General features: G+C 35.6%; 7 protein-coding genes and 1 pseudogene across 11 annotated transcripts in view; 5 read left to right on the top strand and 3 right to left on the bottom strand.

The window, feature by feature from the left end:
• Positions 1 to 14,833: 14,833 nt before the first annotated feature.
• Positions 14,834 to 17,931, top strand: LOC138318789 (speckle-type POZ protein-like). Its single transcript, XM_069261491.1, has 2 exons — positions 14,834 to 15,593; positions 17,198 to 17,931. The coding sequence occupies exons 1-2, from the start codon at positions 15,167 to 15,169 to the stop codon at positions 17,677 to 17,679; spliced, it is 909 nt and encodes a 302-aa protein (XP_069117592.1). The 5' UTR covers positions 14,834 to 15,166; the 3' UTR covers positions 17,680 to 17,931.
• Positions 17,688 to 92,166, bottom strand: LOC138318783 (allantoinase, mitochondrial-like). The gene is made up of 15 exons (XM_069261478.1): positions 92,137 to 92,166; positions 57,720 to 57,783; positions 55,785 to 55,957; positions 48,062 to 48,125; positions 46,127 to 46,299; positions 23,913 to 24,064; positions 23,193 to 23,307; positions 22,642 to 22,788; positions 22,319 to 22,361; positions 21,937 to 22,033; positions 20,419 to 20,605; positions 19,928 to 20,066; positions 19,303 to 19,475; positions 18,522 to 18,554; positions 17,688 to 18,330 (listed from the first exon to the last, which is right to left on the bottom strand). The coding sequence occupies exons 1-15, from the start codon at positions 92,149 to 92,151 to the stop codon at positions 18,196 to 18,198; spliced, it is 1,710 nt and encodes a 569-aa protein (XP_069117579.1). The 5' UTR covers positions 92,152 to 92,166; the 3' UTR covers positions 17,688 to 18,195.
• Positions 92,167 to 96,207: 4,041 nt separating this feature from the next.
• On the top strand, positions 96,208 to 143,601 carry LOC138314695 (procollagen-lysine,2-oxoglutarate 5-dioxygenase 1-like). The gene is made up of 20 exons (XM_069255211.1): positions 96,208 to 96,492; positions 102,072 to 102,160; positions 107,196 to 107,332; positions 108,436 to 108,550; positions 130,873 to 130,887; positions 131,497 to 131,664; positions 132,986 to 133,049; positions 133,688 to 133,785; positions 134,284 to 134,385; positions 134,641 to 134,772; positions 135,223 to 135,344; positions 135,612 to 135,713; positions 136,154 to 136,279; positions 136,769 to 136,901; positions 137,197 to 137,310; positions 137,960 to 138,028; positions 138,739 to 138,849; positions 139,160 to 139,306; positions 139,561 to 139,689; positions 140,137 to 143,601. The coding sequence occupies exons 1-20, from the start codon at positions 96,402 to 96,404 to the stop codon at positions 140,290 to 140,292; spliced, it is 2,220 nt and encodes a 739-aa protein (XP_069111312.1). The 5' UTR covers positions 96,208 to 96,401; the 3' UTR covers positions 140,293 to 143,601.
• LOC138318774 (uncharacterized) lies at positions 121,488 to 128,629 on the bottom strand (annotated as a pseudogene).
• A 2,720-nt stretch (positions 143,602 to 146,321) lies between the features above and the next one.
• LOC138318762 (polyhomeotic-like protein 2) lies at positions 146,322 to 163,417 on the top strand. Of its 2 annotated transcripts, none has more exons than XM_069261454.1 (13): positions 146,322 to 146,444; positions 149,058 to 149,321; positions 149,851 to 150,085; positions 150,546 to 150,709; positions 151,088 to 151,313; positions 151,761 to 151,813; positions 152,287 to 153,102; positions 153,510 to 153,707; positions 154,768 to 154,894; positions 155,160 to 155,324; positions 155,777 to 155,874; positions 156,201 to 156,374; positions 159,732 to 163,417. In XM_069261454.1, exons 2-13 carry the CDS (start codon positions 149,109 to 149,111, stop codon positions 159,927 to 159,929), a joined length of 2,667 nt encoding a protein of 888 aa, XP_069117555.1. In that variant the 5' UTR covers positions 146,322 to 146,444; positions 149,058 to 149,108; the 3' UTR covers positions 159,930 to 163,417. The 2 variants fall into 2 exon arrangements, with proteins under 2 accessions (XP_069117555.1, XP_069117547.1); XM_069261446.1 differs by having other exon boundaries at positions 149,058 to 149,333.
• A 923-nt stretch (positions 163,418 to 164,340) lies between these two features.
• On the bottom strand, positions 164,341 to 208,902 carry LOC138318749 (dentin sialophosphoprotein-like). Of its 4 annotated transcripts, none has more exons than XR_011207916.1 (4): positions 207,949 to 208,230; positions 194,482 to 194,536; positions 167,842 to 174,063; positions 164,341 to 167,800 (listed from the first exon to the last, which is right to left on the bottom strand). XR_011207916.1 is itself a non-coding variant. In XM_069261416.1 (4 exons), exon 4 carries the CDS (start codon positions 172,346 to 172,348, stop codon positions 169,607 to 169,609), a length of 2,742 nt encoding a protein of 913 aa, XP_069117517.1. In that variant the 5' UTR covers positions 172,349 to 174,063; positions 194,482 to 194,536; positions 207,949 to 208,126; positions 208,779 to 208,902; the 3' UTR covers positions 164,341 to 169,606. The 4 variants fall into 4 exon arrangements, 2 of the variants coding, with proteins under 2 accessions (XP_069117517.1, XP_069117534.1); XR_011207915.1 differs by having other exon boundaries at positions 164,341 to 167,973; positions 168,015 to 174,063; XM_069261416.1 differs by adding an exon at positions 208,779 to 208,902 and having other exon boundaries at positions 164,341 to 174,063; positions 207,949 to 208,126.
• Positions 208,903 to 223,539: 14,637 nt separating this feature from the next.
• On the top strand, positions 223,540 to 228,203 carry LOC138314622 (uncharacterized). The gene is made up of 4 exons (XM_069255092.1): positions 223,540 to 223,664; positions 226,493 to 226,640; positions 227,036 to 227,149; positions 228,114 to 228,203. The coding sequence occupies exons 1-4, from the start codon at positions 223,546 to 223,548 to the stop codon at positions 228,201 to 228,203; spliced, it is 471 nt and encodes a 156-aa protein (XP_069111193.1). The 5' UTR covers positions 223,540 to 223,545.
• Positions 228,204 to 233,540: 5,337 nt separating this feature from the next.
• LOC138318743 (uncharacterized) overlaps positions 233,541 to 236,774 on the top strand; it is a 6,103-nt gene continuing 2,869 nt past the window's right edge. Inside the window, exons 1-4 of the mRNA XM_069261404.1 lie at positions 233,541 to 233,562; positions 234,738 to 234,853; positions 235,843 to 235,951; positions 236,332 to 236,387. Of these exons, the coding sequence (XP_069117505.1) occupies positions 233,550 to 233,562; positions 234,738 to 234,853; positions 235,843 to 235,951; positions 236,332 to 236,387 (294 nt within the window). The 5' untranslated portion in view covers positions 233,541 to 233,549. The remainder of the gene's footprint in view (positions 233,563 to 234,737; positions 234,854 to 235,842; positions 235,952 to 236,331; positions 236,388 to 236,774) is intronic.

Raw genomic sequence — 236,774 nt, 5'->3', positions numbered from 1 at the left:
GGACTTCAATTAAAATCTGTGAAAGTTAATCTTTGGGAACTTATATCGAAATGGAAATCATGAAATTTAGTAGCCATGATAGTTGGATTACAATATTCTATGTACTACTGAGATGTCTAAATTTTCTTTGGAGGATTTTGAGACAACAGAGTACTCTCCACCACCAGAGGTGTTGTACCAACACCACTCCACCACCAGAGGTGTAATATCAACACCACTCCACTACCAGAGGTGTTGTATCAACACCACTCCACTACCAGAGGTGTTGTACCAACACCACTCCACTACCAGAGGTGTTGTATCCACTACCAGAGGTGTTGTATCAACACCACTCCACCACCAGAGGTGTATCAACACCACTCCACCACCAGAGGTGTATAATACCACTCCACCACCAGGGTGTATATCAACCCCACTCCACCACCAGAGGTGTAATATCAACCCACTCCACCACCAGAGGTGTAATATCAACACCACTCCACCACCAGAGGTGTAATATCAACACCACTCCACTACCAGAGGTGTTGTATCAACACCACTCCACCACCAGAGGTGTAATATCAACACCACTCCACTACCAGAGGTGTTGTATCAACACCACTCCACCACCAGAGGTGTTGTATCAACACCACTCCACCACCAGAGGTGTTGTATCAACACCACTCCACCACCAGAGGTGTTGTACCAACACCACTCCACCACCAGAGGTGTTGTATCAACACCACTCCACCACCAGGGGTGTTGTATCAACACCACTCCACCACCAGAGGTGTAATATCAACACCACTCCACCACCAGAGGTGTTGTATCAACACCACTCCACCACCAGAGGTGTAATGTAACAACCCACTCCACCACACAGAGGTGTATATCAACACCACTCCACCACCAGAGGTGTTGTATCAACACCACACCACCACCAGAGGTGTTGTATCAACACCACTCCACCACCAGAGGTGTAATATCAACACCACTCCACTACCAGAGGTGTTGTATCAACACCACTCCACCACCAGAGGTGTAATATCAACACCACTCCACTACCAGAGGTGTTGTACTAACACCACTCCACCACCAGGGTGTTGTATCAACACCACTCCCCACCACCAGAGGTGTTGTACCAACACCACTGCACCACCAGAGGTGTTGTACCAACACCACTCCACCACAAGAGGTGTTGTACCACATGTACCAACACACACTCCACCACCAGAGGGGTGTTGTATCAACACCACTCCACTACCAGAGGTGTTGTATCAACACCACTCCACCACCAGAGGTGTTGTACTAACACCACTCCACCACCAGAGGTGTTGTATCAACACCACTCCACCACCAGAGGTGTTGTATCAACACCACTCCACCACCAGAGGTGTTGTATCAACACCACTCCACCACCAGAGGTGTTGTATCAACACCACTCCACCACCAGAGGTGTTGTATCAACACCACTCCACCACCAGAGGTGTTGTATCAACACCACTCCACCACCAGAGGTGTTGTATCAACACCACTCCACTACCAGAGGTGTTGTATCAACACCACTCCACTACCAGAGGTGTTGTACCAACACCACTCCACTACCAGAGGTGTTGTACCAACACCACTCCACCACCAGGGGTGTAATATCAACACCATTCCACCACCAGAGGTGTTGTACAACACCACTCCACCACCAGAGGTGTTTATCAACACCATCCACCACCAGAGGTGTTGTATCAACACCACTCCACCACCAGAGGTGTTGTATCAACACCACTCCACTACCAGAGGTGTTGTATCAACACCACTCCACTACCAGAGGTGTTGTACCAACACCACTCCACTACCAGAGGTGTTGTACCAACACCACTCCACCACCAGAGGTGTTGTACCAACACCACTCCACCACCAGAGGTGTTGTATCAACACCACTCCACCACCAGAGGTGTAATATCAACACCACTCCACCACCAGAGGTGTTGTATCAACACCACACCACCACCAGAGGTGTTGTATCAACACCACTCCACCACCAGAGGTGTTGTACCAACACCACTCCACCACCAGAGGTGTTGTACCAACACCACTCCACTACCAGAGGTGTTGTACCAACACCACTCCACCACCAGAGGTATTGTACCAACACCACACCACCACCAGATGTGTAATATCAACACCATTCCACCACCAGAGGTATTGTACCAACCCCACTCCACCACCAGATGTGTAATATCAACACCATTCCACCACCAGAGGTGTAATATCAACACCACACCACCACCAGAGGTGTAATATCAACACCACTCCACCACCAGAGGTGTTGTATCGACACCACCCCACCACCAGATGTGTAATATCAACACCACTCCAACACCAGGGGTGAAATATCAACACCACTCCACCAACAGAGGTGTTGTACCAACACCACTCCACCACCAGAGGTGTAAAATCAACACCACTGCACCACCAGAGGTGTAACATCAACACCACTCCACCACCAGAGGTATAATATCAACACCACTCCACCACCAGGGGTGTAATATCAACACCACTCCACCACCAGAGGTGTAATATCAACACCACTCCACTACCAGATGTGTAATATCAACACCACTCCACCACCAGGGGTGAAATATCAACACCACTCCACCAACAGAGGTGTTGTACCAACACCACTCCACCACCAGGGGTGAAATATCAACACCACTCCACCAACAGAGGTGTTGTACCAACACCACTCCACCACCAGATGTGTAATATCAACACCACTCCACCACCAGGGGTGTAATATCAACACCACTCCACCACCAGATGTGTAATATCAACACCACTCCACCACCAGATGTGTAATATCAACACCATTCCACCACCAGAGGTATAATATCAACACCACTCCACCACCAGAGGTGAAATATCAACACCATTCCAGCGAACAAGGTTGTAGCATCAACACCTCTCCACCAGCAGATGTGGCATCAACTTTTTATTTTCGTGGTGACATAAAGTTCTTGTTTTCACACCTCACTAGCTTTTCACGGCGATTTGATTTCGCAATTCACTGTTACTATGAGCAGTTTTACTTTCATTAAACGTTTTTAGCTCACCTGCCGAAGGGCAAGTGAGCTTATGCTGTGGTGCAGCGTCCGTCGTCCGTCCGTCGTCCGGCCATCCGGCCGTCCGGCGTCAACTTTTCCATTTAAACAACTTCTTCTCCAAAACTTGGAGACCTAGAGTCCTGAAATTTGACTTATAGCATGCTGGGATGAAGAGCTACTAAGTTTGTTCAAATGAATGACCTTGATCTTCATTCAAGGTCACAGGGGTCAAATAGGTGAAAATCTTTAACAAACTTCTTCTAAATAACCAAGAGGCCTAGAGACCTGAAATTAAGACCTGTGACATGCTGGAATGAAGGGCTACCAAGTTTGTTCAAATGAATGACCTTGACATTCATTCAAGGTCACAGGGGTCAAAAAGGCTAAAATCTTTAAACGTCTTCTTCTTAATAACCAAAAAGCCTAGGGACCTGATATTTGGCCTATGACATACTGGGATTGAGTGCTACCAAGTTTGTTCAAATGAACGACCTTGACCTTCATTCAAGGTCACAGGGGTCAAAAAGGCTAAAATCTTTAAACGTCTTCTTCTTAATGACCAAAAAGCCTAGGGACCTGATATTTGGCCTATGGCATGCTTGGATCAAGCGCTACAAAGTTTGTTCAAATGAATGACCTTGACCTTCATTCAAGGTTACAGGGGTCAAATAGGCTAAAATCTTTAAACAATTTCTTTTTAATAACCAAGAAGGCTAGAGACCTGATATTATGCATGGGACATGTTGGGATGAAGTGCTACAAAGTTTGTTCAAATGAATGACCTTGACTTTCAGTCAAGGTCACAGGGGTCAAATAGGCTAAAATCTTTAAAACACTTCTTAAAAATCAAAAGGCATAGGGACCTGATATTGGGCATGTTGGGATCAAGGGCTAAAGTTTGTTCAAAAGAATGACCTTGACCTTCATTCAAGGTCACAGGGGTCAAATAGGCTAAAATCTTTAAACAACTTCTTTTTAATAACCAAGTGGCAAAGAGACCTCTAATGTGCTTAGGGATGATATAAATTCTTATTTACACTTTTTGTTAAGTATCACCAGGTTGCAGGTGAGCGATTCGGGCCCATTGGGCCCTTGTTTATTGAGGGGCTGTGGTAGCCGATTGGTTAAAGGGACAATTCAGTCTAAGAGAACATTAACATTTGTACATATATAGAAAAAAAAAAGTTCTAATGGAAATTAGATCAGTCGGTTTTACTGTGATATGCCTGAAAAGCCCATGGTTGTGACATGTGTGTAGATGTTCAAACTCGCTCGCTGTCCGCCATTACACATTGTGGTCGAACTTCTTGTATGCCGAACCCTGTCCCTTGCTCATAGAGTAATGCAACTTTTGTCTAGAACTGCTCAAATCGCTCTGACAGTAGTGTGTTTACCTTATTAGGTGAATTATATTGCCTAATAATCATTTTATCACATTCTCGGTGGTTATGTAGTTTATTTGTTTAACGTGCGTGACTTTGGCTCGGGTATGGGTACAGCGTTCACTTGTACCTGCTTAATCGTATTGATCAACGATTTGATATTTCAACGATATTAATTAAAATACTAAATAATGACGTGGAATTTGTCAATATTTTATGTTATATGTTTCATAAGAAATGTAGAACAATACATTTATGCCATATTTTGCTTCTTTGTTATGTAAAAAAATTAGCCTGAGTGAATTCGACATATAACCACAAGCCCTCAACATCTTGATTGCGAATTCGAATCCATGTGAGGCAGTTGCCAGGTACTGACCGCTGGTCGGTTGTTTTTCTCCTAGTATTCCGGCTTTACTCCACCAACAAACCTTGTACGTCCTTACATGACCCCTGCTGTTAATAAAACGTTAAACTAATAAAACCCAAAACTTTTTTTGGCGACAATTGTTTTCCACGAATATGAAATTCAATCACACACACAAATAAGTTAGTTTTCATTAAGTGATTTAAGTAGCTCATTGTTTGATGTATGGTACAGGCATCACGCCATCACGTATATGACTGAAATGTATACATCCTGTCATGTGGCCTAGTTTTTGTCATTGTATAACTTGACCATCTCAAGGCCTTTAACCGAGATCTCCGTCCTTGTTTTACACAACATTCCAACGTCACTGTTCTGTGATATAAACATTTCATTACTTGGGTGGCATTGGTTGAATTACAAGAATTTTAATTTTGTTTATGCAAGTTTCTTTAGAAAAATCCAGACGTTTTAAAATTCAGGAATTCTACCTCTGTACTAGTTTTTGTCTGAATCTATAAAATGTCTGAAAATGCTTTTTGGATGAATTTGAATTATTCATAGTGTAGCAAACACTTTAATTTCTAAAGTTGATGGATGTTTGTTTCACCAGTAAACAGACAAACTCATCTAAAACAAAATCAGCGCTCTTCCACCCTTTTGCGTGTCACATTTGAAAAACGAAACCAATCCTAACCCTGACCATGAAATTTTCATCCTTGCACTGATGACATACTTTAAACGTACGTATAACCCAGTTGTAATATAATCGTATTTCAAGGTTTTCCCAGCAGACAGTTTGGGTTAAAAAAAAGAAATTACTTATTTCAATAAAGTTGACATGCTAGCAATTTTTTATCTTGGCCCATAAAATGTCTGAAAAAGCTATTTGGATACTGAATTAATCGTTAACATATATTTTCATGTGAAAAGATATCTAAGGTAAGGTTTTGCGCTGTTTACCAATCAGCTACATCTTTTAAAAAGTTCCATATCATACCTTTCTAATGTATAGGCCAATGGACCTCCTTATAATACATTATAAACTCAAAATATGGAAGGGAGTATAAATCTGAAATGAATTCTATATTAATGATTGATACAATTGAACACATGAACTCTTCTCTTATTTGTTCAGTTAATGAACAATTTAAAACAATGAAAGTGTCGGCTATAGTGGTAATATAACAGAATTTTCTAAATTTTCCGTTATATATCTTATATTTTCAAGGCAATTTGGATGCCATGGAGCTAGTTTCCAAAGGTAAAGGGGACTTCAACAATTATACAACAATAAAAATTGTGTGAATTCTACGATATCATACATCAACACCTACTTTTTAGCCCACCATCATCAGATAGTGGGCTATTCAAATCGCTTTTCGTCCGTCCTTCCGTTAACAATTCTTGTTATCGCTATTTCTTACAAAGCACTGAGGGGACAATTCTCTTATCTCATATGTAGGTTTCCCTAGGGCCCTAGTTGTGCATATTGTATTTTGGGACTGATCGCTCAACAAGATGACCGCCAGACAGCCATCTTGGATTTTGATAGTTAAAGTTTACTATCGCTATTTCTCAGAAAATACCGAAAGGATCATTCTCAAATTTCAAAGGTAGGTTCCCCAAGAGCCTAGTTGTGCACATTGCGATTTGGGATCGATCGGTCAGCAAGATGACCGCAAAGAAGCCATCTTGGATTTTGATAGTTAAAGTTTGTTGTCACTATTTCCCAGAAAGCACCGAAAGGATCGTTTTCAAATTTCATTTGTAGGTTCCCCGAGGACTTTCCTAGTTGTTTTTCATATTGCATTTTGGGACCGAACAGAGACCAAGATGGCCGATAGGCCGATGTATTCGATTTTGATAGTTAAAAGTTTGTTATCGCTATTTCTAAGAAAAAAGTATTGAAGGGAGCATTCTCAAATTTCATGTGTATGTTCCCTTCGGCCCTAGTTGTGCATATTGCGATTTGGGCCCGATCGATCAACAAGATGGCAGCCGATAGTTAAAGTTTGTTATCGCTATTTCAGAAAGATAGTTAAAGTTTGTTATCGCTATTTCAGAAAGTACTGAAAGGATCGTTCTCAAATTCCATATGTAGGTTCCCCGAGGACCTAACTAGTAGTTCTGCATATTGCATTTTGGGACCGAACGGTTACCAAGATGGTCGATAGGCCGCTATCTTGGATATTGATAGTTAAAGTTTGTTATCGCTTTTTCTAAGAAAAAAAGTGTTGAAGGGAGCATTCTCAAACTCCATGTGTATTTTCCCCTAAGGCCTCGGTTGTGCATATGCCGATTTTGGTCCGATCGATCAACATGATGGCCACTAAGCAGCCATCCTGGATTTTGATAGTTAAAGTTTGTTATAGCCATTTCTCAGAAAGAACTGAAGGGATCGCTTTCAAATGTCATATGTAAATGGTTCCCCTAGGGCCCTAGATGTGCATATTGCGTTTTGGGACAGATTGGTCAACAAGATGACCGCCAATCAGCCATCTTGAATTTTGATTGTTAAAGTTTGTTACCGCTATTTCTCAGAGAGTACCGAAAGGAGCGTTCTCAAATTCCATATGTAGGTTCCCCTAGGGCCTTAGTTGTGCATATTGCGTTTTGGAACCGTTTGGTCAACAAGATGGCCGACATGCCGCCATCTTGGATTTTGCTGGTTGAAGTTTGTTACCGCTATTTCTCAGAAGGTACTGAAGCGATCCCTCTTTCCATTGTCAGACATAGATCATTCTCTGGCGGACGCCAAGATCCCTCTGGGATCTCTTGTATTTTTTTAACAGATCAGTTTGATCTCTTCCGACGAACAATTGTCATATAAAACATATTTTTATCAGATCGACTATTCATTTTGATAATTCCATTTCGTTTTTTTAACGACGAAGACTCAAGTGACCTATTCTAATCGCCTTTTGTCCGTCGCCCTGCGTCGTCGTCGTCCGTTGTGTGTTCGTATACAATTAACATTTTCGACTTCTTCTCAAAAACCGCTGAAGCAAATTCAATGAAATTTTGCACAAACCTTTTAAAGATTAAGACTAATCAAAATTGTGAATTATATGGTCCCCACCCCATAGGGAACTGTGGGAGGGGTCAAAATGGTTTAATTATTCTCCACTCGTAGATGTGGTAGAATCAAATACTCTCCATAGATTGAAAGGTCTCAAGACCCTCTACCAAAATTGTGAATTTCATGGCTCTGGGGTCTCAGATTTTCCACTGGGGAGGGGGTCAAATTTACTATAGTTTATACAGGAAAAACACATTTCCGAATATTATTAGCTCAATTTTCATAGGAAATTAATCAAACTTAGAATTAGTAGCCGGAGATAGCATCTTAACATCATATCCATATAGCTTCTGGCTGATGCCCAGGGGCCAGAGGGGCGGGGCCAAAAGGTGTCAAAATGGCTTAAATTTCAAAAAATCTTCACCATGGGGTCTCAGTTTTTCCCCTGGGGAGGGGGTCAAATTTACTATAGTTTATATAGGAAAAACACATTTATGAGTATTATTTGTTCAATTTTCATAGGAAATGAGTCAAACTTGGTTAGAATTATTTGCCTGAGATAGCATCTTAACATCACATCCATATAGGTTCTGGCTGACCCCCAGGGGCCAGAGGTGCGGGGCCAAAAGGGGTCAAAATGACTAAATTTTCAAAATTCTTCTTCTCCATTCACATATGTTGTAGAATCAAATACTCTTCATAGATTTAAAAGTTTCGATGTCTCTACCAAAAATGCGAATTTCACGGCTCTGGGGTCTTTCTGACAATTTCCCCCTGGGAAGGGGGTCAAATTTACTATAGTTAATAAAGGAAAACACGTTTATGAGTATTATTTGCTCAATTTTCATGGAAAATGGGTCAAATATGGTTTGAAATATTAGTCTTGAGAAAGAATTTTTTGCATCATACCTATATAGGTTTCTGTTGACCCCCAAGGGGCTGGAGGGGTCGGGGGTCAAAAGGGTCAAAATGGATAAAATTTCAAAAGTCCCCTATTGAATTCACAGATTTGATAGAACCAAATACTCTTCATAGATTGAAAGGTCTTTAGGCCCTCTCCAGAATTTTTGGGGTCTCAGATGTTCCTCTGGGGAAGGGGTCAAATGTATTATAGTTTATATAGGGAAAACACATTTATGAGCATTATTTGTACAATTTTCATAGGAAATGTAACATATGTGATGGAACCAAACACTCTTCATACAAAATGTAGATTAAAAGGTTAAATTGGAATCAATTTTAGTGACTTTAAGAGAGTGATGGGCCCATATATAGTACTTACACGGCTTTGTTTTATTCTGTATCTGAACCCAGGTGACTGTTAAAATGAACAGTCGGGCACGGCTTTGTTTTATTCTGTATCTGAACCCAGGTGACTGTTAAAATGAACAGTCGGGCGAGGATGGCTAAAGTCGGTAAAAATGGTGTGAATGTATCCAGTATAATTTCTTATGAAATGGAAAAATAAAATCTCTCGTCAAAATCTGTCTGCGTACGAAGAAATTAATTTAAAGTATGGAAATTCTAAAACGTCCTCCCGGCTCACTATGTCCGTGGTTACATTTCCACGCAGCCTCGCTTTCAATGCTTTCAACTTTTCTTTACTTTATTGGTCAGAACTGGGAAACTAAGCAGAACTTGACCGTCGTATTAATATGTGAGAACTTTTGGAAGGCCAATGAACGCATTTAGACTGGTTTTCTTTGCCCAACTATTCACTTTAAGACTTATGTTTCTCTTGTTTATGTTAACCCATAAAATGTTGTTTACACACTAGGATATATTTAAATTTTGTAGATTGTAGCAAACACTTAAAAGTTGAAAGATAGTTCACAAACAAACGTGAGAAAACTCTCTTTAAAAAGTCAACGCTCTTTCACCCTCTTGCGTGTCAAATTTAGAATTACGAAACCAATTCTTACCTGACCGAAAATTCTACGTCCTTGTCCTGATGTGGTGAAATACTTCGAGTGTATGTATAACCCAGTTGTAATATAATCCTATTTTAAAGGTAGGTTTCGCCTTACCTAATAAATGTTTTTTGTAAGACCTGATCAACGGGGGAACATATATCGACATCTCCTTGTTATGTAAAAAGTCATTTTTCGACATAACTAACGATGTATGTCGAGGTGACAACATTTAACCAAACATATCGTCATCTAAATGTCGACATGTCAATCTGATTGAAATTATATCTTGATTTCGCGTCGGTCTGGTAAACCTCCTCTCTGATGCAACAGAGAGGAGGTCTTCCGGAACGGTGAGAGAATCAAGATATGATTTTAATCAGATTGGTCTACATGTTTATGTAATATTGTCGTAATTATTAAGTGGTAAACACTAAATGTCAACATACAAAAAGTTGAACTAGATGTGATGTCGATATTGTCTATTAATATAGAAATTCGTTGTTATATTTAAATCGCACAAATAAAATGGTCGAGATTTGGAAATGCTTTATTGATAAGGATTAATTGACTCTGTGAATATGTTACCGTTGAAAAAGCATGTCGAGAAACTGTTGTTGTTTCCAATGGACACGTATTTTATATCCTACGCCAAAATTCACTTGGATATCAAAAGTAACAAGGAAGAGCGTGACGCTACCCAAATTGGTACACGTTTTGGAGATAATTGTTGAAATTTTCTAACGTGTGAATAAAGATTTTTCTCTTAACATTCAACAAATAGATATCTTTAGCTTTAATTTCATGATTTGTTTACTTGTCAGCAGTGCATACATCCGCGGTCCAGCTCTGTGTTTCAGCAGGTTCAAGTACCCGAAATGGTACATCTCCTAAATATGGTTTGAAAATGTTTGAATTCATTTAAGGAAAGTTCTTTCTTTTAGTTTAAGTCACATATCTGTCAAAAATATCCCATGCAGTAATTGTTTTCCTTGTTTTAAAACATATAGTATCTTTAGGGTTGTCGTACGACGTCATTTCCCGGATTTTTTTTCTAAACGCTTATACAGTTTACTTTGTAAGAACACGGAGAAATTATATCTACATATATATGCAAACCGTTTTTTTAAGTCACCTGAGACGAAGTCTCAAGTGACCTATTCTAATCGCCTTTTGTCCGTCGTCGTGCGTCGTATGTCCGTTAACAATTTATATTTTCGACTTCTACTCAAAAACTGCTGAAGCAAATTCAATGAAATTTTGCACAGACCTTCTAAGGCACATGGCCAATCAAAATTGTGAATTATATGGTCCCCACCTCCCTGGGGGCTGTGTGAGGGGCCAAAAGGGGTAAAATTGACTGTAATTTCAAAAATCTTCTTCTCCACTCACAGATGTGTTGGAATCAAATACTCTTCACAAATAGAAATGTCTAAAGGTCCTTTACAAAAATTGTGAATTAAATGACCCTGGGGTCTCAGGTTTCCACTTGGGGAGGGGGTTAGGTTTACTATAGTTTATATAGGGAAAACACATTTTTGAGCATTATTTGGTCATTTGTAAAAGGAAATGAGTCAAATGTTTTCAGAATTATCCCTATGAAACGGCCATTGAATCCTATAAACAAATTTTCCATGACTGACTCCAAGAGGCCTTAGGGGTGGGGCCAAAAGGGGTCAAATAAGCTAAAACTTCAAAAATCTTCTTCTGAAATTCTGGAACTGTTAGAATCAAATACTCTTCATAGATGGAAAGGTCTTAAGGTCCTTTACAAAAATTGTGAATTATATGACCTTGGGGTCTCATGTTTCCCCCTGGGGAGGGGGTCAAGTTTACTGTAGTTTATATAGGAAACACACATTAATGAAAGTTATCTGCTTATTTTTCATAGGAAATTAGTCAAACTGGGTTAGAATTATTAGCATGAGATAGCATTTTATCGTCATATCCATATTGGTCCTGGCTGACCCCCAGGGGCCTTAGGGGCGGGGCCAAAAAGGGTCAAATAGGCTAAAACTTCAAAAATCTTCTTCTGAATTCACAGATTTGATGGAACCAAATACTCTTCATAGATTGGAAGGTCTTAAAGCCCTTTACAAAAATTGTGAATTTCATCTCCCTGGGATCTCAGATTTTCCCCTGGGGAGGGGGTCAAATTTACTATTGTCTACATAGGAAAAACACATTTATGAACATTATTTCCTAATTTTTGATAGGAAATGAATCAAACTGGGTTAGAATTATTAGCCTCAAATAGCATTTTAACACCATATCAATATTGGTCCTGGCTGACCCCAAGGGACCAAAGAGGCGGGGCCAAAATGGGTCAAAATGGCTAAAATTTCAAAAATCTTCTTCTGAATTCACAGGTTTGATGGAACCAAATAATCTCCATAGATTAAAAAGTGAAATTTATAAAATCACTGACACTGACTGACTTTTAGTTTTGTTTTGTTGTTTAACGTTAGCAAAGCAAATTGGAATTTTAAGCATAAGGTTTGGAAACATAATACACTAACTATCAAAATGAAAAACCAAAAAATAAAAATTCTAATTCGAAAGTTCAACTTTAAAATTTATTTTAATTCTATTTTTTTTATAGATTTGAACCAACTTTGCAATGCAGCACTCAGGTGACCGTCGAGGCCTCTTGTGCCTCTTGTTTTTACAAATCTGTGAGGGCAAAACAGTTTTCATGTGTTTGAAGCAGTCGAAACATTTAATTATCAAATAACTATATTTGTATGATAAGAATCTTAGCGTTACGTGTATCAAAATGGAATGCATAGCTACTTACACAAATGTCGTCTAAATGCAAATTTCTGATAAATATAAAAAAAAAACTATTATTTGAACAACACGACTACAAGTATTATAACATATTGTAAGGTATTGCCATGTTATAAACTCCCGTATACATTACATCTATACTGTGTATGTCATCTCCTAAACAAGAAAACCATTTTACAAAAGTAAATCAATGTTGTAGTCCGTAGGACAATGTGTCGCGTTTTCACATTTATCTGTCATAAAGAGAAGGTTGAATACAGACTGGCGATTTACTTGCTGCAAATTGGTGAATCCTCTGTGAAGCTCCCTGTTCTCAAGTTTATTTATTCCCGTAAACTCTATGCATGCAAACTTAATTTTTTTAACGTTATCAACATTTGTACTTGTAAAATTCTCAACAGCTGATTATACAACATAGATATTTCATTTAGTATCGTAAGACTTTTGATACTGCTCTTCACGAAGAGATATAAATGGACCCAATAAATAAAGGTACCGTCGACTAATGCTCTAATATTAGATTTTAACCAAGGTGAATAATGTTTGAGGAAATTATGCCATTTTGTCGGCATATCCTTCCTGGAATTCCGTTTCATTAAGAAACCAACTATCTATGTATAACTGTATGCAACCATGGCAAAGATACAGTAAGGTTTTGTTCAATATGAGCTTTTTGATCACCGGCCTTAGTAATAGAATGTTAAGAACCGGTAGGATGATTATACTAAAAACGCTTATTGCCTATACCAAATCGTACAAAAATGCTGGCTTGATCTAAAATTATATTTCTACACATTGTCACATTTTAGTATTGAATGGCTGCCTATATAGCTACTTGCATATCATTATACTAGTAATAATTATAAGTTTAAGAATTGATAAAAACAGTTTATTTCTTTATTCTTTCTGAAATACATAATCTTTAACATTTACCTGTGGAAGTAACCTTTAATTTCACTTGATATGTTAAACATTGTTTAATTAATCTTATCATTTCAAGTATAATAAAGTAGGTATATTGGATGTTGTTAAACTTTAATGATGAAAATAATGCCGAAGAAAAGAATATATAATATCCACGTTGAATTGTAATACGGGGCTGATTTTATATGCCTACTGGACGATGTATGATGGCTGTTTATCGCCCCGCTGACATGAATGGTTTGTCGGGTATTTAATTTCCTTCGGAGTGGGTATTTGTCATCCACAAGGGGTCTGCACAATTGACAGCTGAAGTGAATGTTCGATTGTATTGTACAATTTGTTAGGATCGAGTGAATGATGAATTGATAATATGTTCAACACTGATTGGGTTGGCACCTTTGCAATGCGGCTATCGTGGAGGGATGACTATGGTCCCATTTTACATCTGCTAGTATGCAATCAGAAAAAGACTCTGACATTTCCATCAGATCTTATTTAGAAAGTTTTCCTCTTTAAAATTTGGGTTTGCTTCAGTTTGCCCTCCGAAAATATGCCAGAAAGACATTTTTCATATTAGTGTATTCCCACAACACTGTAGTAAGGCTGCACTTTAAAAAGAAAAACATCCACTATCACAAGGAGACACAACACGAATACACTGCAGTCTCCCAAAACACACTATCAAATGGAGACACAACATGAATACACTGCAGTCTCCCAAAACATATAGACACACACACAACAAACAAAAACAAAACTCCATGCACGGGATGCAGTCTTTAAATGATCCTAACTTTTAAGACTAATCAACAAACCACTGGGACATTCACAATGAGGCACGCATGGACACAAAAATTAATTAATATCGTAAATGGCTAAGTTTAATTATTGATTTAAACTGTAGTTTGATTTAAAGCCAATACGCCTCTTTGGACTTTCAATTAATTATTAGTCATGATATTCATGTTGATAGCTTTTTAAAAATGAAATTAAAACATTGTGATTTCTCTTTGATCGGCAAAATAAGGTTATTTTGTTTCCTTGCAATGATATAAACCCACCGTATGGGCTGCATTTCGAACTTCCATGCCATACAATTATTTTGTCTTTCTATGTCTCATTAATGAATGAGACGACCAGTCCTTTAAATGAAAAGAAAACCATACGTAATGTTATAGTCCTTCTTGGAAAATGAATAAGGCATAAAGTCTATTTGATAATCTTTAAATGCTCAATGAATGGTACATTATCGCGTATTTTGGTTGGTTTTATAGCATGTTCCTACCCATATAGAGCCCCAGTGCTGTGAGCCTCAAAGTCGAGTTTTAAGGTAACCGAACAACAATGGCGGTTTAACTTTTGATATTTATGTACGTGTATACTCCATGTATAGCGGCTGATAGGTTTATTATAGTACTAGCTATACAAACATTACGCACTCAAGTAACGTTATATATATCGCGCCCCAGTAATCTTAATCCGGGATAAGTGTCTACACACCTAATAAGGTATATTATACTATCAATGAAATATTATCGAACTTCGTACTAAACCGATACATGTTAAGGAACTAACCGCCGGTACCAGAGTCGCGTCTTTGGGCTGTTGATGAAGTGGTTCTTTTTTCGTTTGAACTGCGGAATATATCGAAAATCATACGGTCAATGAGATAGATCAAGAAGGACAGAAGACGAATGCAGGGTTCTATTTCCCGTCCTCGACCTCGGTGTTCATTACGTCCAGCCTCCCCAAACATGTCCACAAGCGTAAGTACAACGACTTTGAACATCGGGACACGGACGCAATCTCACATCCCGATGAAGCAAGTTCGCGCTGCGAAGGAACAGCAGGATAAGGAGAATACCATTCCATTCGTACACGAAGATGCTTTTACAGACTTGGTTCTGATTGTGGAGGGCAAGCGGTTACACACATCTACTGCATTGCTGTCCATGTGTTCCCCAGTGTTCGCTCGGATGTTGGCCACTAGCGCTGACGGTGATCAGTCGAGTGGCGGGAAAGATGGTAACAGACGGGAACTCCAGTTGCAGGGCAAGTGTTATGAATATATGCACGAGCTACTCTACGTCATCCACCCAGCCTACCAGAGGAAAGTCTCGGGTAAGTTTGAGATGTCACCGATTTAAAGCAACATACTTTAATCTAGATTCAACGGTCATATACTCAGAAACGTGACAAAGGCAAGTGGGGGCAGTGGACCATGAAAAAGCAAACATGATGTAATTCAAATGTCAGCGTCAGATTTCAACTTCTCGTGGCTAGAGGTAAAGTTGATAACAATTTACATACGGATATTTTGTTGCCTACATTTACAAGATAAAGAACGAAGAACGGTACAGAATATCCTTTCCATTTTATTTTTTACTACATTATATATTCTACCTATAGAAAATTTTTAATATGTTTAATTTGGCCTGTCATTCGGTTCAGTTGAAAAAGTAACATCCGAAGTGTCAATATTTATTGACCTCAAAAAAAAAAAAAAAAAAACCGAAAAGCGACATAGTGTAATAAGCATACATATGTAGTATATTAATAGTTCAGCGGTTGGAAATAACAAAATACGACGTGATGAGAAATGATTCAATATTTTCTACCTTTATTTAAAGGTATATTTAAAAAGCTTAATTACCCAATCCCCAATATATTTGCCAAGATAAAGATTAGTCATGATACTTTGTAATGTTACGTTTCGTGTAAATAAAGACATGTCTGGTCATCTGCTACCTATGAGAGCATGCTCTAATCCATTTGACATGTTCTCGACATTGTCATTTGAAATTAATCAAGAGAAGTACTGCTATTTTACTCGAGAGGATTTAAATAGACACCTTCCTTATCGAATTCGCGACATGGTTTATTAATTATTTAATATCGAACACAGTACGACGTATTGTATTATGTTCGCTTTGCTACCCGGAACGATTTATCTATTGTTGAATTTGTATATACACTTCATAACAATGTACCAGTTCAAGTATGAAAGTATTAGACTATAGATATCTACTTCAATTATTAATGTACAAATACATGTACACGGATAATACACCAAATTACCTTTGAATAACAATTATGTTGTCCAAACGTTTATGTACATATTTAACCATGAAAAATTCTAATCAGTCGTTGATGGATTTATCTTCGTCAAAAATTCGCAAAATTGCCCAAATTGTTTTTTGTGAGTACATTATGCTATTCTTTGCCAGAATCTCACAGGGACATTTAAGAATGGCATTCTATATCTGTGTTGTGGGTGTGAAGTGCAAGCGCATTTTGGGAGACGGCAGTATATTTGTCTTATAAATCTTTGTACTATTGGTATATTTGCCCCTTTTGTATATGATAGGTGATGAACATAAAACATTCTGGGCCCGATTGTTCAATCGATTACTAGCTTAATACGATTATATCTTCTCTGCAGTTGGCAAGTAGATAAAAATGAAGTACTTCAGAAATTAGTAAACTTTGTCAAATTCAGCTTCAACAAAATTATTTTATTATGATTTGAAAATTGTCGTTAACTGTGATTAGTCTTATCCCCATTTGGACCCCCGGGCCCTGATACGGTAGATACCCTACTGAGTTGTAATATTGATCAATTTCGGGTTTAGCCTTTTATCTTGTTTTAAGTTTACCAGTTATCAACAAATCTTTCTGATAAGTTGAATTGTATTTAATACTGTAACTGTGCTCTACTTTTACAGACGAATTGGCTTTTGTTGTGTTGCCCCTGGCTGAGGAATACCAGATCTGGAACTTGAAGCAGAAATGTGAGGAGACTTTATTGAATACGTTGAATGTGGACAAAGCTGTGCGAGAAGACGTTCTTCTTAGGTGTCTTAATATGGCGGACGAGTTTAAACTTTTCGCACTCTGGACGAAATGCTTACAGATATGTTCCAAATCAACGCTTTCTTTACAAGCCTTACAACGGAGCCAAGAATATGAAAATTTATCAAAGTTTTTAAAAAGTATGCTGGAGGCGTTTAAAGGCAGTGGAAGTACTAGTGGATCCGGAGTTGATAACCCTCCACTTGTGTCCCCTTCTCTTCAAAAATCTAGCGCTGCACCTGTTCACCAAGGTTACGGCAACTCTCGTCGTGACGTCACCGGAAGTACCACGACTTTAGTAGACGATCGAGGCAAAAAGCCTATGACGCACATTCAGACGCAAACGAAGTACTAAACACGATAGAAGACTTAAATTTTTAATAACATCATTAAATAATATCAACCTTATATTATTTACACGTTAACATATATATTTCACAAAATAATGCTTATTTTATAAGGACAACTCAACATTTTCATTTCAGATTATGTGGAAAAGACTTGATCACCGGAATGTACAAATGAATTAGATATATTTATATGAACATATACTACATCCTAAAAAATCATGTTTTTCATTGTCAAAGATATACAATCAAATATCAAATATTTGTTTGTCTTCTCTTTCCTTAGATACAAGAATAAAGACAAAGGTACATAATGGCATAATTAAAAACAATGATATATAACGGTTTCAATCCGTTTCATCCTGGTAATAAATTGCAGGTATTCTGTGTAATACAACTTGCCAATATCCACGGTCATGCTCTCATGAAATGCGTCCACCACGGTCAACGTGAAGTTTGTAATTGTCTTTAAAAAAACCCGTAAAAATACTTTGAATTCATCGCAAAGTGTGTCATCATTTGTTTTAAACTTCTCCGTTTCTCAGAAGGAAGTTTCCCACTGGGATCCTAACAAGAACGTTGTTTTCGTGAATTGTCGTGCCACCCAAAATTGTTGTCTTGACAACGCCCTGGAATTTCCTCCCGCAGTACGGCGTTAGCTAGATCCAAAATTAAACAGGAAGATTACGTAATTATCTCGACGTCAGGTAAACTAGTTCATTGAAACACATATTGAAACCATGATGCGAAATAAATAAAACCGATTTGGTTAAAAATTAAAGGACTGGATCTATTGATTTGATATTTGATATCGACTATATTTGATATTGATTAACTAAAACATGCTTACCTTATTCTTGTGGCGTACCATGCCCTCGGTGATCTACAATAAACAAATAGCATTATTGTTTCAGAGCCTTTACATTACATATATTACATTAATTTTAGTATTGTGCACTTTGATATTTATTTATTATTATTCATAAGCCACCTCCCTTTATGCTGAACATTACGAAGTTGATAGTACCACTCCTATCCCTTTAGACGCCTTTTAAGATCATGCATTGGGAACAGCAGACAGACAAAAACTACTCTCTTTATAAGCTATGCATGTGTCTCGACTAAGGTACAAAACCCAAAGCATTCCTGGCATCATCCTCGAAAGTCCAGGAGTTCCGATCACTTACGATCTCTACACCCCTGGACTATATCATGGTAAAACTGAAGGCAACAGAATAGAACAGGTAATTTAGTCATTTGATGTACATCAAAAGAGCCGTATAATTTTGATGTTAGGCGTCGCTCTCTCTGTAGTCTTCAAAGGAAATCTGTGATTGGTCAAGTGTTTTCTGCTGAGTTGCCTTCAATTTCACTATGAGATAGTCCAGGGGTGTAGAGATCGTAAGTGATCGGACCCCTGGAGTATCGAGGATGTCCTGGCATAGGACGAACGTTAAACGCAATGGCAAATGTGAGATATTATCTCCGAAATATAGGAAAGATAGTATCCTAAATTAAGTCAACCTTGTGGTCATCTTAAATGTAAACGTTCGTGCGTAACAAGTAAACAAAGTGACCATATTACGTGAATCGCTGTGTTATTGTGATATTTGTCATACACCAGTACACACCTGAAAGGACGAGTAAGGATCCCATATCACAAAGTCTGCATCGTATCCTATTTTAATGGCGCCCTTCCGGTCACCTAGTCCAGCCAGCTGGGCAGTGTTGCTACAGAGAAGTCTGACCACATCGTTCAGCGAAAAGCCATACCGTTGGCAGGAAGTCCAAAATAGAGACAAACCTACAAAAATATATAATGTACACTGTAGACTTGACAATAGGAACTTCACAATCTTAACATTATTTATTCTCAGTTTTAAGAACTTTAACTTACCATGTATAACATAAGTCGGTCTAAATTGTCTTAACACAACGCATAATTACTGAATTGAATTGCGGTCATGTGTAAACAGACGTGCTCCAAAGTTAGGCTGACAATGTATTATTTTCTGTGACTTTTTTTTACTCCTTACAAAAGTCGAATGAATGTGTGGTTGAGTGAAATTCTTACCGAATTAAACTGAGGATGTCAAATTCTTTTCAAATTGAACTTTTTGTTTGTGAAACCTTATCCTATTAGACGAAGTTTTTTTTAATCCAACCCAAAATGGACTGTGCTATAGTAACGTTTGTTTCACCTGTCAGAAAAGGACGGACCCTAGAATTTTGTTGTATTTTACTGAGAATTCTTACCGAATTGGACGGAGGCTATTCCTCCCCAGGCTGTAGTGAAATCCCCGGTCTCCTTGTCCTTGAGGTCTGGAGTACACGGTGAATGGTCGGATACCACCATATCGATTTCTCCCTGTCGGAGCCCCTCCCACAGCAATTCCTACACACAAACACTAGGGTCAGTTCTAGTAAGGTCTGATAAAAATTATTCTGTTTCCTCGATATATAATGTACTCCTTAGCACCATTTCACGTTTTATTTAAATTGTTAAAATATTCAGGCGTTTTTAATCTGTCACTGTTATGATATCTCAGTAGATTCAATGTTAGGGAGAAACATTAACTAAAGATGTCTTCCTTGTTGAATTGAGAAAATCGACCATAGTCGTAAATTAGCCAGAGGTTTGTGGGAAAACGGAAGAAATACAAAATATGACGTAATCAGTGTGAATGCTATATTTTTTGTTTTATATCATATATTTACTTTTTTAGTGTATGCCTATACGAACTAACCTGATTGGTTTTTGACCGTATTGGCGGACAGCACTTGAACTCAGTTGCGCCCTCTGGTATAGTTTCAGCGTCCAAGGACAGGTAGTGATGGCACGTTTCCACCGTCAGAGGCGCACCCATTCGTTTTGCTTCCACTATCAAGGGGAGAGCACTGGCTGAAGAGAGGTGGACGATATGGCACCGCACCCTATTGTAGACATTAAAAATTGAAATTTTACAATCAGAGGTAGTAAATCGTAATGTGGACTTTTACTGATTATATTTCTTCTAAGAAAAATTACCATTTCAAGTACAACAAACCCGTAATACAAAAGTATAAGTTTATACAATAAACTATGCATACAAGATTATTAGTAGGTAATATTTTTAACATCAGAACGTGCTTCGGAAGAGTATGTTTTCCTGTTATTGACGACATCCGAAATACAAATCTAAGTCCCGCCTGATCAATAACGATCAATGATCGTGTAAGATTCTGCCGATGACAACCGAACCCCATCCTCGATATTCAGGGTATTGCTGTCGTAATATTCGTCTCTAGACTGTGTTATAGCAAAACTGAAAGCTCTGTGTGAAACAATAGATGAGTGATTTGGCCCTTTGATGTACATTAAAAGAATTGAATAATTATATACTGTATGGCTTTGAAGCTGGGCGTTGCTCTATGTAATCTTCAAAGGAAATCTCTGTAAGCCTGTGATTGGTCAGTTTTTATTTCCCCTAAAATACAGTCTTGCTATTACGTAGCTAAGTGATAGTAGTCCCTGGAGTATCTATCGAGGATGGAGACTCGTATGGGACTACAAATTGGGACTTCAATTTGCACAGCGTCTTAAAGCTCATCGCATTTTCCATCAGATTTCTTTATATTCTAGGTTTTGTTATTTTAGCTATCGACTTTTGTCATGTGAATATTTAAAATGAAATTAGGCTAACACCACAGGTTACGATTGCAAGGATATGATAAGAATTTATAAGAAAAGATGATAAGGAAATTGAAATCACTTACATCAGAGTATAAAAAAAATCTTTGTTTGCAAACTGTATAAATCCGCGTGGAGAATAAGTTTGGCAAATACAATTGTTTTCATAACCCCATGAAATTAACAAATAAAGGCATCAATGCGTTAAATTATTTTTTTTCAGACTGCTTCATAAAACGGCATACGTTTAAACGTATGATTTCATTGATTTTCCAAGAGGTTTTTTTCCAAATAACTACGCAATATCGATATCGATAAATGAATTTTTTCTTCATAGAGTATGCTTGTATCACGATCAAGTACCGGGATCATGAAACAATCTTAGACTTAACGCTGTTTTTAGTTGGACAAGTCTTAAAACTATTTAGATCCAAGACTGTTTCTTGATCCTTGGGCCAGATTTAGCTTCTGATATTAAACTGTGTGGTCTGAGATATGAAATATTGCTTCATTCATAAGTTTCGGAGTTGGTTTGAAGGGGACGGGGATGTACATCTGTATATGAAGAAAAGATGGAAAAGAAAAGTAGGAATACCTGTATTTTAGACACATTTCGCACACCAATTTAATTGCTTCGATTTCCATGATTTCTGGTCGGGATTCAAGGAATGTCTTGTATGCTTTTGGTTCACCTACAAATATTAACGGTTAAATTGGTACACAACCACTCTTCGTATTCAATGATGCTGTATACAGCAGCATAAGTACGTCTACCTAAATCAAAGTATGCCTGCTTCGCAAGCCGTGGCTGTTGGAAACCTTACTAGACTGCATTTAAAGGTTTTTTATTCCGTTAATAAAATCATCTCTGATGAGGCGATATCTATGTTTGATCTCCTAAAATAACCAGAAGACAAAGGTCATGAATGATATTCTCTTAAACTGTCTGCAAAACAAAAAACAAAACAAATACGTACCTGTGGAAACTGAGCCACAGGAACAATCCATCTCTGCATGAAACTAAAATTCATAAAACAAAAAAGTCATTATTTTTCATGTAACATTTACATAACAAAAAAAGTTTTCCTTTTACTCATGACATGTTATGTTGTACTATTAAACTTTCAAAACCATTTTGGCCGTTCGATATGCCTTTAGAAATACAGTTATTTTCTTCTCTGTAATTGCTATTTGATGATGATGCACGCAGTATATTTATAAGTATTTAATTGCTTGTTTTATGAGTATAAAGATGACTTTCAGTATAGACATAAAGAAGAAAACATGTTTTAATGTTTACCAGAACAACGGCATCGGTATCCTTTAAGATTTCCATGGCAGCCTCAAGGTCACTCCGGGTAACGGCTGGAAAATCATCGACCCCGCTGTGGATTAGGAAACATTTAAACCCCAGGACACCGGCGTTTAGCATAGGCACGAGTTCATCCTGCGGACAGGAACACGAAATAACATAGAAAAAACTTCGAAATATTAATCAAGAACATTTTAAAGATATTCTATGTCATATTTATCAATACTTGTACAGATAATTATAAATAAGATATAATCTATGGATATGTGGTATCGACAGCCTAAAAGGTTAATTCCAGATATATCGTACAATGTATTTATAAGCATTTACTCGGTCTTAACCGATTTATTTGGAGAACGATGCTAAAGCTACCGGGTGTAGTGATGAATTATTCGGTATCGTGTCATTCTTTTAATTATCAGTCACGAATGACATCCAATATCTATACAAATCAAAATATCGAAAAATGTCTGATTGTGTATCATTACAAATTATGAATCGGGGTGTTTGACTACATCGTTATGTAGATGTGGACCTACCTGATTATTTGGTACGATTCCACCCCAGAACCCGACATCCACGAAACATTTATGCTGGGCATATTTCAATTTGGTTTCAAGTGCTGACAGGCTTGTCGTAGATGGTATGCAGTTTCTGTGGGAAATCACCAGAGGAAGAAAACAAGCTAAATTACAGATTATTCAGACAGAGTAGTCAATGTAACTAGGATGACGTGGTCAAATACAACTTATTTAAGGATTAAAGTCTCTTTCTGGTGGTTCTATCGAAGAGTAAAGTTGAATAGGGTATCGATATTTTGAATGGACGTTCGGTACTGAAAACACCAAAAGTTTCTGATTTGGACCATCATAAATTCATCCGCGCGGCTCCAAATTGCGCGTGACATACTCAATCTATAGAGAAATAAAGTTGAGTAACCTTTGGTTGAAATCAACGGGGTTTATACTATCAATTCACCACTGACTGTACATATATACGTATATACTGACACAAGACGAAGACATGGGGTTTTTTTTTAATGGTGCATACTGTAATTTTTTTCTGTCTATTATTTACCATGTTATTATTCGCGACCATGGCAGTGACCCTCGAAATTGCGAAAATATCACCCCGCAATAATAACCGACTATAAGGTATGGCGGGGTATCAGGTGATGAAATAATGGATAAAATCTACAAGAAGTCATAAGAATTGAGGTACTATGACCTAAACTCAAAAAATAAATTAACAACACTTACAGTGGCATATCGACAATAGTGGTCGTGCCGCCTACTGCTGCCGCCGAAGTGGCCGTCCAGTACCCCTCCCACATTGTCCTGCCGGGCTCATTCACGTGCACGTGACTGTCCACCACACCTGGCATTATGACGTCATCTCCAGCATCTATGACCTAAAATATATTTTAATTTAAATTTCATGTTTTCCAAAAACTGTATGCCGTATTCTAGTAAATAGAGCGTTGCTCTGATTATAATTAGTATGCAGTGCTTGGAATTCCGCCTTGAATAAATAACAAACAACATTTGAGTGTATACACGTACAAATCGTGACGTCATGATGTAAAAGCGCCTCTCGTATCTTCAAAGTCATAGGAATTAAATTTTGATGGTGTTAATTCATTTACTGCGTTTATTAATTAACGAAACAGGTTTTCGTGATAAACATTTTTACTTCTGTAATTATTATACGGTTATAAACAAGTTATCTGTTGTCAGATTTAAATATCTGTTTCCACAGAATTCGTTCATCTAAGATTTCCAGGGTTGTTTGTGTCACTATATAGGGCAGAGCCACCTGAGGGTTTTTAATTTATTCTTTTTTTTTTGTCAAAAGCGGACCCATTTCATTTCGTTTAAAGTCATTTGATACGAATAATATTTTGTTGACGAAGGTCTAGAAATAGAAAAGGAATAACTATTTATCTATATATTTCACGTTTTCTTATACTGGCTTAATGCGATACAGAAAAAAACAACTTCTCTTTGCTTTTCGTTCTGACAAAATATGAACTGATCTGAACATAATTAGCATGCACTGCATGGAATTCCGCCTTGAATAAATAACAAACAGCAATGAGTGTACTCGTATCTTTAAGTTCAAGATCATAGGATTAAATCTTAAACAAGTTTTGTTTGCTTATTTATTTAATTTTTATTAATTGACGGAGTTGGTATTTTCGCACATGTAATTCTTAAATGGTAATAAATAATTTATCTGTTGTCAGGTTTGAGTATCTGTTTCCACATAATTCGTTCATCTAAGATTTCCAGAGTTGTTTGTGTGTCACTATATAGGTCAGAGTCACCTGAGGGTTTTTAATTTATTCTTTATTATTTTCTCAAAAGCGGATCCACCTCATTTTGTTTAAAGTAAGTTAATACGCTTGGTATTCTGTTTACGTAGGTCTAGAATATCCAGGTAGTGGATCGTTCTAGAAAAGCTATGTCATCCCTGTATGCCTTGTCAGATTAAAAAAAACCTGTTTTGTCATGCAATGACCTGTATATGAAGCTAGTATGCCAATATGTGAAAACAATACAGTACGTGAAATCAAAACAAAAAATTAATAAAAAGTTTTTTAATGTTCAATTATTATTATTTTTATTTAGGTGTAAACAAATTATAATTGTTAAAGCGTCAACATCATTTAAAATTTAAAAAAATAATAACAACTTTTGCGCTGGTGGAACAATATCTATCAGTTTACGTTTGTGCTAACAACCGGATATAAATGGCATTTTTGTTGTCTTCAAATACAAAATTAATATGCCTTAATGAAAAGGAATAACTAGATTTTTTCATGTTTTCACATATAGGCTTAATGTGATAGACAGAAAAAAAATTCGACCCCTAACCTACGTTCTGACAAAAATATGAACTGATCGTATGATTCTCAAAAAGAAGGAGAAGACATGATAGTAAATAGAGCATTGTTCTAAATATGATTAGTATGCAGTGCATTGAACTCCGCTTTGAATAAATAACAAACATATGAGTATACTAGTGCTTATCGTGACGTCATGATGTAATAGCGCCTTTCGTATCTTCAAGTTCAAGATCATAGGAATTAAATCTTAATGTTTGTCTATTTATTCATTTATCTTTTAATGGAATAGGTTTCGTGATAAAAAAAATACTTATGTAATTCTTACACGGTTATAAACAATTTATCTATTGTCAGGTCTAAATATCTGTTTCCACAGAATTCGTTCATCTAAGATTTCCAGTGATGTTTGTGTGTCGCTATATGGGTCAGTCACCGGAGAGTTTTTAATTTATTCTTTATTTTTTTCTCAGAAGCGGATCCATCATATGTTGTTTAAGATTTAATCCGCATGGTATTTTGTTCACGAAGGTCTGGAAATATTTATCTGTAAGTAGTGGGTTGTTCTAAAATACCTATGTCATCCTTGTATGCCTTGTCAGAGTCACAAACCTGTTTGTCCTTCAATGACCTGTAAATGATGGTAATGAGTGAAAATGTGAAAATAACGTACCCAATACCGGTTAATCAACAATTGATATTTACAATTGCCACTGTTTCTGTATCGATATTTCCCGATAACTTGAGTGCAGAACTTGACCAGATTCGGTTCGTATGAATAATTGTAAACATTGGCGGACTTCCTTTGACATTCCACAAAATCACATGCCATTCTTAACAAATAACACATGTACGAGACAATCGGAGACATATAATAAAATGCATTTATGTTTTTGAATGTATTAGTGTTATTTGACATGAATAAAACAACTGAAATACGAGAATTATTTTTGTGACGTCATGGAAAGTAAGGGCGGGATTAAGCGGTCAGTCAACTGCGCGGTTTTTTTTAATGGCTTTTGTGCATGGAACAAAATGACGGTATATAAATCTTACGGCGAATAGCACAGGTAAATGATTGTATCTGAAGTTTTTGTTGATTTTATTGTTTAAAGAAAACATTGTAAATATAAGGATTAACCTCATACTTTGCTTAGTTTATGAGATGATAAACCCAATGGAGCAGTCAGTAAATTGTCTGTAAACGCTTCGGGTTTACGCAATTTACCTCGTGCTCCATTGGGTTTATCATCTCATAAACTCAGCAAAGTAAGAGCTTAATCCTTAAATTAAGAGCTTTTCAATGCTTTATTGATTTAGGTGGACATAAATTATGCCTTTAAGCATCAACAATCAACACAATTAAAAAAAATTACATTTACTCTATATGACATTTGGGCTGAAGGAACAAATCATATCGACCAAATTTGTAAAAACGTGGAAAAAATGTTATATGATAATATATTTTCATTCGTTTGGCATATTTATGTTGTAATTGAAGACAATAAAATAGCTTCGATAGTAAATTGTTAACATGTCACTTTTTTCACATCAGCCCATTTTTACAGACGGAAAAAACGTTACCCTCTTCACTTCGTAAACATATCCCTGAATACGCCCTACGTTCTGAGAAAATATGAACTGGTCGTATGATTCTCAAAAACAAGACAAAAATGATAGTAAATAGAGCATTGTTCTCAAAACAATTTATTTTTATTTGTTTTAATACCAAATCCGACTTTCTGATTGGTAGATCCTTTTTCTTCATATTCTATAAAGAAAAAAATCCGAGAATGGCGCGAAAACCCGATGTTATCATGACGTCACAATACAGACGCCGACGTTGCATATTGATTTAGAAAAAAAATATCAATTGGAAAATCAAGGGAACCGTATGTTTAAACGTAGTTTATGTTACCAAGAAGTCTAAAAAATTATTTTAAGCATTGATGCAGCTATTTTTTTAACTCATCGGATTATGGAATAGATTTAGTTTGCAAACTTTTGTGAGAATCCGCTACTCGGATTCACACATTTTGCAAAAAAAAATTCTTTCATACCTCGATAAAGTTAAAAAAAATAGTGACATCAATGCTTAAATAATTAGTATGCAGTGCAGGGAATTCTGCCTTGGATAAAAAGCAAACAACATATGATCCTACACTTATTCATTGTGACGTCATGATGTACTAGCGCCTCTCGTATCTTCAAGTCCAAGGTGATAGGAATTAAATCTTAAACCAGTTTTGTTTGGTTTTTAGGGATTTCCATTGAGGATGGAAATCCCTATTGTTATTGTTCTGTTTTTTCTTCTTATTAGGGATTTCCATTGAGGATGGAAATCCCTATTGTTATTGTTCTGTTTTTTCTTCTTATTATTATTATTCTTTATTTTTCTTTTTTATTCTTATTTCCACAAATCTTGTTCGCAGGATATCTCAGGAACGAAATAAGGTACGACGCTCAACTTTGGACACGTTATGAATGTACATAAGATCTTGAAATGTACGTTCGATTTTTTACAAAAATGTTCAAGGTCAAGGTCATAGACGTAAAAAACAATTTTTTGGAACGAAGTTTAAGCGCTCATAACTTCATTACCGTACGGTGTACATCGTTCACGTTTTGTTATTCAGATAGATCTTGACATTGCGCGTGCTTTTCCCATGCCATGTTATCAGAGATTATGTCAAGGTCAAGAGTTCGCTACGGGGTCAAACAAAGGTCAAAAACGAAATTCACCACAGAAAAGTTTTGAAAGTTGGATATGAAAGGGCATGCCCTCAGAAATATATAATGACAAGTTTTAAGGTCATGTGATCCAAAATGGCGGAGATATAGGCCTTTGAAAAAAGGCTATTTTGGCGTTTTCCCGCCAAAATTTTTTAAGGTTTCAGCGCCTTTAATACTTAACACACATGCTTGATTTTTTGTATAGACATAGCATGGACGAATGTCTACAGAACTTATGCTGTTTTATTGACCTTGACATTCATTCAAGGTCACAGGGTTCAAAAAGCTTTAAATCTTTAAACGACATCTTCGTAATAAATAAGAGGTGTAGAGCGCTGAAATTTGGAGACGTTATGTACGTACATGAGTTCTTAAAATGTACTCTCAATTTTGGAGGATAACGTTCAAGGTCAAGGTCACAGACGTAAAACACTGCTTTTTTCGAACGAACTTTAAACGCTCATAATTTCATAACCGTACGCTACACAACATGTACGTTTCATTCTCCATGTAGATCACGATAATTCACGTTTTTTTCTCATTACATGTTATCAGAGATTATGTCAAGGTCACGAGTTCACTAGGGGATTAAAAGAGGTCAAACAAAGGTCAAAAATGAACTTTACCATAGAAATGCTTCGAAGGGCGCATATGAAAGAGCATGTTCTCAGGCACATAAAATGACCAAATTCAAGGTCATATGATCCAAAATGGCGGAGATATAGGACATCAAAAATCGAAATTTTAGTTTATATTTGCCCCTGCCCGAGACGTTTCAGCGCCTTAATACCTGTATGTACGGTGTTGATTTTTCATAGCGCTGTTGTATGAACTTTTGTTTTGAAAACAAATGAGTTGCAAGGGGTTATATAGAAAAATGGCGGAAATATAGCTCTCCAAATATGGCAATTTGTGTCATTTCCTTATTTTTGTCCCGTAATTTCTGAGCTCGTAGCACCTTTATCATTTATTGTACTGTGTTGATTGTTTGTAAATATAGACATTGGCACATTCTCTGTACAGACTTTTAATTTCAAAGTCATGAATTTGAAAATGGCGGAAATATAGCCCTCTGAATATGGCATTTCGTTCACTTTTTAGCGTAAATTTTACCGTAATTTTTGAAATTTCAAAGAGAAATGCTTTGAATAGGATGTGAAAGAGCATGCTCTAAGACACATAAAATGACCAATTTCAAGGTCATAAGATTCAAAATGGCGGTGATATAGGACATCAAAAATCGAAATTTTATTTTATATTTGTCCCTGCGCGAGACTTTTCAGCGCCTTTAAACCTGTATGTATGTAGTAGGGGTCATATTTTATGTGAGTTTATGTAATAAATAAAAGTGGTATAAAAGTGTATTTGAAAGATGTTTCAATAATTGCAAATATATAATTTGCAGTGAATAATAATGTTTGTATGTATATATGCCGTGCCGTGTTTTACTCGCGTGCGTAATATATCGTATATATTCGCGAGCGCTGCGTTTGTCTATATGTGTATGTACGTATATGTTTGTGTACCCGTTAGTAGTGTTCACTGACGGACTTTTATGACGGACAGGACATGTGACTGTTACGGACATTGACGAAGTTGTTTGATTGGTCAGTGTGGTCAGTTAAACGTATTTGATATATATCTTTTTGTATTTCGGGATATTTGAATTTCGTCCCTGTGCTTGGTTGGACTTTTCGTTTGCCCGGTCGAGAAATTCATTAATTTTGGTAAGTCTTGCTTTTCGGTTGTTCTAGTATTTGTTCTTTATCTTGGTTAATACATTATTCTATTCTCCCAGTATGAAAATGGTTTGAATGTGATTATTATAATTTAGATATTTTTAAAATATGAAATATATACGGATAAACATGTATTGTATACATGTGATCCGATTATTGTAATTGTAAAGTGAGTAAAATGTCTAAGTTATATATTTCTGAAATGAAGTAAGAATTGTGTGTTCTTTTATATTGTAGTTCAATCTGTTGTGATTGCATGGTCGTACTCATGACGTACGGAGCTAGTATACTTTGTAGTGAATACATCAATTACATTGATACACCATACGTGTTGTAAGTGTGTGTTTTTACTTTCATATATCATATCTATTTTTGCAATAATACGTTATCGGTATTGTGTGAAATGTAAAGTTTGTCTTTGAAAGTTATTCGCGTGATTCGGTGATCAATGAATGATATATGATTTGAGAGTTGAATATTCTAATTGTGTTTTATTATATTTACAGAATGTTTTTAAAATGGAATAAACGTACATCATAAAGGAATCTGAACCCAGCGGGTTTGTCATTTATTGAACAAATTCCACCCGCTACATGTACAATGTTGATTTTTCATACCTATGTTGTATAAACTTTTGTCTTCAAAAGTTATGGATTTTAAAGGGGTTTTATAGAGAAATGGCGGAAATATAGCTCTTCAAATACGTCAATTTGTTCCATTTCCTTATTTTTTTCCGTAATTTGTTGAGATCGTAGAGCCTTTATCATTTAATTTAGGGTGTTGATTTTATGTGAATGTAGACATTGGCATATTGCCTGTTTAGGGTTATAATTTCAAAATCACGAATTAGAAAATGGCCGAAATATAGCCCTATGAATATGGCGTTTCGTTCACTTTTTTAACGTAAATTTTACCGTAATTTAAGAAATTTCAAGAGAAAGGTTTTGAATCGAATGTGAAAGGGCACGCTCTCAGACACATATATTGACCAATTTCAATGTCATATGATTCAAAATGGCGGAGGTATAGAACATCAATTGTCCTTTCAGCGATTTTGTACATTAGTTGAGATTACATGATGTCACCAAAGGGAGATAATCCTCTAATACTAAAACTCGTACGAGTTATTCCGCATTGGTCCAAGATCTTTATAAGAAATGGAGAATTTTTGCACTTTAAAAAAACCTGAAATTCTAATGTGTTTACCTATTCATTATCAAAATTGATATTTTGAACCTAAATCTCAATCGGAATTTCCAAATTCATATCACGGTTATCAAGGAATAATTACCTGTCAGAAAACATTTTTAATTTTGAAATTCATAATAAGCCAGCCAATCAGCAGCCGGGTTAAAATTTTGTCCTGGGCTCAACCTTCTATACACACGGGCCGTTTCGAAGGTCTTTTTTCATTTAGTTTTGAATACTTTTCGGGATGTTTTAAGTTCTACATGTACACGTATATATGAACAATGTACACGTGTTTGCGTAAATACACGTACATGTGTAGCTACACCGCATACATGGGAGGCCGTCCTTACGTGACCCTAGCTGTTAATAGGACGTACATTTGAACAAACAAACAACAAAAGTAATGCACAAACCCAATAACTGACAGGTTTAAAAACCTTTTATGTGTGTGGCAGAGCCGTCACCTGTGACACCGGATGTTCAAACACAATCGGTGCTATTTTGAGAAACTACCCGGCCGTTTTGAGATCACAGAAACAAATAAATTCCTATAAAGGATCGTGTTAACGTTTGCTACTATTCAGGTTAAATGAAGTTATCAAAATTCTTTACAAATTTTACATCTACATGTATTGCCCGATCCACACATTAACCATTAACTGATGTACCCTGAGTATTCACCTCTCTGTAATAGGAGCGAGACGGGCCCAGTTTGTTAATAACTACAAACTACACCCGGCTCACTACCTGTGTGTTTCAACCCAGGTTCGTTGTGTTTTGCTTGATTTTTGCCGGTGAAGGAAAACGAGACAAATACTTTTAAGACGTAACAATATTTATTTATAATGACATATTACAGGATGTTTTACTCAAGACGTAGGGCCCAACAACGACGAGACTAACACATATATTTACAATATATCCCCCGTCAACCCCTCCATGCCCCACTTACAACCCTACCACCCTATACCTATAAACATGCCCCCTTCCTGCTTCCTATTACCCACCTCTATTTAAAACCTATTAGGTTCAGGAACTCAATCCTTCAGTACACCGCAATGAAATGGATAGAACACCCATATATATACCCGACTATAACAATACATGCACGATCGACCAATACGAAGACGGAACACAACACAGGCGCTCGATACAATAACATATTGTGCACGACAGCTCTACGTGTACAAGATACACACGCACTCTTACAGCTAGCACAGGACCACGACACCATATATATTCCCATAAAGCACAAACTATTTACAAGCCCTGCTACATCTCTATGAAATCTTCTGCCCAAAGAGGGATTCCCCTTAATCTGTTTTTCAGTTGGACCAGACTACTTTCGTAAGAAACGCTTTCTGATAAATATTGAGTGACATCGCCCGTTCGTTCAAGCAATCGTCCGTTCGCTAACATTACTTATATCATTACACAGGTGGAAATCCCGTGTTTTGATCGCGATCAAATCTAGTTAGGGATTTCCATTGAGGATGGAAATCCCTATTGTTATTGTTCTGTTTTTTCTTCTTATTATTATTATTCTTTATTTTTCTTTTTTATTCTTATTTCCACAAATCTTGTTCGCAGGATATCTCAGGAACGAAATAAGGTACGACGCTCAACTTTGGACACGTTATGAATGTACATAAGATCTTGAAATGTACGTTCGATTTTTTACAAAAATGTTCAAGGTCAAGGTCATAGACGTAAAAAACAATTTTTTTGGAACGAAGTTTAAGCGCTCATAACTTCATTACCGTACGGTGTACATCGTTCACGTTTTGTTATTCAGATAGATCTTGACATTGCGCGTGCTTTTCCCATGCCATGTTATCAGAGATTATGTCAAGGTCAAGAGTTCGCTACGGGGTCAAACAAAGGTCAAAAACGAAATTCAACACAGAAAAGTTTTGAAAGTTGGATATGAAAGGGCATGCCCTCAGAAATATATAATGACAAGTTTTAAGGTCATGTGATCCAAAATGGCGGAGATATAGGCCTTTGAAAAAAGGCTATTTTGGCGTTTTCCCGCCAATTTTTTTTAAGGTTTCAGCGCCTTTAATACTTAACACACATGCTTGATTTTTTGTATAGACATAGCATGGACGAATGTCTACAGAACTTATGCTGTTTTATTGACCTTGACATTCATTCAAGGTCACAGGGTTCAAAAAGCTTTAAATCTTTAAACGACATCTTCGTAATAAATAAGAGGTGTAGAGCGCTGAAATTTGGAGACGTTATGTACGTACATGAGTTCTTAAAATGTACTCTCGATTTTGGAGGATAACGTTCAAGGTCAAGGTCACAGACGTAAAAAACTGCTTTTTTCGAACGAACTTTAAACGCTCATAATTTCATAACCGTACGCTACACAACATGTACGTTTCATTCTCCATGTAGATCACGATAAGTCACGTTTTTTTCTCATTACATGTTATCAGAAATTATGTCAGGGTCACGAGTTCACTAGGGGGTCAAATGAGGTCAAAACAAAGGTCAAAAATGAACTTTACCATAGAAATGTTTCGAAGGGCGCATATGAAAGGGCATGTTCTCAGGCACATAAAATGACCAAATTCAAGGTCATATGATCCAAAATGGCGGAGATATAGGACATCAAAAATCGAAATTTTAGTTTATATTTGCCCCTGCCCGAGACGTTTCAGCGCCTTAGTACCTGTATGTACGGTGTTGATTTTTCATACCGCTGTTGTATGAACTTTTGTCTTCAACAGTTATGGGTTTTAAAGGGATTATATAGAAAAATGGCGGAAATATAGCTCTCCAAATATGGCAATTTGTTTCATTTTCTTATTTTTTTTCCGTTATTTGTGAGCTCGTAGGGCCTTTATCATCTCATGTAGAGTGTTGATTTTTTGTAAATGTAAGCTTTAGCCTATTGTCTGTACAGGTTTTTAATTTCAAAGACATGAATTTGAAAATGGCGGAAATATAGACCTCCGAATATGGCGTTTCGTTCATTTTTTAACGTAAATTTTAGCGTAATTCATGAAAATTCAAAGGTGAAATGTTTTGAATTGGATGTGAAAGATCATACTTTCAGACACATAAAATGACCAAGTTCAAGGTCATAAGATTCAAAATGGCGGAGATATAGGACATCGAAAATCGAAATTTTAGTTTATATTTGTCCTTGCCCGAGACGTTTCAGCGCCTTTAAACCTGTATGTACAGTGTTGATTTTTCATACCTATGTTGTATGAACTTTTGTCTTCAAAAGTTATTTATTTTTAAGGGGTTATATAGAAAAATGGCGGAAAGATAGCTCTCCAAATATGGCAATTTGTTTCATTTTCTTATTTTTTTCCGTTATTTGTGAGCTCGTAGGGCCTTTATCATCTCATGTAGAGTGTTGAATTTTTGTAAATGTAAGCTTTAGCCTATTGTCTGTACAGGTTTTTAATTTCAAAGACATGAATTTGAAAATGGCGGAAATATAGACCTCCGAATATGGCGTTTCGTTCATTTTTTAACGTAAATTTTAGCGTAATTCATGAAAATTCAAAGGTGAAATGTTTTGAATTGGATGTGAAAGATCATACTTTCAGACACATAAAATGACCAAGTTCAAGGTCATAAGATTCAAAATGGCGGAGATATAGGACATCGAAAATCGAAATTTTAGTTTATATTTGTCCTTGCCCGAGACGTTTCAGCGCCTTTAAACCTGTATATACATTGTTGATTTTTCATACCTATGTTGTATGAACTTTTGTCTTCAAAAGTTATTTATTTTTAAGGGGTTATATAGAAAAATGGCGGAAAGATAGCTCTCCAAATATGGCGATTTGTTTCATTTTCTTATTTTTTTCCGTTATTTGTGAGCTCGTAGGGCCTTTATCATCTCATGTAGAGTGTTGAATTTTTGTAAATGTAAGCTTTAGCCTATTGTCTGTACAGGTTTTTAATTTCAAAGTCATGAATTTGAATATGGCGGAAATATAGACCTCCGAATATGGCGTTTCGTCCATTTTTTAACGTAAATTTTAGCGTAATTCATGAAAATTCAAAGGTGAAATGTTTTGAATTGGATGTGAAAGATCATGCTTTCAGACACATAAAATGACCAATTTCAATGTCATATGATTCAAAATGGCGGAGGTATAGAACTTTCAGCGATTTTGAGGTGTGATTACATGATGTGGCATGTGGCCAAAGGGAGATAATCGGTATCTAATACTAAAACTCTAATCGTACTTGTTATTCCGCATTGGTCCAAGATCTTCATAAGATAAGGAGAATTTTTGCACTTTTAAAAAACCTGAAATTCTAATGTGTTTACCTATTCATTATCAAAATTGATATTTTGAACCTAAATCTCAATCGGAATTTCCAAATTCATATCACGGTTATCAAGGAATAATTACCTGTCAGAAAACATTTTTAATTTTGAAATTCATAATAAGCCAGCCAATCAGCGGCCGGGTTAAAATTCTGTCCTGGGCTCAATCTTCGTTACACACGGGCCGTTTCGAAGGTATTTTTACATTTAGTTTTCAATACTTTTCGGGATGTTTTAAGTGCTACTGTAATAGGGAGGGTTTTCCACAAGAGACCCGGAGGGGCGATCCGACTGTAGCTCCCGTTATATGTATAAGTCCCAAATCGTGATCGTATAGTATTTTTAGTATACAACAGAGTCCACAGTCGTCACAAATCCTCTCCGGATCCCGTTTCCTCCACAGGTTACAGGCCTGTATCTCAACAGGTTCGATCTCTAGGATGTAGCGGAAGCACTGACACAAATCCAATAACTCAACTAGGTAAATACAGGTACAAATAACTATTTATTATATAAAAGACAAGTAGATTAATTATTACATAGAAGATTCACAATAGTGCCCGTTAAGACAGATAACAATAAGAGATATATAAGTGCCGAAGCAGTTACATTGTATCCAAGATTAACTATAGCCAAACTTTAGGCCTAATTAGCTAAGTCCTGTGTGATTACCACGTTCCCTAAACAAAGCCTAACACCCTACGGAGCCAACTAACCACCTACAAGTGTTCTTAACTCTAGAGGTATATAAAACCAACGGTGTAAACTAGGATACCTTAGGATGCCTAAGCCCTAAGCCCCTGACAACCCCTAATTATACACAAACCCTACGTTAGCTATAGATACACTCTTAAGTAAAGACCCATCAGCCCCTTTTATAACAACTCATCAACCCAGTACCCCAAAGTGACCACTGATTGGTCAATGTCCGGACAGAGCACCATATTTAGGTGAAACCGTTGCTACAACAACCCACCTACACACTAAATATATCTTCCGCTTAAAACAGACAAGGCTCAACTGACTGATAAAAACCTCCCACGTGTACCACACGTGTACTCCGGCCAGCGGTCATCATCGGGGTGATCATGAGGACAACTAGGTTGATGAATGTGACTGCTAAACAGCAAACACACCCTAGATAAGACCTGTTCTCACGGTGTTCCCCTGAATTTGGGTCCAAGATACATAAACAGATCACTGAAGTGAAGACTTAGAAGAGTGCAATAACAAATATACATACTGTAGAAATAAATGCAACAATGATAGAAACCCGTTCTATCACACTACATATACACGTACATGTATATATGAACAATGTACACGTGTTTGCGTAAATACACGTACATGTGTAACTACACCGCATACATGGGAGGCCGTCCTTACGTGACCCTAGCTGTTAATAGGACGTACATTTGAACAAACAAACAATAAAAGTAATGCACAAACACAATAACTGACAGGTTTAAAAACCTTTTATGTGTGTGGCAGAGCCGTCACCTGTGACACCGGATGTTCAAACACAACCGGTGCTATTTTGAGAAACTATCCGGCCGTTTTGAGATCACAGAACCAAATAAATTCCCATAGAGGACCGTGTTAACGTTTGCTACTATTCAGGTTAATTGAAGTTATCAAAATTCTTTACAAAATTTACATCTACATGTATTGTTCCGACCCACACATATATCCAATCAGCAGGCTCCTATATATTCACCTCTCTATGAAATCTTCTGCCCAAAGGGGGATTCCCCCTAAATCTGTTTTTCGGTTGAACCAGACTACTTTCGTAAGAAACGCTTTCTGATTAATATTGAGTGAGATCGTCCGTTCGTTCAAGCAATCGTCTGTTCGCTAACATTACTTATATCATTACATAGGTGGAAATCCCGTGTTTTGATCGCGATCAAATCTAGTTATTATTATTATTATTATTAGGGATTTCCATTGAGGATGGAAATCCCTATTGTTATTGTTCTGTTTTTTCTTCTTATTCTTATTTTTCTTTTTTTTTTCTTATTTCCACAAATCTTGTTAGCAGGATATCTCAGGAACGGAATAAGGTACGACGCTCAACTTTGGACACGTTATGAATGTACATAAGATCTTGAAATGTACGTTCGATTTTTTACAAAAATGTTCAAGGTCAAGGTCATAGACGTAAAAAACAATTTTTTTGGAACGAAGTTTAAGCGCTCATAACTTCATTACCGTACGGTGTACATCGTTCACGTTTTGTTATTCAGATAGATCTTGACATTGCGCGTGCTTTTCCCATGCCATGTTATCAGAGATTATGTCAAGGTCAAGAGTTCGCTACGGGGTCAAACAAAGGTCAAAAACGAAATTCAACACAGAAAAGTTTTGAAAGTTGGATATGAAAGGGCATGCCCTCAGAAATATATAATGACAAGTTTTAAGGTCATGAAATCCAAAATGGCGGAGATATAGGCCTTTGAAAAAAGGCTATTTTGGAGTTTTCCCGCCAAAATTTTTTAAGGTTTCAGCGCCTTTAATACTTAACACACATGCTTGATTTTTTGTATAGACATAGCATGGACGAATGTCTACAGAACTTATGCTGTTTTATTGACCTTGACATTCATTCAAGGTCACAGGGTTCAAAAAGCTTTAAATCTTTAAACGACATCTTCGTAATAAATAAGAGGTGTAGAGCGCTGAAATTTGGAGACGTTATGTACGTACATGAGTTCTTAAAATGTACTCTCGATTTTGGAGGATAACGTTCAAGGTCAAGGTCACAGACGTAAAAAACTGCTTTTTTCGAACGAACTTTAAACGCTCATAATTTCATAACCGTACGCTACACAACATGTACGTTTCATTCTCCATGTAGATCACGATAATTCACGTTTTTTTCTCATTACATGTTATCAGAAATTATGTCAAGGTCACGAGTTCACTAGGGGGTCAAATGAGGTCAAACAAAGGTCAAAAATGAACTTTACCATAGAAATGTTTCGAAGGGCGCATATGAAAGAGCATGTTCTCAGGCACATAAAATGACCAAATTCAAGGTCATATGATCCAAAATGGCGGAGATATAGGACATCAAAAATCGAAATTTTAGTTTATATTTGCCCCTGCCCGAGACGTTTCAGCGCCTTAATACCTGTATGTACGGTGTTGATTTTTCATACCGCTGTTGTATGAACTTTTGTCTTCAAAAGTTATGGGTTTTAAAGGGATTATATAGAAAAATGGCGGAAATATAGCTCTCCAAATATGGCAATTTGTTCCATTTCCTTATTTTTCAACGTAATTTGTGTGCTCGTAGCGCCTTCATAATTTAATGTAGGGTGTTGATTTTTTGTAAATGTAGACTTTAACATATTATCTGTATCGGGTTTCAATTTCAAAGACAAAGCACTGAAAATGGCGGAATTGTAGCCCTCCGAATATGGCGTTTCGTTCATTTTTTTAAAGTAAATTTTACCGTTATTTATGAATTTTCAAAGAAAATTGTTTTGAATTAGATGTGAAAGAGCATGCTCTAAGACACATAAAATGACCAAGTTCAAGGTCATATGATTCAAAATGGCGGAGATATAGGACATCGAAAATCGAAATTTTAGTTTATATTTGTCCTTGCACGAGACGTTTCAGCGCCTTTAAACCTGTATGTACAGTGTTGATTTTTCATACCTGTGTTGTATGAACTTTTGTTTTGAAAACAAATGAGTTGCAAGGGGTTATATAGAAAAATGGCGGAAATATAGCTCTCCAAATATGGCAATTTGTGTCATTTCCTTATTTTTGTCCCGTAATTTCTGAGCTCGTAGCACCTTTATCATTTATTGTAAGGTGTTGATTGTTTGTAAATATAGACATTGGCACATTCTCTGTACAGAGTTTTAATTTCAAAGTCATGAATTTGAAAATGGCGGAAATATAGCCCTCTGAATATGGCATTTCGTTCACTTTTTAACGTAAATTTTACCGTAATTTTTGAAATTTCAAAGAGAAATGTTTTGAATAGGATGTGAAAGAGCATGCTCTAAGACACATAAAATGACCAATTTCAAGGTCATAAGATTCAAAATGGCGGAGATATTGGACATCAAAAATCGAAATTTTAGTTTATATTTGTCCCTGCGCGAGACGTATCAGCGCCTTTAAACCTGTATGTATGTAGTAGGGTCATATTTTATGTGAATTTATGTAATAAATAAAAGTGGTATAAAAGTGTATTTGAAAGATGTTTCAATATTTGCAAATATATAATTTGCAGTGAATAATAATATTAGTATATGTATCTATGCCGTGCCGTGTTTTACTCGCGTGCGTAATATATCGTATATATTCGCGAGCGCTGCGTTTGTCTATATGTGTATGTACGTACAGTATATGTTTGTGTACCCGTTAGTAGTGTTCACTGACGGACTTTTATGACGGACAGGACATGTGACTGTTACGGACATTGACGAAGTTGTTTGATTGGTCAGTGTGGTCAGTTTAACGTATTTGATATATATCTTTTTGTATTTCGGGATATTTGAATTTCGTCCCTGTGCTTGGTTGGACGTTTCGTTTGCCCGGTCGAGAAATTCATTAATTTTGGTAAGTCTTGCTTTTCGGTTGTTCTAGTATTTGTTCTTTATCTTGGTTAATACATTATTCTATTCTCCCAGTATGAAAATGGTTTGAATGTGATTATTATAATTTAGATATTTTTAAAATATGAAATATATACGGATAAACATGTATTGTATACATGTGATCCGATTATTGTAATTGTAAAGTGTGTAAAATGTCTAAGTTATATATTTCTGAAATGAAGTAAGAATTGTGTGTTCTTTTATATTGTAGTTCAATCTGTTGTGATTGCATGGTCGTACTCATGACGTACGGAGCTAGTATACTTTGTAGTGCATACATCAATTACATTGATACACCATACGTGTTGTACATTAGTTGAGATTACATGATGTCACCAAAGGGAGATAATCCTCTAATACTAAAACTCGTACGAGTTATTCCGCATTGGTCCAAGATCTTTATAAGAAATGGAGAATTTTTGCACTTTAAAAAAACCTGAAATTCTAATGCGTTTACCTATTCATTATCAAAATTGATATTTTGAACCTAAATCTCAATCTGAATTTCCAAATTTATATCACGGTTATCAAGGAATAATTACCTGTCAGAATACATTTTTGATTTTGAAATTCAGAATCAAACAATCCAATCAGCAGCCGGGTTAAAATTTTGTCCTGGGCTTAACCTTCGTTACACACGGGCCGTTTCGAAGGTCTTTTTTCATTTAGTTTTGAATACTTTTCGAGATGTTTAAGTTCTACATGTACACGTATATATGAACAATGTACACGTGTTTGCGTAAATGCACGTACATGTGTAGCTACACCGCATACATGGGAGGCCGTCCTTACGTGACCCTAGCTGTTAATAGGACGTACATTTGAACAAACAAACAACAAAAGTAATGCACAAACCCAATAACTGAGAGGTTTAAAAACCTTTTATGTGTGTGGCAGAGCTGTCACCTGTGACACCGGATGTTCAAACACAACCGGTTCAATTTGAGAAACTACCCGGCCGTTTTGAGATCACAGAACCTATAGAGGACCGTGTTAACGTTTGCTACTATTCAGGTTAAATGAAGTTATCAAAATTCTTTACAAATGTTACATCTACATGTATTGCCCGACCCACACATTAACCATTAACTGATGTACCTTGAGTATATCCAATCAGCAGGCTCCTATATATTCACCTCTCTGTAATAGGAGCGAGACGGGCCCAGTTTGTTAATAACTACAAACTACACCCGGCTCACTACCTGTGTGTTTCAACCCAGGTTCGTAGGGTTTTGCTTGATTTTTGCCGGTGAAGGAAAACGAGACAAATACTTTTAACACGTAACAATATTTATTTATAATGACATATTACACGATATTTTACGCAAGACGTAGGGCCCAACAACGACGAGACTAACACATATATTTACAATATATCCCCCGTCAACCCCTCCATGCCCCACTTACAACCCTACCACCCTATACCTATAAACATGCCCCCTTCCTGCTTCCTATTACCCACCTCTATTTAAAACCTATTAGGTTCAGGAACTCAATCCTTCAGTACACCGCAATGAAATGGATAGAACACCCATATATATACCCGACTATAACAATACATGCACGATCGACCAATACGAAGACGGAACACAACACAGGCGCTCGATACAATGACATATTGTGCACAACAGCTCTACGTGTACAAGATACACCAAGTGGCCAAAGGGAGATAATCCATATCTAATACTAAAACTCTAATCGTACGTGTTATTCCGCATTGGTCCAAGATCTTCATAAGAAAAGGAGAATTTTTGCACTTTTAAAAAAACCTGAAATTCTAATGTTTTTACCTATTCATTATCAAAATTGATATTTTGAACCTAAATCTCAATCTGAATTTCCAAATTCATATCATGGTTATCTAGGAATAATTACCTGTCAGAAAACATTTTTAATTTTGAAATTCATAATTAGCCAGCCAATCAGCGGCCGGGTTAAAATTCTGTCCTGGGCTCAATCTTCGTTACACACGGGCCGTTTCGGAGGTCTTTTTTTTTCATTTGGCTGGTTATTACCTATACCCAACTTGAATACTTTAATTTCGAGATGTTTTAAGTTCTGCATGAACAATGTACACAATCGCCATGTTTGCGTTAATACACGTACATGTACATGTGTAGCTACACCGCATGTATGGGAGACCGTCCTTACGTGAACCTAACTATTAATAGGATGTACATTTAATCAAAGAAAGATAATGCACAAACCCTATAACTGACAGTTTCAAAACCTTTTATGTGTGTGGCAGAGCTGTCACATGTGACACCGGCTGTTTAAGCAAAACCGGTGCTATGTTGGGGAAATACACGGCAGTTTTGCAACCACAGAACCAAACAAATTCACATCAAAACTCTTTACAAATTTTACATCTACATCTATTGCCCTACCCACACATTAACCATTAACTAATGTACCCTAAATATATCCAATCAGCAGGCTCCGATATATTCACCTCTCTATGAAATCTTCTGCCCAAAAGGGGATTCCCCTAAATCTGGTTTTCGGTTGGACCAGACTACTTTCGTAAGAAACGCTTTCTGATTAATATTGAGTGAGATTTTTCGTTCGTTCAAGCAATCGTCTGTTCGCTAACATTACTTATATCATTACATAGGTGGAAATCCCGTGTTTTGATCGCGATCAAATCTAGTTTTAATTTATTTTTATTAATTAACGGAGCTGGTATTTGTGCGAAATGTTTACATATGTAATTCGTATATGGTTATAAACAATTTATCTGTTGTCAGATTTAAATATCTGTTTCCACAGAATTCCTTCATCTAAGATTTCCAGAGTTGTTTGTTTGTCACTATATAGGTCAGAGTCATCTGAGAGTTTTTAATTTTTTCTTTTTTTCTTTCTCAGAAGCTGATTCATCTCATGTTGTTTAAGGTAACTTAATGCATGTGGTATTTTGTTTACGAAGATCTAGAAATATTTATCTGTAAGGCTTCTGGTTTTTCCTGGGTAGTGCATTGTTCTAGAACAGCTATTGCATCCTTGTAGGGCTGGTCAAAGTCACAAACCTATTTGTCCTTCTATGGCCTGTAAATGATGCTTGTGTGCGACAATATGAAAATAACGTACCCAATATGTGAAAAAATGTCCCTTTTTTACGTTTTTACTTATGGGGCTGATGCGAAATATCGCTGACATATCAACCCAATTTGTGAAATTTGAAAAAGATATAAAAATTATGGTAACTACCTTTTATTCTCTTGACATTTAATCGGTGGAATTAAAGTCAATGAAAATTCCTTTAATATTTAGTTGTTGTTACTTTTTACAAGTTTTTTCACATTGATGCGATTTGTCCCTATTACACCAACCATTCGTAAAAAGTCATATTCATGTAGTATAAAAAAATTATATTATTTTGTTAGAGTTTTTAATTTCAAGTTTTAATGAATTTGATGCTAGAATTTGTATGGTTTTATATCATATATATTTTTAATATTCTTGATATCTTTCTCTGCCTTTCTAATTTCAAACTTCCCATACTTACCGACTTTTGTAAAGTTCGTATTCACAAAGTTATTAAATAATTCAGTATACATATTATTTTTTCTCGTGTACACATTTACCATAGCTCGGAAGTCTCCGAACTGTTTCAATCTAATCCGATTTATACGGGTCGCCGATGTTAGTCACGTGATACGACTCGAGAGTTTCCGGCCTGTACAGATATCGCCGATGTTAGTCACGTGATACGACTCGAGAGTTTCCGGCCTGTACAGATATCGCCGATATTAACATTGTCTATGTGATGTTAATATGACGTAGATCTTTAGCCGCTTTTAATACGCATGATATTTCTTCCTTCTATCTCAATGATATATTGGTGCGTTTATGGATCCGAAGCATCATTCACACATTGTATGTTTTACAACTGTAACAATTTGTTAGAGTGAAAATTACATAAAATATAACCTTCAATCAGTTATGATTTATATTCACTTAAATAAAACAATATTGAGCAGCTTTTTATCAACTTTTTTCACATTCTGGGTTGTTTCATATATTGGCACGCTACCATGCTTACTGTGCAGTACTTAAATCATCCTCGATACTTCAGGGGTTCCGTTCACTTACGATCTCTACACCCCTGGGCTATCTCATAGTTAAACTGAAGGCAGCTCAGACGAAAAAATATGAACCGATAACAGGCCAGCAAAAAATTCATTTGAAGACTACAGAGAGAGGAAGGCCCAACTTCAAAGCCACACAGTCAACTACAGTGTACCGTTATTCGTCTCTTTTGATGTGCATCAAATGACTAAATTACCTGTTCTGTTACCAGATTTACTATGAGAAGATCGACTGGTGAAGTGATCGTAAGTGATCGGAACTCATGAAGTATCGAGGACTGTCACTGATCATGACGTATTGAGTTATTGTGATTGACAAAGTCCAGAAATAATTTGGTCTCATACCAACAGGTTTGTCTTAGGCAATATACTCATGTCGTCTGAAGCTACATTGCATGGTTACCAATGCAAAGCAGCCTCGTGACTTCACAGCGTCAACGGCATTGCTATTTTCTCAGTACAATTTTAAACAAACTAATCTTTTTTTTCGAATGTATTTAAAGATGACTGAATATCACGTCGAAATATAAAAAGAGAAAAATTCTCGGGATCACAAAATGTTGTAAAACCCTCGGCAAGCCTCTGGTTTAACGAAATGTTGTGACTTTCAGGTAGAAAATGCCTATTTCTTCATATTCACATAAGAAAGAGTCTTATAATCAGTAAGGAATATGATGCTTTTGTCGGCATTAGGGTGCTCTAAATCAGTTGTTTTATCATTTTAGGATCCGTCAGAGATGTCAGGGTCACAATACGGCCAGTGATCAAACACTTAAAAGGTCAACATGATGACCTTAATAGCCAGAACGCTATCAGTTTAATACTTGACCCGAAATGTCACGCACCTCTTATCTTCATACTGGCCAAATAAACATATATATGCCGGCCTTGACATGCGGACATAACGTGACCTTGTTTAAATTCATACGCCATAGCGGGGCGAAATGTTTGACATGCTAGTTTTCCCTCCGTAATCTATTGAAGGTTTGATGAATTAAGCAGTAAACAAAATTCACAGACACGGACAACAATGAATCAATGATGTCTTATTAACATTGGTCTCAGCACAGAATTTTTAATTGTAAAAATTGTTTTGTGTTGTATGCCTGTTTAGATGTACAGTTACTAATAACACTGAAATGTGACGTGAAATTTTAGACCACAGCTTCGCTTCATACCGAAATATTACGTGAAATTTTAGACCACAGCTTCGCTTCATACCGAAATATGACGTGAAATTTTAGACCACAGCTTCGCTTCATGGTATGACCGTATGGACTCATTTCATTTGGCAGTTTCATTTAAAACTATTTTATTTGTCCATGTAAAATTAAAACCTTTGCATTTTAAGTATTATATTTCTTAAAATGTTGGTAACGTTCGGTGACGAATAACATATAACAAGATTTCAATACTTAGTATGAAAATTATGGCACATAAAACTTGATATTTATATATTTAAATTAAATTTTACTCACCTGTCTTATCTCTGTAGTAGAGATTTTTTATTTATTAAATAATGACATTAAATAATTATCCTGTTTATTGCACAATAATGAATTAATATATTAATTTGTTACATTTGCTCTTTTAAAACTCAATAATGTTAAAATTACTTCACAACCAAGTTGTCCTTTTACGACTCTTCAAAATGTTAGCCATACCCTGTTTTTTACAGCCTGTTTTTATACATTCAATGACCTTTAGATTCTCTCTGACTTTCAAGGACTCAAGGACGTGTCAGCTGCTATTGAAACAATTGGGAGGAAATACTAAAATACTGAAGGAAGAAAATCTACGATTCTTTTATATTTATTATTCAATAAATTTAAAGTAAGAAAATATACGCATACATTTGATGTACATAATTAATAATAAAATATTCTATTTTTATTTTTACAACACAGCAATGAGATGAATTTTAAATTTCAATTAAAACAAAAACTTACCTTGCAATAATCTTCAATGTTTATATCATCGACAGAATCGCCCGTCAGAATCTCTACTATCTTTCCATTTTCTACTACAATGCAAGCCTTTTCTACTGATCCTTCTAATACAACTCTGCTGCCCCGGAACGCCGTCTTAGTAGAAGCCATTGTCAACTTCTCACGTCCTTCTACTGCTAGATTAGAACAAATCTGGGTATTCAACTTAATTCTCTACTCAGTTGCGAGACTGAAAGTCCGACTGTGGTCGTCAATGTTTATCTCTGTCTAACTAAACAAACTTTGACTGGGATGGCCAATTTGAATATCTTTTAAGCTGGGCACTCTGACAAACCTTGACCGAAGCTGACTAAAACTTTCAAGATATCTTTAACGTATACGTCGCTCTTAAAGTTTAATGAACGGCTAAACCTAGTCAAAACAAAAAAACCTAAACAAATTAGTAAATGTCCACGTGTCAAAACGTGTAATATTTGACTACAGTTCAATTGGTGATAAGCGCATTGATTGTTCAATTTTGATCAAGTCTGAAGCTGCTGCTCACCAAAGTCACGACGTCTTCGCTCAGTATTGTCTTATGACTGTCAATTTCTTAATATCGCCTTTTTATAGTACTGATGGACTCAAAAAATGTGTCAGCACATGATCAGCTCACAATTGGACTATATTCAAATTCCTAGTCAACAGTTTCCACGCCCTAATGATGATGTATTGAACGTAACATGTTTCTAAACTGTCATTACTGGATTACGTATAGGCGTAAACTTTTCCATTATAATAATGCCTTGTTTACCTTATTCATATATATGTAGGTCAGTACTATGTCATGCGTTACCAGGTCAAATTGTCATTCCTTTGATAAAAACATGATATATTATATGCTTAAGTAGAGGTACAATATGTTAAAAAGTATGCTATATCATATGTTTTACTAGGAGTACAATTACTTCTTTGGGTAATTCTCTTGCGAACTTGACATTGAACTTTTTCTGCATCTGTTTTTGGTGGATGCTGTTGTTGTTCATGATTATTCTTTCCTATACATCGTAAGGGCATCTGGTTTTAATTAACAAATTCTGTTTTTATACTTTGCTACCTTTTGCAACAGCTTGCAATGTATATTGGCAATACTGTGTATGATAATTTCATTAAAATATCTAATTAAGTGGTCCATGGAAGGATCAAGAAATTCGGTATTCAACATGTTGTACAAAAAACATTTTAAAGCCCTTTGAAACGTATAGAAATTGTAAGCGATTTATTAATCCAACAAATTTTTCAAAAGATTGTAAATAGTTGTGAAATTTGGGATAATTGTTTTACTGAAAGACAAAGGTTTATAAAGGTACTGCCATTATCTGTACATGCTTTAGGTGACCTTATATATATATGTATGCTGTATTCAAAAATATCCTATATGGAGAATTAATGTTTGTGTATAATATTGATATCTTGTGTTGCCATATTTATGTATTTAAATAAATGCCAGCTACGGAAGAATCGAGAAAAAAAACCTGCACAAACACAAAAACATCGAATTCAGTATACACATACTTTAGACTATTAACACCTGCTTTTAGCTTTGGTTCAAAGTTCATTGGTTTCTGCTTTCAATTCTTTTTAAATCAATATATTTCCCTACACAAACAAGGGGAAGGTAGCTATTTATCCTACATCCTGTTCTAAACAATTTTTTCTTTTCTTGAACTATCTGTACTAGCTCGGGTTTTCGCGTCATCTCATATTTGTTTTCCACAGTGGTATGAGGGAAAAAATCGGCCAAGCAGAGTGCCAGATTTAGTATTAAAAAAGAAAATAGATATATATATATGTATGAACTGTCCTGCTGAAAGTCTGAAGATGTATCTATCCCGAAAAAAAACCCACACAATCCCGCAAGTTTTATGAAAGCAAATTGCGAAACAAAGTACTCACGGAAATATCCGCAATAGTTTCCCATAGCAATCTGTATGTACACAGCTTTCCATTTTCTCTTCACCTGAAAGACATATCAGTTTCTCTTCTGATTGTTTTATTAAGTGTTAAAGGAATCGTAGTGATTATAGGTGACATTAACGTCGATATCCTAACTGTTGGTAGACACCATGCGCTCATTGACATCCTTGACTCCTTCCACTTATCGAATATCATAAATAGATCGACACGTGTACCACGACACAGCTCGACCTTACTTGACCTGGTCATTCTTTCGGACGGGTGCACTTTTAGTTTCGCTTACGTAGTTGACATAGACAGTGATATTTCTAATCATAAATTTACTATTAGAACAATTTTTAGAACTTCCTATGAAGGAAAAGTGAGATGTTATAACGAGGCAAATTATGACTTATTCAACACTAAATTAGACGATACGGACTGGGTAGACTTATTTTTGACTGTAAATGATCCAAATGACATGTGTGAATTTTTTACATCACGATATTTAGAGATCGCTGAGGAATGTATACCGACTCGGACAGTAACAATTAAACCTAATGACAAACCATGGTTTGACTCAAATTTAAGACGAGAAATTCGGAAAAGAAATAGACTTTTGAAATTACACAAAACAAACAGAACCGACAGAAATTTATTGAAGGGACAATTCAGTCTAAGAGACCATTAAAATTTGTACATATATATCGGACAAACCTGTTTTTAAGGGAAATTAGATCAGTCGGTTTTACTGCGATATGCCAGAAAAGCCTATTGTGGTGAAATGCGTGTGAAATGTTCAAACTCGCTCGCTGTCCGCCATTACACATTGTGGTCGAACACTTGTATGCCGAACCCTGTCCCTTGCTCGTAGATTAAAGCAACTTATGTCTAGAACTGCTCAAATCGCTCTGACAGTAGTGTGTTTGCCTTTTTAGGTGAATTGTCTTGCCTAAAAATCATTTTTTTCACCTCCTCGGTATTTATATAGCACATTTGTTTAAGTTGCGTGACTTTGGCTCGGATATGGGTACAGTGTATATATTGTACCTGTTGAATCGTATTGATCAACGATTTGTTATTACAACGGTATCAATTAAAATACTAAACAGTGACGTGGAATTTGTCAATATTTTGTGTTATATGTTTCATAAGAAATATAGAACAATACATTTATGCCAAATTTTGCTTCTTGGTTATGGAAAAGAATTAGTCTGAGTGAATTGTCCCTTTAAACTTCCGTAAAAAACGTAATCGTGTGAACAATGTAAAGAAAAGAACTAAAGAAATATTATATGCTGGAATTTTAGACCGATATTCAAATTCTAGTCCCCGTAATTTCTGGAAAATAGTTCGTAAATTAATTAAAACATCAGATGGTTCTAACATTATACCTCCTATTAGAAATATACATGGCAATATTGAAATGACTTATAATGGTAAAGCTAATGTTCTCAATGATTACTTTGTTTCCATTTCTACGATTGACGACAACAATACTGAGTCACCGAGGATAGAGCTGCGAACATTTTAAAATCATTGAATATAAATAAAGCTGTAGGCAAAGATACTATTAGTCATAACATGTTAAAAAATACAGCATTATCTGTAGCTTTCCCTTTGACTCTCATATTTAGGTCTTCACTGGAAACTGGAGTTTTTCCAAAACTATGGAAATATGCTCTGTTATAACCATTATTCAAAAAAAGGAGATAAACATGACTTAACTAACTATAGACCAATTTCATTACTTAGTACAGTCGGGAAAGTTTTTGAAAGATTAGTTGTAAAATATCTGAATAAATATTTAATTGAAAATTCATTAATAGACAAGTTTCAGTCTGGTTTTCAGTCTGGTCACTCTATAGTTCATCAACTCATAGAAATTTATCACACTCTATGTGAAAACCTTGAAAATACGCATCCTACATGTTTAGTTTTTTGTGATATATCGAAAGCGTTTGATCGTGTGTGGCACAGGTGACTGGAAGTGAAATTAGCAAACTATGGTATATGTGGAAATCTATTGAATTGGTAAGCTAATTACATAAGTGATAAAAAACAACAGGTTTGTGTTGGAAATTCTAAATCGTCTGTTAAAAGTATAAGTGCCGGTGTTCCACAAGGCTCTGTTTTAGGTCCTATATTATTTATCTTGTACATAAATGATATAGCCGATAATCTTCGAAGTCTCTCAAAATTATTTGCAGATGATACATCGTTGATATATTCTAATCCGTCCCCTTTAAATATCGAAACTTTAATTAATAATGATTTGGTACACATTCAACGATGGGCGCAAAAATGGTTAGTTAAATTCAATCCTTCAAAAACTGAGGCATAACTTATTTATAATTTTGAATTAGATTATGCTATAGATCTTAAATTTGATAACGTTAGTGTAAATTGTGTTGATAATCATAAATACCTGGGAGTCATATTAGACGGACAATGTAAATGGACAAGCCATATTGAAGATATTTGTAAAAAAGTTTCAAGGCAGATTAGTATTCTGCGAAAGCTAAAATTCATTTTAAATCGACAAACTTTATATCGAATGTATAACTCATATATCATTCCTCTACTTGAATATTGTTGTGAGGTTTGGGATGGGTGTACTCTCGGTGATGCAGACAGACTTGAAAAACTCCAACTAGAAGCTACTCGTGTAATTACTGGATTACCATTTTACACTAGCAGATAATCTCTATACTCTGAAACTGGACTTGAACCGCTCTCAAATAGAAGATCCAGAAGAAAATTACAATTACTTTACAAGATTAAAAATAACTTAACGCCTGATTACCTTACAGCTCTTCTTCCGCCTCTAGTCTCAGAAAATTCTCAATATAACCTTCGTAATGCTTATAATTACCAAACTATCGTCTACAGCTAACAAACTCCTCCTTTTTCCCTCCTACAATTCAACTATGGAATCAATTGGACCTTGAAATTAGACCAAGTGTATCATTTTTGGCTTTTCAAAATTCCTTTCTCAGTTTAAGAGATACACAAATACCCTCTTACTATCTTATAGGTGATAGAAAATATAATATATTGCATGCCAGAATAAGAAATAGATCCAGCACGCTAAATAACGATTTATATCATGCTATTTTGATAAATTATAAACATTGTCAGTGTGGTTATAGTATCGAGGATGCACATCTGCAGAACAACGTGTAAAATTATTTCGTGAGCTTAATAGCTGTATCCTGCTAGACCTAAATCTACTTCCATTTGGAAATTATTTGTTGTCAAATCAAGAAATCAAAACTATTTGCCAATCCACTCAGCAGTTTATTAAAGATTCAAATAGATTTAATTAGAATACTATATTACTATTTTTGCTTAAATATTTTAATCAGGTCCTTCCCGGCTCGGGTGACAAATGTATTGTGACAAGTTATTCAAGAAGGATCAGCAAGTGACAAGGAGAGAGACATCACCATGGACACGACATGTGATAGACATTAGATCAATTTGTTGGCATGACATGAGAATTAGTGTTACAGATGTGATTGTCACCTGAGCTGGAAAAGACCCATTACTCTAGTATTATAATCATTATCATATATCATATGTTTGTATATTTTATACCAAAATACTGATAATTTCTCTCCCCTTCTCTCTCTCGGCTCAATCTTCGTTACACACGGGCCGTTTCGGAGGTCTTTTTTTTCATTTGGCTGGTTATTACCTATACCCAACTTGAATACTTTAATTTCGAGATGTTTTAAGTTCTGCATGAACAATGTACACAATCGCCATGTTTGCGTTAATACACGTACATGTACATGTGTAGCTACACCGCGTGTATGGGAGACCGTCCTTACGTGAACCTAACTATTAATAGGATGTACATTTAATCAAAGAAAGATAATGCACAAACCCTATAACTGACAGTTTCAAAACCTTTTATGTGTGTGGCAGAGCTGTCACATGTGACACCGGCTGTTTAAGCAAAACCGGTGCTATGTTGGGGAAATACACGGCAGTTTTGCAACCACAGAACCAAACAAATTCACATCAAAACTCTTTACAAATTTTACATCTACATCTATTGCCCTACCCACACATTAACCATTAACTAATGTACCCTAAATATATCCAATCAGCAGGCTCCGATATATTCACCTCTCTATGAAATCTTGTGCCCAAAAGGGGATTCCCCTAAATCTGGTTTTCGGTTGGACCAGACTACTTTCGTAAGAAACGCTTTCTGATTAATATTGAGTGAGATTTTTCGTTCGTTCAAGCAATCGTCTGTTCGCTAACATTACTTATATCATTACATAGGTGGAAATCCCGTGTTTTGATCGCGATCAAATCTAGTTTTAATTTATTTTTATTAATTAACGGAGCTGGTATTTGTGCGAAATGTTTACATATGTAATTCGTATATGGTTATAAACAATTTATCTGTTGTCAGATTTAAATATCTGTTTCCACAGAATTCCTTCATCTAAGATTTCCAGAGTTGTTTGTTTGTCACTATATAGGTCAGAGTCATCTGAGAGTTTTTAATTTTTTCTTTTTTTCTTTCTCAGAAGCTGATTCATCTCATGTTGTTTAAGGTAACTTAATGCATGTGGTATTTTGTTTACGAAGATCTAGAAATATTTATCTGTAAGGCTTCTGGTTTTTCCTGGGTAGTGCATTGTTCTAGAACAGCTATTGCATCCTTGTAGGGCTGGTCAAAGTCACAAACCTATTTGTCCTTCTATGGCCTGTAAATGATGCTTGTGTGCGACAATATGAAAATAACGTACCCAATATGTGAAAAAATGTCCCTTTTTTACGTTTTTACTTATGGGGCTGATGCGAAATATCGCTGACATATCAACCCAATTTGTGAAATTTGAAAAAGATATAAAAATTATGGTAACTACCTTTTATTCTCTTGACATTTAATCGGTGGAATTAAAGTCAATGAAAATTCCTTTAATATTTAGTTGTTGTTACTTTTTACAAGTTTTTTCACATTGATGCGATTTGTCCCTATTACACCAACCATTCGTAAAAAGTCATATTCATGTAGTATAAAAAAATTATATTATTTTGTTAGAGTTTTTAATTTCAAGTTTTAATGAATTTGATGCTAGAATTTGTATGGTTTTATATCATATATATTTTTAATATTCTTGATATCTTTCTCTGCCTTTCTAATTTCAAACTTCCCATACTTACCGACTTTTGTAAAGTTCGTATTCACAAAGTTATTAAATAATTCAGTATACATATTATTTTTTCTCGTGTACACATTTACCATAGCTCGGAAGTCTCCGAACTGTTTCAATCTAATCCGATTTATACGGGTCGCCGATGTTAGTCACGTGATACGACTCGAGAGTTTCCGGCCTGTACAGATATCGCCGATGTTAGTCACGTGATACGACTCGAGAGTTTCCGGCCTGTACAGATATCGCCGATATTAACATTGTCTATGTGATGTTAATATGACGTAGATCTTTAGCCGCTTTTAATACGCATGATATTTCTTCCTTCTATCTCAATGATATATTGGTGCGTTTATGGATCCGAAGCATCATTCACACATTGTATGTTTTACAACTGTAACAATTTGTTAGAGTGAAAATTACATAAAATATAACCTTCAATCAGTTATGATTTATATTCACTTAAATAAAAACAATATTGAGCAGCTTTTTATCAACTTTTTTCACATTCTGGGTTGTTTCATATATTGGCACGCTACCATGCTTACTGTGCAGTACTTAAATCATCCTCGATACTTCAGGGGTTCCGTTCACTTACGATCTCTACACCCCTGGGCTATCTCATAGTTAAACTGAAGGCAGCTCAGACGAAAAAATATGAACCGATAACAGGCCAGCAAAAAATTCATTTGAAGACTACAGAGAGAGGAAGGCCCAACTTCAAAGCCACACAGTCAACTACAGTGTACCGTTATTCGTCTCTTTTGATGTGCATCAAATGACTAAATTACCTGTTCTGTTACCAGATTTTACTATGAGAAGATCGACTGGTGAAGTGATCGTAAGTGATCGGAACTCATGAAGTATCGAGGACTGTCACTGATCATGACGTATTGAGTTATTGTGATTGACAAAGTCCAGAAATAATTTGGTCTCATACCAACAGGTTTGTCTTAGGCAATATACTCATGTCGTCTGAAGCTACATTGCATGGTTACCAATGCAAAGCAGCCTCGTGACTTCACAGCGTCAACGGCATTGCTATTTTCTCAGTACAATTTTAAACAAACTAATCTTTTTTTTCGAATGTATTTAAAGATGACTGAATATCACGTCGAAATATAAAAAGAGAAAAATTCTCGGGATCACAAAATGTTGTAAAACCCTCGGCAAGCCTCTGGTTTAACGAAATGTTGTGACTTTCAGGTAGAAAATGCCTATTTCTTTCATATTCACATAAGAAAGAGTCTTATAATCAGTAAGGAATATGATGCTTTTGTCGGCATTAGGGTGCTCTAAATCAGTTGTTTTATCATTTTAGGATCCGTCAGAGATGTCAGGGTCACAATACGGCCAGTGATCAAACACTTAAAAGGTCAACATGATGACCTTAATAGCCAGAACGCTATCAGTTTAATACTTGACCCGAAATGTCACGCACCTCTTATCTTCATACTGGCCAAATAAACATATATATGCCGGCCTTGACATGCGGACATAACGTGACCTTGTTTAAATTCATACGCCATAGCGGGGCGAAATGTTTGACATGCTAGTTTTCCCTCCGTAATCTATTGAAGGTTTGATGAATTAAGCAGTAAACAAAATTCACAGACACGGACAACAATGAATCAATGATGTCTTATTAACATTGGTCTCAGCACAGAATTTTTAATTGTAAAAATTGTTTTGTGTTGTATGCCTGTTTAGATGTACAGTTACTAATAACACTGAAATGTGACGTGAAATTTTAGACCACAGCTTCGCTTCATACCGAAATATTACGTGAAATTTTAGACCACAGCTTCGCTTCATACCGAAATATGACGTGAAATTTTAGACCACAGCTTCGCTTCATGGTATGACCGTATGGACTCATTTCATTTGGCAGTTTCATTTAAAACTATTTTATTTGTCCATGTAAAATTAAAACCTTTGCATTTTAAGTATTATATTTCTTAAAATGTTGGTAACGTTCGGTGACGAATAACATATAACAAGATTTCAATACTTAGTATGAAAATTATGGCACATAAAACTTGATATTTATATATTTAAATTAAATTTTACTCACCTGTCTTATCTCTGTAGTAGAGATTTTTTATTTATTAAATAATGACATTAAATAATTATCCTGTTTATTGCACAATAATGAATTAATATATTAATTTGTTACATTTGCTCTTTTAAAACTCAATAATGTTAAAATTACTTCACAACCAAGTTGTCCTTTTACGACTCTTCAAAATGTTAGCCATACCCTGTTTTTTACAGCCTGTTTTTATACATTCAATGACCTTTAGATTCTCTCTGACTTTCAAGGACTCAAGGACGTGTCAGCTGCTATTGAAACAATTGGGAGGAAATACTAAAATACTGAAGGAAGAAAATCTACGATTCTTTTATATTTATTATTCAATAAATTTAAAGTAAGAAAATATACGCATACATTTGATGTACATAATTAATAATAAATATTCTATTTTATTTTTACAACACAGCAATGAGATGAATTTTAAATTTCAATTAAAACAAAAACTTACCTTGCAATAATCTTCAATGTTTATATCATCGACAGAATCGCCCGTCAGAATCTCTACTATCTTTCCATTTTCTACTACAATGCAAGCCTTTTCTACTGATCCTTCTAATACAACTCTGCTGCCCCGGAACGCCGTCTTAGTAGAAGCCATTGTCAACTTCTCACGTCCTTCTACTGCTAGATTAGAACAAATCTGGGTATTCAACTTAATTCTCTACTCAGTTGCGAGACTGAAAGTCCGACTGTGGTCGTCAATGTTTATCTCTGTCTAACTAAACAAACTTTGACTGGGATGGCCAATTTGAATATCTTTTAAGCTGGGCACTCTGACAAACCTTGACCGAAGCTGACTAAAACTTTCAAGATATCTTTAACGTATACGTCGCTCTTAAAGTTTAATGAACGGCTAAACCTAGTCAAAACAAAAAAACCTAAACAAATTAGTAAATGTCCACGTGTCAAAACGTGTAATATTTGACTACAGTTCAATTGGTGATAAGCGCATTGATTGTTCAATTTTGATCAAGTCTGAAGCTGCTGCTCACCAAAGTCACGACGTCTTCGCTCAGTATTGTCTTATGACTGTCAATTTCTTAATATCGCCTTTTTATAGTACTGATGGACTCAAAAAATGTGTCAGCACATGATCAGCTCACAATTGGACTATATTCAAATTCCTAGTCAACAGTTTCCACGCCCTAATGATGATGTATTGAACGTAACATGTTTCTAAACTGTCATTACTGGATTACGTATAGGCGTAAACTTTTCCATTATAATAATGCCTTGTTTACCTTATTCATATATATGTAGGTCAGTACTATGTCATGCGTTACCAGGTCAAATTGTCATTCCTTTGATAAAAACATGATATATTATATGCTTAAGTAGAGGTACAATATGTTAAAAAGTATGCTATATCATATGTTTTACTAGGAGTACAATTACTTCTTTGGGTAATTCTCTTGCGAACTTGACATTGAACTTTTTCTGCATCTGTTTTTGGTGGATGCTGTTGTTGTTCATGATTATTCTTTCCTATACATCGTAAGGGCATCTGGTTTTAATTAACAAATTCTGTTTTTATACTTTGCTACCTTTTGCAACAGCTTGCAATGTATATTGGCAATACTGTGTATGATAATTTCATTAAAATATCTAATTAAGTGGTCCATGGAAGGATCAAGAAATTCGGTATTCAACATGTTGTACAAAAAACATTTTAAAGCCCTTTGAAACGTATAGAAATTGTAAGCGATTTATTAATCCAACAAATTTTTCAAAAGATTGTAAATAGTTGTGAAATTTGGGATAATTGTTTTACTGAAAGACAAAGGTTTATAAAGGTACTGCCATTATCTGTACATGCTTTAGGTGACCTTATATATATATGTATGCTGTATTCAAAAATATCCTATATGGAGAATTAATGTTTGTGTATAATATTGATATCTTGTGTTGCCATATTTATGTATTTAAATAAATGCCAGCTACGGAAGAATCGAGAAAAAAAACCTGCACAAACACAAAAACATCGAATTCAGTATACACATACTTTAGACTATTAACACCTGCTTTTAGCTTTGGTTCAAAGTTCATTGGTTTCTGCTTTCAATTCTTTTTAAATCAATATATTTCCCTACACAAACAAGGGGAAGGTAGCTATTTATCCTACATCCTGTTCTAAACAATTTTTTCTTTTCTTGAACTATCTGTACTAGCTCGGGTTTTCGCGTCATCTCATATTTGTTTTCCACAGTGGTATGAGGGAAAAAATCGGCCAAGCAGAGTGCCAGATTTAGTATTAAAAAAGAAAATAGATATATATATATGTATGAACTGTCCTGCTGAAAGTCTGAAGATGTATCTATCCCGAAAAAAAACCCACACAATCCCGCAAGTTTTATGAAAGCAAATTGCGAAACAAAGTACTCACGGAAATATCCGCAATAGTTTCCCATAGCAATCTGTATGTACACAGCTTTCCATTTTCTCTTCACCTGAAAGACATATCAGTTTCTCTTCTGATTGTTTTATTAAGTGTTAAAGGAATCGTAGTGATTATAGGTGACATTAACGTCGATATCCTAACTGTTGGTAGACACCATGCGCTCATTGACATCCTTGACTCCTTCCACTTATCGAATATCATAAATAGATCGACACGTGTACCACGACACAGCTCGACCTTACTTGACCTGGTCATTCTTTCGGACGGGTGCACTTTTAGTTTCGCTTACGTAGTTGACATAGACAGTGATATTTCTAATCATAAATTTACTATTAGAACAATTTTTAGAACTTCCTATGAAGGAAAAGTGAGATGTTATAACGAGGCAAATTATGACTTATTCAACACTAAATTAGACGATACGGACTGGGTAGACTTATTTTTGACTGTAAATGATCCAAATGACATGTGTGAATTTTTTACATCACGATATTTAGAGATCGCTGAGGAATGTATACCGACTCGGACAGTAACAATTAAACCTAATGACAAACCATGGTTTGACTCAAATTTAAGACGAGAAATTCGGAAAAGAAATAGACTTTTGAAATTACACAAAACAAACAGAACCGACAGAAATTTATTGAAGGGACAATTCAGTCTAAGAGACCATTAAAATTTGTACATATATATCGGACAAACCTGTTTTTAAGGGAAATTAGATCAGTCGGTTTTACTGCGATATGCCAGAAAAGCCTATTGTGGTGAAATGCGTGTGAAATGTTCAAACTCGCTCGCTGTCCGCCATTACACATTGTGGTCGAACACTTGTATGCCGAACCCTGTCCCTTGCTCGTAGATTAAAGCAACTTATGTCTAGAACTGCTCAAATCGCTCTGACAGTAGTGTGTTTGCCTTTTTAGGTGAATTGTCTTGCCTAAAAATCATTTTTTTCACCTCCTCGGTATTTATATAGCACATTTGTTTAAGTTGCGTGACTTTGGCTCGGATATGGGTACAGTGTATATATTGTACCTGTTGAATCGTATTGATCAACGATTTGTTATTACAACGGTATCAATTAAAATACTAAACAGTGACGTGGAATTTGTCAATATTTTGTGTTATATGTTTCATAAGAAATATAGAACAATACATTTATGCCAAATTTTGCTTCTTGGTTATGGAAAAGAATTAGTCTGAGTGAATTGTCCCTTTAAACTTCCGTAAAAAACGTAATCGTGTGAACAATGTAAAGAAAAGAACTAAAGAAATATTATATGCTGGAATTTTAGACCGATATTCAAATTCTAGTCCCCGTAATTTCTGGAAAATAGTTCGTAAATTAATTAAAACATCAGATGGTTCTAACATTATACCTCCTATTAGAAATATACATGGCAATATTGAAATGACTTATAATGGTAAAGCTAATGTTCTCAATGATTACTTTGTTTCCATTTCTACGATTGACGACAACAATACTGAGTCACCGAGGATAGAGCTGCGAACATTTTAAAATCATTGAATATAAATAAAGCTGTAGGCAAAGATACTATTAGTCATAACATGTTAAAAAATACAGCATTATCTGTAGCTTTCCCTTTGACTCTCATATTTAGGTCTTCACTGGAAACTGGAGTTTTTCCAAAACTATGGAAATATGCTCTGTTATAACCATTATTCAAAAAAAGGAGATAAACATGACTTAACTAACTATAGACCAATTTCATTACTTAGTACAGTCGGGAAAGTTTTTGAAAGATTAGTTGTAAAATATCTGAATAAATATTTAATTGAAAATTCATTAATAGACAAGTTTCAGTCTGGTTTTCAGTCTGGTCACTCTATAGTTCATCAACTCATAGAAATTTATCACACTCTATGTGAAAACCTTGAAAATACGCATCCTACATGTTTAGTTTTTTGTGATATATCGAAAGCGTTTGATCGTGTGTGGCACAGGTGACTGGAAGTGAAATTAGCAAACTATGGTATATGTGGAAATCTATTGAATTGGTAAGCTAATTACATAAGTGATAAAAAACAACAGGTTTGTGTTGGAAATTCTAAATCGTCTGTTAAAAGTATAAGTGCCGGTGTTCCACAAGGCTCTGTTTTAGGTCCTATATTATTTATCTTGTACATAAATGATATAGCCGATAATCTTCGAAGTCTCTCAAAATTATTTGCAGATGATACATCGTTGATATATTCTAATCCGTCCCCTTTAAATATCGAAACTTTAATTAATAATGATTTGGTACACATTCAACGATGGGCGCAAAAATGGTTAGTTAAATTCAATCCTTCAAAAACTGAGGCATAACTTATTTATAATTTTGAATTAGATTATGCTATAGATCTTAAATTTGATAACGTTAGTGTAAATTGTGTTGATAATCATAAATACCTGGGAGTCATATTAGACGGACAATGTAAATGGACAAGCCATATTGAAGATATTTGTAAAAAAGTTTCAAGGCAGATTAGTATTCTGCGAAAGCTAAAATTCATTTTAAATCGACAAACTTTATATCGAATGTATAACTCATATATCATTCCTCTACTTGAATATTGTTGTGAGGTTTGGGATGGGTGTACTCTCGGTGATGCAGACAGACTTGAAAAACTCCAACTAGAAGCTACTCGTGTAATTACTGGATTACCATTTTACACTAGCAGATAATCTCTATACTCTGAAACTGGACTTGAACCGCTCTCAAATAGAAGATCCAGAAGAAAATTACAATTACTTTACAAGATTAAAAATAACTTAACGCCTGATTACCTTACAGCTCTTCTTCCGCCTCTAGTCTCAGAAAATTCTCAATATAACCTTCGTAATGCTTATAATTACCAAACTATCGTCTACAGCTAACAAACTCCTCCTTTTTCCCTCCTACAATTCAACTATGGAATCAATTGGACCTTGAAATTAGACCAAGTGTATCATTTTTGGCTTTTCAAAATTCCTTTCTCAGTTTAAGAGATACACAAATACCCTCTTACTATCTTATAGGTGATAGAAAATATAATATATTGCATGCCAGAATAAGAAATAGATCCAGCACGCTAAATAACGATTTATATCATGCTATTTTGATAAATTATAAACATTGTCAGTGTGGTTATAGTATCGAGGATGCACATCTGCAGAACAACGTGTAAAATTATTTCGTGAGCTTAATAGCTGTATCCTGCTAGACCTAAATCTACTTCCATTTGGAAATTATTTGTTGTCAAATCAAGAAATCAAAACTATTTGCCAATCCACTCAGCAGTTTATTAAAGATTCAAATAGATTTAATTAGAATACTATATTACTATTTTTGCTTAAATATTTTAATCAGGTCCTTCCCGGCTCGGGTGACAAATGTATTGTGACAAGTTATTCAAGAAGGATCAGCAAGTGACAAGGAGAGAGACATCACCATGGACACGACATGTGATAGACATTAGATCAATTTGTTGGCATGACATGAGAATTAGTGTTACAGATGTGATTGTCACCTGAGCTGGAAAAGACCCATTACTCTAGTATTATAATCATTATCATATATCATATGTTTGTATATTTTATACCAAAATACTGATAATTTCTCTCCCCTTCTCTCTCTCTCTCTCTCTCTCTCTCTCTCTCTCTCTCTCTCTCTTTCTCTCTAATAAAGTTTATCTGCATATAACTTAGGTCATCCATTTGCGTGTATACGTTAAAAAATAGCTGGAACGGGCTTAATATGAGTTTTTTTTAACTTGTGCCCAATCCTTTTTGTATTGTAATCAAAAATTATAGGAATCGTCTGTTTAACAGAGATTCGAGTCTCGAATGCTTCAGCTTGGTTAAGAGGAAGTACAATATACTAGAAGTAATTTGCCCAATTTCAAGCATTATTTTAATACACTATATTTATTCAATTTCAGAATTGTTGAAGGATTGAGTAAGTCTGCTTATACAGTTGACCGAAAAGGGAGATCCTTCAATTCATTTTTCCCCAAAACATTTTCTTTGGCCATTTTCTTGTTTTTAAGGCACCGACTTCTTCATTTAAAAGAATTTTAATCGTTTTTGTTTTCGCTACACTTAATTAATAACTTACATTTATATAGGATTGTTGAATATGGTTTAATTTCAACAAGGTAAGGAACACTGAAAAAAATTTTAATGCGAAAATTATGAAATGTTACAATATAAACATAAATCACCATTGGTCAATAAAATTATAAATCATAAAGTCACCATCGGTCTATATAATTATGTATTATACCTTAAATGAGCACAAATAAGGGTGTTCTCAGATCAGCGTTATTTAAACATTCCCTATGTTAGTTACATCGACAATTTTGTCTTTATTTTCTCTTAGACCGCAATATCCAAAGGATAGTGTTGATAGTTTTTGTACATTGATTCCTCTGATCTAATTCTATATAAAATTTCAAACCTTTTGGTCCTGACGGCATAAGTCATAAAATGTTAAAAATGTTATCCAATGAATTATCTGCACCTCTAACACTCCTATTTAATGAATCCCTAAACACCTCTGTATTTCCTAACTTATGGAAACTCGCCCACGTGACACCTATTTCAAAAAAGGGGAACCTGAATTGTCAAATAACTACAGACCCATATCCCTACTTAGCTGCATAGGCAAACTTTTCGAACGAATAATCCACAAGCACATTTACAATTTTTTCTTCCAAAACAAACTTCTATATAATTTGCAGTCTGGCTTCCTACCTAATCATTTTACAACTCACCAACTTATAGAAGTCTATCACACCATACTTACTACAATGGAGAATCATGAATATACTGCTCTTGTTTTCTGTGACTTCTCCAAAGCTTTCGACCGTGTCTGGCACAAAGGGTTATTGATTAAATTAGAAAACTACGGGATAAAGGGTAAACTACTAGATTGGATAAAAAATTACTTAAGCAATAGACGCCAGTCAGTCGTACTAAAAAATGCTATATCCTCTGAAGTACCTATCAAAGCCGGAGTCTCCCAGGGCTCAGTTTTAGGACCACTTCTTTTTCTTGTTTACATTAACGATATTTCAAATACATTATTATCAATTACTAGACTTTTTGCAGACGACACAACATTAGCATACTCCTCTAAAAACGTACATGATATAACACAAGTAATTAACTACGACATGGAACAACTACACCTCTGGTCATAGAAATAGCTAATGAACTTTAATAATAACAAAACAGAAATACTATAGTCTCTAACATGCATATTTCTGCAAACCCCCAATTTATTTTCAATAACACAGCTATACCTATTGTTAGAAATCACAAACACCTAGAAGTAATTATGAATGACAACGGTACATGGAACACTCATATTGAACACGTACTAACAAATTCTACCAAGTATATTGAAACTCTAAGGAAACTAATAAAATACATCCTAAATAGAAAAAACATAGAAAAATTTTTCCTTGTTTTTATTAGACCACTTTTTTAATATGACTGCGAAGTATGGATAATTGTAATATAACACTCTCGAATAAATTAGAAAACATGCAGTACGAAGCTGGCCGAATCATAACCGGTTTACCAATATTCTCGAAGAAAAGAATTTATTTACAGAGAGCTTGGATGGAAAACATTAGCAGATAGGCGTAAGGACAGAAAATTACTAATGTTTTTCAATATTATCATAAGAACGCTCCTTCATATCTTAAATCTCTTCTCCCACCACTTGTGTCAAACTTCTCCAACTATGATCTTAGAAACAATAATAACTTCCAAAACCCACACTACAGATTGCAAATCACAAAATCATCTTTCATACCAAACACTTCAAACTCCTGGAACAACCTACCAACAGAAACAAAGTCATCTGACTCTATCGAACAATTCAAAACTCTTCTTTTACATTGTCAACTACGAAATCGCTGCAGCCCTCTACATTACGACCTCTATAAAGCTCATCTTCGAGACGACTCCTATTGCGACTGCGGACATCACCCAGAAGATGCTTCCCACTTCTTACTATACTGTAAAAATCACGATCAGTCCCGCATCTTAATGCTCCTGTCTCTTAGCTGGTACATGGAAATCACTGTGGAACACCTTCTTTTTGGAGAAACAAATCTAAACGATAATCTAAATATTCAAATATGTAGATCTGTCCAACTTTTTATTTCTAACTCTAAACGGTTTAACATGTAACTCCCACCAGCCATACCGGACGGCCAGGATACTCTCAGCTTTATCTGTCCAAATCTAGGCCCTACTCTCCCTCCCCTCTCCTCTTTAGCACCAACGTCTCTCACTTTTACTTCAAGCTCGTAGATTACTTATTAAATGTACATTGTATATATAACAAATTTATTTATTTTCATAAATTTATCCAACAATAAACAGCGTGTGCCTGGTTGATCTTATCTAGTCGGCTAAGTACGAAAGACAGGAATTCGTAAGGACCCGGAGTATCAAGGTGAAAGGCAAACGCGGCACGGGATGTGACTGAACATTAGAAAAGCAGAAGGCTATGTGTGTGTAGACAAGGATTATACTTACGCCGACTAGTTAGAATAACCACTCACACGTTCTAAGCAAAACCCTCTATAACAAACAAAAATATGCGTTTTGTTACAATAAAATTGATTTAAACTAATCACAGTATTTTTAATAAGTTATGTGTAATGTTGCCGACACGTAGTCCCTTTTGCAGGACAAGGATGTGGCACAAACCACAGGTAAGTGACAAGTCAATACAGGTGTCATATAGGTTCTAAATTGGGGTTGGTTGTTGTTTTCACTGTTTGAGGTTAATATACATGTACACAGATAAAAGTGTCACGCATGTAAATCATGCGTTACAATTTTCGTGTTATTTTCACGTGAATATCTCGTTTTATTCACTCATTCTTACTGTTCGAGTCGAGCGACATAGCGGTACCAAAATCCGAAGAAGAATAAAATATGTCATGTCCCTGTGTGACGTGTGTCCTCATCCCATGAAATCGACCAAAGCAAGATTCTTGCAGTACAGAGATAAATTTTAGGTTCTACACTTTTACGAAGATGAGAACATTGTAACAAGAAAAGCATACTAACAACATAATGATGCATCAAAGAAAACTGGTTGAAAATATTTCAACAATATGAAATTGAAATTTTGATAAAATAGTTTTGAGTTGGGTGTTTGCAAGTAGGTCAGTCGGGTTTATCCAAACAAACAATATTTTATTTTAAGCCTGACTGATATATGTGGAATAACAATGGCGGACTTAATTGTAGTAGAGCTTGAGACTGATATCTGGATCAGTGATTGATCACGATCAGGGCCCTTCCTGACTTGCCAGTATTCTAATTCCACATGTACTTTATTAATGCCTTTGTGTTCATTATTATTCATCTTAATTTTTCACAAATTATTGTAGAATACCATTATAAAATATCCTCGTTTTGGTTTTTAAAAGTGAAAGGAAACTTGAATAAAGGCAAGCAACTGGGGGAGCTGAAAAACTGCAAAATTGTGAAGCTGTTTTATGTAAATTACAGTATTTAGTGATGAAAAAGAGGTAGACTGCGAAAGCTTCAGACGCCATCGATGGATCAGATATACCTAGATCAGCATCCAACAATTAATTGGACTTGTGTGCCTATGGAAAAAACAGCTAGGCTATTCTATATGAGATTCTTTTAAATATTGACCACAGTATGATTATGGGAACTGGTATTGACAACTTCAATTCAAAATGAGACTAACTTTTAAAGATGACAAGCCTAGTTGGAAAAAATGTTTTTATTCCATAACAAAAAGCTGAACTTTATTATCAACTAAAAGACAGGAGTTTTTGTCTGTTCATCAATTAAATATAATATCAGATTAAATATTTGATATAGAATTGTATTCACCACTTCTACTGTTGTGTATTATTGTATTATAATAGAATGTGAGGTTTGACATAGAAAGTATTGCGTACTAGTTATATATTCCATTTCTAGCCAAGTTCTAGAACAATTCGAGTTTTTTTATGGTGACAAAATGTATAGACATGGGATATAAGATTTACAAATTTATTAAATGTGCTTTTTTCCGCACGTACATGTAATTTAATAATATGTGTAAAATGCATGAAAATATATTTACATATGACAATTTACATGCGTGATAGGCATGATTCACATATGTGGCTACATATGACTTATACATGTGGAAATTACGTGTAATTATCACTTATTTTTGGCAGACATTTTCAGCGAACTTGAGTCGGAGCATTCCCTAAACATCAGGTTACGACTGAATGCCCTGCCAAAATGTTCTACGTGAGGAACGATATGGCCCGAGTCGGAGCATTCTCCAAACTTCGGGTTACATCTCGTCCTGCGTAGAGCTGGTTCTGTTGTATCTTCTTTTACGGTAGTTTGGTCACCCCGGTCTTGTAATGCTTTTTTATCCTTTCTTTCCCTTCTTTGTTCTTGTGTTAAGTCACGAGTTAAGATTTCACGGATCAGATTTTCTGGTACAGAGTCTTTTATTTGGGGTGCCTTCTCAAGCAGTGATTATCTCTGTTTTTTGTGTTCTAGGACAGCAACAAGTGGTCTGTTTTGTCCCTGTTTTCTTTTTCCCATCCGAAACTGGGCAACAATAGCGAGGTCGTCTATTCCTAGTGATGAGGCAATGGTCTGTATGTTTTTTTCATCTTTCCGTTTGGTGTCAAGTGGGTCTTGACTGGTTTGCTCTGGAACGTTAGATAGGATGATGTTGTTACTTTTGTTTTTCCTGTCCTCAAGTTCCTTTTGCCTGGCATCTACCAAAGAAGTTACATTTGTTGCTAGGGTTGTCTGGATGTCGTGCTTGGCCTTGGTGATCAGATATCAAAGTCAGGCCTAAATAACCCAGCAACAAAATTCCTAGAAGCAGCACGTGACAATTTTCTGATCCAACACGTAACTAGTCCAACACGTTACCGAGAAAACCAGACTCCATCTACTTTTGACCTCATTTTTACCAACGAAGAAGAAATGATACGAGACATATCCTATGAATCAGGACTGGGAAAAAGTGACCATCTAAGTCTCCAGTTTAGACTTTATTGTTACAAGGAAACACCTCTAGAGAACCAAACTTCAACTCATCGAAATTTCTTCAAGGGTCAGTACACAGAGATAAAAAGTAACCTCGCCAAGATAGACTGTCATCGCTTAAACTCAATCCAAGATGTTGATGTAGCTTGGAATTCCCTTACTGTTCATTTTAACTACATTATAGAGAAATTTATACCAGTGAGTAAGGGGAGAAACACCGACAAACCTCAAAACCGTGATTTGAGTCACGAGGCCAAGTCAGCCATTCGAGCTAAAATCGTCGCTGGATCAAATACTTACATTGTAAGACTACGGAAGCGTATTAGGCTCACGTACGAAAATGTTTTTTCAGGATAGCGAAAATGTTTTATTTGGCGGCCGCCATTGATTAAGTTATTTGGCGGCCGCCACTTAATTTATTTGGCGGCCGCCAGATAATTATATGGCGGGCGCCAGATAAGTATATGCCAGAAATTTAAGTGGCGGCCGCCAGATAATTAATTGGCGGCCGCCAGATCAATTAAGTGGCGGCCGCCAGATGATTAAGTGGCGGCCGCCAGACAATTATTTGGCGGCCGCCACTTAATTATCTGGCGGCCGCGAAATAAAAATTTTCGCTATCCTAAAAAATATTTTCGTACGTGAGCCTAATACGCTTCCGTATAAGACAGAAGATAACTTCAGACTTTACAAATCTGCCAGAAACATTGCTACAAAACAAATTCGATCCTCGAAATACAACTACGAAAAGGACCTTGCTGGGAAGATCAAAACAAACCCAAAACTATTCTGGTCTCATGTCAAATCCAAATCCAGAGTTAAATCAACCATAGGAGAAATAAAAAAACCAAATGGGGAACTATCAACCAACAGCAAGGAAACAGCAGATACATTAATCAACTACTTTGCAAGTGTATTTGTCAAAGACCAAGATGTCGAATTACCTCCCTTTCCCCGAAGACATCAACAAGACGACATAGTCAACATAGACATCACAGAAGAAAAAGTACTAAAAGCCATTAAGAATATTAACCCTAACAAGTCTCCTGGCCCTGACAACATTCACCCAAAGTTAATAACCGAAGCAGCAGAAGATCTTAAAGGACATTTAAAAATTATTTTTAAGAAGTCCCTACAAAACTGTAAATTGCCATCAGCATGGAAAGAAGCCATAGTCACTCCATTATTCAAAAAGGAAGCAAAAAACGATCCTAGCAATTACAGACCACATAGCTTAACATCAGTTCCATCTAAAATCATGCAACGGATAGTAAGGGATGAAATTGTAGCTTATATGGATACCAACAACCTATTCAATCATCACCAACATGGCTTCAGATCTGGAAAATCGTGTGTCACTCAGTTACTAGAATCAATGGAAAACTGGACCAGAAGCATAGATTCAGGAAAAAGTGTTGATGTCATTAATCTGGACTTTAGCAAGGCTTTCGACAAAGTCTCGCACAAATTCCTCCTCCATAAATTAAAACAGTACGGAATCAACGGTAAACTGTTGGGATGGATTAAAGCTTTTCTCGACAACATGACTCAACGAGTATCTGTAAATGGAGCAACATCAGAACCCCATCCAGTTACAAGTGGAGTACCGCAGGGGAGTGAACTAGGTCCAATCCTCTTTTTGATCTATGTCAACGATATGCCAGACATGCTAAACTGTACAATTAAACTTTTTGCCGACGACACAAAGTTATACTCCAAAATCAACAATATGGATGATAGACAAAACCTGCAGCACAACATAGACCAAATGTGTAGATGGACACAGACCTAGCTCATGCAACTAAATACATCCAAATGTAAATACCTGGAGATTGGCAGATCTCAGGGAAACCATGTTTATACTATTAGTCAAGATGGCATCGCAACACCAGTACAAAAAGTAGAGTCGGAAAAGGACTTAGGAGTGAACATTGACCAAAACCTGCAGTTCTCAATTCATGCCAACTCGTCAAGCTCAAAGGCCAACAAAATCATCGGTTTAATGTTTAGATCATTCTCGTATATGAGCCCTCAAATGTTCCTGGCACTGTACAAATCACTTATTCGTCCAATTGTGGAATACGCAACACCAGTATCCTCACCACACCTGGTCAGAGACATGACCGTCATTGAAAACGTACAATGACGAGCAACAAAAAAGGATACCGTGTTTAAAACTTCTACCTTACCAAGATCGCTTAAAGAGTCTGAGTCTGCCAACACTTCCATATCGTAGAGAACGAGCAGATATCATCCAAACCTACAAAATTCTAAATCATTTGGACATACTGAACGTTGACTCACTATTCGATGAAATTGGACGAACTTCAACAAGGGGGCACTCCAGAAAACTATATAAAAGGCAATTTAGACTGGGAAAATCAGGCCAATTCTTCAGCAACAGAGTTATCAACATCTGGAATTCTCTACCAGAGGAAGTGGTGTGTTCACCATCTCTTAACACCTTCAAGTCAAGACTCAATAGTACTGGAAAACCACCTAGCAAAATTTCAACCATCTTTCTGACAAAATTGTACAAATCGGGGTGAAAAAAATTACTGACAGGAATGGACAGCAAACCCTGTGATATTCTAAATCCATGGAATCTTTTTAACCTGTGTTTTTATCAGTGTCTGGCACTTATATATGTGTCGGTATCTCATACTATGAAATTAAGTAAAAATGTGTATATATATATATCTCCTGTTCCCTTAGTAACGAAAAAGGATTTCAACATTAAAGAAATGACTGTATATACATCATTTTAAGCAACCGGAAGTCCATAGTACGCTATGTCATTGTTTGAAGAAACTTTTAATACATCTCCACAAGCTAGCCTTAGCTTACCAACGATGTCAACTGAGCGAATACTGTATCTCGCATGATACCGGTGTGTTTCAGCTCATCCCCGCATGAAAATTTCACATGAAAATCATGAATGTATGCGACACTTGTATGTGAAGTATAGTTCTAAATCTCTTGTTTCTAACAGAAAATACATAATTCCCAATCTGGTAATAATTATTTTGTCTTAAAGCTTTTACTTACCTACTCGGATGCTGATCGAGCAACAGTTGTTAAGGATGACGTCATGGTATTAATGACGTCGTTGTTATTGTGAATTGTTACGGTCTTACAAGACTTGACTACATTGAAATGATGCATGAATTAATTGTTGTATGAATGAATGAATCAATCAATAAATTAATTAATGAAAATGAATAAATGAATGAATGAATGAATAAATAATTAATCAATCAATCAATTCATTCATTAGTCTTTGATTAATTAATTATTGACTATTGAATTAATGAATTAAAGGATGAGTGATGAATAACGAAATGAATGATCAAAAAGGTACAAGTTAGTTTTTCTAAAAGAGTTCTAGGCGTCGGTAAAAACACTTGTAACGACCTTGTAAACTACGAGTTAGGTAGAATGCCTATGCATATTATCCGGAAAATGAAAATATTGAAATACTGGATAAAACTTAAAGAAACTGATAATTGTATAATAAAAGCATGTTATGAGCAAAGAATATTAGATAATGATGATAAGATCATGAATGCACAAGCCGAATTGAAAAAGCTAGGATTGGGTATTTGTGGAACAGTACTTATGAGAGTAATATTGTATATGAATTAATTGAACAAAATTTTTAATGATATATGTACTCAATAAATTTTATACAGAATACAGAATTCCACAAAAGGAATTTTATATCAACATCTAGTGGACAATTTTGGTTTGCAATATTATTTAAAGATGCTCCACCGCTGACAAATGGAATTTTTTCTCTATCAAAAATAGCAGACGATTTAGTATTTTTCTTCAGTTACAAAAGTTACTCACTTTACACCTTTACCACCATTGAAAGGTTTGAGCATCTAATTTAATTTCAAGATAAAAATATCAAAATAATTAATTGCATCCAGAAAAAATTCCGTGGCACTATGTCCTATATGGAATGCAGTACTGATTGCGCATGTATCGAAAGCAAAATTACTTATTTTGAGATTTTTTTTGTGTTAATTAGGCATATATATACACGATTAATCACCTATTATTGCTCAAATGATGGGTATCATTTTTGCTCTGTCGGCGATGGAGCATCAGTATTAAAACAGTATTACAAGTATGCGATTAAGTAGTCATATGCATAAGTTAAATATAGAAAGTGGTAGGTTTCAAAATGTAGCACGACCAAATATAGAAGATGCACGAGTTTCATTTCATCCTTAAACGTCCTTTTTATACCCAACTACGAGTTAGATCTGAAACCTTATTATTTTTATCATTAAAGTGTGTTCAAACTTGTTCAATTACTCAGTGTCAATAATGTTAAAGATTTAGATAATCTCGGAAAATTCTTCAAACTTGTATTCCTGAAACGTTCTCAGCCTCTTAATACACCGTAACTGTATAGTATCTGATGTATAATAATTGTGTGCTAATGTTTGTGTTTTATTGTATACACATCAAACATGTACAGGAGAGTGATTGTATTAAAATTGTACTTCGTGTCTTATAAGCCGCAAAGATTACGGAAATAAAAAATTGAAATTGAATGAGTGAGTGAGAGAGTGAGTGAGTGAATTTGAGTTAGAAACATATATTCACAATTACACGGATGAATAAATACGTAATTAAGGGCGGTTTATTACTCATATATAGGACTTTTAATCGATGAACTTTTTTTCGATGAAATGTGTCTCCGAGCTGCAATGGATAAGGCACCGACCTCTTATATAATTAGCCGCGGGTTATGTCACAGTCCCATCAAAGTTTCACTATTTTGTTGATATTTGAATTTCAACTAATTTAATGATTGACCAACTATTAAATTACCATCTCACATTTTATCATGCAGCAAAATGGCTACCAAGAAGAGCAATTTGGCCTAGTGTAGACATTTGAATATGTATATATGCGAACAAAAATGATATAAGCAGATTGTGTTGTGGTTATTTAGCTGCTCATGCAGTGGACAATGGGAGGTAATTTCTTATTATTTGTTAGTAAGTGAAACAAATTAGGAACTGACAAAAGGCGATAGAACATATAAATTATGTGATCAAAAGGAGTCTTTTGGATGTAAGGATTTTATTTTTAAATATATATATATATATATATATAGATATTGCAAGAAGTAGTTTAGTAATGAAATTTTGAATTGATAATCTATGTTTCTAGTACAGTGAATTCAAACGTACTTTCCTTGGTTTTACAGACTTTTATGCTCTAACAGATTGTTTTATATCTTGTTTTTAGCCTACATGTACTGTATTTAATTTCGTGTGGTGTGATGCAGTATAGAAGGTTTTGATTGACACATCAATGGTATGCACGATGTGTGAACCTGTATTGAAATTTTCAACTAATTAAATGCCGCTCAAGTCAAGTGCTGCTGCGTTAAAGTCAATTAGCCCATCAAATCGTCTTTCGTCCGTGGTCCGTCCTTCCGTCCGTTAACAATTCTGTCTCAAATTTCATCAGTTCAACAAGGGCCCTTGTTGTGCAAGAACAAGATAATCCTAATCTGCCATAATCCGGTTATTAGTAAGCCCCTGTAATTATGTCAAGTGCCCGTGAGCCTCGGTTTGATTATTAAAATGATGCATCAGCCATGCATGTTTATATGTCAGATCACAGGGACCTGGCACGATTTTTTTTTAAACTAACAACAGTACATATATATATATACTTAATATCTAGAACTTAATATGACTGAAGGCAAGGCCTGATAAAGCGCAGATTTCAGTACCAATTAATTATGCACTGTACGTTGAAAGTTCAATTTGTGTAAATAACGGAGCCGAATTTTCTGTTTATTTTTTATTCACACTCTATTATTGTCCCAAAACCTACATTTGAGAAAGAAATCCAGATAAGAGATAGAGGAAATTCTTATTTCCATAACAGATATCCCGTTTTTGGTCAGCTGATTATATTGGAAGGTGGTCTATCACTTGAACGCTTGCAAATAAAGAACAATAGCACTAAGCTTCTGCCGGATGAAGATTACGTTCGTCAGATCATAAAAGCGTTTGAACCGCTTGATTACATAATGAGCTGACTTCAAAGCATTGCATTCACGCTGATGGGATTTTTTAACAGTGGGTAAAAAATGGCGGCCGCAAACTGAAGCTGTCAGTGTGTAGGATTAAATATTGAAGATTGAGTTTTTTCTTACAATTTCATGTATGTACCTTGGAAGTGCTTCGCACTTCGTGCCATTCGCCCTTATTATAGTACAAGGGTATGAACTTGGCGGTCGAGAAAAATTTACCTTTTTTTTTTAAACCGTGATTATTTTAATAAACGGGCTCTATTCACCATTGACGTATATCTTACATTAAAAGAGAAATAATTCATCTTTCCATTGAGTGCTTGATGAACAAAATTGGCCAAGTATTGGCGACGTTATGGCATGATTAATCTGGAAATTTTCTAAAAATATGCTAGGTAGACATTTCCCTGTCCGGTCGAAGTGTCGTCTCGCTTCTAATGGGTACCTCAAAAACCAAGCCAAAATCACAAAATCTACGCTTGTGGTGGTAAATAGTACCCATAACTGTGTTCATCCACAATCTCCTTTGTAGATGTCATAACCGATAATTTGTAGAAACTCCATTTAAACATGTTGATCATGTTGCTCACTTAGGCCTACTTTAACCATCACCACCATGTTCATTTGTTCTTCGGAACGCTTCTCGATTTTACAGACAATCACAACACTACATAATTTGCATAATGCAGTCCCTATATGTAAAATCGAGAAGCATTCCAAGAAAAATGAACATGGCGGTTATGGTTAAAGGAACATCAGAAGGATAATTTCGTTCGGTGACCCAGGAGCATCAAGTGCGTATGAATATCGTTAAATTGTATCGGAACTCTTCAGCTAATTATATAACGAAATAGTGGATGAAGAATGTAAACAGACCTACTTTTCTACGTATCCAAATATTGATATAATGATAAAAGAAATACATGTACCTCATTAGACATATATGAGACTTATAAATCCTTGGTCCGCTAAACATGCCTAGATTTTTATTAGTTTTTGTTTCCATTTTTTTCCCTTGTTATAAAGTCTATATATTAGGCCAATTTTTTTCAAACCTAATAATATTGGCATGTTTATCGGACTAGTACCTAATTTCATGACAAATGAAAATAAAATAATGGTAGAAACAAGTATAAAATTATATAATATAATGAATACTCTTCTTTATAGCTGCAAAAACCTGTACAATATGAATATTTACACTTAGAAACTCTTCACAAAACTTCTGCATACGTTTCAACGTTTATTAGATTTAACACGGTTATCAGGAACAGTCGATAAATTGGTGTTTTCAGTCGATAGCAGATATGTCCATTAGACAGATGAGATTTCCTTCGGTGAATGTTCCCACATAGTGCATGCACACAGGGATTGTTTACTAAGCGGAAAGATAATGAAATAGTGACTAGGCCGTTTCTATTTATTTTCAGATTTTTCTCCATTTTGAACAAAATAGTTATACAAACTTTTAAATTTTGTTATTAACACAAAGTACACAACTTTTACAATTATTTTCAGTTCTATAATTTGTTTATCTTTTATTACATGATTTTTTAACGATTTAGTCCCTTTAAAGCCACACTATACATATCTATCAACAAAAATTGAAGTTAAATTTGACTCCAATATTGTTAGTATTTGTAGATGTAGTTGAAATTAAGATATATTATAGAATATTTATAATGCTTTTTTAATAACTTTGGTACAGCAGTTGTTGAAAGTCGATACATGTAAACAAGCTTTCATTTTAAACTGGTCGTCATAGAAGTTACATTATTGCCGAACGGAAGTCGGAAAGTTCATGACCCGTTTTCGGAAGAGTTTGGAGAGACGTTACGTAGTTAAGATAGTCACATGACGTTCTTGGCAACGACATTACAATGTCAGCTAACTTCGGCTTGTTTGACTAAGTGGGACCCACCTAGCATGTTTAATATTTATTTGAGTTTAAATATTCCAAATCACACTCACTCATCTTGACTTCGATTGAGTCCTGTCTCTGCATGATTTACAACAGGTTTTTTTCCCAACATTTTTCTACTTCATGAAAAAAATAAGAAAGATACGGTTATTGGGCCTTTAATCTATTGGGTTGATACCAGCAAAATTTGTTTAAAATCAGGAAGTGGATACCAAATGCATAATCTCAACTCAATGGTTCATCCCAACAGGTGATCAAGATTTCAAGAATCTCTAAGTTCACTTTGGATCCCAATGTGTCATGTGTACCGATTGGAAACAAGGTACTTTTGATGACTGGGACCAAAAATTAACTCTAGTTTCAGCTTTTTTGTATAACTTTAGATATTCCTCCAAATCATCATGTAGCCTTGACTTCTCAAGAGCTAGGAAAGAATGAACGCTTTCTTTTGTAAAAAGAGTGAAATTCAGGAAGAGCCAAATAATGATGATGGTGGTCTCTTCTAACTGGTCTGTGCACAGGGACCTGGCACGAAATTTTTTAACCAATAGTATACATATATATATATTATAGTATCAAGGGTATGAACTCGGCGGTCGAAAAAAACGGACCTATTTTTTTTAAAACCTTGATTATTTTAATAAATTGGTTCTATACAACATTGACGGATATCTTACATTAAAGAGAAATAATTTATCTTTCCATTGAGTGCTTGATGAACAAAATTGGCCAAGTATTGACGAAGTTATGGCTTGATGAATCAGGAAATTTACGTCAAATATGCTAGGTAGACATTTCCCTGTCCGGTCGAAATGTCGTCTCGGCTCTAATGGGTACCTCAAAAACCAAGCCAAAATCACAAAATCTACGCTTGTGGTGGTAAACAGTACCCATAACTGTGTTCATCCACAATCTCCTTTGGAGGTGTCATGACTCGTACTTTGTAGAAACTCCATTTAAATATCGTGTAGCTCACTTACTCTTTAACCGTCACCGCCATGTTCATTTTTCTCTCGGAACGCTCCTCGACTTTACATATCGTGACTACATTATGCAAATTATGTAGTGTTGTGCTTGTGGGTAAACTCGAGAAGCGTTCCGAAAAACAAATGAACATGGCGGTGACGGTTAATGTAACAGAGCTACACGATGTTTAAATGGAGTTTTTACAAAGTACGGGTCATGACACCTCCAAAGGAGATTGTGGATGAATACAGTTATGGGTACTGTTTACCACCACAAGCGTAGATTTTGTGATTTTGGCTTGGTTTTTGAGGTACCCATTAGAGCCGAGACGACATTTCGACCGGACAGGGAAATGTCTACCTAGCAATTTTTTCGTAAATTTACCGATTCATCAAGCTATAACTTCGTCAATACTTGGCCAATTTTATTCATCAAGCACTCAATGGAAATAGAAATTATTTCTCTTTAAGGTAAGATATCCGTCAATGTTGTATAGAACCCATTTATTAAAATAATCACGGTTTTAAAAAAATAGGTCAGTTTTTCTAGACCGCCGAGTTCATACCCTTGATACTATAATATATATATATGTATACTGTTAGTTTCAAAAAAATCGTGCCAGGTCCCTGTGGGTCTGTGAGACGAAAAAATAATGGAAGTTGTTCATGAGTGTACAAGAGATAATCATTTTCAGGATCATACAGACAAATTGTCACATGCTCTGATGTAGCTCCAAAAGTAGGAATCAGAAAATTAGCTAATGAGTTTTTATTCGTGTTAACCTGGGCAAAGCCATTTGTAATAGCTTGTGCCAAGATTTGCTTCATAATTTTCTGATCTAAGAGAACAATGTCGTGTTTTTTACTAGTCTTCACTTCAAAACATATATCACAACTTTCCAGCTTTCTTTTTTTCTTTTCAGGTTCACCTTCATGTTCATTGATGTCCTCATCATCATATTCTTCATCTTCATCAACCAATTGCTCCTTTACGAATGCCACAGCAATTATGTGATTCAGGAAAATATCTACCCTGCCATGCCATGTCCCTCGTGAACCTGTATATGTAAAATCAAGTCTCTGATAAATCTCTAAAATCAAAAATTTTGTAATATGCCGCTTATTTCTATCAACATTTTATGTGCCGTAATTTTCATAATCATGAATCAAGAAGAGCTTGTAATATGTTATTGACACCCAAATGTTACCAACATTTAGAGAATTACAATACTTAGGCCACACCGATTTGAACAAGAGGCCCATGGGCTTTAATAGTCACCTGACTATCAACACAACACAAAACAGTCAAATTATACAGTATTGGTTAACAGTTAAGGCAATACCTGACCTTTTTAGTAGAAACTGTAACTTAATGATATATTTGACAACTTTGATCTTAAAAGTAGGTCAAGGTCATTCATTTGAACAGACTTAGTAGCCCTTCATCCAAGCATGTCACAGGCTCTCAATATCAGCACCCTTGGCCTTTCAGTTATTGAGAAGAAGTTGTTTAAAAGATTTCAACCTATTTGACCCCTGTGACTTTGAATGAAGTTCAAGGTCATTCATTATGACACCTTGATAGCCCTTACCATTACCAACCATAGAAATAGAACAGGACCCAACAGGGGTTCCCGGGGAAGGAAAACCCAGAAGGGAGACACAGGAAGCAATCCCCTTGGTATAACAGTAAGAAAACAGCATAGTAGTACTAGAAGTGCATGAAGTCACATATGTGACTGAAGGTGTAGCCATGACACCAACAAGCATGGAATCAGACAAGGCAGGCACCCTGGTGGAACATGAACTCGGGTGAATGTCGCATGGCGACAGACAAAACATGATGGCTATAGGTCATCTGACCTAAAAAGTGGTGAACAACACCAGACACAATTTCAGTTGCTTATAAGCAGTTATTAACTGCCCCTGAGCTTGATAGAGGTGGATAGAATTCTCAGATGGAACACCAGCTACCAAACAAGATTGAAGCCAAAAAGAAATATGAAACAGGAAGTGACATACAGGAAGTGGGGTCTTCAAATGGAGGTATCCTTGGGATAATCTATTTTTAAAACTTGTGGGTCAAGGAGGCCTTATAGATTTGAAGAGCTTTTGCATAATTAGTTATTTTCTGAAGGTAAAATCAGGTCTCTAAGCCTCCTGGTTATTAAGAAGCACCCTTGGCCTTTCAGTTATTGAGAAGAAGTTGTTTAAAGATTTTAGCTTATTTGACCCCTATGATCTTAAATGAAGGTCAAGGTCATTCATTTGAACAAACTTGGTAGCCCTTCATCCCAGCAACCTACAGGCCAAATACGAGTATCATTGGCCTTTTGGTTATTGAGAAGAAGTCGTTTGAAAGAAAGTTTACGCAAGGCGCACGGCAGATGGTGCACAGCGAACGACAAAACACGATGACTATAAAACAAACAAAAAAATAAAAATAAAATAATCTTACCTACTGAAGTATTACCGCTACAAATCTCAGCCTTACATCCACAAACACATCTTTTTGGTACTTGCTTTGCGAATTCATCAACTTCATATTTCTTGCCTGGAATCAACTGAGAAAATAGGTGGTGGGCTAGCACTGTCATAATCTGTGTATCTTTACTTTCATTTCCTGAAGGAGCCATTTGAAAAACTTTCTGAAGTGTTTTTTTATGTTTTTTTTTTGTTCTAATAATAAAAAGAAAAAAGAAACTAGAATTATGTCAGTATGACATGAAGTCACTCTTACTTACAAGAAGACTTTGCTGAAATACATGTTTATGACAAGAGGCCCATGGGCCTTAACGGTCATCAGATTATTGGCACAATACAACATAGTCGTTTAAAGATTTTAGCCTATTTGACCCCTGTTAATGAAGATCAAGGTCATTTTTTTTAGAAACAAACATGGTAGTCCTTCATCCCAGCATGTCACAGACCCAATATAAGGTCTCTAGGCCTCTTGGTTATTCACAAAAAGTTATTTAAAGATTTTAGCCTATTTGACCCTGTGACCTTGGTTGTACGTCAAGGTCATTCATTTGAACGAACTTGGTAGCTCTCCATCCAAGCATGTCCAAGTCCCAATATCGGGTCTCTATAGGCCTCCTAGTTATTCTCAAGAAGTCGTTTATAGATTTTAACCTATTTCACCTCTGTGACCTTAAATGACAGTCAAGGTCATTCATTTGAACATACTTAGCCCTTCATCCCAGCATGCTGCATGTCCAATATGAGCATATTGTCTGCTATAAGAGGTCAATATTGGTTTGTCAAAAAGTTTCTCAATATCGACATCTCATGTTATTGGAGTGTACAGAGTCAATGGCTATTATCATGATGAGTATATTATCGTGATGTGAATTTTGAAAGGTCTGCATTCATTTGTATGTCAACAGAAACCGCCACTTTTTTGTGTGAATTAATACCTTGCATGACACAAGCCAGAATCTTCCAAAAAAGAGGCTATAGCTAGCTAAGACAACGCTAACAATAATCCGTGCACATTTAAAGTGAATTCCAAATCACGATAATATGTTCGTCAGTAGTCACAATATTAGGCACGGACCCTGTAGGTAGTCGTATTCCAAAAGTTTTCATTTTTATTTTTCCCTATATATTCCATGTATTTTACTTTTTTCTTAGATTTTTCCTGATCTCATCTAGACGCGGATTTTCATCAAATTTAGCATAGGGCCTACTTGTAGAAAATTATCTACACTTTCAACTACTAATATTTAATAATTTTCCCTTATGCACTTTTTGTGAAAACCGTATTTCATTCCCACGCAAAACTTTTTCGTTGCCATTTTGATTAGAACAAAGAAGGAAATGACGTCATTAGTGTTAGTGGTGCACACAAAAAGAAATGTTTATGCATTGAAGTCACTATTTTTCAATTTCATCGGGGTATGAAAGACATTTTGTTTGCAAACTTTTGTAAGAATCCGCGTAATATAATTAATTTTCCGAATCCCCGTAATATAATTAATTTTCCAATCTACTTTAATCTAAAAATGAAATACGTTTCCACAGTTTACAATTCCACTGATTTTTTCCAATGGATTATTTTTTCCAAATCAATACGCAAAGCCAATGTTTGTATTGTGACGTCACGATAACGTCGGGATTCTGCTCCATTCTCATTCTTTTTTCATCGCGGAATGAAAAAAATAATAGGCCAATCAGAAATCCAGAAACAAAGAAAAATTAATTATTTAAAAAAAAAATATCGGAAAATTATATCTATTATGAGCTGAAAGTGTAGATAATTTTCTACAAGTATGCAAAAATTGATTAAAAATCAAAGAATAAATGTGAAAATTCATAGAATATATAAGGAAAAATCCAAAATTACGAAGACTTTTGGCAAATGACTGTATATGTTTCTGTTGTTACTCAAATGGGTAAAAAGTTATTTAAAATATTACCACGTAGGAAGTCCGTCAACACAAAGAAAGCTTCCTGGTGTGAAGCGGTGTATTTCCCGATGGCATCAACCCCACCTTCAGCAAAGTCTCTAAGAATATCGGTATTCAAAATATCTGTCATATCAATAAATTTGCATTGTGGCCTTTTAGGTACAGAAAAGTTTTCCTTGAATTCGTAGATCCAATTGCCATTTGTTACAGGGGTCGATTGGGTTTATTACCTTTCCGAAGCAAAATATAAAGGTTTCTTAAAAAACATTAATAACATCAGAAAATGCATACCGATGACCTAAAATAAGGTTACGACACAAAACATATGCAAGATTTCCTGCCTAATATATGAAAACAGTGGAGAGTCAATTCGCTGTTTTGCCGTCTGGCGTAGTGATAGTCAACTACCGCGCGGTATTTAGGACGACGGCGGGAAACATAATACGACCCGCGTTATGAAAATAAACATTTTATTTATCTAAATCAAATCGTTCAGAAGGTGATGATAAATGTAGTATTAACGGTAGGTTAATCATTTTTAAGACTCTACAAAAATATCGGTCTTGTTTTACATTCCCATTTTAAAAATTAAAAGCCGTTTCGGAAAGGTAGTGGACCTTTAAGCATCATGAACCACAAAAGCATAATTTCCTTTGTTTTTTCTTTATTCTGGTTTAAAAACCCCCACACATCGTGCGGAGGTTTCCAAAATGGGCGATTATTGCCTCTTAACCCGTAATGTGGATACCTGGTACAATTACAGATCTTCTTAATTTCCCTGAACAAACTCTGCAGGAATAAGTGTGGTGCATATGGCTCAGGCGCCAGAATAGAAGTGGTAGAAATTTAGAAGAAGATTAAAAGCATGCAACATAAGTTTAAACTATTTTCCAATGGTCATGTCTGTCTCAAGTCACCTGACATACCTACTCACATTCCTCTCATACCTATATTCAAGACCATTAAAGGCGCACACTCCACACAAATCTCTACTACTTTAAAGATACACACACCTTAAAATATATAACATTACATTTTATGACTTATTTAAACAATTACAAAATATAACCCTGTTACACATGTCTTTTTGCCCTCCATTTTCGCCGACTGAAATGTTCTAAAAAAGCATATTTGAAAGAAAAAAGGGTCCTGCTGCACTTTTTTCGTACTTCATTCTAAAAAAAATTCCGCTGCGCGGCGCATTTTCTACACATAATGTTCAAACCTTTAATAGTAAAAATTCAATACACATGAATTACACTAAAAATGTCCATATATAGGGATTCTACGTACTACATTTGTATTTTAAAAATGTCTCTTAAAAGATTACTTTGATTACTTAGCAAGACAATTAATTCATTATTATTTTGAGTTACAAAACAATGTGCCGATGGTGTGAAGCCCGTATGTCCAGATCGAGCAGGGTTGCACAATGATTTGACGACACAATTCTCACAATTATCATTTCTAAATCCAGGTTACTTTAAATCGAAAAATTACCATGGTAAGAACGCTTTAAAATCATTAAAATACATCGTAAAACTCATCTCAGCCATTCTAAATCGTATTTTTTTTCCGGGGGAGACCCCCGGACCCACAAACACCAAAATCTTGCGGCTTCGGGCGCTCGCAAATTCATCAAAATACATTGTAAAACTCATCTCAGCCATTCTAAATCGTAATATTATTCCCGGAGTCGACCCCCAGACCCCAAAATCTCCCGCCTTCGGCACTCACACGCTAATTTGGTCAATTTGCGTATTTGTTAATTTCCGTTTAGCACCCCACTGTCTATAAATGTGTACACGGATTATATTTAATGATATATGAAAAAAGTATATAAAGTATATATGGTTGTGTGTTGAATCAATCTCCTCCTGTAGGTGCGGCGCACGGATGGGGGGGGGGGGGGGGGTACAAAATATTGAGGACCCTTGCCCCCCCATTACGTTTCATCTTCCTACGCCACTGACGGGTCATGAAATTTCCAAAGGAGATTGTAGATTAACACAGTTATGGGTACCCTTCACCACCATAAGCGTAGATTTTGTGATTTTGGCTTGGTTTTGAGGTACACATTAGAGGCGAGACGACATTTCGACCGGACCAGGAAATGTCTACCTAAGCTTAGCATATTTTAAGTAAATTTCCCGATTCATCAAGCCATAACTTCGTCAATACTTGGCCAATTTCGTTAATCAAGCACTCAATGGACAGATAAATTATTTCTCTTTAATGTAAGATATACGTCAATGGTATGGTGGCTGATTACGGCCATCTCGTGTTGTTGTGTTGTCGCCTTGTCGTGTTGTCGCCTTGTCGAGTTGTCGCGGTCTCAAACTGCGACAACCCGAGATTTAACAGTTAAAATGTCGACTTGTCGCGTTTTCGAACCGCGAGAAGTCGACAACACGACAACACGACAAGTCGACAACACAACAAGTCGACATTTCAAACACGCTAATTAGCGCGTACAGAATCTCGTGTTGTCGCGGTAAAATGTCGACTTGTCGTGTTGTCGAGTTGTCGTGTTGTCGACTTGTCGTGTTGTCGAGTTGTCGACTTGTCGCCTTCCTGTTACACATGCGCAAATCATATGAAATAGCCACTATCTTTGAATATAGAAAACTGAAGTCAGTGCTTGTACCATAGTATGGTGGCATATTTCTGCCATCGAGTTGCCGACTTACGACTTAATGATGTCGACATAATTAAGGCATTAAGTCGACATCATATCGGAAGATGTCGACATAAACAGAAGAATATGTCGACTGACACCGACTTGTCAGTTATTGATGTCGACATCTAAACTAAAAGATGTCGACATCTGGTCTTGAAAGTGGAATTCAAAGGCCACCCTTTCATAGGGCACTGTGTAAGTTCGACGTTGATTTTGTTAATTCAGAAAAGTTTTTATTTATTTGATTTCAAAATTAAAAATTGTGATCCTGCACATCCCGGCCATGCAGCTGTAGCCTGCGTGTATGTACACATTGTAACTGTTAGTCCGAGCTGAGGAAGTTAGAGTGCAAAAGGACTCTGCTTTGTACAACGAATCCCCATCCTCTTGGCCATAATCATTTATTAATATATATAACCGTGGGTTGAAAATTCGTTTAAAAGCTGTGTTTGTGCTTTGTGGATTAGCATTCGTACCAAGTCCATGTGGTACATACCGTACTATACTATATTACAATGATTTTTTCAAGATTTCATTTTTTTGCGAATCACGAAAAATACCAGTTACGTAATTTAAAAGCCAAAAAGGTCACAGTACAGATACACAATACCCATTTGGAAACCTTGTTAGCTTGCCCTGTCCATATATACATGTATACATAAATATTTACATCCCTCGATACACTTAAATAAAGGCACAACGAATTTTTGTTACGGTCTTAATGGCCAGTTTCAACCTTTGGGCTAAAAATCCTCCCGCGGGACGCGGTTTTAGCTCCAAACTCGGGATAAACATTGTATCTGCATCTATTTTTTGTAGTAAAAACGTAGTAAAAAAAGTCACGTGCTTATACCTCATTCATGCCATTGGCCGGAATATACAATTGTATTATGGGTAACTAGTGATCACGTGATTTTGTGTTTACTTCCAAATATGGTGATAGTTTGCTTGCCATTTCTTCGGAGAAATTGATTTATTTGAAAATATTTATACTCCAAAATGTTATTAATATTGCATGCATATCATTTTGACTTGCACATATGTATTATTTTACTATAAATAATGAACTGAAATGAGTTATAAAACTGTCATTTCCACGTTTTGTAAATAAATGATATCATGCGAATTGACCAATCAATAGGTCTAACCGTCTAATCTAGGATCAGCGAAGATCGGCTACTCCCGGCTAAATTCGTAGAATTCTAAATTTATATTTATATGTATTATTACCTGCTTTAGGGTTCAGAACATATACATATACCACAGAGAAAATAAGATCTTCGTCAAAAGGCCTAATTATGTATAAATACCAGATCAGAGAAATCACTCTATTTGGAAGTAAACACACACTCATGTGATCACTAGTTACCCACTAATACAATTCCATATTTATTTCGGCCAATGGCATGAATGAGGTATAATCACGTGACTTGTTTTACTACGTTTTACTACAAAGAACGCGTGTTTTGTACCATTATGGGGGAAATCCTCCGCGGATCGTGGTTTCATTTCCACCATTTGAAACAGAAGGCTTAGAGTAGACTTTGATTGTGAAACATTGATAAATTGAAGATTACATGTTGTGCCATGGCAGATGTCAAAGTTCATGTATATATACTCGACAATTACTTCATCTAATAAATTTGTGTTAATGTACCAGGCTAAATTTTGGTTGAATAATGCATGGGAAGTGAATTAATCCAGAGATTTAAATAGTAAATCTCTGATTAATCTTAACTTTTCCACTTTGTGGAAAATCCTTCAAAACGGATTTATCTCCCTTGATTAAAACTTGATTTTTTTTCATTTTTTTTTTAAATTCAATAATGAATGCAGATCAAATATATTAATCAAATATGTGTATTAATTTAATTTGAAACATGTTTGTTTTGCTGAAAATTTGCAAAAAAATTAATATCAATACAAAATATTCATGATTGTAATTTGATTGTTGTTGTTTTTGTACTTGCTGTAAAATGAGAAAAACCGTGTTGTGGAGAAGAAGTTTGTTAAAATTTGAATTGTTTACAAATGGATGAGAGTTGAGAATGAGCAGAAGGCAATAAGGATATATATGTCTAACAGTCACCTGAATTCCGATATGCACAGTTATAAATAATGTTTTGCTTTTAAACAAACAAATAAATATGTCTCAGCCCTGTGACTTGGCACATAGGTCAAGATCATTGATTTGAACAAACTTTGTATTCCTTCATCCCAGCATGCTATGGCCCAATAACATGTCCATGTATGAGGTTCTTGGTTATTAAGAAGATTGTAAATTGTTTACAACAGACACTGGATGTTGCCGGCCAAAAGACAATTGCAATAGGTCACACAGGGGGAGATTAATTCAACACACAACCACATATACTTTATATACTTTTTCTCATAAATCATTACATATAATCCTTGTACACATCCATAACAATGGCGACGCTAACAGGAAATTAATTAATATGCAAAATGGCGTGCGAGCGTCGAAGGGTCGAGATTTTGGTGTTTGGAGGTCCGGGGGTCTCTCCTGGAAAAAAAATATTACGATTTAGAATGGCTGAGATAATTTTTACGATGTATTTTGATGATTTTGATGATTTTACGAACGCCGAATGCGCGAGATTTTGGTGTTTAGGGGTTCTGGGGATCTCCCCCGGAAAAAATTACGATTTTGATGATTTTGCGAGCGCCGAATGCGCGAGACTTTGGTGTTCTGGTGTCCGGGGGTCTCCCCCGCGAAAAATATTACGATTTGGAATGGCCAATATGAGTTTTACGGTGTATTTTGAGGATTTTAATGCGTTCTTAACGTGGTAATTTTTCGATTTACATTTACCTGCATTTAGAAATTATAATTGTGAATGTCGTCATATCATTATGCAACCCTGCTCGATCTGAACATACGACTTCACACCATCAGCACATTGTTGTTTAACTAAAAAAAATAATGAATTGATTTAATTGTCTTGCTTAGACATATAAACAATATAATATTTTAAGAAACATTTTTGAAATAGTAGAATCCCTTGATGGACATTTTTAGTCTAGTCATGTGTATTTAATTTTTATTATTACAGGTTTGAACATTACGTGCTTGAACTTTTAGGAAATGCGCCGCAAAGCGGCAAAATTTTCTAAAATGAAGTACGAAAAATGTGCAGGAGGACCCTTTTCTCCCTACGCCCCTGCAGTTGCACATTTAAACAGTTTAATGAACTTGGTACCCACTACTGACTGATGTAAATCATGCCAATAAAAGATGGATCTTTTCTCTATTTCTGTTATTCTTTACCTTTTTCTTTCCTCTTGGAAATGTTTTATAACATGGGAAAACTAAAAATGAAGTCTATATAGCAGGAATAACAAAACACATAGCCACCTGTCAGCCATGCATGTTTTTTTTCTGATTGGTCACCCGAGTTCGGATAAAGAATGAAACAAATACATACACTGTATATAAGCACCATATATTTGGCCTATCAGGCCCATGAAATCAGCCAGTGATGATACCCATTTAACCTTTTAATATATGAAGAGTATTTGATTCAATTGCATCTGTTTCCTATGAAAATTGAGCAAATAATGCTCATAAATGTGTTTCCCTATATAAACTATGGTACAGACCCTATCCCCTGGGGAAAATTCCGAGACCCCAGGGCCATGAAATTCACAATATTGGTAGAGGGCCTTGAGACCTTTCAATCTATGAAGAGTTATTCTGACAAACAAGATGATACATAGAACCTACCGAAGCATAATGAGTTAGGTCCTAGGTCCCAATTTACCAGGCGGGAAGCTGTCATGTAAGCACATAAACCCGTGTTTCTTAGTATATGTGTACATACATGTATGTATTAGATTCCCAAAAAGCTAAGTGGGCTATGCGGAAGCTTATACTATTTGTTTGGAAATAACATGGAAAATAAACTATGATATGATAGTATTGCTAACAATTTCAAATGGTGGAAATGAAACCACGATCCGCGGAGGATTTCCCCCATAATGGTACAAAACACGCGTTCTTTGTAGTAAAACGTAGTAAAACAAGTCACGTGATTATACCTCATTCATGCCATTGGCCGAAATAAATATGGAATTGTATTAGTGGGTAACTAGTGATCACATGAGTGTGTGTTTACTTCCAAATAGAGTGATTTCTCTGATCTGGTATTTATACATAATTAGGCCTTTTGAAGAAGATCTTATTTTCTCTGTGTTATATGTATATGTTCTGAACCCTAAAGCAGGCAATAATACATATAAATATAAATTTAGAATTCTACGAATTTAGCCGGGAGTAGCCGATCTTCGCTGATTTTAGATTAGACGGTTAGACCTATTGAATTGGTCAATTCGTAATGTATCATTTATTTACAAAACGGGAAAATGGCAGTTTTACAACTCATTTCAGTTCATTATTTATAGTAAAACAGTGCATATGTGCAAGTCAAAATGATATGCATGCAATATTAACAGCATTTTGGAGTCTAAATATTTTCAAATAAATCATTTTCCCCGAAGTAATGGCAAGCAAACTATCACCATATTTGGAAGTAAACACAAAATCACGTGATCACTAGTTACCCATAATACAATTGTATATCCGGCCAATGGCATGAATGTGGTACAAGCACGTGACTTTTTTTTTTTACTACGTTTGACTACAAAGAATGCATGTTTTTACTACGAAAAATAGATGCAGATGTATCGCGAGTTGGGAGTTTAAAACCGCGTCCCTGGAGGATTTTTAGCCCAAAGGTTGTATCTGACAATTGAGACCGTAACAAAAATTCGTTGTGCCTTTATATAAGTGTATCGAGGGATGTAAATATTTATGTATATTATATATATATGGACAGGGCAAGCTAACAAGTAAAACTGGTTTTTCCAATGTGTATTATGTACCTGTACTGTGACCTTTATGGCTTTTAAATTACGTAACTGGTATTTTTCGGGATTCACAAGAAAATACAACATAATTTTTTTTTTCATTCATTCTTTTAATATAGTATAGTACAGTATGTACTACATGGACTTGGTACGAATGGCAATCAACAAAACACACACACAGCTTTGAAACGAATTTTCAACACACGGTTATATATATTAATAATTCGTTGTACACTTCCTTAGCTCGGGCTAACAGCTACGTACACGCAGGCTACAGTTTCTTGGCCGGGATGTGCAGGATCACAATTTTTGTTGTTTTTTTAAATCAAATAAATAAAAAACTTTAATTAACAATCAACGTCGATCTCTGCTGTATGGCTTTTGCTGCATATACACAGTGCTTTATGAAAGGGTGGCCTTTGATTTCCACTTTCAAGACCAGATGTCGACATCTTTTAGTTTAGATGTCGACATCAATAACTGACAAGTCGGTGTCACACCCGAGCATAAACACATTAATCGCCGGGTTACCGACTGTCTACATAAATATCTTGGATTCATTATGTGGGCATGTACATGTGGTAAGTCGACATATTCTTCTGTTTGTGTCGACATATTCCGATATGATGTCGACTTAATGCCTTAACGATGTCGACATTATTAAGTCGTAAGTCGGCAAATCGATGGCAGACATATGCCACCATAAAATTGCAATATTTTCTAATTTTCGGATTAACGGGCCTTCGAAATATTAGGCCTTAGCGGTTCAAGTGACCTTAAAATTAACAGATGACGATTACTGCGTACTAATCAGACGGCGTGACCAGAGCATTATTACACGATTATCACATAATAAACAAATTATTGAAATTCATAGTTCAGAGAAAAATACTTTGACAACTCTCGGTAAAGAAATTGCTATCAAATATCTTCATATAGCTACAAAAACATGCACACAATTATTTTCATTAGCAATCCAATATGGCGAGTGTTATCCATTGTTTGCGCATGTGTAACAGGAAGGCGACAAGTCGACAACTCGACAACACGACAAGTCGACAACTCGGCAACACGACAAGTCGACAACTCGACAACACGACAAGTCGACATTTTACCGCGACAACACGAGATTCTGTACGCGCTAATTAGCGTGTTTGAAATGTCGACTTGTCGTGTTGTCGACTTGTCGCGGCTCGAAAACGCGACTAGTCGACATTTTAACTGTTAAATCTCGGGTTGTCGCAGTTTGAGACCGCGACAACTCGACAAGGCGACAACACGACAAGGCGACAACACAACAACACGAGATGGCCGTAATCAGCCACCATACACAATGGTGTATAGAGCCAATTTATTAAAGGTGAATTTCGCTCAATGAAATATAAAGACTACGAAATCGAAAATTTATCCTGTAGGCCTACATAGATATAATCTTCAGACCATTTTTAATGCATACAGCGAACAATATGGGTGGTCAGTTGCCTAGCTTGACTTGGAAAATACTCCTCTAAAAATAGAGCGAAGTCAAGCTTTACATAGAACATGACGTATTTTTTTTCCCAAAACGAAGCCACAGCAACAAACGGAAGCGTGCAACAAAAAGTCAGATGACAGTGACAGTTTGACACGGCATGTTTAGTTAAAAAAAAATCAACAACAAATCGAAGTACGATGGACTGTTTAAACATATCATATAATGTGAAACACTTCATGCTACTTGCGTTGAAATTTAACCCACCACGTGCAACGCAGTTACATGAGCCCCAACAGATCCGGGCAAGTTCCGCTTGAGATGTGGCTTCTGTTTCTTCTATTGTACATGCCATCTCTGAATTTAATTCCCTATAGATATCCTAGGGTGCTACCGATCCCATTATAATTTCCTCCACTTTGTTGCCGATTCAGATATATATATATATTTTTTTTATCTCACACACTTTCGTTCAGCCATTTTGTTTACTTTTAGTGTGTAACAATGCACATGCGCGAAACTTCGACAACACAATCCATCGCAGCTTCATTTGCTTACTATTTTGTCCGACGGACACCGTAATAAATCAAGGATTTCCTTCAATTTTGTATTCAATACACGTTTGTTCAATCTCAAACGCATAAAGAAATTAGATTGAGGTATTTATTAATATGTTTTTTATCTTTTCTTCCGTTTATCGAAATTTACAACAAAATATTTATTTGGTTGGGTGAAACCTACATTAAAAAAGTAGGTCCGTTTTTCTCGACCGCCGAGTTCATACCCTTGATATATATATGTATACCGTTGGTGGATAAAAAATCCTGCCAGGTCCCTGTGTGTCAGATAAGGCATATATCACACTTATAATTGGTTACTTATCCCTTAAAGCTGATAAGGCAAGTTAAAGAGCATGCATTGCAGATTAAAAATGTACATATATAATGAAAAATATTTTTCACAAAATAAGTATAAAGTATTACCAAGTACATGTATGTGTGGTTAAGTCCCTTATTGGCCCCTAGATCTATCAAATTTTCAACTAAGTGTTACGGAATCAATCGGTTATATCTGAAAATTTCAGTATATCTATAATTTATTTACATGTAAGATATCAGGTTTCCATTATTATTGCTTTAGTTGCCATGGTAACAATGTTGACGTTTTGTCATTTTGGTATTTTTCTCTATGCAACTATAGAGCATATCTTGAACAAACTTAATTTTTACTAAAAACATGTAGGCACTTAATTAAGATACATCTTCAGGAATAATAAAATGTGTTCAAAATTGTGTTCTATGATTCCTACATGAAAAACTTAGTAAAAATAGACGAAAATGACCAAAGTTTCACATTATCAATCAATCAATGGGTTAAATTGTTGAAAGCCACTTCAGGCTTCTGGTGAAGATACAGTGAGGTTAGTTCTTTAATGTTGATGGAGACATTTCCATTTTGGTTGCGCACTATTCCTTATAAGTTTTCCGATAAGTTTCATCACACTAATAATTTCCTTCTTTTATTTCCTGGTGGAATTTCTTTCCAGAATTTGTTTCACCTATCCTTAAACGCGTTGACAGATGTAGCAGACACAACATTCTCGGACAATGAGTTCCATGGTTGAATGACACGATTACTGAAACGATTTCCGGATTGATTGTTTCTAAAGTGAGGTATGAACAGTTTTTGATAGTATCCTCTTGTGGATCTATAAGTATTCACGTCAAAAAATTGGTTTTGTCCAATTTATCCACTTGATTCAAAATTTGGTAAATTTGTAACTCTTTCTCTGCGATATTGCAATGTTGGTAAGTCTAGGATTTTTAATCTTTCAGGATATGGCTTGTGGAATAATGTAGGAACGCGTTTTGTAGCCATACGCGGGACTTTTTCTATTGAATCTTTTCCTTGGCATATAGTGATGACCAAATAACAGACGCATATTCCAAATGTGGGCGAATAAGGGTTTTGTAGAGAGTAGTGAACATAGATGGGTTCATATAAGTAAAAGTCTTGAAGACAATTCCAGTTATCTGATTTTGGCTTTCCTTACAGCTTCATGGACATGTACTGTATATTTCAAACCATCATCAATATTTCCTCCCAAATCCATTTCATTCCTTGATTTAAATATTATTGATGTGTTGCCTTGATGGTGTAAGGTATAATGTGAAATTTTAGGTCTCGTACCGATTTCAAGATGTTTACATTTTTCAATATTAAGCTCCATTAGCTAGAGGTCTGCCCACTCACATAATTTGTCTATACAATTTTGTAGTTGATTTCTATCCTAGTATCATCTGCGAATAGTTTCAGAGTGCAATTTATCATATCTGGTAGGTCGTTTATGTAAATTAGGAACAGCATCGGCCCTAACACGCTTCCTTGAGGGACTCCATTCAATATTGGGAGTGGTTTGGATGCTGTTCCGTTGATAATAACCCTTTGTGATATATTCTGGAGGAACGATTGAATCCAAGAAAGCACTTTTCCTATTATTTCATATTTTGGAGCTTGAATAAAAGAAGCTTGTGTGAAACTTTGTCATCAATGTTTTTGCCTCCATCCAAAGATTTATTCCATATTTCAAGAGTTTCTAGGAGTTGAGTCACGCTTGACTTTCCAGACCTGAACACATGTTGATGCTCTGAAAGCAGTTCTTAGCTTAATTTATGCATACTTCGGATGGTTTCCATGACAACTTAGCTGCAATAATACTATTACTAGATATTTGAAATTAAACAATTTAATCACTAAGTAACGGTTTTGAAAATTTGACGGAGTTGGGGTCAAAAAAGGGCTCAAACCATACATAGTCCTTTCATGTTGGAAGATTCGGACTAGTCTTGTACCCTACGGGTTCATCTTGTAAGAAAAAGTATACATGTATGCCTCGATGTTGCAGATACATTACGAAACTGAAAATAAACACTGTACTCACCTGACATGGTTTCATTGAAGTAATATTGTCCAAAATATGCTCAGCACGAGCTAATAAAACACTTCGATATACAATAGGTTTTACACGTGCATGTGCACGTGTACACGTGTCCTTGGTAGAGTCGAATCGTCGGAACAGGTGGTCGCGTGCATGAGTCCAGCATGGTTTTTTTTATATGATACTACACATTGGGATTATTTAATAGGATATCTATTCACTTGTATGGACATTTTATTTTGAGAAACATCTCAATGACAGCTTAGAGGAGTTGATATGTTTTCTTGCTGGTAAGGTCTTCGTTTATTTGGTGATGACTATGGTGGCTGGTGTGGGTCGAAAAGACGAAATTTAACAAAACCTAAATTTTGGCGTGAATAGACAAAAAGATGAAATTTGAGATTTGTTAATTTGTAGTCTTCTTTTGGTTTGTCCATTTTCGTCTTTTCGCCCTTCGTCTTTTCGGGGCGAATAGACGATTTTCGGGCTGAAAAGACGAAATGGCACAAACCAGCTACCGTATGATACACATAGGACAACTACTAGGTGTATACATACTTACGTAATGAATACTAACCGAAAAAAGATGCACGTGCAGGTTGTAAATCCACACGATGTACGCATACCGACTCTGAGGTCGAAACAGTCGAATGGTTGACGAGTCGGGATGATATATCGATATTATCGTACTAAATGACCGTGATATTCTATATTTAATTTAATTTTTAAAACATTTACGACGTTGTTATTCCTTGCATTGTGTTTTGCCTGTGTTGACAATATACATGTACATGTATAATGCAGTGCAATTCGTGTACCTATTCTTTTTATTGCATCAAAAACATTTATTATAGAGATTTGCAACTCCGCCATCTTTGTGCTTAGGGGCTTTTAGTTACTCTTAAAGACCAACTACCTTTCCGAAACTTTTTTAATTTTCTTAAAAACAACAATATAACATCAGAAAATGTATATTGATGTCCTAAGATAGGTTACAAAACCAAATGAATGCAAGGTTCCCTCCGTAATCTATGCAAAAAGTGAAGATTAATTTCGCTGTTTTGCCGTCTGGTGAAGTAATATTCAACTATCACGAGGTATTTATGATTAGGATGACGGCGGGAAACATAAGACGACCCGCGTTATGAAAATTAATATTTATTCATTTAGATTATACCCCCCCCCCTGAAAGGGGTTGACGTGACTCCAGTACAACACACACACACACACACACACACACACACACACACACACACACACACACACACACACACACACACACACACACACACACACACACACACACACACACACACACACATCAAGGAAACCAAAATAGGAAAAAATGGCACTATGTGCACGTAAATTTAAATACATCTATTGGTCATGACGACGAAACTTATATTATCGATATCACAGGGAGTTACAGATTGGCCATAGTTTTAGCGGTCTAGATCAAAAATCGGTAAAAATCATACTCTACATATTACTTTATATATGAGTATGATTTTTACCGATTTTTTATCTAGACCCTTAAAAACGACTAAACATGGTATTAGCGGGCACTCTCAGTGGCGTAGCGCCCGTGCATGCTTGCATGCTCAAGCATGCAAAAATATTCTGACTTACATTTTTATACAGTCAGAAAAAAACACAACATTTGAATACACGTAACGCTGCAGAATATAAATTACGTATAAATACATATGATATGTCCAACTATATGCCTAACATAACTTTGTGCACATTAGAAAGATTTGAAGATTGGCCATTCTGGAAATTTATTATGTATAATAGTCTATATATTTCCGGTTACCACGTGCATTTAGTTGTTAAATTTGATTGTTTGAATCTTGTCGAAGACAATATTAGACTTCTTCACAAAAATCCCTCAAGCAAATGTGGCTTTTGAATCGGGAAACACTTACGAATACCAATTCGGTGTCTACTCACGAAATGGTTGACTTTTATTTTTGTCGAATATGAACAGATTGTTGATTTAGAAAATATTTTTTGTTGTTGTAATTGTTAGAATTAGAACAGAATAGGTAGAAAAATAGGTTATAAATACTATGTTTAGTTTTTTTTAATTGAGGTGGTCGTGGACTGGTCCCTTCTAACGCAATTTACGCAATTTTGACAGTGGTCTTTGACTGGCTGTCATAAACAAACCAACACGTAAACTAAATTTAGTTCTGCATTGTTATCAACTAAATATCGTGACCTCCATTTGACCATTGGAGTAAAATGATTACTACATTGTAACAAGTTCCCGTCAGCTTCTGGGGGGCTTCGCCCCCCATACCCCCTACCGGGGCTTCGCCCCTGGACCCTGCACCCCCAGGCATGCAGGCCTATCCAAACCTAGCTACGCCACTGACTCTGGTGGGTAATTTTATTATATAATCTGTAACTAATTTTCAGATATCTGTGCTCGATGCAGTAGCTGATTAAGGCCATAAAAAGATATTTATTTTAGTAACACGTAGGTGATCCGCGGAACTATATGCGCTATTAATGCAGTTTTAAAGCATCAGTTATTTATCTTTGAATTTGACAGTGAATTAAACATCATCATGACCACCAAAAATCTATACCAGCTTCCGAACTATCCGTCAAACTTTGCTTTAAGGGCTTACTAATAAATAATGTTCAATGGTAGCTCTCTTAGCTTTATGAGAAGCTAATGCTTGTAGGGTTCCGGTGTACTTGGTCTCTTGAAATTCTCATAATCCGGCATTTGCTTCCCTAAATTGATTGTTTATACCCATCATAGCATTAGAATCCGATTTTTAATGTAGAAATCCGTTTAAGTTAGTTGTCCATGAAGATCTGGGAGCTTTATGTATATAATGTGTACATTTTTTACCCCACAGGCCTCCTGAAATCTCATAAATGTTCGTTACAACACAGAATTTATGCATTGTAAAATTCTTGTTTTTTTTTATTCCTTGTGTATGTTTAGATGGAGAGTACTGGCAAAAATCATTTTCACTGGCTCTTGTTTGTACTTTTGAAATTAAAACCTTTACATATTAACTAGTATAATTCTCAAAATCTTTTATTTTTTCCATGGTGAATAACATTAAAAACCCTTATTGATTCGTGAGTATGAAAATTCTTTGGCACATATTATTGTTTTTAAGAAACTTTCAATTTTTGTTTCGCGAAGGTAATGGGCCTTTAAGGCAGAAATCAATGCCAGTTGTACAGGAAACTTAAAAGTACAAATTGACCCCTTTAAGAGTCTTTTAAAAATTCTTAACATTGTTATTTATCATCATGAAAAGTACGCTTTATTTGCCCATACCACAAACAATGCATATATGTCTAAAATCCCCTATCCATGAATAAGCAGTTTACTTTGCACCAGAAACGTATTGTTGTCATAACAATATCACAATGATCTATTAGGCTAATGTAGAAATCCATCGATGGCATTATCATTTGATACAGATAATGCCCTTAAGTCTTTAATTCTCAAATAGACTCTTGCCATACAGTATAGATTTATGTGTGCACTTGAAATGCATTTTAGAAGAAACTTTTTTCTCATTTTTCCTGATTTAGATCTAAATGAATTTATTTTAATGCATTATTTCAGCCACAATGCATGTATGTTAGCAAAGATTTACACTCTAGATGTTAGAAAATCTCTATCCATAAGCAAAAAATATTAATGTCAAGCTCTGTCTTGAAGTTAGGAAAGTCTTTTTGTAGACCTGTCTATAAATATCATTAGGCTTCTTTGAATTTTTTCTTTTTTTTCCGCCTAAACTAATAGATTTCTATACAGGCAAAAAAAAACTAATAGATCTGATATAATTGTTAGGCATGTTAATGGACAACATATAGAATGTAGTCTTTTTATGTGTGCGCGTACGCGTGTTGGAAGGGAGATAAATCGTGTATCTTTTCGAGAGCACGTTAAGAAGGTCACGTACGTTGGTCTATTGTAACAATGTGTCAGTCTGTCGTTATCACTGTATGTTGATCAGTAGGCGTCAAATCGCAATGCGTGAATCATTGAAATTTTACTTTGTGACAGGAAATAGCCATTGCGCATGCGTAGTGCAACTACAAACTCAACATGTGGAGGTCATAGGTCAAGCTGGAAGTATCAGATTTCTGCTAGAAGTGCTGAACGTGTGATGTGGCACTGCTCGTGCAAACTGATGCTATAACAGAGAAAAGTTCTCCTGGACAGTTTAGTTGTATGGTGGACCCTGCTAACACCGTTTAGCTGATTTAAAGTCTAAAATTCCACAATGAGCCGTGAGAAGCAGCAGACGTTTTCTGGGTTGACGATTTTCGGCTTGGTTTTGTTATGGTTTGGAACCTCGGTAGTTTCTTGTACAGGTAAGTTAGGACCCGGTAAGTTGAATGGGGATATTCAGAATAAACTCAATACCAATTCGTTCTTATGTTATCTGTAGTTAGAAATGAATATCCATTCCTGAAGATGTTGAATAATGTTGGTTTATAATTGGAGTCTGTCAATCTCTGAATCTGTTCACCTAAAATCACTTTTCCAGCTTCCGCATCATGAAAAGATCGACTGAAACGTCTTTTTGAGCCATAATTTTAACAAAGGCTTAAGTTTTAAATATTTCGTCAGGTCCGAGAAACCTGCATTTAGTGTGGATTTAAAATTACATTAATTGATTGACGATTTTACATCATGCAATTACATAAATTAATTGGTTTGTGATAATTGATTGTTCCATATTTTTTTCCTGAATTAGAATATTAATTCTTTAAGTGATAACTTATGGGAGATGTACATAAATCATAAATCTAAATTGAACTATGGTAAGGGAAAAATGTGAATTCAGACCAGTTCAAAATTGTTTATGGAATCACTGAGAAAAACAATAATTGATCAATCTGCATGCCATCTTAAAAATTTCATTCAGGGACTCTTGGCAGGAAAATGTATTTATAAGCAAAACCTTAAAAACAAACTCATATTTGGCACAGATGGTGTATACAGATGGTAATATATGTTTTCACCAGCTGTTCGTCAAGAAATGACAACTGATGTGCAGTTGAGGGAGATATATAGGTGTATGTATATTATTCCCATATCTACCGGTACTCAATACTGCCATTCCAATTCCATAGGTTTTATAATGTTGTATAAGTACAAAAAGATTTTAGGTTTCGAGAAAACTAGCTCAGCATAAAGTCTTGGTCATGATTTATATTACTACTGGCAAGCGACCAGTTCTCGCTGAGTACCAATTCTCGCCATCGCATATGTAATTGTATGATCACAAACAAATTTTGAGACATTTTTTGTGGAAATCAGCTTGGAATATCTTCTATCAGAAGAAGGCTTTACTGACTAAATTTGCATGGAAATTGTACAGATACAGATGCGATGGCGAGAACTGGTACTCGGCGAGAACTGGTCGCCTGCCAGTAGGTGTAATTAACTTGAAAAAGTGATTTTAATTTGAGAGGAATTAGTGTTCTTTTAATGTTATTTTAATGTATTAATGTTTTATTTATGATGACAATTACATTTCAATGAAATGTATATACTATTGTGAAATATCATGGACAGAGGGAAATTCATGATATCTACTTAATTATACCATTAATGATTACCTAATTACACTAGTCCCATAAAACTAATGCTAATTAGAAGATGGTGTACATACATCAGAAGTGGACCATTTACCTTTACATGACTGATTTTACTTATTGCATTAAGTACCTTATTAGTACTGGTATACAATTAGTAGCTGGGAACTTATAACTGTAGCCTTAAGGTTCCATTTATCATTATCTAGGTCAGTATAATACCTGTATCATGTATATCTTGATATCAATTTATCACTTAGAATCTATCCCGATATCAATATCTAATAAATTCATCTATATAATTCTTAATACTATTTGTTGATCTTGCCTAATATAAATGATATGTACCCTGGAGCTTTTTTCATTCCATGTATATAGTATGTGCCAGACTGAAATTGATTAGGTGCTGTCAGATTATAACAATGTTGTGTCATGTCATGATGGATATACGAAACAGATTTTTGTAAGTGCTAGAAAACTAAATTGAAATTGGGGGGGGGGGGGGGGTGCAATAAGAAACACCAATATAAAATGTACATACTATTAGTTTATTATTTATTGAGTATTTATTCTCTCTATATAACCAAAGAAATATATATTTAGGTGTAGAAAAAATTTGCAAATAACAAAAGATAACAAAAATTACTTTTGTTAATTTCAGATCTTGATAACAAAAATCTGAAAAGACATTGCCAAATTTACAGTAATTTGTTCTTTGATGTCAGAAGTAAAAAAATAAAGACAAAAAAGTGATCTCCTTTGTCAAACGTGGTGCCAAGAAGATACATGCTGTACAGGAACTATAAATGTATACAGCCAAATGTACAAGTTCATGACAAATTGACCTTTAATGTTTCTTCCTGGAACATATTGTAGACTTCCCGGACCATAAACCCTGTACTTCGATGCACCTATATCGCCTCTGGCCATGCTTTGCCCTCTGGACATTGGTCAGCTCAAACTTACTGACCAGGCTGGCCACAGGATATATTGGTATTAGATGTATTATAAGGCAGTTGGTATACTAAGGTGTATAATACACTACCTTAATTGTCATATCTATTGCCGATAAGCAGATCTGTATGGCAGTTGTGGTGAAGTTGTTTATTTCCAATTCTGAGTGCAATCAAAAATATTGTACAGATGTAGTCATTACCTGTCTTCAAAGATCACCTCTGTATAATGACTACCTGTGTTATCAGACAACTTTAATTTCTTAGGGTCTGAAAATACCAAATTGCTATTAAAATTTTAATTTCAACAAAATTTGACCTTAAATATGAAGGTCCAACTTGATTATAAAGATTTCTTTGATGATATTTGTAGACATATTCATTCCTTCAGAATCGAAAAGTGTTAAATCATATTGCAAAGAACTACTTTTAGTTTACATGCAGTGGTTGATTTCCCCCCCAATTTATTTATAATTCAATACATGGTATTAAAAACACTGCAATATTATAAGACTCTTTCATGTGTGGATATGAAGGATAGGGATATTCTACCCGAGGGTCATAAAATGTAGTAAAACCCGAGGCTTGCCGAGGGTTTTGCAACATTTTGTGATCCCGAGGGTAGAATATCCCTATCCTTCATATCCACTTATGAAAGAGTATTTTTCTTTCATACCTCAACGTTTTATTAAAATTTTACAACTATAATATCCCGCCATTTTGAAAAAACTCGAAGAAATCCACGGCAGAAAGTCAATTTTTCATACATTACGAGATATTTTCAACAAAAATTTCGTTGTTTGCATCTTTTATAGTAAAACCAGTCAAGTTTGTGAAAAAAAAAAGTTAAAATTTTACCGAGGAAAAAGATTTCTGTTGACGCCGTTACGTCACGAGGCTTTATTGCATGGGTAGCCATGCAATACAGTCTCAGGCGGCATGAGTGTATTGCCCTAGACCAGCCACTATTACATCCGTAGGTAGGAAAGAAAAGTTGTTAGACAATTTATATACTATCCTGCGGAAAATATTTAAAAAAAATCTTTCTTAAATCTACTTTTGAGAGTATATAATACTTTGATAGTAGACAAATGATATTTTAATTAATATATTCATTGTGATACAGCTGATATTTTTTATAGAGTTATGAAGGTGTTGTATATTTCAAGTAATATCCCCTTTTAACGACAAGGGGATTGAGTTATAGCTGTACGTGGAGTGGTACTCAGAATACGAATGCTCTAACGATGATATATCCATATATGCATCATGTGTATTTGGTATTTTGTCATTTATAGTTGGAGAGGGCGAGAATTTGGCCAGGAAATGTCTGTACGGATCAACAATATAGTTATTTATGACTGTTAGGCCAGGCACGCACACATTGCCGACCTGATATAGTGTAATTATGATGGACAGTTACTCATTGTTATAAGGTTACTGGTCTGTGATGTAGAATATAAATTAATGAACGTAATTAGCGGGAGTTTGTATACAAGTTCACAGAGTGTGTGAAATAAACTTCAATCAAGTGTTTCTAGTTGAATGTCATTAATGGTATAGGATATGAAAACCCTCACTAAACTCTTTATCAAACTACATAGATACTCAAGATTTTTTTGATTTTTTTTTTTTAATTTTACGGCCCATCGACAACTAAGGTCCTAATTTAGTGTTGATGTACTGAACAAATAAACATAGAAATTATATACATATTACAACAAAATATTTACAAGTGACCATTGACATATACAACAGTATTAATTAAAACTTGTTCTGACCCTAATGACTGTATCACTGGTATGTAGAATCATCAACAGTTTCTAGAATATTAAAATAATTCATAAAATTTAAACATGAAAACCTATAAGTTTTGGCTCTGCAACATATGTCTGATTCTACTTTTCTAGGGGAAGATAATTTAATCTACTAGAAGAATTCAGTTGGAAAAAATATTTATCTACAACTTCTAATATTAAGGGTCTGGTGGCCAGTCAAAGTGGTATGGTATATATATATATTGCCATTTCTTACTCTGATTTTAGACTTGTGGTAAGCTGGTCATTGACTTAAAAAAAAAACCTGTTATATCCATCCTTATCTAACAGACCACAGACATGCTTCATTACTTTTTCTAACCTTGGCTTTTACTTTACAGACCAGTGTAAAGTAATGGTTAAACTGCCCTCTGGCTTTAAAAAAACCACATCTAATGTATAACTTTATCTTCCAGTACAATATATGCTCCACTGCTATTTCTAACATGGCCTTTAATAGATCATTGACTTTTGAAAATCTTGTATCTTTCGACTAAATTGGCCATAACATTGAAATATTGACTGTCAGATTTACTGACACTTACATTTCAGTTCGACTGCCATTGTAATATATCTGTCCGATTAGAACAATATCATGCTCCACATTCAATGTCCATTATTCATAATATCAACTTAACGGTCAGACCACCTTTAATTACTGACAATTGATATCATTGACCACTAAGAACTTTTAATTTACTGACCACTGAAATTACTAGCACCTAACGTTACTAGCACCTGGCTTTACTGACACCTATCTTTATTGACTCCTGGCTTTACTGACTCCTGGCTTTACTGACACACAACTTTACTGACCACTGATCACTTATAATGAATTATATATATCTCGATGACAAATTAACTACTGGACTTAAAGACCCTGCTATCACTGATTCTCTGACTTATTTATTTCCCCTGCAACCACTGATTTAGGTGACAATTGCCATGTTACATGGATATAGAGTATTTAACAAAACATTTTTCTTAGATCTCTCTGTTAATTTTGGGCCCTGTTACATTTCCTTAATATCACGCCGATCAATTTTGAATTCTGAATCTTGAATGATTGTTGAAATATAATTCAGCTAAATACACTGGCCCATTATATTATTATAGATATCCCTGTTGTGGTAGTATTAATTCTGCATACCGTATGTTATATATGATAAATAATACCGGTAGTTATATAATAAATAATACCTGTAGTTATTATTTACTTTCTGCATGAAAACATTGAATCATCCTAGACACCTGTCAATCCTATCAGAAAGGAAATAAGGAAATGTGATTTGCGTAGCAGTAACATTAATATACATGTTCAGTATATAAGTTGTGACGGTGTACATGAAAAGCTCAACAAGAAAAACAAAAAAGTGTTTATGTGTTGTAGTCGGTTGACCACATCTGTGACGGTCAGTAGTTTAGTTGACCACATTAATGACTTTCATGCCAAAAAACTGTGGCTTTATTTCCTTAGGAATACCTGGTAATTAATGTAAACTGGGAAAAAGTGGGTAAAAAAAAATAAAGCTTACTTGTTCTTTTTCACTGCTTATGATTTATTGTGCTGTCTTTTCAGACATTCAAGTTGTTACCGTGGCAACCCATGCCAATGATGGACTCCGACGATACATGAAATCAGCACAGAAGTATGGATTTGATGTGAAGGTATATATAGAATATAACAATAAAAACATATGTATTATTGGTTTTAGGTTTTATTAGTTTAATGTACAATTAACAGCCAGGTTAATGTTTGTGGAGGAAAACTGGAGTACCCAGGGAAAAAACAACGGCCAGCGGGCAGTTCCTGGCAGAGTGACTGCCCACATTTGGATGGCGAGATAAAAACCCACATACTGACCATTGGTTTGTGGTTTCTCTAGCCATACTCTAGTTTTCCTGTATTTTCCAAAACCTGATATTCCCTTAAAAGACCCTGACTATTACCGTATTCGACCCAATAAGCGCCCATGTCCCTATAAGCGCCCCTCCCCCTTTTTAAGGCCTCAATTTCAATTGCCCATGCATAAATAAGGACCAAAAATACATAAAGCGGTATAGATTTGCAATCATTTCGACTTATTAGCACCTTTTCATTTTTATATCAATTTTTTAAGCGCCCTGGGCGCTTATTGGGTCGAATACGGTATGTAAAACAATAACAAACATAGTTGCATACACCCTGCCCATGGTAATTTTGAACTGGGATATGTCGGCTTTATATGTATACCATGTATGTTCCAATCTTTAAGTGGGGAGGAGAGGAACTTATATAGAGGACATGTCAGCTGTATATGTATACCCCGTATGTTCCAATCTTTAAGTGGAGAAGAAGGAACTTATATAGAGGACATGTCAGCTGTATATGTATACCCCGTATGTTCCAATCTTAACGTGGAGAGGAGAGAAACTTATAAAGAGGACATTTCAGCTGTATATGTATGACTTTGGAAACTTCCGGAGCAATTCAGGTTTATATAGTCAATAAAGAAAGTGACAAAACGGATAACTTTTAGTACCGGCCACATATTTAAATTATTTCGCATTATCCTAGGTCCTAGTTGTACGTTGCACTATCGCTTACTAAACCCTGTGAATATAGACCACAATTGCTGCAGTTCTAATTAAAGATGCTCCACCACCAACAGAGCATAAATGATATTTCATTATTTGAACAATAATTGGTGTTCAATCGTGTATATATATGTCTAATTAAAACAAAAAATAATATAAGATCATTTATTTTGCCTTTGGTGCATGCGCAATGAGTACTTCATTCCATATAGGATATAGTGACACGGAATTTTTTCGGGATGCAATTCATTATTTTTCCATTTTTAGCTCACCTGGCCCGAAGGGCCGGTGAGCTTATGTCATGGCGCGGCGTCCGTCGTCCGTCCGTCCGTCAACATTTCCTTTAAATCTCTACTAGTCATAGAGTTCTGCATGGATTGTAACCAAATTTGGCCACAAACATCCTTGGGGGAGGGGAAACAGAACTTGTATAAATTTTGGCTCTGTCCCCCCTGGGGCAGGAGGGGCGGGGCCCAATAGGGGAAATAGAGGTAAATCCAATAAATCGCTACTTGTCCTAGAGTTCTGGATGGATTGTAACCAAATTTGACCACAAACATCCTTGAGGGAGGGGGAACAGAACTTGTATAAATTTTGGCTCTGGTCCCCATGGGGCAGGAGGGGCGGGGCCCAATAGGGGTAAAAGAGGTAAATCCTTTAAATGGCTACTTGTCGTAGAGTTCTGAATGGAATGTAACTAAATTTGGCCACAAACATCCTTGGGGGAAGGGGAACAGAACTTGTATAAATTTTGACTCTGGTTCCCCTGGGGGCAGGAGGGGCGGAGCCCAATAGGGAAAATAGAGGTAAATCCTTTAAATCGCTACTTGTCCTAGAGTTTAGCTTGGATTGTGACCAAATTTGGCCATAAACATCCTTGGGGGAAAGGGAACAGAACTTGTATAAATTTTGGCTCTGATCCCCCGGGGCAGGAGGGGCGGGGCCCAATAGGGAAAATAGAGGTAAATCCTTTAAATCGCTACTTGTCCTAGAGTTTAGCTTGGATTGTGACCAAATTTGGCCATAAACATCCTTGGGGGAAAGGGAACAGAACTTGTATAAATTTTGGCTCTGATCCCCCAGGGCAGGAGGGGCGGGGCCCAATAGGGGAAATAGAGGTAAATCCTATAAATCGCTACTTGTCGTAGAGTTCTGAATGGAATGTAACTGAATTTGGCCACAAACATCCTTGGGGGAAGGGGAACAGAACTTGTATAAATTTTGGCTCTGACCCCCTGGGGGCAGGAGGAGCGGGGCCCAATAGGGGTAATAGAGGTAAATCCTTTAAATCGCTTCTTGTCATAGAGCTCTGAATGGAATGTAACCAAATTTGGCCACAAACATCCTTTGGGGAAGGGGAACAGAACTTGTATAAATTTTGGCTCTGGTCCCCCGGGGGCAGGAGGGGCGGGGCCCAATAGGGGAAATAGAGGTAAATCCTTTAAATCGCTACTTGTAATAGAGTTCTACATGAATTGTAACCAAATTCTGCCACAAACATCCTTGGGGGAAGGGGAACAGAACTTGTGTAAATTTTGACTCTGGTCCCCAGGGGGCAGGAGGGGCGTGCCCAATAGGGGAAATAGAGGTAAATCCTTTAAATCGCTACTAGTCATAGAATTTTGAATGGAATGTAACCAAATTTGGCCACAAAAATCCTTGGGGGAAGGGGAACAGAACTTGTATAAATTTTGGCTCTGATCCCCCAGGGGCAGGAGGGGCGGAGCCCAATAGGGGAAATAGAGGTAAATCCTTTAAATCGCTACTTGTCCTAGAGTTTAGCTTGGATTGTGACCAAATTTGGCCATAAACATCCTTGGGGGAAAGGGAACAGAACTTGTATAAATTTTGGCTCTGATCCCCCGGGGCAGGAGGGGCGGGGCCCAATAGGGGAAATAGAGGTAAATCCTTTAAATGGCTACTTGTCGTAGAGTTCTGAATGGAATGTAACTAAATTTGGCCACAAACATCCTTGGGGGAAGGGGAACAGAACTTGTATAAATTTTGGCTCTGACCCCCCGGGGGCAGGAGGGGCAGGGCTCAATAGGGGTAATAGAGGTAAATCCTTTAAATCGCTTCTTGTCATAGAGCTCTGAATGGAATGTAACCAAATTCTGCCACAAACATCCTTGGGGAAAGGGGAACAGAACTTGTGTAAATTTTGAATCTGGTCCCCAGGGGGCAGGAGTGGCGTGCCCAATAGGGGAAATAGAGGTAAATCCTTTAAATCGCTACTAGTCATAGAGTTCTGAATGGAATGTAACCAAATTTGGCCACAAACATCCTTGGGGGAAGGGGAACAGAACTCGTATAAATTTTGGCTCTGGTCCCCCAGGGGCAGGAGGGGCGGGGCCCAATAGGGGTAATAGAGGTAAATCCTTTAAATCTCTACTTGTCCTAGAGCTCTACATGAATTGTAACCAAATTTGGCCACAAACATCCTTGGGGTAAGGGGAACAGAACTTGTATAAATTTTGGCTCTGATCCCCCAGGGGCAGGAGGGGCGTGCCCAATAGGGGAAATAGAGGAAAATCCTTTAAAATGCTACTAGTCATAGAGTTCTGCATGGTTTGTAACCAAATTTGGCAACAAACATCCTTGGGGGAAGGGGAACAGAACTTGTATAAATTTTGACTCTGGCCCCCCGAGGGCAGGATGGGTGGGGCCCAATAGGGGAAATAGAGGTAAATCCTATATATCGCTTCTTGTCCTAGAGTTTTGTTTGGATTGTGACCAAATTTGGCCATAAACATCCTTGGAAGAAGGGGAACAGAACTTGTATAAATTTTGGCTCTGACCCCCTGGGGGCGGGAGGGGCGGGGCCCAATAGGGGATTTAGAGGTTAATATTAAAATTCCTTCAGAAAAGAAACAATGAACCTGTATTCAGAACATTACTTGGCATTACAAACCAGGTGAGCGATACAGGCCCTCTGGGCCTCTTGTTTTAACTTGAAGTAAAATTAAAAGCTCAAACTTTTCAATGGTGGTAATGATGTAAAGAAAGTAACTTTTGTAACTGAAGAAAAATACTAAATCGTCTACTCCTGTTTTTGATAGTGAAAATGCCATTTGTCAGCGGTGGAGCAACTTTAATATTTATAAAATTACACAGCTTTGTGTGAGAGAAATAGTCCCAAGGATAATGAGCGAAAGTGCTACATACACCTGTTGCAGAGGATGATTTCATAGTGAAAATTAAGGTTAGAAAATATTGAGTGAGCACCAAATGTCTAACAGACATATTTCTAGTTAAAACTTGGTGTTGACTTCTACTTCCTTATTTACAGAATGTACTCTTATGTTTTCATTACAGTCTGCACTGTAAGACAACATATGTACTTTAGCCTAAGGAAGTTTTCAATCACTGGTGCTCCTTTTTAATTGTAACAGAATAGCCAAGTGCAAATTCAAGTCACTACCTCCCCTGTATTTGATTTTGAATTAGAGAACCCTTGATTTTGATTTCCTTTGTTCCTTCTATATATGTTAAAGGACAAATCTACACATACTTTAAAACTTAGCTTTGAAACTCACTCTGTATAAAGACAATCTTTTAAAAACTTTAAAAAAACTTTTAAAAACTTTCGGGGCCGCGGTGGCCGAGTGGTTAAGATGTCCCGACATATTACCATAAGCCCTCCACCTCTGGGATGCGGGTTCGCATCCCATGTGGGGCAGTTGCCAGGTACTGACCGCTGGCCGGTGGTTTTTCTCCGGGTACTCCGGCTTTCCTCCACCAACAAACCTGGCAGGTCCTTACATGACCCTGGCTGTTAATAGGACGTAAAACTAAACAAACCAAACCAAATTTAAAAACTGCTGGATCCCAATTGGTTGTTTTCAAAATAATTTTAACTTTATGCAAAGACCATTTTGTCCCATGCGTGATCTTTATAGACAGGGTTGACCATAGATTAATTCGTAGTTTGCTTTACTATTTTGCCAAGTCTGGAATAAAAGTCAAATTTGAAATGTATGTTTTTCATATTTTAGTGCTCATATAACGTAATGTATGATAATATCCAATGGTAATTTCTCATGATTTTGCACAAATTGAAAAACAATTAATGTAAAATATCATGATTAAATAGTCAAAAAGATTTTATATTATTTGTACTCTACAGGTTCTTGGATTTGGGCAGAAGTGGGATGGTGGTAATATGGAGTTAGGAATCGGTGGCGGTCATAAGGTTAACTTACTGAAGGAAGGAATCCAGGAGTTTGCTGGGCGGGACGATCTTCTCCTGATGTTCACCGATAGGTATGTATTAAGAAGTCGTGAGAATTCATTTCAAATTAAATAAATATTAGATATGTTTCATGAGTAGGTACTTAACAATTGAAATATCTGGCTGAAAAAAATTGATATGAAGGTTATTGGATGTTACATATTCTGCATACGGTATGCATATTAAAGAGTTATCTGCCCTTTTAGGGGTATCGGAAATTGTCATTAAAATAAACTTTGTTACTTTCTATGTGAGATAAGATGTTACACTTACAAACACATCATGTATTAATTAAAACCTAACCGCATGGACAGAAAAATACATAAAATGTTATTTTGCATACTATACCAATGAGCTATATATATAAATTTCGCCACACATTTGACGTCACACGTGGCACGCTTTCCAGTCATCGCTCATATTTTAGCGTTCTGCCGAACAGCATGGATACATTTTTGTAGATCCGGCCTTCGGCTGCCACTTGCCAAGGGTACATTGCACTCCATTGTGCTGTATAGTTTAATATTTATCTACTTTGTCTCGCATTACTGTTCGTATCCTATTATGTAATCATGTTCGTTTTGTATGTCTTGATAAAAGGGCAGATCGCCTCGAAAATTTGACAATTTTGTTTTGTCCACACGGTTGGAATTACTTCCTTGTCCCTTATGTAAATAACTAAATACAGAATTCATTGCCAGGCTGTTGTAATTATGTTAAAATTTTGGGTATCATTTTTCAGAGTTAAAGAAATTCCTGTTTTCTGTAACATTCATTCAACCTAAGATCCTCTTTAAAGTACTATTCCATCTTTACATATTACATAGTTACCTCCCTTGAGGGCAGAATTACAGAGTTACCTCCCTTGAGAGTAGATATATTGTGACGTCATTATTTTGTAAGCAAAATTTACACCATTTTGTTTAAATTGTATGACTTTAAGCTCACAAATATGTGACATCACATTCAAGTGCAGACAACTCTGTAATATGCAATGAGAGATTTTTAAGTAAAGGTAAAAGACATGTATGTATTGTAAAAAAAATCTACAGTCAATATTTCAAATTGTATTTGGTGATTTAACAATTAAAAAATTATTTATTATGATTTAATGAACAAATGTTTGATTTTTCAGTTATGACGTTGTATTTACCAACACTGCTGAAGAATTGGTCAAGAAATTTAAGAAATTTGATGCTAGAGTTGTGTTTTCTGCCGAAGGGTTCTGCTGGCCGAAGGATGAGTTAGCTGTGAGTATACAAATTTATTGATCTTTACACAAACACATGTACATATCATCAGTTTATACAGCTATGTTAATTGTAAGGTCTCCTGTAAAAGATCCACAAGGATTAAGGTTTGTTGTCTTGTGTTTTCCATTTTGATATTTGCCTATTAAGTCTGTTGAATCAAATGGTGGGTGAAGTTTCGTTGTAAATATTCCAGTACTGAAAAATGTATTGCATTAGAATTATTGTAATATATTGATTTTGCTATAATATCTATTGCCATCCGGTATTTGGTGAAATTTGAATAATTGAAGTTCCAGATAAATTATGTTCCATAAATGAAACACTGCTTTAATATGTACAACCATCTTTTTTTGAGTTCTCTCCCTTGAAGCAAATTTCAGTCATGGCTTACATCATGTACACCATTTTGTATTTAACAATATTTTCTGTGATATAGTAGGCAACAAATGTATAAATGATCATTTTTTCAGTAAAACAATAACACATGCATTGATATTCATGTTTATTTTATTTGAGTTCCATAGCGAAATTAAGATTTACAAAAGTTAAAACACAATGTATGTTCAAGTTATACATCGATATTCACCAAACTCCAAAAGCACAGCCGAGAAAAAGGCCAGGTTTTATATAGATATTATAAGTCTTAATACTTATCAGACAAATTGGAACTACATGATAAATATATACAAGATATGAGGTTTATAAAATGTCTTCAGCTACATGTATATCAATACTAGATGTGATATATCATAACTAGATTTGAATGAAAAACTGTCGTTTTGGTTGTGATTAGAAAGAAACATTCATATACTTATCACAGATATATCAAAACTTAGATATAGGACTCAGTACCTTTATGCAATCAACTCGTAATGTAAAAAAAAAACATGTACCTTTATGCAATCAACTCATAATGTAAAAAAAACAAAACAAAAAGGCTCATGGAGATATAAAAATCTTGGCATGGACTTATACAATCAATTCATAAAACATTTGTAAGTCATAACAAAGCAGTATGTTTAGAAATTAAAGATATAAAATCTAATCCTAAAAATAAAATATCACAGATCATTTATCAATACTGAGAAAAGATATTTAATTAAAACATTTTTATGATCTCAAAAATCAGTCAAACTTTTAATATTGTCAATGCTTTCAGTTAGACAAATATTTGATAGCTAATAAGCCAAACAAGTTCAATAGTTTATGTAGAAGGTAGCAATGGAAATATAGAGAATTTTAATTGGTCATTAATTAATTTGTTACAGTTGGGAGATAATTACAAGTTTGAGGATCAATATTCTATAGTGTAGATATTTACAACAAAGTGTCATAATTAATACAATCGTGGAAAGATAATTGGTCTTCATATAATCATCATAATCAAAAACATAGATTCAAAATAAAACATTCTGGATAAAGTTAACATGATTCTGAATAAAAGCACTTTGATGATTGGCACTTATAAAACACATTAAGTAATTGATAAAGAAATATGCCTTTATTGATAACACAGGAAAAAAAATAAAAATACAAAATTCTACTTCTATCACAAAGTTGACAATTATCACAGATTGTAAACAATAAAATAAGCACATACAATAAGGGCTGGTTAATCAGCACTTATCACAATCAATGACTGGGGATTTTGAATCTATATAGCTACATATGATTAGTTACATATAATTCACCCATTTGTTTATAATTTCACAGAGACAGTTTTCATGATCACATGAAATGGCGAAAGAATCATGATCATCATCCATGCAAAATTAATGACTTTTACTATATGACAAAAACTTGTGAAAAAAACATGTAATATAATATTTTGTTTATGTCTATTACTGTCTGTTTTCCTTAAAATTTTATCAAATTTAAAAGCTGGCACAAATCTGATTTTATAAATTATATTGGTACAGTATATGGTTTTACATTTGTCTATTTGTAAGTTAGCTATGACGGGTGAATGGTTTGACAAGGTGCACATGATTAAAATAAAATGTTTTCCCGGTATTCTGTTGTTATTTAAATTACAGTACTGGAGTGCCTAGCTACAGGAAATTAAAGGGCTGTGAGATTTAGAAAAGATTGTAATTTGATCTTCAGACACTGTTGTAATTTTTTAGAGGATTCTTTTTTTTTTTTACCAAATCTTTAAAATTCAAAGCCTTTTCATTATATATTCACTTGAAATATAATTTTCAAAATTTAACTTACTTAGTACATTTGATAGCAATTACAGTTTATGTAATGATAGATATTACAGTGATGCAATTTATCTACTACAATGTAGTGTTTTCAAAACTGTTTTCTTTGGAATGAGGTAATATATAGACTGGTGCCTGCAGATTTAGGAGAAACATAATATTGTTCATTAGAGTAGAAAATAGGCTGATGTGTAAAAACAAAATGAACGGAAAAAAGTTTGGGATTATATTAGGGCATAGCTACACTAGATAATGAGACATTGGACGTCATTGATCAGCCTTTGGGATATACAGTCTAGTTTTACTTCAGAGCCTCCTGTCCAGTACTTCAAGGTCCCACTTTGATATTTAGTGGTTAAGAATTTACCGGTATATGTCAGACAGACATTTGGTAGTGAAGGCATTGTTATATATATGTGATGCATGACCCTGAAGAGATTTAAGATACAACATTTTTGGTTTGATATTGCTTCAGTTTAGGTATTCAGTATTTCTCATTCTCCGCTACTACTTCAGCATAAGTTGGGGGACCACTTGGTTGTGTCTGTGGTATATAATTTGGGGGATACGGTGCAGCGGACTGTGGAGGCCCAAAGGGTCCTTTGGGTGCTGATGGCCCCTGTTGGACTGGTGGCCCCATTGGTGGCCCCATTGGTGGCCCCATTGGTGGCCCCATTGGTGGCCCTGGTGGTCCTGGGGGTCCAGGAGGCCCAGGTGGCCCAGGTGGTCCAGATGGTCCGGGCTGGCTAATATGTGCCTCTTGATGAGGTCGAACGGTTGGTCGCCTCTTTTTGGTTGAACTTACCACCATGGCAATAAAACAGAGGGCACTCAAAAAAATGTCGAAAAAGACGATCAAGGTAAAGGCAGCCAGTGCAGCACTGGGTCCAATACTTTGGTTTATGGCAATCTGGTTTGCAAACATGAGACAGGATAACAAAATAGAGAAGAACTTATACAGAAAGAATAGCGTTCCAAAACTACTGATCGTGTCAAAGCACTTGCATGCAGAATTCCTTAGTCCTTTTCTACAGCAGAAATTCATAATCACAGCCACGATCATTAATGTGGAGATGACAAGGAAAATGCAGACAAAGAGAATCCAGAAAAGAGTTATAGGGTAGAGGATCTGGAGGAATATGAAAACCCCAAGGTCAAATGAAAAACAGAACAACACCCGCAGGAAAAATATCAAAACAAAGTTCTGTTGGATTGGGTAGTTTAGTTTGTGAATTTTATCACTGAGCGTGTAGAGGACGCGTAAGGTGAGGTCAAGGACGGGGTAGGAAATACGGTCCGTGATGGGTCTGGCCAGGTAGATCTCGTCATCAACCACCATAGACAAGACCAGGAACTTACAGATAAGGAACAGGAAGTACAAGACCACCCCAATGATTACAAATGCAAGGAAAATGATGCCAAATATGATTTTGCAGACAAACAAGCAGTCATCGTCAGTACGAGTTTCAGTCGTGATGATGGCGGCGGTGTTGGATGATTGTATGACCTGAGTCTGATTCTGTTGAATGGTTTGATTGATTGTAACATTCTGAGCTGCGGGCGCATTGATATTGTTCTGGTGCTGTTGTGCCCCAGAGATTGCATTGCTGCTGTTGATCATGCTGACTATGAATTTTATGTAAATGACAATTAAAAAATATAATATCAAAATTTATCACAGATATTTATGTTGAATACTATGATTACTAGAGATAAGGGAAGATATTCACATAGTAGAATTCGTAAACTAGCTCATTTAGTGATTGCAATTACTTGTTTCTGAAATATCAAGAATATGAAGTTTGCTTAATTAGGAAATATATTACTTTTCTTTTGTTTCAATAGGAAATATATTCCTGTGCTTTTGTTTTATTAAGAAATAGATTACAGTTCTTTGAGCTTGTCCAACTCTTTTTTAAATATATATATTACTGAAAACATTATTTTAACCTGTTTAACAAATTCTTATATATAGATTTTTTTAATTTCTTTTGATTGTGGTAATTTAGATCCTGCTGTGTCTTAATGTGAAATTTAGATATTAGGTTACCTTGTTTTTGATGATTTACTGGCCAATTCTTCCTTAGTTACAGTGGAGGAATACCAGTATAACTAGAACACAAAATGTATATTCAATGAAATAGGATATCTGATAATCCAATTTTCAGAATGTTTAACTTGTTTCTTGATTCTCATTAAATGGAATGTGCTGATACTTCCAATCAAACTGAATTGAATCCCCTAGTCTGTTTTCTCAAAACTGAAATAAACATTTTGCTGTTTCCAAAGCCCGTCTGTTTTAAACCGTAAAAGTTTTGGTGTTTCAAAGGTTTTTAGTTGTTGATCCAAACATACACACTACAGTAAATTCGGTGATGTTTCCAAAGCTGATATATTCTAATGTTTCCAAAGTCAACAGTAGTTATGTTGATTTTCTAGCACACACAGTTACTTGCAAGATGTATCCAAGGTGATGAGCATATCTTAGTTTTTAGAAATATAAATTTCCCGAATGATATAGTTGCTGGCTGATATGAATTGCACAGAAAATGAGTGTTTGACTTCAGTTCAATTCTTATTAAGTTGTTGTTTTTCCGCTATTATGTTCACACTTTTACTTGGAACATGTCTGCAATATCATTTCGTGCATTACATTTCCTTTGTTTGTAAGCTCTCATAAGTATGTAGATTCATAGATTTAAGTAAGTTTCCAAGAAATCTTCTTGTCCTTTTTGAAATGTTTCGACTGTTTCACATAGAAATCAAAGAATTTCCCCAAAATGTTACAAGTTGATTGTTGACACTTCTTTGGTTCCTATAGCTTCTGTATCAGTTACTGGATGTTACATTGAACTTCACTACCTTGGCAGACTTTGACCCTTTTCTCGAAGGTATTAAGAAATCTTCAAGCAATTTTCTCTTCAGAAATGAACAGATTTTGCACCAACTTTCATCAATTATGAAGAAAAGTTTGAAAAATACTACTTTTAGAGATGAGAAGAGCCAACAAAGCTTCAAATTAAGCTTTTGGGTCCAAGACCCAGGAATTACTTGTTATCCTTCTGGCTGGGATAAGTTTTGCTGGAATGAGGATATACTTGGTTGCTACAACAGTCGGCTGTTGCTAATCATATACCTGTGATGGTATGTAACTTGTTTGTTAGACATGTATAACAATGTCAGGGGGAGCACAGTTTTCTGCGAAAACTGGAACTTAACAAGTTATAACCTGACAGACACAGTTGATAATGTATCAAAATTCATGATCATGTGTCAATCTGTGCACGCACGAGAACTGTCATTGGTGGGATTTAATTATCCATAGGTCTTTCCACGAAAACATTTTCGGTTAAAGATGCTCCACCGCTGACAAATGATATTTTTTCACTATCAAAAACACGAGCAGACGATTTAGTATTTTTCTTCAGTTACAAAAGTTACTTACTTTACACCATTACCATCATTGAAAAGTTTGAGCTACTTATTTTACTTCAAGTTAAACTTACAAAAAATAATTAATTGCATCCCGAAAAAATTCCGTGGCACTATATCCTATATGGAATTAAGTACTGATTGCACATGCACTAAGGGCAAAATAAATAATTTATATATTATTTTTTGTGTTAATTAAACATATAAATACACTATTAAACACCAATTATTGTTCAAGTGATTAATATCATTTATGCTCTGTCGGCGGTGGAGCATCTTTAAGGATTTAAAGATGTATGATTTAAATAAAGTTACAATGTGTACCAAGTCAATAGCTTTGAACACATTTATTACTGTGCTGCCTTTTATGTCCATGTTGCATTGCTTTAGATTTTAAGAATATTGTTTTATTATACCTGGATGCCTTGCAAAAACAAAACATCTTACTCACCTGGTCATTTAAACAATGGGATGGTTATCTATCAACAACTTATGATATATGATTATAGTTTTATTTGGCAGAACGTATCCCTTTGGGGTTGGTTTTTAGATCTGCACAAATAAATGGTGTTGACCTCATCAAGGGCAAAGCTTTAACAAAGTAGTAGTCAAACACGTCTATAAAGTTTTCTGTGAAAAATGGAACTTGATAAGTTATAACCTGACAGACACAGTTGATAATGGATCAAGTTTCATGTGTCAATCTGTGCACCCATGAGAACTGTCATTGGTGGGATTTAATGATCCATAAGTGTTTCCACGAAAACATTTTCACCAAACAAAGAATAAGGGTTCTTTACTTACAAGTCAATGTTGAATTCTGTGATTTGAAACATAAATTTATACGGGGAGGTTGCTGTGTCGGGTTTTTAGCTCACCTGGCCCAAAGGGCCAGTGAGCTTATATCATGGCGCAGCGTCTGTCTGTCCGTCAACATTTCCTTAAAATCGCTACTAGTCATAGAGTTCGGCATGGATTGTAACCAAATTTGGCCACAAACATCCTTGTGGGAAGGAGAACAGAACTTGTATAAATTTTGGCTCTGACCCCCGGGGGCTGGAGGGGCGGGGCCCAATAGGGGAAATAGAGGTAAATCCTATAAATCGCTACTTGTCCTACAGTTCTGCATGGATTGTAACCAAATTTGGCCACAAACATCCTTGGGGGAAGGGGAACAGAACTTGTATTAATTTTGGCTCTGACCCCCAAGGGCAGGAGGGGCGTGCCCATTAGGGGAAATAGAGGTAAATCCTATAAATCGCTACTTGTCCTGGAGTTCTGCATGGAATTAAACCAATTTTAGCCACAAACATCCTTGGGGGAAGGGGAACAGAACTTGTATAAATTTTGGCTCTGACCCCCTGGGAGCAGGAGGGGTGGGGCCCAATAGGGGAAATAGAGGTAAATCCATTAAATTTTTACTTGTCATAGAGTTCTGCATGGATTGTAACCAAATTTAGCCACAAACATCCTTAGGGGAAGGGGAACAGAACTTGTATAAATTTTGGCTCTGGCCCCCCAGGGGCAGGATGGATGGGGCCAAATAGGGGAAATAGAGGTAAATCATATAAATCGCTACTTGTCCTACAGTTCTGCTTGGATTGTGACCAACATCCTTGGAGGAAGGGGAACAGAAATTGTGTAAATTTTGGCTCTGATCCCCCAGGGGCAGGACGGATGGGGCCCAATAGGGGAAATAGAGGTAAAACCTGTATTCAGAACATTACTTGGCATTACAAACCAGGTGAGCGATACAGGCATATAGTCATCATGCTCCTTCCGTCATTGTGCGCTGTGTGCCGTGCATAAACTTTTCATTCAAACAACTTCTTCTCAATAACCGGAAGGCCCAGGGTACTCATATTTGGCCTGTAGGTTGCTGGGATAAAGAACTACCAAGTTTGTTCAAATGAATGACCTTGATCTTCATTCAAGGTCAAAAAGGCTAAAATCTTTAAACGACTTCTTCTCAAGAACCAGAAGATCCAGAGTACTGATATTGGGCCTGTAGCATGCTAGAATGAAGGGCTACCAAGTTTGTTCAAATGTATGACCTTGACCTTCATTCAAGATCACAGGGGTCAAATAGGCTAAAATCCTTGAAAAAAACTTCTTGTGAATAACTAAGAGGCATAGAGACCTGATATTGGGCCTGTGACATGCTGGGATGAAAGGCTACCAAGTTTTATTCAAATGAATGACCTTGACTTTCATTCAAGGTCACTGGGGTCAAATAGGCTAAAATCTTTAAAAGACTTCTTCTCAAGAACCAGTAGGCCCAGGATACTCATATTTGGCCTGTAGCATGCGGAGATGAAGGGCTATCAAGTTTGTTCAAATAAATGACCTTGACCTTCATTCAAGGTCACGGGTAAAATATGTTAAAATCTTTAAATGACTTCTTGAGAATAGCTCAGAGGCCTAGAGACCTGTTATTGTGCCTGTGACATGCTGGGATGAAGGGCTACCAAGTTTAAATGAATGACTTTGATATTCATTCAAGGTCACAGGGGTCAAATAGGCTAAATTCTTTAAATGACTATATTGTCTTGTGCTAATAGTCAGATGACCGTTAAGGCCCATGGGCCTCTTGTTCTGAAGTTGTCTTAAGATGATTTCTTTTCTGGAAATGATAACATCATTAATGATCATTGATGGGTGTTTAAATTCGAGCAAATATGGAGACTGATCTCATTGTGCTTGAGGGCAAAAATAGGGTCAATTTGGCTATTAATTTGACTGGCATCTTTTCTTAAACAGAGCCATGGATATTGATCATGTTTCAGAGGTAGAATTGGATTGGTTATCAGGATTCACCAAATAATTCAATTCAGTATTAATTATCAAGGAAACTGATGGACAGGACTATTGTTTGTTATTGTTTGTTTGTTCTTCATATCAACAATAAGGAACAATGTGACATATTTAGCTAGTGAAGAAAAGCTGGAGTACCCATAGGAAAACCACTGACCTGACAATGTAGAACACATTTCCAACGGCACTGTTTCTCATACTAATTTATTTTATCATATTAAAAGTGCATTAGAGTCCTTTATTTTAATGATTAACCTTTTAATAGAACATTAATAAAGCAAACCAAATTCATATTTGATATATTTTATTTGGCCAGTACATTTTCATTGAAATTACAACAGAAAACAATATGTTTTAAGATAAGGCCTCACACACACAATCAGTTTTTTATATAAAATGACACACTATAGCGATATGCTAAAAGGCACATACAAATATATGTTATTTAGAAGCATCACAGACAGTCCATATTAATTTGATACTATTATGATGTGTGTAAAGTTGACCTTTCAATTTCGTTTTGTGAATTTGTCCAGACACTGTTTTGTCCCTCATTAAACAATTAACAGTATGTATAATAGCCTCATGCTTCATAAGACCATGTGTTTGACCTTGAGGTGTAGATTTGTCCTTAGGATGAAAACTTCTCCTTCATATAGAATTTGTTCCGAAAAATTTGTCCTTGCTGTCAATATTTCTACTTGATGTATAGAGTTGAATTGGAAATTTGTAACAGAAGTTTTGTCCTAAAAACTTAGCTTTATTTTGTAGAGCCAAATTTTTTCCTGATCATATGTGAAGTCATCTTAGATATATGAAGTCTTGAGACATCAATTTGTCCTGGAAGTGATATGTAATCTGTTAGGTTGGATATACTGTGCCTCCCCGATGACTTTTACAATGCTCGTATATAAAGATCGCTATGACAACCAATATGAGGAATATGTCAAGGGAGACAACTATGATCAGTATCGTTTCAACAGTGTTAAAAACAGCCGATTTAAACCGCAGCATGTAGACGAATATCATTACGGCGTGGGTTAAAGAAAGCGTTTTGTACAGAATGAAGAATCGTTCGTAATGGGCTGCTATGTTACAGTAACAACAGCCGTCAAAACATTTTACACAACAGAAGTATAGGAGATAAAACACGATCCAGAATCCTGCCAGTACTACGGCGTAAATTGGTAGGAATACGTAGACAAAGAAGTTGCTTAAACCACCCATCTCCCAATACACAAGTAGGAAAATTATTTCAGCAAAATCCAACAGGAAAGAGACAAGCACTCGAACCAAGAAATTGATGATGATTGACTTTGAGTAGATCATTTGCATAACACGTAATGTCAAATCGACGACTGCCACCTCAATGAAGTGTGGATAGGGGCCGTCGATTTGAATGGTTTTTATTGTGAAGAAACCCATCGTTGTTAGAAAGTACAAATGCTTCTGAATATAGATTCACTTTTTAGGATGATGAAGAAATGTTTTTGTCTAGCTGATTTTGGTTCTGTCGAGCTGGACAGTTTTTTACCAGTACGGGAAAAAATTGCAACTTCAATTTTAAATCTTTGAAGTTATCTTCTCACAATCAGTCTTGAAGCTCTATACTGCACTTGTAAGTTGCACTGTATGTTGTAGTTCTTATTTCACTTCAGTAAATTATTTCTGATATAAATTTATTTCGGTTCAATTTTTTTTCGATAAGGTGATCATTATCCATCCCAGAGATCGTAACTTTTGATCAATAAACACTCCAGTGTGTTTACATTTGGTCATGAGATCAAAGTCACTCAACAGTTGATTTGATTCACTCAATTAATATCCTTCTGACCCTAAAACCACTTAATTAAATGTTAAGTCTGATCTTCATCCACTCCAGTGAAAATCAATTTTATCTTAATTTACTTAAGAACAAAGAAGTAAATAGTTTCTTATCTTAAGAATTTCATAATTTCTTGTCTTAAGAAATTCATTTCCAGCGAATCACTTTTGATTTTGATCTTCATTCACAAACTAGTAAATTCTGACCTCTTTAATGAACTCCTGTACATTTCCTTGGGTGTGATCACTGTAGTAATATCTTTCTTACTTTAATTATTAATCCACTTGATTTTCTCTGATCTTCTTTCCATTTGTTGGTTACCTGTTTGTATTGATGACAACTATCTCTAGGGAACCATGTCTGTATGTGTATGTGTACTACACATGTACTAAGTCTTAGTGCAGTATATAGAACTATAATATACATTCTTTTTGTCATATTACCTGAATGAATAGAAATGTATATAAATGAGGATCTTCTATAATAGCAAATATACCTGTGTGTACATACCAGTTATGTGGTTACTGACAATTAAAATGAAGAAAAATTACTTTGGATAATATAAAACTTAAATATTTTGTTAATATACCAAAATGTCTGGAAAGAAAACTGGTATAGGACTAATATGAAAATTTCAAAATGTTCAGATATTCATTTTGACGCTGATAAAAAAATATGTAAAGCTGACAAATAATTGATAGACTCATTTTTAAAAGCATAGTCATCTTACACAAATGATATGATGTAATATGTGCTCCTCTTATTATTGCATACCTGCTAATACAATGTTATTTCGAAAAAGCATAAAATTTTCATATGAAATACATTTTACAAAATTACAACAAGTTTTACACAGAAATTTTACCCTTGTCGATTTGAAGGATTGCATGTTGACTGAGTTTACTGCTTAGGATTAAACATTTGAATGTCAATTCTATTCATTGTATTTGAAGATAAAGATCAAACCTTTGTTTTAAATCTGAACATGAGGTTTTGGCACTGGTAACTGGTAAACTGTATAAAAGACCTGAATATGATTTCTGAAATACCGCCGGAGTTATATATCTTGACTTGAGTGGAAACTTGATCATTCCACAAGCTTGCTCACTATGTAGGCGCCATAGTCTCTGGCATTGTCCTTTAAGATTTGTATTGCTTTTGACATAGTTGATTAAACACAGATATAAATTAGTATTATAGTGAATGTCGGTGCTGTACTATTCACCATTGTAACAAACAGAATGTTTTTTTATCCCCTGCCCAACGAAGTTGGCGGAGGATATACAAATGGGTTCCGTCCGTCCGTCCGTCCGTCCGTACGAATGGTTTCCGGAGCATAACTCTAAAACCAGTTGAGATATTTCCACGAAACTTCATACACACATTGGTCTTATGGTCTAGTAGTGCCTTTTGCTATTTTTAGGTTTTTATTTTTTGCTTTTTTTCCGTAACCATGGAAACATTGCTGAAAATATCATATTTTTGTACCAGTTCGTTCGTTTCCGGAGCATAACTCTAAAACCAGCAGAGATATTTCCACGAAACTTCATAGACACATTGGTCTTATGGTCTAGTAGTGCCTTTTGCTATTTCAAGGTTTTCACTTTTTGTACTTTTTTCTGTAACCATGGAAACATTGCTGAAAATGGCAGATTTTTGTGTAAGAATCGTTTCTGGAGCACAACTCTAAAACCAGCAAAGATATTTCCATGAAACTTCATAGACACATTGTTCTTATGGTCTAGTAGTGCCTTTTGCTATTTTTAGGTTTTCACTTTTTGTGCTTTTTTCTGTAACCATAGAAATATTGCTGAAAATATATTTTTGTAGCAGGTTCATTTCCGGAGCATAACTCTAAAACCAGCAGAGATATTTCCACGAAACTTCATAGACACATTCTTTTTATGATCTAGTAGTACCTTTTGCTATTCAGCAAGCTACCCTGGTACAAGGAGAAATAGTTTCAAAACGGGATGATATAATACATATGCTGTAATTCCAAAACTTTTTCTCAACTGGTTCATTCAGTAGCTCATCAGGCTGCACCAGTTTGGGAAATTGGTTGTTTCTTCACTATCCTCCTTTTTCATCTAGTCAAGCCTAGCACTGTGACACAGGCACACACACGCCTTCTATGCAGTCCGCTTACTCTCTCGAGGAAAAGTGAGAAACATTATCATTCTATATCCTTCTCCAATTTGTTTTTCATTATTATCTACCTCAATTTAGTGCGAATCGATATGTCATGGAGAAGGATATATATTTTTTGGATAGGTTAATGGTAGCTGAGTACCCCTTTCGCCAAATGTAATGTTGTAATTATTATATTGGATTGTTTTTCATTGTTTATGATATTGTGTTGTTGTAGTTAATAAACTTAGTTCATTTTCTATATACCTCTGTCAACTGTTATTTGTTCAGTTTAAAGTCTAATATAAATGTCAAGGCTGTATACCTGATTCAACAATTGCAGCCCCGCTCTACTTGAATTATACTCCATCTTTCTTTAGCTCAACTTCCTTTTTCCTGGTTTTTTTCATATACATAAGTCTCCACAATCAAACTAACTTCAGATTTGATATCTCCATTGGCAGGGGATCTGAATGACTATGTCCTTGTTTAAATATTTATGAACAAACGACTCAAAAGCAAAATGTACTGTACAAAACTAATAACATTTATTCAAAACTTACATTTTGGGCTGAGGGGATATAACAGCTGTGGTGTTGACTCTCCAGCAAATGACCCGGCCTACAGATACTTAGACTTAATATCTATTCTATTCTTAATTAATAGTTATGTGATTGTAGCTAGTGTGAAAATGTGTAAGCCAAGCCATGTACTGAAGAGAGTCAATTGTATAAGATTATAAGATAAACAAATTCTTGGGGGACTTACGAATTACAAATGATGTAAAATGCCCCATAACAAAAGGAATATTTTGCTGCAGAGCGGGGTGCCTAAACCCTAACTCCCATAATGGAAGGGGGAAGGTAACGATTTGTCCATGCTCGGAAACAGCTGGCAAGTGTTTACTCACTTAAACGCCTTATTGAATTTTGAAACACAACTGTCATAAACCCTTGCATCACCTGAAATGGTCGTGTGGTGGGGTGGTGGCGGTGAAGAATTACTTGGCGCCAATCTTGTCTATCTATACTGAAGAAAACTGCTGAAGAGACTGACCAGTCACGTGACCGTACTGACCAATCGCCGCACATCTGACTGGTCACTGTACATGTTGTACTATTTATAACTATACTACCCATGCTGTATATGTGTATATAGTATGTAGACTAGCTTAGCTGACAGTGAATAGCTCAGACTAGATCGTCTCTGTTCATAAACGGCATTTATGTATAAATACATAAATTTTGATTTATGAACAAACGACTCAAAAGCAAAATGTACTGTACAAAACTAATAACATTTATTCAAAACTTACATTTTGGGCTGAGGGGATATAACAGCTGTGGTGTTGACTCTCCAGCAAATGACCCGGCCTACAGATACTTAGACTTAATATCTATTCTATTCTTAATTAATAGTTATGTGATTGTAGCTAGTGTGAAAATGTGTAAGCCAAGCCATGTACTGAAGAGAGTCAATTGTATAAGATTATAAGATAAACAAATTCTTGGGGGACTTACGAATTACAAATGATGTAAAATGCCCAAATTGAAGATGTTCCGCAGCTGAAATACCCCCAAGAAATTACATAAGATTTAAATAGCTCGGTTACATATATATGTATGGTACGTACGTACCTGATAATTTTACATTAACAACATTCTTTAACATATATACATACAAACAAATTTAACTACCTATTGTACCACAGTGACCAAAACAGGTGATGCATGATGCTGATACAGATTAACAAATTATGTGACAAGAAAATATAAAAAGGTGTATAGAACAAAATGTGACAAGAATTATTTACAGTACATACCTGCAATAAAATTAATGATACATTTGGCACTGAGGTTATAATTACAACTAGACACTATTGAAGGCTGACAACTGCAGTTGCCAAAGACAAAGGAGAGGGTTGAATGGCAACTGGGGTAGCCACTAGACACTGGGGGAATACTGGCAACTGCGGTTACCACTAGACATTATTTAAGGGCTGGCAACTGCGGTTACCACTAGACACTATAAAGGACTGGCAACTGCGGTTACCACTAGACACTATCAAAGACTGGCAACTGCGGTTACCACTAGGCACTATACAAGACTGGCAACTGCGGTTACCGTTAGACACTATCAAAGACTGGCAACTGTGGTTACCACTAGACTAACAAATGGCTGGCAACTGCGGTTACCACTAAACAAAATTAAAGACTGGCAACTGCAGTTACCACTAGACACTATCCAAGCACTGGCAACTGCGGTTACCACTAGACACTATAAAGGACTGGCAACTGCGGTTACCGCTAGACTTTAAAGGGCTGGCAACTGCGGTTACCACTAGACGCTATTTAAGACTGGCAACTGCGGTTACCACTAGACACTAAAAAGGACTGGCAACTGCGGTTACCGCTAGACTATTAAAGGGCTGGCAACTGCGGTTACCACTAGACGCTATTTAAGACTGGCAACTGCGGTTACCACTAGGCACTATACAAGACTGGCAACTGTGGTTACCATTAGACACTATCAAAGACTGGCAACTGTGGTTACCACTAGACTAACAAAGGGCTGGCAACTGCGGTTACCACTAGACACTATAAAGGACTGGCAACTGCGGTTACCGCTAGACTATTAAAGGGCTGGCAACTGCGGTTACCACTAGACGCTATTTAAGACTGGCAACTGCGGTTACCACTAGGCACTATACAAGACTGGCAACTGCGGTTACCATTAGACACTATCAAAGACTGGCAACTGTGGTTACCACTAGACTAACAATGGGTTGGCAACTGCGGTTACCACTATATACTACCAAAGGGCTGGCAACTGCGGCTACCACTAGACGCTACTGAAGGACTGGCAACTGCGGTTACCACTAGCTATAGACTATTGAGGTTACAATAACTATCAGGGCTGTGGTTACCGTTTGGATCCTAGAAAATGGCTGGCAACAGAGGTTACCACCAGAGACTATCAGAAGGCTGGCAGCTGCTGTCCACCCTAAGCACTATCAGAGGGCTGGCAACTGCGGTTACCACTATACTATACACTAAACTAGGAAAGAGTTGGTAACTGCGTGTGGTTACCGCTAAACACTCACAAAGGGGCTGACAACTGCCGTTACCACTAATTAAAACACATATAAAAACTGCTTGTAACTGAATATTAACACATGGCACTATCAACAAATGGCAACTGCGGTTACCACTAAACACATATAAAAACTGTTTGATATAAAAACTGCTTGTAACTGAATATTAAACACTATCAACAAAGTTGTGACTAAGATCGAGGCTTAACTTTATACCAGTGTAGCTCACATGCAACAAAACATAACCTATGTAGCTATTTACACATTTGTCTACCATAATTGCACAAGCTTCTAGATTGAGAAGTATAACATAATATCAATCCAGCATGGTTTTAGCCATGGCAGATTGGGCTTTTCCCAAAGTTTCTCGCGGTGTACGGATATATCTACAATAAGTATCACTTGACCAACGTCCTAGAGTCTTTATCAAGTGATCCTGCACATGGTTGGAAGCTGCTGAGGTAGCTGCCCCTATGCGAAATGAATGGCCATTGTATAGTTCTGAATCGAAACCTATCGCTGATAGAGACTCTTTCACATAACCTATAAAGACTGATCGAGTAAGTGCTACACCAAGAGATGTAACAAAGAGGGGCAGATCAGAATTATTCTCTGTTTTACAGCGCACATTAAGGTACTTTGTCATACTATCGTGTGGACACACCTTTTTCTTAGTTTTAAACAAACACACATTTACACCTTTCCGAAATGGATCAGTTTTTGAAGACTTTAAGTGTAAGTTAATATACTCTTCTTGAACATCAATATCACCTAAACATAAATTAAGTTTAGCATCAAATTTTCTTGTACATGTAAATTCTCCACAACGAAGGAATCCAAAAAATGCTATAGTACACACAGTTTCCAACAGTAGATCTGTATATGCATCGAAAAAACCTGCTCTCCATTTAGCACACAACTGGCCAAGAATGTCTGCCGTAATTGGTAACCTAGTTTTAGTTGTGCATCCTTGAACTCTTTTAACGCCGTTAAGCACTGCTGTAAGACGCGGAGATAAATGTGAGCTGTATAACCACTGCGGACCTTCAGTAAACTGTAAGCACATATGCTTGATGCCACATATGTACAGTTTGATAGTAGCATGACTTAATTTCAAGTTCTTATAACAGTAAGCTACAAATAACACTAGTAGTTCCTCAGTGACTGGTGGAGCTTGATGAGGTAATACTAAAGCCACGAAACCTTGCAGCAACAAGAAACTGACGTAGGTTCTGAACCCGGTTTCGTAAGCAGCTTTTGTACTCTGTGCCACCGAGCTGTCCCACAGAGTACGTGCTACATTGTCGAGTTCCAAAACACTTCCTCCATGTGTGGGACTGTGTGTGGTGCCCTGTCCGCACCAGGGGCGAGTCTCCTGAACCGTTCCATCTGCAAACGAGACAAGGCATCAGCAATGTCATTTTTAACACCAGGTATATGTTTAGCTAAGATGGTAAAATTGTTCTGGGCTGCACATAAAGTCAGTCTCCGCATTAATGGCATCATGTTCAGGGCTTTAGATCTACCTTTATTGATAATTTCAACAGTAGCTATATTGTCACACCAAAACAACACTTGTTTCCTCTCCCAATATTGACCCCACAGGATACATGCTACTACTATAGGATATAGTTCTCGGAATGCTATAGACACAGAATTGTTTTTTGCTTGTTTGTGTTTGCCTACGATTTTTAGTTTGACAGGCCACTCGGAAGAAAACCACTTTCCTCTAAAGAATCCACCGAATCCTAACGTTGCAGAGGCATCTGTATAAAGTTCCATATCGGTCGCTGAAGATATACTAGAATCGCGGAATAGAGAGATTCCATTCCAATGTGCGAGGAAATAAATCCACATTTGAATATCTTGTCGACATTGGGAATTCAGTTTAACCTTGTGTCTCAAGGATTTCACTGTTGTAGACAGAGAAATTAGGTACGAGATAAACGACTTGCCAACCGGTATGACACGCGACGCGCGAAATTTAGATGGCCTAGTAACTGTAACAGTTCTAACTTTGTAAGTGTCTTTTGTCCCTGGAATACTTTCAACATCTCTACTAAACGCTCCAACTTATTGGTGGGCAATCTAGCTTCCATTTTATTGGAGTCCAATATAATGCCTAAGTATTCTACTACACAGCAAGGTCCTTCTGTTTTATGAGGAGCTATCGGAATGTTTAAACTTTGAAATATGTGTATTAAAGCTTCCATGGTACGCACTCCATCGAGCTGTGGCGAATTGATGGTTATAAAGTCATCCAAGAGATGCAGAATATTTCCCAACTTGTAGTTTTCCTTTGCTATCCAGCATATTGCTAACGACAAATTATCAAAAATTTTGGGGCTAGACCTACATCCAAAAGCAAGACGTTTGTAATAATAATACTGATTGTCCCATTTCACACAAAAAAGATGCCATTGTGACGGATGAATCGGAATCAGTTTGAACGCGTCTGAAATATCAGTTTTACACATCACTGCCCCGGGTCCTATGTTTTTAATAACATTAATAGCGTCATCAATCTTGACATAAGAAAGAGAACACTCCTCCTTGTTAATGAGCTCGTTAACACTTGGGTTTAGTTCATCCTCATGGGGAGCAGACAAATCTACTATGAGCCGTTTTTTGCCAGAGTATTTACCCGTTGCTAGGCCTATGGGACTGACTCGATAGCTGTTGAACGGTGGCTGCTGGAAAGGTCCTGCCAAAAAACCTTTACTTATTTCTTTTTGAATTAATTCTGTCACGGTAGAAGCTTCCTGAATAGCTGATTTCAAATTTTTACATTCTTTAGTCTGTAATTCTAAACACGATCTTATCTTCGTATCGAAGCCTAATTCTAAACCTGAGCAGAGATAATTAACCCAATCTCTGTCTGGGTGATTAGAGAGTTCTTCTCTGAGTTTAATGACATTAATTGGAGTGGTAGCGGTTGAAGAGAGTCCAAAGTCTGTATTATTTGATTCTAACTGTTCATTACCCTCCAGTCACCGTTTCTTCTGTGGGCAAGACACTGCAGGATGGGCTCCATTCCTACATAGTTTACAGGCATGGCCGTACCGGCACGTAGCTCTGAAACATTTCCCACTATTAAAATTATTGCATAGTTCAATGCCCTCCGCGACAACTCTCGATCTGCCGTATCGATCCATATCTCCACCTCGGGGTGTGGTTGTGTGTTGATCGGTCAACACTTGATGACTACGAGACATTTGATTTTGCTGATTTCCCTGTGATGGAAATTTGGTTTGTATAGAATTACCAAGCGAGATCGGACAAAAAGGGGTTGTGTGTGTGCTTGACCCACATGCACAAGCAAACGTTTTGGCCCCTGCCATCAACATAGTTAAAAGCTGATTGTCTTTCAGGGCCCAATTAACTTTCAAATTCAAATGGTGTAATGCATATGCGCTCCTGGCCGAGAAGTTCTTGTGGTATTCGTAAAACTTTGAGCCATACAGGTTGTAAATCTCAATAATTGTCTCTTCATATCTGTCTAATTCCACCCTTCTGTTAGGGTGTCTTTCACACATCACGCGTTTATATTTGTTGAACGCCGTGATAAACTCACTTATAGTCAATGTTCTATTGAGACGTGGGTCAGTAGGGACTTTGACGTTGAACTGAACCCCCTCAGTGTGTATAACGCGATCTTTAGCCACGTCGAAGTCCGGGATTAACAACGACGCTAAATTAACGTCCCTACCCTCTACAATTTGTTTCCTAATGTTGTCGGAAATTATGTCCATAGGAGGGAGAGAATCGGGTGGTATACCGTTTGACGGCTGAGAGTACGCACCTGAATCTGAGCTGTGATGTAGATCACGTTGGCTTCCTGAGGCATCCTGAGTGCCCGACAACCTAGCCATGGCAGCATCTAACTTGTTGTTGTTGTCTGAAACATCGTGAGCAACAGTCTCTCTTTGCATCTCCCGAGTTAAGCAGCAAGTTGATCGTAGTTTGCAGCTGTTGAATCACGCCGCTGTGATTCTGCATGGGGGCCGCCATATTGTCTGCGCGCGCACTCTGTTGTTCCGGTGACTGATCATCGATTTCCGCCCTAGTTAAATCTACATTTGGCCTAAGCATGGTTTCCGGACGGACGTCGTGATCGATGTTGTTCGCGTTTGTCGATGCGATTGTTCTATTAAACCTACTGGTTCGTCGTTGATTTGTTTCATTCGCTGTATTGGCGACCACGTTTAGCGTGTTCGTCTGTGCTGGTGTTCGTCTTTGTTTCGAGTTCTCAATAAACAACACTTTTAAATTTGCTTTCGACATGGAACTTGGAGTCCAAATACCCATCTCTTCGAGTTTTTTACGTAGAATATCAACCGTCCAGTTGTTCGGATTTTCCATGTCATATGGAGTAGAAGTTTCTGTCCGTCGTCGTTTGTTTGTTCTTCTGTCCGCCATTGTTTACGATCGACCGTAGTCCCAAAGTCTTATAAATTTAGGCAATATAAGCACTTAATTTACATAGTTGCACACACTGAAAACATCCACTAAATAAACATAGGTTCTTGACACGTATTGTAAATGTTCTGGTTGAAAAAGAAGTCCACAAAACGTTAAACGTTAAAATTACGAAGATGAAGCTGAATTACTGAAGAATTACTTGCGCCAATGGTCACTGTGTCTATCTATACTGAAGAAGGAGAAACTGCTGAAGAGACTGCGAGGCCAGTCACGTGACCGTTTGACTGACCAATCGCCGCACATCTGACTGGTCAGCCACCTGTTGTATAATGTCTACTCTGATCATGCATGCATTGCATAAATATTTCCATACCAATGTTTTTACCAAGAATTTTGTTGTGAACTAATTCTCTTCATTCTACCAAGAGGCAACATGGCAGACAGTGTCATCTTTATGAAGTCAAACTATCTAAAATGTTTATTCAAATTTCCAATAAGAGAGTTTATTTTGCGGTATGTTAATTCAACTGCTCTTTATGTCAGAGGCAGACCATTCACTTGGATATAACTTGTCGGAAATTCACAAGGTTACGGAGGATTACCATGGAAACTTATTAATTTTGAATATACCGCTCTATGAAATGAAGAATATGATTGGTCCTAAAACATAATATCAAGCTTTAGTGGATTCTAAAGGAAACTACATTGAAATTCAGTGAAAACGGCAAAGTGATGAAAAGAAAGCTTAAAAATTTTGAATTTGTTCATTAGGCTTTGTGTGATTCTTGGATAAGGAATTAAACCGAAATTATTCATTTCGGAAAACGTGGATTTATGTGTTACGTGTATGTATTCAAGAAATGAGACAATTAACAGTGAAATTATTGGGAAATACATCGAAAGCATTCATTCAATATTTTCAAAGAAAGAAAGTACAGATTTCTATTTAAAATCAAAACATCATTGTAGGAATGCCTGTGCTGTCGAAAAACTAAAGAGTCTTGATTTTCAACACAAGGAATAATTTTATGCGTTGTGGTTGATGTGATTGGATTTATGCCGATGTCCACGAATCAATATATAAAACAGAAAATATGTAATGATATGTATTTATTGAAGTTTTCTATTACATTTATGTTGAATTTGATTACATCTACTTGTTATTTATTTGTCCAATTTTACAATGCTGCATGTAGTGTCACTCTCTACCTTTCGTTGTACATTAGTTTACCTGGAACTGTAGATTAGTTGAAACTAATCTACAGCTACAGGTAAACTAATCTACAGTGAAAGGTCTACTAATCTACAGACAGAACAAGTACTTGAACAATAGGCTAAATAAAGTACTGTGGACAACAAAAGATGACATCATAGCCATGTTTTAAGTGTATATAGTATGTAGACTAGCTTAGCTGACAGTGAATAGCTCAGACTAGATCGTCTCTGTCATAAACGGCATTTATGTATAAATACATAAATTTTGATTAAATTTGCGATAACATTCCTTACACATGTTGACTACTGTAAACATGTATGTATTCACGAGTGTTTAATTTCATGATTTGCATGAATAAAACTTTCACAGTATTGTTATTTAGATACACTTTCAGAGTTTTAACAACAAAAATCATACATACACAAAATATATCATGATTTGCATGAATAAAACTTTCACAGTATTGTTATTTAGATACACTTTCAGAGTTTAACAACAAAATTCATACATACACAAAATATAACACATAGGGGTTAATTTTCGCGATCAATCAACCTCGAACAAATTTCTTTGTTTACAGTATGATGAAATACAAATTTTGTTGTACAATAGTATTGCTGGATGTAAATAATAAAGGCTATAGGAGGATTTGTCTTTCATCTACAGGTTATTTCTATCTCATAAAGAATGATCGAGATCTCCTCGGGTGTACTAGACAACATTTTCTTTACTTGAAAAGTTAGTTATATTAAGTGCACATAAGAAAATGAAAAAGATATTGAATTGTTGAACTAATAAGAAAATGGAACACATATTGAAATGTTGAACTACCATTGCCATATTTTGAAAAATTGAATGTAGCCTTTTCTCCTTCGATACGGATACACACCATCAGTAAAAAAAATTCAGTAAGGTTTTCAAGGGGATTGCTGTCAGTGGCATGGTGATCCTACTTATGGAAGTATATAGTTCTTGAGTTTCAAAATGAACTCTCCTGTTTCATAGCGGAGGTCATGTATGTAAGTTACATTGGAGGCGTTCCAAGTAATGTATGGGTGCAAGCCATCTTGGTATTCTTTTGAATGCATGACTTCACATCCTGTCAGTTTTATTTCGTACTTTAGGACAAGATCTGACAACTCTACATTTTTCTTTACTGTTGTGTCTCTCTATTTGTAGAAACAATATCCAGAAGTGAAAGCAATATCCAGAAAGTGAAATCTCTGATTAGTTTCCAGCAAACCAGTTTATGCTTGATAAGTATCTTCCTGATTATCTGGTTCCCAAAAATACCTCTACAATCAAAACTTGATATAATATATGGAAAGTTGACTGATAAATTATGAAAGTTATAATTATTAGATTGAAGGGCTTTCAAAAATAGTTTTCCAAATAATACCTTGATAGTTTACATTTGTCAAATATGCTAAAATCTTAAAATGACTACTCAGAACGAAGTATCGCATATAATGAGCTTATGACATAATAGCCCTTTAAATCGCGAAGTATCCGCATATAATATTAATGGGATTAGAACTTGTATAAATTTTGCTCTGACCCATCAGACATATTAAGACTTATTGCTTGCTAGAAAGGAAGTGCTTCCATTTTTGTATAATGCAGCAGGAGGTATACCTTTTCTTACATCAAAACATATTGTGCCAGTACATTGTAGCAGGCTCTTAATAAAGAGCTTTTCAAGGTCACAGAGGTAAATCAATTGTCATCAGATATAATCTGATTTGAATACTTTTTAGTTTTAAAAAATGATATTATTATTTATACATTTTAATTACTTAACAGTCATCAATGTCGAATGACCACTTCAAATTAATAATTTTTCCTTTGTGTTTTGCAGGCTTTATTGGGTATGCCAAAGATATTCTTGAAATTGTCAGTCACAAAGCCATTGGTAACCAAGACGACGACCAGCTGTACTACACGGAAATCTTCCTGGACAAAGCCCTCCGTGTAAGTTATAGATACAAGTAGAATCAAATGTTTATATGTTATATGTGCCGTAACTGAAGACATGTGTTTTCCTCAGTTATCTATTGAAAACCAAGTTTGATGAATTAAACTGTGAAAATCATTCAAGTGGTCCGGAAAACATGTATGATGGTTTATACGTATGTATGTTTAAATGGAATCATACGCACAGAAATCACTTCACAATTGCTAATAACACCAACTAAAATATAAAATGAAAATTGTAAACCACAACTTAGCTTTATGGTCTGACCATACATACTCATTTCACTGTAGATGTAAATAGAATGACTTTTGACAGTACTCTCAAAGATCATGTTCTGCTCTTTTTTGTACTTGTAAAATAAAAATAAAAAATTCGAGTTTTAAAAATATTTATGGTCTCAAAATCTTGGTAATATTTAGTGTTGAATAAAATGTTTAAGTCTTCTTGATTCATTAATATGGGAATTATGACACATGTAACTTTAGGAGATGCTGTTTGATTTCTTCAGGATGGGGTATGCTTAAGTGGTAACTAATTATGTTAATCTTTTCAAAATCACGAGTCAATAAATTTATATAACCCTGCGCCCATCCCACTCAGTAAGTACATACTTATCAGAAGTATACATCTATCTGATATTACACCTTGATGTAATGCTGAAATGCCATACTGCACTAGCTAGGCAGTCATTGAACACAATTTTTTTCCCGAATTTAAATTATGTGTGATAAGCTTGCAGAAGATGTAGTCTGAAACCTGTGTCTATCTTTGTACAAATGATCTACATTATAAATGGTCTACATTTATTGACTCATGATTTTGAAAAGATTAACATAACTTGTAGTTATTTTATTTGATACATTACAAGGCATTTAAATCTGATTCTAGTTATCTGACTTGTTATTGTGCATCAGGCGTGAATGTCGGACAAGGTGACTAGCTGTGGTACAATCAGTCTTCCTCGTTGATTTTTCGGAAAGATTCAAGATTCTCGGAATTTTAAAATGCCAACTGTTACCGCCCCTCCCACAGCTGTTTGTACAGCAGGCCTTAGCTATCTAAGATATCTACATGTCCGACAAATGTCAACCAATTTCCATATAAACGTCAATCAGCTTGTATATCGTATACTGTACATTAATTTCGGAAGGTGTACCAGTTACATGAAATCCTGCAGAATAATTACTTAAATTGGCATGTAATTTCGCTAAGTGCAGCAGTTTGCTATACAATTTATTTAAAAAGCTTCCTTTTTTTGTTTGAGCACAGGATTTGAGTTATAACAAATTTATTGTCTATGTTCTTGTTTTCCTTCAGGAAAAATGGAGCATCAAATTGGACACAAAATCAGAAATATTTCAGAATTTGCATGGAGTTTTAGGTGAGAACTGTTTTATTTTCTTTGATGGTCTATCCAACTGTTTTCTGTTTTATTTTCTTTTAATCATTATTTTCTTTTAATCATAGTGTTTAGATATCATTAGTATACACCGCAAGCTAACCATCAATTTGTCAGTGATAATGACAAATTTGTACGAGAACAACTGACCTCAATAAATTTTACAGAACGGCCTAGAGAAGGGCTTACCTGGTATATCCGTTTCTAATGTTTACAGAAACTCTATTTTAAATGTCTAGATCAAGACAACAATATGTCAATTAAAACCCAACCTTGATACAGTGCTCAAATTCTTATTGCAGTTTTACATATAAATGTTGACAATAGAAGAATTGAGATTTTCTCTGAGTATAATGCCAAAAATCCTACTCTAAATGATCTATTCCAACATTATAATATCCACCATACACCACCCCCACCCCCCACCCCCAAATTTATTTTTCATCCACTAGCCATAATTGAAATAAGTTTTGATTTTACTCTTTGTTCATCTATAAATTTGAAAAAATGCTCACTATAGTTTTTGATTTCATACTAAGTTTGAAGTTTGGAAAATATTATTTAACCATTTTAATTCTATGTCTGTTAGAAATATAAACAGTTTTGTATTTTGCTTACAGGAAATGTAGACCTGAAGTTTGTCGGCCCCAGAAGTTATCTATACAATACAAAGACCGGCACAACCCCCATCGTTATCCACGGAAACGGCCCTATCAAGGTATATCATGATATGAGTTAAAGTTTAGCAATAGGCAGAGTCATGTTGGCGATTAACCAGCAGCTAGCTAAAAATCCTGGAAACAGCTCAAAGTACATCAATTCTAACATTATATGACCCCTTTTAATAATGCAGGTATCTGACCAATCGTCATACTGTAAACCAATATGGCAACTTAATTTCACCTTTTCAGGCCTAACAATCTTTTTACGATGATTTTAATTTGGTCTTTTCAATTTTAAAGTTCTACTGTTCATGAAGTAAAATATCTTCACTGCAATTCATTTTTCACAAGTTCTTATCGGCTACAAAATGTGTGGAAATAATTTAATTTACAGTGTATCAATAACAACATAACACCATTTTCACCATAGAAACAGACCTTTGGTATGCCAATTACAAATGTCCGAATCAGACTTTTTTAGAGATTGTATAAAAAGTATCCGATAAGTTGAGCCAGATTTTCACATTCATTACGAATGTTTTTGAACATTTCAGCCAGAGTTTAATCGGATTGCTAATTACCTTGGTGACAGTTGGACACAAAGTGTGGGGTGTAAATCATGTCAGGAAGATTACATCAGTCTCCGAGATGTCAAGGTAATTGTCAATTTTATTTGCTTATTCAGAGAACGATACATTGCCAGGCACAGTAATGCAATCTTTTTAACTGAGTTCAAGTATTTCTTGAAATGTTTTTCATTCATTTAGAATGCAATGTACTTCTGATTTTCTTTTTGCCAGTTTTAGGAAATATTTTTCCATGTACATGTGTTAAACAAATACATTCTAATATTTGATTTTATAGCCTTAGTATCTTATGTCCTAAGTACACTCAGTACTTTGATTTTACAGCACGAAGATTTCCCAACAGTACTGATTGCTGTCATGATAGAACAACCAACTCCATTCCTGAATGAGTTCCTGGGACATGTCCGAGACCAAATTTACCCAAAACAGAAGATTGACCTTTTTGTTCACAATAAGGTTAGTTAGTATTATCTTGGGTGGGAATTTTATTGTATGTACATGTACTGCTTAATATTCCTTTCATGTTTCAGCAGTTACCATATACATAAGTCATAAAACTAGCCTATCCTTGCATTTCAGTTTACTTGGTAAAACACTATAGACGTGTGTGATGTCAATATTGCGGTAACACAAAAATTTATGACCTTATTAATAACATACAACATTGAATAAATTTTCTATGTAAAGAAATTTACACACCATCCTAGATAAAATTGATTTTAGCTTATAATAACTACACAAAAAATATGTAATATCCAGGTAAAACTAATGGATAAATAGAAATTGTGGAACTTGCACTCTAAAATTAACAAAACACTTTCGTTTGATCATTGAACTTGAAACTGTGTGTTTACATAGCTGTTTTATTCCTGAACACAATCTGACCTTGATCTTTCCTATTACTAGGTGAAGCTCCATGAAGAGACCGTGTCAAACTTCTTGGAGAACGTGAAAGATGAATACCATTCCATCAACCATTTACGAGCTGAAGATCAGGTGACAGAGGTTCAGGCTCGAAACTGGGCCCTGTAAGTACATTATACATCTGGTGATCTAATTAGTTATTAACTAACTACTGTAATTAATGACTGTAAAAAAACTAAATTATCAAATATTAAACAATCAGTCGGTTAATGCTGACTTGTTATCTTGCATGTAGAGGATATGGATTGCACCTGCAGTTTCCATTTCATTATATTATACATTTACATTCTTAAATGAAAAGACTATTTAGAAAGTAGCCAGGGGTGATTCATCAATCTCTGGGTTCAAAACATGTTATTTTCTTTCTTCAGTGAGGAGTGTGCCAAAAGAAAGTGTCAGTACTTCTTCAATGTAGATTCTACGTCCCAGCTTCGTCACCACGGAGGATTACACATCCTTATTGAGACTAACAGGTATACACATGTTGTAATCATGTAATGGTGTCTAGTGGTAATGAGTAAAATTAGTAAACCCATCAAAACAGTACTCTGGTCATATTATTTACCTGTCATATTGGTGACCTATTAATTAGTTACTCGCCTGTCATATTTATCATTGAGACAACAGTAAAATTACTCATTAAAGACTTAGGATATTGAATAACTGAATAACTTTTAAGGCAAATTTCTTCTTGCCTCTGCAAGTGTTCTACACTATAGAGCCCTTCCCTTTTACTACTTTTGTTAGGGCCTACAATAAAACCTCTTTTCTTATTTTTGCTGACCATGCTCTTACAGCATGACCAATTACACAAGTTATTTCCATTTTCATTAGTTAAGATATATTGTAATCATCCACAGTACTAATTATCTGCCTGTAATGTATGATTACATGAATTCCATTGCTGTTACAGAACAGTGCTGGCGCCCATGCTGACTCGCCCATACAAACTCTGGTCGAACTGGTGGGGTGCTCTCAATAAAAATGGATTCTACGCACGCTCAGACGATTATATGGACATTGTACAAAACAATAGATTGTAAGTTAATCATCTTTTAATTTTATGCATAAATGTTTGATTTATGTTTTTTTCTCATGAATGATAAATGATAATGTATTTGTCTTTGAAGAGGCTTGATTTGATATTCATTCAATGACCTTGAAAAAGTATAGAGGTCACCTAATTCACTTTGTGGGCTTTCTTTAGGTTTTGTCCAGTTGATAAAAGAAATACTCTTCCACGCTAATAAGTGTGGCTTTTACAAGATTGTATAATGTTGCTTCCTAAACTGAGGTAAAATGGTGACAAAAACGAGGAGAAAAAAGTCAATGAAAACAGATTTGATTTAAGAAAATCCAAAATATTATTCATTTATATGTAAAGATTTTATCATGAAGTTTCCATTTGAATTATATTTTGTACTTACCATCAATGGAAAAAAATGTACAGTAAAAAAAAACCTTCAAAAGAACAAAGTTTCTTTCCACAAATAAATGAAAATATTGAGTTTTAAATATTTATTGACAGGGGTCTATGGAACGTTCCATTTATCACTGGTGCCTACCTTGTCCACGGTTCATTGATCCCATCCCTACTCGGGTCATATACCCATCCCGACCTTGACCCTGATATGGCCTTTTGTAAGGCCGTACGAGAAAAGGTAAGAAATTTCAGATGAATCTTCTCATGGATAAGTGAAATAACTAATTGTATAACAATATGATATTGTAAACTATACTTTATTTTTGTCTACACAATATTTCACATCTATTATTTTCAATACAATTTACATTAATAATAATAGTGCATGCTCTACTTTGTCTACAATTTCTGGACTACTTTGCCCCTTTGAGACACAAAAACCACAACAGAACATTTCACATTTCTTATGTCTTTGTCATTTAATGATAAATCCATTTCTATCATTATTATCATTTCTATTGTTTTTGTTATAGGAAACGTTTATGTTTGTATCAAACATGTTCATGTACGGACATCAGACTGATCCTGAGAATTTTGAAACGACTCACAAAAATAATGATCTATTTGAGATTTTCAACAACCCATGGGTAAGTCTAGTTTTCCCTGATAAACACTACGTTTATGGAATAAGCATATAAATTTAATTTATAGTTTTTGAGGTGTTTCATTCAAAATTTCAATTGTATATCTAATTTATTGAATTATACCAATCCTATAGATAGAAAATGTTGAAATTTTAGGAAAAATCAGAGTTTGCCTGAATTTTCTGTGTATCTATTATTTGAAAAAGTTTACATATATTATTACATGTAATATTTCTATCAGATGTCCAGCTTGAGGCTTATAACACCCCACCGACCCCACAATGAAGGGGGTATAGGGGAATCTGTTTTTAAATTTCTCGACCATATTCAGTGAAACTCGGCTACTATGTTGGGGACCATGTTTAGATGTGCATTCAGATTTTCTTATCTCAATATTTTTGTTGTCATGGTAATCTGATGACTTTACATAGGTAGTATAAATTGGCCAATAACTAATTAATACCCGTTGTATCTATTTCGTCAAAATTTTGTAAATTGTTGTAATATTTGGATATCTATAATTTGACACGTCACATGATTCAATAATGGTTGCCATGGTAACGTAATGAACAAACATTAGGTTGCCATGGTCTCAAATAATTAGTGGGTTAATATGTTAGTCATTGGCTTACAGTTGTAGTTTTGGTTTCAGGACTGGGAGTTGAAGTATATCCATGAGAACTATTCTATAAGTCTGGACCCTAAATACACACTTCCTCAGGTAAGCAAGTAAATGTTTCATCATGAATATTCAGTCAGTTTGCAAAAGAAATGAAATGGTAGGGGAGATAAGTCCTATTATTTACACTGATGTATTAAAGATAATTTGGATACTTTCAAGTGTTAGAAACAACTGATTGAATGAAATACATGTAGTAATTATTTTAGATAAAAATCCTGACAGATCTGCAAATTTTAGCAAAGTTTTTGACAAGGCTTATCATAAAAAGTTGTAATATTACTAGGTCAATCATCATTTCATAAAAAAACCCCAAAAAAACCCAGCTAGGTCCTACCAGATACTGTATTTGTGGAGAAGAATTTACCCTATCACAAAGGACATTTTAGCTTGAAAATTTTACCCCACACATCATATTTGATGTACATATAAAAACAAGGTTGGAAAAAAAATTTGACTGGTATACATCGCGAAAATACAGAGAAATAACATTGGAAAATGCTCACACACTCATGGATATAGCCACCTTAGCAGTTATTGACACAGCTTACAATTTGATATACCTTGAGGCAATAACATTTGTATGCTTGGTTTTGAATATAAATGTAAGTGGCAAATGAGTACAAAGTAAGGGTCTTTTGCCATTTACAGATAACTTCTAAATTCAAACCCGCTTGGTAGAAAACTCCCATGGTTAACAGTATTGGAGTCACTATACAAAGGGAGGTAACTTTTACTCTTACTTTTGACAGCCTTGTCCCGATGTCTTCTGGTTTCCCATTGTAACTGAAACCTTTTGTGATGAACTCGTTTCTGAGATGGAGAACCATGGTGGTTGGTCAGGCGGTCGTGATAGCCACAAGGTCAGTATCAAGGTCAAATAATGTTTTGTTATGATAATTAATTTTGTTATTTTGTTGGCTTATCAAAAATAAATGTTAAAAGATTCAAACCATGAAGGAATAAAAATAAATATTTCATGCCTTACAATACTCATTTTACAAGTATTTACATATTTCAGAGGTAATGTCATTTAAGCATTTACTGTGCAATACGTAATTTTGCGCTGAAATATGATTTCACAAAAATAAGTATATTTACAGAATTGCGAAAATAATGTATTTGATTGTAGACTGTATGCAGACTTTTACATTATCAAGTCTGATTTTTCAGGATGACCGCCTCGCTACTGGATACGAGAATGTACCAACTGTTGATATCCATATGAACCAGATTGGATTTGAGAGACATTGGCTCCACTTCCTCAAGATCTACGTGTCTAAGTTACAACAGCGTGCCTACGAAGGCTATTTCCATGATGTAAGGGCCATGCTTGCTAATTTTAATTGTATTTATTATAGTGGTTTTCACATGATGAGCAAATCTCTTTGATTATAATTTTGCTATAAAAATGATATCTTTTTTGCTGATATCAAAATAGTATTTGGTCTTTTTTCTGTTTTAACCCGAAAACAAGAAATAATATAACTGAAATACTTATGTTTTCTATCAACATGGTTTATGAAAATATTTTTTACATTTTCTCTGAAATTTCACCATTGTTTTGTTGACAGCCTCCACATGCGATCATGAACTTTGTGGTGCGTTATCGTCCGGAAGAGCAGCCATTCCTACGACCTCACCATGACTCCTCGACCTTTACGATTAATATAGCTCTCAACACACCAATGGTAGACTTTGAGGTAAGAAACAAGCCCGACAATTATACTGTCTATTACAGAGTTATCTGCTCTTTAAGATAGGTATTTATTGGTTCATTCTCATGGGAAACTTTTCTATTAGTCTTACATACATCTTAAATCAAAATACCTACCCACTTATTGAATGTCTGAATAGTACATATGAAGTCTTTTGGAATGTTGTTCAGTATCATACATTGTCAACCGTAAAGTAACACAACACATATGTTGTACTCTCTGAATTAGTTCTCAATCATTGGCTTTTAGATTTAAATGAGCAGAAATATTGATTTCACAATTTCTTAGAAGATAATTGTTTTCTCAAATAATAAACCAAGGAATAATTTTAACAGCAAAGATAACAAGTTCTTGAAAAATACTTAAAAATGTTATGTTGAGATTTTTGTCAGCCTTGCTCTGTTCTTACATCATATGCTGATCTCTCCACAGGGAGGTGGATGTCGATTTATCCGGTACAACTGTAGCGTCCAATCAACAAAGAAAGGATGGATGTTGATGCATCCGGGACGTCTGACTCATTATCACGAAGGACTTTACACGACCAAGGGCACACGTTACATAATGGTTTCATTTATAGATCCATAAACACAGCATCTAGATGTGATTTAATAAACTTATCTTTCATGGACCCTTCATACATGTCTGTTTCAAAAACTTATAATTCTTCCTAAAGTTACGGACCACTATGATTCACATATTTTGACTACAATCTTATTTTAGAACTTTTCACGTTGGGCTATCTGCGCTAGAAAAAGATTGAGCAAAAATACAAAATCTTGTGTACTAAGGGAAGCTACATACTGCTTTGAAATTTTGATAGTATATTGTGAATTACTCATTTTGATAGATTCTGTTACATACAGCAGTGGAATTCATGCAATACAACATTATAATTTGTGGATTGATGACCATACAGGCTAAAAAGTTCCATGCTCTTGTGTGAATATTCACAGCCACTAATAGATACTTTGTATTTTCAATGCTATATATATATATATCTGCCGTCCATCAGTGTCTTCCTGTTGCCATGGAAATAAAATTTCTGACCTGCCAAATGTATTCAGGATGGCATTGGGGGCCATTTTGACTTTTATGGAGTGATCTCCCTTGTAAACGGGCATCAATTCCTATGTCATTAAATTGAATTGTGTATAATTCATTATATTTTTTTTTTCTCACAAAGAATAACTACTTAAAATCTGTACTTACATACTTCCAATAGCAAATAAGTATTACAGCATGCTGCTTCATTTGTGTAACAAATGAAATGTACTTTAATTTTTCTTACGGTATTTACTATTTCCAGGGTTTTTTGTGTTGCATTTTATTTAATCTGTCCCTGAAGAAATTTTAAATACATTATTTATAAATTTATTCATTTTTTTACCTCATTATTCAAGATTTCTTGATCAATTTTCTTGTTTTTTTTCAAGATGTTGATTTCAATTAACTCTTCATCTCAAACCAATAAGTGTTGAAATGGGTAACTGGTTGTATAGTTAAAGCTTTGTTTATGCCATGTATAGTACAGTATTGTTTGTAACTTATTTGTAGATTTATAGCTGTAAATTGTATGGTAATCATTACATGGGTGTTGAAGTCTCGATGACCTAAATGTCAAAATACCATTACATCTCAAAAATAGTTATTTAAAGATAAAATGAATAATTACATTACTATATCACTAACAAATATTATCATTTTACGATGCAATCTCATATTTCACACAATTTTTCTGCTAAAGCTAGGTTATAGAATTATTGCTTGCTAGAAAAAAAATCATATTTCACATTATTTTAAGTAATAAATTGTGAAAATTGTAGCATCTTGCCATTTGATATTCAATTATTGCATAATACACAAATCTATTGTAAAATAACCATGTGCGATAGCAATCAAATAATCAATTAAATAACAATTATGTATTGGTATATTACAGAGTTATCTGCCCTTTGAAGGTTGGTATTTTAGTAAAAAGACATTTTTTTCTCTGTTCGCAGTCACCAACTCCCAAGGATAGGTAACTCTATAAAATGCAAATAGAAAACATTTATTTGACATTATATCATAAGCCAGTAGGTGACACATAAGCCTTAGTCTAGATTGAGCGCTGGGTTTTATTCTATGTACAGTAAAATATAGGGGAAATGTTTGATTTTCATATAGATACCATAGTAGCATATTTATGCAACTTCAGCCTTTGCCAGTTTTCATTTGTGGCCATTATTTGTTGGTTTTGCCATAATTCACAACTTTCTTGGGGGAGGGGTATGGTGGTTATGCAATATTGTTTGAATCATTTGACTGATAAGTTGTTGATATGGCGGGCCCATATGTCATAATCTTGATCACCTTAATTCTTTATGGCAATTCAATTAAAATCATATCTTTCATAATACATAATTACCCCATGTTCAAGAAGTCTGATCTGTTAGAGTTACTTCCCTTTCTTTTCACTGCCTCTATGCAGACAAAGTCAATGAAGGGAAGTAACTTAGATAGGTCAAGGAGGAGACGGGTGTTCTACGATAACATGGGCTTTTGTTGAGTCAAATGTTATTTTAAAGTCATAAATATCCCTCTCTGATTGCCAAAGTTATTGTTTACACCACCTGTCTTGTATTTTCCCACCTTCTTTAGACTTTACTTATGTTAACAGTTAATTCTCCTTCAATTTTTCGTTCAGTACCACCTATGGGACAAAGTACTTTTCTAATGTAGAAAGTGAAGCACCAAATATAACTCGCTGTATGGAGCTTATTTTGTATTATTTTACTACAGTTTACATATGTTGACGGTTTATTGTTAATGTGATATATTATACAGTGTATGCATCAATCAATTAGCGCCACTGCTGCTGTGATTCTGCTAGTATCTCTTTTATATGTTAGAAACATATACATGTACAGTATAGTAATATTAATACTGCAGGTATCTTGCAGGATTTTTGCTGAAAACCTTTTTTTTCCCGGGTTTTTGTTCATAGAAATTTAACATGAGTATCATTTCAGTAGAACTGATTTCTAATCAAAACAATTTTTGAGTATTTAACTGTTATATTTGACTTAAAATGCATATTTCCAGCGGATGTTGCTGGATAAATTGAATATATGGTTAGGTAACTTGATATCTTAGTTGGAAGTTTTGGTTTTGGACAGTAAAAAAGATTTTGGTTCCAAATATTTTTGAATTGTTGAAATATACCTAATACATTAGTTATTCTCTATTAGTAAAATGTTAGATCAGGTTGAGTATAGATGTCTGAATTTTACTGTCCATTATAAGAGAGTGATCTGCATCAATAGCTGAGTAGAGAGTGATTGAACTGTTCTGTATTCTTTAAAGTTGTTTGATTCAGAAAAAAATTCTTAATTTGAGAATTATCATTGTTGTTAATTGAGAGGTTGGTGTACATTTCTTCTGTAGATCAATGAACACTCGTTAGAATTAAGATTTCACCTCTATGAAAGAATTATGTTTTACAACATGTAAATTTATGTCTGTTACCAATTATTTGCAAACAGGCATCTTGATAATTTTAACAAATTGTTTTGATTGACTTCAGAGACATGCGATTTTTGTCAAATATTTTTGTAATTTTGGTATCCTACATTGCGATGCCAGACACTGTGACTTGTGGTCTATAAATTGTCAGATAAATGTGATACACATGTCACATTCGCGTCCGAGGAAGGAATGATATGTGCCAGTATCAGATATTTGGGTCCAGATTGGAAACCTCTAGTCATAATGTTATGTTGAATGAATCTCGACGACGTTAATTGTTCATTGATCTTCTAGAAGGTTCACTTGAATATTGCTGCCATTTTGATTGATGTTACAGGTATAAATTTTGTCATATTTTTGCAAAAATAAAAAGTTATTTCATTTAAAGATGTATTCATTGTTTACTCTGGAGATTGCCCTGTGTCTATTACGACGTCTACTTGGTCAAGTTACTCTTTGCATCTGTCAATCAAGATTAAAAATGGGTCTAAAAACCTCAGAATTTTGGTAAATTTTGAGAATGACTGTGGAAAATATAAATGACCTCCAACAGAAAGTACAACTTGGCCAAGTTAATCTTTGCTTCTGTCATTCAAGATTAAAAATGGGTCTAAAACCACAGAATTTTTGTAAATTTTGAGAATTACTGTGGGAAATATAAATAACATCCAACAGAAAGTACAACTTGGTCAACTTACTCTTTGCTTCTGTCAATCAAAATTAAAAATGGGTCTTAAACCACAAAATTTTGGTAAATTTTGAGAATTAACAGAAAGTACAACTTGGTCAACTTACTCTTTGCTTCTGTCAATCAAGATTAAAAATGGGTCTAAAACCTCAGAATTTTGGTAAATTTTGAGAATAACCGTGGAGAATATTAATCACATCCAACAGAAAGAACAACCTGGTCAAGTTACTCTTTGCTTATTTGATTATTCTGGCTATTTGCATATTTTCTTTTGGAAAAAGATCTAAATAAGCGGAAAACATTGTATTTTGAAGTCGTGCTCCACATTTTTAAAGAAAAGTGAATAACCAGTAATGTTCCATTTATCTATACTGTATAAGGAACAGGGTCGTCTGTGATACACTATACAAAACTTTTTATTGGATCATCTGACTCACGGCAGCTACAGCAGCCATCTTGCAACATGATTGTGTAATCACAGATTGCCAGTATAAGACGGATTTAAACCAAGTTAATTCCATCAATAAGATTGAGTGGAAAGCCAGGAATTATCTAAGATGGTCCTGTCCAAGTGTTGTTATTCTTCGCATCGGTGAGATATCCAAGATGGCCACCAAAGCTGCCATCTTGAAAATGCATTTAATTTTTTTTCTCCAGTTCCAATGTTTTGATTAAATAACCAGTGGTCCAGCGGTCACCGGAGTTCAGATACAGAATGAAACAAACACATATAAACACTATATTGGCCAATCAGGCCCTATTTAATCTAAGGTTTATTTTGTTACATCAAATTTGTAAATAAAAAAAAAAAGATTTTTGAAATTTTAGCTATTTTGACCCCTTTTGGCCCGCCCCTCTAGCCCCTAGGGTGGGCCAGGACTAATAAGGATATATATTATGTCAAAATGCTATCTCAGGCTATTAATTCTAACCCATTTTGACTCATTTATTACATGAATGTAGTGCATGAGACCAGCCAGTATTGTAGTGTGTTCTCCTTTCTCCCACTAAGTGATGGTGTAATAGCAGTTATAGTCTGTTTCATATTATCAGTATTACACCCATAGGCATGAGAGAAAAAAAACTGTTTATGGTTAATAGTGTATACCAGAGAATAAACAAAAAAAGCATGATCAAACAGATCAAGACATTTCAGGACTTAGTAGATTATATTAGGTTACAAATGTGATTTTGAGCATTAGTATAAAAATCTTAAAACCATATAAGTCATCAGTTTCATCCTATGAATAACTGGTACCAAGTTATGATCAGAAAAAAATATCAGTTCTTTCATGCCATATAAAATGTCAATCTTGCACCTTTTCAATTTTCCAAATTGCAGAATTACTGCAGAAATATTAAATGAGGTAACAAGAATCAAAATTTTATAACAAAAAAGCATTTATAAATTAAAATGTTGGTTGTTTTTGCTAGAACTGTAAAATGTTGGGAGGCTTTGAAACATGTTGATCATATTTGATCTATATCAAAGCCTAATAGTGTTACTCTATCTTCACAAATAATTTCGGTATCTGAGATAAGAAAAATATCTTTAGCGGTTTCTTCCAAATACAAGTGATCTTTCAGGGTTAGCTTTCATCCAATTTTGTAAAATATGTTTTAGTGTTTTAATATTTCTAAAATAACCCAAAATAATTTCATCTTTAAAGTAATCATATAATATTTATATAATATAATTAATATCAAATCATTAAACAGTGGGGCCTCCTTGACATATAAGACTAAAGACTGATAGGAAAAATGTTATTAGAATTGTAGGAACTCATCAAGCATTCTCTCAAAATATTTGGAAAAACTGGGAGGTTAAAAAATAATATTTAGAGATTGGTGACTACATGTAAGTAACTTGGGAGACTGCTACATGTACTAGAATCTATGTATAATCTGTTGTTGTAATCCAAGATATAAATCAAGTCTCTGATGATACACTTACAATGAAGTGGGAATCTTAAACTTTATTTGATTTTTATTAGATCTAGCTTCATGTATGTAGTGTTGGTATTCATTTAGAAGGATTATTGCACTACTACCAGAAACATATAGATTCCACCAAGGATTTATAAGTCTCATATACGTCCTTGACAAACACAAAAGCTCGTGCGTTGTACTTTCCCAAAACCCAGTGTGACTTATCCTTCTCATAAACGTCCTTGATTCTACATATGATATGTTTCTGAGAACTACAAGCACTTCTATTCAAGAATGCCTTATTCATTATTTCTATATCACCTTATCAATCAATAAACAGTTCTCTGGTGTTTGTCTTTGTATATATACACTTATATTTCTTTTCGTGTAATCTCTTAATGGAAGCACTAAAACCAGTAAAGTCATTTATTTGAAATATGTGAACATTTCCCGCGCTGAGAACTTTTGGTACACAAATGTACCGGAAGTCGCCGGTGATACCCGAAGATTGCCGAGTAAAATAACAACATGGACGGTCGACAAGACATGGCAGCTATGTTCGAGTAATGAGGACAGTTTTTCTGCTCTGGAGAGGAGTTGAAGAAAATCATAGGTATAAGATTCTGGTATATAGCATGTTTGTGAAAAAATGCCCCGCATGCATTTTTGCAAAACACTGAAAAATCGGAAGAAATGTCGAAGACGACGATGCTGATACACAAAGAAAAGTTGTGACAGTGGCTGATTTTTACGACAGGGGTCGTCGAACACAACTTGTTGGGCAATGGGTGGTCAATTTGATACCATTTGGTTTTATATTGACTATGTAACTTTAGATTTTCTGCCGCGTATCTATTCTACACGTACACAAGGGGAGCCAGGTCCATTTGTTTATGAAAACCTCACGCTTCTAAAATTTGAAATAAGAGATATGCAGTCATTTAAATATCAGCAGTTAGGGCCTAACAGTTAAATATCGCTCGCCTGCTTTCCCTTTGGCTATGACATGCAACCTTGGTCAATAATAGCCTTCTTTCTGAATGGAATACTATCCTAACACACATTTATATCGTACTGTTCTGACCCTGCAGCCAGCCCATCTGTTAATGTGCATTCAAAATTGAAATAAACACATTGCTACCACCTACCAAAAAATAAAAGCTGTGTTCAAACTATTTCAGAAGGCATGTGTCCCCTTAATTGTTTTCAATGAAATTATTGCTAGTAACTGGACTCTTTTCAGCATGATTTGGGGCCGAGAAATTCAGTCCCCATTCCCCATGGCAAAACCTCAAATTTTTCCCAGTTCAAACCTAAATTTCCCAAAATCAATGTTTCTTGAAAACTATCCAAACATATTGCAAGAAATTTGTGGGTTATGGCTTAAGATATTTGTGAATTGGCTTCAGAAAAGTACATAAACTACACTAGAAATAAAAAAAATGTTATTTGTTATATGCTTCATTTCATATTTCATAATTTATCCCAAATCTTTTTTTGTCACACATTTTCCCCAAAGCAGCAAGATAAAACCCTGAATAAAGTAAAATATACATGTTTACATCTGTATCATGAATTATACATAATATGTGATGAAATGCTGTCGGATGGGAACAGGGGGTCAAAGTGGGGTGTTTATATAACGCCTCATTTTCTAGAAGTGGGGAGGGGAGCTAATTACAGTGAATACGGTAATTGGAGCATGTATTACCAGTATATAAGAGTAAAAAGTTCCAGGGGTTTCATTATCTTTCAGGAGAGGTGGTACAATTGCAATTTCAGGGGGTACTTTTCTATACCATCTGTATGCTATCTAATGTAATTTAGCCCATATCAGACAATTCCACAACCCCAGAAGTTCAAATTGCAGTTACCAGGTACAGACAGCTGGTCGGTGGTTTTATCTGGGTACTCTGTCTTTCCTCCACCATCTAAACCTGGCTCATCCTTAATGGCTGTTATATGGCGTTAAACTACTGTAAACCAACTTTTATTTGTGGCTACTAAGTTTCGCGAATTCCGCTTCAAAACAAGTTTGCGGAGATTTACTTTCGCGGATCAGATTATCGTTCTACTTTCATAACTTTTTCTGACATAAATAAAGTATTTATAGGGTATTACAGATCTTGGCTTGTTGTGTGAAACAGACTAGTCGTATACTTGCGTTTGTGTAAGGTACATGTATTTCATTCGTAAAAGGCCTAATTGTGTCAATCCCTAAACAAACACATACAGTACGAGAGAAAAGAACTCACGATCACACATATAAACAATGGAATCTGCCAGTATTAGCAACGATCAGTATGCCTAGAGTTGTCTTTGGGTAAACATGTCGGTATTGTTTGTTTGTTTGTTTGTTTGTTTGTTTGTTTGTTTGTTTGGGTAAATTGTTTGTTTGTTTGTTTGTTTGTTTGTTTGTTTGATAAATTAACGTCCTATTAACAGCTATGGTAATGTAAGGACGGCCTCCCATGTACGCGGTGTGTTGCGTGTATGTTGTGCGAGGTGCGTGTTTTGGGAGACTGTGGTACATTCATGTTGTGTCTTCTTGTATAGTGGAACCATTGCCCTCTTTATAGTGCTATATCACTGAAGCATGCCGCCGAAAACACCAAGCAACACACCCCACCCGGTCACATTATTCTGACAACGGGCGAACCAGTTGTCCCACTCCCTGTATGGTGGCGCTAAGCAGGAGCAGAAACTACCACTTTTTTAGACTTTGGTGTGTCTCGACCAGGGGACAGAAAACAAAACAATGTCCCCTCACCAAAACGAATGCAGATAATGATTTCCGCCTGTTGTGTCATGGCGGCCGACACAAACACCGTCTCTTGCAGATGGTAGCGTTCTGGGATTAGTTTTACTGTTGATTGTTTATTTAGTTTTAACATAGATAGTTTACTTCTGAACAAATATGATCATCTAAACAAAGCATTTTTTAACTATTCAGCTGTACAAATGTTACAATAATAATTCGCGGAGATTAACTTTTCGCGATTTTTAGTCTATCACGAAATTAGCGAAAGTAAATAGTATGCAAGTAAAAGTTGGCTTACAGTAATCAAACCCAACACGGGAGACTAATTGATAAAAAATGTTTGATACATGGTAGCTTGGGCAAATATAATTTACATATTTTAGTGCATTTAATCTCTTATGTTACCCATGTATGTCTAATCCAAGCCAAGTCCTATTCTTTATAATATGTATTTTTCATTTTCAGCTTTTCAAACTGCCATTATCACTATAAACTCTGAATACATAACCAACAGTAATGTCAGAACAGCAACAACAGCAACAACAACAGCCTCAGCAACAACCGCCACAACAACATGCACCTTCTACAACACCTCAACAGCATCAGCAACCACAGCAACAATCAAGTCAAGGTCAACAGCAACAACAGGCGCACCCACAACAACAACAACATGTTCCTCAGCAAAACCAGCAACAACATCAACAACAGCCACAGTCCTCGCAGTCACAGGTACGGATGGCCGTAAGTGTTTTACATTTTTATTTCTCTCTTTTGTAAAGTTTTAAATAGTCCTGACTCAAGATTTCAAAATCCTCGCTGGGAATCACTAAGCTTTAAGCTTGTTATCTGATATTAAAACATCGGACATTTAAAGGCAAGTATAGACTTCTAATTTTCATATAATGACGTATCCTAGCTCACAGCTGCCTAATGATGATAAAAATTAATTAAATATTGCTTTAAACAGTATTGACTGATTTTGGTTATACTTGTAATTGTGAAAATTCTTATTTTAGCAAAATCAAAATTTATCTTAATTGACGTATTTGCTTATTTAAGTAACATGATGGCAATGGTGAATAAATGTACCTGTACAGCTTTATTAATGTTATCAAAATAATAAATGCTATAAAAATCCATTTTGATATTTTCAGTATTTTAGCAATGGCATGCACATTTTTTTATCTTTGTGTTGTAAACATATATTCACAAGCAATTTGGGTGTCATAAGAATGATTCTATAAATACATTGTAACAGGTACAACAGTCTGGTCAATCTCAAACATCAATGCATTCTGTATCCAATATGGGGACCTCCAATTCAGTACCGATGACCTCAATGACAACCAATGCCATGGCGACCATGGTGGCGGCAGGTATACGGAACCCTATTCCACAAGTGCAGGTGATCCCACAGATGCACAGCCCACCGTATATATCACAGTTTCCATACAACCAGCAACAGATCATGCTACAGAATGCAGCCATGCAAGGTAAAAATTCACAGGAAAAAGTAAAAGTTTCTGATAATACCAAATATTCAAAATTAGGATATTCAGTTATCAATCTTATCTACTTTTAAATAGGGCCTTTTCATCTTTTCTGTATTTGCACATTACAGAGTTATCTGCCCTTGTGATTATGTATTGATTGTGACATCATTTTATTGTGAGTTTAACATCATACTTTTCGGAGAAAATGATATGAATTGTACTCATAAAATAATGATGTTGAAATGAATATTTACCCGCAAGGGAGCTGACTCTGTAATTTGACTGAGGAAAATAAAGCCTTTTTTTTATCACTCTTTGTATAGAATTTTGCATTTTCCTAAAATTGTGCAGCATTAATTGGGCATGTCCAGTTGCTTTGCTCTTGTATTATGATTAACTCTGATGGTATATAAGAGGCCACCAAGTTTGAGTTCATATGAGAGATTGTTTTATGTTTTAGCGGCCATGCAGGCAAGTGCTATGAACATGAACTTGAATCCACAACAGCTCAACATGAACATGAACATGGCGGCCATGGCGATGCAGAGACAGCCACAGTCTGTTAACAACAACTTGAGTAGTCCTGGTAATCTATTATCACCGAGCCCAACAACTCCAACACAGGTATGTACAATGTACATTTTCTATCCACTCCAATTTACATTACAGTGTGACAACCCTAGCCTGGTATCTAGCAGAGGTTTCCTGACTCTTGTTAACAGTGTCATGGGCGGTATTCGTGGAATTTGCCTCTATCCAGTTGGCATTCATATTGGCTATGAATGCCAACTGAAAGATGTTCAATGCATAAATGAGTGTTTTCATAAGTCTGTGACTGATGTACTTTTCTGGTTACAGGTAGGATTGATTTCCTTACATTACAGTCATAGCTTTAAGATATTATTTTTTGGTTCAAAGATTTTATGATATCATGAGAATCCTTATATTTATTGATAATATATTATGAGTAATTATTATTTCTTTGACGTTTTTCAATTGCAGCAAAACCCCGGAATGAATTTCAGTTCTGCGGTCACATCACAGGTGTCCAACAGCAATGCGCAGTCTTCTAACGGAAAAGGAGGCTCAAATGGAAACAAAGGGCAAACAACTGGGATGGGCCAGATACAGCAAGCCCAGGCAACAGCTTTAGTTGGCGGGAAACCCATCATGCCTACACAGGGCATGCAGACGGGTGGTCCTCAACCTTTGGTCTTATCACAACTTAGTAGGTATCAACTAATGCAAGAGTTTGGGAGATGGCCCCTCTGGTCAAGTAATCACATGCATGTTTCCATTCAATGTCATAGCAAATGTTGTAGCATATGCAATAAAAGAATTAAAGAATTACAGTGGGCCCACGAAAATCTGGACGCTGATAGTCCAGAAAACTCACAATCTGGACAGAAGTATCAGGTAGCAGACTTGATTATTGATTAAGAATCTAACACTGCAGAAAATTAACAATCAGGATGGTATGAACTTAAAATGCAAGTGTACAGATTATTGAGGTCCCCTGTAAATCAAGCAGATTTCTGTTTCTAGGTTTATTACAGTGCATTGTGTCACAGTAGCAGATCAGAATCATCAGATATTTATAGGATTGATACTTAACTTGGGAAATTGTGGCATACACATATGTGAAATATTATGAAATTCTTTAACTTTTGTTCAGGTGTACTCCCCAACCCACCGGTGGCTAACACTCAAGGATTTGTTACTGGACATGTAAGTTGGTAATTTACCTAAGTAATAATCACCATCATTCTCAGATGTGCTCTCCTCATTATAACAAGATGACTTGTGTATACTGTTCAGAGCAGTTAGGATTAAGTGTCCTGCCTAGAGAACACAAAGGCACAGATCAGTTCAGATCTCATCTTCATAAATATGTACTTATTGCATTGTCATACTCATATCATTTGTTGAAATAAAAATAAAAAATAAACCAACATATATATATAAATTGTTACATTGATAAAATATTTAGTATTTGCAATATTGTTTTATCAGAAAACTTCAATAGTTTACCTCATTAATGTTTTAGTGGACATTTACTGTATATTGATAGAGTTTTCATTCTATGTTTCCAGAAGAGAGCATTCTTCAAAATCTTTCTTTAAACGTTTTTATGTAATTCCATTTCAGTGTTTAATGTTATGTGTATTTGATAATTTCTGTTTACATTTTTGTTTTCTCAGAGTAAAGGACAGTCTATATCCCTGAGCCAGACTGGTCAGTCTCAGCTCATCAATACCCAGGCACCAATCCGCTTCTCACAACCACAGATAGTGTCCAGTACCGGTCAGATAATCTCATCTCATGTCCAACCCATGCTGGCCAATCAGGCGGTCCTACAAGCTATGGCTAGTCAGCTACAACAACAGGGCATTCCACTGGCCCATCAGCAGCTTCTCTCAGCCCCTGGTCAGTCTCCGACTATCCTATCTGCGGGACAGTCACTGTTTTTACGCCCCGCTGGTCAGCTCCCGACACAGCAAGGTATGATGACTGCCACAGGTGTTCAGACTATCGGGCCAACCATGAAGGGTGGCCGCATGGAGATGCCACAAAACTTGCAGGTCAAGTCGAACGCTGGGTCAGTGGCCTTGTCAAAACAAGCAGCTGGAGCTCAGTCTGCAGGGAAAGCTATCCTGCCATCACTAGGTAAAAGTAACACAGCTAAAATTCCACCTACACAGATGGTTGGTCAGCGGGCCAAGCTATCCATACCCAGTCTGCCTCGTACACCAAAAGGCCGACCACGAAACCAAAACAAGAGTACGGCAGTAACCACAGCCACAGCTGCCACCAACACAGTGGCATCTGCATTAAAGGCCACAGCGGCAGCAACCAGTCAGTCAAAACCTGCCACACCTACCACCCAAGTTGTGAACCTTGCATCACCAGCAAAGAGTCAGTCGGATTCTGAATTAGAAGCGGCAAAAAAAGCTGCACCACATGAAACAACCACAAATGGAATCACAGACACCAACCAAGCAGATGTTGGACAAAAGGTATTCAGTTAAGAATAGAGGAGGACAAAAGTAAAGAGGCTGTTGAATGTTTTGAAAAATGTACTTTTGATTACTTAAAATGAAACTGAAACCTTGATCTCCCTAACCTTTGGACATATTTTATTTGTATCCATGAAAATTTTAAAACATGTTATAATCTACACTTAAGAAAAAATGTTTATAACCTATCTTGAGTGAATTTTGCACTCTGTAATTCTTTTCCAATTAAAGTAATTTAGGTTCTAATACAGTGTTATTCTGTAGAGAAAGTACACCAGAAAATAATGTTAATAATCAGCGTAGGTTCTATTACGTTTTAATATGTTCAATCCGCAAACATTAGTGAAAGATGCTATATTTTAATTTCCAATTATATGAAAATAATATTTTAATGTTTGTTTTGACAGGAATCACCGGCTGCAGATCCTCAGCTAGTGAACTCCACAACTGACCAACCCGAGGAGCAGATGGACACTAATGAAAAAGCAGAAACGGCTGCAGTTGCACCGATCGTAGTGGAGAAACAACGTGCCATAGTTAAACCGCACATACTGACACATGTGATAGAGGGCTTCATTATACAGGAGGGGCCGGAACCCTTCCCGGTAAGTATATACTTACACATGTGATAGAGGGCTTCATTATACAGGAGGGGCCGGAACCCTTCCCTGTAAGTATATACTGACACATGTGATAGAGGGCTTCATTATACAGGAGGGGCCGGAAACCCTTCCTGGTAAGTATATACTTACACATGTGATAGAGGGCTTCATTATACAGGAGGGGCCGGAACCCTTCCCGGTAAGTATATACTGACACATGTGATAGAGGGCTTCATTATACAGGAGGGGCCGGAACCCTTCCCTGTAAGTATATACTGACACATGTGGGTAGAGGGCTTCATTATACAGGAGGGGCCAGAACCCTTCCCTGTAAGTATATACTTACACATGTGATAGATGGCTTCATTTTACAGGAGGGGCCGGAACCCTTCCCGGTAAGTATATTTATGGAAATTCTTTTTTGACTTTTATGTATTCTGGTACATATTGGGTAACCATTTAGATTTGTTTTGCGTGAGTTTATATTAAGTTATAAAATTATTTTTTGAATGAAATATTTAGTTTTAAAGGCCCACTACCTTTCCGAAACGGTTTTGGATTTTTAAAATGGGAATGTAAAACGAGCTTAATAATTTTGTAGAGTTGCAAAAGTTATTAACTTAACGTTAATACTACACTTATAATCACCTCCTAAACAATTTAATTAAAATAAATAAAATGTTAATTTTCATAACGCGGGTCGTCTTATGTTTTCCCCCGTCGTCCTAAATACCGCGCGGTAGTTGACTATCACTGCGGCAGACGGTAAAACAGCGAAATGACTCTCCATTGTGATCATATATTAAGCAGGAAATCTTGCATATGTTTGGTGTTGTAACCTCATCTTAGGCCATCGGTATATATTTTCTGAGGTAATTAATGTTTTTAAGAAATCTTTATTTTTTGAATGAAATATTTAGTTTTAAATACAAATGTAAAGAATTTTATGTTATCAGGTATTTCAGGGATATATTCTACAACACTTGATAGTAGAACTGTAAAAGGATTTTGTAGATCTATATGCCGTTTTAGTGGTATAATCCCAGGCTTTTTTCCCCTTTAGGTGGAGCGCTCGTCACTTCTGACTGAGTTTATACCCCCAAAGCCTGGCCAGACAGAAGAGAAGCCAGCCGACTTAGACGGTGAATCCTCTATGGAAGATGCTCACTCCTCAGTTGTCAGTAAACCAGGTTAGTAAACCAGGTCATGTACTTGAATTACCTCCCTTGAACTCAGTTTTGACAGTAATGCTCAATGAACTGATGACACAGAGAGGTAATGTATTCTTTTGGTGTTTAATCCTTCTGGTAACAGGATACATTTGATTTTAATGTTCTTATATTTTTTTTATAAATTTTATCACCAAACATGCTTATTGAAATTTTGAAATGTGTTTAATGAAAATATTTAAGGTTATGAAAGGAAAAAATACCTATATATCTAATTATTTAATAGGGGAAAATACCAGACGACCATTTGTAAAGTGTGAGTTCTGTGGCAAAGATGAACAATCTTCAAGATTTAAGAAATCAAATAGATTTTGTTCAATGCCATGTGCCAAGAGGTTCAATGTTGCTTGTTCACGAAGAATATCCTTGTTCAGAGTTCGTGGCAGACCACGTAAGTATCTACCCTGTATTGTTGTACTGCTTTACATTTGTATAGTTTAATAATATAGTTGGTTAATTTTTTTGCGGGTCAAAACTTATGTAATTTGTCATATCATCTAAACAGAATATTGTGACCTGTTTGTCGAAACATTAAGTTATAATAATAACTAAAGCCATAATAAGCGACTTTAGTTTTTGACTCAAGTCCATGTTTTCTGTTTAGAAAAATTGGGCCTGGTTATAAAAGAACAAACATTTCACTATACCTTTTTCTAGTATCTTGATGTGATTACAAAAATAATATTCTAGCAGCGAGCTCTATAAGCAACAAGTTTCTTCTGTTGTCTGAAGTTGTTTACCATCATCTTTCTTGAGACATAAACTTGACCTTCATTTGTTGGATTTCAGCTTCTGATTTTTTTTATCGAGATTTAAGATTGACTCTGATTTGTTAATTTTCAGCTTCTCTTGCCTCAGGTGGTAAGGTGATCAAGAAAAAACCTATGTTTGGTGTACGGAAAGGTTGGAGAGGTGGACGCGGATCTCGCATGTCCTACAACGTTAGTATCCATTTGACTGTTGTCAGGTTAATTTAGTTACTAGAATTTTATGAATTAAATTTCTCTCTTACAATTATAGGATGACAAAAGGATGCAAAATGAAAAGAAAATACTATTTGATTGGAATAACACAAGTAAATGGAATTTACAAATCAATGATTCAGCCGCAAAATAAAACAATGAAATAAAAAAAAAGTGGTGCAATTTAAAGTTTCACTTCGCATAGGATGGTGTAATTACTATTACATGTGGAAATGCTGATGACCTTCATGAATGTTGTGAAGACTGCCTGGATGATTTGCTATATTCCTGTTTTGTCCTGATAGATGTCTGGAGACATGGATATGGATGACAACAGTCAGTTTGACCATGCAGAACAGAGTAGTTCTCCAAGCTCGGAAAATGAGAGCAGTATGACTCCAGACTCGCCCACCACAGTGCAAGGACAAGGGGATGGAGACTTTCCTGATACACCTCAGTCTAATCCAGCTCGCTGGAATGTAGGTTCACTCAATACATCTTCTCCGTGTTTAGTCCTAGTAGCTGAGGTTAACTATTTAGGGATTTTGCAAGGAAGCTTTTGATGACACTCTTGTCTTATCTGAAAAATATGCATTCTTTTCACCAGAGAATGAATGATTCAGATCTCTTAATAATTTAATAATTTGCCTTTGCAAAATTGCTTCAAAATATTAAATAACTTTTGTAAAGCTTGATACACAGCCATGTACTTGATATTTTAAAATAAACAACTTCAAGATTCTGAAAGCCATAATAAATCAGTACCACTTACAATTTCTTTAACCAGATCAATCTATATGGCAACATCTTAATTTGTTTCAGGTCATTCTTTATTTATACACGACTGAGTTATCTGCTCTTGTTAGTCAGTGTTACTAGTTACATCATGTGTTTGTGAGTGTAAAACATAATATTTTTTAGAGAAGACAATAAATTTGTTCATACCAACTTCTGATATCATGGTCAATACCTACATTCAAGAGTAGGTAACTCTGTAGTATGTGACAACAGAGACCATTATCATAATCATTAGGTCACCTGAGACGAAGTCTCAAGTGACCTATTCTAATCGCCTTTTGTCCGTCGTCGTGCGTCGTCCGTCGTGCGTCGTCCGTCGTCCGTCGTATGTCCGTAAACAATTTACATTTTCGACTTCTTCTCCAAAACTGCTGAAGCAATTTCAATGAAATTTTGCACAAACCTTCTAAGGCATAAGGCCAATCAAAATTGTGAATTATATGGTCCCCACCCCCCAGGGGGCTGTGGGAGGGGCCAAAAGGGGTAAAATTGAGTAAAATTTCAAAAATCTTCTTCTCTACTCACAGATGTGGTAGAATCAAATACTCTTCATAGATAGAAAGGTCTTAAGGTCCTTTACAAAAATTGTGAATTATATGACCCTGGGGTCTCTAGTTTCCCCCTGGGGAGGGGGTTAAGTTTACTATAGTTTATATTGGGAAAACACATTTTTGCGCATTATTTGGTCATTTGTAATAGGAAATGAGTCAAATGTTGTCAGAATTATCAGTATGAGAAGGCCATTTAATCCTATTAACAAATTTTCAATGACTGACCCCCAGGGGCCTTAGGGGCGGGGTCAAAATGGGTCAAATAGGCTAAAACTTCTAAAATCTTCTTCTGAAATTCTGGAAATGGTAGAATCAAATACTTTTCATAAATAGAAAGGTCTTAAGGTCCTTTACAAAAATTGTGAATTATATGACCCTGGGGTCTCACGTTTCCCCCCTGGGGAGGGGGTCAAGTTTACTATAGTTTATATAGGGAAAACACATTTATGAGCATGTTTTGCTCAATTTTCATTGGAAACGAGTCAAACTTGGTTAGAATTTTTAGCCTGAGATAGCAATTTAATATCATATCCACATTGGTCCTGGCCGACCACCTGGGGGCAGAGGGGCGGGGCTAAAAAAGGGGTCAAATAGGCTTTATAAAACTTCAAAAATCTTCTTCTGAAATTCTGGAAATGGTAGAATCAAATACTTTTCATAAATAGAAAGGTCTTAAGGTCCTTTACAAAAATTGTGAATTATATGACCCTTGGGTCTCACGTTTCCTCCCTGGGGAGGGGGTCAAGTTTACTATAGTTTATATAGGGAAAACACATTTATGAGCATGTTTTGCTCAATTTTCATTGGAAACGAGTCAAACTTGGTTAGAATTATTAGCCTGAGATAGCATTTTAATATCATATCCACATTGGTCCTGGCCGACCCCCTGGGGGCAGAGGGGCGGGGCTAAAAAAGGGTCAAATAGGCTTTATAAAACTTCAAAAATCTTCTTCTGAAATTCTGGAAATGGTAGAATCAAATACTTTTCATAAATAGAAAGGTCTTAAGGTCCTTTACAAAAATTGTGAATTATATGACCCTTGGGTCTCACGTTTCCTCCCTGGGGAGGGGGTCAAGTTTACTATAGTTTATATAGGGAAAACACATTTATGAGCATGTTTTGCTCAATTTTCATTGGAAACGAGTCAAACTTGGTTTGAATTTTTAGCCTGAGATAGCAATTTAATATCATATCCACATTGGTCCTGGCCGACCCCCTGGGGGCAGAGGGACGGGGCTAAAAAAGGGTCAAATAGGCTTTATAAAACTTCAAAAATCTTCTTCTGAAATTCTGGAAATGGTAGAATCAAATACTTTTCATAAATAGAAAGGTCTTAAGGTCCTTTACAAAAATTGTGAATTATATGACCCTTGGGTCTCACGTTTCCTCCCTGGGGAGGGGGTCAAGTTTACTATAGTTTATATAGGGAAAACACATTTATGAGCATGTTTTGCTCAATTTTCATTGGAAACGAGTCAAACTTGGTTAGAATTATTAGCCTGAGATAGCATTTTAATATCATATCCATATTGGTCCAGGCCGACCTCCTGGGGGCAGAGGGGCGGGGCCAAAAAAGGTCAAATAGGCTAAAACTTCAAAAATATTCTTTTAAAATTCTGGAAATGGTATAATCAAATACACTTTATAGATGAAAAGGTCTTAAAGTTTGTTTATAAAAATTGTAAATTATATGACCCTTGGGTCTCCTGTTTCCCCTTGGGGAGGGGGTCAAGTTTACTATAGTTTATATAGGAAAAACACATTAATGAACATTTTTTGCTCAATTTTCATAGGAAATGAGTCAAACTTGGTTAGAATTATTAGCCTGAGATAGCATTTTGATATCATATCCACATTGGTCCTGGCCGACCCCCTGGGGGCAGAGGGGCGGGGCTAAAAAAGGGTCAAATAGGCTAAAACTTCAAAAATCTTCTAAAATTCTGGATATAGTAGAATCAAATAATTATAGATGGAAAGGTCTTAAGGTGTTTTATTAAAGTTGTGAATTATATGACCTTGGGGTCTCACGTTACCCCCTGGGGAGGGGGTCAAGTTTACTTTAGTTTATATAGGAAAAACATATTTGTGAACATTATTTGCCCAATTTTCGTAGGAAATTAGTCAAACTTGATTAGAATTATTAGCCTAAGATATAGCATTTTAACATCCATATCCGTCCTCGATGACCCCCTGGGGGACCAGAGGGGCAGGACCAAACAGGGTCAAAATGATTAAAATTTCAAAAAATACCTCTAAGTTCACAGGTTTGATGGAAGCAAATACTCTTCATAGTCTAAAAAGTCAAATTTATAAATCACTGACCAACTTCAAGGCCCAGCATATGGTGTTTATATGTCTTTAATTTGTTTCATTATTTGTTTCATTATATATTCAAACTCAGGTGACCGTTAAGGCCCATGGGCCTCTTGTTTAGAATTTGCATACATTTTAATCGTGTTTGATTTGATCCCTTGACTTCTTTGCAGGTTGTGGAGGTTTATGAGTTCATCAAGTCTATGCCGGGATGTGCACCGTACGCTGAAGAGTTCCGATCCCAGGAGATTGACGGACAGGCACTGATGCTTCTGAAGGAAGACCATCTTATGACTGCCATGAGCATGAAACTTGGACCGGCCCTCAAGATCTGTGCTCGCATCAACACCCTCCGTGATGAAGCGGTGTGAGGAAGAATTGTTGTAAATTTTATGTTTTAATTCATTAATATCACGGAATGGAATGGAATTCTCCATTTTTATGACGGAGAATCTTTGATAGTTTGACAATGGAATGTGAGACCTGTCACATGATCATTGATAATATAATGAAATGTTGTATATAATAATTATGTAAGTGACAGATACTGTACACGTTGTTTAAGAGGATGTTTTAAACAAGTGCTTAGTGCTCATTCAAAAACTTTCTATGCCCTTAAACACTCTTGGTGCCATTAAAACAGTATCTCTGTCTGTTGATATATATATCATTGATCTTTTAACGCTGGTGTTAATTGATATTTTATATTGAATAGTTTAAGACTGACTATAGTAATTCCTTGTTTTATTTTTTCATTTAGGAGCAATATTTGGTGCAGAAATTAGATTATGTTAACCGTTGTGTATATATAGGCAACAATGAAATTTGTGTAATACACTATTACACATAAAGAATCATGATTTCATAATTTATTGATCTTCGCCAAATTGGTTGTCGGTAATCATAGAACCACAACATGGATGTAGATGAAAAGGATTGGTCTCTTGAGAGTATTTTTGTTGCAATGACTGATTTTCCTTTGATATTTGCCAGCGCAACTTAAATATTTGGTGACATGAGATTGTCTCCCTTTGTGATCACAGCCTGTATGAAGTTTTAAAAAACAATTTCATAGGCGTCTCTGAACTCGTGCTACATGTTTACTAGCTAAGTGATTTATCCTTCTCATCTCTTTCTTTGATCTTATTAATACAGATTGAAATAAAATTACTGTGAATTAGACTGAACAGGGTATATTGTAAAACCTATTTTATTGATGAAGAGAAGGGGATATCTAATATGAGTCTTAATTAATTACTGATATGTTGATATGTGATGTGTTTAGAGATTTTATATACATCAAAAATGTAATTATTTTGTAAGACCTTAAGATTTTATCAGGAGAATATTGTTTTAAAATAGGCAAAATATCTTCACCATTAGGATAAGATTTTACTGTTTTTGTTCTAAAAAAGATTTGTCCTATGTAACATAAAGTTATGATGTGTACTTTTTTTTTTATGGTGTTCAGCTTTCTAACGTTTGTTTGTAGACAAACTTCATGACATCAATTAACAATGTATATACCAGTATACTATGCTCAGTTTAGGTATATCCTTGGTCACCTCAAAACTAAAAACCTTTTTACATCTTGAATGATCACCAATGATAAATGTGCTGTGTATGTATTTATGTATTTACACATTTGGTAAAATGGTACATCACTAACCATTGTAGCGTGTACTCATGAACTATTTAAAAAAAGTTTTGTTTTCGTCTCATTAAATATTTAGAGTCATGGTCATGGACGATTTTGAAGGTGAAGCCTGAAGGAAAATGTGAATACCCAGATAAAATAGGCTGACTTTGAGTTTGAAGGGACAAACTTGCAAAATAAGACTTAAAACTTTTTGTTTAAAATCAAAATACAATGGACATTTGAATTTGTATTACCCCATTTACAGTTGCATTTTGATATCTTCTTCACTATGGCATTTTTTCTCACTTTTTTTTCATTCAATTTACCTTCACAAGGTCCAGCCTGTCTGTATACTGGTACCTTGTTACATTGTTATGGGATTCTATTTGTGTTGATGATGTTCAAGGAATTCACCACCCAAAAAAATAAGCAGCTACCGTTCTTTACTTAATCAAAATGATATTGACACCAAAGAAGATTTTTCATCTATACTCTATGTCATATAAACTTTATGTTCATCAGTACATGCACATGTGTACGCAACTCATGTGTTTTGAAATTTTCAAAACATCTGAGAACATCAAAGAATTTGTTGTGGTTATTCAACACACCAATTTATTATACAGCAATATTTGTTGTATTAATGTATTATTGTCTGTGCATCAAATTGTAAAAGTTTTCAATAAATTGAACACATTAATTTCTTTTAAAGTATAGATATATTACAATGGAGATGTTTTATTCTCAAAACCATTTACAATATCGGATATTAAAAGACTTGCAAAAAACATTAAAATAAACCTTTTTCATAAATAGGTTGTAGTTATGAATTATTGCTTGCTAACTTCTTTTCTTTCTGGAAACAGAATCGACCTTTAAATTCATATCATATGCGCCAGGTCTTTATAAGATTATTACATAGATATTCACAATGAACTCTGTGGGGAAAAAAAGCAAAATCATGTTGAACTATATAGGAGTTTGATCATGTGGATTGAGAATCTGAAATAATAAAAGGCAAAATTATGGGGATATCGAATATCACCATGTGAATTTAGAATAATGGACTTTGAAATTATGAGGCTTTGAAAGTCCAACTGTTGTGTTGGATCCATAAACTACAGAATTATGAACTGTTACATACAACTTGTAATTACTTTGTCAAGGTTTTAAGAGCTTTAGATAACAACTGGTAATCATGGTTACCACTGATTGATGCTTTGTCGGGTGGTTTTATGAATAGCCATCAGAAGCTTTCTTCAACCTTGACAAGTAAGTTGTCCTATTAGAAGTTTATAATTCTGTAATTTAGAAATAATGATGGTTTGAATAGCAGCTTATTTCTTCTAAACTACTTTTTTACGTGTTTGTCGATTTTTTTTTTATTGAAGAAAGAAAAACGAGATTATGTGTAGATAGAGAATGTTGTGACAGAGATGTTAAGTGTGACATTGAAGTGTTACGTTGAGTTTTTGGTATCAATTCAGCTGATGTATGGCTGCTGTGAGACTTACGTGGGGTTTGTACATTGTGTAAGTAATTGTAGTTGTAGTTTTGTCTGACAGTCATTTCTTTGTAAAATTTAATCAATATTATGTATATTTATATATAAGTAGCACTTCTGGACCGGGATTATCCTGGTCATGGCACCAACTTAAAGAGCAGCAGAAAAACAGCCATACAGGGGTTCAAACCTCCGACCTCCAAACACTAGCCAGATGTTCTACCAGAGTTGTCTGGTCATAGAATCGCTACACAAAGAAAATTCTAATATTAACTGAAATATACCAATATATCGGAATTTATTGAAGTTTTGATGTTGTAAAATACCTGAAAATTCTTTTTTCTTGGCCCAACTGATTTCTTAAGCTAAAACCTTCAAATGTAAATGTAATTCTTTAATGTATCAGAAACAGTTATTTTAGATCAAAGTAAATGTAAATCTTTTATATATTTCTTTACATGTACTTATTAAGAAAATTTAGGCATGTCTGGCTACTTGTCCTATTAACGAATGCAGTGAACGAGTCGAGACTCTGATCAAAGGATTGTAGTAAGAAAATATGGATATGATGTTTTACACCTTTACATGCTGCATATGGATGGTTATTTTTGTATGTGTACAACAACTTGATGTTTTTGTGGCTGACTGAAATATTCAAAGAGAAAGACCAACACAACGAAAAGGCATTAAACACTGATGTGAACTATAGAACATTATCCTGTTGTTCTGGTTTTGAATTTCCATGCCACCTATGAAGCAAAGCTTTGGATATAAGAGTTATCTGCCCTTGTGGGTATGTACTGATAATTTTGCCATTAGTTTGCGACTTAAAATCATGATATGTTATTTTCTCTGAAAAATATGATGTCCTAATCATCATCACATGAAGGGCAATCAATACCGACCTGTAAGGGCAGATAACTCTGTAATTTGTATAGATGAAATTCTAAAGGATCAAGTAAATCTATAGTAAGTGATCATGTTTCAGCAGGAAGGAGAAGTTTTATTTTATCTGGCTTATCCTAAAGTCCTATTAACAGCCATGCTCATTTAAGGACATGCCAGGAAAGCCAGAGTATCCAGAGAAAACATGCTGACATGCTGACCTTGCAACCCCCACATAGGATTCTGGAGACTCATGGCCCAGAGGTGGAGGACTTGTGGTAATGTGTCTGGATATCTTAACCACTCGCCCCTTCCAACCCTTGTGGATAGAAATGAGTTTAAAATGGTTGTGTGCATAAACTCAAAAACCTATTACATGTTTATTATCAATTCCATTTATACTTACTTAAACTTTATTTTTCACCTATTTCAAGTTCGTATTAGCATTCTCACATTTGGCAAACCGAATCGGCCGATGTTTGCCGAATGGGTATTCTTATTTCTTTGAAGCTGAAACTATTTTCGTAGTTATCTCCCTTGGGCTCATATGTTCCTTTGACATCTTGGTTTTCTGGTCAATTTATTTCAAAAAGTCAGTCAAGGCTAGTTCTGATCATGCATTTATATTGTGTTTTGGATATTCAGCTACATGCATGCTTTTCGGGGTTTTATAGGATTTGTTATTGAACTACCGATATACACAGATCTCGTGATGTGGAAAATGGAAAATAAATAAAACATTCAAACGCACATAAGGAATTCACAGTATATTTTGTTTAATTATGAAATATTAATTATAACAACATATGTTCACATAGTTAAAGGTAATATTTACCTTTAGTACAAAATATGAGTTAAGATGGATACTATAGCATAGATTATCATGGTTATGAGTACATAATGTTAAACACGATAAAAGCAATTTCACAGTAAATTATTACATTTCTCATGTAATGTGCAGATTTAATTAACTTTTACCCAATAACAGTGGAATTGGCTTATATTCACAAAGATATCATTAATGAATATTTTTTGAAGAAAATGCTCTTCTGCTTGAAATTTCTTTAAATAAATTTTGACATTGATGTCTTATAAAGATAAATTCTGTAAAATAATTTTCTCATTTGATTTACTTTCACGATCCTTAAAAATGACATTTAGTAGTTGTGAATGAAAATCATTCTACAGTTATGAATGTTAACAAATATTATGATAGCTTTGAAATGTAACCGTATTAAAAATATAAAGAAAATAGATATTTTTACCATGAAGCTGCATGAGAGATCGACAATATGAAAGGAAGACAAATTAAACTGATGCCTTCACATACTGGGACATAACCAATGGAGTTGTTAGGTCACAAACATTAACTGGCAAGAGTTTCTTAATGAATATGCAATAATTAAACCTTGTGCTTACAATGCTGTAGACAATAAAACAATAATGTGTGGTTAAAACAGTACAAATAAATATATATATACAAATGTATTCAAATTAAAATATTAAGTCCTGAGCATTCATAACTTGATTTTTATCTGCTTTTTATGTATCGTAAATATGGGTTCCTAACCCCCATTCCTTTGCATAAGATTTTATATGAACCATCAAAACTTTCATCCATGCTCTATTTTATCAGTTCTTAATTGTCATAAAGTTTCTATATAACCTTTTTTTAAAACACCTGAGATAGGGTCTGAATATTATTTCAAAAGTTCATTGACAAATTTCTTATAATATGAAGTCTTCGAATCATATTTCTGTTGTTGAAACAATACAAGATTCAATGCCATTTTCAACTGTGACCTAAAGGTGTTATTTCGTGTAAAAAACAAAGCATTTTATAACAGAATTTCCAAAAAAAATCTAGCTCTATTTCGTCATTGCAGTAACTGTTCTCTTTATTTCATGATAAATTGGTCAGTTTGAAAATAGTTCATTGCTGTTCATTCTGATACACTTATGATTGTTTAAACTTCCTTGGTCCCTAGTTGAGAAATTCAATTTAATATCCTAAATCTAAGCTTTATGGTTCTTGAAAAGAAGTTTAAAATGTAACTAACATATGATTTATAGACATGGTAATTGAAATATGTCGTGATAGATTTTGTATCATGTCTGAAAACATGAGTACATGAACAGTATGTGTTGTTGCCAGTCAATCACCAAGTCTGTAGGATATATCTTGAAGCACATATATATTGCTCTGTGGAAGACTGAGCTCAGAGATAGCTGTAGATTAAATAACACAAAATAACAAGGAAGCTGATTGATAAAACGTTTGCCCTTTGATGTATACATTGATACAGTGAAGTCCTCAGTATAAAATTGGCAAAAGTTAGCAAATAATGTTGGTGATACATGCGTAGTGTTCAATAAAACTTATATTATCCCATTCGCAGATGCATTACATATACTGCAGAGAAATAATTTGTACCAGTATGAATAAACTCAAGATTTCTTGTTTCTCTCTTTAAAGATTCTTTTTTAAAAGAGAAATCACTGAATGTTATTGATTCAAATAAACTTCAAAATGAGTACAACTTTAAATAAAGTTTTAACAAGATTTAATTCAAATGTTAATGAATCTATGCAAACATTTTTATATTTGATAGGGACGGCTGACATATAAATAAATCACAAAATAAAGTTGGTCAGGAGGTTGAAAACTTTACAAGTTTTACAACTGATGGTCTAGCTAGGTAACATAGGAGTACCTTGTAGTAAATAATACAAAACTTTGAATCCTTAAAATACTTCAAATTTACATTCTTACCAGGTTTTTTTTCTATTCTAAATCAGTTATACATTAATTATGAATTATCAGGCTAGTTTTTGATAGACTTGTCTAAAATTGGGTTTACCTATAATGTTAAATGAGATTGATTCTGGTCACTCCTGGTTAGTTGATTTACATTTTAATGTGCCCATTAGTGTATTCTATTGACCATCATTTCTAGATCCTTATGGTATGTTTCAGGCACAAATTGTAGCAGTGGTAGTTAAGTATTTACTGGATCATAATTCCTTGTCATGACAACATCTACTTTTTGCTGATCAAAAATGAAGAGTAATCTACCGTAACAATTTGATGTCATACTAACATTTATTTTTACTGATCGAAAATGACAGTAATTTACCGTAATCATTTATGTTATGTTAATTTCTATTTTTGCTAACAAAGATTAGAGTTAACTACCGTAATCATATTTTATACCATTTGCCAAAGGCGACTACACTTCATCAATTTTTATCCCAGATCTACCAGTGCTTTGATGTTGATCGTAAAATGTACTTAACTGAAAGTATACTCAATATAAGTTGGGTCTAGTATTTGGTCCCATTTCTATCATTTTAATGTCATTTATGATCTGGTTGCCACAACTTTAGTGAATATTTCCAAATATTATACTGATATGAATCAAATTACTGAATGAGGTCAAGTAATATAAACATCATGAAAATATATAAGTTTACATTTCTGAAAATTTAAAAAAAAAAACATAATTCCAAATCAAAATATTGATATTATCTGAAATGTGCAATAAAAACAAATGGTGTTTGCCCTACAAAATTCTCCTGATATTATCGGCCCTATGTGTTATTTTTTTACTACAGCTGACATCAAACTTAATAAATAATAAAATCTGTACAAGTACTCATGGACTTTACATTTTATTTGACTCATTTGAACCAGTGGGCTGATGCTCTGGCAATCATAAAGAATATGAGATGTTACTTTCTGAACAGAAATATCTAATCCCAGGAGCTGTGACATACTCCAGCATAAATCATTACGATGGTCTTGGCATAACTGAGATTAGATTTACTGGAACGGCATGGAGATCAAGATATGATTTTCATAAGATTGGTATCTCATTAGCTTCTTTGTAAATTCACTTTATCACTTAGAATTATTATGTTACCCTCACAACCCTTGACATAACAATCAATATACCTTCAGCTGCCTGAGCAGATAGTGAAGTGATATGCTAATACTGAATTAAATTAAACAAATTCTGTTTCAAGGAAATGCTCCTACTTCAAGAATTCAACAAATTCCCCTTTAACATACGGTAATGCACCTAAATAAACCTACCCCTGAAATATCTTTATCAACAGTATGTGAATAGTGGGAGTTTAGTATGCACCTAAATAAACCTACCCCTGAAATATCTTTATCAACAGTATGTGAATAGTGGGAGTTTAGTATGCACCTAAATAAACAGTATGTGAATAGTGGGAGTTTAGTATGCACCTAAATAAACCTACCCCTGAAATATCTTTACCAACAGTATGTGAATAGTGGGAGTTTAGTATGCACCTAAATAAACCTACCCCTGAAATATCTTTATCAACAGTATGTGAAAAGTGGGAGTTTAGTATGCACCTAAATAAACAGTATGTGAATAGTGGGAATTTAGTATGCACCTAAATAAACCTACCCCTGAAATATCTTTACCAACAGTATGTGAATAGTGGGAGTTTAGTATGCACCTAAATAAACCTACCCCTGAAATATCTTTATCAACAGTATGTGAAAAGTGGGAGTTTAGTATGCACCTAAATAAACCTACCCCTGAAATATCTTTATCAACAGTATGTGAATAGTGGGAGTTTAGTATGCACCTAAATAAACCTACCCCTGAAATATCTTTATCAACAGTATGTGAATAGTGGGAGTTTAGTATGCACCTAAATAAACCTACCCCTGAAATATCTTTATCAACAGTATGTGAAAAGTGGGAGTTTAGTATGCACCTAAATAAACCTACCACTGAAATATCTACATCGACGGTATGTGAATGGATTAGCCATGGTAGTTTATATTGTATATCAATATATACCTGCAATTGTGTAACTCAATACACCTACCTGATATATAAAGTCACCATGAGATGCAACAGATGTTAACATGACTCATATTCATTCTAGGTCACCTTCTCTCTATCGTACTTTGTTCTGTATATGTATATCACTTTGTTATCTACATTTGTGGGTATACGTTTGTATTGATTGTTATATCATGTGTTGGAGTCTAGCTTATCCAGCAGATTTTTTTAAAGAGAAAATGATGTCATTTTAAACACACATATAACGACATAGGAGCATGTACCCAATTATAAAATCTCCTGAGCATGAGAAATCAGAGAAATTTTTAACTAGAGGCATAATAAAGGTATTACACATACATTAGTGAGTAAAACATGTTTATAACGAACACGCTTACAACAAAATGATGTGGTTGTACTTTTCATTCCGTCACAAAATTCATATAAGGTGTTCGTAATATTATACTTTAATGCTTTTAACAAAGTACTTTTTTCGTTGTTCTTTGGATGTTCGTTATAACCTTGTTTTACTGTAGTCTTATATAAAGCTGGATTTATCAATTTTCATTTAACATTTCTTGGTCATTTTGTTTTTAAAAGTGTAAAGTACTTGGCTCAGTTGTAGTAAGTTTTGTATCACTCAAGAATCTAATGTAGTAAGTTTTTAATCATAAATAACTCCTAGTTTAAAAAAATGCTGACACATAACCACAAAAAGGTGATGATATCGTGTTTAAAAGTATGGAAAATGAATAAAATATTGGCTACAATATGACTTTAGGCTATCAAGAAAAATTATTTATATACATAAGAGTATGTGAGGTTAAAACATGACTTTAGGCTATATATGTATGTAGATTACTAGTCAAATATGTACACTGAGTATGTGTAATTCGGCTTGACGAGGTAGTTCATTCATTAGTAATTCAACTTACTTTTATTGATGATCATTGATTAATATAAAATATTTTGACGAGTTTATATCGTCTTGCAAAGTAACATTGATAGGAGAGAGATGACAAAATTTGTCAAGTCCCATACAAAAAAGATTTTGATGATCATAAACTGATCTCTGAAAACATATTAAACTCACAAAATGTTTAAAACGTATTTACTGCAGTAAAATAAAAATCACCGAGAAAATGTATGTGTATGTATCATGTGCACAGGTAAATAAACAAATCCTAACAATCAGACCAACGTCGACAGCTTCTGACTGTCCCCTTCGTCTGTCGTAATTGTCTTAAACCGACTTTTGTACATGTTTTGGTCGTATGAGCCCCCTCTGCCTGGCAATGTGGCAGACTGACCCCGAAAGTCTTGAGAAGTTGTCGTTTGGTTTCTCATCTGTTGTGCTTTGGGAGTTCGAATAAGGGGGACAACTGTGAATTGTTGTTTTTGACCCACTGGAGGAGGGGGAACTGGTTTACTTGGTTCCTTTGGGAAAACCTTCACATTCACTGATGAAGATTTTTTCACTGATGATTTTAATGTTGAAGCTTTTACCTGAGTTGGCTGTCCATCGCTAGCACTTTTAATCTGTTGTCCATTAGAGTCACTACTCTCAGTTTTCTGTTGTGTAGGTTTTGTTTTCTTTTTACTGAACATACTTCCGAATAAATTCCACGAGGATTTACTCTGCGATGAAACACTTGCAGATGCAGCTCGTGGACGTTGTTCAGGCTGCAGTTGATTTGGGTCAACAACAGAGTGAGCTGATGAAGGCATCTCATGAAAACTATGCCGATACGAAGCAGGACGATGGATTTGTGTGGCCATATTATTGCCACTTTGAAACATGTTGTAAATATCTGCTGAGCTTGCGAAAAATGGTCGCCTTCCATTATTGTTAACATTATCCACCGAAATAAAGCGTCCCTTATGGGGCATTCCATCGACACGTCCGTTTGCAAAAATATTATCACAACTTGTATTTCCTTTCACAAAATCACTTGCAGTTGACATATTTCCCATTGAACTGACGCCTGAACTATTGGACTGATATGACAAACTACGTGTTGGAATTTCACTCTTATATGGCACTCGTCCTGAGTCACTGCGAGAAGAGTGAGGTCCCCATGTATCCATGGAAACCATACTTTTTAAACTCAACACTGGCACACCAGAACAACTCGGTGGTTGCAATCCTGGGTCAAGTTCGACAATCTGACCTTGACCCACGCTGTGGGAATTTTGATGGGGATTGTAATAATTGTCGTTTCCATAATTTTGTTTCATCATTTTTTGATGAAAGTAAAGCACTTTTGAATCCTCTTTCAACTTTTCATTTGTTTTATCAAAATCATAATAATTTCTATAATTTCGATCCATGTCTGTGAATTTGTCACACAATTCACCTTCAAACTTGCGTAAATCCTCAGGTGGACCAATGTTTTCACCATGTTGTGTTCGTGAAGGACGTGTTTCCATGGGAACACTCGAATCTGTGTTCCCTGTGTAAGTTCTTTCGTTAACAATTGTTTCACTGCTGTTTATACGATTTGAATTTTCGACTTCTGGATTAAAATCCATCACACTTTGCATATTTTGCAAATTTTCTTCCTCTTCAATAATTGCTAACTGTCTCAACTTTTCCTGTAAAGAGTTATCCTGCGATTCCACCATTTTGTTTCTCCTTCGCACAGCCCACGTGTTCCTCGGTTGCGTATTAGTCAATGCTGGCTTTATTATTGGTCCATTAAAATGAACAGAAGTTTTTAAATCCTGTTTAGTGCTATTACCATTTCCCTGATTACAAGAATTCTCCAAGTCGGAATTGGTCGTTGACGATGAAGAACTAGATGACAATGGGGAGGATAACGATGTTCCTGAACTAGAGTTGGTACCATACCCATCATCTAAACTTTCATCTGCCGAAGCTTGTCGTTTTGGAGACATAAACGTCACTTTGAGATGAGACCTGTCCCCGTTACCTTTAGAGAGGATAGAATTGACACATTCGGGCACAACTGGCTCATTCAAGTCAGTAAAAGTCTTTTTCGACTCATATTTTTGTCGACTATGATTAATACTTTCTTCGTTCCGTTTTTCTTCCTCTGTTGTCATCATGATCATTGTATCTGCGGACGAATCACTCGCTGAATCTAGCACATCATGAGGATCGAAATCGTCAAGCAATTGAGCTGTAACTTCAGGAGTTAAATGTTTCATGGGAGGACTTAGAATGCCGACGACACCCTCATCTTCCTCTTTGTCTACAGTCCAAATTGTGTCATGCTTTGTGACATTCGTACGAGTAAGAGGCTGAGGTTCTGGAGTAGGAGCACTTTCTTTTGGAGAGGAAATCGATTCATGTCCAGGAGATTTTGGCGATGGAGGCATTCCATTGGTTGTAACTCTATGTGGCAGACCTCGCGGCGGAATTTTTGGAGGTATATCCTCAGAGTTCACTGTAGTTCCTGATTCATTAACAGTTCTGTTGGTGGATCGAGCCGGACGTTCTAGTGTAGAGTCGTCCCTCTGGCCAGTCAGTCCCTGCACTGACTCAACCTGATCACCACCGCGCTGTGAGTAAACTCTCGACTCATTAACCTGTGAATTGTTTTTAGCTTTGTCACTCAGGCGACGTGGCAATGAACTGAATGATCTAGTACCTGTTGATGATCCAAGATTATTATTTCTGTTGTATTGAAATCTCTGGGTGAGAAGTGAAGAGTTTGGCGAGGGTTTCAGCAGGCTGGATACTCCCCCTTTGGGTGGGAACTCTCCAGTTTGTCCTGTTGACTTGCTTACATCTCTGCTCCGAGGTGGTAAAGGTGGTGTTAGTTTGTCATCACGGTTCACAGTCTCCTGTTCGTGTTTACGGCTCGCCTGGGGCATCCTTCGAGGTATGAAGGATTGTTGGTAATTCTCAATCATATGTGACGGCCGAGACGAGCTTTTTGATATCTGATGATGAGTCGTACTGGTCATTTTCTCTGTGTTTTTACCTGTAAACAGTTGATAAGTCACTTTTCCCTACATTTCAGGTGAAATATTAGTGTAATTGTAAGTCACTTGTAAGTCCATGTTTAAATGATATCAGTACATCATCAAAGTCCTTTCATTTGGCCCGACTACATAAACTACATTCCACAGTCCTTTCTTAGTGCTATATCTGTAAACAATTGATATGTGACAATTACCTGATGTTTCAGGTAAAATAAGTCACCTGTACAATCATTGTTATCTACAATCAGTAGTTTATCGTAGTCCTTTTACTGGCCAGCTACATACACTACATTCCAACTGTCGTCTGCTTGTGCAACGTTATGCATGGTCACACTCCAATAATCACATTGGTCAAGCGGTCAGTCACAAAAATGCCATATTACATTAGCCAATGGTCAGAACTGACCCTCTGGCCATCAGGTGAGTTAAGTCTGGTATTGGTGGCTGATCTATCAGGCAGTTATATGAAGTGTCTGTAGTGGAATTGTAAACACAGTGTATTACTATACACATGGCGAAAAAATCTTATGAAATTGTCGCAAATTCATGAATGAAGAATGAAGATTATCTTCTCTATGATTCTTTGATTTGTTAAAATAAGTAAATCCAGTGAAAAATGTTGTTAATTTGCTGAAAGATGAACGTAGCTCCGGTGACAATGTTGTAACAGATTTCCCTTCACTCCAATGGATTCCAAACTGTAATTTCTACTCCAGTTAAAACATAGTATGAATTTTCACAAGGTTTTCACACTGGAATCTAAATCACAGGCTAGGCAGACAAATTCTGCAGTAATTTAATTTGATATGCAACAGCTGTCTGCTGGTCTACATCCCAAGGGCAGAGATTATATGTACCTGGCTTATGTAATGAGGTACAGCGGATGTATAGACCAACACTTCCTTTCCAAAGGTAGTAGCTGTCCAAAAGTTGTCCACTATCTGTAGCACATTATATCTGTCCAAGTACAAACTATTATCTCTCCAGTTGTACAACACAGTCAGATAAGTATACCTGTATAAAAGTACTGTAGCATAAGCCTTTCGGGCAATAGTACCTATAATAACAGGCTCCTGAGAATCCGTTTATGTCTAGCTAAAATTCTGTGATGGCTGGTATGTTCTGTTACAGCACTTCTACAACTTTACAATCCCAGGTGCACCATACCAGTGTCATAAGGTCACAATGTACACAAATAAATCCTGAATAGTCCCTCCAAACACTGTATAAATATATATCTGCCTGTTAAAGAGTTCAATGTCAGTATACAGGAAGCATTTCAAACTCAATCCTGACCTGGAATTTTGGTCGGTTGTAAAAATGTGTGTTTAGCCTAAAGTGTTAACCTGAGTTCACTGGCTGTAACCTAGGTACTTCATTAAACACAACACAGAGATGCTCCTGTCTGAAGCAGACGATGCTCCTCTGTTGGCGGTGGGATGAGTCACCGTGACAACACCTATCAAGTTCTCCGTTAAAATCAAAAATCGTCTTCATGCAGCATCACAAATACATGCCCAGCTGTGTTACTGTAAAATTCACTGACAATCCCACTCAAGTGATAGCTGTGTGTAATCTTTGTTCAAAGTTTTTTTTTCTCTCTGTATGTACATGTAGACTGTTGTTTTTATCTCAACTTCGGGCTGTAAGATGTGCGTTCCTTGAAGAGTTTCAGTGACCATCTAGCAGGGTGTACTCTGCAACATAAGAAGAGAAACAAAATCAGTGAACCGTTCAGCCATGACAATTTGAAGAGGCTACATCAGAGATTTTTCTTTTTTGTTAAGTTTTTGCATTCACTTTTTAGAATTGCACAAGACTCCACAGAAAACTGGCAAAGACTAAAAGCTTTAGATTTGAAACAACAAATTCCCTGTTTTGTTAACTTATTTTTGTTGGTTCGACATACCTTACCATTAAGAAAACTTTATATAGCATAGAATCAATAAATAAATGAAAAATGTTTCTTTTCTTGACTTCAGCAGCAAGTACCAAAACTAGCAAAATTCATAATATAAATTTCATATCTTTATATGAAACGAAAACATTTCAAGATCTTATTTATAAAATAAATTAATAGTCTTACATGTTGATCAAATTTTAAAATCAAATCATAGTGAACCCATTTAAGACTACCTAATCTGATGAGCCGTGCACAACACAATGTCAACATTGACAGACAGGTATCGGATGACTTTGCAATTAATTTCTGATTGTTATTATTAAGCCAATAAAAAATGCTCAAGGGTATATTACACTAATGCACAACTATTGGATGAGAAAATTAATTGGATTATAGCGGACTAGCATATAGAAATCAGTATCATTGATTTCTCATTGGTATATCTGTGATGGTTGGGACTTAACTGGTACTATTGGACACGGTGATTTCTATATATAACTATAGACAATAAGGGTTATTTATTGTATATGTAATATCATCATAATTACTATATATATATATATAATGGAGACTTAAATCCAGATAACTAATAATTGACTATATATAGGTACATGTATAATGGTAGAACATCATATAGACTACACTTTCATCTTTTGGCAACAGGAACTCAGAGTTTTGAAATCAGCCAATCAGTCTCAGAAGTGAGAAAATGTCCTACATCTTAACCACTATAAGTAGATGTAAACCAGTCTGAGGAACCAGTATTAGAATGTCAGACACCTTCACAACTCTGCCAATACTAGTTAATATAAGTCAGAAAATGTTAAGATGCCATAACCATTGGCTTTCATGACCCAATGATGAAGACCTAGCACAGGGACTTGGCACAGATTTCACACACTTGGTCTATTTATACATGTATAAGTATTACATGGTACTATAACATATAATACAGACTTCATGCCAAGTCCCTGTGGTGTATATGAGTGGAGAACTAGTCGTGGAATGTCCACCATAGTTCCTATATACATAATCTATCTTAAATCCTGTCATAGGTTTCCCATGAATCAGCATAAATTTCTAGACACTTATGAGTCTTCTCAACATACAAAAGCTGGTTTTGAAATAAGCAATAAATATTTTTTCATAAATCTTCAATTTCAGCTGCCATTGTATAAAGTGTTGATGTCTGAAGCAATATGAATGAGAGGTTTAAGTCGTGGCCTATATATAAATCGTGGGAATCTCCTCCATGTTGTCCTGGACCTGTATATTGATACTAATGTAACATATGTGTTAACTGGCAGATCTCCAGAACTTACTATCATTTCAATACAGTAAACAGATATGTACACAGCATCTGAATTAAACTGGCCGCCAGACCTTACAACATTAAAATCATCGATAAAATAAAACTTTTATAAGGTTTTTCTTAATGACGTTTGATTCTAGATATTAAGCAAAGGGAGATAATTCACTACTGTATCTGTCCCATTAAGTAACATGACTGCAGAAGTGAGTTTTACAACTTAAGTCGCTTTCATGATGCCTGATTTAAAGGGAGATAATCTAATACAATTTTCACAACATTGATCTCCCTAATTTCAAATGTAAGGGGAAGGGGTGCTTATAGGGACATTTGCGCTTCTTGGGTCGAATAAGGTAAGGAAATTATGAAGATTTTCGAAGGTCTCAAATAGCCCACTTGTCTATAGAGACCATTTTCCCCTTGTCTCTTGGGTGGTCCTTATAGACAGATTTGACCTAAATATGTATGGAGATGTTATGATCTTTTATTGAACAATTTTGCACTTACAATATCACAAATCCATCTATTTTTGTCTTTTGAAATAAACTTCCAATAATTCAAGGTAATGCTACTATACCAGTTACTATGATAGTGGAGAATATAAAAACATCATACGATAGTCCTTGTAGGAATTTTATTTTGTACCGTTACATTGTACTGACCCACAACAATGCTATTCAGATGTCATGGCCAGCGAGATAATTGAATTCCTGGTATCTAACACTTTTTGGCATATTTCTATTATTTTTGCAGGTGTTGAGAGTATTAAAGGATGAAACTTTAAATTGGGTGAAATGTCTAACATTTCTTCTCTGATGACTCATAGGTGTAAAGTTGTCTTCACTGCAGACTGAACCCGCCCCTCCCAGACAGCCGATCAGTCCCCCTCCCCCACAGAGAGATAGTATACAGCCCATCCCCCACCCTCCTTATTCTTCCTCTCCCTACACAGGGAAATAATATACAGCCCTTCCCCCTTCCATAATCACTCTCCCTTCCCTCTACAATGAGATAGTAGATATCCCCTTTCTCTATGGTGAGAGATATTGCCCCTCCCTCAATCCTTCTCACTTTCCTCTTCCTCTACAGGAAGATAGTAGGTATCCCCTTTCTCCTCTTAGAGAGACACACAACCCCTCATCCCCACCCTTCCCCTTTCCCCTTTCTCTACTGGGAGAGATATAGCCCCTACTTACTCTCCCCTATCTCTGTTGGGAATATAGTGTTCAGCTTGCTGATCCCGCTCCCCACAACAGCTGAGCTGAGTAAACCCCTCCCCCCCTCCCTCCCTCCACCATAAAATCTGTGAACCTTACATTGTACCAGGATATATACAGTTGGGAGGGTTTAATTGTGAGTGAATAAGTGGCTTGACTGAATGGCCCATCACTTGATAGATGAATGGGAATTGGCACTGAAGACTGGGGTGATTGAGGTAGAGGGGGAAACAGAGAATTGCTAAGATGGTTTGGGGTGTTTGGGTGGGACAGTGGGTTGTTGGGGTGAAGTATTGGAATTATATTCAATTATGTCGGGGAGGCGGGGAGGCGAACAGAGTGGGGGGTATATGGGTCAGGGGCACAGGGTAGAGTGATAAACAAACAGATAACAGGGAGGCTTCAGTTCTCAAAATAGGCACAATAAATACTGAAGAGACAGGCTGATTACAGCCTACTGGGGAGTACACCAGGGTGGTTATGTAAGCCACCATACCACCAGTGGGTCTGTAATCCCAAGGTCGTCTGTAATCCCAAGGTCATCCCCCCAAAAAAACAGATAAAGGTTATAAGGATCACATCAACATGCAGAATATATAATAGAACACAATCTAACTGTGGCACGCCTTCCCTCCGTTTGTTGTGATGTGTGAGAGAGAAGTTAAGTCTGTAGACTTGTATTTGTCTCCTTGTGATGATGTTAGTCTAAATTTATAGTGTTATCTCACTGAACTGACACCCCGTAGGATACCTATCCAAGCTTCATACTGACAATAGAGACACCAACGGTCACCAACACTTAAAGTTGAGATGTTCTAGCTATCGTAAATCTGGACTATAAAGCTAAGGGACGGAGTCTAAAGGCCTTCTTCACCTGGGCGAACAATCAAGGTAAATACAGGTGACAATTGGTTGGGTAGATTTGCTGAAGTCCTGGGAACTTGTACACTGAATGACTCTAACTGCCTAGAGTGACACATAGATTTGTGAAACACAATAACTCAGTTGTGAGAGCCATCCTTCCATAAGTCCTGTTCAGATATAAACCGTACAAAATACACATCAATCAGGCGGTCATTTTATAATTAGCCTTCTGGCTGAGAGCACCGGCCATTAAAGTCATTTACATCCACATTATATATAGGCATGGCTTACAATCACTAAATAGGGGCTGTAAGGGCAGCCCTAATGGCTAGTGGGACCAGTAATGATCCCAGTCTGGCTCTATTAACTGGCTTCAATCATGTGGCGCCTTAAGGATGTCTGTAATGATCTGTACATATACCTAAGTACATTATAGGAAAGTTAAAGGCCTCGGTAACTTACTTATACAATTGTAGTACCAGTACTTAGCTAGCTATGGTCATAAGCAACTGATGGAGCTAATGTTCGGTCATAAACAACTCAAACTTCCTTAAAATTCACAATACTATTTTTTTTTTGAACTTAAAAAGTCATACAGCAGCTCTCAAATCCCTACATTTTAGGACCTTAGTACCTAGCTTTAATTTACAGTCAAAGAAAATCTGTTTCTCTAAAATTTATCTACAACTTAAAGGAATTCAGTGAAGCTAATTCTGTTACATAACCACGAAGCAAAATATGACATAAATGTATGACATATATTTTCTGCATATTCTTATGAAACATGTAACAAGAAATATTGACAAATATCATGACAATGTTAAGTATTTTGATTGACAACATTGAAATTCCAAATCTTTGATCAATAAGATTAAGCAGGTACAACATGTACGCTGTACCCATACCCCAGCCAAAGTCATGCACATTAAACAAATGCAATACATAACCACCGAGGAGTTGATGAAATTATTTTCAGACAAGAACATGCATCTTAATAAATAAGGTAAACACACTAATGTAAAAGCGATTTGAGTAGTTCTAGACAAAATTTTCTTTTCTTCACGAGCATGGGCCAGCGTTCGGCATACAAGGCATCCGACCACTATGTGTAATGGCGGACAGCGAGTTTGAACATTTCATACATTTCACCACCTTGGGATTTTCTGGCATATCACAGTAAAACCGACTTATATAATTTCTATCACAACAGGTTTATTCCTGAAATATGTGCAAGTTTTAATTTACTCTTAGACTGAATTGTCTCTAAGCTTTGTAGAGGTATCTGTTAAGCTATAACTATACCTCCCTCATATGTTCAAAAACAAAACTCAAATACAGTAAAATGTACACCTATTTTTAAAATACACTGTGCGTTAAATTATCTCCCCTTAACACTTATTTTTACATTACATGTATTGAGAAATATAGGTCAAGAATATTCTGGTATTGACAATTACCTAATTATACTCTCTCACCTGACATCTAAAAATAGTTTACAGACAGATAACCAATGAAAACATCATTCCCACACTTGTCAAATTGTAATGACGCAAATTTTGTTATTATGAGTCTAAATCAAATGGAACAATATCTTAGGAAGAATGGATCCAGGCAAATTATTATTTCAAAATATTACTCCAACACCTGTCATTACAACATAATGTAAACACTTAATTTATCACAAATTGACTCATTCCTGCATCAACTCACTTGTCAGACCTGAACAAAATAGTATGAAGATCTTCTTGATCTTATCTGCCAAAAACAATTATCCTTCAACTAAAACTACCTATGTGCAGAGTTAAAATTTAATTTCCCAAAAAAATTTGATCGTTAAAGCAGATACATTACAGAGAAGACAATTTTACAGTTAAACCGACTCGTCCCTGTAAAAATATGTGCGATCAAAAGATCGGCGTAATTAACATATCTCTATAAATGGTTCGAGTGGCAGAGGTCCAATAGATATTGCCCTTGTCACTGAGAAACATCGTATTGACTGTAACACTCTGTCAACCTTAGCTGTCTTACCGGGTATACATATATATACTGTATATAACCCAATAATCCTTCAGGGTGTGCTAAAATTATAGAAAATATGATGGGCACTTATTGTGACCAAATTCAATTAAAACCTGCTTTAGTGGCACCTCTGCATTAAGACCTCCAGCTTAAAGATAATTTTGTTTATTGTCTCAATAAGGTTACTTCAACATAACTTAACCGACATGTATATACAGTGGAACTTGGTTGATACGAACTCGGATAATTCGACAACCCGGCTTAATATGAAGTGCTTTGGCAGTCCCGATCGAATTACCTTTTTATATTTGTTTAAAAACTCGGAAAATTTGAATGCGAAAAACTCGAAGAACTCGGATAATACGAAGTAAATTTTGGGTCCGAATGACAAAAATAATACATAAAATGTTCTTACAACTCAAAATGAGATTTTTAGGACAACGTGATCGCCGAAAATGCCGATTTGTTTTTCATAAATCTGTCGTAGAACGGCATTTCAAAATATATAGAGAGGTTTTCTTGTTATAAATTTGCAACTACCATCAGCAATTTTGACATCTCTCTTGTTCACATCGTTTTACGACATGGAACTAGTCTATATATACCGAGTAAAGAGATAGTCAGTAGACATACAAAATTTTGGTTGGGGAGAGAGAGGGGGTACACTGGCCACCTGTCTCTAAAATATTGCAAAGAAATCACTAAAATTTGGCTTGAACATTTTTGTCTCTACTACATTTCTGATTCTATGTTTCAAACTAGGGGGAGATAATCTAGTAAAAAAACTCTGTTGAGAAAGTCTTATCAACAACTTAGGGCCTGGTGGCTAGTCTAGAGAGAGGAAAGCAGGTCAAGAAGTTGAAAGCATATCTAGGAACATGTAGATTAAATCAAATCCTGACATCCAGGAGAAATTTCTAAAATATTACAAACATGTTAACACAATGCCCTAGTTCAATGTTATTCTTAGCTTGTGACATATTTTTTGGAAGGGAGGGTGAGAGATGGTGATGTCCTCTATACAACCATATATAAACACACTGGATGTGACCCAGCTCTATTATACGGTAATTATGACATGCAATTCTGTCGAACCCAACGTGTTACCTGAATATGTCCCAGTCTTTTGAAAATCATTATTGGTGTAAAAGATATAGCGACGTATTGTTAGCGGGGACATATCGGGGAATTATCTAGATAACTTTGGGGACATTCTTCCACTTCAAAAGACAGCTCCTTTAATTCCAGTGTACACTAATACCTGTACATGGTATCTTGTTCCCAGATAAACACCGCCTATTATTAGATTATAATGAATCAGCTGATTTTTTTACCATCACAGTTATATTATTATCTAATTATGGACAAGACGGACCTCATTTGTGTACACTAACAAACACTAACCTATCATATTCACACAAACCAGGTAAACTTGTGTTAATGTCCCACCACAATATCTAACTCTGCTGAACGGAGCTGCTCTTTAGCTTCGAACTCGCTCCAGGTGCAAAGTTCAATCCCCAGCAGAGGCAGTGATTGAAGTTTAATAATTAATCATAGACTCTATTACATTAGTGCCTATTAAGGAAAGTAAATGTACTCAGCTTTACAAATATACAGGCATTGCTGTAAGCTAGGACATTTACAGAACAAGCGGATTAGTGCACCGCCAGATTCGGGTTTAAACCGAAGACTTCAAATCGCTCTCTAGACTCTCTACCTTCTAGTCACCACCAACTGCCCCATTCGAAACCATCACTATACAACTCTAGATACACTATATGGTAATAACCCATGTTAAATTGAAGTAATATTCAAGTTATCTATTAAGATAAAACTTTTTACATTAAGCGAAAGACTATGGTTATCATTACGAATTAAACCCTCTGTACACATATTGTAACATAATACATTGACAATTTCAGCAACTTACAGTTTCCAATGTTTTCTCCATATTCCAGATACCACTATAAACTAAAATTATCATTACCACTGACTTTGAAAATCAACCATCTCCTGACATTTAAATTTGATCATTTTGAAAGCACTCCCCTGGGACAGGCTTGGCCTGGTGTGACACCCCCACAAAAACATTGATAATTCCATTGTATTCACCTGACGTTGATTACCATCATGTTAACACTCCCACCTATATGTAATACACTACCCGAAAAATAATCACGAATAACAGGAATTAAATACCACTTATCTCGTGTGATGTCGACACAATCAATGGGACAGTGTCAAAGCTCACGAACTAAAGGATAGGGCATACGGTGTAGACCTTAGGCCTTGGAAGACCCCATAGCACCCGCCATGTACCCATGGACAAACCATAGAGCTTATATGGTGCTGAATATTGGACCTTACAGGACCCTATAGCAGCCATAATGGACCTTATAATGGACAAACCAATGAGCCTATATGGTTCTCAACCTTAGGCCTTAGAGGACCCCAATAAGCTAACATGATGGCCCTATCTTCATGATGAACAAACCATAGAAGCCATGTGGTGTAAAACATTGGACCATAGTGGATACTAAAGTGGTATAAACATCATAATTGTGGTGCTGAAAATGAGACATAAATGACCACATACACTGTTGTCTATTACAAGAAACTAAATGGCTCTATGGACAAGCATGAGGATGTAACACCACCCGAAACCTATGGTAAAGGGACAGTTCTGTCCAGCAAGAAACACGGGTCTCCAGCGTGGCTAAAGAAGCATGATCTGTATCAGCAAGGTGATATATAGAGGCTGTATCATCAGTTGTTTGATTGTAAAAAGGAAAAGTACCAGGTATTAATGTTTATGGCTATATTTACATTTAAAGTCAGAATCCTTAGTTCCTAAATACAACAGAATACTTAGTACATGTATATGTACCTTTCAGGTGTTTTTAAGTTTTACAATCAGGAAACTACGATGAATCAAATGTGAAATAAAAAATTGACAAGTCAAGGTGTTATTACATTTTTTCATTTTATACATAAAGATTTGCAATGGAAATGAGTTATTTAATATATACAGAATATGTATACATATATAAAGAATTTATGACAAAAATTCCGATATTTTCCCGTTTGATGTTAAATGAAATAGGCAACTCATAAACATTCAAATCATTTATGTTAGCTGTTTCTATTTCACGATATTTTTATTCAATATCATATATCTTCATCAAGAAATATTTTGTGTCACTTTACGACATTCAAAGGTAGAGGATATTATTTATTTCCTGCCAAGAGCACGGATCATATCGCACAGCCGTACACTCCTCACTGACGTCAAACATTCGACAGATCAAGTATTTGAACGTTTTTACTGAGTCAATACACAAACATGTTAACCAGTCTTAATAAGGCCTTAATGCCGTAAGTCAACATCTTCAGATCAGCCTTGTCGTGTGATACAGGTATACACCCGGGGTCAGCCAACCAAGCACACCCTCCTCCAGGCTATCTCTCAAACCAAGTCTAGTGGCTATTTCAAGATTTACTACAGTATTATGTCCACTCAAAAGACTTAGTCACAGTCAGTTGACCACTGGTCAAATGTCCATTTCGTACATCTACACCTGTAATTTTCTGAGGATCAGTTCTGGTATGGCATTCATGTTCTGATAAACTGTCGATCAGAATACATTACAGTGAAACCTGCCTAAGCAGACACCTTTGTATAACAACAGACTATATACTAATGTAAATAAGATCAATGTGTTGGAGTTCACAATGGTCAATTTTAACACATATTGACCTGTAGGTCTATTTAGGACCATTAGCTACAATTTTTGATTAACATCTTATCTTAATTTAACAGACGGCTCTCTCTATGATAAATACGCTGAATGATGTTAAAAATAGCTTTTTGAAAAGTTTCAGACAATGGCTCATCAATGAAACTCATTATTAATTATTTCTAACATCTATAGTGGAACCTGGTTAAATAGATTCTTAAGAAATTGGAAAATTCTTCAAAATAATCATAATCCAATTATGAAAAGTGAAGAAAGTCAGTGGAGACCAGAATTAAGCTATATACAAAGTAAAAACCTGCTATAAATGACATCTCTATATAAAGGACACCTGTCTATAAAGGACAGACTCAGCAACCCCATTTTATACAATTCGCTATGTTGATTGACCTCTATATAAAGGACACCTGTCCATAAAGGACAGGCTCAACAACCCCATTTTATACAACTCACAATGTTAATTGAACTCTGTGTAAAGGACAGACTCAACAACCCGATTTTATGACATGTTTTATGTTCATTGTCCTCTGTACAAAGGACACCTGTCTATAAAGGACATTTTTGCATGGTCCCTTTTTGGTTTTACAGTAATATAAATGAGAGTAAGTGTTTACAATTATACATAGCATAGATAATATAAACTATAGTAAATTACCTGTATATTAATTTGAGTTTAGCTCTGGTCCAATGGAGCCTTGTCAATCTGTGCAGCTATAACATCTAGCCATGTTTTAAAACCTCAGTACTGATCAGTGCCATATCCAGCCAAGTTTGACTTTCACAATTACAAAGTGACATACACACAAACCTCTCTAGTTACACACCATTCAAAACATAGGAAATCCTATTTAAGATCCCTCCTCCTGAAGTCTGGCCATGTGTTGACAGCTCACAATCATGTCCATTTTAACACCATCATTCTTGACCATCATACCCTGTGGCCATCTATATATGTTGTCCAGTCTGGGTCACTGGTCAAGATCAATTCCATGATTACATGGCCTTAAACTGGACACAGCAGCAAGGTCAAGAATCCAATCAGCTGTATAAAACCATGACATGGAAACCAAAGCTGGTCAGTCAAAATTAATATCCAGACCACTACATGCTAATCTAAAAAGATGCCCTATAGTTATTCTATGGACATTTTGTTTCAACATCTTTATACATATGACACTTGCTAATTAACATTGCAGGGCTTAGCAACTCCAGTAATCTGTAAGCCTTAATGCAAATCTAATGCCAACCCTAATGGCCAGAGGATTTGATTGGATAGCTGTAGCTGGTCAAGAATTGCTGACCATCTGGACACCTACTGGGAATATAATCACTGCTAATGTAGTGAGTTTAACTTGTCATCTTTGTCTGGAATGTTAGAAAATATTCATACAATTATACTTCTATTGGTTTGGTCACTGCAATGATATGTCAGATTCTTATTTCAAATTAGGAGAGGGGAATAATCCATTATTAGAACTCTATTTCTTATAAAGACTTTGGGTCCCAAAAGTACTGTAAGTCTTTGATTTACAGATCTGTACAATGAACAGCTGGAATTGTGTTTTACTGGTAAAAGTCAAACATGGTAATAGGATAACAATTAAGTAGAGTATGGAAAGGAGGTAGGTAGATTGGGTGTGAAGAAGGAAGGGAAGGGTAGGAAAGGGGGACAGGAGAAGGGTGGGTAGAGGGGTTAGAGGTGGGAAGAGTGGGTAGGGAGAGGGGAGGGGTGGGTAGACAGGGTAGGGAGGGGGAGGGATGGGTAGAAGGGGTGGGGAGAGAGGAGGAGGGGTGGGTAGAGGGAGGTAGGGAGGGGGAGGGAGGGTAGAGGGGGTAGGGAGAAGGAAGTGGTGGTAGAGGGGGGGGGGAGAGGGAGAGTAGAGAGGGGGGTGGATAGAGGGGGTAGGGAGAGGAGAGTGGTGGATAGAGGGGGTAGGGAGAGAGGGAAGGGGTAGGGGGGGTGGGAGAGGAAGAAGGGGTAGGGAGGGGAAGGGGTGTGTGGAGTGGTGGGGAGAGGGAAGGGGTTAGTAGAGGGGGGTAGGGAGAGGGGGTGGGGAGAGGGAAGTGGTAGGTAGAGGGGGTAGGGAGAGGGAAGTGGTTGGTAGAGGGGGGTAGGGAGAGGAGAGGGGTGTGTAGAAGAGGTAGGGAGGGGGAGGGGTGTGTGGAGTGTTGGGGAGAGGGAAGGGGTTGGTAGAAGGGGTAGGGAGAGGGGTGAGGAGAGGGAAGGGTTGGTAGAGAAGGTAGGGAGAGAATTGGGTAGAGGGGGTAGGGAGACGGGGTGTGTGGAGAGGGAAGGGGGCAATGTATCTGTTATTAGCAATATAGCTTTTATTTACTCCTAACACAATAAAATACACTTAACAAATGACTTCTAAATTCTATTTATGAAGGTTATTAATAGACTTAAGGTCAATCGTGACAGGGTCAGAGTTCAGACACATTGACTGGACATATTACACATCAGTGGTCAGTAGCGGTCAGATCTCATCCATCATAAGTTTTGACACATTCTGATGTCCAGTTTCCACAGGGTGAGGTGTGTCTATAGTAATGACCTTACTAATGACCTTCACCATATGTCCAATGTCCTCAGGAACTTCAACGCCATAAAACAATGATAAACCTAACACAAGATGATTCCCCAACATTAAAACTGCAATAAAAATGCCTGTATATAAAAGCTGCAAAGTTTTGTACCTCAGAAGCAAGGAAGAAATAAAAGAATAATAAAAGATTTTCTTCTGGCTAAAACATTTCTGATAAATATTCTTCAACAACAAATAGGTTATAGTACAATGTGTTTTTCAACAATACCTGTTTTCTTTGTTTCTCGAGGGCATCCATTAGCTGTTTCCTTGTACTTTAACTTGTGCCTGGTATTTATCAATAGTTATGTTTGCCTAAAAGGCAACAACATGGAGACTAATGTAAAACCCTCGCAGCCTAATGTTAAAATCTACCACATCCTTTTGGCCGACTTTGTTAGAAGAATTAGATCCTTAGATCCAATGACCTAACTATGATATTGCAAAAATCATAACAATACATGCCCCCTAGCCCAACACCGCATTGAAGTTGGTCAACTTTTAAAATTGCTCTTAAGGAATTAATCCTTTTATTTGAGATTCAATATAGCTGTGATCGTCTGTGACGACACACATTTTTGTGTGCGTATCATATAATAAGCATACTCTCATGTGTAGAACATTTACCTGAATTAATTTACCTAAGTGATTTGTCTCAAAAATCATAACAATATTGTCAATAATGTGTTAGTGTTACAATATATCTATAAATAATATAAATAAAGATTTATCTGACAACTAGTTTGGATAAATCTTTTACTTGCTATGATCATCAAGGTCATTATAGTGCTATCCCACCGAAACATACAGAACTTTGAAAATAACCCACCCACCCACTATATAGTCAACATTTGAACCAGTTGTTCCATCCCTTCTTCCCTAAACTCTAAGTATTTAGCAAATGTGTGAAGCTCTGAATTGAAATATGCTTTAGGAGTTGCTATAACGAGCCATGCAACACATTTCCTTTTCAAACTGGAAAAGTTTTTTGATTAAGTTACGTTACATCAAGGTGATTCCATCGGATAAAACATTGAATAATTAATGGAGAGATTACACATTAATATTGATTCTCCATCTAAACCAAAGACGTCCCTGTGATGTTGCCACTTCCACTTTCAGTAAATGGTGTTTTTATAAAGATAAACTACTTCTGTGGCTAATTACATTCCTGTATTACATTGATCCCCCATCTTACTACATGAGGGTACACCATCCAACAGCTGTTTATCAGGTGTGGAATATCACCACTGTCTAAAACACTTCTCATGCTCTACAATTTTCTTTCAAATTCAATTATTCTTTTCCTATCTTGTAACATGAAATTTAAAGAAAGAAATTACTGATCAAGAGAGAAGATTTTTTTTCACCATTGATGCCATCTTGGAAACACCTAGTTAAAGAGAAGATTTTCAAACTGATCAGTACCATGTATTGTTCTAAAATTACCTCCCTTGGTTTTAGATGTGCAACTTTAAAAATAAATGAAAATTGATGATGATGCCACATATAAAGACAGAAATACTTTAACCAAATTATGATATTGCTCATTGTAAAACTGATTTTAATTTTGTCTTCCTATTAACATCCAAGGATGTGCCATGTTTCCAAGGTTTCAGAGAGAACCAGACAACCTTGAGAAAACAACCAATCTGTGGTCAATACCTCACAGAGTCTCAGCTTCATGCCACCATGTTGGTTTTAAACTTGCGACCTTGAGGTAGAAATTTATCAGAAATTCCGATTGTATGAGTAAATATCAGCATGAATTGTAAGTTTAGAGTAAATATATCAGCAAATTTTTATTTATAATTCTTCCGAATATTGCAAAGAATCTTAGAGTTCAGTTTTGGTGACTTAGCATAGCATATAAAATGGATATTTTTCAATCAGTGGTAGCATAACAGTTCAGACATATCGTAGAATATTTTTTTAGTTGATGGGAATATCTGGGGATGCACCTTGTGACCCCTTCTCACATTACTGATACTCTGTCTCATTAACACTCCAGCTCAAGCTTCCAGTAGGTAATTCTTCTTATACATTTAGTTTTGCACTTGAATCAAACACCTTGCTGACCCAGACTGCTCTTTACATGTACTTGATGACCTCTGTATGGGACACACCTCTCTCAATGGTGGGAGGTAAAAAAGAAACTTGCTAAAATGTTCTCAACTTTTATTAGGGACAAACTTCACACAAATATCCCGTGTGAATTGAAGTATTTGTTATTATTCTAGTTTCACCAGCCGTTTTGACGGATTTTTATAAGTATAAACACCAAGAAGAGATTAAGACTTTGCACATCAAATGTTGATTCTTGAAAAATCGATGACATACGGTCAGTGCATATGTCAATTGCATGACTAACTTTTGTTTTAAACTCGCATCTAAGAGGCGTAAGTTGCTTGAATAAATACTATCAATGTGGCTATGATAAAATCAGTATCATCTCTCTAAAATCTCTCTAAAATTTAACATCAATCTTACATGTCATCAACAACAGCATCAATAGGGCTCTAACTCAGAGACTCTGAACTCTTAAGACAATTTAAAGCTTTTTCAAATGTCTCCCCATGTCTGTTGCAGAGTGACCAATGGTATCACCTTGACATACACCTTTGAAAATTTGAAAAATACATCACGCTTTTCCTATAACTGATCACGAATCTTGGTTTCAAACATTGTCTACTGCTTTGAACTCTGGCATGTCCTTAAATGACCCTGCCAATTTACATAAGGTACCTAACAAAACCACCTTTCATTCAAAGTAAAGACTTAATTAAAAAGCTCAACAAAATTTTTAGTCTTAAAACATGGTTCATCTAATACTAGCATTTTGCTTAAATCTATTTAAGTTTGTTTTTCAATTTACTTGTACTTCTAAAAGAACGTTATGACTCTAATTGGCTAATTAGGTTTACCGACGAGTCCTTAATTAATTAAGCAGCTGCATGCATGGTGCCGTTAAGTCTATTTTTCTCCGCTTTCAACTTTTTAATGTCTTTAGTGCCTTTTGTATAATCCCTTTAATTAAACATCCAGTGGTATCCACAATCAATCCAAACAAACATTCATCAACTATATATCACTAGATATAGTTCCCTCATCCATAACGTGACTGACTGATCACCGGCACGCATGATTGACATCAGTTATAAGTACTGGTGGTCGTAATTATACAACCCAACACAGGACACAATGACTATATAAGGACATACTATAGTAGGCCTAAAAAACAATTGTCTTATTCAAGGTTTTCAAAACGAATGAGGAAAAGTGGAAGGTGCTTATATTTAAGACGGCTACTGCCACCAATGTCAGATATCAGAATGATGCTAATTTTGATCAATTATTACTTGATTAAAGATAAATCAAAATGAAGAAATGATATACATGTAGGTAATTATAATTCAGAAGGTTAATTTTATGCGATATCGGTTTGAACTCTAGGCAATAAAGGTTTCAAATTCTTAACTTGATTGTCTGGTATATACCATATAGCTGTTGATATGCAGGTCAAAATATTTCATTTTGCTAAAAACGAGAAGTGATTTGTTAACTTTGGTTTAGATTGTTTAAAATATCCTAAATACGGTATTCCTTAATTGCATATTACAGAGTTATCTGCCCTTGCCGGTAGGAATAGATTGTGATGTCATATGATTCAGAAGATACGCATGCCCAGAAACGATAACGTGACGGCACGTAGAACTCTTCAAAATCAAAGGGTACTTCATACTTTTCAGTTAAAAAACGATGTGCTCACAAAATAATGATGTCATAAAAGATATCTACCAAAAGAGAATTAACTCTGTAATATGCAATGACAGCATTCGACCCAATAAACGCCCATGTCCCTATTAGCGCCCCTCCCCCTTTTGAGGCCTGATCAATTTCAATTGACTGAAGACTAAAACTATCAAAACTGTATAGGTTTGCCCTTTGCTTTGCAATAATTTCGTCTGATAAAGCACCTTTTTATTTTTTTTTATTTTTTAAATGCCCTGGGTGCTTATTAGATAAAATATGGTACCTAAGAAAAGTGAAGGTTAACGAAGAATGTAAGACATCTTTAAACTACTCAGCCAATGTGATCCAAATGTCCTATATACAGTGTATATATATATATATATATAAAGAACTCCCCCCTTATGGACCCCATTGGAAAATTGTTTTATGTTATTTAATTGTTAGGCAATAAATATTATTCTTTTTTACTTTTTTTGGAAGGCTTTTGACTTTCAAAACAACTGATTGTTTCTTAGCATTTGGAAATGAGTTCTATGCAATAAATCATCACAGTCTTACACTTGTGAACAATTACCATTGGAATTTTTCTCAAATTAATTGTACCAATCTTAAAAATTCTTGGTGTTTAAACTACCTCCTGTAGATCCAGGTTGGCCTTGAAGTTTCTGACTCATACGACAGATTCGGTTTTGTCCAGGTATGTACCGCTACGACTCATGAATATCTGCATAGTTACCAATATCATCTGTCAAAGATTCAGATCTTTACTGACGTAATCAACATGAAATTGACATTTCGATTCATTCTGGAGGGCATTTTTTCTATGATGCAACCAATAAATATTTTTAATAATGTACTTCATACATAAAATTCCTACTTTTTAGATTTTTTTTTCAGAAACTAATTTCTAAATTATAGACAAATGTGATCTTCATTGGAATAATTTCAAAAATGTAATTAAAAATGTTTTCATTTCATTTTTTTCATTACAAAATTAGCACTATATTAAAAATATATCTGATTTCAAAGAAATTATCCAAAGAACTAACATCTCAGTTTCTCTTTTACAAGTAGACTACAGGTGTTCTGCAAGGCCTAGATGCAAGACAGATCATATATTTTTGACAAAAACTGTTGCAACTTATTCCTATTGATCACTTTTCCATTCATGGTTAAGCCCTTAGAATATTGCCCTGAAACTTCAATGCTTCATATGCTATAACTGATAAATGTGACCACAAGATTTATCAATCCTTTAAACAGAATATTAAACAAAGTCCTGTTTGTTCGGAGCAAATAACTTAAACAGAAAGGCTAATAATTAATGTGTAAACATATTTGTCTTTGACAGATTCAAGTGTACAGCCTGTTTATCAATCTCACGCATCAAGCCGTTGTATCAATACAAGAGATAGGTGAAATGTATATTATTTCTGTGATTCATATTTAAACATTGTTTTTCTTTGATCAAGGAAATACTTTGAGAATGGTAAAGACAAACCTGATAAATTCTTCATAGAATCACACCAGATGTGAAATACAAGGCACAAAATAAATAATTTCTATGATTCATATTCATTTTTTTTCCTTTGATCAAAAGAAATACTTTTAACTGCTGGTTGCTAAGAAGCTCAAATCGTGAGAGAGATGTCCGATGTTAAGAGGTCCAATTTTCATGTCATGCTTTTTGCATTTTGTATCTTAAACTTTTCAAAAGTTTTTCGATAGGAACACCCTTAAAAACTTTAAGTGCTATATGTCACACAACATATTCAATAGCGATTTATTCTTATTTTTTCTTTATAATTCCATGGGGCCTTCTAACCTATTGACATGCAGAAATGTCCCAATCATTTGGAGGAATTTTACGACCTTTCAACTATTGTTCCACTAATTCCGAGCTATTTTTAACCCCCCGATCACTGAATTGATCACAACAAATTGATCGTCATTTGTTTAAGAAAATCTGTAGTATAATCCATCGTATCTGGCGACCATCCCATACACAGGTCGTATAATCACCTAGTGGGCCAATCGAACCGAAATGTCACCCAGGACTCGCCGGATTATATATCCCTGAATACCTGTATGTATAGATAGTCATTATATAGAAATATAATGGGACATGCCAAGCGGAATGCTACTTCAGGCCTTTGCAATACACAAGAACTCATATTATTACAACAGATATTCATAACATTTGAACTCCTGATATTTATTCTATAAAACGACGGGTAAGCTAGTATGCCCTACAACCCTTAATTAACTTGATATTCTCCAATCTTGAACCATACAAAAAATGCTCAATATTTTTATGATAGCAAAGAAATAGGAGCATTTAATAAATTGACAATGTCTGTCCCATACCTTCCTATCCTATCTTGTCGTATTGCATCTTATTGTATATTACATGTTCAAATTTCACCCTTAATCCTCAATTTACATGAACTGGTGTGTTCCCTCATTCATATACATGGATATATCCTATTATTCTAAGGATCATTCCATTTCAGAGTAACCATTTTAGTTCATAAATGAACCACAATCAGAACTGTCACTTAAATATTAAAATACTATCTTCCTAATGTCCCCAATGTACTTATGAATATTGCCAATGGGGAATGGGTTGGGCTAGGAGTGGGAGAGTAGTTGTAAGACTGTGTGTAGAACATGTTCTATAACATTCCTACCACACAGGTATGTCCCAATATTAAAAACATCAGTACAGGTATCAATCAACATTAACATTGATATAATATACATTGGAATGTCAGTTCATCAGATCATAAACCACCATATAAAAACATTTTCTATTACAAAATGTCAGTCCATCAGATCATAAACCACAGTATAAAAACATTTTCAATTATACTTGGAATGCTTCCTGGAGCAATAAGTTTCCTAATAATTGAAGTGTATTTAGTATACGAAACTTTGTTTAACCAATCATTGATTTTACTGACCACTGATTTTACTGACCACTGCTCTTAATGATCTCTGACTTTACCAACCACCAGCTTTACTGACCACTGAATTTTCAAACCACTGACATAAACTTGCTGACCACTGATTTTATAATCATATCCTTTAATGACCACTGGCTTGAATTTGCTGACCACTGATTTTACACACCAATGATGTGAATTTACTGACCACTGATTTTAGATCTACATACCCAACGACCATTACTGACCACTCATTTTCCTAATAACTGACTTAACCAAGCACCAACTTTACTGACCACAGATTTTACAGACCCGGTCTGGCTTAACCGAACACCAACTTTTAACTGACCAATGGGATATTATAGACCAACATCTCATGTAATCCACTAAATCCATCACAAAATCTATACATGCCCTCATCATGGCCGACCTGACTTTTCCGACACTCTGTCCTATCTGACTTAATCACTCTGTTACATAAGCCTCGATAACATTACCCATCCTATAATCCTATCTTTGAATTGCTTCCATTTGCTGACAATTTAGAATCAAAGAAAAGCATCCAATCACATTTGAATCAGATATTCAGAATCTAAAATCTATTTCTAATTAAGTGTCATTTTTTTACCTTAGTATTCTCAGGCAATGGTAACAACTTTAATGTACTGCCATCACCGTAACACAAATTTCACGACAAAACATGTCGGAACAGTCGCCTTTCAAATTGACATCGTAATGAATACACTGAAAACTAATTCAGTGTCAGGTAAAATCTTTGTTGTGAACAGCCCAAAAAAATCGAATCTGACCCAGTTTTTAGCGGTGAACCGTTTTTAGCATACCTGTGTGAATACAGTGATGATTAATACTTGATGGAGGCCTTGTGAATCGAGGGTAAAGTGGAGAAGGGATTGTTGATGTGGTCCCTATCTGTCTGAACAAGATATCAACATTTATTGTTGTGTTTTATCGTACGATCTGCCCGTTACCCAGTAAATCAGCCATGTAATATTCATGTATATGTAACTAGAGTAAGAAACCCTAAAACATTTATGTTAAACAAGTCAGAGAAAATTGATCATGACATTATAATATTTTCAATGATATTAAGAACTCAAAACCACATAACATCAAGTCTGTCCATTGCTAAATTGATTTTCCCAGCATTTCAACTCTGAATTCCATCTTAATGTAGTTTTCTGTAGCTGTGCAATAAGACTAATATGATTTTTGTGTTGAATTTTTTGAGATTTCATAAAAAATTTCAGAACATTTCATCAAATAACTTTAATGAAGTTAAATTAATGAGATCTTGTTTTGTAAGCATTAAGTCATATTTGTCTTTCATCGTTTATTGGTAATAATTTCTAAATAGATACCAAAAAGCATCATAATACTTCTATGAAAATGACATGAAATTTTACACAAAGCAGAGACATAACAATTGATATATGTTCAAAAGAGTAAATAACTCTTAAAGGTAGATAACTGCTGATCCTATAGGCAGATAACTCATTTCTTCAAGGTAGATAACTGTTATCCCAAAATAACTCACGCTCACAGGGTTAGACAACTTCTGTTCCAAATGATAGATAATTCCTGCTTCCAAGAGTAGATAAATATTGCTCCAAAAGGATAGATAACTCCTATTCGAAAGGTAGATAACTCCTACTCCAAAGAAAGATAACCCCTGCTTAATCAGGTAGACTATGCCATAATGTGAATTTATATGACCAGTATTGTAGGCTTTATTACTTACCATTGAGATTGATCTGTAGGGGAGGTACACAACACTAGGGATACCATAAAAATTCCTGTAAAGAAAATAGAATCATAATTAATATCTTCATTTATAACCACAATTTAAGAACTTTTCTGAATGAGGATAACAGTGAATATATATCTTCTATTCAATTTGGAGTTCAGAAAAAATTCTTTTCATGAATAACTTTCAATCTCAATTACAAATGGCAATCAACGGCCATCAGCAATTTTGTTTCTGTATGGATCAAACTTAAAATAAAATGGGAATTGGAAAGAAGATAGATAGCTAGCTTATTTTTGTTGAAAATAGTTCAGTTAAATTCTACTTCCAGTCAATTTCCTTTATCATAAAATTTAAAGCTATAATGTTGATATGTAATACCAAAACTACAAATCTCCAAATTTTCAAATAATAGCTGCCTGTAGTCTATACACTTGACCACCCTGAAGCTGCAATTGGCTTAACTTTCTACAATTGCTCTTCTTTCAACATAAATTTATGGTATATACATCAAAGAACTGCAGTGCACCTAAGACGGAATAATAACTAAGGGCCATTCATGATAACACTCTTCACTATACATACATTGTACAAGTAAAACCCATTATATATATGCAAAAGCCATCAAACCATAGTAAGCTTTGTGATTTGTTTACATACAGATGTAGTTTGAGTTCAGATATTTCATCAAAGAAAATATTTGAGATCTAACGTTAACAAACAGAAGTATTCTAAGTTATCTGATAATGAAAATCACAGGAATACTGAACAAAACATGGAATCTCTTATTGCTTTGTGAAGAAGGTTCTGCTTTCATATCCAAATTGTACATCAGTATGAAGAAATTCACGCTGCACAAGTCGACTGCATCTAACGCCATTTATCAAATTTATCTGTGTTTTATCATAACTGTGTTATCATTTCATCGACTGATTTATGTTACATACAGTAGAACAAAATGTTTAAATTGTGAACATTTTAAAGCATGGCCTCATTATCTGTTCCGCATTTTTTAAATACTTCTTGTATAATAACCCATAAAATCACGAAGAGGTATACTCATAATGTATAACTTGGTTGTAAGAAAAACTTCGCTGAGCCGAAGTTGCATTGAAAAGATCCTCGTATCCTGAACCTTCTGTACATATACATGTATATACACAGTCTGTAATTCTATCACCTATGTCAAAACTGTTGGTCTACGTTACATAAATGTCATCTTGATAAAAAGGTTTAATTTCAAAAGCCCACAAAGAAACAGCAAGATATTATGAGGTCATATAGAATGACTTGTGCAGCGTCTTGTCAAAACTACCGATCACATCATAACTTTAATCTCTGGAAGCATTTCATTCTGACATGTGGGATATATCTATCTGATGATCCTCATCTGCACGGCCCAGGATATTTGTACATGGAACAACCTTGATACTGAAGTTTAAAGGCATCCTTTCCACATTATATAAACAGTACCGTAAACCTACTTCCTTTCGTGGCTACACAATTTTGCAATTTTCAATTCACAACATTTTCGCAGAAATTTTTGAGTTTCACGGATTTAAAATTGAATGGAAATACCTTGAATTTAATGGTGCAAGAATTATGGAAGACAAATAAACTTTCGCGAGTTTACCATGATAGCCAGATTAGCGAAAATAAATCGCACTCGAAAAAAAGTTGGTTTAATTTAAAGTTGTTCAGTTTTGCAGGTAAAAAAAAAGTAATGCAATTTTTGGAACTTTTGCTTTGGGCATCTTAATTTTTTAGAAGAACACAATATTTATCGGGAAAGTTAGACCTGCAAAAATAGCACTGACGGTACTAATTAATGTTGTATTTTGTTCTGAAATGCGACGTTTAATCAAATTTCTTGAGACTGATGAACCATTCGTACAGATTACATATGGCGAAAGACAACATAAGGCTGCACTATAGCTAAGAATATCAAATAAAACCTTAGGTAATGAACATTTTAAAATATCAGCGTTGTACATATGTTACTAAATGTGGTTACCAATTCAGGAAAATTTGTAAAAATTTAAGCTCAAAGCAGGTTCACAATGGCGATATGACTTTTGTTGGCAGTTCGCAAATCACGAGTAAAAAAAACCCCAAAGAAACAGCAAGGATTTCATCTAGTTACAATTATGCAATAAGTCTACATATATAAATTATATCAACCTTTTATCCAGAAATTTATTGTGAATAAATATTAACAGATAATAAATAAAGATTATGCGATACACATGTAGGTGCCACATATGTATTTTTTATGGATTAAAGAGAACAGGTAAAAGACTACAGGTTTTATTTACGTAATGAATGTCATTATATAACACACCGATCATGACTCACCGGTGAGAAGATTAATGCATTTTATATTTTTTAAATCGTCCTACATGCTGACTTAGCCTGAAGTGTGGCGAAGTTGTCTTAAAACCACAAAACAAACACGGAAAGAACAGATAAAACATATGTGGTTTTAGAAGTAGCTCTCAACAGCAACTCCCGGCTACCTTAGTGCATGATTAAATCATAAAGTACACAAACTGCTAGCCATGTGTAAACACAACAGAACATAATATCCTGCCTTGATCGTATGGATTAGATTGACCAGGACTGCATTGGACCTGCTCCTTCTGACTTTAATTATACAACATAGCTTAAAATTGTCTATAAGAGAGATACCCATGAATATACTGGTAGTTTTTGCTAAAAGTGGAGCTTAATACACCATAGAGCTTACCCAATATACCTAGTAGTTTTTGCTCTACCATAGAGCTTACCAAACATACTCAGTAGTTTTTGCGTTAACATATAGAGCCTAAACCAAATATACCTGGTAGTTTTACTCTACCATAGAGCTTACCAAATATACCTGGTAGTTTTACTCTACCATAGAGCTTACCAAATATACCTGGTAGTTTTTACTCTGCCATAGAGCTTACCAAATATACCTGGTAGTTTTTACTTTACCATAGAGCTTACCAAATATACCTGGTAGTTTTTACTCTACCATAGAGCTTACCAAATATACCTGGTAGTTTTTACTCTACCATTGAGCTTACCAAATATACCTGGTAGTTTTTATACCTGGTAGTTTTTACTTTACCATAGAGCTTACCAAATATACCTGGTAGTTTTTACTCTACCATAGAGCTTACCAAATATACCTGGTAGTTTTTACTCTACCATAGAGCTTACCAAATATACCTGGTAGTTTTTACTCTACCATAGAGCTTACCAAATATACTCGGTAGTGTTTGCTTTAACATAGAGCTTACCCAAGATACCATGTATTTTATACTCCTAAATCTTGGAGCTCTAATTAAATAGGGAGTGTGTCACTATCACAGAATATATTGGGTGTGGTGCTTGCCAATTGCATTTTGGGAGACTGTGGTATGTTCATTTTGTGTCTCTTTGTGATAGTGTCTGCTGAGCTTGGCCATTTTGTAGATTTATGGCCTTATGATTCAACATATTTGAATTTTATCCCCCAATTCGGACATACATATTTTTGGAATTAACAACCCCACATTTAAGGGAATTCCCCTAGCACATTTGGATATTCAAATCTATTTCAATTGCTAAAGTGATTCTTTATATCCTAAATAACTTACAGAGTAGCCCCTAAGAAATGTTTGTGTTATTACACATAAATGCTATCATACTGAATCATACTGCAAAGACAACGCATAGCACACCTCTCACTATCCTATCATACTGAATTAGGAAAAGCTGGTCTTCAAAATTAATACAACTTACTGTGGCGATAGCAGTCAAAATAAAAGCTATTCATATCAGGTGTCAAAGAGATATGTCATACTTGGCTATACATAATTCTATTTGCAAAAATATTGATGCAAAAAAAAAAAAAAAAAAAAAAATCTCACAAAATAAAAGTGATCAGATCTACAGTTTACAACTATAGCATGTGTTTGGTATCATAGATTAGGTATACAAGGATAGCTAGAGGTCACACCTCTGTCCTGACTGGTACATCGAGTACTAGAAGTACTAGAAAGTAGTATATGATAGCTACATCCCATTGTCCCATTGTCTGTCCAGTATACATATATAATCCTAACTATAACCATATACCGCCTCCTGTTCCTGTCCTAGTACTATACATGTACAGTAGTACCGCTGTCTCCTACAAGCACCTGTCACTTGTACACCTTACTGCCCACGATCTGTCTCACACCTGTGCGGAGATCATACAGGAAGCAGTTTAATGTTACCTGATATTGACAAAGGTGAGCTTTAATTGTTATGTCTTTGTGCCCACAAACCACACAGGTCAGTCAACACCCACACAAACATGATGTACAGTGCAGGCTTTCACATATTAATATTGACTATCCATCGACAGCAGGAGGTCTGGTAGGAATCAAATAAAATTATAGTATAATAATATCAGAGGACAAACTATAGGGGTCAGCTAGGATTGTTGTCTGAAATCGTAGCATCACAGCTTATATGTCATAATGCAGTGCGGATAGTAAATATATGAGGTTATATAAAATCAACTTTTACAAATGTCAAAACATGATGATGTAGGTCAATGATCAAATGTAGGTCACTGTGCCACTTTTTTATCATGACTAAAACATCACCATACTCAGTAACCAAAGTGCTGGTGTAGTATTGTTTGAGATAGAGCCCATAGTTAAGACAATGAGTAGATAGACAGGACAGATACAATGCAAAACTTTCTACTCATTGAGATAGAGCCCATAGTTAAGACAATGAGTAGATAGACAGGACAGATACAATGCAAAACTTACTACTCATTGAGATAGAGCCCATAGTTAAGACAATGAGTAGATAGACAGGACAGATACAATGCAAAACTTTCTACTCATTGAGATAGAGCCCATAGTTAAGACAATGAGTAGATAGACAGGACAGATACAATGCAAAACTTTCTACTCATTGAGATAGAGCCCATAGTTAAGACAATGAGTAGATAGACAGGACAGATACAATGCAAAACTTTCTACTCATTGAGATAGAGCCCATAGTTAAGACAATGAGTAGATAGACAGGACAGATACAATGCAAAACTTACTACTCCCAAGATCCCCCATCTACAATGATAATGATGTTGTATAACTTTTAGGTGTACAGGTTACAGCTCAGGGGATTGAAACTTCAAAAAAAAAAAAAAAAAAAAAAAAAAACAGGTTTATAAAATTGTGTTTTACATCTTATTAACGACAAGAATCAATGAAGGATGTGCCAGGTTTTATATTAGGAGTTGAAGGGAAAGCTGGAGTTCCCAAAGAAAAAACAACAACCTACAGTCAGTACCTGGAAAAAGCCCCACTTTGTTTTTTACCTTTAAAGCTTGCATCCAAGAGATGGAGGTCACAGGTAAATATCAGAATTTCTTAACCACTCGGCCATAGGCGGTTATTCAAAAGTAATTTTAGTACTAATGGCCAATGATGTCACTATTTTTTAATTTTATCGGGGTATGAAAAAAAAATGTTTGCAAACTGTGTGAATCCGCGTAGCGGATTCTCACAAAAGTTTGCAAACAATTTTTTTTTCATAACCCGATAAAATTAAAAAATAGTGACATCAATACTTATAATTAATTTTATACTCTATTTGATAAAATGAAGTATGTTTAAATGTAACATTATAGTGGTTTTTCAAGGGATTATTTTTTTCCGAATCAATACGCAACGTCAATGTCTCTATTGTGACGTCACGATAACGTCGGGGTTTCGCGCCATTCTCGGATTTTTTTTTCATAGTGGTATGCAAAAAAAAAAATATTGGCCAATCAGAAAGCCAGATTTGGTATGAAAACAAAGAAAAATTAATTAATGGCCAATGATATATATATTCATGAATTACGACAAGATGCTAAATTTAACTTGGTCCTTCACTATTTTAATCTTAAAAAATCTATATGTCCTCTATAAAATTAAATTATATTTCATAGTCATTCTTTTGAAAACCAACATGAGAACTGTCCTATATATTGACTTGTTTTGTATTTTCTTATTGGAGGTGCTATAAAAAATTAAAATTTTCAATGCATGGTCACTCCTTTTAAATCCCAAACTACTAGTTCTATATCCTCTATAAACAGCTGTTTTTTGTAAACATATCCAATACATGCCTTAAATAAAATTGAATAATGTTCAATGGTCACTCAGTTTAAAACCCATACTAGCAAGCCTAAACCAAGCGTCTTTAGAAAACTTATCAAAAACATCTTTAATACTTTTACACTTTTAGAATGACAGATATATTTAATATCTGAGACAGAGTCACCAAGCTTTTTGGCTGGACATGTATTTACATGACTGAAGATTAGGGGGTACGCTTTCATTCTTCTCTGACTGAAAAGACATAAAACTCAACATTATACTTTCGATGAAAGGATCGCAGAGGAAAAAAATTTAAAAATAGATTAAATTTTTTTCAGAGGAATTTGACAACTAAAGTCAATGTATTAATAGTTGTTTTATTGGATTTTATGATTCAGTGATTAAACATAATACAAGGCCGTCTTATTACTGTAAGCTGATCACATCCGATATAGGTATTTCAGGCCAAAACACAACAAAAAATTCCATTCAAAACTAGAGCTGGCAAAAACATAACCAAATTGTTTTCCTTAATGCTATATATGATGTCAAACAGTATCAATTGTCACTTGGAGGAAAAACTAGAACGTTATGATCAGGAAATTAAAACCACTATATAGTAACTTTATCAGCCATAGTAAGACATCAGGATCAATACTGTGGCTAAAACTGCATATTTTCTTTAACAGTCTTTTTGTTTTAAGATGGTGTAAGTATTTTTTAATTCAGGTTCAAATTTGGGTTGATTTCCTTAATTCAAGTTTATCAAACAGCTGCTTCTGATCTTTTAATATTTCATCCATGCTAAAACAAAATCATCTACCAAGTAAGATATTTCTTATATGTCTTATTGAAAAATTAAAATGCATATCTGATCTGACATCTTTCAAAGATATCAACCAATTTTTCAAGCAATAAAAATGCAAATGATGCTGGAAGTCACACAAAAACACCCTACACCCTGTGAAATAAGTATTACTTTGTGTGTCTTTGTCCAATAATTTCCCCAATAATCCCCAAAGTTCAAGCTAATTGAAGAATGAAAGGCCAACATTCACTAGCATTTAGTCAGTGGCATGTTTTTGTTTGAATAATGAATGGGGGCAGGGAGTTCCGGCTGCCTTTGTAAAGGCTGTATGAGACTTGCTATTTTAATTACAATCAGAATGCATGCAATGTGATTTAATTAACCTCTGGTCAGACCAACCCCTGCGGAACATTTGACGAGTGTTGGGGCTAATCGGAAATTCTAGACAAGACCGGTATGTGATCCATTAACACGTAATTTTCATCCGATTGATTTTTGTCTGAAAGGGACATTCCTTCATTTGGACACCCGGCATGTGTTAAAATTTTAAGCACAAATGAATAATTGAATGTTGATTACACATGGTATAATGCCATATAGTAACAGAATTATCACAAAATGGTGCAAAGAAATGGATGAAGAGTAAACAAATATCATGTTCTTGGTGTATCCACTTGAAATTGGAGCGAAAAATGACAGGACAGAATGCTATAGGTTCTCGGACAGGGCACAACAGGACAGGACCGGATACTAGATGGACACGACAGGACGCTAGGTTACACGTGATGGGTCAGGACAGGACAAGACGCTAGGTTACACGTGATGGGTCAGGACAGGACAAGACGCTAGGTTACACGTGATGGGTCAGGACAGGACAGGACGCTAGGTTACACGTGATGGGTCAGGACAGGACAAGACGCTAGGTTACACGTGATGGGTCAGGACACGACAGGACGCTAGGTTACATGTGATGGGTCAGGACAGGACAAGACGCTAGGTTACATGTGATGGGTCAGGACACGACAGGACGCTAGGTTACATGTGATGGGTCAGGACAGGACAAGACGCTAGGTTACACACGATGGGTCAGGACAGGACAAGACGCTAGGTTACATGTGATGGGTCAGGACAGGACAGGACGCTAGGTTACACGTGATGGGTCAGGACAGGACAGGACGCTAGGTTACATGTGATGGGTCAGGACAGGACAAGACGCTAGGTTACATGTGATGGGTCAGGACAGGACAAGACGCTAGGTTACATGTGATGGGTCAGGACAGGACAGGACGCTAGGTTACACGTGATGGGTCAGGACAGGACAAGACGCTAGGTTACACGTGATGGGTCAGGACAGGACAAGACGCTAGGTTACACGTGATGGGTCAGGACAGGACAAGACGCTAGGTTACATGTGATGGGTCAGGACAGGACAAGACGCTAGGTTACACGTGATGGGTCAGGACAGGACAAGACGCTAGGTTACACGTGATGGGTCAGGACAGGACAAGACGCTAGGTTACACGTGATGGGTCAGGACAGGACAGGACGCTAGGTTACACGTGATGGGTCAGGACAGGACAGGACAGGACGCTAGGTTATACGTGATGGGTCAGGACATGACAACAGGACGCTAGGTTACACGTGATGGGTCAGGACACGACAGGACGCTAGGTTACACGTGATGGGTCAGGACAGGACAAGACGCTAGGTTACACGTGATGGGTCAGGACAGGACAGGACGCTAGGTTACATGTGATGGGTCAGGACAGGACAAGACGCTAGGTTACACGTGATGGGTCAGGACAGGACAGGACGCTAGGTTATATGTGATGGCTCAAGACAGGACAGGACGCTAGGTTACATGTGATGGGTCAGGACAGGACAAGACGCTAGGTTACATGTGATGGGTCATGACAGGACAAGACGCTAGGTTATATGTGATGGGTCAGGACACAACAGGACGCTAGGTTACATGTGATGGGTCAGGACATGACAAGACGCTAGGTTACACGTGATGGGTCAGGACATGACAAGACGCTAGGTTACACGTGATGGGTCAGGACAGGACAAGCCGCTAGGTTACACGTGATGGGTCAGGACAGGACAAGCACGCTAGGTTACACGTGATGGGTCAGGATAGGACAAGACGCTAGGTTATATGTGATGGGTCAGGACATGAACAAGACGCTAGGTTACACGTGATGGGTCAGGACAGGACAAGACGCTAGGTTACACGTGATGGGTCAGGACAGGACAAGACGCTAGGTTACACGTGATGGGTCAGGACAGGACAAGACGCTAGGTTACACGTGATGGGTCAGGACAGGACAGGACGCTAGGTTACACGTGATGGGTCAGGACAGGACAGGACGCTAGGTTACACGTGATGGGTCAGGACAGGACAGGACGCTAGGTTACACGTGATGGGTCAGGACAGGACAGGACGCTAGGTTACACGTGATGGGTCAGGACAGGACAAGACGCTAGGTTACACGTGATGGGTCAGGACAGGACAGGACGCTAGTTACACTGATGGGTCAGACAGACGCGCTAGATGTGATGGGTCAGAACAGGACAAGACGCTAGGTTACATGTGATGGGTCAGGCAGACAGACGCTAGGTTACACGTGCAGGACAGGACAAGACGCTAGGTTACACGTGATGGGTCAGGACAGGACAGGACGCTAGGTTACACGTGATGGGTCAGGACACAACAGGACGCTAGGTTACACGTGATGGGTCAGGACACGACAGGACGCTAGGTTACACGTGATGGGTCAGGACAGGACAGGACGCTAGGTTACATGTGATGGGTCAGGACAGGACAGGACGCTAGGTTACACGTGATGGGTCAGGACAGGACAGGACGCTAGGTTACACGTGATGGGTCAGGACAGGACAGGACGCTAGGTTACACACGATGGGTCAGGACAGGACAAGACAGGACGCTAGGTTACACGTGATGGGTCAGGACAGGACAGGACGCTAGGTTACACACGATGGGTCAGGACAGGACAAGACGCTAGGTTACACACGATGGGTCAGGACAGGACAGGACGCTAGGTTACACGTGATGGGTCAGGACAGGACAGGACGCTAGGTTACAAGTGATGGGTCAGGACAGGACAGGACGCTAGGTTACACGTGATGGGTCAGGACAGGACAGGACGCTAGGTTACACGTGATGGGTCAGGACAGGACAGGACGCTAGGTTACACGTGATGGGTCAGGACAGGACAGGACGCTAGGTTACACATGATGGGTCAGGACAGGACAGGACGCTAGGTTACACACGATGGGTCAGGACAGGACAGGACGCTAGGTTACAAGTGATGGGTCAGGACAGGACAAGACGCTAGGTTACACACGATGGGTCAGGACAGGACAGGACACTAAGTTACACGTGATGGGTCAGGACAGGACAGGACGCTAGGTTACACGTGATGGGTCAGGACAGGACAGGACGCTAGGTTATAAGTGATGGGTCAGGACAGGACAAGACGCTAGGTTACACGTGATGGGTCAGGACAGGACAAGACACTAGGTTACAAGTGATGGGTCAGGACACGACAGGACGCTAGGTTACACACGATGGGTCAGGACAGGAGAGGATGCTAGGTAATATGTGACAGGACAAAACAGGACAGTCACGGGACAGGATGCTAGGTGGATAAAACAGGACAGGATGCTAGGTGGACAAAACAGGACAGGATGCTAGGCTATATGTGACGGGTCAGGACAAAACACGATGGGATGGACATGGGTTAAACTATATATGCTTTTATTCCCATTTTACTTCAAATTTTCTTCTAACCACGGGAAAGATGTTTTATCAAATAGCTAGTTTAGAAAGTCATTCTGATTACAAAGGAACATGGAATTTTCTCTTTACTGATACTAGATAGCTATGACACATCACAACTTTGCCTTTATTTTTTATAATGTGTCACTGACAAATGTTTAATCTATAATTAGTGTGTCAAATAATCTATAATTTGTGTGTCAGAATCTAATGCTGATTCTTATTTTGGGAAATCCCTAAAGGCCAATGATGAATGTCATTACAGGAATATAACTATAGGTATTATATCATCAATCAAACATTATCGGTGATGGTCTGGCTTTTAGCTATGTCCTTGTAAGGACAGAATTGGGTTCTATCTACTGGCCATGTTTTCTGTGACAGATTTTGTCTGATTGTGTGTGGCTATTGTCTACATGAGTTGAAACCAACGAGGAAGGGATTGGGTTGGGTGGGGTTGAGGAGTAGTGGGTTGGGGGTAGGGGGGGGGGGAAGGTCTAGGAATGAGAAGGAAATGGGTTAGGGTGGGAAGGGAAGGAATAAGGAGTGGATGGGGTTGGGTGGCAGGGGAAGGTCTAGAAATGAGGAAGGATGAGGATGTGGTGGAAAGGGAAGGACTGAGGAAGGGTTGGGTTGGGGTGGGGTGGAAAGGGAAGGAATAAATAGGGGGTGGGTAGGGATGGGGTGGAGGGGGAATTGGTTGGGGTATGGGGTGGGAGGGTAAGGTCTATGAATGAGGAAGGGTGGGGTTGGGTGAAGTATTAGTGGGTTGAGGGTATTGGTGGGAGAGGAAGGAACGAGGAAGGGTGAGAGGGGAAGAAATGATGAGGGGGTACGGGGATGGGTGGGTTGGATTAGGGGGATAGAGGAAGAGGGAAGGAATAAGTAGGTGGTGGGGTGGAGAACTAGTGGACTGGGTGAGGTGGGGTGGGAGGGTGGGCAGCAAGGTGGTGCCCAATATAAGGTCACGCAACTTACTGCAACTTACTACAGTAAAGAATATTGTAAATAAAATATAATACCCCCCTCTGAAACGTAGCCACTTTTAATGACTGTTTGAAATATTTCATACAGAATGACAAAACGTTTCTGTAGGGGCCTCACATCGCTAACACAGTTTTCCTGTTTACATAACTACAGCTATATTTTATAGCCAAAAATTTATCATATTCTATTTTTGTCCCGTGTTATGAAGCCATCATCTTGAGTGACAATGACACATATGTATGGTGCGGAACATGAATACCGAAATGTAACACCGTGACACCGATAAACACCTAGCTGTCAGTGTGAGGCTTATCCTGATCAAAAAAACGTTAAAATCGGCCTAAACCGGGAGATTCTGAAACAACCTTCTGTACAAGGAGCTTAACATGTACTATCATCCTGGATGATTTAGCAGACCAATTTTTTAAATCATAATACATAATGTATTTCTATTTGTGTAAAGAACATGTTCTGATCTTCAGGTTGGTGAGAGTGAATATGTAAACAATCTTGAGATATCCTAACCTTGGTATGAATTAAGCATGATACCGACACGTGACTGTAGTCATGAAGTCACCATCTTTGAATGTGATATCTCGCAATCTTTACCAATGTGTGACAGGTAATTGTTACATCTGTGTGTAAGATAACTAGATAGAAGGTTTAAGAAAAGCACTGACCAATATTTTATAGTGTAAGCCTACCGCAATGGCCTCCTTAGAATTGCTATTAAACATATATAAAATTGTCCTGGGAGTCAAAGATATAAGATCTCAAATTTAGTCATATCTTAGAATCATGGAATGGGAGCAGCAGGTACAATTCTGATTCTCAACCTAGAGAGGTGTATAAAAAAATAATACAATTAGAAAGAAGGGTGACATGTTACTAAGTTTTATGACATAATATAGATAGACCACAACTAGCTTAGCAGGATTTTCAAAACCTTCAACATGTTTCCAAGACAATTATTCAACTCTTTGACTAGTGTTTATAGTCAGTTTGAACCTTTTAACAAACAGGGGTCTAGTTTAGGCCCTGACAGGGTCAGTATCAGAGGAAACTCATACAGGTGTAGAAGAATAGAGAAGTTCCTGACAGGTGCCGCAGACAGGAATCAAAACATCAGATCTTCCGCATGAAATCCAAGCATGCTCGGTTAGCTGAGTGAGAGATCCACCAACCTTCTCCTTTTACATAGGATTGAGAACAGAGATAGGAGATCTATGTTGTGCTAGGCTCTAAGCCTGACCCGCTAGCTTACATACCCCCATTAAAGGTACCCTCACTAGGTCACACTCGTTTAAATGGTGGTTCAGGTGAAAAACGACCAGGTAACAAACCAACGTTAAAACATTCACAGGTAAATAACAGGTAAACCCTAGTACTGCACCCACAACTGTTATATTTACTACAAACAAGTCAAGTATAGCAGGCCTAATGTAGTTAGACAGAATGGAACCAGGCGAGTCATGGGAAAGGCAATTCCATGTAAAACATATAGATACATAATGTAACATCCAAAACTTACTATACGAATACAGCTATGATGCTTTCTCTAAACAGGTAAAAACTTGTGAAAGCATGTATATATATGAGGTTGTTTAATACATATCGCATCATAATTCATCTAAATGTTTATGACATTTAACAAAATTACAAGAAAACTGCAACATGAAGAATCTTAATCAAAATGCTAGGCAGCATACGGAAACTTCCACATGGTGAATTTGATAGAAGTGTTATTTACATACCTGAGTTCGAGGCGAGGGATGAATCACCGTGTGTACCAGACTGTCAGAGTAATGATTAGAAAACACTAGCTCTCTGTATATACGTGTAAATCCAAACGACAGAAATACCACATCTTCCATCAGTACTCGTAGTATTTATCATTATAACCTTGCTAGGTTGTCGTCAATCTGTAACTACCTGTCACAATAACAGACAGAATACAGGTAGATTAGCGTCGTCGACAATAGACGCACACACCTGTACGCTAGTATCAGTAGGGACCAGTATGTGTGTATTGCTGTTCGACACAGGCAAGGGAATGTCAGGCATGGCAAATTATCATTCTTTACACCCTATTGGGTTCAGGCAGGGTGCCGATTACCAAGTTTTCCTCCCTGTGAGGCACCACCGGGATAATTATATCAATCACGTTGGAATTAACACCCCTCCCTAGAGGCTCCAAAAGGGAAATTATACATGAAAGAATTTTAAAAATTCTTTTCATGGGATTTGAAGAGGTGCTTAAAATCAAAATTTTTAAACTCCTTCCTTGGTGCCCCGATTTAGCATTAAGCTATTTATGAACAAAAAAAGAATTTAATCTTTTTCTTTCTTTTCCTACTTACACCTGAACCTGCTCTTCTCAACATTCCTTTCAAATAATAGGTTAAAGGTTTTTCATATGCAAATGTTTTAGGGGGGAGGGGGTGTCAAAAACACTTATTAATCCATTATTTAATGTAAGTTTAATAGTTTCCACATCACTAGTTTAATTAAAGTTCATATATTTTTTTTTATTCGATATCAAGATTTTTCATTTCTGAATAATTATGAAAAAAAAGTTAATTACCTGGAGTTAATTACCTATGTAGGCAGAGTATATTCCACAGGTGATTAATTATATCCATGCTGAAAGCTTATCACTCATCACTTAACTACATCCTGTTTCCAGGTAACACTACCATGAATAAACCCTGAAACAAAACAAAAACAAATAGTCAAAACATATCAGATCTTGTTAATGGTTTGATAGTAAATTCTTTAGTACATCATATGACAAAATCCTGACCTTTGATTGGCTAATACACCTGGATACCTTTTGCCACAATAGTGTCAGCTTCCACGGTACTAATAAAGATGCCAGTACGCTGAACATGTTACGAGATGGTGTCAACTTTGAAATGAACAAAGATACCAAAATGGTGGAGTCTCCAAAATATTGGAAAAGGAAATAATTTTTGCTTTTCTGTAGAAGATATTGAGCTAGTTCTAAACCCAATGCTTGCAAAAATTTTAAAGAAACTGAAAATGCGTCAATTAAGAAATATTACTAATACATTAACATGGTGTGATAATGAAGATGAAATTGCATGTTGACATCTCTTGAAATAAAAAATGTTAACTTTATCCAAAATGTCCAATTATGACCTTGCTAAGAGGGCACTAATTACCTCATAGTCTTTTAATGGAATGGAGCTCTGGTTTGGCTCAGGCACTATTCCATCTATGGACATACCGGTATACAAAAAATATACCATGAGGCCATAGTGTCCTATCAGCAAGTCTCCATTATTGATAAACAAAATCCTCTTATAAAACAAAAGTAATGGAGAGACTTGATTTTTTGAGAGAGATATTATGGACACTAGCTGTTTTAGAAACGTTTCACAACATTTTGTGTGAGTTTTCTGTGGAAAGAGAAGATTATTATGCATGTACCTTATGGAACTTTAATTCTCTCTACATCACTTTATAGTACATACACATTAATTAGTATCTAAACCTGTCCAAATAAAAAGGTTTTTTTTAGTTGATTACTCTCAAGTATTTATGATTGCCACACACAGGAATTTAAAAAATTCTATCTTTTTTTTTTAGTTCAAGATTTAATCAAATCAAATTGCTGACAAGGTGGTGACAAACACTACAGATCATTACAAAAAACTGCACCTACATATTTTACCTATATATATAAATACTTTGAAGTTTTCTTTTACATATAAAACTGGGATAAAAGGCAGCAACAGCTTTAAGGTAAATTATGTCATCAATCATTGGGCTAAAAAAATCAGTGCAAGTCATTAACTGTAAACCATATATGGTACAACTTTAGTGCACCTCACCTGGATAACTGTAGATATGTAGAACACAGGAAAAAGAAAAAAAACTTAGGCTCAGTGGTCTACAGTAAAACAAGGACTGGTGGTCAAGTTCAGTCAAAATGGACATACAATGTAATTAATGTTTATGGTTATGTGTTTTATGGAAAAAGAAACTTTCCAGATTTTCTTCATGTTTTTTTTTTTTTTTTTTTAAAATGTTTTACTTCATGTTTTTTTTTTTTTTTAATGTTTTACATCAATCCTGAATCCACTTAAATAATGTACTGTATACCATACAACATCTAGTACATGTATATCTGTATTATATGTAGAATTTTAAGATGCTAAATATGTACAGTTGTAAGACACAAATACTCTTGCCTGGGGTAGGTTTTCCATTTTAAAACTAATTTTAGAACATATATTGACAAAAACCATTATTACCAAGGGCAATAACTCTAAAACTATTCCATTGCCAAACTGATATCAGCTACCGCTATAATTATTATTGTAATAAAGTTTTATACTTATTTTATTTTTCCAGGTTTGTGCATATTTCAGGTAATGACTACCTTTATTTCAGCTGCAAAATCAGTTCTGATGAATCACATAGGAGTCAGAACAAAATCCCAATAAATATTTTAGATTGAAGTAAACAGTCTAATATCGCTAGTGTTCATTTTGTGGTGTTGGCATGAACCTAAAATTCTGAGAAACCCTTAAATTAATCATGCACCAGCCCTTATTAGCGCAGGCCCTAAATCCAATTTTACTGACTCAGGGATACCTTAATGATTGACCCATTCCAGAAGTTGAATACCAGGGTGAGATTACAGCCCTTCGGTATCAATATGGCTGCCTGGAATGTGATAATTAAATCATAGCCTTCACACGTGCCCTCTGATCAGCTATTGATAGAGCATCTCCAAATAACTGACTGGCGCTGAAATTCTGACAAACACACACATTGCAGATCTAGAGCAGACCTTTTCTTTTCCATCTCCCTTGCTGCCAAATGTTAAATGAAGTTAGCAATAAGAGCCCAACTGTCTCCATTGAGTCAGTCCAAACTTACCAAATAAACAAACAATGTTTTTCCTAATGATTTTTAGCTATAAGTAATCAAAGGCCCATCAATCTGCATGTCCATGAGAAGTTTAAGCAATTGAAGATTAGAAAAAAAAAATAAAAATTGGAGGGCTAGACTGTTTGACAATAAAAGTATGTCTGGGCTATATATCTTAAAGAAATTTAACCCTCTTGGTTCCAGGACTAGAGCCAAAAGGTAAACTATGGACTCTCAATGTACAGCAATGAACATTACACTGAAAACAAACTAATTTTTATGTAAGATTAAATTTATTAAACAGCTAGAATCCGCAAAAACAAATATATTGTAGCTGGGAATTGTTCTTAGTACAAGTACAGAAGAACCATCACAATCTAATTATAAATTGCGAAAATTAAATCAAAATCAAATTTGGTTAGGCATGAAAGTGCAAAAAGAAGTCTCTGCAGAAAATTTTGGTTTACAGTTTATTACAATAAGTAAGTTTAAATTTTGTGAACTGTCTATGACGTCAACAATTTCTGTTGCGCGCCTATGCATGACGTCACAATTGATTGATTGTTATTCTGAGGACGACTCGCTTAGAGTCGAAACATGTCAACAACTATCTGATTAAAAAATCAGCTTACTGGAAGGAACTACAGTGTTGGACTCGCTCTTTTATACATTTAAATTTAAATTTGTTTATTTATCTTACATAACCTAATAAAAATGCACAGAAACCTCTAACTATGCTGTAATTTATGTGTTATAACCAGACACCAAACCACAACAACTGATGTGATATGGTTCAGGAGTCTGTTTGAATGGTAGTGAAGATCAAGGGTTGGCAATAAACAGAGAGATTAGTACAGTAAGCTCACTAATAAACACATACAACAGATCTGACACTGATAGAGCATCTCTCTGACACAGATCTTGAGGTCAAAGGGCAGCTATAACAAACATCTGACACTGATAAAGCTTCTATCTGACAAAGATCTCTAGGTCAAAGGTCACCCATAAGGAACACAATAATACAGTACGTACAGGGGAAGCAACAAGTTGTAAAACTTCAAACGAAACTGGATAATAGATAAAGACATGCTAGGACAATGCTATATATAAAAAACATGAAGCAGTATGTATAAACAAATTGTTTCATGAGAGGGGGGGGGGTATTATATTCGTATCATCAAATGAAGGAAGAAATATGCAACATTAACGCCTTATTATACATACATCAAAATACAGCAAGGAAATCAACAAACTAAACAATGATATCCACAAAGATTACAGCTTCTGAAAAGTTATTAAGAGATTGCTGTTGGTCACGATTCCCTTTGCCCTGAAAATAGTTTAACTAGCGCTGTTTTCGTTTATTCAGAACAACTGGTTCAACTATATCATTTGAAGTACTAAATCCTGGCGGACCTGCAATTTATGTTACAGGCCTGTGAGGACTTTGTCAAGGCTTGACTGAAAACAATATAAAATCACCAGGTACGTTTTTAATTCATAAACGAACAACTAGGTCCAATCAGTCAAACCGCATAAAAATGGCCCAGATCTAGAATAATATTGGTACAATACTGATCATGACAAGTCAGCCTTATGTGAGTGAGCTTAGATGACATTAACCTTTATATTTAGTCCAAATTCTGCACCTACCCAGTAATATTCAGTGTCCCCAATTTTGACCTCATTAAGGGCCACTGTATAGCTAATACCCTTTTGGAATTCTCAGCTAGGAAAAATCCAAACCCTTATTGCACAACTGTATAAGTCATTCGTTATTACCATGAGCAATTTCAAAATAATAAGCCAACTGGTTCTAGAGAAAACTTAATAGTGGAAGGCCAGGCAAACTTCTGAGATGCATCAGTTCAAACGCAATTATCATTTAAGAGCACCTTAGAGTCACATATTAAGTTTTTGGACATCTTGGTAAAAGGAAAACGTTATATTTACATACTCAACCCTTTGATGTTGAATAAAGGAATTTTGTTCTATTCTATAACATGTTACAGGTTAACTATATAGGTAACTATAATTTCCTTATTATTGAGTAGTTGTTCAAATACAGAAATGAAAATAGAAATGCATGCAATTAAGACATAAATGCCGCTTGATATGAAATCTGAACAAGATGCAACTGACAAAACAGGGTAGGACTGTGACCACTACCAATTCTTCCTTTCATTGACGGGACATACAAATTTTACGTTGCCCTGATGAACTAGTTGGCCTCAGGACTTCTGTTCCCTATGATTGATATATTGTTTAAATCCTTTTGAATACAATAAGGTTTTATTGACCTATGCACTTTAATCATTATGAAGTCTCGGTAAAATTCTGGTTTCCTCTGACGACATAAAGAAAGATTTAAAAGGAAAATGGCATAGGTAATATTTGTGAATGTAGGAAAATTGTATGGACCACATCCCTAGAAAGATACACCCATTAGTGGTAACCGTGGGTAAATAGTTCCTCACATACCTGTATACTAACGATGGTTATAAATCACCTGTACTTCCAGGTAGTAAATATACATCGGAGACTTGACATCCGTGAGTACAGCGATAACAGTCGTCAACGAACCACAGGTACCCTCACTAAATTTGTATTAAAATTTATCTCCTCACTAAATTGCTATAAAAATGACCACTGGTCACAGCATGAAATATTGACCCAAAAGTGATGAAATAGCCGAGCCTAGCTGGACGCATATTTAAATCCGTTTACAGAAGATACACATTTTATCTGTTATTTACTGTAGCGAAATTCCCGAAGCTGTCAAAAGTAAATAAATACAGATTGGAACATAGCTAGGTCGGGGTGTAACTTTGTGTACTTTTATAGAGCGGTGATTTTGTATATTAACTGGGTAATCTTTGGGTATACACAATAACCTTATTATATCAGGTACTTTACTTAACATTGATAAACCGATCCACCCACACCACGCCAAGCACTGGTATGTACAGGGTGGATCGGGTCCGGAAATCCATGGAAAGTTTCCCAATTGGATCAGTAGAGAACAAGAGGCCCAAATGGCATGTATCTTTCACATGGATATTGCAGTGATAATGGTTTTTACCAATTTGCTTACCACTTTCTAACTGGATGCAACTCCATCAGGCGAGAATGTCAATTGGCAGATTTGCAAATCTGATATATTTATATATATATATATGAATAACTAAATTGAACAACCAGATCTAGAACATAAGTTATCTAATTATGCCATAACTGGGCAAAAAATTTGACCTCTTGCATTTTCCTCAGTAGTTCCATTGGAAACTCATTTGAAACCACTGAGCCGAATTCTAGAAAATCATACTCAAATTATTCCATCAAAATCATCCACAGTCTACCACTAGTTTTGTAATATGGTATCAAACTTTGGTCAGAGTTTTGCCTAATTAAAAATAGATTATCAATTGAGATCAATCAGATCATCTATCACTTCGTGTGTTAAAAATTGACCTATTTCCTTGTAAATCTACCCTTGAGGAGCTATTTCCTCATAAATATAATCATGTTCTGTATTAAATAATAATTAAATATGTATCATATCTTATGATGATATTTTGACAGGAAAATTAGAAATGAAACTTTTTTTAAAACAACATCTTCTTTTATTTCTATCTGATGCAGAAAACAAAGAACAAGTCAAACCTTCAATTACATCAAAGCTTAAAAACAAGTTCAAGATGGCTCCCACATTTTAAACTCGGACCAGCTCCACTACCATATTCTACCACCAACTAGAACACTGACACGTCAGAAAGGGCCCCACTTGACATTAAGCCCTCATCTGACAATAAGCAAGCTTATCCAACCATTAGTCTTTCCCCCGAAAACAAGCCTTCAGCCGACAATAAGCCCTCACCTGACAATAAACTCTCACCCAAAAAATAAGCCCTCACCTGACAATAAACTCTCACCCAACAAACTAAGCCCTCATCTGACAATAAGCCCTCACCTGACATTAAAGCTACACCCAATGATAAGCCCTTACCTGACAATAAACCCAAAGTACATTAAGAACTCACCAACAAAAAGCCCCCATCAACAATAAGCCCTTGTCCGACAACAAGCCCTCACTTATCAATAAGCCCCTCCTTTTTATGAAGTCTATTGGAACAGCATGTATAGGGTCATGCTATAATTGAGCTTAAAACTGGTATAAATGTTCGGAAGGGCAGATAAAAATCATATTAAATCCCTGTGTTAGTATCCATTAGAGTGTATGATTTGAAAGTCATTCAATATAACATTACAGAAAATACCTATCATTCTTTCAATTTCAATAATGCCCATTCATTTTTTTTTATCTGTTTGTTTTCTAGCATGATTAATATGTTATCATTATAAAATATCAAATGTTTGTATGGTAAATATTTCAATAATTCTAAATAATGGTGAATTAATAGGCTTGTACTATTCAGCTAAGTCATATCAACAACCACAGCTTCGCATGACAAAATTACATCGGTTACTAATGGGGCTATGTACTGCCCCGGGCCTGTCATGCTTAACACCGGGGAAATAATTTATACATGAAATATAATATTAGGTGACATGCTCGAATAAAAATATGAAATATTGACATGCAACAAGGATCATTTTAAATTCTATTCCATGTTCAGTCCTACTTGTATTCTGCATAACATGATAGGATATGGAAATCTTTAAATATCAAATCTGATGCTGAATTTTGATAGCTTCAATTAATCAGCAAATAATATATGGATTAAGTTTCATAAAAAATTTAGTTATAATGATTTGATACCAATAAACGAAAACCAGAGCACCAGCGACATACACAGCCTGTTACATTTACGGTAAATAATATTATGTTTTTCACAATAAAATGTGTTTATAATTCATTGATACCTTCATCTTAGACTTAACTAGTATAGCCCTATAACAAAATCATCTTTCAAAACCATTGAAACTTGATGTAGGAAACTTGACATTAAATCCCTACACCCTCAGAGATTTGTGTGTATAATTACCTCCCCTTCCCCAGATCCTTACAACCTTGGATATTTGTGTGTATAATTATCCCCCTTACATAGATCCCTACAACCTTGGAGACTTGTTGGTATAACTATCTCCCCTTACACAGATTCATATGACCTTATCCCTACAACCATAGAGACTTGTTGTTGTAATTATCTCCCCTTACACAGATCCCTACAACCTTAGAGACTTGTTGGTATAATTATCTCCCCTTACACAGATCCCTACAACCTTGGAGACTTGTTGGTATAATTACCTCCCCTTACACAGATCCATATAACCTTGGAGACTTGTTGGTATAATTACCTCCCCTTACACAGATCCATATAACCTTGGAGACTTGTTGTTATAATTACCTCCCCTTACACAGATCCCTATAACCTTGGAGACTTGTTGGTATAATTACCTCTCCTTACACAGATCCATATAACCTTACAGACTTGTTGGTATAATTACCTCTCCTTACACAGATTCCTATAACCTTGGAGACTTGTTGGTATAATTACCTCCCCTTACACAGATCCATATAACCTTACAGACTTGTTGGTATAATTACCTCTCCTTACACAGATCCATATAACCTTGAAGACATGTTGGTATAATTACCTCTCCTTACACAGATTCCTATAACCTTACAGACTTGTTGGTATAATTACCTCCCCTTACACAGATCCATATAACCTTGGAGACTTGTTGTTATAATTACCTCCCCTTACACAGATCCCTACAACCTTGGAGACTTGTTTGTATAATTATCTCCCCATATATGGATACATTTAAACTTAAAGACTTGTTGGTAAAATTACCTCCCATTACACAGATCCATATAACCTTGGAGACTTGTTGGTATAATTATCTCCCCTTACACGGATCCATATAACCTAAGCGCTTTGTTAGTTTAATTATCTCCCCTTAAACAGATTCCAATACCTCCCTTATACAGAAATCTACAACTCAACCCCCAGGGCCCCCTGTATTACCTATATGTTTCTCACAATCCTAGAGACTTGCACCAGTAGGTATAATTTCCAAACCTTTTAAATGTTTGTATAATATTAGAGACTTTCGGTGAAGGACCTTCCTTTTCATAAACCCCGAACAACCTTAAAAACTTTAACAGTATAATTACCTTCCCCTGATAACAATCTCATCAGTCTGAGAAATTTTTTGGTAAAACTTGTCTCCTCTGATAATCTCCCATTTATACAGTATATCCCTGTACCAATAATTTATGTAATTATTTCCCTTATCCTAATTACCTACAATCTAGTGCCTCATCAGCGTTACACAAGCTATCATTATACAAATTAATTACTCAAAACTTTTATTTATTTAAAACGAACACTAGGTGTGGTAATGAAATTAAATTCAGAATTGATGTACACGCAACAAAGAGCTATAACATTCCAGAAAACTTTCACAAAGTATGATTTGAGAATTTCAGTTAATTCTTCAAATCAAAATGATAAAATCATCACCTAGAACTGTCATGTTTTGTTAGTTTGACTGTTGAAAAAATTCTCTTGTTTTCAAAGCTAACCAGCAAAAATAAACATTACAGCACTCCTCAGGGTGCAGACTTAGGTACAAGCCCATGAACTTGATGAAGCGCTAAAATAGTTCCTGTGTGTCTGTGGCAGCATGTGTTTCTGATTGGAGCTGTTTAGTAACACAACAAGCCTGCTCTTCTATAAACAATTACCCAGTATATTTTTGGCTTCAATTACACATCACTGGGCAGGTCGGATGATATTATTAATCAAAACTATATTTTTTGGCTGTGGTCCTGCATCAAGTCGAATTAAACCCACCTGTTCCCTGATTCCTACAGATCTGAATGGTATTGGGTGTCTACATTCTAGCTTTCATCCACCAACATGGTGAATTTTACTATTAGTATCCCTGTACTCCTGGTATACACATGTTCTTTCATCCTTTTTCAACTTAATTGATATGTTAAGACATCACAAATGACATTGTCGAGAAGACCATGCATGGTGGCTGATTATGGTTAAGGTGTCCAGGCGCTGTTCTTTTAACTTGAGAAGAACAGATTTTCATTTTTAAAACAAATATATATTTTGACTGTTACTTGAATCATTATACTTTCATAGCACTTTGTTATCAAAACATTAAGATTCTGTAGTTAGACATTAGGAAGGCGTTAAAATTCTGGGATATAGATTTGTGGTTTGATGAAGTTTAAAATCCTATTAATTAACAGTCATTTTAAGACGTGCCAGGTTTATGTGGTGTGGTTGTAGATAGTCAGAGTACCTGGAGAAAAACCAACCACCTACAGTCATACCTGGCAACTACCTCACATGAGATTTAATTTGCTTCTCAGAGTTGGAGGGCTTAGTTGTGGTAATATGTCGGGACATTTTAACCAATTCTCCCCCACGGTCAACCTTATAATACTAGAAATTTCAAGTCTAATAATATTTTATAGTTCCCATCAGTAATAGCATTGCTACTAAATGGTGCAGGAAACGAATATAGTGCAAACAAACATTAATTTTCTGTTCTTGCAGTTTTTTTTATAGTATTAAATTCAGTAGTAATTCAGGGGGTCAAATGTAGGAACTGATGGTTTACATTAGTGTATCAGTATGGTAATTATGTGCAAATTATACTTTTCACTGTTCTGGAAAAACACAGATTTACCATTTAGTTTTATTTCGACACGCTACAACAAAGGAATGTTTCTTTAATATAATGACTAAGACATCCAATCAATAGCATGCAGACTAGTTCATTACGATCAATGAACCATCACGTAAAGTACCTCAAAGATTCCTAGTGCCTTTGTTACAGGAATGACAAAGTCCATTCCAAATCTTGACCAATAAGGATTATTGATCTCTAATACAGATGACCAAGAACTGACCCCTCTTTTTAAGTTCTGGCGGTCGTCAAACATGATGGACCTCACTCTGATGTTAACTTAAATGGCTGCAAGCATTATAAATGTATGTGCCGAAAGAAAACGGGCAGGCAAAGAAACCAATATCGAGTGTAGAATTTCTTGTCTGATAGCATGCGAATCATCCATTAACTGTTCAATGGGCAGTTCAATACAGAAATATTTTTACATTTATTCATTCTTAAAAGAACTTTTAGAAATTTTTATTCTATAATGCATAAATAACATAATAATGTCATTATTGGCAAGTGCAGAACAGTCTGTAGCCACCAGAAATCTTTCATAATCGTCAATTTGTGAAGTCACAATTATAATGATGCAAAACCAACAATTGTAATATTGGCAGTTATGTACAAATGACTGCCAACTGTATTTGGAAACTTCCAAAAGATGTAAATATGCTGATTTTTTTTTTTTTTTGTATAATGACATCGTAGAACATATGAAAAATGAACCTCAAAATCTTATGCATTATAATTGATTATTTTCAAGAATAATTTATTAGAATAAATGTTACAAATAATGTAAATGTCCGGCCTTCCAGCTTTCATTGCAAAGAATCCCTCTCATCTCTATGCTTGGATGAGGGAGAGATTTTCTATAATATTTTAAGAAAAAACATGCTACAGATAGGATACATATACATACCGGTATAGATTGATCTCCGAGCACTTTTAGAAATAATTTCCCATAGCTGCATGTAATTTCTATAATTTCTCAGCTGTCATAACTAGAATTTCTAAGCTAATTTATCTATTGATAAATGACTCCTGCTAGTTTGTAGCTAATATAGTCTGTCTAGAATAAGAGAAACCAAACACATATACCATAGCTCACATTAAATAATCAAATAATATTCTACATATTGCTTGTAAGCATTGACCACAGCTTCAGAAGCTTAACATTGCAGCAATATCCCTCAGCTCCATAGGTTCAGAGAATTAGGAATGTCCATTTTAAAGGATATTTATGATGGACACAGATGTTATTGGAAGAAAAAACTGACCACTGTATATGGTTGATTGACAGGTGGGATTAGGTCCACATGGAGACGACTGGCAGCAGGAAGTAGAATTAATTACTTGACAAATCTTCCAGCAGAGAAAGCAACAAAAGTCCTGATTTATTACATCCTCCCCTAGTATGCTGCTTCTTCATTTTACCAATAAACATATGTGTTCGTTTAGGTACTGAATATTATTGTTTGTTTCACTAATTACAGGAACGTACAAGGTAATTTAAATGAAATTATCAAACTCAGACATTTATCTATATTTTTTCTTTAAAGATGGTTTCACTAGTATGATATTACAGATATTTCATATATACATATAAATCTCAATGTCATTATCATAATCATATTTGATTATCCTTGATACTCCAAGCATTACTTTTACTGTGGTTAATAAGACATTATAACCTCTGAAATGAAAATGATGATATTTGATTTGCTAAGAGATGAATGTAAAAGAAATGGACAGGGAAAAGATTAATGGACATGAAAAAGATTAATCATTAATCTGTTTCATGTCCATTAATCTTTTCCGAGTGATGGTAATTTGATAAAGATTAATTTAATGGATATGGAAAAGATTAATGAATAAGGTAAATCCTGTCACGTCTTTCAGTTAACATTATGATAACCTACAGAACTCATTAACAATAGGCATTGTTTTTCGGACTGGCTTTAATTTTATTATATCATCAAGAGACTTGCATAAGACATTTGTCCATTCCCAAACTGTCAATTAAACTCTTTGCATGAATAAAATGTATATGTTTTAAGAATTAAAACTTTGAAGGCCAACTTGCCAACCAACAGACCCTTTTGGTAGTGGTTTTATAAGAATTTGTCACTTGATTTGTAATGCTATACCCCTAACCACTACTAGATCACCACAAGTTTGAAAATAGAATCAAACCTGTATTGTGGTGGTCAAAATTATAAAACAAAGTCCATTACTGCAAACTTGACCATTCTAATATTCTAGGGAATGGTGGCCATTCATAGGTTAAAACTGAACATTCAGCTGAAGATGAGTTGGGGTTTACTTTTGAATAAGTACAGTACTAACCTGCAGCGCTGCTAGCATATAACCAAATCACATGTACATACTGCAACATTCAGGCCATTCACAGGCTTAAGGCTGCATCAGGCAGGGCGATGCTGGAAACAGATAGTTAAACTACATTCAATTTAAATATAATTACAACTGGTGAAATCTTATCCTTTACAAGCCACAAGTCAAGGACTTTACCAAAGGGAAGTTGTCTTACAGGCATGACTCACAACCTGATCATCTTCAAAGTTAGAACTACCTGACCCTCATGTGAAATCAGGACTTTTCCATCTTAATTTAATGGCCTATTTAGACACAGGACATCATGCCAAACCATTGAAGTTTGAATCAGATACATGTATACATCAAAAGTTGAATTTCAAAATTTGGCTGGTGAATTGAACCTTTTTAAAAGTTTCTAAGACGTTTTTGTAATCTAGATTTGTCCTTATGAACAAATCAACACTGCAATCACACAGTACATGTGTTTAAGCTATAGAATTGTTTAAATATATATATAATGCATGCTGCCACATTGTACATGGCAACTAAATTTTTGATCCTATTTTTCTCTTATTTTAGTAATTGGTAATTATGTAATGATTCACAGCAAACTAGTTGTAAGAAATATCATTATCTAAATTTATTACCATCACAAAATTCTGCAATATTCAATGCCTACTGCATTGGCCGATTATGTATATAGTTTTTCTAAAGGCATTCAATATGTATTATACCAGACAGGTCATCCTAAGGTGACCTTAATTATACATGTAATTACATTTAATCATCAAAACATACAAAGCAAACAAAACCTTCTAATTAACACTATGTATAAGTCTATGCGTCACCTAGCTTTAAAGGACATTTCCATCTTAATTATAATCCTTCATTGTTATAATCTGTTATGCTTTAATAATTAAATATCAACTCACAATCAAAAACTAAGAATTTTTGTCTGCAGATCAAGACAAAGATCAATAATTATACAGGAAGAATTAAGTGTCTGCAACAGCAACTAAATATTAGAGCAGCCTCAGACTAAAAGTATGACACCACCGACTGTGAGTTAATGGTGAGTTAAGGGTGCATGAGTTAATCAAAGGACAATCAATAAAGTAAATTCTTTCATTAGCGTAACACATACAAGAAATTATTACCTCACCATACAAACAGAGATACCTATATATCAATATACAGACCAATTATAGATGTAATCAAGATCATGACTGGTGAAGATTGTTTAAATTCACTATCAGTTAATGCAACAGATTAATGGAATTTTCCTCTACCTCAGGCATGGGACAACCAAAACACAACCTGAAGATTAATTCATGAGTGCACTCAAGGCTGGTCAAGAGTTGGACATTCATGGGTTCCTCTGACAATAAGGGTTCTGATTTTGTTGCCACAATGACATCATGATCAGTGCCTGCAAAGTATAATGTAGGTAATATAATTGGTTTTCTCCCACTTACAAAAGAAAGGGATATGATAGGCTTATCTCTCAGAAAAAAATAAGCCATTTTTATTGCTACATGTAAAAGTTGATTATGTCATTGACAATTATTGTATGTGTCACATGACTTTATGACATACCGTATTCAACCCGATATTAAAAGTCTCCCCATCCCTATAAGCACCTCTCACTTTTTTAGGCTTCAATTTCATTTACTTGACAAATTAAATGCAAATTGAAAATGTCAAACTGTGTTGGTTCTCTACTGATATCTTTTTGCAAATTAATTCATGGCTTCAATACATTGCAGAATTTTATAAAAGGCTAGTCCAAATTTGTTTCCATTAACCACCCTCATATTTGCTTCAAGTTTTTAAGCGCCCTGGCCGCTTATTGGGTCGATAATGGTAGTATTATATAAAATGCAATTCTTTATCCCTACTTTTTGTTCAAAAGGTAAGCGCATGCTATCTTTCATACCACAAGAACTGACAGAGAATTCAGATTTTCTCCCACAGCTAGTAAAACTGGTGACATTCAAAAATCAGTGATTGTTGGCAGTAGGAATTCTGCATCGTTTGACTTATTAATTAGCTTTCACACATCTAGAGCTGTCAGCTGCCCACACTTAATAAAACAATGTTTGTATATGGTAACGTTTAGCACACAGCCTAGTCTTTCGTGATAGGGGAGATCATCTTTACATATTCCATGAGGCCAAAAGCAGATCTAGAAATGTTGCCATCAACACCATAGACTCAATGTCACATTAAATAGTGTAAAAGTTTAGTTTTGTAAACTTACTCTGGTATTACTTTCCGTGTACACTCGATGAATTAGCAACTGTGACTTAGGGAATCACTTTTAGAGATTTTCACACAGTTTTGCAAACTTCGTATCGGCCGCCATTTTGATTGAGGGGTCACGTGACAATAAATCTAAATTAAGTAACGTTTTAATCATGTGACCTACATTGTACGACCACTTGAAAATGGCGGACGTTTCAACGTCCTCTGAACTTCTATGGGATCATGCAGGCGAGGATTTAGAGGAAAACCCTTTAATTAATACCTACAGAACAGATTCCCCTGCTAGACGAAGGATTCACAGGTAAATCGAGTTTGTGGACTTACATAGATTGACGTTGATAAGCATGCAAATGAAAACAATTGGGACCGAACTGTTCCCGTTGTTTACAAATAAAAATGATTAGATCCTCTATGATGTGGTTCAAGCGTACTTGATGTGGTTCAAGCGTACTACTGGGCCGTTTTCGATCATACGGTTTGACTGAATGGACCTAGTTGTTCGTTTATTAATTAAAGACGCACCTAGGGATTTTACATTGTTTTCAGACGAGCCTAAGCAAAGCCCTCACAGGCCTGTATCAAAAATTGCAGGTCCGTCAAGATTTAAGTTAGGTACTGTATACTTGAAATAATTACTTTAACCAATGGTCGAACCGGTTGTTCCGAATAAACGAAAACGGCCTATACTCAAACGGATTATGTTGTATAAGTTAGGTGGGTACACGAGTTCACACCATGTTAGATAATCTATGAACAAATGTATTACATACAAATTAATTAATTTTGGCAGGAATTGGTTAATGAATGTGTATATGTTGTTATAAACAGTATACAGGTATAAGAGCTAACATGATCCTTTTCTGACTGGACTGATAGGAATTGTAGAAGTATAGGACATGTGTAACAGGAGAGGAGATATTGTAGTGGCCAGACTGGGATGAAAACCCGGGACCCTCAGAACACTATAGTGCTCTACCGACTGAGCTACTTGGTAACTGATGATCGACCCAGTCCAATCCCGCTACACTTCTCCCTCCTTTCTCGAAGTCTTCGCCCTCAAAGACATAGGAGACCCTTCCAAATACCTCCGCCATGGATTATGTAGTTGGGAGCCAATTCTGTAACATGTAAGGGGAAAATGTAGCTGCCAGGTCAGGATTTGAACCCGGGAAAAATATCTATATATTCTTTCATACCTACGGGTGTAATATTGGCTGATCTAGGGCAATACAATCATGTCGCCTGAGGCTGTATTGCATGGCTACTCATGCAATAAAGCCCCATGACGTCACGGCGTCAACAAAATTTCTATTTCCTCTGTAAAATTTTAACATTTTTTTCACAAAGTTGACTGGTTTTACTTTAAAAGATGTAAACAACGGAATTTGTGTTGAAAATATCACGTACATTTGTAATTTTCATGTATGGAAAATTGACTTTCAGTCATAGATTTCTTCGAATTTATTTCAAAATGGCGGGATATTATAGTTGTAAAATTGCAATAGAACGTCGAGGTATGAAAGAAAAATTACTCTTTCATAAGTGGGATATGAAGGATAGGGATATTCTACCTTCGGGATCACAAAATGTTGCAAAAACCCTCGGCAAGCCTTGGTGTTTACCACATTTTGTTACCTCGGGTAGAATATCCCTATCCTTCATATCCACATATGAAAGAGTCTTATAATATTGCACTTTTGGATTATTATAATTGACTAATAGTGCAATTCTGTATCCAGTTTAGTTTCAATCATGAATTATCAATCGTTACATACAGCTACCAGGGTTATTTATGGTCCAGGTGTTCCTTTCTGTTTATGAACGGATGAGTCGCACAGCGCAGATCACAAAGTGGGAGGACAGAATCTCAACATCACCTGGAAAATGGTCCAAAGATGCATTTATTCCAAAACAACACAAAATGGAAATGAATCCATCACATTGCAATTACATACTTTCGAAGGGTTGGACACAGAAAACAAAATGCGAAGCCAGTGTTTGATGGAGTGGGAACCTGGCTGGGAAACAAAAGGTGTTGGACCAAGAATTCACAACAGTACCCAAAAGGCTCTCGGTTGACAGCTCATCAATGGAATCGTTGTATTGTACAGGCTTTCCCAGCTTTACGAAACATTAGTACTGCAGACCAGTGGTATCGATTCTTTTGAGTTTTCTCCTCAAAAGCCACATTGAAATATTATTATAGAAAATCTATCAGATTCAGTGCTCGATCCTTCTGGAATATTGGAGGCAGAGATGCGACAGTGGAAAATATTTTGGAGGAAAATCAGAAAACACTTCTTCCATCTGCCTCCATTATGGCACTTTTGGATTATATAATTGACTAATAGTGCAATTCTGTATCCAGTTTAGTTTCAATCATGAATTATCAATCGTTACATACAGCTACCAGGGTTATTTATGGTCCAGGTGTTCCTTTCTGTTACAGGTATATCATATGCTTATTTATCAGTTATGATATAATGAAGTGAATCAAACTCACATGAGGACTATATAATTATCACGCATTTAGGATGTGATCGGCATATCATGTAATCTATATGGGCTGACTATATGTTTTTCCCTGATAAGATGCAGGTCAAGAAGTGATAGACTGATAACGGATAACTTATAAAGAAACTCCCCTAATTTAATGATTATATTTAGGTTTCAAAATTATGTTAGGCTTTAATATTCCGTAAGCGTATATAAAACAATATAAAGACATGTGAAAGCTGTACTTTAATTTCAGTAGTTAAAAATAAACTGATTGATGCATCAACAAGTTATAGTTATCGCCTATTGTCCAGGCAAATATTTGTTTTCAGGTTAATTATATCTTTATACATTGTCAGGGTTATTAATTCTGTATTTACATATTACAGAGTTATCTGCCCTTGTTGGTAGGAAGTGATTGTGGCATATTGTGTTTGCGAATGTAACATCATACTTTACAGAGAAAACAAGGTGAGTTTTTGGCTCACAAAATAATGATGTCACAATGGATACTTAATTACCCGTAAGGGAGGTAACTATTTAATATCCTAAGATGGGATACATTGTCAAGGTATTTAGTGGCATGGCAGGCCAAGTATACATTGTTAAAGTGGTTTTTTTTTTTAATTTTAGGCCCGAATTACTGGATAATGAACATGATGGCGTCCATCTGTCCTACTATCAAACAGTTAAACTACTGGAAAATCTCGAAGAGAGCAGTGAAACTCTGAAACAATATCTAGGTGATCTCAACAATACAACACAGAATCTGAGTGACAGGGTCAGTATTTCAGGATGGTCAAGGTCAAGGAAACATAATGTTCAAGGTTAAAGAAAAATTTTAAGATTATACTATATCAAGAAATATATGAAGATTTTAATGTAAATCATCAATCTGACTTGGTGATATAAAAGTTAGGTTATGCCAAAGTCAGTACCAGTATATTGACAAGATGTCAAGGTCAAGACACCATATACATGTACGTGTACAATTACTCTAAATGTGAAAATAATCATCAAATTCACAATTTTCAAAAAAATGTTTTGAAGATAAATCCCTAGTAATTTTTAGTGATTTTCAGATTTTAGCTCTAAAATTATGAAATATTATCATTGTACAAACACCTGATGTGTGATGATAATTCATGTTAAATTGAGTATAATTGTAATTTTAAGGGTACCACACAAGCCACCAACAACACGCTGAGAGCGCGGTTTTGTCGGAAATGTCTGAAGGGCCTCGAACAAACAACAGGAACAAAGACAATCATCTTTACTGTACTACTACAGGTATTTGAAAGGAACAATTCAGTGAAGTTAATTCTGCAGTATAACCACCAAGCAAAATGCTACATAAAATTAGTTATTCATTCCTAAAAACATCCACTGGATTGCCCGAATCAGATTCCTGTAAGGTATACCAAAGGAAATAAATAGCTACTTGGGATGCTCTTATATTAAGAAAAGTTATGTTTCAGACAGGATAATGCATCCAAAGAGGTAAATATGTTACCGTAAATAGTTTTAGACATCAGATGCTTACTCCACTGGTGCTGGTTCAGGTTGTCTATAAGAATTACCTAGTAGCTACCGCCAATTTATAATGGCGATTTATAATGGCGTCACGAACACAAGCATTTATATAATTACTGATCACTGATTTGCAGGCAGATTATAGTGATACCAACTGCACCATATGGACTGGTTTATTACCAATATAAACACAACATCAATCCACGCTCCGAGTACATTGTCCCTCTAACAACTATTAACCTTCAAAAAATCTTGCATTAATTGGAACTAATAGTCTGCTAAACCTGCTTATATTATTAGGCCTTAATTTATTATATTTAAAAAAAATGAATAAAAAAGCCTCATAAGATAGGTTTATTGGACTATGGAACTAAGTGGTTGTATTATAACCATGGTAACCGAGTCGTTAATATCACTAACCATGGTAACAAAGTAGTAATAATCTCATTAACCATGGTAACTGTCATAGAAGTTTATGTCACTAATTGAATGTCTTCGACCTATATCTACATTTATGTTTAATTACAGGGGTCAAAAAAATTGAAATCTTTATAAGACTTCAGAGGTATACAAAGGCCAAACAAAATGGCAAGAAATACAAGCCTCTTGGGCCTCTTGTTATTCACCAAATCTTTCAAACCATGAACTAACTTTAATGCTTGTTAAGACTTCACAACTATTACACATATAAAATATTTCATTTGTTGTTTTGTATTTTCAGGGAGTGAATTTACTCATCCAGACCATCATTGATATTTGGTCCAAAAAGGATGACGACAACGCTCTAATAGTGGTGAGTATGATACACTAATACAGTGTTTTTACACACACTAATAACCACAAATGTGTTACAGTGTGATACACATAAATTACAGTGTGATACACACTAATACAGTGTGATACACATTAATACAGTGTGATACACACTAATACAGTGTGATACACACTAATACAGTGTGATACACACTAATACAGTGTGATACACATTAATACAGTGTGTTACACACTAATACAGTGTGATACACACTAATACAGTGTGTTACACACTAATACAGTGTGATACACACTAATACAGTGTGTTACACACTAATACAGTGTGATACAAATTAATACAGTGTGATACACACTAATACAGTGTGTTACACACTAATACAGTGTGATACACACTAATACAGTGTGATTACACACTAATACAGTGTGTTACACACTAATACAGTGTGATACACATTAATACAGTGTGATACACACTAATACAGTGTGTTACACACTAATACAGTGTGATACACACTAATACAGTGTGTTACACATTAAAACAGTGTGATACACACTAATAATACAGTGTGATACACACTAATACAGTGTGATACACATTAATACAGTGTGATACACACTAATACAGTGTGATACACACTAATACAGTGTGTTACACACTAATACAGTGTGATACACACTAATACAGTGTGATACACACTAATACAGTGTGATACACATTAATACAGTGTGATACACACACTAATACAGTGTGTTACACACTAATACAGTGTGATACACACATAATACAGTGTGATACACACTAATACAGTGTGATACACATTAATAACAGTACAGTGTGTACACACTAATACAGTGTGATACACACTAATACAGTGTGATACACACTAATACAGTGTGTACACATTAATACAGTGTGTTACACACTAATACAGTGTGATACACACTAATACAGTGTGTTACACACTAATACAGTGTGATACACACTAATACAGTGTGATACACACTAATACAGTGTGATACACACTAATACAGTGTGTTACACACTAATACAGTGTGATACACACTAATACAGTGTGATACACACTAATACAGTGTGATACACACTAATACAGTGTGTTACACACTAATACAGTGTGTTACACACTAATACACAGTGTGATACACACTAATACACAGTGTGATACACACTAATACAGTGTGTTACACACTAATACAGTGTGATACACATTAATACAGTGTGTTACACACTAATACAGTGTGATACACACTAATACAGTGTGATACACATTAATTACAGATTGTGTGAAGTACACACTAATACAGTGTGATACACACATTAAACAGTGTGATACACATTAATACAGTGTGTTACACACTAAATACAGTGTGATTACACACTAATACAGTGTGTTATACACATTAATACAGTGTGATACACACTAATACAGTGTGATACACACTAATACAGTGTGATACACACTAATACAGTGTGAGATACACACTAATACAGTGTGATACACACTAATACAGTTGTGTTACACACTAATACAGTGTGATACACATTAATACAGTGTGATAATACATTAATACAGTGTGATTACACACTAATTACAGTGTGATACACACACTAATACAGTGTGTTACACACTAATACAGTGTGATACACACTAATACAGTGTGATACACACTAATACAGTGTGATACACATTAATACAGTGTGTTACACACTAATACAGTGTGATACACACTAATACAGTGTGATACACACTAATACAGTGTGATACACACTAATACAGTGTGATACACACTAATACAGTGTGATACACATTAATACAGTGTGATACACACTAATACAGTGTGATACACATTAATACAGTGTGATACACATTAATACAGTGTGATTACACACTAATACAGTGTGTTACACACTTAATACAGTAATATTACACACTAATACAGTGTGATACACACTAATACAGTGTGATACACACTAATACAGTGTGATACACACTAATACAGTGTGTTACACACTAATACAGTGTGATACACATTAATACAGTGTGTTACACACTAATACAGTGTGATACACATTAATACAGTGTGATACACACTAATACAGTGTGTTACACACTAATACAGTGTGATACACATTAATACAGTGTGATACACACTAATACAGTGTGTTACACACTAATACAGTGTGATACACACTAATACAGTGTGATACACACTAATACAGTGTGATACACACTAATACAGTGTGATACACACTAATACAGTGTGATACACACTAATACAGTGTGATACACACTAATACAGTGTGATACACACTAATACAGTGTGATACACACTAATACAGTGTGATACACATTAATACAGTGTGTTACACACTAATACAGTGTGATACACACTAATACAGTGTAAAGCACACTAATACAGTGTGATACACATCTAATACAGTGTGATACACATTAATACAGTGTGTTACACACTAATACAGTGTGATACACACTAATACAGTTTGATACACATAAATACAGTGTGATACACATTAATACAGTGTGATACACACTAATACAGTGTGAAGAATACACACTTAATACAGTGTGGATACACATTAATACAGTGTGATACACACTAATACAGTTGATACACACTAATACAGTGTGATACACACTAATACAGTGGTGATACACACTAATACAGTGTGTGAATACACAATAATACAGTGTGATACACACTTAATACAGTGTGTTACACACTTAATACAGTGTGTTACACACACTAATACAGTGTGTTACACACTAATACAGTGTGATACACATTAATACAGTGTGATACACATTAATACAGTGTGTTACACACTAATACAGTGTGATACACACTAATACAGTGTGATACACACTAATACAGTGTGATACACACTAATACAGTGTGATACACACTAATACAGTGTGATACACACTAATACAGTGTGTTACACACTAATACAGTGTGATTACACACTAATACAGTTGTTGTGTATACACACTAATACAGTGTGTTACACACTAAATACAGTGTGATACACACTAATACAGTGTGATACACAAATAATCACATGTGGTGGATACACATTAATACAGTGTGTTACACACTAATACAGTGTGATACACACTAATACAGTGTGTTACACACTAATACAGTGTGATACACACTAATACAGTGTGATACACATTAATACAGTGTGTTACACATTAATACAGTGTGATACACACTAATACAGTGTGATACACACTAATACAGTGTGATACACACTAATACAGTGTGATACACACTAATACAGTGTGATACACACTAATACAGTGTGATACACACTAATACAGTGTGATACACACTAATACAGTGTGTTACACATTAATACAGTGTGATACACATTAATACAGTGTGATACACACTAATACAGTGTGATACACATTAATACAGTGTGTTACACACTAATACAGTGTGTTACACACTAATACAGTGTGATACACACTAATACAGTGTGATACACACTAATACAGTGTGTTACACACTAATACAGTGTGATACACATTAATACAGTGTGTTACACACTAATACAGTGTGATACACACTAATACAGTGTGATACACACTAATACAGTGTGTTACACACTAATACAGTGTGATACACACTAATACAGTGTGATACACACTAATACAGTGTGATACACACTAATACAGTGTGTTACACACTAATACAGTGTGATACACACTAATACAGTGTGATACACACTAATACAGTGTGATACACACTAATACAGTGTGATACACACTAATACAGTGTGATACACACAATAATGTGTTACACAGTGGGTTATATACAAGGAGCAGATTTCATACACATTAATACAGTGTGATACACATCTAATACAGTGTGATACACACTAATACAGTGTGTTACACACTAATACAGTGTGATACACACTAATACAGTGTGTTACACACTAATACAGTGGTGATACACACTAAATACAGTGTGTTACACACTAATACAGTGTGTTACACATTAATACAGTGTATGCAAAGAGAAAATTATACACACTAATACAGTGTGTTACCACACATTATTACAGTGTGTTACACACTAATACAGTTGTACAGTGTGATACACACCTAATACAGTGTGTTACGCACACACTAATACAGTGTGATACACACTAATACAGTGTGTTAAATTTTATATCACACTAATACAGTGTGTGCTACAAGATAACAACCTAAAGTACAATGTGAAAATAATGTCTCTGACGTGGAGACTAATACAGTGGCCTCTCTCCTTTATGTTACATTAATACATACGGGCGTAGTGTGTTACACACTAATCACAGTGTGAGACACACTAATACAGTGTGTTACACTCTTAGATATTCTCTGACGAGTTAATACAGTTGTGAAAAGGGGAGTAACACATTCATACTTAAGTGTGGTAACGCTCAACACTAAATTTGGACAGTGTCTTTGTTACACATTAATGTTACAGTGTGTCAACATACACATTAATACCAGTGTGTTAACACGCTTTAAAGGTCATAATAACAGTGTGCTTAAATAGGCAGATCTCAACAATTGAAGTTACAGTGTAGCGTAAGTGACACACCACATGGGTAATTTTCTACCCCAGCAACCCACTGTCGCCAACAGCTGTTGTACCAGTGTTAGTGCCGTTCTCATTGAGAACTACAATAACTTCTAAACCTCTGATGTGATACAAATTGTTCATTAATAGGGCGGTGGAGTGTTAGGAATGTGGTCCTTGTACACACGGAGTCTCAATAACAGTTATTATCATCAAATTTAGTTCAGGTAACTAATTATCATCAATTTAGTTCAGGTAACTAAATCATCAAATTTAGTTCAGGTAACTAATTATCATCAAGTTTAGTTCAGGTAACTAATTATCATCAAATTTTAGTTCAGGTAACTAATTATCATCAAATTTAGTTCAGGTAACTAATTATCATCAAATTTAGTTCAGGTAACTAATTATCATCAAATTTAGTTCAGGTAACTAATTATCATCAAATTTAGTTCAGGTAACTAATTATCATCATGTTTAGTTCAGGTCACTAATTATCATCAAATTTAGTTCAGGTATCTAATTATCATCAAATTTAGTTCAGGTAACTAATTATCATCAAATTTAGTTCAGGTAACTAATTATCATCAAATTTAGTTCAGGTAACTAATTATCATCAAATTTAGTTCAGGTAACTAATTATCATCAAATTTAGTTCAGGTAACTAATTATCATCAAATTTAGTTCAGGTAACTAATTATCATCATGTTTAGTTCAGGTAACTAATTATCATCAAATTTAGTTCAGGTAACTAATTATCATCATGTTTAGTTCAGGTAACTAATTATCATCAAGTTTAGTTCAGGTAACTAATTATCATCAAGTTTAGTTCAGGTAACTAATTATCATCAAGTTTAGTTCAGGTAACTAATTATCATCATATTTAGTTCAGGTAACTAATTATCATCAAATTTAGTTCAGGTAACTAATTATCATCAAATTTAGTTCAGGTAACTAATTATCATCAAATTTAGTTCAGGTAACTAATTATCATCATCAATTTAGTTCAGGTAACTAATTATCATCAAATTTTAGTTCAGGTAATAAATTCTCATCATAATGTTTAGTTCAGGTAATAAATTCTCATCCTGTTTAGTTCAGGTAACTAATTATCATCCTGTTTAGTTCAGGTAATAAATTCTCATCCTGTTTAGTTCAGGTAATAAATTCTCATCCTGTTTAGTTCAGGTAATAAATTCTCATCCTGTTTAGTTCAGGTAATAAATTCTCATCCTGTTTAGTTCAGGTAATAAATTCTCATCCTGTTTAGTTCAGGTAATAAATTCTCATCCTGTTAGTTCAGGTAATAAATTCTCATCCTGTTAAGTTCGGGTAATAAATTCTCACCTGTTTAGTTCGGGTAATAAATTCTCATCCTGTTTAGTTCAGGTAATAAATTCTCATCCTGTTTAGTTCAGGTAATAAATTCTCATCCTGTTTAGTTCAGGTAATAAATTCTCATCCTGTTTAGTTCAGGTAATAAATTCTCATCCTGTTTAGTTCAGGTAATAAATTCTCATCCTGTTTAGTTCAGGTAATAAATTCTCATCCTGTTTAGTTAGGAAATATAGTCTCATCATCTTTAATTATTTTTTGCTTTGGATATTTCATCATTTTGAAACAGATCAGGAATTAACATATACACAAAGGTGTACAAAAACTGAAGGAAAAAAAATCGTAAAAATGCCTTTGCCATTTATGCTCAAATGCGAATTATAATCCAGATAATACAGTAGAGGTCTGATAAAGCAACTCTTGAAGGAATAATGCGGCCCCATGTATTATTGAATGCAAGATAATTTAGTGGTTAAGCACACAGAACAAGGATCAACTGCTTGCAATGATTCATGTAATTTCCGAATCATTTCTTTTACACAGACTAAATTTGAATTGTGACAATATGCTGTATCAGTACATGACACAAATAAAATGAGTGACCTTTTATTTCCAGTAAAGTTGGCACGACAACTGGTTGGAAGGAAAGTAAACGGCATTCTACTGGTCCAATCTTACTTTGCTGCCATTTTGTTGTTTGCAGGCCTTTACACCGTTACCAGTCGACTACAGGTAAGCTATGGGCATAGTTGTTTTATTCATCTTTAAGGGGACATGTAATGATGACCATCATGTTATACTTATAACTACCAGTTTCTTCTAGAAAAAGTCCTGAATTGAAAGTAAACACAGCTGTAGCCATTTCTAACATTCTGGTACAAGTTAACACAGACTGTAGCCATTTCTAACATCCTGGTACAAGAAAATACAGACTGTAGCCATTTCTAACATCCTGGTACAAGAAAATACAGACTGTAGCCATTTCTAACATCGATCCTGGTACAAGTTAACACAGACTGTAGCCATTTCTAACATCCTGGTACAAGAAAATACAGACTGTAGCCATTTCTAAAATCCTGGTACAAGAAAATACAGACTGTAGCCATTTCTAACATCGATCCTGGTATAAGAAAATACAGACTGTAGCCATTTCTAACATTCTGGTACAAGTAAACACAGACTGTAGCCATTTCTAACATCTTGGTACAAGTAAATACAGACTGTAGCCATTTCTAACATCCTGGTGTAGATTTTGTTTCAGTTCCTCCCGCTTTTGTCTCAGAAAACTTATAAAAAAACTGTTTTATAACAATATGTCTGTTAAAAGGAGCCAAGACCTATTTAAAAAGACAATATTATCAAAAGTTACTTTGGTGTAATAAAAGATTTATGAAATAAAATTATTGGGATTCACTATTGTTGCTAAACAATTATTGATAACAGTATATTTATATCTGATATTGATTGATTAATTTATTTCTAATATTGATTGATTTATTTATATCTAATATTGATTGATTTATTTATATCTAATATTGATTCATTTATTTATATCTAATATTGATACATTTATTTATATCTAATATTGATTCATTTATTTATATTTAATATTGATTCATTTATTTATATCTAATATTGATTCATTTATTTATATTTAATATTGATTCATTTATTTATATTTAATATTGATTCATTTATTTATATCTAATATTGATTGATAGCCGAAATCTTGGAAGGATATCCGGGAGTCGGTGGAAGAAGACCCAGGCCTCATCATCGCACTTTATACCAAATTTTTATATTTCTCAGTTTCAACGGCAACGTTATGTGGTAATTATTTATAAATACTTATCTTTATTTTATTTCAAAACATGAAATTCAGTATTAGTTTTAAACAGAGATTTAGATTTCAGCTTATATCAGTGAAAAATAATCTGGAGCATTTGGATTTAATCTGTATAGACTTATATACATTTTAGATCATGTTTTCAAAAGATTTTTCTACAAGTTTTGAGATTTAAAAAACATAATATTGAATATTGTAATAAAAATATTAAACTAACATTACTTAAATCTACTCAAATTAATAATTTTTCCTGTCTAACTTCAATGTTTCTGTTTCTCATTTTAGGATTTAATTCTACCTTATTATATAATGATATTTTTATGACTTTGGTCTAATTGTATGATCCTAAATTTTGTCACTACAGGAACAGCGAGTACGTCCCCATATGAGTGGTACAATTACATATTTGTGTCGCTACAGGTAAGGATTTTAGGTGTTGAAACTGTTGTGAATTGTCATATATGTATATAATTTTAAAGTATCTTAATAGAGTATTTTTTGAGAACATTTCAATAAAATCTTGAGGACAAAATTTCATTGAAATCAGTTATATAAAATACATATCAAAAATAGATATACCTGTTATATCCAATATTCTCTATGTAATTTTGTTTGAACTTTCCATTTTATGATGTTATAATGGATTCCTGTCCACCATAGCAGATAAACATGCCTCAGAAATTTATTCTAGTACCGTTTTCGACCCAATAAGCTCCTAGGGCGTTTCAAAATTGAGAAAGTGCTAATGAGACGAAAATATTGCAAATCTGTACAGGTTTTGGTCTTTATTTAAGCCTGAGCAATTGA

Source organism: Argopecten irradians, chromosome 1 (assembly GCF_041381155.1).
Source record: "Argopecten irradians isolate NY chromosome 1, Ai_NY, whole genome shotgun sequence".
Taxonomy (NCBI): domain Eukaryota; kingdom Metazoa; phylum Mollusca; class Bivalvia; order Pectinida; family Pectinidae; genus Argopecten; species Argopecten irradians.
This window is presented reverse-complemented; position numbering and strand designations above follow the sequence as displayed.

What these genes read in the sequence shown, in the direction of transcription:
- LOC138318789 (XM_069261491.1), top strand. Translation starts at nt 15,167, where the DNA reads ATGCAGGGTTCTATTTCCCGTCCTCGACCTCGGTGTTCATTACGTCCA. An exon ending in CTACCAGAGGAAAGTCTCGG is followed by an intron (nt 15,594 to 17,197) that starts GTAAGTTTGAGA and finishes CTACTTTTACAG; the next exon opens with ACGAATTGGCTTTTGTTGTG.
- LOC138318783 (XM_069261478.1), bottom strand. An exon ending in AAACTATTGCGGATATTTCC is followed by an intron (nt 55,958 to 57,719) that starts GTGAGTACTTTG and finishes CTAATCTAGCAG; the next exon opens with TAGAAGGACGTGAGAAGTTG. An exon ending in ATCCTTACTCGTCCTTTCAG is followed by an intron (nt 18,555 to 19,302) that starts GTGTGTACTGGT and finishes TGTTTATTGTAG; the next exon opens with ATCACCGAGGGCATGGTACG.
- LOC138314695 (XM_069255211.1), top strand. Translation starts at nt 96,402, where the DNA reads ATGAGCCGTGAGAAGCAGCAGACGTTTTCTGGGTTGACGATTTTCGGC. An exon ending in GAATTTGCATGGAGTTTTAG is followed by an intron (nt 133,050 to 133,687) that starts GTGAGAACTGTT and finishes TTTTGCTTACAG; the next exon opens with GAAATGTAGACCTGAAGTTT. An exon ending in ACCTTTTTGTTCACAATAAG is followed by an intron (nt 134,773 to 135,222) that starts GTTAGTTAGTAT and finishes TCCTATTACTAG; the next exon opens with GTGAAGCTCCATGAAGAGAC.
- LOC138318762 (XM_069261446.1), top strand. Translation starts at nt 149,109, where the DNA reads ATGTCAGAACAGCAACAACAGCAACAACAACAGCCTCAGCAACAACCG. An exon ending in CAGAGTTCGTGGCAGACCAC is followed by an intron (nt 155,325 to 155,776) that starts GTAAGTATCTAC and finishes GTTAATTTTCAG; the next exon opens with CTTCTCTTGCCTCAGGTGGT. An exon ending in CTAATCCAGCTCGCTGGAAT is followed by an intron (nt 156,375 to 159,731) that starts GTAGGTTCACTC and finishes ACTTCTTTGCAG; the next exon opens with GTTGTGGAGGTTTATGAGTT.
- LOC138318749 (XM_069261416.1), bottom strand. Translation starts at nt 172,348, where the DNA reads ATGACCAGTACGACTCATCATCAGATATCAAAAAGCTCGTCTCGGCCG.
- LOC138314622 (XM_069255092.1), top strand. Translation starts at nt 223,546, where the DNA reads ATGGCGGACGTTTCAACGTCCTCTGAACTTCTATGGGATCATGCAGGC. An exon ending in GCTAGACGAAGGATTCACAG is followed by an intron (nt 223,665 to 226,492) that starts GTAAATCGAGTT and finishes TTTTAATTTTAG; the next exon opens with GCCCGAATTACTGGATAATG. An exon ending in TCTTTACTGTACTACTACAG is followed by an intron (nt 227,150 to 228,113) that starts GTATTTGAAAGG and finishes TTGTATTTTCAG; the next exon opens with GGAGTGAATTTACTCATCCA.